Below are 269,882 nucleotides of genomic sequence, written 5' to 3' on the forward strand. Positions count from 1 at the left end.
TGCAGGACGGATGGGCAAAGGCCTGGCCTTCACGGTCACGAGCTGCAGGCTTCATGCTTTCCGCAGGGGGCTTTGCCAGATTTCCTTGACGTGGATATCACTTTAAGTCCCCCAGCCACTACAACTTACTTTTTCTTTAGCAGAAGGGATAGATGGGAAGACTTAGCTACACTAGTGATCACTAGTATGCCTTTAAAGCACATAAAGCACAGGGGCGCCTGGGTGGCTCAGTCGGTTAAGTGTCCGACTTTGGCTCAGGTCATGATCTCATGGTCCGTGGGTTCAAGCCCCGCGTAGGGCTCTGTGCTGACAGCTCAGAGCCTGGAGCCTGTTTCAGATTCTGTGTCTCCATCTCTGACCCTCCCCTGTTCATGCTCTGTCTCAAAAATAAATAAATGTTTAAAAAAAAAAAAAGAAAGTAAAGCACAGTGACCTAAGATTGGTGGGTACAACTGCAGAAGAAAACAGGCAGAAAGAACATACACCTGGGTTTGCGATGACACTTATCTGTGACATTCAGTAAGTAACCTCTTCCATCTCCAGTTTAAAAAAAAAAAAAAAGTAGTATATAAAAGAAAACCTCACAAGAGAGTGAGAATGTTTGCAAAGAGCTTTTCTTTTTTCTTTTTTTTGTATGGTGCCTGGCATATATTAAGCACTCAACGATTATTTACAGCACCCCCCCCCCCCCCAATAACTGTGATATTCAGTCGCGTATTGACCCACTCTCTCTACAAGAAAAGGATATTTTGTAAATTGCAGAAGAGCCAATTAGGATGATAGCACAACACAGGAAGCCTATTACAGTGCAGTCAATATTAGTAACAAAATTACTTATCTTGCAGCTTTTTCATTGAGGTTGAAGAATGAGGGACTGTTCTCCTTTCCTCTCATTCCTATACATAGGCTAGGGAAAATCTGTAATGCCCTCCTTTCCATTCCCCCCAATTAGTAAGACAGAACCAACTATTAGCCAGAAGCAAGTGGATTCTGAGGAGAGAGCAAAAATGGAAGGGGAGAAGGACAGAGGAAAAGAGAGGAAAACCAGGCAGGAATGATTTGGAACTCACCTGATGTTGACTCAGTATGGACTAGTAAGTGATTTGAGGGAGGGGGAAGAAAAAACTTCTATATAGGTTTTGTATATATACTTGTTTAATGGTAACATTTTTTCTGGTTCTACCCATCACAAAGCAGCAGTGGATATAGCTATAGTATACTGATTGAAGCAGTGGATTAATCTAAAAACATTTAAAAGTGCTACCATCAGAGTTCTACTTAAGCGTACAGTGGAAGGAGAGTGGATATTGAAGTCAGACATGGATTCAAACTTATGCTTGCTATCACTTTTACTGTATAGCTTTTGGAGTCATTTAACTTCTCTGAGTCTCAGACTCTTCATCTATAAAGTCGGGCTAACTTCCACTTAGCTTAAGGTTATTATGAGTAGTTAAGAAGAATGAATATAAAAGCACCAAGGAAAGCATACAATAGGGATTCTAACTATTAAATCCCTTCCCAGCCCTTCACCCTCCTTCACAACTACCCCTACAAAAAAAGATTTTTTTTTTCAATTTAAAAATTAGGATGAAGTAATTCAGTCACTATATGTTATATTCAAAGTCATTTGATCACAGTTTACTCTTTTTAAGAATTTTATTCAGAATGCCTACCTGTAGAAGTTAGCATAATTTTACAGATTAGAAAAATTCAATTCTTTTGTCTCTGCAAACATTTATAATAGGTTAGGAATAATAGATTAGAAATGTAATACATTACAAAACAGTTGCCTATGACTATCTGTACATCTACTATGCACCTTAGGGAAAGGATGTGACAGTGTGCTGTACTTACACTGCAGATAACACACTTTTTATTCTATTATACAAAACTGACCAGTGGTAGTGTCTGAATTTATAAATGGCTATTAAACAGGATATTTAACTTAAATGTATATTTAGCATGCTAAAAAGTGAAAAAATTTTCAACTGAAGTAATTCTGTGGCTCATCAATTCAAATGTTTCATGGCATTTTTCTTTAAATAAACATCAATATTGTAATACTAAATAATTTTACATGATAAATGCAAAAAGATAAAATTTTCTAAACATTTTAGAAAGTATGTTCACATTCATTTTGTCATGGGTTTCTTGTGGCTCTTCTAAATATGTTAATCATATTAAGGAGACACTGGTCCTATACGATTTTAACAGTCCATCTTCAATTAAAAACTGTAACCAAACAAATAGTATGTTAAAGAGTAACAAAAAGTAACTTAAATATACTAAATTCACACACTATACGTAAACAAAATCAAGTCAAATTACGTAAAGTCAAATGACACAATAGTGGCAGGTTATACATTTTAAAGAATTTCTTTATCCATGTAGTCACATGAAATAGAAGCTGAAATGTAAACTCAGTGATTTGTGTGGTGTTACCCCTTACTGGTTCAAATTGGAAAATTTGGTATAAATGCTAATATTAGTATTTTATTTCTGTACATGTAACATAATTCAAAATAATCTACAGCATCAGGTATGGCTCATCAATTTTGCCATCATCACCGTATATCAACCAAAAAAAAAAAAAAAAACTCAAAAATATATTCATTGCTCGTTAGAAATGCTAAACACCGGAAAAAATGGAATTTTGTTTTCTTAAATATTTGACTAAGATATTCTTCAAAAAGTTAAAACTGCCTTCCACAGAATTTTATGTGTAGTATGGCACAAGTTGACACCCAAAACAGTGTGAATTCCATCAAAAAGGCACTGTTTACAATACTCAGAATAATCTGACAAATCTACTTCAATGTCTGAGAGTGAAGAATATACTTGAAATAGTTAAATAGACAAACCCTTATAAAAGTACAGCATTACTGTTTAAATATACTATAGCTATATAAAAGGAAATAAAATGACACAGAGAAATGACCCTTTATGGCAGTTAAGCCTATAAACACTTAGAATCATATTGTAGTTCTGTAACACAAAAATAACAAAAAGTAGTTCTTAAAGGCACAAAAGCGTGAATACTAAATGAGTGTTGTATTTTACAAGGCCAACTTTTTCAATGGAATGGTGACAAAGATTACACTGTACCTTTATAAGTGATGCAAAAAAGTACTGACATGAAATACAAGTGAAATATCTATTGCTGAAACTTACTTATTTCACATGCCCTATTTATTATCTGTTCCTGGGCCAGCTACACCTCACTAAATGATGGATAATTGAAGGCATAGTACATTTCATAACTAAAACAAATGCACATGTCGATAATTATTACTCATGTACATTTTCATGTGAAAAAATAAAATTTTTGATCAAATGAAAAAAAAAGTGGTCATAAGATCTTAAATCCTAGAAACCATCATGAGGCTCTCAAACAACTGGGAACTGTAAATCACAATTTTTATGAATCCATGTTTGAAGGAGTATTAATCTCAGGTAGGGAACATTCAAAGTCAATTACATATATGGCTACATACAAAGTTAATTACGTGTCTTAAAGGATTCACATACTAAGCCTAGTATAACCACTGATCTAAAAACTAAGCCACCAATTCCTGAGTTTTGTGTTCAGTTCACAGAAAGGAACTCATACAACTAAAAGCATAAGAAGACTATTAGATTAGATGTATGCTTTCAGTGTATAAGAAACAGTCATGAGTTAACCCTGCTCTTTTTCATGAAAGTTTTTGACTCCTTGAGTAATAAGAACCCAAAACATCTGCTCTAAAAAGAAAAACATAAAGAACATAACTACCTTCCCAGTCTTAGAAGATACCTATACAAATAAAACACTATTTAGACCAAATGAAAAGAACGCACAAGTGGATAGGACTAAAACCCCAAAAGGGGGTTATCAGCAAAAAATTTTAAGTTTTCAGGGTTTAATGATGAAATTATTTTTGTGATCAGCCAATAAACTTATATATAAATACTAATTGAAACCATAAAAAGGATCAAATTGTACAATATTTACAAAATACCATATAGCAATCAATAGGCAGTTGAGCATGACATTGGTAACAGAGAGTGAGGACAAAAATGACACAAGTATGAAATACAAACAAATCTCACCTGTTCTAGTGTAGACATATCTATACTTATACCAGGTACAGGTACATCTTACTTATATTTCAGTCAATTAAAAAAAGTGCTTTCACATGTACATATGGAATACAGCATTATTTTGCCCAAACTATATGGCTCTTCTTAAAACCGAAGACTAGTAAGATAGCTAAATTGGTAAGGGAGAAAAAAAGCAGGCTCTTTATCACTTTCAATTTTTGTAATTTAGCAATCATTCCTTGACTTTATATATCTTGGCATAAACAGTTGATTGTAATTTTGCTAGTGTCTCACAGTCTCTTCTTAGTCAAAGACAAATGTAGCCAGAATAATTATTCTGACTTTTCATTAATAACCATTCCGAAAGGTATACTTTCAGGATTCTAAGACATATCTTAGGACAACATGTTCCTAAACTTAGCTACACTTGCAAAAATTGCTTCTGAGGGCTATAAATATTTATGACAAACATTAAAATATTAACCTGAAAAAAAATTAGGAAAAAGTGTGCCTGAGTCTGAACAAAAAAAATCTTGAAGTGTGGTTTGTCACAGAATGAAGTTACTGAGAACAGAGGAATAAAAAATTGAACCTCAGAACTTGATGCTCTTCTTAGATGCTCAACTTATTGCACATTTTAAAGAAATAAATTTTAATGTACACATAAATGCTACGACACAAAGTTTTTCTTACTGCCTTTCTCTTATTTGGCTTTTGAATAAAATATTGGTTATAATTTTTTCTATTCTATTTACTCACTGAATACACTAAGTTCTAAACGAAAGCTAAAATAAGTTTTTCATAATGAAAAACATAAATTATCATATGCCCTATAAACAACTCTAGAATTTGGCCTATGCTACTGGACCAACAGGGTTACAAGAAACAAAAATAAGAAAAAAGGACAGCAATTTTGACCACAATTTTTTAAGCAAGTGCTTAAGTGGTATTATATAGGTATAAGAAAGATATAATCAATAGATCCAAATAGCTGCATATCGGCTTTTTATGTTGATAAACACACACACAGATTTATACCTGTCTCTATAAATATTAAAATTCTAGGGGTTAAAAAAACTGTGTGTAAACCTTTAAAAAAGCAATCTGCCACCTTGTCTCTCTCAGTACACCAATTTCGACTACACTTTTTTCTTGCTGTTTCTAAGAACACAATTGAGCTGGGTGCTTTGGAAATGATATTTCTAACAGGACAGTGTTTTGAACTATTTATAATATGTCTATTATGCCATCATTTCCCATTCTGTAATTCCTTATTGATAAAAGTCTTGTGCCTGTTGTATGAAGAAAATAGATTGCTATGTATATAAGATTGATAGCATTTTTGTTATGAATGTTAATGTTATATCTCAGAACACACTATAGAATACAAAGACTACTGTCAGGTATACATAAGACACAATTGTGTATACATGTGGACTTATTATACTCACATGTAAACACACTGTCACAAAAGCTAGAAATGTTCTGGCACTTAACACATAGCTCACTTTAATGACCAAGAGTTCTTATTTCAGGTTAAGGAAAAAAGGTATGAAAGGTCAACACCTCTACATTTATCTCTAAGATTTTTGTTTTAGAAATATTGTGACATTTTAACAAAGACCAAACCAACTTGAACATTGGTCCCAGGCCAAATTTGATCATTCCAGTTCATTGATTCAACTGTAAGGAACTTCTACTTAAACATGAAGTTTATTATGACTTGAAGCAAAATCAGGAGGAAAATGATGAAGTAGTCTTTTTGTTGCAGAAAATAATCTGTGGCAGGTGTGCTTGAAACTAAATGATTTCGAAGAGCCATAATATTTCTACAAAAATAAGAAACAATAAATTTTAAAATTATTTGTCAAAATGTTAGCATGTAACTCACAATTTGATACGTGAGACTTAATTAGTAAAGTCTTAGTTAAGAGAACACTTAATTACATTATCTAAGGTAACTTGTTTAATCAATTACTACTACAACATCAACAGGAAGCTGATTATGTTACGTGAAGCCGTTATTAGGTCTTGTCTAAATCTACATTCCACATTGTACCAAATATGTTACTCGATGATGTGCATCAAACAGAATTATTAAAGTTAGATGATATAAAAATATACCACTTTTCTCTGTTATCACAGTGGTTTTAAAACAAAAATTGTGCTTCTTAGTTGGTCTAGTAAAGTTCTTTTATCTTTACTTTGGGGAAGATAGAAGTAGATTTGGAGAAAAATTCTAAATTCTCTAAGAAAACATAATACAATAGATTTCATGACATTCCTAATTTGAAAAATGCTATATAGGCATTTCATATCTAACAAAAATAAAATGTTAATTTACTCATGAAATGAGCTTACATTATCCTCATGCCATCCTAAATGCTTTTGGCTTAAAAAAAAAAAAAAAAAAAAAAAAAGCTGATTTCATTCCACCCCCCCTGACTTCTACACTGGTATACCAGTATAGAGAAAGAAAGGAGGCAAATGAACAAGTAGGCTCATTAATTTATAAAGACAATTAAACTAGGAAATGAGCATTTTATATTAAGGGCTGATGATATCAAGATGCAGAAGACATGTTCCCTCCTCTAAAGGAGCTCATTGTCCAGTTGTGGGAGGGGGTGGTGGTCGTGTGGTAAACGGACACACACAATAACAACTCTGTAATCCAATAAACGCTCAAAAGTAGCATGCATAGGGAACTGTACAAGGACAGTGCAGGGATTAATAACTCTACAGGGCAATGTGGATAATTAGAAATGTTACAAAAAGGGTGACATTTGAATTATATTCTGAAGGATAAACAGGGATTTTCTTGATGGGCAGGGTGGGAGGAAGAACAATCTAAAAAGTGGATTCAGTGTGGGCAAAGCTCCAAAGATGAGACAGTACAGTATATTCTGGAGCTGTAAGGAGTTTCACAGAATTGGAGCATGGGACAGGCACAGGGGAATGGCAGGAGATAAGGCTATAAATGAAAAAAACAACTAAATGTAAGCTGTAAGATCACTAAGAACTGAGAAAATCTTTTTTTTTTTAATCCTCTAATATAGTAATGGGAGGAAACCAATCTACACTCCTACTAGCCTTAGCAATGGGGCAGAAAAATCAGGAGTTCTCCTCCAAAGAATTTTCTTTTTTTTTTTTTTTAATGTTTACTTATTTATTTTTGAGAGAGAGAGAATATGAATGAGCTGGGAGGGGCAGAGAGAGAGGGAGACGGAGTCCCAAGCAGGCTCTGGGATGTCAGTACAGAGCCCAATGTAGGGCTCGATCTCATGAACTGTGAGATCATGACCTGAGCCCGCTTAACTGACTGAGCCACTCAGGTGCCCCCTTCAAGGAACCTTCTTAAGTGTTAATGATTTTTTGTTGCTGGATCTGGGGAGGAATGTGTGAGGAAGGGTCTGGGACTACAAAAAGAGCCCTCAAAGGTCTCAGGGTGGTGGCTATTTACCCCTTGCTATGGAAGCATTTCAATATGTCAACACATGATGCACTCCTATTAAATATTAGCCAGGTACAAAGGGACTGCAGAAACCTTTGCTAGCCAACTTTCTCAGAAACCACCCCTCTACCACATCCAACACACCTACATTTCTAGGTATGCTACAGCAATAAGATAAAGAGATTCCACTTGTAAAATCACAGAGGAGAAATCACCACTCTCCCCCAATATTTGAATGGTGATGGAATTTCACAAGTTGCAGTCGTCAGGCGACAGAAGCCAATCTATCTTAATAGCTCAACAATGTTATAAAAATGTAAAGTTTGCATATGATTTCCTACATAACAGATTCTTAACTACCTCTCTAGACTTAAATAGCCACTGTCCATATATATTACCTTTTAATTTCTTCCTGCGTTTGTTTTATAGATTCGATGGAATTTTGAATGTCTCCCAGTTCTATCCCTTTCTTTCTTCTCGTATTTGGTTTTACCGATTGAGCTAAAAAGACATTTGGAATAAAGTTGATGAAAATAGCAAACACATTTAATTATAAACAATTTACATTTCAGCTTAATGAGCCTTATATAATAAAATTTTTCCTAGGCATTATTTTTATGGCTTAAAATGTAACATAATAATAGTAATACTCTGCATTTTTAAAAAAATGTTTAGTTTTGAGGGGGTGGGGGAGAGGGGTGGAGAGAGAGACAGAATCTGAAGCAGGCTCCAAGCTCTGAGCTGTCAGCACAGAGCCTGATGCAGGGCTCAAACCCATGAGCCATGAGATTATGACCCGAGCTGAAGTCAGACGCTTAACTGACTGAGCCACCCAGGCACCCCAATACTCTGCATTTTTAAAGTTTCAATCATTAGTTGAATTTTTTTGTGGGATCAGTTACATTTTTTTTAACTAAATGAAATAGACAACAAACAGTTCATTAAAAATACATATATTAATTTGGGGGAAGGTATTACTCTCTTGTGTCTCTTGTCCATTTGCTTACTTCTGAAGAAGTCAGCTTCTTAAGCTCCCTTTTCGGTGTTTTATTAATTGTTATCTTTATTTCCCTGGTCACCCCAATTTTAAGCCTTTTCAGTTGATTTTGCTACATCTTCTACAAATTTTTACCGTCAACCAGTAAACTTTTTTTTTTTTTCTTTTTACCTTCAAACCTCTCATATCATTCCTTCCTTTCCATTTTTGTTCATTTTGGTTCTCATTTGTAAAATAGGGATAATAATACTACTCAAACTCCATATGGTTGTGGTATGGTATGTTAAACATCTAGCTTGGCACATGTTAAGTACTTATAAATTACAGATAAATAGTGCAGTGGATAAGAGAGTGAATTAAGGAGCCAAAATATCTTCATATATTACATGTATATATACTGTCTTATGGGATATGTAACCTTGTGCAGGTTAACCTGTATCTCAATTTCCTTTTCTGTAAAATGGGAACAAAACAGCGTAACTAATATTCCCCGTCTAGTACATTGGTTCCATATGACTCCTACTTTTAAACTTTTATTCCTTTTTGACTGCAGTATCTTGATCCCACCCACATCTCTCAAGCTTAGACTGCTGTAATCCATTAGAAATCCTAATAATTCATCAGGGTTCTTTTAAAAACTGCCCTCAAAGTGAATTCAGCTCCCTCTGCGTTAAACTATTATTTGTTATCTACTCATTTCCCGGCATTTATCATTTATTCACTTCTAGTGTCATCTCTGTAAAAATAAGCTCCCAGCTTAGAGTGAGCTTAGTAGAGAACTATGGCTTTAAAAAACTGTATTTTCTCAGACATTCATTACTTTAATCCTTTCTTGATTATATGTCAGTGTAATTCAAGACATTTTACACATTATCTGGCTTGTACAAGAATGGCATACTAGTTAATCTAGTTCATAATTTTGATATAGTTATATTTTTACTTGTCTCTGACTTATAAACACTACAATAATTTAATCTAAAAGTGAAAAAATTTTTTGAAGCATGGAACTGAGTTCAAAGCTCAAAAACTGGTCCCTGCATTGAATCTAGGAAACCATCAACAACTTTTCAGGAGCTAACAAGATGTAAAAAGAACGAGTACTACAATGTGGTTCTTGATTTGCATGTTTTCCCTCACCTTTCCCTTGTGGCCTGGTCTTGCAATTTATCTATAATCTAAAACTGCTTTTTAGGCACACCATCTCTGTCCCCACCAAAACTCCCAAATTATCTTGAGTTAATATGAAAAATGCTTTTTATACATTAAACATAATACAGTAATATCCTTTTAAAAGTTTAGACGCTTATAGTGAATAGTCTGCAGTAAACCTTTTTACCTTCACTTCCAGATGAGTCTTGGATATCAGGTTCTGGGGAAGAATAGCCTTTTGCCACTTTCTTCTGTTGCCTGGTTGGCTTATGTTTCATTTTTGGGACACTAACCTGAAGAAAAAGCCCAAACTATAATGTGAATTTGCAATGAGTTTTGTAATTAAATACCAATGTTGTAAAACTGTCAAAACTATCAGTTCATGGGCACTTTAAGTATACTGAAATAAAAACAAAGATTAAATAGTCTAATTAAAACCTAACAAGAGGTGGTAACACTTATGCAATCATTTGATCTTAATAGGAAACATTAATTCAGCACAAACAAGAAAAATATAAAAAAATATACAATAAAGAGTTTCCCTTCACTCCTGACCTCTACTAGCAATGCAGTATCTCCATCACAAAATAGATACTGCTATTAGTTTGTATATCCTTCAAAAGACAATTTTATGTACAAATGTGAATACAGACGCCACCCTCCCCCCCCCCCCCCCAAGCTTCTAATTGCACCAGTCAGTACCTTTTTCAGTCATACTTATCTTATTCCCAACATTAGAAACATTCCCATTGGATGATGTTGGGTTTCCAATAAAATTATTTATTTACTTTTAATAATATCTGGATATTGCAGAAAGCATCTTATAATAAATAAAAATATTATTTGGCAGAGCATGATTTAAACCTACAGAAAGCATTTGAATGCATGCACAAGATTCAGAAGTATATTAAATGTTCAACTAGGACTAAATTTTTCTTAAAATAATATACTTTAGAGTCTACCCTATTAATAGGCTTGCAATTCTGAAGGTCAATCCTAAATATAAAAATTCAAATTCAAGAGGAGAAACTAGAATTAGAAGGGTAAGGTAATTTACATGCTTAGAAAGAGGGAACCAGTCATCGTAAGTCTGTAACTCTATTCAGACCTGTTTACTATTCTAAATAGGAATTATCCTCTATTACCTATTCTTTTACAAAATTTTATTCAAAAGATTGAAATTAAAATAAAATTTCTGTAATTTTATTATAGAAAATAAACAATGAGCAGGTAAGTTCTGGAATCAGCCTATACTATGCCCTCTTACTTCAAGTCATAGAGACCGAATACTGTTACATTAGAATCCAAATCCACCTTAGAGTAGGTTCAAATTGGAGATTGATGAAGACTGGTGAGAAGTATTTAAAATGACAAAGGGAGTCAATAAGCTATGTCTCTGTATGCAAAGATTTACTGTCATCAGTAAACTCTACTTTTAGGAGGAAATACAGAAGCCCTGTCTGTCTCTACCATGTTAGTGTTGTTGAAGGAAGAAACAAAATTTTAAAATGTTTTAAAATTTCTAAATTGTAATAACGTGTGTGTGTGTGTGTGTGTGTGTGTGTGTGTGTGTGTATATATACACACACACACACAATAAATTTTGTCATCTTAGCCGTTTTTAAGTGTACACTTCAGTAGTATTAAGTAGATTCACAATATTGTGCAAATATCACAGCTACTTCCAAAACATTTTCATCATCCCAAAGAAAGACTGTTAACAATTAAGCAACGACTTCCCATTCCCTCTTCCCTATAGTCAATAGTAACCTCTTTTTCACTTTAGTTATTGTATTTTTGAACCTCAGAAGTTGTTTGGTTCCTTTATATATTTTCTCTTTGTTGATATCCTAATTTTGTTTATGTATCTTTTTCTTGATTTTCTTTTGTTCTTTGTTCCTGTTTCATTTAACTCTTTGGGCACATTTAAGACAACTGTTTTTGAAGTCCTTGTCTGCTAAGTCTCGTGTCTAGATTTCATCAGGGATGGTTTCTGTCAATTTATTTTGTTCCTTTTAATGGGTCATGCTTTCATGCTTCTTTCTATGCCTTGTAATTCTTCATGGAAAACCCTGGACATCTGAGTGTGATAATGTGGTAACTCTGGAAATCAGATTCTCCACCTTCCCCAGGGTTTTTCTGTTTCCTGGATTGATGAAAGCTATAGTACTCCATTTGTTCACAGAAGTTCCTAAACAATTTCTGCAAAGACTGTAATGTTGTTCATGGTTACTGAAATTTCTGTTCCTTAGCTTATGTTCGGTTAGCATTTTGACAGAAACTTCCTTGAACACCAGTAGCCAAATAAACCAAAACAAAAGACAAAAACGAAAACAAAAAAATACTCTCCCACTCTTAGCAGACTGTTCAGTGTAGAGGCACTAAGCCAGGCTTGCAGTGAGCTTAGGTGTTAGCTCAGTGTTCTTTCACTGTTCTTTTCTGAGCATAAGCACCTTACCTTGGACATTTGGTTTTCTAAAATCCCTGATGCCCCAGTTTTCCAAACAATCTCTCCCCAGCTTTTGTTCCTAGGCCTTACACAGTCTATTGTATTGTTTCAATGATAGTCTTTTGCCCCAAGTGTGTGCAGGATGTCAGTATGGTTCATAGCACTTCCAAGAAATGCCTGCAGCCTTTCTGCTTGGGCTCTGAGTTATCAGCAAAAACAGAAATGCCTGCCCTGTCAGCATCCTTAAAGTAGCCCCTAGACAGGTTAAAATAGACGTACACAATTTGTGAATAAGATCTACTCTGTTCCCTCTGGAACCAGGGCTCTCATTGAGAATGTGGGGGCCCTTCAAGACAACCAGTGCATCAGTGAGGAGCTGGGGCAAGGGCAAGTAAAAATAACTGCTTTGAAGTCACTTCTCTCTTGATTCGTTATGCACTCTGTTGCTGCAAACCTATTTTCCATAGTTTTGGCAAATTTGGTTCTGACAGCTCATGCTTGCTTTTTTGTTTCTTTGAAGGGAAAAGAGCTTGGAGCTGCCTATTCTGCCATTTTGCTGACTCAACATTTTAAATTTTGAAGTCAAATTTTGAACATTGGCTGCCAAAGATACTATGGGTTTGAAAAGTTCATATGCCTAGCAGATCTTGTTACTTTTTTATTACATACCATTGGAGTGCGATGTTTCACTTTGGTCTGGATAACACCATCTTTTTCAAACTGTATCATATCATTAAGTGGGTCCCACGGTCTAGTACTGCATAAATGAAAAAAAACCCATTTATCTAATAACGAAACACTCAAATACTTTTCCAAAAATGTTGTCTATAATTAGATTTTCATTAGTAATTATGAACCTAGCTGTAAGATTAAGAATTGTCATATCTAATCTTCTGATCCTCAGCTTATTTTATAGACCACTATCATGGCATCAAATTTACAATGAATGAAACATCAAATTTAAAATCTCATACTAATTTACAGATAGGGTTTAATAAAAAAAATACCCCAACAGTAAAAATTCTAGAAATAAAGGCAAAAAACAATGCTCATATACTGTTTGTTATTTATGTTTTAATTACTTACTCTGCAAACTTGTAATGCCATTCTCCTGTGAGTGAATCAAGCTCAAATAACTTGCATGCCCACTCTTCACTTTTTGTTTTCCGATCTCTGGCAGCTTGTCTTTGAGCTTCTTCTAAAACGTACTTCTCTTGAGTAGCTTCTGTTTGGTCTTTGGCATTTATGGCTCGAGTTACCCGCTGCCAGAGTCTAATACGTGTGCAAAAATAGCATTAAAAAAGCAAAAGAAAATAAAATCTACATAGAATAAACTTGAATCTCCTTGAGAGAAAAATGATGCCTACGTGGGTTTTTGGTTTTGACAAAACTTATGCTCACAGGCTTAGAAATGAGTCAAGATATAAAAAGTGGTGTCTTGAGTAGAAATACACAGTGGAAACTAAGTTTCTTCTTGCCAAGGAAAAGTTTTTACCTGGGTTCTTAAACATATGGTGATGAATGGTGCTGACCCAAGATAATAAGAATGTACTGAACGCTCAAGAATCTACATTTTTAAGTTCTTTGGATGATTCTTATACACACTGTGTAAGATCCACTAGCCTCAAAGATCCAACACTGTAATGCCATGCTTTTCAACCTTGAATGTAGGAATTATCAGAGAACTTCTAAAATCAGAATCTTGAAAGAAGGCCCAAGTACTGGTTTTTTTAAATGTTTTCTGGGTGATTGTAATGTGTAGCCAATGTTGAGAACCACTGACTGAGGTAAAATCTTTTCCCCTATTAAAGTTTAGTTTTTTTATTGGACAAATAAAACTATGACATCTATATTACTCTACCTGTGAAGACAGCATGTTGTGACTGAAAGAACACAGGTTTTGGAATCAGACAGACTTGGGTTGAATCCTGTTTCTGTCACTGCTTGGCTGGTGAACTAAAAGTTACTTATCCTAAGACTCGTTTCCTCATCTTTAAAATATGTGAAATTACATTCACACCTCAAAAATTGTTGTATGCTTTGCAAAGCTTCACCCTGGATAGAGGGCATCATGTGGTTACAGCTGAAACCATTTTTAGAACTGCCGCATACATATTCTTTCATTTCTGACGGCCCCAATTTTGGGTGCAAAAGAAAAGTACACAGACTTGAATCACCATGACAGAGAATGATATGCATGTGAGAACATGTAGTGAGGACTAAACTATTGTGTAAAAAAGTAGAGTGTGTTTTACACAGAAAACTTCTAACACAAATAAATATAGTAAGAATAAAACTGGGCAATATTCATATAATTTTTTGGTTCAAAAGCATAAGAGATCCAGCAAGAATTCCATGACTTAAGAATAGAAACTATGTCGGGGCGCCTGGGTGGCTCGGTCGGTTAAGTGTCCGACTTCGGCTCAGGTCATGATCTCGCGGTCTGTGAGTTTGAGCCCCGCGTCGGGCTCTGTGCTGACAGCTCAGAGCCTGGAGCCTGTTTCGGATTCTCTGTCTCCCTCTCTCTCTGCCCCTCCCCTGTTCACGCTCTGTCTCTCTCTGTCTCAAAAATAAATAAACGTTAAAAAAAAAAAATTATAAAAAAAAAAAAATAGAAACTATGTCTTTAGTTATTGCTCAACTAATGGAAGTCCTCTAGAAGCCTGCATATCCAGTGACATAGTTCATATATTTTGCAAATCAAGAATAATTAGTCCCATAATTTTATACAAACAAAAGCTTTTGTTTTTAAATAGGCCCTGGAGCAGATAAGAGAAAGGAAAAATGGGAAGTTTTAGTTTAGAGCTGCAGAAAACCAGTATGATTTTTTAACTAGTATGATTTGTATATTTATTTGACGTTCACATATACAAAAAAAAAATCCTGTCACATCGCACAAATGTTAAACTATTTTTGCTGAATTAAAATGTGACTGAAAAGTGACAGAGAAAAGTGGCCAACTATTGAGGGGTTAAAAAATACTCTTCGATGTTCATGAAGTTGGCTGAAAAATGGTATACTTACTTCTCTGATTCAAAATCTCCCTGCTCCTCAAATTTTACAGTGTGCCTTATTAATCTCCACTGCTTAATGTCTGGTGTTGGATTCCAGAAGACCTCTGAATTATCAGTCTTTTTGTCATTAATAAAAACTTCACTGTCCTGTATTTAAAGAAATTAAAAATTAATGTAAAGAACTATCATTATTTAAATTAGGATTATTTAGTATAGTAATATAATAATTTTTTCCTGTACTTAATCCCACAGTTAAACACATTTCTAAAACAAATACAACTAGCACTTTTCTAAAAGCTCCAAATGTCTTGTCATTTCATAAAACCATTAAATAAGTACTTCTAGTCATTTAAAACTTTTGGTTGAACACACACAAAAAAAAGTTCATGAGATTTCACAAGTTTTACTTAATAAACAAATTTCCAACAATTACTTCAAAACCTCAACAACGATTTCTGAATTGTCACAGAGGAGCACAGTATTTGCTAACAGCTACAATGAGATGCTGCTATCTACGTACTCAACACAAACCTCAAAGAACCTTTCTTAGCATTAAAAATTTGAGTACAATCTTAGAAATTTCATTTTTTTAAAAAAGATGGTTTTATCTTTTTTTCCAAATGATTTTTAGATAGAAGTAAAATTTTGAAATTACAGAGCATATGCGGCCTCTTGGTTGAATCTCCAGATCCAGTTTCACTCTCTCATCACATTTCTCATCACTTTCTGATTATAATGCAGAAAACAGCATACACTCAGTGTTCACAGTGACAGTGCATCTAGGCAGTACCATGATATACCCTTTTCATTTAAGCTCCTCTTAACAAAATTAGGTAAGTGCGAATTTAGGTCAGCAGAGAAATAAATAAAAGCTGTTGCTTCCAAATACCACTATACCCTTTCCATGTCCCTGAAAAGGAACTGTAACTCTAATTGGAAATGCCTGTTTCTTCTAGGTGAGGGGCAGGACACTGCTCCGAGAAGCAGCCCTGGAGCCAGAGTGCACGGGCTGGAATTCTTGCTCCATCACTTTGAGCAAACTGTTTAAACTCTCTGCGCCTCAATGTCCTCCTCTGTAATACGGAAACAGTATTACCCACTTCATACAGTTCTTCGGTATCAAATGAGTCAATGAGAGTAACATTTTTAAACAATGCAGTATATTCTAAATGATAAGTGTTAGCTATTTTGATTGAATTAAACTTTTGGAAAGGTAAAGTATTATTACAAGACACTAAATATTGTTGATAACAGATCAATGCCAAAATATTTGTTAAGCTGAAGCTTATAGTGAATAGTGATGTTTTTAGCAATGGAATAAGTGAACTTTTAAAATGTGATTTTTAATTTTTTTCACAGAATAAAATTCTTTTTGTTAAAGCTAAAATAGAAAAATACTTACCCAATGGCCTTCCAAAGTAGCTAGGACTTCTTTTCCCAATTTAAGTTTCCCTGATATTTGATTAACACAGTCACTACTACCTAGAAATGGCTTTTAAAAGAGAAAATGTTACAGAAAGAGTTTACTTTTATCTTATATTTACATATAATGTAGACAAAAACAAACGAAAGAAGTAAGTATATAGTTACAGTGCTACTAAAGCATGAAGGGTGAAATGCTGACTCAAATTTTAGTCAGAAACGTTCAATGAAATCGGAATTTGTTGCTGTGGAAAAAATCGGTAAAAATAAACAGACTGTGTGAAGTCCAAATAAACATGTTGAGAAAGATCACAAATGATAACTCATGCTCTCTGCTCTCTCCTGACTCAACTGAGCTGTCAATACTACGGTATGTTGAAGCAATAACAATTCAGTAGACTTAAGGGACTTAACTCATCTGTTAGAAGTAATAATACCCCTGCCTTCAAAACTAAACAGTAAAACAATACTTAACCAAAAATCCTCCAAAATTAAATTATAAGGAAAACACTTTGAGTTACTATATTGCCTTACTAATGTCGCTCATCTGTGACAAAATTTTGATGTTCCAATCTAACCCTTAAAAGTATCATAAATTACTTAAAACATCTTTAGTCATGATTTTCAAATAACACTATCACCATACAAAAAAAAAAATTTGCTAAGATTAAAAAAAAAAACAACAAAGGGCACTGCACCAAATAATACTTAAAAGAGATACTTTTTATTAGAACAAAGTTGCTGATCGGCTAGATAGCAACATAGGAGAAATTTAACAAATATTAAACAGTTCATAGAAATATTCTTTGAATATAATATATTGTCCTAAACCAATAGCAGCCATGGTGAAAAGGTCTTAAATTTCCCTTTCACTCAGAGGCAGAAAGAATTTTCCAAAGATGGCCATCTTCCCACTGAGAAGTGGGGTCCATATCTCTTCCCCTTGAAGTTTTTTTTTTTTTTTTTTTAATTTATTTATTTTGAGAGAGAAAGTGCAAGTGGGGGAGGGTCAGGGACAGAGAATCCCATGCAGGCACTGTACTGTCAGCGCAGAGCCTGACATGGGGCTCAAACTCATGAAGCATGAGATCATGACCTGAGCCGAAGTTGGATGCTTAACCAACTGAGCCACCCAGGTGCCCCTTCCCCTTGAATCTGAGTGAGCTTATAACTCTTCAACTAATAGAAAATGGTGGAAGTGATGTAATTTGACTTCTGAGACCAGGTCATGGATGGCAATACAGCTTCCACCCTGGTCACAACAACACTTGCACTTGGAACCCTGAGCCACCAAGTAAGAAGTCTGACTACCTCGAAGCCACTATGCTGTAAGGAAGCCAAGCCAAATGGAAAGGCCACATATACTAGGTGCTCAGATCAGTAGTCCCAGTCTTTTAGTCTTCCCAGTCCAGGCACCAGACATGGAAGTGACTGAGCCTTCAGATTATTGGCCCCAGTTGCTGAGTCACTCACAACCTGCAAGGCTTCCCAACTAAGGCCCCAAACATGATGTGGCAGAGATAAGCCATCCGCAATATGCTCTGTCCAAATTATAGAACCCCTATGGATCAGAACAAGGTTGTTTTTAAGGCTGTGAGTTTTGGAGTAAATTGTTAGGCATACAATTCTTAGTGTACACAACTATAGCTCAAGCTGATACATGCTTTGTGGTATTTTGTAATGTTTTAATTTACTGAGAAATTTCTATCCATTTACTCTATATATCTCATTTGTTATATTATACCAACAGTTTTATTAATTAAAATTAAAACAAAAAAAATGATGGTTTTGTGTGGATTTGGATCTGCCAAGGCTGTCTTTTGATGAATTCTGTGTTCTTATATTTATTTTTTAATAAGGAACTAAACTGTGCTCTTTGTTCAATATTTATAGCACAGATCTTCTTTAATTGGGTGATACCTTCTCTCCCTACTAACCTTTAGTTTGAATTCAAGTATTGCACTGTATCCAGTTTTTTGACACGTAATATTGACTATTCCACCAAGCTCCAGTGTCATTGTGCCATAAAGAATTCCTAAAGAAAAAAAACAATTTCGACAAAAGGTTGGAGAGAGAGCAACACTGGCTAGTAACCAGCAGAACTTTATAATCTAATCTTCTTCTAGGAAAAACCAATAATTCAAGAGCATTCTGTCCCACCCAATAACAATCAGTAACATACACATAAAGTTGTTTCTGTAGGACTTAAATAGAGGATACAATTATTTGCAGATTTCATTCCATTTGTAGATGGAACTATTTCAGAATTCACATTCTTACTAAAATATATTAGCAATCCCCAAATAAATACTCACAGCACTTTTGTAATCATTCATGGACATGCACAGAGTGGTGAAAAATTTGAGTTGTCCAATGTGCAAACTGCCAGCTGAGGTTGAACAAGGTAACACTGCCTTCTGGTTTCACCTCTCATTTGGTAAACAAGTGCCTTTTTTGCAGTATATTTAAGTGCCACATTTTTCACATTTTGGTGCTTTTTCTTGGGGATTTTGTTGTTTAAAAATGACCCCCAAATGGAGTGCTAATGTACTGTATAGCATTTCTAAGTACAGAAGGCTATAATGTATCTTGTTAAAGCTTGACTCAGGCATGAGTTATAGTGCTGTTGGCTGTCAGTTCAATGTTAATGAATCAATAATATATAATAAGGCGTCTTTGAATAGAAACAAGGTTAGGTATTGATTGATTGATGAAAATGTGTCAAGAGGCTCACAGGAACCTAACCTTGCATTTCTCCTAGGATCAATAGTTTAGTATTCTTTAAAACAGTGTTTGTGATGACTTTATGGAACATAGCTATTACAAATAACAAGAATCAACTGTATAAATAAGACAAACATATAAAAAATTCCCTCAAAAATAGGTTCTGTGGTGAAAAGTTGAGAAAATTCATTTAACTCTGTTAAACTATGTGTGTTCTTGTATGAAACTGTTAAGGCTGCCTTTAATATGCAAATGTACAATGTTAATTTCCAAGAGGGGACCAGACTATGCAATGTTTCTCATACTTATTTGGCTATGGAACTCCTTTTGTAAAGCAGTTTGTGAGATTAATGATTTGGGGAACACATCTTAGAAAATACACAAGGGTAGAAAGCAATCATTATTTCCTATGCTCATTCACAAAGGGGTTATTATAATCTCCTTTTTCATGCCAAAAAAAAAAAAAAGCCACTGGCATTGGGTATCTATATAAAATATCATTTTGTTTATTCTAAATGATATAAAATTTAAAAATATATTTCTTCTCAATTCCGTTCATAATTTCAGATATTTCACTTCATGTCTATTTTAAGAATCACACATGAAGCTCTAAGAGTTATCCAGCCTGAGGCCACAAGGTGGCCACTCCTGTACTTCACACAAAGTAGGTCCATGTTACAGTCATAGGAGTCAACAAGCCTAGAGTTTAGTCTCAACGTTCTTACTAAGTAGCTGATTTGGCCTTAGGTAAGATTCTTAAAACTCTCGGTTTTTGTTTCTGTGAAATGAGGCCACATTAAATAATTTCCATGTTTACATGAATCAGTCCCTAAAAGAGGATAAGTACCCAAAAAAGTTATTTTTAAAAAATGGGCTGGGAAGGAGTATACAGATAATGACCAAGCTGATGCCCTATAGTGTAGTAGTGCAGGTCACAGAGATCTTGACTCTGCAACATCCTAGCTATGTGATCTCTGGCAAATTAACTTCTGTGTGCCTCATTTTCCACATCCATAAAACAGAGACAATATTATCTACTTTATAGGGCTGCCTTAATGATTAAATGAGTTGATAAATGTAAATGCACAGAATGGCTGGGTACCTGGCCTGTTGTAAATGATAGTTTAGTATCTTTATTTTAACTTTAACTATCTTTAATAATGGGGGGAAAGTATAATACATTAGTTTTTAAGAAATTGCCAAATGAGAATAAGAAACATTTTTAAAGTATTTAGTACACTGAGAATCAGGAAATTAAAATTTTAATAGGGGGTGGTAGTACAAGAAAATGAAAATCACTTTTGAAGATTTTGAAACAATGGGCAGTTTTATCAATTTTAAAACCTGCACATTAGGCAAATGAAATTCGATTATTATAAATCAGCCTCTTCCAACTAGGTATGTTTTATAAAAAGTCTGATGTAGGTGAATTAATTCACCACAGAAATATTCAGCAGATGATAGCAATAATCTTCAGTACCTATAAACCAAGGACACTTTCAAATGAAAGGCTGACTCCATCAATCAAAAAACACAACAGATTACAGCCATATACATTTACTTAAACAGGTTTAAGGAATATCTAACTCAAGTATGGGAAATACTTACCTTTACAATGAGCATACGGCATTGTCATGACATAATCTTCGCCTCTATTCAAGAAAGTTAATCGTGCTTCTCCTTCTAATATTGCGGATAATGAATTTCCTAAATTAAATATTATTTATTAAATTTAACAAAATCAATGCAACCAATTCAAAATAAAATATATTTAGGACACCCTTCATAGATCTACAGTGGAATGTCTTAAAAACGTCTCAATCTCAATGTGCCCAAATATATATTTGTTATCTTATGTCCAAAACATACATGACCCATATTCCTGGTCTTATAAAATGAGCGCGTTAAAAAGGTACAGTTATGTGCTTATTACGTTATTTTATATGAGGCTCTTAAAAATCTTAGAAGTGTGGGACGTGCAATAAAACATTGCTTTATGGTATGGCTTAATGTATCTAATGTTTGAATAAAAACATTATTATTTATCTGCAAGTTACATAGTTAAGTCCCAAGCTTTAAGTACTAAAACGGACACAATACTACTATAGATAATTTAGAAAAAGAAAACATAAGCACAAACCATCAAAGTGCAATTGATGATAGAATTTCATGGTATTTTCTTCTAGCTTTTCTCCCAAGTGTATTTTTCTTTATTGAGGTACAATTTACATACAATAAATGACCCACTTTAAGTGTGTATTTTGATACTCTTGACAACTGTATACAGTCACGTAACCATCACCATCACAATCAAGATATGGAACTTTGCATCAGCCCCATAGAGTTCCCCCTTCCTCCAGCCTCAGGAAAACACTGGTCTGTTTTTTATCACTGTAGTTTTACCTATTCTAGAATTTGTGTAGATGGAATCATAAAATAGTTTACAGTCTCTGACTTCTTTTACTTAGCAAAATGTTTCCCAGATTCATCCATGCTGTCGTAACAACATTTCATACCATTTTAACAACATTTATTTAAATTCTTTTTAATTTCCTCACCAATGCTTTTTAGTTTTTCAGTGTACAAGTCTTATACATCTTTTATTTTTTTCCTAAATATTTTATTTTCACATACTATTATAATTAATGAGTTGTTTTTTAAATTTCATTCTGCAAGTGCTCATTCTGAGTATACAGAAATACAACTGACTTTTTATTTTGGCCTTGTATCCAGCAACCTTACTAAACTCATTTATTAGTTCTAGTAGTGCTTGGTATACTCTTGAGAATTTTCTATATAGATTAGGTATGCATATGGTTTTTAACTTCCTCCTTTCTAATCTGTATGCTTTTTCTTTAACTTGCCTACTGCATTGGCTACAACCTCTAATAACAATTTTATAAAGAAGTAGTGAGAGTCAACATCTTTGCCTTGTTCCTGATCTTAAGTAAAAATTATTTAATTTTCACCTTAAGAGTATGAAGCTGGCTATTATTTTTCATAGATACCTTTAATCTAGTCCTAGTTTGTTAAGAGATTTTATTATGAGTGGGTGTTGAAATTTGTCGAATGTTTTTTCTGCATTTATTAAAATATAGTTTTCTTTTATTCTATTAACATGAACTACACCAATTTTCAATGATATACCAACCTGTGCCTTTAAGATAAATCCCACTTGATAAACTGATCATGGTATGTATCATTTTAATATATCCTTTTATGTGTATACTACTCTTCATAAATACTGATTTGTTACTAATTTGGTAAGGATTTTTGCATGTACTATATATTCATGAGAGATAATAATATGTACTTTTCCTATAATATCTGGTTTTGGGATTAGGGTATGTAAGCCTCATAAAATGAGCTGAGAAACATTTCCTCTTATTTTCTATAAACAGTTGTATAGAATTGGTTTTTTGTTTTGTTTTGTTTTTGGTATTATTTCTTTGGTATATATTTTGGTATTATATAGATTAAATTTTTTTTAATGATTTTTAATTTTTTTCTTCCAAAAATTTTTTTAACGTTTATATATTTTTGAGACACAGGGTGCCAGTGGGGAAGGGGAAGAGAGAGAAGGAGACACAGAATCTGAAGCAGGCTCCAGGCTTCAAGCTGTCAGCACAGAGTCTGATGCGGGACTCGAACCCATGAACCATGAGATCATGACCTGAGCCGAAGTTTGACGCTTAACTGACTGAGCCACCTAGGTGCCCCATGATGTTTATTTTTGAGACAGACAGAGACAAAGACAGAGCATGAGCAGGCGAGGGGCAGAGAAAGATGGAGACACAGAATCCGAAGCAGGCTCCAGACTCAGAGCTGGCAGCACAGAGCCCGACGTGGGGCTCAAATTCATGAGCCGTGAGATCATATCTGAGCCGAATTCGGACGTTCAACTGACTGAGCCACCCAGGTGCCGTGGTATAATTGCTTCTTTAAATGTTTAGAAGAACTGAAAACATCTGGAACTGGAATATATCTCTGAAGGAAGACTTTAAATTACTAATTCAATTTCTTTCCCTGATTTAAGACTATTAAAATTTTATGCCTTTTTTGGGTCAGTTTGGTAATTTTTATTTTTCAAGGGATTGGCCCAATTCATCTAAGCTGTTCTAAGGAACATTATTGTTCATAATGTTTCCTTATCATTTTTTCAGTATCTGTAGGATCAGTAGTGATTCTGCTCATTTATTCCTGATTTGTACCTTTTTTTTGATCAGTCTACAATCAACTCTTAATAATTTCTGATTTTCTGTACTGTTTGTCTACATTCTACACTGACGTCTGCTCTTCATTATTTCCTTTCTTCTACTTAGTTTGAACTTAATTAGCTCTTTTTCTAATTTCATAGGGTAAGAAGTTAGATCACTGATTTAGATCTTTCTTCTTTTCTAACTTAAAGTTATAAATTCCCCTCTCAACACCACTTTTGCCGCATCTCACCAATTTTGGTATGTTGCATTTTTATTATCATTTAGTTTAAAATATCTTTTAATTTCTCTTGCAATTTCTTCTTTGGTCCATGGATTGTAGAAGTGTGTTGTTGAATTACTAAATATTTGGAGCTTAACTTGGTATCTTATTATTCGTTTCTAATTCTATTTCCTTGAGGGGCGCCTGGGTGGCGTCCAACTTTGGCTCAGGTCATGATCTCACAGCTCGTGAGTTAGAGCCCCATGTCGGGCTCTGTGCTGACAGCTCGGAACCTGGATGGAGCCCGCTTCGGATTCTGTGTCTCCCTTTCTCTCTGCCCCTAACCCACTCGCATTCCGTCTCCATCTCTCTCAAAAATAAACATTAAAAAAAAATTAATTCTATTTCCTTGAGGTTGCAAAACATACTCTGTATGAATTCTTTTAAAATTTATGGAGAGTTATTTTGTCATCAAATATCATCATTACCAGTGAAAATACCATATATATACTTAAAAATAATGTGTATTCTGTCATTGTCTGTTGTAATATTTTAGAAATATCAATTAGGGTAAGGTGGTTGATAGTGTTCTTCAGGTCTTACATGTCTTTGCTTATATTTTATCTAATTGTCTCATCATTTGCTGAGGAGAGAGTGTTAGTGTACAACCATGGTTCTAGAATTGCCTATTTGTCCCCTTAATTCTATTTTTGCTTCATGTATTTTGAAGTTCTGTAGTTAGGCATACATTTATTATTATGGTGATGTATTAATCCTTTTATCTTTATGAAATGTTCTTACTCTGTTAATACTTTGTCTTAAAATGTATTAATATAGCCACTCAACTGTACTTAATGCTTGCATAACACACCTTTTAAATTTTTCATTAACTACAAAACGTCAAGAAAGAAACAGAAACTACATGTTAAGAGGAATACACTCTATCCAGATGTCTTTAAGTTTAGCTTCATTTAGACTAAAAAAAAAAATGAATTCCTAGACCAATATAAACTTTTCTACACAAACAATTCAAAAACCAAATGGAAGAAGGAAGTTATCAAAAAAGTGCCCCTACAAGGCCTGAATTTTGTAAATTCTTTCAAAATATAAAGTAACAGATAGCTCTGATATACACAAATCATAATGTAACAGAAAAAAACAAGGCTAACTGCTGAAGTAATCCCAGAAAGTGAGCGATGCACTTGGTACTCATAAAAATTTCTCAAGCGCAGAACACATGCTCATAAAAGTCATTTATGTTATAATCAGAGGAGGGGCATGGAGGGACGGGAGGTAAGCGGGGAGAGAACAACCTAAATATAGAAGAAAAAAAATCATCTTCTAAAACAAGCAAAATGTAAAACTAGGCAAAAAACCAAAATCAAGACCCCAAACATCAAAACACATAAAGGATACCTTAAAGAAAAATAAAGGCATATACCATATTCTTTTATCAAAAACTATTGTTAGATTTCCCTGTTATAGACCCATCTATGGTTCTCCACTCTATCAGGTAACCAGACCCTTAGTTTCTGTTGACATATTTTCCCAATCTTAGAATAATTATTTTTTTCTCTCAGATTTAAAATTCTTCATTTAATTCATTGATTTTTCTCCATTTAAAAATTAATTTTAAAAAACAAAAGCAATTAAGGTTAAATACGTTCTACTAGTATATAGCTTTAGCCATTTGCTTGTTTGAATTGTCATAGTTTTTAGATTAAGGTTTCCTACAGTAACCATATTTCACTATTTTCCCTTATACTAATGAAAGTTTTTATTAGTATGTTGTTTGGCCCAAGATTAATTATCATTACTGACTGACCCTGGACCAAGTATTCTAACTGTACTTGTATTCTTTCCCTCTTTATTCAAAGACTAAATAGAATGACCAACCCCTCAGATACAATGAGATAGAACAAAAACCTTCATTGGGACTAAAAGCAAAAAAGTACATTATGCACTAAAATGGCTAAGAGTGGTCATTCTGTCTTTTGATAAATGGTGCTTGTGATGAATTTACACATATGTGATGAATACTTATACAAAATGAGTCCTATTTATGAATCATACTTATGAATGGGCAAAGAAAAACACTACAAAGGAAAGGCCATTATCCAAGTAAAGATGATACTTAAAATGACATATAAATTCCTTTCTGAAAACAACCCAAGACATTGTCTATAGAAAAGCTCACCAGGAAATACTACCTTCCAGAAAAAAGGGCAGACTGAGACAAGGGGAAACTCACCATAGAACTTGGACTTAGCCAGGATACTACCACTAAGGCAAAATCCATCCTTTCGGTTACTAACATAAAAGGCAGATATTGGTGGATGATGAGACACCTATTGAACACAGAAAAAAACATAAAATACAGCAACATAAGCATATTATTGTACTATTGTCAAAGTTCAAGTCTTAACTGTATACTCTAATAATTAGTATGAAGAAATGTTTGGTAAGTGGTAAAATTAAACATTGATTATAGTAACCAGCCTCCAAGATATCTCCCAAGGAAACCACCTTCTGGTATTCACACATTAGATAGGCTCCTCTTACAGTGTACCAAACCAAGTTTGTATAAAAGTGATAGTATGTCACTTCTGAAATTAAGCTATAATGCACCATCCATTTTGGTCTCTCTCTCTCTCAGATCATTAGCTCTGAGCAGCCAGCTTCCATGTTGTGAACAACTCTACAGAGAAGCCCATATGGAGGGGAACTGAGTGCTCTCGTCAAAAACCACGTGATGAGCTTGGAAGTGATATCTTTCAGCCCAGCTAAGTCTTTAGATGACTGCAAAGCTGGCTGACATCTTGACTGCACACTCATGAGAGACCCTGAGCCAGAACCACCCAGCTAAGCAGCTCTCAGATTGCTAAACCTCACTGTAGGAGCTAATAAATGTTTGTTTCGAGCTATTAAATTTTGGAAGCCATTTATTTATACAGCAATGGATAACTAATACAGTGGCTATTTTTGTATAGGTTACTTAATAGGCTGTAGGAAACAAAAGTTTTAACAAATGTTACTTCAGTAATCTAATATTTTCAAAATATATACACATTATGTTTTCTGAAATGAGTCAAAGCTAAAATCAAACTCTTCGCAAGCTTCTCAATTTAGCAAGGATTTACAATGAACTAAAATGCAAGGTGGCATAATCAATTAAAAAATTAATACACAGATAAGTGGTTTCAATTTGAAAGGTATATCAAAATTTCTAGGGAAGAGGAAGGTTTTTCAAATGAAACATAGTCTCCTCATTCTTCTTAAACTTCTCATGAGAATTATTATAGTAAGGGGTCACTGTTATTGAGAAATAATGTCATATTCCTCAGGACCAGGGAGTAAAGGGGAGGACGGGGGAAAGATTGAGAATCATGAGTAAGATGTATATATGTCTAAATTAATGAAAGATTAAAACCAAGAAAAAAATTTTAAAGATATTTTATCTCTACCCTCAACGTGGGGCTCGAACTCACAACCCTATGATCAAGAGTTGCATGCTTCACTGACAGAGCCAGCCAGGAGTCCCAAAATTAAGAAATATTTTTGACTGCCTACTATATATACAACAAAAAGATTTGTAGGAAGGGCATTCCTTTGAGGAGCTGACAATTTGATTAGGGAAATAAATATTCTGTAAAAAGTTAATGTAAGTGTTAAAATAACAGCTTAATGGAGATCACAAAAAAGAATACAGAAGAGAGAAATCAGTGGGAGGTGTAGTCACTTGGATCATGAAAGAGGAGTAGGTTAGGGTTGATTTAGATGGAAAATAGCTAAGAAGAAATATTGGGATGGGAGAATTAAATTTAAAAATAATGAGGCCAAAAAGTACAGTATCAGGTTACCTAGTTGTGAATGCACAGACAGGTCGAACTACTGCCAAAGGTTCAGAAAGGCATCAAACTTGAGATTAATTTAGAAAGATAAGGAAGACTTTGAATGCCAGACAAACAGGTGTAAAATCTGATTTAGGAACTAGGAAACCACTGAACAATTTTGGTCACAAAGAAGACAAAACCAGTGTGGGAGGATGGCTCAGGAAACATAAAGATTTATTTTTGGTCACAGGATTCCATGACTATAATAGTAATACCTATAAGCATGGTGTTTAGTCATATTCAGTACTAAATGATTAAGTGCTTACCAAATGTTCACTAATAAGAAAGGTTAATAATCAACAGTGAGTTTACTGAGTTAATATTTTTTATTAAAATATCCCAGTAACTTCTGAACCAGTTTTGTTTCTGTAACATGCACTTCTAATACCTGTTCAGCAATATAAAATGTTTTGCTGTTTGTTCTGGGATGAATCCATAAACAACGGAAAGTCTCACCAAGTATAGGATTGTAAGGTTTCTTTAGTCCCTAGGGAAAAAACATACAAGTTTCAAAATACACATCTGGAAGATTTCACCTCCTCCCAGTCAAAATGGGTTTAACTCTTATCCTTATAAAATTTCACAGTAGAGACAGGAAATAAAGTGAAGTAACTTCAATCATAATATAGGTCTAAATGATAAAGTATTTTACAATTTTTCTAACTCAGAGGCCCTGAAATGCTTTTCAATAGATAAAGATAACATAAAAAATAAAGAACTCATATTAGGCTAAAGAAAGTTAAATATAAACATTACCTTTGGCTTTTTATAGAATCCTGACAAATACCATTTCACTACTTTCTTCAAACGGAAGTAAGGATTTTCTTCAAGAGCAGCCCTAAAAACACAAAATGGTATAAACAAAACTTTTACAAAATATCTCACAAATTCTCCCTCGTATTTATCAAGTAAACCAACTGAGTATATGATTGGAAAGTGTAAGTCATATTTAAAAAAAATTTTTTTTTTTTTAACATTTATTTATTTTTGAGAGACAGAGGGAGACAGAGTACAAGTGGAGGAGGGGCAGAGAGAGAAGGAGACACAGAATCCGAAGCAGGCTCCAGGCTCGGAGCTGTCAGCACAGAGCCCGACGCAGGGCTCAAACTCACAAACCATAAGATCATGACCTGAGCCACCCAGGTGCCCCAAGTATAAGTCATATTTAAAACATATGGCAAAAACAACCATGTAAATCAGTCTGTAAGAATAACTTTTCATAATCTGGTTATTTTTCTCCCCATTTTTCCCATTGTTTGATACACTGCCCAGGTCTTTGTTCAAGTAGTTTTTACAAACTCTCCAAACCAAGGTTTTTCAAGTGGGGTTCTGGAGAGCCTTAGATATTGCCAGGGGTTCTGTGAGAAATTATGATTGAAAAAAATGAATGTATTTTGAGATTCAAGAACTGCGTGATGCCTAGTATTTGCAATGATGGGGCAATGGCCAAGCAGCCTCATCAACAATTTTGTGAGAGGTGTTCAGTTCCATATGTCAGAGAAGGATCACGTTCATTTGATTTAGTCTATTCTCAGTCACTTATTTCAATTAGAGGAGATTAAGGATAACTGGTGAATGCTGCCCTACAAGAAGGGAGGACAAGAGGTTGATATTAGCCTCTCCCATGCAAAATGCCCCCCTAGGAATAGGACTGTATATCCCTTGAGCTCCTATTACAAAATAGAGAAGTTTCAAATCACAAATATGGAAGTTTTAAGATAATTTAAGTCAATCAGCGCTATTTTTAGCCTTCAACCCTAAGTGCTACCAAATGATTTTCCAGAGTAAATAAATTCGATCATTGTAACAGATAATCAAAGAACAATTTTCATTTTAAAGAAATTTTTAGAAGCCATGACTCAGCTACCCCTTTACCCTTTTGCTATTGCTCTAAACTGCAAAATGTTGCAAAACATTGTAGATGTCAGAAGTGAATTCTGAGTTTTCACATGTATATGTATGCATATATAATATATAATATATATAATATATACATTACAACTTCGTACATACGTATATTACAATTTAATTATTACTTCCTTCAAGCATGTCTGAAGGTTCAGTGTGTGATTTTTGAAGATGAAGTGTGAAATGGAAGAGACCAGGCTTAGGTTTACTGACCACTGTGCCAAGTTGAAACGCTGCTCTTACAGGGAGTAGCAACCTTCTGTGCTCTTCTTATCTCGATTTAAATTCTCTTGCTATTCAACTTTACTTACTATTTTGTATTTGCATAGTTCAGAACGCAAAGCAACATGGAGAAGTATACATGTCTTGCTATTGTCCCATCTCTCCATATAGGCAACTTTTTTTTTTTTTTTAGTTTTTAATAAACAGTTTTCTTTAAGCATAAAGAAGCAAATAAAAATATGCAGCCTTCCTTTTCTTAAAAAGATAAAAAAGGAAGCAAACCACATATTTTTTGTACCTTGCCTTTTTCACATACACATAATCCTGGAGATCCCTCCAAATCAGGTTACAAACTTCTTCCTTATATGCAAATGCACCGTATGTTATTAACCCACCAGTCAACTGTGGCTCAATACTTGAGTTATCTAATCTTTTTCTATTACAAGCCCTACCACAACAATCTTGTATATACGTCATTTTGAATATGTAGAGATATATTTGTAGGGGCTATTCCCAGAAGCAGAATTACTGGATCAAAGGACTGACTGCATCTATAATTCTGGTAAATACTGCCAGGTTCTTTTCAAAAGCACTGTGCTGGTTTGTGTCACGCAGCAGTGGCAGCAGCAGCAGCATACAAGTGCCTGCTGCCCCACAGAGCCTTGGCAACAGGGTGTGTAGCCAGAAAACTGCAACCTTTCAACTTAGGAAAGTGGGCATCTCTCAGGAAGATCTCACTGTGATTCATAGGAACCTGCCTCACACTCAGAGAAATGAATTTCTACACAGATAAAAGAACTATAATATATAAAGCAAAACTGGGGTATAAAAGCTTTTGGATTTTGGTCACTGTGATCGATAAAAAACAGTATCTTTTTGTTTGAATCTGCACTTTTCATATTTTGAGTGAGATTTACACATTTAAGCACTGTTTCTATTCATCTTTGAAGTACCTGGTCATTTCCTCTACTCCTTTTTCTATTAGGTTGCTGGTCATTTTCATTAAATTTCTAAGAGCCCTTTTTATTTTAGGGAGATTAACAATTTGGGTATGCCTTAATTTGCAAAAAATCTCCCAGTTTTTCAATTATCTTTTGATTCAGCTTATGACTTTTGCAACGTTCACTAATGCAACTAACAGCCTAATAAAGCAACTAATAAATTCAATACAGATATTGATAAAGAATCTAAAAGCCAGGCCACAGGACCAGAACCTAGCATCTTCGAACATGCAGTGTCTTGAACAGCTGGAATGGGGGCAGCATGTGAAACCTGGAAAGGTATACATAAAGTTGATGTCTTTTACTGGTTCCCCAAGAAACCGCTGGGAAAGAGATCGGCAGCTCCTCCTCCACCTCCTTTACGCCTGCCTTCCCCAGAATTACATCCAGGATCAGCTGGCAGGAAACAAAGCAAAGATGAAAGTGGGGATTTATACTGTGAGCCAGCAACTGGCGGAGCATTCTGGTTGTAGAAAGCAGCACATCCCTCATGAGCATGCAGACAGGATAAGTACAAACAGAAGCACAAGCCCCAGGATGGGACCTGAACAAGAGCTTAGGTGACCTGGGGGAGAACAAGGAACGCTACGACCTCTCCCCATGTTAGGTCAGGAAACAGGGAGCCTGTGAAAGCAGTACTGTCTGTCAGGTAAGGGATAGACTCCTTGTCTTCCTCACACTTGTGATCTCTCAATTCAACCGCATAAATGGAAACATTAGAGCCAAGTATTAAGTATTCTTCTTATTAAGGTCAACTGTAGAACTGGTGGAGAGAGGGACATCTCATTAGAGCCTAGTTTTGGTAAGGCATAACCACTGTAATTTGCGCTCTGAAAAAAAAATCTCTTAAAACCATGAAGCATCTTTCATTTTAAGAAATGAGAATCTACTTACTCAGATAAGAAATCTGCATGATAGTAATAATCTGAAAGTTTATCCAGGAAAGAACGAGGTTCCAAAATAAATGTCGGCAGAACCACCCTGGACAAGTCCATGCCAGGACGGACTTGTTTCAACAGTGTCCAGATAAGGCTTTTGTTTTCTTCAGACACAGTTTCTGTTTGAGAAGCCTCACCTGCCTTTAGCAATTGACAAAAAAATACTCAAATATCATATTTATCTCAGACACATTAGATATGTAAAAAAACAGCTGATGTTGAAATATGCATATTCTGTAAGACTATCCCAAGCATTCTTAAAATGGGAAATAACTCATTAGGTAGTAAGTCTATAGCTATAAAACTTAGGTAAAAAGAGTAGTTGTTAAGAGACATCAAAGTGAAGGATATACACAAAGAATTCATTACAAAAAATATTACATGCAATTATTCTATACCATATTCACTTCTAAGAATTAGCAATACCGGGAACATTACAAACTCATGTGTCCTTGCAATTCATATTGTACCTGGCAATGACATTAAGGAGTACTAGTACTATCCTATTTCAAAAACAAACCTGAAGAAAATGTAAACTTTAAATTTAATAGAATTTATTGGTACTCATGTGAGTACACATGTTATTTATAAATCCCGAGATATTTCACGTGTATGCAATTTTTAAAATAAAATAGGTATCATCTAAATGTTCTCTTTCAGAAAAATAAGCAATAGGTCAAAGAAACGTCTTCAATTTCAGCTGAAAATTTCCAAGGATCAGAAAACCAATATCCCTGAAAATCATAGACTTTTACCTCTCCTAGTTCTTCATGGCTCTGTTCAGTGTAGGTAGTCTCCTTTAAAGGCTCAACGGGCTCAGGTTCGATATAAGAGTCATCTTGCCTTTCGGATGTATCTGTGTCACTTTCTTCACTTTTCCCCATCACCTCATTGTCAGACTCATCATGTTCTTGATCATTTTCTTTATCAGATTTATCAGAATACATATCTTGGTCCTTAAAATGCTGCCTTTCAATTTCACTATCATTTAACCTTGAAGGTAAGAAATATTAAGAGAAAGAATAAAAGAGACAAAGAATATTTAATTTATAAATCAGAATGATATGAACATTTATTCAGAATTTGAGTGTCAGGCACTGTTCTGTGTTTTAGATAATTTTACTCAGTTAACACTCAAAAATAATCCTATGAGATAAGTAATATTATTATTCTCACTTTACAGATTAATAAATAAAAAAACACAGAGAAATTAAATAACCTGGGAAATATTACAAAAGAACACTCTGAACTCTGCCTCTTTACCATTTAGGGCAAAAAGCTTCCAACAGTAAAGTTTTGGACTTTGCCTTGCTAGATTTTTTTCTTGGTTTTACAAACATCATCACTTGAATCAACCTGTCACTTCTGGCCTAAAGAAAAACTTCCAAGTCAAGATTATCAGATTCTCAAGTGAACTCAAATGAATTATGACTTTCCCTCTGTAAAGGTCTCTCCAAAGTCACTTGAAGTGAGTGAAAATGTAAAAGGTAAGTAATTATATCTCTTTAATACTTGACTCACAGGTTTAATCTTGAGAAAAAAAATCCAAGGAGAACTAGAAATGGATATTTCAGTTTATGGAAATAAACCTATAGCCTAAACAGATTAAGATGCTACCCCCACCCTATTCATACAGTGATTAGGGTTAATAATCTGTACAAAATAGAACTTATAAAAAAACTCACTTCCAGCTTCAAAAAATTAAAAAAACTTATTTTCCAAAATCTTCATTTGGATTCTAACCAAAGAATTTCTAATAGAAATTCATTCTTATGGTAATTATTTTCTTTCTTTCCCTTTATAATCATGTATTTTTTTTAAGTTTCTTTATGTATTTTGAGAGAAAACAAGCATGCGTGTGAGGGAGGGGGAGAGAGACAGGGAGAGAGAATCCCAAGTAGGTTCCTCGCTGTTAGCACAGATCCCAATGCAGGGATCGATCTCACAAACCGGGAGATCATGAACTGAGCCAGTTAAGAGTCGGATGCTTAACCCACTGAGCCATCTAGGCACCCCTATAATCATATATTTTAAAATAGCAGTCTAAAATTGCTGTCTCTGCTTTCTTATCACCTATTCACTCTTTAATCTCTCATGATCTGGTTTTCACTCCCCTAAATTCACTGAATCTGTTCCTTTAAAGGTAACTAATGACAGCTTAGTTGACAAATCCAGTGGCCTTGTATAATCTTCACCTTCTGTGACTTCTCTGCATTACAGGATTGTGACAATTATTTTTCTTAAAATGGTATTAGTGCCTCGGTTCCATGTAACTGGTTTGACTTTTTGAGCTCTCTGATCCTTTTTACCTCCTTCCATCTGTAAGATATTTTAATCTTCCTTGACCCTCTTTTATTTTCTCTGTCCTCTCTCCCCTTTGGCAGGCTTGCCAATTTCAAGCCTTCACCATCATTTGTTTGATTTTCAAACCTATGCATGCAGAAATAAGCTTCAGACCCATGTTTTTAAACACTTGGCTGATATCACTTATATGTCCTGGGGCCAATGCATCCTCAACATGTGCAATTATTTAATACATTATCATCTTCCAACATGGTCCTTTATTTTACTATCATCTTATCGGTCACTGAGATTTAAAACTTGTAATCTTCTTTAATTTTACCCACTCCCTGTCCCTTACATCTAGGCAGACTATGTATCTCAAAGGTAGGCCTCCACTTCCCTGGTCTCTGCATCTCTTAGTTCATGTTTTGTCATACAGCCAAATGAAAATGTTGCTATGTTGACTACCTTTGTAAAAATCTGTTATATTGATCTTCCCTCTGATTCCCTAGCTGAATGTTATCTTTCCAACTTCTAAATTCTCCTGATCCTGTATTACCCTACAGCATCTCTCCTTTGGTTGTTTGTGTCATTCTTATCTTCCTATCATTTATAGTTGCCTGCCATTTTATAGGTTTTAAACAAAAAAAAAAATCTCTCCAGGATCAGAAAGCTAGTATGCTATTGCACTGGATTCAAATTTAGGATCATATCTGATACATCTCCCTATTTATAATGCAGTGAATAATACAGTAAAGTGTATGTCTCATACACAAAAGAGGCTCAAAAATTTAAATGAATAAATATGTGCAGATGAATTTTTAAGATTCCAAAATAAGAGCATTTAAAAATTATCTGGTATTCAATAAAAACAATGGACTATTTACAGCTGAAGAGCTTCAAGGGAAAAATCCTGGGAAGGGGCGCCAACAAACACCCATTCCTAACTTTGAGGAAAGTAACCTCAGTGCTGTTGGGAATAAGTAGCTTCAGAGCAGAGGCTGAATACTGGGGCAAGGGAGGAGAAGTCTAAGTTTCCCTCCAAAGCAACAAAAGAGATCTGAACCTCAACTAAGGTACTTGTTTGTTTCCCCAGGGAAATATTTTTTTTTAGTATTAACTACAATGAATGTTTCAGGGTATAAAACCACAAATAGGATACAGTTCCAACTTGAAACACCTGTGGTATAACAGGAGCATTCCACAAATACCAAGTAGAGCAAGTCAAGTGCCGTTACCAAAAAAATTAAAAAGTGCTACAAAACAGTAATAGAAGAACAGATTATATCTCACTATTGTGAAGCAAGAAACGCTTTGCATTTGATGTAATATTTGAGATTGGTCTTGAAGAATGGGATTATGAAAGGAAAAAAGAGCAAGGAGGACTAGAAAACATTCTTAATGGAGGGAACACCATGTATAAAGAAAAGGTATGTATTTGGGAAAGAACAACTACTTCACATTAGCTGAAATAAAGGAGATAACTTTCTATACTTTATTATAGCAAATAAGCAAATGGTAAATCAGGCCTCAGACCATATAATGGGAAGAAAATAGCCACGTTCAATTCTAGATACACCACAAAAATTCTAGGCCTGCCAACTAACCTAATGAATAACATCGTCCCTTCTAAAAATCACCAAATTAGTGGCAATAGCTACTTACTGAAAGTTGTCACCACTGTGGAGATTGTTAGCACGTAATAAGCCATACAAAGTCACATGTGTGCTCTCTGATGAAATGCTCAGGTCATGTTCCTTTCCTTCTCTGATCATTGTACGTTTAAGAAGACTAGAACATTTCAAGGCCAACTCCAAAGCATCCATCCAGCACCTTCCTAGAAGAACACAGATTCATAAGCAATATAGTTCAAGAAACTATAAAAACCAGCATCCATCTTAATTTAATACTGTTAACCTTTAAGCATACTATTATTTCTTTGAGAAACATTCACTGGAAAAGTTCACGTGAATATAAAATCTTGCAAGGATTTTTTAATGCAGTTTTTCAGTTTAGCAAGTGCTTTTCACAGACCAAGCATCTAAAAACCACTGGTAAATGAACAGTATATAGAACACATTAGAAAGTACACCTAATCTAAAATAAACACACTTTACTTCTAAAATCTTAGAACATTAACAGGTAGTATAATTTGTAGCTACCAATGAAGGTACAGAAAATACACTAAACGGGTTATGCTTCTACTATAAACAAACTTATCAAATTAATATTTTGTTTCTGATAAAACGTCTAACTTCAGGTTTACCACCATCCACTTTACTTATAGGTGTGAAAATTCTGAAGTCATGGAAATAAATGCCTGTACAATATTGTCATTAACTGCCGCATTAGTAGAAACACTAATAACTTTATTTTTAAATTAAAATTTAGAACTGTATTAGCAAAATAAAAGTTAGTTGCTCTTAAAATGTATATATGTATTTCCATATCTGTTGGAAACATCAGCCAAGTAAAACACTTTTCATAACATAAGCTTGTGCGTATGATATTTTAAAAATAATCATCAGGTAAAAGTAAACTCTAAAAGGTTACAAGATTCCCTAGGCTAAGTTAGTCTAAACTATAAAACATAAAAGTGAGGAAGAAATCCATTATCAATTATTAAGGTTTTAAAGCTAGTGTGGCTTTCCCATTAAATAAGTTTTACCCTCTCCATATTGCTTCGAGAATTAAGTTACTAACTGCAGAAAAGTTTGTATTTGAATCTTCTATATAAAAAAACTCAAAACAGTATATACGTGTATAAATGTTAATTTTTAATAACAAAATACAAATAATATTAAATGTACCTCTAAAAGTACAAAACCTAGTGAGTTACCACGAAGAACACTAACGAAAGTAAAAAGAGTGTTAACATATCAATGGAGGATGAAGAAGAAAACTTTACGCTAATTCATCACTCAATTATACAGTGCTTCCTATCAGATTGTTGTCTACAAAGTTAATGTTTTTAGTATCATAAGCAATTTATAATTACAATATGTCTGCTCCAGTACCATACTAAAGAGATTTTCCCCAAAGGAAAATACACAGTGGCATATAAAATAAACCCTTAAAAATGAGGGCCAAAATCTAATCCATCAAAATCTGTATTTACCATCTGACTCTGAAGTAGCTCGGATGATCAAGTAACTGCTAGGTAAGGGTTGAGTTATAGATCCAACTGCTTCGCCTTTGGGACCCTGAAAAGAAAAGCAAAGCAAAGCAAAGCAAAGAAAAGGTGTACAGTTTATATTATGAAATCTCAACTTCATATTATCCACTATTACCTATAATAATCTAAAAGCAAACAAGCTTTAATTTTATGCTTAAAAAGTATTAGGTAAAGTTTTAAGAAAGTAAGTATTGAGGAAAGTTTTCCTCCTCCAACAAGTATACGTCTTTAATAGAAAGTTGAACAACTTAGAGCTATCATTAAACATGATCTCTATTTATGGTTCACATAGTAAAGAAAAACCTGCAACTTATTATACTAGACCAAAGTTTAATTTAACAGAGAATTTCCATCCCAAAGATACTAAGTAACATTAAATTTCTAGAGGCCTAAAAAAAAGCTGGAAATAAAATTTATAAGAAAAAGAGAAATGAATTTTGAATAGGTCTAGGGGAAAAAAAATCTCTATTTTACAACCATTGATATACTTGTTATAAAATACTTGTTATGAAATACTAACTAAAAAAGTTAATTTTATTTTTCCAGAAAGAAAATGGAATTTTGTCTTTGTTGTTGTTGGCAAGGGTTATTTGTTTTAGGAGTATATAGAACACCAAGAACCCTAAATAATTAGTATCTCCAAGGCTAATCTTAGGTGAACGCAGTTCTTCTTTGGGAAGGAAATCTGAGGATGAACTCACAGTATAATTTTGATATTAAATAATTTTAAGTTGTAAGATCAAAGAATAAAATGAATTTGAGAAGCATAAACATAAAGAAGGTAAAGATTCAAAATGAAAAAGTAGAAAAAGTCAATATAATTTTAACTAATACTGTAATATCCCTTGGGTATTTTCAAATAGCTTTCTAATTTATGGGCCGGTTCCTAGAACCATCACAGAGTAGGATCTAGTCACACTGCTTAGGTTTCAAGCTTGGTTCCATGCTAGAAAAATTTCTTAGGTAAACTCTTTAGGCCTTAATCTCTTTACCTAGGTAACAGGGGAAAATTATAACCTCCTTAAAGGTATGAAAAAAAGAGTCCATATAAAATGTTCGAGTCCCTAATACAAAGTAAAAACTCACAAATATTACTTTTACTTAATCATAGATACTGACTTTGAAGGTGTTTAAACAATATCCTGAGCATATTTTGCTTGTGGAAAATATTCTGATGATTGTCTAATTGTGCAAATTTTCCTCCCACCAGTATTGGGAATTCAATAAATTTGACATTAAAAATTTTTAATAATTTAAAAATTCATTAAAATTCTGGGGCACCTGGGAGGCTCAGCTGGTTGAGCATTCGACCTTGGCTCAGGTCATGATCTCACGGTTTGTGGGTTTAAGCCCTGCATTAGGCTCTCTCTGCTGTCACCAGAGAACCTGCTTCAAATCCTCTGTCCCCTTCCCCAGTCACACGCTCTCAAAAATAAATAAAACATTAAAAAAAAAAATAAAAATTCATTATAATCCTTACAATTCCTAAGAGTAGTAGTAAAGAATACTGTACATAAAAGGTTTTGAAAGGGTTTTTTTTTTTTTCTTACTTGAGAATCACATGATATATAGTTAACAGAGGTTCTATAGGTTAAATTCTTTCCCTATGGGAAGTACCTAATTCCAGAATGAAACTAACTCTCTAATCCTAAATTTATTCCTGGTACGACTACAGACTACTGAAATAAAGGTTAAAAGTCCAGGTTTTTAAGAGGTGTATGTATACTGCCTAATTAAGCAACACTAAAAAAAAAAAAAAAAAAAAAAAAAAAAAAAAAAAAAAAAAAAAAAATTAAGCTGAAACTACTTTAACTCTACATCTCAATTAGGTGGTTTTCCTTAAGGGAGAACATCTAAACCCTTTATTCATGTATAACTGATCTTCTTAGAAACTGAAACAATTATTGCTTTGTAAGAATTTAAACTAAATTCATTAATTCTGTTAGTGTACATGGAATGTCTGTTTGTAGAATCCCTTGGTAGTTAATCAAATAAGGTGTTTCTATTTTCCTGATTAAGTTTCTGCTTTTATAACACAGGAGTGATCACAGTTATGCTTTTTAGTTTTATTATTTTAAAAATATTTTTATTTATTTTTGAGAGACAGAGCATGAGTGGGGCAGGGGCAGAGAGAAAGCAAGACACAGAATCTGAAGCAGGCTCTAGGTTCTGAGCTATCTGCACAGATCCTGACGTGGGGCTTGAATCCACAAACTGTGAGATCATGAACTGAGTCGAAGTTGGACACCTAACCAATTGAGCCACCCAGGTGCTCTGGTAATTGCAAATTTTTAAAAACACACTACAAACTGAATCCCCATGGATAAGAGTTTATAAGGTACAAAGTAAATTTGGGAAACATTTTCCTCAAAAAATTTTAAGTCAGATCTTTTTATAGTTTTTTTTAATGCTTATTTATTTTTGAAACAAAGAGAGACAGCTCGCTCACATGCAAGCGGGAGAGGGGCAGAGAGACAGGGAGACACAAAATCTGAAGCAGGCTCCAGGTTCTGAGCTGTCAGCACAAAGCCCCACGGGTGGCTCGAACTCACAAACCACGAGATCATGCCCTAGCTGAAGTCAGACACTTGACTGAGCCACCCAGGTGGCTTAAGATCCCTTAAGTTAGATCTTAACGGTAGGTAAACAAAGCCTTTTGGTACACAATTCATTGTGGGTAGAGAAAAAAAGAGGAATAATGCACTTGAAAACAAGCAAATTTAGAAGTGCTTAGAGAGGTTAGCAATCATTAGGTTAATTGATTTATCTCAGTGCTACTCACAGATTGCCATCTTTACCTTTCACCTATATAACAAAGTGCTTACCTTCACTGCCCAAATAGACTGCTCCAAAGGATGAAAAAGTTTGAAACAAAAGCCGTCCTTTTTTGATGGACGCTCAATGATTTCACAGGCATTCAGAAGGACTGTTCCTACCCACTGACCATTTTTCTGGGTTTTATAAATCAGTAGCACCCCAGGTTTCAAAACACACCACAACTTGGTCCAACTCTTTAAAGTACCACGAATCTACAGAAAGATAAGTTAATTTAGGAAATAAAGCTGTTTTTATCTTTTTTGCTCCACAAGATACAAATTCAGTAATGGCAAATATCTAAAATTTCTACAACATATACACTTAAGATTCAATAGATTTTTTTTTAAGCTACTAGATGTCAAGGACTGCACAGAAAGACAAAAAGCATGGCTCCTGCTTCTGAAGAACTTAAAGTCTACCTAGAGGCTAGGTCAACAGTTTCAAAATAATGTGCCAAGTAGAATAGAATGCTTTTCCTAACCCTCCACGCCAGCTCAGGGGCCATTAAAATATACTTTTCCTAGTCCCAAGATTCTCTTCTTCTTACCGTCCATTGTAATTTTATTTGTGGGAGTATAAGATTATTCCATCTTTTAAGATTCTTTCCCCCTTTATCCCCTACATCGACAGTACTGAAGTCACTGCCAGCATGCACACCAGGCATTCCCTAAATATTCACTGAGTGGTAGGAAGAGGGAAGAACCTCCTTCGAGCCCCTAAAATTACCTTTTTTAAGTTACTCTGTTCTTAGTAATTACATAAAATGTGCCATTTAAGTTCTTGGAAAAATTTTAAAACACAGTTACATGAATCTCTCTCTAGTCTCAAAATGTTCCTCGTCCCAGGGTTTAAGGCTATGTCAATAGGTCTATAACTGGTTTTTCCTATCAATGTCTATTTCTGTCATCCGTTAAAAATGTTTCCATGCAAATCACTGAATTCACAATACTGAAAAGAATGCTAATCTACTTAGAATAAAAACTAGGATTATCCTTTTATTTACTATAAAACATCTGCTCTCTCAAAGCACTTACCTGAATTATGAAATAAATATAGGGTTCCCTAAACCCTGAAATAGGCATACCACAATAACTCTAAACAAGAAAAAGTTAGAAATGGGGAGTTTGGAGTCAGGAATGAAGAAGAGAGAAAATCTTTGAGAAAAGTACATGTTTATGTAAAAGAAACGGAGAGATAAGAGAAGCAAATGGAAGAGTTACCCTGAGATAACATTTTGTATTTGGGACATGTGACAGTATAACATGGATGGAAAATGATCAGAATGAAGGTTATGATTTAGAAAGTCAGCCAGGGGATGTGTTAGGGACACTTTTAGGGGGTTAGCTGCAGAAATCCTATGTCAGAAGAGGAAGCTTAGCTCTGAAAAACCCACATGAGATATACAGCATAAAGATTTCTAAGTAGAGTCAATGTAAGTCAGAACGTGTCTTTAGCACAACACTGAAGAAGATCCCAGCACTACCTGAACTAACAAGGAAACTATCATTGGGTTCCCATTTTAGTAAGAGAACTTTGACAAAAGATCTCATAAGGATTATACGTTGGAGGCTGGACCAATGTTTTGGGAGAATAGAAAGCTTTCAGGGCTGGGGTGACTTTTAGATTAATGCCAGATACTAAAATTGCCTGGGAGACAGAGTCTCACAAGATCATTCTTACACTTTGCATTTAGTCTGAAAGATTCCTACCAAAGAAGAATGAGAAAGAAAGAGTGGGATGATAAAAAAGTAAATAAAAGTAAGTGGAAATAACCAGAGGCCAAAACAAGGTATGGAAACAACAATATGCATGTTTTTCCGAAAATTAATCCTTTCCAAATAACAATTTTTATATTAACTTTGTTTCATATCTTCTCAATAATGCATGCCACACCTATAAAAATACTAATGCTAATTTAAACAGCAAAATTAGATTATATAAATGTCACACAAATCAAAAAGCCCTTTAAAAAGAACTGCTATCCATTTTCAGGGTTATTGTCAAGACAGACAATATTAAGTTTCCTTCTCCCCATTATGACTAGAACAGAGAACCTCTGGGATACAATTAATAGTTTGCCAGTGAAAAACAATCATCCCAGGAGTTGTTTTTGTCTTGTAGGCTTTAGGTGCTCTTTGGGCTTTCCTATTCCTGTAGGTAAACATCCAGCAATTTGAATTCAAGCTTCAATACAAACTGACCTTCAACCAATCAGCCATAACAATAACAGAAGGATCTGTGATTGTACTGAGTAACTCCTTTGTGGCTCTTTTCTTTTCTTCTCGGTAATTTTTCTTTTGCACCTATTTTACAGAAATAATAGAAAAATTAAAAATTCACTAGAAATGGGCAATTTCTTTCCAAAATTTTTAGGTCTATAGAATGTAGAGTGTACAATTCTAAACCTCTTTTGGAATTCTAGCTTCTTAGGATAAAAGAACTTTTAAAGAGCTGGTAGGAATTTTTAGAGTTTAGAATCTTGTTTTTCTGATCACTAGCTCTGTATGTTTTTGAAGAATTTTACTTTTAGTCACACAATACTACATGAATCCAATCTCATGGTCAGAATTTCAAACAACACAAATAAAACTAAAGCTGTCTTTATTATACCCTATCCTATTCCAATCCTCAGAACTGACCACTGTTAACACTTCCAGAAAACACTATCCTTTCAGGCTTTTCTATGTATACAACCTAAAAAATATACAGCTTTTGTGGTTCTGTCTTTTTAAACACATTTTTAAAAAAGGTTCTTCTATTCAATATTTTTTGGAGCATTTTCATGCCTATCTCAGTAAGAGCTAATATTTACTGGGCATATTCTGTGCACCAATTACTGTGCTAATTAGGACTTTACATGTACTACCTCATTTAATCTTTGAAATAACCTTGGCAGTAGGCCAATTATTATCTTTATTTTACAGATGAGAAAACTGAGGCACAGAGAGTAACTTGCCCAGGATCACACAGCTAGTAAGTCATGCAGGCACAACTCAGACAAAGGCAGACTGGCTCTAAAAGACATAGTCTTAACCACCATGCTATACTGCTTCTATAATTTTTCTTAATAAGTTCTCTCACTGATGGAAATCCACTCTGTTACCAGTTTTTCATTTTACAAACAATGCTATGATTATTTGCAACTGGCAATTTTGTTCGTTCTTTGTACTATGATGTAAGAAATAATTAAGAAACCACAAAGTGGTATTTATTCAATCAAAATATTAAAGTTTTACTTTCAGAAGTCACCTGTGAGATAGTCTAGGAAGGCAGGAGTGGATTAACATAGTCTCATTATTGCTCTGTTGTTATTACACAGATGAGAGAAGAGTAGTGAAAAACTCCCAGTGATGAACTTCTCTTAGCTATAAAACCTTCCTAGTTGCACTTAATAGTAAAGAAGTTTTAATAATTATACAACCAAAATACTTCAGACTTTGGTCCTTATTAATATTCATATCTGAATTAACAGATTTAATATGGGATTGCAAATACAAATGCATATAGGATCAGATATGAGAAAAAAATGGGGGGTAAAATAGACCATGCAGGGACTTAGAGTGGACTGGAAAGCATGTTATTTCTTAAGGTCAAGGATCTGTGGTCATTCTGGAAGACAGTCCAAAAGGAGTATTTCTTAGACAGGGGCTGGAAATCTGAACTTGTAATTGTTACTGCGAATTTTTAAACCATTGTGTGGGTCAAACAAAATATCTATCTGTGGGCCAAATTCAGCCCATGACTTTTAGTAAACTTGAATGTCAAAAAGCATCACAGCTTCCCATCATGTGTTCTACAACACAGTGATATGCCTAACTCAGGTACAATTGTGCAGATACACCAGTCCTCAGCCTCTGGACGGCAAGGTGAGGCCTGAAGCGGCACTGGATGGTCATCAAGTAGCCTTTTCAGTTGACTCCAGTGTGCCACACAAATAGTAACAGTTTTTATGTGTGCCTGTCTGACATTATTTTTCTTTCTTTAGGAGATACATCTCTTTCTGTTATCCTACTTTCAAAAGCACAGGCAAAGCATAATGTTATTTATGAAATAGCTGTGGAAACTAACCTTGAGAGATTCTTTTTTTGTGAGCTTGCTTGAAGCTGAACTATCCTTCTCCGAGCCATTATAAAGTTTAGATTCAGACTGAAATCACAGGGAAATGAACAAAAGAGAAATAATAATTAAAACCTTCACTTATTCTATACATACAGCATATAAAAATTAATGTTAAAGCTATGTTTGTGACATTCTTCCCATTTATCACTGATACAGCCTATACAAATTATATACATTATACACAAATTATATACAGCATATACAGCCAAATACAAATCTTCAAATGTCAATTTTCCCTATAAAGCATTTGTGTTAAAAACTAATCCATGTTAAACCCACAAAAGTACTAAAATAAACGCTAATCAGGGGCGCCTGGCTGGCTCAGTCAGAAAAGGATGCAACTCTTGATCTTGGGGTCTTGAGTCTCAGCCCCACACTGGGTGTGGAGATTACTAAAAAAAGTAGACTTAAAAAAAACCTAGTCAATAAATTAAACCACATTATAAGATTAAATAAGATCATTTGTAAATTTTTGCATTCTATTTTCTAGACTATTTCTAGGAAACATACACAATTATTTATTCTTAAAACAAAAGTATCCAAAGGAATGTTAATTTTTTAACACTTAAAATATTCCAAATCAAAAAACCAAACCACTTGTATTCTAGCAAGTTACTGCACGTGCTGCCTTATTGCTACTTCTCCAATGGAAAGAAATATATAGATCTTCTGAAATTAGTATTAAAACACTATCTCATTTGTAGTGTTTAAAAACCAATATTCCTAACATCTATTTCTTCCTACCTATCCAGTGCCCCTTGAGTATTATGGTCTTAAACTTGTTTCCAGACTTTGTTTATATTTGTTTTCATTTGATCTTCACAAGAACCTTGAAAAATAGACTTAACAAGTGGTTTTATCTCCATTTTACAAATCATGATCTTCTAAACTAACAATAAATAATAAATATACAGGGATCAGAATCTAGGTCTCTTAATCCAATACTCTTTTAAGGAAACTACATTCTTTACCTGAATAAAAGAGCATAAACATGAAAACTGCTTCTGTAAATCTTGGAACAATACAATTAAACATGTTTAGTGCCTTGTGTTCTATGATTTTCATTTTTATCTATGGTTTTATCTATTGTTAGACACAGGTACTTAAAGCTCTAAGCGTGATCCTAGTGCCAAGAAAGTATGGGGGGCTTGATCCAAATGGTGGCTTTCAAATGCTGAATTGCCAATGTGCATATCACTAGGTGTGCTCACGGATAAAAAAAAACCAAAAAAACAAAAAACTTTGGGTATAAACTCCCTCACTCAATTTTAAAAACCATGAAGGCAGGGACCATATTTTTTCACCAATGATACCCAGGTAACACCTGGGGAAAAGAAAGGGCTCACCAAATACCTGATGAATTAATAAAACGAAAATTAAACTAGCATTTGCAACTCACTTCTTTTACCTCTCCTGAAAATGCCTCTGCTACTAGGTATAAAATATGGGTTATTACAGTGGTGGTAATAATAACTGGCTGAACTAGACAGAAGAGAACTACAAACTACTGGAGGTGGGGGTTAACCCAATTAAATTTTTGTTGAAGTCACTCCTTTCAGGACTAGACTTGAAACACCATACAATTTACTCTGAGAATGGCACAGATTATGATGTCAAAACAATTTTACAAAATTCCTCAAGCCAAACAGGTCTCTGTCTTCTTCTTGCCGCTGAGAAGCCAAGGATGGCAAAGGTACTGTCAGAAGAACAGGATGACTTCTATTTCCCACAGCTTAATAGGAAAATGTGTGTTATAATGTACTTCTTAGATACTAGTAAATGAAGAATAAATGCTAATGAAAATTCATGGCTACTTATTCTTTACCAAAAACTATTCTAAATACTTCATCCTCACAGCAACCCTATGAGATAGTAGTAGTATCTCCCCTTTGCTAATAAGGAAACCAAGACTAACCAACTAAAAATAACTTCCCAAAGTCATAGGGGCAGTAAGTAGATGAGCTGGGATTTGTTCCCTGGTCTACCTAATTCCCAGTCTCAGGCTCTTGGCCACCTTTTTAATGATTTCTCACCTTTTAAAACTATTCACACAGACTCTCAGCCAGACTCAAATTTAAGATTTATCTTCACGAACAACAGGAATTAATGATTCCTTTGATGATTAAATGAGGTAGTGTATATGATGTGTATAGCGTAGTTGTATGTACTGTGTTTCAGGTTTGTGACTATCTCCTAGATTGCAAATGCTGTCAAAAATTTGACCTTTAAATGAACATTATATGAGAATACTTTCAACTTGCTTTGAAAACTAAAAAATACTACATATATAAGGGATGATGATGACAATAAGTTACTATGACTGTATCAGATATTCTGATTTGGAAAGTCCTTTTAAATGTCCAAGTAAATATATTTTTTATAGCAAGTGACAGATGATTCAGAGTATCTATAGATAGGCAGATGTACGGCTGAGGGGAAAATCAAGTCAATAAATAGATCTTGGCTCAAAAACCCACTATCCTTGTAACAGGATTCCTTTTATCCCACTAGACACAGTACCCTTGCTGGTAATTCCTTCTGTTGAGATGGACAACATTTCTTTTAGGGGCGCCTGGGTGGCTCTGTCAGTTAAGCACCTGACTTCAGGTCAGATTATGATCTCAGGATTCTTTAGTTGAAGTCCCACCTCTGGCTTCATGCTGACAATGCAGAGCCTGCTTGGGATTCTTTCTCTTTTCCTTCCTCTTTCTCTGCCCCTCCCCACTCCCCCCTCTCAAAATAAATAAACTAAAAACAAACTTTTAAAGTAAAAATTCTTTTAAAAATGCTAACAGGGTGGCACCTGGGTGGCTCAGTTGGTTAAGCATCCAACTTTGGCTCAGGTCATGACCTCATGGTTCATGAGTTCAAGCCCCACATCGGGCCCTGTGCTGACAGCTCAGAGTCTTGAGCCTGTTTCAGATTCTGTGTCTCCCTCTCTCTCTGCCCCTCCCTCACTCGCATTCAGTCTCTCTCTCAAAAGTAAATAAACATTAAAATAAAAATGCTAACAGGAAGATGGGATGACTTCATTAACTGACTTTGCCAATTCACACTCATTTACAGAATGCATGAGAAATAGAAACAGTATTTTTTTAAATGGGGGGGGGTGTAAAAAAAATTCGGGGGTAAAAAAGGGTGTATTCCAAAAAAAGGGTATATTCCATTGTGCTCACTGGTCTTAATCATGTATTTTAAGAAATAACTTAATCCCAAATCTTATGATCAAAATGGCAGTATTATTACTTTTTGTATCAAGTTCAGAAAAGTATACAGTTAAAATTATGATGGGCTCAGTTATGCATACTGATTTTTTTAAAATTTTTTAATGTTTGGGGCGCCTGGGTGGCTCAGTCGGTTGAGCGGCTGACTTTGGCTCAGGTCACGATCCCACAGTCCGTGAGTTCGAGCCCCGCGTCGGGCTCTGTGCTGACAGCTCAGAGCCTGGAGCCTGTTTCGGATTCTGTGTCTCCCTCTCTCTGACCCTCCCCTGTTCATGCTCTGTCTCTCTCTGTCTCAAAAATAAATAAACATTAAAAAAAAAATTTAAAAAAAAAAAATTTTTTTAATGTTTATTTATTTTTGAAAGAGAGAGAGAGAGACAAAGTGCAAGTGGGGGAGGGGCAGAGAGGGAGACCCAGAATCCAAAGCAGGCTCCAGGCTCTGAGCTGTTAGCATAACTCATAAATTAAAAAAAAAAAAAATTTTAATGTTTATTTTTGAGAGAGAGAGAGACAAAGTCAGTTATGCACACTGATTAAAGAAGGAATAACAAAACTTTAAGACTAAAATGTTCAGAATTCCATGTGAATGTAGTTTAATGACAAATGTATAAATTTTAAGATTGTTGTGAAAAACAAGAGAATAGGTTATGGGTTAAAATATTTAAGGACAAACTAGCAATTATGCATCTCTTCAGCTAACTGAATTAACAAGTATTAAACCTAAAGATGGAATCAATAGGTTCCAGCTTGGAAAATAACAGGATGAGTATAATCTTACTTACACTAGTTATCACATTAAGAATCCCCAGTCATTCGCTGTAATTCTTTGTTTTTTTTTTTTCTTTTCAAGTAAGCTCTATGTCCAAAGTGAGGCTTGAACTCACAACCACAAGATCAAGAGTTGCACACTCTACCTACTGAGCCAGCCAGGTGCCCCTCACTGTAATTCTTATTCAAAGAAAGAAAATGAATTCTCAAATACCTACTATTAGGTACTCTGCCAGGCACTTGCGGTATCACAGTCTGGGGTGTGGATCTTATTTGCCTTGCACAGGCAAGAAAACTAAAGCCACTTTGACTCTTTTGAGAGTTACTTAATTTCTCTAAGTTTCAGTCTGTTCACTTATAAAATGGGGCCGATATACCCGTATCCTCAAGTATCGTTATGAGAGTTAAGAGGACACACAGTAAACTCTTAATACAAAATAGCTATTAAAATCACTGTAATTAGTATCTATATAGGTAATGTACGTAAGATTCAAACTCACACTTTTTATTCTAAAACAGTTCTGTCCAACAGAACTTTCTGAATGACAGAAATGCCGTATGTGGCTACTGAGCACTTGAGATGTGGCTAGTGTAACTGAGGAACTAAATTTCTAATTTCAGTTAATTTTAGTTAATTCAAATTAAAGAGTCATATATGATCAGTGCTGTTGTTCTCAAAGTGCATTTCTAAAGCCTGTGCTTTTTTCATTAATGCACCCTGCTCCAGTAAGGTATGTAAACTTTCTTTTCAGGCTCCCTGCTTTCTGCCGCCCACCTCCCAATTTAGAGACTTCATATGGGTGACTGCGATATGTAAGTATTTAAGTATTTAGGCTTCTGAATAGGAATACTGCTCTACTACATATTCACCAATTCTGGCATTAACTGCCTGAAAATAGGTCTTTACAGTTCTATAAATTTCATTGTATTTCTAGCACTGAAGACCCAAGATAAATTATTTCCTCTTTAATTTTCTTTAATAACACATCTCATATAAAATGATCAAGGGATTTCTCATTCATATGTTTTATATATATATGAATTACTATTAAACTTTCATCCCGAGTACTTTTACACATATGATATTTATGTAATGAATACTTGAAAAGTGTGGATAAAATTTATGTAAAATTATATATACATATCATGGACTCCTCCCAATCATTCCCATGAATGGAAACAAAAATGTAGGGTTTTTTTCATCTTCTGTTTGTCACACATATGCCCACTTCAATTTTGCTAAGAAAGAGGTGTTTAATCATGGAACAGTTTCTCTCCCACAGCGGTATGCCACAACTGCTACATAAGAACAGCTGCAGACCAGTAGCTGTGGAAGAAAAATAAGGTTTTTTTTTTTTTTTTTTTAACGTTTTATTTATTTTTGAGACAGGGAGAGACAGAGCATGAACAGGGAAGGGTCAAAGAGAGGGAGACACAGAATCTGAAACAAGCTCCAGGCTCTGAGCTGTCAGCACAGAGCCCGACGCGGGGCTCGAACTCACGGACCGTGAGATCATGACCTGAGCCGAAGTCGGCCGCCTAACCAACTGAGCCACCCAGGCGCCCCTTAAAACCAAAATCCAGTGCTGAGAATAGCAGAGAATTTACTAGTTTAAGAAATAGGTTTTCTTACAGTCACTGAAGTTTGATTCCACAAACAAAAGCTGCTTCTGCTATTAAACCTGACCAGAAATAATAGTCAGAAGTCAAATTCCTTAACAAATTATAGCAAACCTCGTGAATTAAGAAAGGAAAACCAATGTGTTACACAATGTTTCTCAAATTTGAATATCTACCCTTTAAAGAACAAATTCTCAACAGTAAGAATATGCACAAGTATCCCAGTTTGAGAATCACTAATTTAGGAAACTTTATCTTATTCTATCTAAGAAGAGATCTTTCAACTGCAGGCTACTGCAGGAGATCTTCAGCCTTTGGTAAAATGTATGTATTTTGATAGTCATTCAGATAAACTCAAAACACTTAAGAATTAAAACAAAACAAAACCACACACAAATCCTGAGAATTTATCTGAATGGAACCCTCAGACTTCGGTCTGTTACTATAATAGACATACCAGAAACAACAGAACTCTGGAGAGAACACACTGGTTACCAACAGACTGTATTCCCAAGTAACCAACAGCAGCCACATCAACCCCAGTGGATCATGGTTTAGATAAACCAACATAAAAACATGTCATAAAAATTGGATATGATTTTAGTGTTAGTTCCTCATCTTAAATATTAGAAAAATGCCATGATAATGTATTTGGGGACAGCACATGCTTACCTTGCTCTTTGACATAGAAAGTGAAGATTCATCTTTATTTTGAGAAATGTCTTCCTTTCCTCTGTCAAAACCTTTAAAACACATTGTCATCATTTCAATATTACTATATAGCATGTAGGCATTAGAAAGTAGAGGCATATAAGTCATCCAATTTCAAATATACATTATATTTTATGAACACTGGTATAAAAAGCCTAGACCAAACAGCGTTAAACTATTATAGTTTAAAAGATTTCTAAGGGATCATATGTAGCTTAGTAACTCTTTAAAATAAATTAAGGCTTACAAAGGCAATGAAGTCTTTTCCTGAATCCATCAACATCAAGCTCAAGACCTCTTTTCTGTGATCTCAGAACACTTTGCATAAATTCAGGCCTCGTGGAGCTTTTATTCCAGTGAGCTGTTTTCTAATGAAGAATCCTAACTGACAGAAACAACTCAACATACTTTTTACACCTCTTGCCAAATTGGAAACAACTCCAGAACTGGTTTTGAGAGACTAGGGAAATAAATCTAGGTTGAGGGACAGACTTAAAAAAATCTAACAATGTGCTTACTGTGAGAATTACATGAGGATCCATTAGAAAACACTTAGCATTAAAAAAAAAAAAAAAAAAGAAAGAAAGAAAAAGAAAACACTTAGCATAGCATTTTCCACATAGTACACATTCAGTTAATATTGACTCTTAAGATGATCGTTGGCACTAATGCTGCACAAATTGTAAAAAGATAAATCTAAAATACACCAATGCACTGGGATGAACATGCACAGATCCCTGCACTCATGTAACACATTAATGTAACACTGTGCCAAGGCAATTAACAAATTAATGTTATTATAATACAATGAGAGAAATGTTAATACTGAAATTTTTGTGTCAAGTAAAAGGAGTACTCATTTTAATAATGTTCTTTCTACTTTTGAGGGAAAGTATTATTAACTCTTCCCTATAATTATTTGTTCTAAGTCCAATAAAAGCCTGTATTAAATAAATATATATATATATAATTATTCATAAAGCAGCACTTAAAAAATCATCAGTAGCACCAATGCCTGAAGCATTTAGAAATCAGTTCTAACATACCAGTGATACCATTTATTCTGCATTTGGTTTATATTAGCTAAAAACAAATCCATTCCAATTTCCTAATCCAGAGATTTGGTTGAATTATTTTCTGTAATATGAAGAAGGAATCTCCCCCTGTCCTCCCAACTATGGTAAGGAGAAGGATCACTCAAACCCAATACTAGGGGGAAAAGAACTTTCATAAATGCAACATGAAATTTTAAATAACCAAAATTCTAGACTTGAGTATAAAGCAAACTGAAGTTATATATTTACTCAGAATAATAACATTTTGTTAATATGTAATCCTTGATACTAACAAACTCACATAAGTTATTTCAAAGATTTTCTACATATATGTACAAAAGAATAAAATTTTCTAAAAGTATATATTGTAAATATAAAAAAATGACATCATTTATTCTCACAAGAACAGACTTTCACTTCAATTTCTCTACTGAGATCTTGGGTTTCAATTGAATCTAGCCCAATCCATTTATTAGATTAACACCCATTTTGAAGTAGAAACCATTCTACTTTCACACATTATTTTAAAAGCGTAATAGTAAATTAAAACAAAAGTGAAAGTTATAAATCTGAATAGACTTTGACATGCAAATAAGTCTCACAGAAAGTTTCTAATGTTAAAAAAGGACATCATAAACCTTTGTTGTATATTACCTGCCAAACCCAGTAAATGAATATACCACTTTATAAGATTCTCTATACCTCAAACTTGCCAATCATTATTTTAGAAGCTGGCCCTGATGACTCCCAAGTTACTTAAAATTATAGAGGGATAAAGCAAGATGCCAAGTCTGGTCAAATACTTGGGAGTTTCAACTAAGGATAAATACAAGTAGATAATCAGCATAATGTGCAAGGAACGTACAAAAATGTTCAAAAGCCTTAAAAAGGAAATATTGCCAGATTGTACACTAAGTTTTCAAGGGTAATTCCAAAATAAGCAAAGCACAAAGTGTCACTCTAGACACTTTAGTCTGTATAAAGCTGGTTTCCTAAAGACGTGTAAAATAAAAGCATATTTATTAGAAGCAAAAGCCTACTTCTTAGGCTTTTATTTTCCACCATGTGTGGGTATTCAAAATACTTTAAAATTACTCCTTTATTTTATTTTTAATATTTATTTATTTTTGAGAGAGAGACAGAGTGCGAGCGGGGAGGAACAGAGAGAGAGGGAGACAGAATCTGAAACAGGCTCCAGGCTCCAAGCTATCAGCACAGAGCCCAACGCGGGGCTTGAACTCACAAACTGTGAGACCATGACCTGAGCCGAAGTCGGCCGCTCAACCAACTGAGCCACCCAGGCGCCCCACTCCTTTAATTTTTTAAAGTGATATTTATAGACAAAATCCTAAAGCCTATGACACATTATTATTGACCATAATTATTAATAATGCAGAACAGGGGCGCCTGGGTTGCTCAGTTGGTTAACTGTCTCACTCTTGATTTTGGCTCAGGTCATAATCTCCTGGTTTGTGAGACCCAGCCCAGTGTCTGGCTCTTCACTGACAGCACGGAGCCTGCTTGGGATTATTTCTCTCCCTCTGCCCCTCCCCTGTTCCTGTGCACCCACTCCTCAAAATCAATAAATAAACTTAAAAAAAAAAAAAAAAGCAGAACGGTTTCAGATCATGACTTTTTACCAAGTTTGTGTATCAGTGACTTTAGCAGTAAATTATCTTCCTGCTATTCTCCCTACTGCCTCAATGATACAGAGACCTATATCCCCATCAAAATGCTAAAACTAAAAAGGCTAACACTTTCCAAGTACAGATGAGAATGTGGAGCCTCTGGAAGTCTACTTGCTATTGATGAGAGTATAAAGGGGCATAACTACTTTGGAAAACTATTTGAAAGTATGTACTTAATCTGAATATATGGGTATTCTACACAAACCAATTCTAATCCTAGATATACCTGAAAGAAATGGTTGTATATATATCAAAAGAAAGTACAAAAATATTCAAAGCAGCTTTATTCATAATAGCCAATATCTGAAACCAACTCAAATGGCTATTAATAGAATATATTGCAGTATATTTACACGATGGAATGCTGCACAGCAATGAAAAAGAGCCAATTATTATTACAGAAAACAGACATAAATATTGAGCGAAAGAAGCCATGTCTTCCCATTAAAAAAAAAAAAAAAGCACACATTGTATGATGCCATTTATATAAAGTTCAGGCAATGGCAAATCTAATCTATAGTGTTAGAGGTTGTTACAGTGGTTTATCTTTGTTGTAGGAGGAACTGATTTGAGGGGCATGAGGGAGTCTTCTGCGGATTTGGGAACTGGTTACACGTGTCTATGTGTAACTTAAAATTCAAAAAGCTGTGCATTTAACTATATGTAAGTTATGCATCAATTAAAAAATAAATAGGGGCACCTGGATGGCCCAGTCAGTTGAGTGTCCAACTCTTGTTTTCAGCTCCGGTCATGATCTCACAGTACATGAGATCGAGCCCTATGTTGGGTTCTGTCGGGCTCTGCACTGACAGTGTGGAAGGAGCCTGCTTGGGATTCTTGCTCTCCTCTTTCTCTGCTGCTCCCCCACCAGCATTCTCTCTCTCTCTCTCTCTCTCTCTCTCTCTCTCAAAATAAATATTTTTTTTAAATGGAGAAAAATAAAAATGAAAATAAAAACTCACCCAGCCTTCTCTATTCCATTAGTTTATTAGACTTCCACTTTGACATCCTTCCTCACTTAGTCTATATCCCTTTAACCAATTTTCTACCTAATTCTGATTCATTCATCAATAATGATAAGTAACACATTAATGAAAACAATAAAGCAACCAATATCCATTTGTAAGAACATTTGTGATTATGACACTTATGCTAGTGCTTTAGTTTCTAATCTTTAAAACACCACAAAAAATTCCAAATGTTGGGGTGCCTGGGTGGCTACATCAGTGAAGTGTCCAGCTTCAGCTCAGGTCATGATCTCACAGCTCGTGAGTTCAAGCCTCACGCTGGGGTCTGTGCTTTGGATTCTTTGTCTCCCTCTGTCTGCCCCTCTCCTGCTCATGCTCTCTCTTTCTCTCAAAGATAAACATTACAAAAAAAATTGTTAAAAAATCCCAAATATTAACTATTTTATAGAATTGAGGAAATCAAGGCTCCCAGAAATTAAGTAATTTGATTAATGTCAGTAACTCAAAGTGTCAGAGCAGATAGAAACTTAGGTCTAACTTTAAAATTCATGCTGTTTTTATGGGCCACCTAGGTTATTCAGTCAGTTAAGTTTCAGACTCTTGATTTCCACTCAAGTCATGATCTCACAGTCATGAGATAGAGCTCTACATCAGGTTCTGCACTGGGTGTGGAAACTGCTGAAAGTCTCTTTCTCCCTCTCCCTCTGCTCCTCCCCTGCACGCACATGCTCTCTCCCTCTCTCTCAAATTAAAAAAATAAAATTAAAAAAAATAGTAAAATAAAATTCATGCTGTTTTTAGAATGCCAGGGTACCTCTGAAGACCTAAGGCCACCTCTTCTGATAGGCCTTGCTTTGACTGTGTAGGCATAGTTAGCAGTCCTCTTCTCTGAGACATAGAGCATTTCATACATTTGTACTACCATATTTATCGCAATCTGCTTCAATTATTTTTCATGTTCATATTCCATACTTGACTGTGAATTCCTGAAGAGAAAGGTCTAATCCTTATTTACCCTTTCAAACACAGAAATTTGATAAGTTGATCCAAAAAATAACAACAGTGTACTCTGTTACTTGCAATTATTTTATTAAATATGTGAAAGACAGCTTCAGAAAAATGCATAAAACATAAATGTGTAATTTAATGTATATAGTGAATATCTGCATAACTACCACCCAAATAAAAAACACAGAATTGCCAAAATCCTGTAAGATCCTCCCCACCTCCCAGTGCCATTCTTGATCACAATCCACTCTTCTCAAAAGTAACTACCTTGACTTTTGCAAACATTCTTTACCAGCATGTCAAGCAGGTATTTCATTCAGTTGCATTGATGATTAGAATCCTATTGCATGACTATATCACCATTTATCCATTGATTGTAGATAAACATTTGGGTTGTTCCCAGTTTGTCTCTTTTATGAACAATGGTGCCACAAATATACTCTGAAACGTATCCTAGTCAACATATGTATGTGTGTGTGTGTGTACACACACACTGTATATATATATGTATATGTATATATGTATGTATATATACACACACACAAATATGTCCGTGAGTTTCCCTAAGTTTAAACCTAGAAGCAGAAATTTTGGCTTATAGTATATGTGTGTCTTCAATTTTAAGGATAACAAAATTGTTTATTTTTCTACTAATAGTGTGTAAGAGTTCTCCTTTCTCCTTATTCATGTCCACATCAATATTGACAAACTTATTATTTTTGCTGATCTGTTGGGTGTGTATTATCAATGTGTACGTATATGTGTGTATATATATGTGTGTGTATATATCCATAAGGTTCTAGTTTGCAGGTCCCTGACTATTAACGATGTTGAGCATTTTCTCACATTAGTCATTTTAACTTTCTCTTTGTGAAGGACCTCTTTAGATCGTTTGTGCATTAAAAAACAAACAAACAAAACACAACTTATTGCCTATCTTTTTCTTATTGATTTATATAGCAATTCTGATGTATTTCAGATACTGCCCTTTACCAACTGTGTTTTATAAATAACTTCCTATTCTATGGCTTGTCTTTTTATTCCATGTATTTTTTTTTATAAACAGTTCTTAATTTTAATGTAGTCAAATTTCGTCATCTCATCCTTTAATGGTTAGTGCTTTCTGGTCTTAAAGTCTTCCCTAAATCTGTGGTCATAAAGATATTTCCAAGTAGTGTAGTAATACACAGAGTTTACTTCCTCCTACTAATCCAATGGAATATTCTTTTTTTTTTTTTAATTTTTCTAAATGCTTATTTATTTTTGAGAGATGGAGTGTGAGCAGGGTAGGGGCAGAGAGAGAGGGAGACACAAAATCCGAAACAGGCTCCAGGCTCTGAACTAGCAGCACAGAGCCTGATGTGGGGCTCAAACCCACAAACTGTGACATCATGACCTGGGCTGCTTAACTGACTGAGCCACCCAGGTGTCCCTGGAATATTATTCTTAAACAAATGAACACGATGTCCTTAACTTCTACATTGTTAACAAAATACAAGTGTTATCATCATTGATAAAGTATAATTTTTTACATACTTCCATAATAATTCCATATAATTGCAACATATTTGTTAAGGTACAAGTGACAAAAAAGTAATTTTTTTCCCAAGGAAGCTAAAATGAAAAGAAGGTTATGCTCAAAATAGTAAGACAAAATTATCTTTCAATGTCACTAGTGGAGAACCTCTCCTCTAATAATGTCAGATAGACATTATTATGCATCTAATTATAATTATAAATGCATCTAAATTTATTTTTCAGTACAATGAAATGTCCCAGAAGAAACATATGTTTTGTTTTGTTTGTTTATTTATTTATTTATTATTTATTTTAATTTGAGAGAGAGAGAGAGAGAGTGCATGTGCAAGTGGGAGAGAGGTGCAGAGGGAAGAGAGAGAGAGAGAGAGAGAGAGAGAGAGAGAGAGAGAGAATGAATCTTAAGCAGGCTCTATGCTCAGTGCAGAGCCTGACATGGGGCTTGATCCCATGATCCTGAGATCCTGACCTGAGCCAAAATTAAAAGTCTGACGCTCAACTGAGTGAGCCACCCAGAAGCTCCTATGTTCTACTCTTGAACTGGAAAAACAACAACATCATAAAAAGCCACTTCTTTGAAGTACCTAATTCCATTCTATTTCTTAGCTGATAAAATATATTGAAAATAGCTTTCTATCATGGCTAGTTGCAATACAACTGTTGGTTGTAAAAAGGGGATGTGGAAGCATCCCTATGAATATGATTTTCTCTATTTCAAGAATCAGAAAACAAAGATAACCATTTACTTTTTCTTTCAAATAAATCAATCCAGGGTAAACTTTAGTATATTCTTTGAGAAGATAAACAGACAATTCTGCCTTTAGTTACCTAATTAAGTAAATACCAAACTTTTAAAAAGTGAAGTTTTCTGTTGTTTAGTAGAGTCACATGATTATTCTTTAATATTAAGTAGACTCAGTGCATGAAGGTTAGCAAACATTTGCTAGCAACCTTGCTGGCTAAAAACTGAAATAGACAAATGCAGAAATAGAACTAAGTCACACTGTAAAAGCAAATAGAGTATTTAATAACATTAAAAAATTTCAGTACGTTGTATTTTAAAAGCCACTCCTGATAAATACAAATACTAAAAGGTACTTGTACACCATTCTGAGAACATAAGAAGCATGACAGTAACCATGCTATACTGAGAAGACTAAACACAGATTATGAATGCTATTTACAGCTTATGCTACTTAGTTCAGGCCTATGGTTTCCAATTCTTTTTTGAAACACTGTTGGACAAGAAAATGAAATCAGTGACTTTATAATAAATTAATTGTCCAGGTAACACCTTCCATAAGGTGTTTCAGTATTTCAAAATGATGCATATAACCACCTGTCAGCACGAATCTTCACAAAAAGCCAAGAAAAAATACTTGTGTGAAAGTAGAAAATATAATTCAAATTTAACAAAACGTGTCAGAAAAATATATAAATGGTCAAAGCAAGCACCAGTTTCAGTCAGTATTTCTTTGTCAGGAGTATTAAAAGAATATTTTTATTTTAAAAGAAAAATATAACCTCAAAAGAATAGATAAAATTATGAAAGGATTTATTTAAAATTTTGAAAGGAAAACAAAGATTTTTAAATATTTTAAAATCTATATCCAAATATTTGCTACAATAAATCTTTTTCATACAATAAAAGACCAATTTATATCTACATCTTATTAATCATTTAATGTCTAAATCTTAACTGTCAAATGGCTAATTGCAATATTAAAAATATTACCTCAAAAATAACAATTTCTTAGCAAAACCTAATTATACACAAATACATCTAACAAGAAGGGAGGCATTTCAAAAATTATACTCAGGTAGAAAATTTCACTTTAGTCAGGACTTGAGCTAATTAAAGTTTAAACTAAACATCAATTGTAACGTAGCTACTATTCTGCAGAAAACAGCCAAACAAGTATCAATATTAGATATTTGGGTTTCATTTGCAAAAGCCTCAGAGATATTTGTTTATTTATAGAATTTTACATTTATCTCAAGTCCAGAAAATGTTTAAATTTTATCGAAGGGTCATGATATTTATTTTTACAATTAAACAAAGATTCATGCTATCAGCATGCCAGATTTGTACTTCACTGAATCACTAGTTCTCAAGTTTGAGATTAAGAGATTGTAAGAGAAAAAATGGAAAAGCCAAGCCATATAGCAGCAGTCACTAAAACTGAACCTTTCACTATATAATCTGTTTCATTTAAATGAAAGCAGTTTTTAGACTTTAAAATACTAGTTTAATGAAAAGTCGGCAAGGAATTAAGAAAAAAGTGCAAGATTAAACAAACAAACCTGGCAATAAAGGAGAAAGTTCATTGTATCCTCCAAATGAAGCATTCCGGACAAGCTTTCGGCCATCAATTCGTGGAGGAAATAAAACAGGCGAAAACACAGTACAAGAAGAAAATCTACGTTGTTGTGAGCTCTCTTCTTTCATGGCTTAGAAGGTCTATTTAACGTATACGTTCACCCAGAAGGCTAATTAGATCAGTACAGCAACAAGAGGCTTTTCTCTCAAATCCAAATGTAGCGAAACCCACCAGCACAAACAAAGGACACACACATTTAACAGCAAAGGAGAAGGACCAGAGACTCAGATCAGCAATAAACAGAAAAGGCATTAAGCCATGCTAGTGGGTTTTTTCTTTTTTTAATGAACTGATAAACAAGAAAGGCTATTCCCCTAATGTTTCTCCTTTTTATCAAACCAGCAATGCCCTGAACTGAATTGGTGTCTTAGTAAAACAAAGCAAGATCAATACTTAGAGATTCAGGATGAAGTAAAATGCAACCCTTTTCTCACATCCGTTATGTTTTTGTAGTATCCGCCACACTTCCCACCTCTTCCGATTCTTTCTAGTTTTTGCTTACTTTAGAAATGGATATAAACACAACACTGTTTATCTTTCCTGACACCTCTAGATCTATATCTAACCTACTGCTTGCCTCAGCCATGATTAAGAATTCATAAGGAAAGATACTCTTTCAAGTGCAATTTTGATGGATTCTAACAGCTAAAGCAGAAAATAAATATTTAAGTTTTACCTCTAGCAAAGATACAGGAGTCATTGACAGCGTTACTGCAAACCAATCAACAGAAAAGACTGAAAAGACACCATAATAACGCTGAATGCTCCAATACATTTTCCTTGAAACAGATAATGAGCTGCTATAGTTCGTCTTCACTGCATTTAAACTTTTCAAAATATATCATCTACCAATGAGGATTTTGCACTTAAAATTCTCCTATTTAAAGTAAAATGCAGCTTTATTATCACAATAATAAATGGAAATATCTTTCTTTACTAGGTTAATACTAAGTTACTAGTATTATCTCACATCATTAAATCTACAGGAAAGTACCAACAGCCAAAACAATACACTATGCTCTCTTTATAACTAACCTTTAACATTTCAATGAATTCTTTCCTAGTTATATTAAAATCCATTTTCCTTATTCTACCTTAATTGAAATTAAAAAGCTCTAGTCAATTACTTCCTCTATATATCCTGAATTTTTTCTGGTCAGAGTTCCAACCTAGAAATACACTCTCTTAGTTGAAAAACTAACTCAGTTACAACTGACTTAGTGGTTCATTTTTACAGGTACTTTACCATAAGATCTCAGTTTCCTTCCTTTTATTATGCATATGGCTCCAGGCTAGTTCTCTACTCCTATACAACAGCATCCTGTATAGTCCAAGACTGTTTCTCTTTACTAGACAGGACATTTAACAACAAACAAATTCAATTTCCTTTATGTAACGTGATCTTTCTTGGGCAAAGGCATTTCAAAATCAATTAGTGGTAAAAATAAGTTAATGGTTGATAATTACAACTACAACAGGGATTTGAGGGTTTTTTTTCCTTTTCTCCATGTCATGAAATATAAATGACCATTAATTATAGACAAGAGAGAAATAATTATAATTAATTCATGCAGTGGTGCTTGCCTCTCAAGGCATTATAGTGTAATGGTTAAGCAGGATTTGAAATTAAATTGCCTGGGTTCAAATCCCAGCTGGATGCATTGAAGCAATTAAGTTAATTTATGTGGGTCTCTGTCCTCTCATTTATAAAATACTACTACCTATATTATCAGGTTGTTATAAGGATCAAACTGGAGAATATATATAAAATCTAGCAAAGTTCCAGATTAAAATGGCAGAATAAAGACACTAACCTAATGTGTTCCCTCCTAAAACTCAACTAAAATTATAATAAAGGGTTAATTTTTTAAAACCATAAAAAGGTATAGGTATGTATCCCACAAGTATGTATCCAGGACAGGATACATCAACAACATATATTTGACACTGGAAAGCATGAAATTAACAAAGAGTTATTGTTTTGCAGATCACACAAAGCTGAAATCACAAACCAGCAATGACAAAAACTGAGAACCAGCCCTATTTATGCCAAAGAATCCTTTTGCACATAATTGATACCAACAAGTTCCTCTAGATCAGAAATCAGATTAAGCTACTGATATCAGCAATTATTCTGGAATTAGGACAAAAATACAGTATAAGCAATGGTTTCAAGTTGAAAGGAAAATGACTTTCAACTTAGAATTCCATACCCAGCCAAACTATCAATTACATATTAGGGTAAAATAAAGATATTTTTACACATGCAAGACCAAAAATTCACTTTCCATGCATATTTTCAAATAATTTACTAGAGTAGTCCCTCTCACTTAGGGTTCATTAGGGCTAGTGCACTAAAATGTCCACTCTTCAAAATGAAGTAATTTTTCTTCCATACATCTATAATAGCTCTAACCATGCACCATAATCCTTGGGAGAACTTAGAAAATACTCACTTATTTTCCACAGGCCTTACTTCCCTCAAAAGACACCACTTGAAAATGGCTGTACTACAATACATATTCTATCAAAAAGTGATAGCAAAAGGTGATACAGGAAACAGGATACTCAATATAAAAGAGCTGTCATCACCCAAAAAGTCCTGTACCATTGTACTATTTCTTTGTAAACCAAGGAAAAATTGTTTGGGTGAACTCTGCCCAATTTTTTTTCTGAATTTGGCTCTTGTCTTGATAGTACACTGGTGAAGTTTCTCCTCTTTGCCCCATGCCGTGATGTTTGGGTAAGGTGAGTATACTTCCAGTACACTGATTTTTTTTTTTTTTTTTAAGATTTTATTTTTTAGAGTTTTAGGTTCACAGCAAAATTGAGATCTCCCATATATCCACATAGCTCTCCACATATGTAGTCTCTCCTATTATCAATTTCCCTCACCAGAGTGATACATTTGTTATAACTGATGAACCTATATTGACATATCATAATCAAAGTCTATAGCTTATCTTAGGGTTCACTTTTTTTGATGTACATACCATGGGTGTGGACAAATGCATAATGACATGTATCCATCACTACAGTATCATCCCGAGTATTTTCACTGCCATAAAAACCTTCTGTGCTCTGCCTATTCATTGTTGCCTCCCTGTTAACTCCTGGAAACCAAGGATCTTTTTACTGTTTCCACAGTTTTGCCTTTAACACAATGTCATGTAGAACTCTAATGAATAACATTATTTCTAAGTCTCTGTTGTGTTTCATTTGTCTTTATTTCAGCACCAACACCTACTGTCTAACTTACCAGAGCATTATGGTAAGTACTAAATAACCCCTGACCCTTGCCTGGCTCTGATTCTTCAGGAGGGTCTTCACTCTTCTTTGCCCTTGGTTATCCTTAGACAGTTTAGGATAATCTTATCAAGTATCATGAAAAAATCCTGTTGAGATATGGATTCAAAATACATTGAACAGATAAAATCAATTTGATAAGTGCCATACTAAATAATACTGAATTTTCCTACTGGAAACATGGTATGTCTATTTAATTGAAAATATATCTCTCCATTTATTGAGAATACATCATCTTAATGTTATACTTTTCTACATAAAGATATTCTGTTAGATTTATTAGATGTATGCCTATGTACACCTTATTTTCTGTTGTTTTAAGTGGCATTTTTTGAACTGCATCTTTCCAACCATTTGTTACTGGTACACAGAACTGGAGTTAACATATATTCAGTAATTTTTTAATGATTTTAATAATTTATCTGTGAATTTGGGAGAGGTTCTATATAAACAACTATACACTAGCTGCAAATAAATTTTGTTTCCTCCTTTATTTTTTTTACATTATTCACTAGCTAAATTTCAAGTACAATATCGTAATGAAGTGTAGACAGTACACACTTTTTCCTTGTTCCTAATTGTTACAAGGTTAAGAAAGCATTTGTTCCTATTTCTAATTTGCTACATTTTTTTTTTTTTTTTTTACCATAATGGATGTTAAAACTTTCAAATACATTTTGTTAATGGGATGACAACATAGTTTTTCTCCTATAATCTGTATGTTAAATGACAATCACAGATTTTCTAATACCAAAGCCATCCTTATAATGCCTGAAATAACCCCACTGTGGTTATAATGTATTATTTCTTTATATCTTGCTTGATTCAACAGTTTGCTAATAATTTGTTAGAACTTCATCTAAATTCATGAGCAAGAATATCTCGTAGCTTTTCTTTGTAATGTCTGCTTTCCATATACAAGAATTTTTATTTGTCCATTTCTATTCTAAGATGCCATCAACTATCAGCTACATTCCTGACTTCAGAGATGTCATAAAAATATGAGGAGAAGAAGACTGATGGATATTATTACATTGTAAAAGAGATCCCAAATTCAGAGATGATATCAAGTGTTTAACAATTGCCAATGGAGATTGCAAAACACTATCAATTAAAGATCTAACCCAATTTCAGAGATGTTAAAGCCAGAGGACGGGTACTGTTTTAGACTTAATGAAATACAGTATTAATGTGATATTGGAATTATATTTTTCCCTAAACATTCAGTAGAACTTGCTTGTAAATTTATCTGAGCCTATGATGTCTTTGTAAAGATAATATATATTACTAATTAGATAATAAAAATCACTAGAATTTCCTATTACTGAATAAATTTTGGGAAGTACTCTTTCTAGAAATTTGTTCATTTAATCTAATTTTTCAAATTTATTGGCTAGAGTTGCTGCCTACATTTTTAGTTGTGTCTTTTTTTCCTAAAAATATTTCTACTTTTTTCCCCCTTAATCCTGCTCATTTTGATATTTCTTATTAGTCTTTTCAAACAACCAACTTTATCTTTCCTGATAACTCTCACCTATGTCTATTATCTTTATTATTTCCTTTCTTCTACCTACTTCAGGTTCATTCTATTATTTTTCTAACACTAAGTTAAATGCTTGCTTCATTACTTTTCAGCATTCCTGCTTGTCAAGTATTAGCATTGAAACTATTATTGTTGTTTAGATTTCCTGCTTGGGAATTGTGAGGCCTCCTTAATCAGAGGGTTGTTGTCTTTCATCAATTCTGAAAGGTTCCCAGCATTATCTTTCAATATTGCCTTCAACCCAGTAAATCACATTCTGTCATTTATAATTCCAGTTGGTGCAGATATTGGTTTGGATGGTAGGTAGTTTGTGTAGATTCTGACGGTGCCTTGCCTCCTCATGTTTTTCCTCATTTTTCCATCTTTGCTAGCATTTGGTACCGTCAGTGTACCGGATTTTAGCTATTCTAATAGGTGCATGATGATATCTCATTGCTATTTTGTTTACTGATTTTTAGTTATGAGCTCATATGTAATTTTTGGAGGCTTGTGCTTAAAACTCTCGCGTAACAAGTATCTGTGTTGATTCGTCTAGGCCCCTTTGAATACTAAAAACTCAAGATCATTTTAAACTAAATGGAGGGATGTTTTTGTTTTTGCCACAGAGACAGTGTGAATTCTGGCTCCAAGCCTACATGAGTATATTGTGTTTCTCAAAGTATTGAGTCTCTCTCTCTCTCCCCCGTTCTACCTAGAGTCACATCAAAGAAAGGCAAACACACTAGTGTCTTCCTCTATGGGTATGTTTTCCAAGTTTGTTTTTGTTTTTTGTTTTTTAACTAAGAAGGACTTGTAATTTCACATGGAGAGCTCTCCAATCCAAATTTCCATCATGAATGGGCTGCAGGCCTTTTGTCCCTTTTTCTTGCTAAAACTCAAGTTTCAGACCTTCAGAAAACAGGACAAATGCTGGTTGCAGAGCTCATCATTTCTCTGGATTCCCACTCTCAATAACCCTGCCCCTCCTACTAATTCCCTTACTTTGCTGACAGTTCAATCACACATTAAAAATAGAATCTTGAAACACTGTATCCGAGTCTGAAGGGGGTGGCCTGAGGAGGAGATATGCTACCTGGTAAGCGACAGCCTCAGACAGCCTCAGCCTCTTCTCGGGTTATGCCTGGGACCTGCTGCCAGGGAGGCTTTTATCCCCATGGCTCTGCATGGTGCAGTTTCAGCTTTCTTTACATCCAGAAAGAAAAAAAGTTGACACCTTGCATCCTGGAAGTTCATTTAAGACACTGAAAATTAGGGCCTTCTTTCAAATCTGGACATGGCTAATTGAGGAGCACCAAGACCCAACAGGCCAAATACTGGAAATAATATATGCCAGTTCACACTAGTACTTCTGGGAGAGTCTGCTGTTGGCAAATCAAGCCTGTAACTGCATTTTGTGAAGGGCCAATTTCATAAATTTCAAGAGAGTACCATAAGACACTGTTGTGCCTTGATGACACAACAGTAAAGTTTGACATATGGGATACAGCTGGTCAAGAATGCTACCATAGCCTAGCACCATGTACTACAGAGAAGCACAAGCAGCCATAGTTGTATATGATGTCACAGATGAGTCCTCTGGCAGAGCCAAAAACTGGGCTAAAGAACTTCAGACACAAGCCAATCCAAGCAATTTAATAGCTTTATCAGGAAACAAGGCTGACCTTGCAAATGAAAGGGCTGTCGATTTCCAGGAAGCACAGTCCTACGAAGATGACAACAGTTTATTATTCATGGAGACATCAGCTAAGACATCGATGAATGTAAATGAAATATTCATGGCAGTAGCTAAAACGCTGCGCAAGAATGAACCACAGAAACCAGGAGCAAATTCTGCCAGAGGAAAAAGGGTAGACCTTACTAAACCCATGCAGCCAACCAGGAGTCAGTGTTGTAGTTACTAAACCTCCAGTTTGAGCTTGCTGAAATATTCTTCTGCTTCTTAAATGTTAAGGACAGTGGAATTAGAGCATTTAACCAGCCCAGTATGACTTTCAAAAAGAAGAGACCTATGACAGAGTCAAGTTTCTAATACAGAATTATTTTAAGTGTTTTGAACTTAATTTTGAATAACATGCAAGTGACCCTCTAATGTTTCAGAAGGAGGAGGGGGGGAATGAGAGCTATGTATGTGCATATGTTTCTGTGGATGGTTAGGGGGAATCACTTCTCATCACCACGGATAGGCATAAATGAGGATGTAAACCCACAGTTAACCAGCCAGTTCTATGAAAAAGATTTGGAACTTATCAATTAGGGTTTTTCAAAAAACTTTTTTTAGAAAAGATTCTAAAAACACTCTCAATAACCCTGTTTAACTACAGTATTTTGTTTAACTACAGTATTCAGGCAACTGGTAATTTCTCTTAGTATGCACATTTAAAACGTACATTCCATATTTTAACAAATTAACCACAAGAAAACAAACCCACATCTTTAAGGGGAATAAACGAACATTAGTGGGATCTAAATTATAGCCAGTCCTGGTATTTTTAATGGGGTAAAAAAAAAGTCTAATGTAACCTCATCCTGTTTTAGGAATATGAAACCTAATAAATGCATCTTAACGGACCGGGTTCCTTTCAAACATGTGAACTCTTCAACAGAAATGCAACAAACCAGGTATCTGTGATTTCTGTTCAATCATTGTTGGCCATTATACACAGGTTTTGTTGTCTGGGAGCAGAGAAGGGGCTTTTGTTCCCCTTGGACATATTATTGTCAATGCACTAACAATTATGTACATTCAAACTTGATTATTTGAAATTTGATCTTCAGCCATACTATAAATAAGGTACTGCACTATAGTCTCTGTAAATGTTTATTACTCTTCTGTGATATTTACGAGTTGCTTAAAAGTATACAAAATTACGAAACAACTAATTTTTCCTTACTCTCCCTTTGAAAGGAAGGGGCTTAATTTGTTCCCACAAGGACTAGAACCATGATAAACAATGTACCAGTAACTTGTAACATAAGTATTGCAGTATGTTAGCAAAAATCTTGCAGACTTGTTTTCCAAAGTTCATTTTATTTTGATCAGTTCAGTATATTGCACTGTTTTAGGTATTTTCCTTATAGTATGAAATCTACCACGTGTCAGAGATGATTTAATCTATTTAAGTGTTGAACTGGTAGCACAACTTGTACATTTATAGTAATTCAGAATTAGTAAGGAAAACCATTCACCAGTGTTTAGTTTTATATTGAAGACAACTCATGTTGTCCCTAAATTCCTAATTATAAATTAAACTCAAGGCAGGGGCTGAAAATATCATTTTTGGTTTGTCTTGTTTTCTAGTATAGAACTCTGTACCAAACAGAATAAATAAAGGCCAGCTTGATGGAGGAGACCCTTGGAAAATCCTGTACTCCATAGGAGGAAATGTCCATTTGTCACAAACATCCTTCCTTCACTTGGAAAATATGAGTTTGCTAAACTTTCACTGTTGCATTCTTTCTTCTTTTTTAAAGTTTATGTATTTATTTTGAGAGAGAGAGAGAGAGAGAGAGAGAGAGAGAGAGAGAAAAGGAGAGAGAGAGAAAGAATGAATGAATGAATGAGCAGGGGAGGGACAGAGAGGGTGAGAGAATTCCAAGCCAGGCTCCACACTGTCAGCATAGAACCTGATGTGAGGTTCAAGCCCAGGAACAATGAGATCATGACCTGAGCTGAAATCAAGAGTTGGATGCTTAACTGACTGAGCCACCCAGGCCCCCTTACTGCTTCACTCTTAAAATTTATGTATGTTCAAACTTACAACAACCAAAATGAAAACAGAAAAATTTCTATGAAACTGTTTATTTTCTCTCAGAAATTATGCAAATATTCCTTGGTAAATTAAATTCATATCATCTTGCTATAATAATACAGAAACGTGCCTCTCCATGCCTCAAATTAGGAAAGGAAAATTGTAGCAATCAACTCTATAGGTGAAACTATTTTACCAGTCTTGCTAAGAAGGTGATCTCAACCTCTCAGACTTTGGAAACAAATGGGAGGAAATCCCAACCGAAAAAGCACTGAGAAACTAGTGCAAGTAGTACCTTATAATTCTTTAATGTTATCTTAAGTAAACATACACACACACACCTTTCTAAATATTTTTCTAGTTTTTATTTATTTTTGAGAGAGAGAGAGTGAGTGTGTGAGGAGGGGAGGGGCAGAGAGAGAGAGAGAGAGAGAGAGAGAGAGAGAGAGACAGAATCCGAAGCAGGCTCCAGGCTCTGAGCTGTCAGCACAGAGCCCAATGCAGGGCTTGAACTCACAGACTGCGAGATCATGACCTGAGCCAAAGTTGGGTGCTTACCTGACTGAGCCACCCAGGCGCCCCCACACACATACATATCTTAAGTAAATATAAATATGTACACACGCATGTATTTTAATTAAATACACACATGCATACACAAATACAGAGAACATTTATAGGAAAAACAGTGCTTTAGTACTCTTAATGTTAATCTTGCTGCTTTGTTAAAGAAGCAATTAACAAGGTCTGGCAATGGTAAGACAGACTCGTCTCATCTTTGCAAAGATGCTTAAAACAGAGCTAAATTATTTTCAATAAATGTTTTCAAAGTATTTCAGTTTTATCTACAGGAGCATAGGAACATTTGAAAAACACAGATATAGCAACATTTCACAAGAGGGATTTAGAAAAATATTGCGTTCTCATTTTTTTAATTTGCCAAATATTTTAATTTTTTAATTATTTAATAACTTCCATACCTCTGAAGCAACTATCTGAACACAAGGAATTTCAAACAGAAAACAATTCTGTCTTAAGAAATAACTTCAAAAGTCCAACAGTGAGGATTCAAAAACTCAGAAGAAAATTAACATAACCTCTAACTTATATACTATTTGTAATGAAAATGACCTATGGCTACTAATCAAAGCACAGCATTTAGGAGAAAAAAAAAAATAAAGATGGTGGGGTTAAATTCAAGTACTCTTTCAGGTAAAACAATTTTCATGAAATACAGCACATACATTCAAGACACATTTGTTACGTGTCTAGAGTCTTATCAGTGTTTAAGAATTGATCCTAGGAATAGCTTACCAAGGAAGGAGGAACTGCTTCGATTCATGGAGGAAACTGACTTCTTGGTCTCCTTTCGTCTATAAACCACTTAAATGAAGGTGTCACCTGAGACTTATACCAGCGATGTCTAAAACTGTCACCCTGGGGAATACGGTACAACATCTTCGCACTAGTAAACTCTGCAAAGAAAATCCCCCTTTACTTTGAAGTCTTCTATTAAGTAGTAGATATACACCCATCACATCATGTTTAATGCTACCAGGGCATTCAAGGTGAAGGGACTTTGAGGTTTCAGAGAATTTACTAAAGGATAACAGAAACTCATTGTACCTTTAATTCAAAGCATGTACCTTTTAATTCAAGTCTAGATAAACCAAGCATGGTCTAAATTAATTTAGCTAAAACTAGTTAAGCAGATAACTGATTAAATAGGTAACTTTTAGTTTTAAAAGTCTTAAAATTTTTAACATTTAAAAATTAATTTGAAACCTACTCAAGTTTTGACAAAACAACATTTTATATTCTCTCACAAAGCACTATAACTGAAAGATGGTTTTATAAAACTAAAAGTATGCAAAATCGCTTTTTATGACCAAAGAATGAAAGGGTAGCTACAGGATGAACTACAGTTAACTCATCAAGCTTCGATAACAACTGCAAATGTTCTCTAGAGGGAACAGAGTATATGTGAGACTATAATTTAGTCTCTAGGCTCCCTGGGCACTGTTCTTATTCAAAAGTAGAAGAAGAAAGGGGAGACAATAACCTAATAAATGTACATATTTCTCTTTCTTGACAAACAACTGAATTACATAAAATATGTCAAAGAAGTCAGCATAAAACAAATACCATCCTATCTAAGAGACTGTAATCATTCTAAAGTTCAAACTATTTTTAAGGAAACTGGTATACTTAAGGTAAAAATCTGGCATGTAAATAAGTTCTGGAATAATCTCATTACCATTATTTAAACATATAACAAATAAAAGACTATCTTGATATGTGTGGGCTTTAGTGAGAAGAATCAGTCTCCCTATTTTCTTCAAAAAAAAAGAAAAGAAAATCCTAAATCAATGGAAGGAAACCACACCACAAAAAAAAAAAAACAAAAAAAAAAACAACTAACAACTTAACTGTTTTTAAGGGATAATGACCTACATTAAATTGGTATGAATCAATATGCATGAAGGAGACTTAGCCAGAAAACAGGAACAATCAGACTCTTTGCCATTCTAAAGTACCAGCAAAACAAACTTCTAACATGACAGCATGTATAAAACAAAAAGAAAACAGCTGACCCTGTAATTTACTCCCGCAGAGTGGAGTATTAAGACTATAGGCTATGACAGTCCTGAGATTGAAAACTGCCTCTGACATTTACTAGTTTTGTGAATTTGAACAAATGTCTTAACATACCTGATCCTTAGTTTTCTCATTTGTGAAGCAGAGTAACTGCTTCTATGTTTTATGAGGTTGTTTCAACAGTTAAATATAATTTTGCACATAAGACTTTTAGCATATTAGCCAAACTTGGTAAGTGCTCAATAAATGGTAGCTAATAGCAAGAGTTCAGCAAATGGCACCAATATAATGCCATTTTTTCCTGATGCATTGTCATCCACTCTCTTGTGGGACTTTCTCTTTAGCAAACATGGGAACAATATCATAGATGAGATTCATGTTAGAGAACAGGTGAACATTGCCCCCAGAATTGCATCTATTCAGTAAAAAAAAAAAAATGAGACTAAAGCTTCACAAGGGCAGGGACTAACACATAAAAGGTGCTCAATATAGGCATTCATTCAGTTATTCAACACAAAAGTACTTACCGTGTTCAAGTTACTATGTATGCTAGGAACAGATGAGTATTTTTTTTTTAAAAAGGACAATCTCTTTCCTGAGGAGCTTACTGACAATGTCATTTACTCTCCATACCTTTCTTCCATTTACATTAACCCTCCATTATTCTATCAATTCAGTATTCATCTATTGGAGCTTGCCTCAGCCCCCAAAGCCACTTACTTACACACTGAGCTGTCCACTAATTCTGACATTTCCTCCTACAGATCCCACCCCCTCCACCGAAGCAATTAACCAAACTCATCCATTAAACCTCCACTCCCCTGCCAGCATCCCATGCCTACTCTGCCACTTTTATTGCACATACCTAGTAAAGCCTAACCTCACAGAAGACAATCTCACACTGAGGCAGGTTAATATCAACCTCAACTGAGGCCCAAACACTATCGGGCACCCCACTACCATGGTTCTTCCACTTTCCAGCTGTGTTCCTAGGCCTGTCAACACCTCACCTTCACACTGAACCCCATCATGGTTGCCTCCTCTGAGACCTGCCCAACTAATTATGTATTTCTCTTTACTGAGTTTGTCCTGTCAACATTTGGACATGCTCAAATATCGCCTTTCTTAAATATCAATTTTGCCCCATTGTCTTTCTCTAGCTACCATACACATTCCTCCCCTTCAAAGGCACAATTCCTAAAGAGTTTGCCAACTGTCTTCAATTCCTTATCTTTCTTACTCATCCTATTGCTCTCATCTTCTGCCTTCATCACTGTCCCCAAAACTGAATTCACAAATGTTAGCAATGATATCTTGTCAATGGATCATTTTTCTTAACTGGCTTGACTTCTGAGCTGCACGTAAAACTACAGGTCACTCTTCCTCCCTCATAAAACCGTCTGTTTCATTCTTCTGGGATACAACACTCCTTTACAAAGCTCCTCTGCCAATACTTTCTCCATCATATCCTTAAATGTTGACATTTTTTAGGATGGTATTCCAACTACTTTTCTCAAGCTTCAATTCTTCCCAAACTTTTTACAACTTACAATGAGAAATATATTTTACATAAGTACACGTATGAGTGTATGAAGATAAAAATTTCACAGATCACACAAGCTTTGATCTTTTGATTCTATTTTACTTCATTTAAAACACAATACTGTCTGGGAATCTCTAAACTGATGCATATGGTTGTTTTAACCATCTCAATTACTCTATGCTGATGACTTCCAAATCTACACTTCCAGTGCAGAAGTGTCTACTAAACCCTGAACTCATAAAGCCAACCTCCTCCTTAACATGCCATGTGGATAGCTCTAACACACTTCAAACTCACCATGTCCAAAACTGGAATCCTCAGCATCTTTCCCCCAAACTTGGGTCTTCCTCCATAGTTCCCTATCTTGGTAAACTTTTAAACTAGTTTCCCAAGCAAAATATGTAGGAGTCATTGCGGATTCTTCCTTCCCTCTTTCCACTGTCGCCTCCACCCAAATCATTCACTAATCCGGGACAAATTTTCCTTTTTTTATTCCTAAACTGTCACTCCCATCCAGGCTATATTCACCTTACCTAGATAGTACAGTCTAGTAGTGAATCTTCTGATTGGTACTATATTCTTCCCAATTTATAAATATAATTCTAATCACTGTGTTGCCTACTATTATAGTTATCTATTGCTGTACCTTAAACTACACAAAACTTAGTGCTTTAAAACATTAAATTATTTGCTCACAATGCTGCAATTAGGCAAGTTGAGGTTGGTGGTGGCTTGTCTCTGATCCACACAGTATCTGCTAGAACACCCAATATGGCTTGTCACTCTTACGGACCTTCAGCTGGGATGACTATAGCAAGCTGGGGCTAGCTATTTTGGGCTTCCAGACTGCACGTTGAAAGGGTAGGGGTAAAGGAAGAATAAACTCCATTTCTTGATGGGCAAGTGGCAAGAACGCATAAAAAAAAGGCATGTAAGATGAAAGATATTGTTGCAGTCATCTTTGAAAATGAAATACACCACAGGCCACTTAATTCACATTCCTTCTACATCCAAAATACACTCAATGTCTCCCCCAAGCCAAAACATCATTCTATTATAGCACTGACTATAAGGCTGGGTCTAATTATTTAAATCCTTGGGTTTAGTTCCTCACATGTAGCTTCTCAGATGTACCTCCTCTGAAGCCAAAATCCCATCACCTCAAAAGACAGCTTCTCTGCCCCACTGTAGTAAGCCAGGGGTAGGACTACAATGGACACTGGGGTTCAAAAGATGAAGGGGATGAGGAGTTACACAGAAGGCACAATAAATAGTCCCACAGCTGTTGTGAAATCTGCTTGGCACATGTCATCAGCAGTTTGATTAGAACAGTTATGGGGATGCCTGGGCGGCTCAACCAGTTATGCATCTGACTCTTAATTTCAGCTCAGGTCATGATCCCAGGGTCATTGGATCGAGCCCTCCATCATGCACTGAGAGTGGGGCCTGGTTGGGATTCTCTCTCTCCTTCTGCCCCCTCCTCCACTTGTGCGCTCTCTCTGAAAAATTAATTAATTAAAACAAACAAACAAAAAAGCACAGTTATGTTCTTTGAAAATAGTCCTTTGGGGCTCTTGACTCTGCCTTCTGGGCTCCTGGACTCATCCCCTGAGTCAGTCTTCCCATTTCATAAGAAATGGTCCATGTTTGCAACAGTGTAGTTTTCTCAGCCTGCTTCATGCCCACACAAGATTGGGATTCTCCCCACACACAAAGGCTCTTTTTAGTTGAACTATCCTTTTCCATCTACGCTGGTGGTGTTTCTACTAGCACCATTCTTGTAAAAACATTGTGAGTCTCTTATGAATTTTATTAGAATTAACTCAATTTAACAGATGCCACATCCACAGATTTCTTTGAGATAGCCAGTTCACTACTCTGGGCTATGTCATGGTGCTGTAGGACAGCGGACTTAAAAGCCTTAGAAGCTCTTCTGGCTAGCTGAGATATTCTGAAAGGTACACCTTTTAGACTCTTTAAAGCCCTTTTGAAAGGCTCCAAGAGACACTGCCTTTCTGAACTCTCAACACAGAATCTTACAGAAGCCTGATCTTGATTGGATCCTTATTCTGAGGCCATTTTTTACTAATGGCACCCTGGGATTTGAGAAGTGTTTAGATAAGTAAAGGGAAGGGAGAAGGCATTCATTCCATTCCATAGGGGAGGATACCAGGATAAATAAAAGCGCAGTCTTGCGGGAGAATAGCAAAGAAAGTCATCCCGCTGGGTTCATGATGAGGGGAAACACAAAATGAAATTGGAAAGGTAGAATAAAATCAGACAAATTAAGAGTCCTGATTACCAGATTATGGAATCTGGAATTTAAGCTCTCGACGGTTTGTCCAAATGTTACTACATCAGAGACACCTGGAGAGTTTTATAAATACAGAGCCTCACCCTACAGGAAAAAACAGCTCCCAGAGCTTCTGAAAGGCTGGAGTAGAAATCTGTATCTAAGCAAAGCTCCCAGGTGATTGATTCTCAGACACAGCCAGACTCAGGAGCCACTGCTCTAGGCAATAGTCAACTGGTGACTTTTTGAGAATGGGAGGGACATAAATGCAGTTATCTAGTGAAATTTTTGGTTACAAATCTGAATAAAAATAAATTACCCTTACCAAGTGCTCAGTTTCCTCACTTGTGAAACAGGGAAAATGATTTATACACCATAAGGTTCTTGCAAGAATTCTAGGAGCTAATGCATGTAAAAAATCACTTAGAGACATGAAGAGCATTAAAAGTTAGTCATTATTACTGTAAGTTTCTAGAACTCTTAAGTCTTTCCATTCACAAGCTGATAATACTAAGCAAGAGTATTTGAGATATTGTAGACAAATCAAAGAGGTTTACAGAACACTTGTTAATCTCCTCTAGCAGTTTATCTTCCTCATAATCAAGAGTTAATGAATCTACCTTATTTGAAAACAAATCTGACACCTGGAAACTCTGATATGGAATTTCAGTAGGTAAACCCAAGATATTTTGTGTTACACAAAGCCAATAGGTTGACTTTAATAAAAAGTATATTCAGTATGTAATTCACTCCATAAATATTAATCAGGTGCAAATTAAGATATAACTGACACTAGAGCTGCTTTAAATGCAAAAATTAGAGGTTTACATGGGTCACTAAAATAATTTCTAAATGAGCTTAAGATGCTTAAGATGCTTAAATACAGCAACAGCTGAAATATCAGCTTACAACTCAAACAGAATAATTTATTTAAAATAATCATAATTATTATTTATTAAACATTTCCCACTGAAATAAAGTACAAAATGATCATGTAACTTACTATTTACCAATTAATATTCATTTAAAAAGAAGTCACTAAAGCCTACTTTTAAAGAATAATTCATAGTCACAATCCCAAAACCCGAATAATTATAGAGACATTGTGATAGTTAAGACTCCAAATTAAATTTTTAAAATATTTGATAACCTAAGTATACATTAGCTTTAAAACACCAAACTTAAGTGTTTAGTTTTAAAAGCAGAAATCTTTCCACCATTGCTACCGTAGTATACCGCAAGAGAGTTCAAAGCATCTGATTAAATAAACTGTGCTAAGAAGCAGAATTCAAGATATGAAATTTATCAAATATGAATTAGGAAGTGAGGTCCATAATCCTTAGGAGTCCCCAAGACTCTTTTAGAGAGTCTGCAAGGTTAAAACTAGTTCCATAATAGATTTTCATTGTGTTGACATTTGCACTGACGGCACAAAAGCAATGTTCAAAGTGCTAACACCTTAGCACAAATCAACGCAAAGAGACTGTTGTAGGGTCACTGATTTCTTCACTGCCATGCACTTACAGTAAATGGCCAGTTTCACTTACAGATGTTGTTGATGAAGCATTAAAAATTATTCATCTTAAACCCTGATAGTTTTAACATTTCTGTGTGACAAGATGAGAAGTATGCATAAAGTACATCTTTGTATTGTATTTTAAAATGTGTCAACACTTAGTAGATCTACATAATTCAGTAACTATTTCCCAAATGACTAATGCTTGATGTTAAAAAAAATCATGCATGAGTAAAGAACCATTCGAAGTTCAAGAGAGATGAATGGACTTTAACTTAAGAGAGTATGAAAAGATTATTGATGCGGTTTCAGATTCTACTTTGCAACCAATATTTAAGAAACTACCACTTGTGGGGTGCCTGGATGGCACACTCTGTTAAGTGTCCTACTCTTGATATAGGCTCAGGTCATGATCTCATGGTTCATGGGATCGAGCCCTGTGCCAGACTCTGCACAGACAGCACAGAGCCTGCGTGGGATTCTCTCTGTCCCCTTCTCTCTCTGCCACTCCCTCCGCCCTCCCTCCCTCCCTCTCTCTCAAAATAAATAAATAAACTTAAAAAAAAAAAGAAACTACAACTTGTCAAATTTTGGTGTGTATCAAAGACTATTTGCATTTATGTATAAAGCTATTAGTGTAATCCTCCCTTTCCCGACTATGTATGTGTGTGAGGCCAGATTTTGTTCATATACTTCAGTCGAATCATTACATCATGATTGCAGAAGCAGATATGAAAATCTGGGTGTCTGTTTGTAAACTAGATATTAAAGAGATTTGCAAAAATTGTAAATAGTAGTTCTCAACCAATGACAATTTTGTCCCTCAAGGGACATTTGGCAAAGTGTCAGCTATTTCTGGTTGTATACAACTGGAGAAAATGCTATCGTCATCTAGTGGGTAGAGGCCAAAGATGCTGCTAAATACCCTACAATGCACAGGACATCCCCCGCAAGAATTATCCAGCCCATAATGTTAATATTGGCAAGTCTGAAAGACCATGAGGGAAAAGAATACCACTCTTCTCAATACTTTTTTTTGAGGGAAAGGAAGGAGGAACATAGTTATTTTTAATAAAAACGTTATTCATATTAACCTGCAAAAGGCTTATTATTATAAATTTAAATGATTAAGTATAAACATTTTTAAAATTTCTTCCTTCTATTTTACGATAAATATCAATAGGTTAATCCACATAAAAGTTCTTTGAGGTCTCCAATAATTTTTAACAGTGTAAAGGAGTCTTGAGACCACAAAGTTTGAGAATCACTCAATTAGAACAGTATAACTAACCAAGTACACTGGGGAATATAAGAGGAATTAAAAGGACTCTAAAGGAAAATAAACTCATTTCAAGAGTAAAATAGATGACCAAAGCAAACAAAAAACCCATAAAACCAAATAGCTACAAAGAAAAAATTATGATAGACCTAAAATGTCATTCTCCCCTTATAACCACAACTAAATTAAAAGCACAATTTCTTACCCTGACTATGAGGACTTGCTGGACTAAAAGATGGCTGATACAAATCTTTGGTTGGTGTTGGATAAGCTTCTTTCCCTTGGCGCTGACTCATCTTTCCTGGTGTCAGATGTTGAGATTCGTCACTGTTTGCTACCACAGCTCAAGGAAAGAAGAAAAAAAGAATTAGTACTGATGTTACACATTTACATAATTACACAGTTAATAATACGGTACAGAACTATGACTGAAATAGCCTCAATAGTTATATTTGTTTTCCAACTCTGTACTTTAATAAATCTGCATAACTTTTATTTTCTTTTAATTGTAGTTTGCCATCAATCCAAGAGGAACTGATTGCTAGGTATGGGTCCAATTACACAAAATTTAGACATTATAAAAATGAAAATACAGTCAACTAAAAATGAAAGGTACTCCAAAGTTTACTATGGCCTTTTCATTGTGCTATTAACTCTTTACATTTGCCAATAAAGCAATAAGCAAGAGACAAAGTCATTTCATTAAAAAAAAAAAAAAAAAATGGGGGCACCTGGGTGGCTCAGTCAGTTGAGAGTCTGACTTCAGCTCAGGTCATGATTTCACAGTTCGGGAGTTTGAGCCCCACACTGGGCTCTGTGCTGACAGCTCAGAGCCTGGAGCCTGCTTCAGATTCTGTCTGTTTGTCTCTCTCTCTCTCTCTGCCTCTCCCCCCCACCCCCACACTCTGTCCCTCTCAAAAATAAACAAACGTTAAAAACAATTTTTTTTAAAAAGAAATACAAACGGTCACTAAACATATGAAATACTCAACCTTCATTAGTAATCAGAAAAAATACAAATTAGTAGCAATATAAAATATTCATATTCACTAGAATTTCTACTCTAATTTCTAATTTTCATGAAAAATAGGTATGATTCTTGTTTTAGAAATAGGAAAACTTGAGGTTCATTCAGAGACTGCTTTACCTAAGACTCAGTAATAGAGGTAAGATGTCTAACTCAGGAGCATTTGGTTCCAAAGTCTAATCTCTTAAAAGCTTGCTTCCCCAATAATCAATTTAAATAGTGTTTAAAGTCGTTATTCACCCATTTGGTAATGAAGAAGAGCAATACCCACTTGCAGGGAGGGCAGAAAAGAGAAAAATACTCAAATGAAGGAATAGGGCAAATTGTGATGAAATCCACAGTGCCCTAGCCATCTCCATGTCCATTCATTTTATGTTTCTGTGCTTTCTGCCTACAAAAGCTTAGCTTTATCTTGAGAAAGAATGATTCTGTCTTCACTACAGATTTAATTTGTAACTTAACCAGAACATCATGTTCACATTTTTATCACTGTACCTTTTAAATCAACTCCTTTAAATTAAATTGTTTTCTATTGTGCTCAAGTTTTCAAGATCTATATTTTAGCTCTGTACATTTCAATGTAAAAACTAAAACAAAACAAAACAAAACAAAAAAACCCAAAACACAAAAACCTTTCACTTAACATCCAAGTAAAGATATAAAAAGTCTATGTTCCCATCAAGTCCATAAAAAAAAGAATCTATACACTGAGGACTCCTGAATTTATCTCTTCCTGAACTAAACTCACACATCCAATTGCCTGCCTTATACTAGCCTCTACTTTTTAACAGGCATCTCAAATTTATCCAGAGCATAATTCTTGATTCTGTTTATCCTCCAAACCTACCACTCACTATTCTCCTCCACCACTTTCTCAGGCTAAAAACTTTAGATATATTCTTTTATTTTTCTCTTTCTTAAACACTTCACACCTGATTTATTTGTGAGATCTTTATAGATTACCCTCAGAATTTATCTTGAATCTTTTTACTTCTTCCCACTTCTACAATTATCACCTTATTCTAAGCCAACATTACCTGTCCACTGGATCACAGCAACAGATTTTTACCTAGTCTCCAGACTTACTGTCTTGCTCTTTGCTTGTTTAGAATTCATTCTCTACACAGAAACCTGAATAATCTTTGTAAATCATGAATCAGATCTGCACCACACAGAAATATCCTCAATGCTTTCCATTATACTTGAATCCCATGGCATACAAATTGAAAAGTGTCTGGCCTCTGCTTACCTTTACAATCTCATTCTCTACTACTCTCCTTAGTCACTTGGCTACTTGGCTCCAGCTAGAATGGCCTTCGTGGTATTCCTTAAAACATGCCATTTTGCTCCAGTGTCTGGGTCTTTCTATCTCTTGTTCTCTCAACCTGGAAAACTCCTACTGCAGAGGTTCACATTATTGACCCCTCTCTACATGTTGTCTGTGCTCTAATGCCCTATCTTCAACAAAGTTCTTCATCATGCCTATGAAATTTATCAATTCTTTTATTATTTTGGTTAGTGTGCACTCTGCCACGATTATACTCTATCACTTTATCATACATGATTTTCACTGTTGCTCTTATCACTATCTGAAATTATATCATTTGTTTATTGTCTGCCTTCTACAGGAGACCATTAAGTTCCATAAGAGAAAGGAGTTTTATCTGCCTTATATTTCCATAAATCCTCAAGTCCTGGTATGGTTCTGACATAATGAAGGTGTTCAATAGAGTCTTGCTGAATGAACCAATCAACAAATTTTATACCTTTTCAAACTTTATTATCATAAAGTAAATGGCAGCTCCTTTGGTTACTAAGTCCAAGATCCACTTAATTCCTAAAAATTACTATTAAAATTAAAGATGTATGGTATAGATGTAGGAAGAGACAAATTGACCTAAAGAACAAAACAGAGAGATCTCATAATCAAACCCATGCATACGCTGAGCCTAGATATACAACAGAAGTAGGGACTACCTTCATTAATGGTACTAGGAAAATTAAGTATTGGAAAATCAGGTCCCTACCCTCATACCATGCACAAAGAACAGTCTTAGGAAAATTAAAGACATCACTGTAAAAAGCAAAACTTAAAACCTTTTAGAAGAAAATATAAAAAAAAATCTTTATAAACTTGGGATAGGGAATGATTCCTCTAAAAAGACACAACAAAGCACTAACCAAAAATAAAGAACTGATAAATTCCACTATATTAAAATTAAGATTTTAATCAAAAGGTACCATAAAAAGTTAGAAAGAAAAACAGGATATTTGCAACATATATAATTAACAAAGGGTTGGTATCCAGAATATGTTAAGAAAGATAACAAGCCTATAAATCAATTAGAAAAAGACCAACAACACAGTAGAGAAATGTAGGGATACATCAAAAAGAATAAAATACCTAGGAATACATTTAATCAAGAGGTGAAAGACATGTACAATGAAAACTATAAGACAGTGATAAAAGAAACTGAAAACACAAATAAATGGAAAGACAGTCCATTCTCATGGATTGGAATAATTAATACTGTTAAAATGTCCATACCACCTAAAGCAACCTACAGATTCGATGCAGCCCCTATGAAAATTCCAATGGCATTTTTCACAGAATTAGAACAAAAATTTCTAAAATTTGTGTGAAACCACAAAAGACTCTGGATAACCAAAATAATCTTGAAAAAGAAGAACAAAGCTGAAGGCATCATGTTTCCTGGTTTCAAACTATAAAACAGAGCTACAACAATCAAAACAGCATGGTGAACACACGTAAATTAATAAAACTGAACAGAGGGCCCATAAGTACACCTGTGCATATATGGTCATATTAATTTGGGACAAAAAAGTCAAGAATATACAAGAAAACGGCAGTCTCTTCAATCAATGGTGCTGGGAAAACTGGACATCCATATGCAAAAGAAAGAAACTGAACCACTATCTTACATCATATATAAAAATTAACTCAAAATTAATCAAAGACTTGAATATAAGACCTAAAACCCTAAAACTCCAAAAAGAAAACATAGGCAGTAAGCATCAGACTTGGTGATGGTTTTCTGGACCTGACACCAAAAGCAGAGGCAACAAAAGCAAAAATAAACAAGTAGGACTACATACCAAACTAAAAAGCTTCTGCACCACACAGGAAACCATCAACAAAAGGAAAAGACAACCTCCTGAATGGGAGAAAATATTTGCAAGTCATATATCTGATAAGGGGTTCATGTCCAAAATACACTAAGAGCTCATATAACTCAACAGCAAAAAAAATAAGCAATTTGACTTAAAAATGGGCAGAAGATCTGAATAAACACTTTTCCAAAGACAAAATGGCCAACAGGTATATGGAAAGATGCTAAACATCACTAATCATCAGGGAAATGGAAATCAAAACCACAATGAGCTATTATCCCCTCACACCTGTTAGAATGGCTATTATCAAAAAGAAAGGAAATAACAAGCGTTGGCAAGGATATGGAGAAACATGACTCCCTGTGCACAGTCAGTAGGAATGTAACTTGGTGTAGCCAATTCACCACTGTGGAAAACAGTATGGAGAGTCCTCAAAAAGTTAAAAGAAACAACCATAGGATCCAGCAATTCCAGTTCTGTGTATTTTCCTGAAGAAAATGAAAACACAAATCTGGAAAGATATATGCACCCCTATGTTCACCATAGAATTACTTACAGCAGCCAAGACATGGAAACAACCTAAGTGTCAATTGACAAATGAATGGAATACTCAACCATAAAAAAAGAATGAAATTTTTGCCATTTATGACATGGATGGACCTTGAGGGCATTATGGTGAGTGAAATAAGTCAGACAGAGAACGTCAAATACTGTATTATCCAAGTTGAAAAACCAAGTTCATAGACACACAGACTGGTGGTTGCCAGAAGCAGGGCGGTAGTGAGTGGGAAAAATGGGTGAAGGGAATCAAAGGTTACAAACTTTCAATTATAGATAAATAAGTCATATTAATGCAATGTACAGAATGATGATTAATAATACTATACTGCATATTTGAAAGTTGCTAAGAGAATAAATCTTGAAAAGTCCTCATCATAAAAAAAATTCTGTAACTATGTGTGATGATGGATATTAATTAGACTTACTGTGGTGATCATTTTGTAATATATACAAATATTGAATCATCACTGCATACCTGAAACTAACATAAATTTGTATGTCAATTGTGTCTCAATAAAAAAAAATTTTTTTAATTAAAGAAAAAGAAAAATGGGGCAGGGACCTGAACAGTGAATTCATGGAAGAAAAAATGCAAATGGCCAAAAAATATACAAAAAAGATGTTTATCCTCTTGGTAACCAGGAAAATACAAATCAAGATCCCAATGAAATAAATATTTTACACTCAGTAAAACTGACAAAAATTAGTAAGTCTGATAATACTAAGTGCTGATAAGGATGAGAATCAATGAGACATTTAAGCACTGCTGCTTGAAAATAAACTGATCTAAGCACTTTGGAAAAGAAATTTAGAACTACCTTATAAAACTGAACGCCAGCATACCATAGGGATCCAACAATCCCACTTTTAGCTTTATACCTAGAAATAATACTCTTATATGTGTTTACCAAGAGACAATAAGAATGTTCAGAGTAAAAATCAAAACCATTTCAATATTCACCAACTGAGGGGCGACTGGGTGGCTCAGTCGGTTAAGCGGCCAACTTCGGCTCAGGTCACGATCTCGCGGTCCGTGAGTTCGAGCCCCGCGTCGGGCTCTGTGCTAACAGCTCAGAGCCTGGAGCCCATTTCAGATTCTGTGTCTCCCTCTCTCTGACCCTCCCCCGTTCATGCTCTGTCTCTCTCTGTCTCAAAAATAAATAAACGTTAAAAAAAAAAAATATTCACCAACTGAAAATAAATGGCTTTGTATACTGTGGTATATGCATTTAATGGAATAGCATATAGCACTGAAAAGGAATGTTCTATATCTATACCCCAAAACATGGCTGAATCTGGAACATAAAATATTAACTACAAAAAAAAAAAAATCCTAGAAAATGACATACAGCACTCTCATTAAATTAAATACCAGCAAAACTTAGTGACATATACAGAATTTAAAAATAAGTGCCTGCTGCTAGGAATTTACCCAAGAGATACAGGAGTACTGATGCATAGGGGCACTTGTACCCCAATGTTTATAGCAGCACTCTCAACAATAGCCAAATTATGGAAAGAGCCTAAATGTCCATCAACTGATGAATGCATAAAGAAATTGTGGTTTATATACACAATGGAGTACTACGTGGCAATGAGAAAGAATGAAATATAGCCCTTTGTAGTGACATGGATGGAACTGGAGAGTGTGATGCTAAGTGAAATAAGCCATACAGAGAAAGACAGATACCATATGTTCTCACTCTTATGTGGATCCTGAGAAACTTAACAGAAACCCATGGGGGAGGGGAAGGAAGAAAAAAAAAAAAAAAAAAGAGGTTAGAGTGGGAGAGAGCCAAAGCATAACAGACTGTTAAAAACTGAGATCAAACTGAGGGTTGATGGGGGGTGGGAGGGAGGGGAGGGTGGGTGATGGGTATTGAGGAGGGCACCTTTTGGGATGAGCACTGGGTGTTGTATGGAAACCAATCTGACAATAAATTTCACATATTGAAAAAAAAAAAAAATAAGTGCCTGGCATCTCAGTTGGTTGAGCAGTCTGACTCTTGTTTTTGGCTCAGGTCATGATCCCAGGGTGGTAGGACGGAGCCCCGTGTCAAGCTTTGGCTGGGCGTAGAGCCTGCTTAAGATCTTTTCTTTTCTCTCTCTCTCTCTCTCCCTCTGCCCCTCTCCCCTACTCGTGTACTCTCTCTAAAAAACAAACAAAAACAACCACAAACAAACAAAAAACACCCAAAAATAACAAAAAATACACTTTTTAAAAAAGCAAAGAATGATGAAAAATAGAAACTAGTCATCACCTCTTGGGGGCAGGCACAGGGATGGACGAGAGAAGAAGTACATAGTTGAACATGAGGGATTTTTAAGACTCAGGTTCTTAAGCTGAGTAGTAGGTTCAACACATATTGGATGATTATGCTTTATAATCTACGTATGCTACATAGATGCATTTGTAGTATCAGACAATACTTTTTAGGCTAATTTAAAATACATTATGAGAAGAACAACTAATAGAATTAAAGTATGTTTCAGGATTCCATCAGTAAGATATAGGTATCTGTATCTTAAGTAACTTCACTATATAAAAAAGGAAATAGTCTTGAGAATTGTAAATTTAGTTGTATTCACCTCTAACTCCTTACCAGTTGAGGTATTACCATTTGTGATTTTGAGAACCTTGAAGTGGGAGGGTTTATAAAAGTACTTAGAAAAACAATTGTTTCCTACTTGTTCTCTCTTGCCCCATTCACAAGTATTAACAACTATACAGACAAGTGGATTTGCAGAATAGAAAAATCATTTTGATGTCCTACATCATTTGTACAATCTTAGACTATTTGAATGTAAGCTCAAGCAGGGAACTCACGGTTTTGATTTGTACCCTTTGGCATAAAACTGACAATAAATACTTGCCAAATCACTGGACAGATTTTGATAAATGAAATCACTGCATGATTCCAATACAGTTTCTGACACTACAACCGCCTCATCTACTAAAGACAGCATAGCAGTGCCCTCTCCTGGTTCTACTTTGTAATAGAAATAAAGTAACCTATTTTGCTATTCATATTACATTACTATCTTAACTACTGTAGAAACTAACCACGCTGGAATAATTAATAGTAATATAATTAACTTACCAACTGCAACTTCTAAGGAGGATATGATTCTATAACTACTATCTTTACTTTCTGAATTCAATACATCAATATAAAATCTGAAGAATTTTCCAAGCTTCATAGCCTGGTATTGGTCCTTAATCTAAGGAAGCTAAAATCAAGTTAAGTAATTATTTTAAAGTCATAAATAATTTCTACGTAAATCCTAATATTCCCCTTTACAGATGATGTACATTTTCTCAAATACTTAAAGAATTTAAGTATGTTTGTATATATCGTTATAGCTTTTTCATTCAGTACAAATCCTAATATTAACGAAATTACTTTTCACTCTAAAAGATACATGATCTCTAGTAAGTAATTATATATCCTCAGCTTTTTAAGAGTTGGCAGAATACGATATAAACTCACCTCTAATATATATTGTATATTTCATCTGTGTATCCAGAAAATGTATAATCACAATAAATTTTCTCTAGTCCAAGCAGAAATTAAAAACCTATTATAAAATCCAATTCCTAAAATAGGATAACTGTAGTTGGTATTAAAAATGCAACAGTAGGGCACCTGAGTGATTCAGTCAGTTAAGCAACCATCTCTTGATTTCAGTTCAGATCATAATCCCAGGGTGGTGGGATTGAGCCCCATGTTAGGCTCTGTACTGAGCATGAAGCCCACTTAAGATTCTCTCTCTCCCCAACTCGTGTGCATTATGTGAATGAATTAATGAATAAATAAAAATTATCTTTAAAAAAATGCAATTCTACTGGTCAGTTCATCATTGCCAATCAGTTCACCTGAGCCAACATCTAAATACATAAGGTAACTAAAGGAATTGAAAATCCATTGAAACTATCTGCCAGGTATCACAAGCAAGGCTGACAAGAAAACATAAAAATGTTTTCATATTTGTATACTTTTTTCAACCTTTAAAATTTCTACTATTCTAGGGGTGCCTGGGTGGCTCAGTCGATTGAACATCCAACTCTTGGTTTTGGCTCAGGTTATGATCCCAGGTTTGTGGGATCAAGCTCTGTGTCGGGCTCTGGACTGAGGGTGGAGCCTGCTTAAGATATTCTCTCTCTCTCTCTCTCTCTCTCTCTCTCTCTCTCTCTCTCTCTCCCCCTCTCTCCCACTCATGTGCTCTCTCAAAAAAAAAAACCATTCTACTATTCTAATAATGCTGGTTGTGTAATAAAAAATATATTTAAAATACTATGAATTGTTAAAATTAAGAATTTTAAAAAGGAATTTTAGCATATTACTTTAAATCACCTCTTTTTAGAAAAAAAATTACATTATATACTATAATCAATATTAGAGACAAATAGCAACCAACCCATACCAAAGAATTTTACAACTAGAAGAAAGCTTGCTATTTCACCTTGTTTAGTCAATGGGAAAAAAATGAGCCCCAAAGCATTGAGCTGACTTACTGTGGTCAGATAACGGTTTAAGAAGAAATACTAAAACTTCCTAAATCAATATAATTTCTACATTACGCTTCAATAAAGTTTAATTTTTGTCTGATTTATGACAGTAATATTTTAATTATTTGGTCATATTTGAATTTAGCAAACTGATGGTTTCATTAGGATTTTTGAACTCAAAAGAATCTTGCTGAAGACACAGTGGCATAGTACCCATTTCTAACTCTTTTTGGTCATGTAAGTTCTTAGCTTCAGGCTCTTTGTCTAGAAAATTAATGCTTGAAGGGAAGTAGAAAAAATAGTTTCAAACAGAGAGGGAGGCAAACCATAAGAGACTCTTAAATACAGAGAAAAAACTGAGGGAGGGAGAGGGGAAAATGGTGATGGGCACTGAGGAGGGCACTTGTTGGGATGAGCACTGGATGTTGTATGTAAGTGATTAAGCATGGGAATCTACTCCCAAAGCCAAGAGCACACTGTATACACTCTATGTCGACAATACACTCTAACTTGACAATAAATTATATTAGAAAAAAAGATGATATTTTAGGTTTCTTTTACCTCAGTAATACTATGATTTAAAAAAAAAAAAGTTGACCCTGTCACAATGCTCTAAAATTATCTATTCATGGGTGTAACCCCCCTGCTAGACTATAATGTAAGGGTACAGGCAGGGTGCATATTTTATTCATCATATATTCCCCAAAGCTAGCACAGTGTCTGGTCAAAAAAAATTTTTTTTCAGACATAAATTTAATGGGTACATCTTTTAAATCACTAAGATGAAACACGCTTAACTTATAAAATCCCAGAGTAAAAATAAATGTGTTTCATTACCAAATTATCTATTATGTAAAGATTGTGACAAAATAAAACAATATTTCTCATTTTCACATGAAAGTGAATTTCTTTTATCATGTCCAGTCTCAAAGAAGTCTGATCTATGCTTTATGATGACTATAGAAAGGAAAACTATGAAGAGGTCTTTTTCTTTTTAACCCCTCCCACCACGCCTGAAGATGAGGTCTAAAATTATGAATTAGATAATTTAGCTAAGTATATAATCCATCTTTAGACAATCAAGAAGCAAATACACAAACATTATCAATCTCATATGGGCACTGACAACAGATGGGCACTGAATCACCATTTATATTCTTTGCATTTCAGTGCTTGGGAAGAAAAGTAGAAGACTTAATAAGAGAAATACTGTGTGCCTTTTATAAGTACACATCAAAACATTCTGTCTCCAAATATGCCATTCAAACTTTGGCTACTTACTTGATGGCCCAAGGACATCTTTGCTATCACCAAGAAGCTTTTAATGCAGGGTAATTGAGCAGCAAACAAATATAATCCAAACCAGGAAGAAGCAAAATGCATCAGGATTGAAGCAGCAGTGAAACAAAAGGACAAGGAAAATAAGCATTAGTTTATAAGTAGAAAGCACATGCAAATCAATCCTAATAATCATAATTCACAAGGAATTTCCTCTGTCACACATAAAAAGATCTTGGCTTAAGCATTATAAAATATTTGTTTAAATTTTGGAAAATAAAGATGGAAAGGCAAAACCAAAATCAACCAAGTACTTTGTTTTGAAAATTATTCAAGTCAAAAATTACTTTCAAATTTTAACTCATGATATGGGTTAGGAGTGGTAAAAGTATTCAGAAATGTAAAGGACAGCCCAAAGTTATTCATTCTTTAAATGTAAGTGGTTTAAAAAATCTGTAACACCCATGCACTATTAAATATTAGTTCTGCATGCCATGAGAGCACTTAACACTACATAGAAATTCGGTCTGTTTCTTACATAAAAAGAAAGGAACATTTACTAAGTGCTTATTATATGCCAAGCGTTGTGCAAAGAGCTTTTACAAAGACATCAACAAAGTAAATTTTTTCTCAAATACCAAAAAAAGAAGAAAAAAAAAACCGAAGAGGAATATTGATTAGAATGATACAATTTTATTGTCAGACAAAATTTTCTTGGGACCCACTAAATATGAAGTAAAGCACCTGGAGCTGCTGGGCTTTAAGAAGGAAGAAGACCCAATTCTTAAATGAATAACATGCAATCACCTAAAAGAAACTGGGAAAGACTGGTGACCTTTTGTCTGGAAACTGTCTTAACATACAACATTATGCTAAATGTTGCTTAGGGACAAGTGTTTTGGTCTCCCTTGGCAGAAACAGAGTCTTCAGCTTTGGGGTGCCTGGGTGTTCAGTCAGTTAAGTCAGTCTGACTCTTGATAATTGGCTCAGGTCATGATCTCGCAGTTTGTGAGATGGAGCCCCACATCAGGCTCTGCGCTGACATTGCGGAGCCTGCTTGGGTTTCTCTCTCTCCCTCATTCTCTGCCCTGCTCATGCACTGTCTCTGTCTCTTTCAAAAATAAATATAAACTTGAAAAAATAAAAGAAAGTCTTCAGCTTTACTTCAGCTCAAATACCAAGTACAGTAACATCAAACCTAAAGTAACAACAAAAATAAAAAATGCCCACTGATTATATTATTGCTTGCTCTTTTTTTTTTGTTTTTTTGTTTTTTTTTTTTTAATTTATTTTTGGGACAGAGAGAGACAGAGCATGAACGGGGGAGGGGCAGAGAGAGAGGGAGACACAGAATCGGAAACAGGCTCCAGGCTCCGAGCCATCAGCCCAGAGCCTGACGCGGGGCTCGAACTCACGGACCGCGAGATCGTGACCTGGCTGAAGTCGGACGCTTAACCGACTGCGCCACCCAGGCGCCCCTGCTTGCTCTTATTTGAAGGGAATGAAGCAAAATTATCTGTGACCAAAAAGAAAGGTAGCAGTTGTTCACTCTGCCTCCTAGGAAAAAACTCTTGGCCCTGTTGCTTCCCTAAAGTGATGGTTATTTCACAGTACTTTAAACCATGTTCTAATTCCTTTAAATGCATTTGCTCTAGTCATTTTCTGTAGTTTCCTATTCTTCTATAGACTGGTTTCAGCTTCACAGATAAACTAAAAAAATACAACTGGAATGACAACAAACTAATTGTGCTCAAATCCTTATTACTGATGACCATGTTACCACAACTCTCAAGCATGTGGAAAAAGATTAAAGTATTTGTGGTAGGCAATCTCTGCAAAGGCTCCAGTGATCCCCATATCTTGGTGCATAATCCCTCTCTTTGAGTGTTTCTGGACTTACTGAGTCACTTCTAATGAACAGAATATGGCAGAATTGAATGGATGTCACTTTCAAGATTAGACGGTAAAAAGACTATGACCTCCATCTTGTTTATAGTCTGTTACTCTCTCTCAGATAGATCACCCTGGGGGAAGCCAGCTGCCGAGTCATCAGGCAGCCTGGCAGGGAAGCCCATGAGGTGAAGGAATGATGTGTGTCAACAACCAGTGAGTTTGTAAATGAATCTCCTGCCTTGACCTTTCCTCCCTCCCTTACACCCAGTCAAGCTTTCAGATGAGACTTCAGCAGCCACACTCCCCAGTAGCTTGACCGCAACCATAGAAGAGATTTTTGAGCTAGAGACACCTAGTAAACTGCTCTTAGATTCCTGACCCACAGAAACTGTAAAATAATAAATGTTTATTGTTTTATACCACTTAAATTTTGGAATATTTGTTATGCACCAATAAATAACTACTATGATATTGGAAAACTGAAAGAAGTTAGAAAACTGACAGAGATAACCATGGTAAGCTTGACAAATATTTCATAGACATCCTCTAAAAATATCTTTCTCTATTGATATGAATAATTACTACTTTCCCTGAATTTACCAGTAAATCTAAATTTCTTAAAGGAAAGCAATGATTCTAACCACATATGCAAAGTTTGGAGTATTTAATTTCACAAGGCCAGTCATTTTTGAAGGTTTTTTAGTTGGTCTTCTATTTAGGGTAAGTGATTAAGTTCACTTTTATTGTACATATTCTCAAATTTTGTTAAGTAACAGCATTACGTCAACTTCTTTGTAGCTGTACTCCTTGCCTGTTTGCTCCCAGAAAATAATCCCTAGCATATACAGCAACTTCTGAATATTTGTTTCAGATTATGCTTTCAACATTATACCTTCAAGCATGTTTGGGTCATGTAAATCTGATTCTAATTTTTTTTCATATTGAGACACTGGAGAATAATCAAAATAAACACGGTCTATTCCTATTATTGAGCCATCCATTCAAATACTTGTGATATGATAGGTATCATACAGACAGTAATCATTTTAGGCACCAAAGGATACAGTGAACAAAAAAGACAAAAATTTGCCCTTTGGGGTAGTTATGTTCTAGTGGAAGATATGAGTAACAACATAGTAACAATTAAAAATTTGTTACATAGTATATAGTAAAAATGCTAAGGAAAAAAGCAGAAAATGAGGACACATAAAATATTAAGGAAGGGGGGGGGTCATAATTGAAGATAGGTTGGCCTAAGAAATCTTCACTACAGAACTGAGTAAAATGAGGGAGTTCAGCATAAGGACATAGAAGAGTATTCCAGGCAGAGAGAAGAACAAGTATAGAATGGAGGATTGGGATGAGAGCAAGTCTGAAGGGCTTGGAGAAGAGTAAAAAGGCCAGAGAGGCTGGACTAGAAGTACGAGAGAAGCAGGAAATAAAGTCAAAGAATTAAATGAGTGCTAGACTGTGTAGGACCCAGTCAGGACTTTGGCTTTTTTTCTGAATGAGATGGGGAGCCACTGGATTTGTGAGAAAAGGAGTGACATAATTTGAATATGTTTTAACAGGATTGTTCCAGCTGTAATGTTAAGAATAGACTAGAGGAACAAGGGTACAATCAATTAGGAGTTACCATAATAATCTACGGAAGAGATGAAGGAGACTTGGACCAAGGAAGTAGCAGTGAGGGTGAGAAGAAGTAGTTGAGTTCTGAATACATTTTGAAAAGTCAACAGGATTTCCAAACAGAGCAAGTATGAAATTAAAAAACAAAACAAAACAAACAAACAAAAACCCTGGAGGAATCAAAATGGTGTCAAATGTTGGGGTCTGAGCACCTGGAAGGATGGAACTGTCACTGTCGGAGATGGAAAGGACAGTGAGAAGGACTAGTTTACAGAAAGAAATGTAAGTGCTAAGTTTGGGACAGGTTAAGTTTGAAGTGTTTGTTAGACATTCAAGTTGAAATGTCAAACGGGGAGTTGGACGCACAGACCTGTACAGGGAAAGGTTCAGGTTTGTAAGAAACAGTGTAAATTATGATATGTATGAAGTTAGGGTATATGACCTGAATGGCTATTCACAGAAGACTGAAAAATGCCACAGAATAAAAGAACAGGCAGGCACTAGAAAACATACATTATAATGGAACAACGGAACTAAGAATTAAGCTGAAACACTCCAAACAAAAGTGGAAAAACAATAAAAAAAAATAAGCAAGACTTCAGAAACCTTCCCCAGAAGATTGTGGATACAAAAGCATTAAACTGGGATACAAGTGAAATTATCTTCCCAGAATTGCCTGTAAGTGATGCCAATAGGAAAAGTGATTTAAGTAATTGAAGATTACATATTAATTTTACCATGTAACTTACATCACTGGTCCTGTGTGCAAGGCTAAATTGCACACTACACTTATTTTTACTGCTTTTAGGACACGGGCCTAATTCGCACAGTCCCATGTTGTGTAACACATGAATAAAGACAGTGTGAAATTACTGATGTGGAAACATTCCATATAAGTATCTTGTAAGATAGTTTAAAAAATATAAAGCTAGCCAACTCCTCTTGGCTTTTGTTAGAGAACCAAAATACTACTAGAATCTTGGAAGAATCCAGGAACTTTTCCTCACCGTGTTAAAAAAAAAAAAAAAAGACCATTAATATATGATGGAAACATTTCCCCTAATTGAGTAACATCGTATTTATCATTATCCCTTCAACAATGTCCACACAGTCATTTCAACAATTTGTGCATCATATAAACAGATTCTCTATTTTGGCAGAAACTATGGATTGAAAATAGTAAAATAATACTAAGATGCCTAGCATTTTTCTATTTATTATTAATGAGTACACTATCAACTACTTTTAACTAAAAGCATGAAATATAGCCATTACCTAAATCTCTACCGGTTTTAGTCTACAAATCTCAGGAAAAGAGCATTATGCAAACACTGGGATTTTATTTTAATGTGCTTCTAAATATTTACCATGCCACTAACTAGCATACACCATCTTTCAGAAGTGTAAAGGAATAGGCAGAAAAAGTTCACAATCACACACTCATCCTGGGAAGCCCCTTAATCCCAAGCAATTCAGGACAGATGACCACCCTAAAACACAAAATCAATCCCATAAGAGCTAGAGCTTGAGTCCACTGCCAGTAGCATAGCATCTCCCTCTTAGCATACATATTGATGTGACTTAAGTCATCCTCTGAGCTTAAGCCAAAGTACAGCTCATCAAGCATTGATACAACTTGAAAATAAAGTTTCAAGCAAGTAGCGCCTCTTCCCTCAATGAAGTTGATCGAGCTGTACTCAGAGAAGCAATCCTGCTGCAGCTGGCTCGCAGGAGCCACAACTGGGAAGGAGGATTATATAACACATCCCAAAAGTACTGTATTTATTGTTATCTTTGGCCCTTAGAGTAAGAATCTTCAGTGAGAGATGTTTGTTTGTTCTTCTGACAGGAGTCATCTCTCTATACTTAACAGAACTTTTCCTATTCCTACAATCATCAGCAAAACACACACTGTGTACATTTTATCCCTGAGTTTTACAGGAGATATTTTACAGAAGTGCTTTTCTAGGAACTAGAGCTTATCACTGTTAGATAGAAAATATTAACTGTCCTGCTAAGCAGTTATTTTAAAATAACCTAATCATCCTTTTGACCCAGCAAATGCACTTCTAGGAGAGTATACCAAGATGATCATCTGAAATATCCAAAAAGATGTATCCATAGGTATTTATCACATCATTTGTAGTAATCTCCAACAGTAATCTATTATGAAATAAACAATAATACCTTCACATAATGAAATACTGTGTAGTCGTTAAATTTTTTTTCACTGACTGAACAATTCATTATATATTAATGAATTGTTTTAAATTCATTTGAAGCCTTTTAAAAATAGGCTACAAAAAAGTTTGTAGGACTCTGCTTTTATAAAATCACATATGTAAGATATACACATATGAATAAACTTAGTAAATTACAGAGACCACCAGAATATTAAAAGTAGTTGCCTCTAGAAAGTAGAATTTTATTTATTACATTCTTTTGTATTGTTTAAACATGCCACATTTGTATGCATTATTTTTACAGTAAAAAAAAAAAAAATAAACCTATTTACATTTTGGAAAAAATGAAAATTTTAAAGCTGATCTTTTTAACTTATATTAGCTACCTTGTATAATGACATAATCATCTATGATAAAATACAGTGAAAAATATATTTTAAGAATCCAACTTTAAATCCTGAAAAAATATAAAAATGTTAACATTTCAAACATAGCACCACATATTACTCACTGTCTCTTGAACTTCAGCAACTTCTGAATATGGCAAGATCTAAAAAAAAAACAAATTTTCTCAGCAGTGATTTAATGTCATATACTTGAATCTGAATTTAGAGAGCACCCATGGTTTATCAAATGAATTAAGTGGTGCATTAATCTTTTAAGAAGTAGGAAAAAAGTGCAATAATATGTTTATACTGGAAACTAAATCCTTTAAAAAAAAAATTCTGAGGCTCCTGTAAATTCCAGTCAATCTGCCAATCTGTGAAGTCCTCTCTGGTCTGTTCTGGAGCTTTTCACAGTTCTGCCCTCCCTGTAGGCATATAATTCTACCAGCCTTTTCCCCATGCGAGCTTTCTCTTCCCTTGGTTCCTAAAGTACTCTACTCCTCTGGCTTCCCTTCTCCTATTTTCCTGCCTCTAGTTTGTTTTCTCATTTGGTAAGTGAATGGCCATCATCAGTGCTCAGTCCTCAACTATTTGTTGTTTTTTCTCTGCCGCTCTTTTCCAGTAGACTGCATTCATTCTCTAGGCTTATTTATTACCTTTATTTAGACAACTTTCAAGTTTCCTCTTCAGACCTAGTCTATTTCCAAATCTTCACTCCAAAATATTGCTACCTGTATGTTCAAACATTGCAAATTGACTTCTGGTTCTAAAATTCTATAAACAAGGGCACCTGGGTGGCTCACTTGGCTAAGCATCCAACTCTTGATTTCACCTTAAGTCATGATCTCATGGTTTGTGACACTAAGCCCTGCATCAGGCTCTGCACTGACAGTGTTAAGCCTGTTTGGGATTCCTTCTCTCTCTGCCACTTCCCCACTTGTTCAAGCATACTCTCTCTCAAAATAAATAAACTTGAAAATAATAAAATTCTGTAAGCCAATTTTAGAAATTATTTAGCTTGTTTTAGAAAGCATCTTTAGGTCAAAAACAGCACTCAGTAGCTTCCCTCTGAAATCAGCTTTGATGCCAATCTGCCCAAGTTTTCCAATGACAGCCTCTTTCTTTCACTCAGACCTAAACCCTTTAATAATCTGAGATTCTCTTTCCCCCCATCTTACGAAGTCATTACGTTGTGATGATTTTTACCTAGACAATGTCTACCTCACATCTAGTCTTTTCTTTCAATTCCCATCAATACTACTACCTAAGCCAGACCAATTATCACCTTTTCTCATATCCTTGCATTCAGTCTTACCTCCCTCATTCATTTACTATGCTAGGTACAGGAATTCAAAAACACAATAAAAACATGGTCCCCACTGCCAACAAGATCACTTGAGGAGGTGAAAGACACTTCACTCACCTTTCTCCCTCGACACTTATAGCCTAACCACCATAGTCTGCCTAACAGACCTGCAAACTCCACACTTGGCTCTTATCATTGCCTAGAAAACTACTTTTAGGACTCTGTTCAAAAGTAACTTCATCAGAAGACTTTCATAATATTCCCAGAAAACAGCAATACCCATCCCCTATTCTGCCATTCTCTATCCATCTTACCATCACAACAATCACCACATAACAGTATATATTTATTTATTTATTTATTTATTTATTTATTTATTTATTTATTTATTTATTTATTTTGTCTTCCTCCACTGGAATGTTAGCTCTACTGAAGTAGGAACTTAGTCTGTTTTGGTCACTGTTGTATCCCTTAAGACTAGAACAAAGCCTGGCACATGGCAGACACTCAACAAACACTGAATGATAAATGCACGAATGAAAAAAAGGTTTAGTCATTATTGTAACCCTAATCCCTAGCAAAGAATTTCTTGTATGTGGTTTGCTGAGTTCCTTTGTTTATGAGTCAAATTCTCTTACAGCAAAAAAAAAAAAAAAAAAAAAAAAAAAAAAAAGTCTTACACATCTTTGTATTTTCCAAACTATGACATTCTGCATGCTTAATATACACAAAGAACTAATATGGACTTGAATTCTGAAATCTCAGTTTTAAGCCTAGCTCGATTCCCTGGGTAAATCTGAATAAATATCTTGAATTTAGTTTTCTTATTTGCTTATAAGATCTGTTCTTAATCCTAAAATTCTGTTATACAAACAATTCAACATAGAAAATCACCTCATTACCTCAATTCTTAAGATTATTTTTAGTTGTAATGTAGAGCATATTCATATTTTCTTTTCTTCTACTATTAGTCTCTGGCCATCATAAGCCCAAATACCTTTGTTAGGAATTCCCCCATCCTTTTTCTTAAATAATTCTGTCCTTCATAAATAACACTATTATAGACTCACCACTGATTTTTGGTAATGGAGCATAAGTTATATTTCTTCTGGTAATGGTGGTCTCTTGTTATGATTAAAGCAACCTCCTTCATCAAGGACTTCATATACAAGGGAAGTTCAAAATCGACTGTGTCAGCTGTTAACTAATGTCATGCATCTGGTGAGACTGCTTGGTGAAGTCTGTGGTTATAAAGCCAAAAAAAAGTGAACTGCCCATTAAAAGAATGAAACCCACGACCTTGGCCTCTGACCTCATTAACATACTCTATATCTGACCTAACCATTCTTAATCACCTGAAAAGCACAAAAGAAACCATGTTAACACATCACAATCATGCCAAGTTAGATAAGACAACTGGTTATAGGAGACAGCTCATATACATAAATATTTCAGTATATGGCACTTAATCTTATGACCTATTTAAATAATTTTAATTTTCAGTCTGAAGTAAGAGTTTATTTTACTTGAAATTTCATTTTGGTCAATTCCTTACACAGATACATAAGGCTATATTCTATACTGAAGCATGACTAGGATCTGAATTAAGACATAAGAACCATATAACAAATACCTTTTTTTTTCTATAGTTCTATTTCTAACAAATCACTGATTAGGGTATCATGCTGTTCAGTATCAAGCCACAGGAAAGACTGATAATAATATTATGGAAACATCAATCTCCATGACTCATAATATCTACCATACATAAAAATGTAGTTAGCAACTGTTCCTTATGTTTTAGCAACAATATACTGCCTAAATGCCAAAATATGCACCCCAGCCAGAAAAATCAACATTAGTTACAGGAGAACAAAGCTTTGAGTTAAATAAAATAGATCACAGGGTGCCTGGGTGGCTCAGTCGGTGACTGAGCTTTTGGCTCAGGTTATGACCTCTAGTGAGGTTGAGTACCGTGTTAGGCTTTGGGATGACAGCTTGGAGCCTGCTTTGGATTCTCTGTCTCCTCTCTCTCCCTGACCCTCCCTGGCGTGCATGCTCATTCTCAAAAACAAACATTTAAAAATCAATAAATAAAATAGATCATGTATCAGATATTTTTCAAAGTACACATTAGGTAATGCACATACAAATTTTAAAAGGCTAGGTATGACACAGATCAATTTTTAATATAAAAACATTAGCCTCATTCAATGACAAGAATAACAAAATTAAGAGTATCTGTATTTAAATCCTAATATGTCCCACTGATTAGCTATGTGATCTTAGAAAAATTACTAACCCCTTCAGAGTCTCAGTTTCTTCATTTCTAAAAACAATAATATCTACCCCACAGTATTATGAAGAAGATTAAATGAGAGAGCATGTGAGACATCAAGTCAAGATCAGGATAACACAGTAAGTGTGCAAAAACTAATTTTTTTTTCTCTCCACACTAATAAAGTAACCCAAATATGGAAAGTACAAATTCTAGAACCAGGGAAAAAGGCAAAATCCAAAAGGGACATATTTCCCATTCAGCTACTACTACCCTACAGGTTAACCTAGATTATACAACTGCTTGCTTACTTGTTCTCTGAGCTAACTACCTCTATTTCTATAGTTCTCAATTTTGCCCATGCATCGAAATCACCTAGGAGACTATAAAAAAGTACTGATGTCTGGGGTGCCTGATGTCAGTTGGTTGAGCATCTGACTTTGACTCAGGTCATGATCTCACAGGTCATGGGTTCAAGCCCCGCATCAGGCTCTGTGCTGACAGCTCAGAGCCTGGAGCCTGATTCGATTCTGTGTCTCCCTCTCTTTCTTTGCCCCTCCCCCTGCTCACACTCTCTCTCTCAAAAATGAATTAAAAAAATTAAAAAAATTTAAAGAAGTACTGATGTCTGCATCTCACCGTCTGAGATTTTAATTTAATTAAATAGGGGTGCAAACTGAGTACTGGGATTTTTCAAAACACCAGAGATAACTCTATAATGTTCAGCTGGTTACCACTGCAATAGTCCATAATTCTGCCAAGATCATTTTCCCAAGTCACAACTCTAAACAGGTTGTTTCTTAGCTCAAAAACACCAAATTCAATGGTTTGACATTACCTTAAAAAAAGAAAAATTCCAAAATGTAAAAATAGTATTCAAGGATTTGTATATGCTGATTCTAACATGGTTGAGTTGTAGTATAGGAAAATAATTAAAGCTTGGCCTGTGGAGCCAAAATGTATCCCAATTCTGCCACTTACTAGTTGTATGACCCTGAACAACTTACTTATCTCTCTGTGTTCTCCTATATTAAATGAGGGTAGTAATACTACCCTATAGGGTTATGAGAAAATTACATAAGTATGCCTTCAAAGAACTTGCGATCTCTTCTGGCACATGATAGAAATTTAACAAATGTTAGTTGCTATTCATTTCCTATAGTTTTATTTTCTACTAATTCCCCTAAAGCAACAAACAATATTGCCTATGATCTTACCCAAGTGCAAGGTACCCTGTGCACAGATGTGCTCTGTGAAGGTAGGTTAGTTTTCTAAACCCAGTAAGTGTTTGACCAAAAAGTAAATTTTAGGTGTACACACACACACACTCATTTCCCCTCTCCTTTTCTTCATTGCTCCATCACTATTGTTTTTACCATATTAGACTTCTGAAGTAGTCTTAAGTTAATGAAAACCTACTAAGGTGATCTGAGGTCTGGATAAAAATCCTTCAATTGCTCTATTCTCCTAGACAGTTGAACAGGTAGAGATTTTCTTGAAATTTTAATCAAATTTCATCTTCATGTGTCTCTAACATGCTAAAATTCTAATCCTTCACATTCTAATCTGAGGTTTGATGGAACTCTCAGCTTATTTTTCTAAAAAGCAAGAAGAAATGTAAGATTCTTAATGGACATAATTTTTAATTAAGAGCTAAGTGTAGAGCAGTGGCTTTAATTATATTGTTTATAAAAAACTTAGGAGAAACAGGAAGTAAAAACATTCATGAAAAATCTCCAAACCACACTTTTAAAAACTGAATGACTAAATTATTTACGGATATTGAATAAATTATAAATTTTTAAGCCAGCTTTCCTCCTCAAGTCTAGTTTAGCAAAATAAATAGCTTTCTTTTTTGTTTATTTGTTTATGGGGGGGGGGGACGAGCAGGGGAGGGGCAGAGAGAGAGGGAGAGCTGTCAGCACGGCTGATGTAAGATTTGATCTCATCACCATGAAATCATGATCTGAGCTGAAATCAAGAGTCAGATGCTGAACCTACTGAGCCACCCAGGAGACCAAAAACAAATAGATTCTTATTGGGTAAATTACATAATCTATTTACTTGTGAGTTAGTTGCCTTAATCATTCTACTTTTGCTTTTTAAACTATGGGCATGTCACAACTGCCAAAGATCTTAATAGGAAAGATAAGTTAAACAGTGCTGCTGTTCTTTTGATTTTTTGGTCCCGATTCAGCCACCACCTCAGCCATTCTACATACAGAGAACACAAAACCAAAAAGAAAGTAACCAATTTATTTTGCAAATGGGAACTGAGTTACTTACCAGTGAAATAACCAATACGGTCCTTGAACCCATCCTTAAAAGTAGATAAATGGGAAGCAACCTCAGACTAGAAAGAGAATACAGTACCACAGATGGAGGTAAGACCAGGGGTCTGACAGTAGGAGGGAGGGTTGGAAGTCATCTTCCTGTGCACTTTTCTCTCACTAGTAATAAGCAGACCATTATCTACCCTGTCTTTACTATCAGGGCAGAACATGATTTAATACCAACCAGAGACATTAAACACAGTTCCAAACACTTTTTTTTTAAACTGTGCATGTCTATAGAGTTGTAGCATGCACAAAACAACACATGCAGGCAAAAAGGCTGACCACTATCTCTCACTGCCCTTTTCCCCAAATGAATTGATTACAACTAGGGAGGCAGAGGAGATGGACAGAAAAGTTCCCTAAGAAAAAGAATATATTGGTGGGAGGAGCAAATGAAAAATAATGAAGCAATGATTTTAACAAGAGATTCTCTATCCTAAGACATATATTCCTAGATTGACCAAAAGAGTCCCTAGGCTCTTTCCTTTCTATCTAGATCATTATCAATCAGATAAAGCAATTAATATTCCTGAGAGAATATTATTTCCAAGGAAGTATAAACTCACAAAAATAATATCCTAAGGAGTCCAAATGCTATGAAAAAGAACTAAAGAATCTCAGCAGGAGAGAGAATTAGTGAACCAAGCCCATCAAAAACTTAAAATAACCATAATAAATATGCTCAAAAAGATGTGAGAGGATACCGAAAAAAGGAAGTCTGACCATACATCCACAGAGAAAACAGCTAGTAATACTGAGTATAAAAATACTATGATGGAATATATACCAGGTTTGAACAGCAAAACATGTACTACAATAAATGAGCTGGAAAAGTGATGAAGGAATTCAACACGAAGGCATAATGAAAAGAAAATATGGAAAACATGAGAGATAAAAGAAGCAAAAGGGCTACATTCCTAAAACAGGAGACCCCTACATAGGACATGATGGATTTTAAAAAGTAACAAAATAGTCTATCTTAAATAATTTTGAAAGTTACACAAAACGGATGAGTTTCTGGAAATTAAAAGACTGTATATAAACACTCTTCCAATTCCCACCCGCAGACATACATACTGTATAAAGATTAGAAAGAAATAAAGTATTATTTGTAGAGGATATGAATCAGACAAATCATTAAAACTCCTGAAGACAAAACACATGTATCTGTAAATGCCAAAATGAAAACAGCAACAAAACAAAAGCTCCTTGAAAGGTACAGCTCAGGGGCACCTGGGTTGCTCAGTTGGTTGAGTGTTGGTTGACTCCTGATACCGGCTCAGGTCATGATCTTGCAGTCATGAGATCAAGCCCTGCATTAGGCTCTGCACTGAGCATTGAGCCCCCTTGGAGTTTCTCTCTCTCTCTCTGCCCCTCCCCTGCTCCTACACATGCACTAGCAGGCTTGCGCTCTCTCTTCCTCTCTAAATAAATAAAAACTTAAAAAGAGAAAGATGTAGATCATGTCTTAATGCTAGGTACAATTTTCAAATAGTCAAAGTTTAACTTGGTCACCACTCCCTCATTCCTGAAGGCCCTATCATTTCTTCTTCCTACCCTGTTCCCAACCCCCGTCACCTTCTGGATCCCTCTTTTCCTATCAGGTAACAGTCAATTATTCTTCTTTAAAGTGCTAGTTCCTAAAGGTTTAATTGAGGAATTCTCAAACCTTTGGGTCTCCAGATCCCTTCACTCTCCTAGAAATTACTAAAGACTCCAAAGACCTGTTGTTTATGTAGATTATACCTACTGATATTTGCCCTATTATAAATTAATACGAGAAATTCACCATCTCAGCCAAGTGATGAAACTAACATCAGAAATGACAAGTCAGGTTGACAGTATATACCCTTGACAATGATGTGATGAAATGGCATTTTACCTTTGAGGTCTCTTCCCCCAAACCCATAAGGACCAGTTTAATTAGAGAAAAACAGACAAATCTCAATTGAAGGACACCATGCAAAATATCTATACCAGTACTCCTGAAAATTGTCAAGGTCATCACAAACAAGGAAATCATAGCCAAGAGGACCCTGAGCAGACATGACTACTAAATATTATGTGTTATTCCAGATGGGTTCCTGGAACAGAAAAGGACACTAGGTAAAAAACTAAGGAAATCTAAATCAAGTATGGACTTTAATTAATAATGTATCAATCTAGATTCATTAATTATATCAAATGTACAATAAATGGGTTAATAATAGAGGAAATTGGGTACAAAGTACATAGGGACTACAATTTTTCTGTATGCCTAAAGCTATTCTAAAAAATAAAGTTTATTTTAAAAAAACTGGTTAAGAAAAGAATTAAACTAAGAAAACCTGAAGACTAAGAATACACAAGCACAAACTCCATTTCACTAGCCAGCAGATTATGACCTCATCACCTCACATAGTCTCTGGAAAAGTACACCATATACTCATGACAGAATGAGAAAAAGGGCAAATAAAATGAAATACCATTGTATTACTCAAAAAATTATTCTAATATCACAAACTTTCTGAAAGGGTCTTGAGGAGTTTCATAGTCATGTAAACATACTTGGACAAGTTCTCCAAACATAAAGGAAATACAAAAGATTGCTGGGTTAGAATTCTGCTAATGTACTGTGTAGATCACTGTTTATTTTTCTTTTTCAAAGATAACTCTTTCTCTGACTCCCATTAGAGTTTATTACAGTTCCATTATATCTGCAAATTTTTCACATTATATTATTCAAGCTTCTAATAAGTACAAGAATATTTAGCAAATAAAAAAGAAGATATAATAAGATTCTAAGTATTCATACAATAAGAAATAACTAAGTGAGGGGCACCTGGGTGGCTCAGTTGTTAAGCATCTGACTTTGGCTCAGGTCATGATCTTGTGGTGAGTTAGAGCCTCACATCGGGCTCTGTGCTGACAGCTGAGAGCCTAGAGCCTGCTTTGGATTCTGTGTCTCCCTCTCTCTGCCCCTCCCCCATGCATACTCTGTTTCTCAAAAATGAATAAATGTTAAAAAAAAAAAAAAAAGAAAGAAAGAAAGAAAGAAAGAAAGAAAGAAAGAAAAAAAAATAACTGAGTCATATTTTCCCCACTCAGGAAGTTCAAACATTACAAATATTTAAGTACTAATTTGTAACTTTCATAAGTTAAAGAAGATAATAAAGCATAAAGTATACTTATCAAATTGTTTTATCCTTTTAAAAACTGTCTCCCTTAAGAAGTTTCAATAAAGTTGTAAAATGGCAAAAAGATTCATAGTCTAGAAGACAAAATACCTAACAAAATATAGGTTGGCTAGTTTGTTTGCTTGAAAAGTATGGACTAGGAGCGCCTGGGTGGGTCAGTCACTAAGCCTCAGAATTTAGCTCAGGTCATGATCTCACTGTTCAGGAGTTCAAGCCCCACGTGGAGCGCTGTAGGGCGCGGAGCCTGCTTCTGAGTCTGTGTGTGTGTGTGTGTGTGTGTGTGTGTGTGTCTCTGCCCTTCCCCCACTCACACTCTGTCTCTCTGCCCTTCCCCTACTCACTCTCTCTCAAAAGTAAGCATTAAAAAAAAATTAATCAAAAAAAAAAAAGTACGGACGAGTCACAGTTATTCTCTCGAGCCCCCATTTTTGTAAACCAGTTAGGATATTAATTTATACCTTAGTGAATTAACATATCTAGGCAATGATCATCAATGGCTGCTATTAATACAAGAAGAATGACTAACATCATATGCTTCCTGATGGTAACACACAATACCCTTAATGTATTCTTGTCAAAAAAAAAAAAAAAAATTTAACCTGAATTTGAGGAAGCCGTTCATTCTAATGACCAATTTGCAACAAACATAAGAGACTGATGAACACATGAAATAATCACCATGGGGAAATCCACATTGTGGGAAATTTAACAAGACAAACTACCTTATTTATGTATTTCAATAAGTTGAAAAGGAAAAGTTAAAAAGAGATGCAAGGGAAACTTAAAAGATTAAAAAAATCTCAGTGACTTATCAACCAAGTCCAACATAAAAATTATAAAAAAATATTTAGGAGACAATCAGGAAAGTTTAAGCATCGATTAGTTATGTGACTAAAGAATTACTCATTTTTAGGATTCTAATGTTGTTTATGGTTAAAGTTTAAAGAAAAGTCTTTAGATTTTATAGATACATACTGAAATACTTACAAATAAAATGATTTGTCCATAATTTGCTCCAAAAAAAATATGGAGTGGGAAGGTGGGACTATAGATGAAACAAGACTGACCTGAAATAATAATTGTTGAAGTGATGGGTACATGAGGATTCATTATATTAGTCCATCCTTTTCTAAATATATTTGAAATTTTCTATAATAAAAAGTTCAAGATAACACCATTCATGAATGTGTAATTAAAATACAAATTCTTATACTTAGCGAGCAGCTATTGGAAAGAGACAGAGCTGTATTAGTATGAGAGAGAATGAGTACGTACATGACCAACTGGTGACTAAAATTTCTAGTTATTTTATTACTTCATAGAAGAAGATCTCTGGCCAACTAATCTTTGACAAAGCAGGAAGGAACATCCAGTGGGGGGTAAAAAAACAGTCTCTTCAGCAAATGGTATTGAGAAAACTGTGCATCAACATGCAGAAGAATGAACCTGGACCACTTTCTTACACCATACACAAAAATAAACTCAAAATGAATGAAAGACCTAAATGTAAGACAGAAAACCATAAAAATCCTAGAGGAGAAAACAGGCAACCACCTCTTTGACCTTGGCTGCAGCAACTTCTTATATGACGTATATCCGGAGGCAAGGGATGAATGAAGCAAAAGCAAAAGCAAAAATGAACTACTGGGACCTCATCAAGATAAAAGTCTTCTGCACAGCAAAGGAAACAATCAGCAAAACTAAAAGGCAACCAACAGAATGGGAGAAGATATTTGCAAATGACGTATCAGATAAAGGCTTAGTATCCAAAATCTATAAAGGACTGAACAAACCCAACACTCAAAAACAAATAATCCAGTGAAGAAATGGGCAAAAGACATAAATAGACACTTTTCCAAAGAAGACATCCAGATGGCTAGCAGACACATGCAAAGGTGCTCAACATCACTCATCATCAGGGAAATACAAATTAAAACCACAATGAGATACCACTCACACCTGTCAGAATGGCTAAATTAACAACTTGGGCAACAGATGTTGGCAAGGATGTGGAGAAAGGGGAATGCTTTTGCCCTAATGGGAATGCAAACTGGTGCAGCTATTCTGGAGAACAGTATGGAGGTTCCTAAAAAAATTAAAATCAGAGCTACCCAAGGCCCAGCAATTGCACTACTAGGTATTTATCCAATGGATTAAAAAAAAAAAATGCTGATTCGAAGAGGCACATGTACCCCAATGTTTAGAGCAGCACTATCGACAATAGCCAAAGTAAGGAAAGAGCCCAAATGTCCACCAGCTGATGAATGGATAAAGAAGATGTGGTGTATATATATACAATGGAGTATATTACTCGGCAATCAAAAAGAATGAAATCTTGCCATTTGCATCAACGTGGATGGCACTAAAGTGTATTATGCTAAGCAAAATCAGTCAGAGAAAGACAAATACAGGATTTCACTCATATGTGGAATTTAAGAAACAAAACAGATGAACATAGGGGAAGGGAAGCAAAACCAAGAAAAACAGAGGGAGGCAAACCATAGAGTCTCTTATACAGAGAACAAACTGAGGGTTGCTGGAGGGGTGTTGGATGTGGAGGTGGGATAGATGATGGCCATTAAGGAGGGCACTTGTTGGGATGAGCACTGGGTGTTATATGTAAGTGATGAATCACTAAATTCTAGTCCTGAAGTCATTATTACACTATATGCCAACTGGGATTTAAATAAAATTTTAAAAATTAAAAAAAAAGAGTTTACTAATATTTTAAAAACCAGTGCATGCAATTTTTAAGAACACTACTAACTCATACTGACACGCTGCTCATATTTTCAAAGAACTTTCCGGTTTCACTAGATCATACTGCCCCTATCAAGTAGTCAGAATGAGTATGCCTGCCTATATATTTTTCTATTGTAGTAGAATATTTGCCTCAACATTTTAGGAAGAAAAACTGAGATTCTGAGAAAGTATAAAGCCAAAATTACCGAATAGCCTAGGCTTTTTTCAATGTTTTATTGCCTCTCCTGCCTTGTATTTACCTTTTTGGAGAGAAGGGTTAATATAGCTAGTTATATCAACAGTAGTAGCTTTTATTTATTGGATATTTATAATGTCTCTGACTTTGTAATAGGCACTTTATAGATATCTTATCTCAATTACAACTTAAAACAACTCTAGAAGGTAGATATTACTATCACCTTTATATAATAGATGAAAAAACTGAAAACCTGGAGAATTTAATTAATTACCCAAGTTATACAACTAAGCAAACGAGGTTAGATTTTAACATGCAGCTAAATGTCTACAGAGCCCATGTTCTTATCCACTTCTCCTAGATCTAATCAGTAACCAGCTTAGGCTGTGCAGTTCAAAGGTGATATTTTATAAATAGGTAATTCAAAAGTAACTCTCAAGATTAGTTTCAAAAACAGAATATTTCAGTAGTTTACAATGAAATTATTGGTAGTATTCTCCCTAAAATAAGCTACAATATTTCACAGAAGCTTAATGAAGACAAAGAAAATTGTCTCATTGCTTTTTAAATATCTTGCCCAAACCTCTCAGTATCAACAGGAATTAGATTAAAAATGAATAAAACTTTATTAATACAGCACCAGTGTTCAGTAAAGAATTTAATACTACCTGTTTAGATATTAGTTTAAAAGATAACAAATTTAAAGCAATTCTATTCAGAAAGACAGGTACGGAGTCAACACATTAGTGGAAAGTACTCAGAGACACCTCTTAAGCTGTGAGCTCTTAGAGAAGATAATTAACCTCCAGTTTAGAGCCCATTTCTCTATCTATAAAAGTAAGGATAAACAAATACCTACCTTTAATGGCTGTTGTGAGGACAGTCTGACAAGGTATACACTTAGAGAATAGCAACTGTTGTTACTACTGGCATTTTTATTATCACTAAGAGATTAAAAATATTTCAGCTAAAAGAAGTTAAGAAAGCCCATTAGTTTTAAATAAAATATTTATGGCAGAGTAAACATGTTCTAAGAGAAGGCTTTAATCTTAACTTTTTGCTGAAATCAGAGCGAAAATAAAATAAGCTACCATCAGTTTTCCTTTTATAATCACTGTGATAATAACCTTCATAAAACAAATTACTTCCAGGTCCATTTTATTTTCTATTAACAAATTATTTTAAAGTTTAACTTTTTTTGACCCTTTAAGAAACTAAAACAAGTTTAAACCAGAAATCCAAAAAAGGCTGGGAACAAAGTAACACAAGTAAACAAAAGTGCATTTTGCTATCAATCATTAGACTATTCTTACATTTGAGCCTGAACGAAGGACATTCACTAAATTAAAATTTATAAACATCTCAATATAATAGTGGCTTTCAATTCCACAGCAATATGAAACACACAAAAATCGGCCTCTGCATTAACCCAAAGAACCTACCATCCCAAGGGCTGGAACCAAGTCAATATAAGTAAGCAGAGAAAGATATAGGACAGAAATATCAGAAAACTGGGTTATGCTTCAATAAGTTTTAAAATATGTCATTTTCATATGAGCATAGGAGTTAAAGTGTTACTTTAAAATTCTTTTAAGTTTGTTTTAAATACATTTTTAAAATAAAACGATGGCTTGTATCAAACACTTTACAGCTAGATGATAGTACCTTATTATGCTGTATTTGAACCACTCACCAAAGTTTGATCAGGTTCTCCATCAGCCAAACCTGCATCCATAGTGAAAGAAGGTAAGTTTACGCTTCTCTTTCCATTAATCTTTAGCCATCCTGTAAATATGGAAATCCTAGAAGAAAAAAATTACATGTATTAGGACTAGTATAAAACTGTGATAAATGAGAAAAAAGAAGGATTAAGTATTTTAGGAGAGAGAAATTACTTTAGGCTGAGGTAATTGGGAAATCCAATAATGGGAAAAACAGATTTTGACATGGGCCTTGAAGAATAGTGAAGGTTCAGAGAAAAATGGAAGAAGGACAGACAATATTCCAAGTGAAGAGGCATAGCAAGAGCAAGGTTACAGGCAGGAGACTGTTCAATGTTTAAAAAGATGTTTAAATCTACTTTACAATTAAGGAAATAAAATGTTCTTTTTTCATGATTATATTGGCAAAAACTTTTAAAAAGTGTGCTAATATCCAACACTGACAAGAATGTAGGAAAACAGGTATTCTCATACTTGTGTGAGAAGAATATAAATCATAACAATTTTTAGAAAGATAATTTAAAATATGTACACTTTAATCCAGTAATTTAGAGTCTAATAATTATGCCATATGTACTTGTTTATATAAATGCACAAAGATATATAAATACATCCAACAAAGTAACAGATATGATGGGAAGAACTGGAACAACCTTAATGTCAATCATTAGGAGTTTGCTTAAATTATACTATATACATACAATGGAACATCATGCCAGCAACTTCTAAAAATGAAGAAGGTGTTTTTACATACTCTTTATGTATTTACTTCATATAAACTAGAGAGAAGGCCACATTAGGTGGAAAAGGCAAATTACAGAACATTATTGATAAAATACTCTGCATTTTCCCAATTTTACAATGAATATGTATTACTTCATAGTTATTTTTATTTTGAAAGTCTTACAAGCACGTCTTTATCACAAGTCTTTTTCTTCCGAACTTTGTAAACAAAACCTCCAAGTTGAAGTCTTTTTTTTTTAATGTGCATTTATTTTGAGAGAGAGAGCAAGCACAAATGGGAGAGGGGTAGAGAGGGAGAGAGAGAATCCCAAGCAGACACCATGCTGTCAGTGTAAAGCCTGATGCGGGGCTCAGATCTCACCAAATGCGAGATCATAACCTGAGCCAAAATCAAGAGTCAAGATGCTCAACCGATTGGGCTACCCGTGTGCCCCCAAGCTGAACTCTTATCATATAAAACTACATATATTCAAAAGCCTCTAATAAACTCTCTAATAATTCTTCCTTAAAAGAGCTAATGAAACCAAAATCAACAAGTCAGCAGAATTCTAGTCATTTCTTGAAGTTCTAAAATCATTTTGTTTCTGCAAGTATAAAATAGCTTGACTGAAGTGTAAATGCTGGTGAAAATACTTCTTAACTGGGATTTGGAGGGCTGTCATTTGGTTTCTCTCATATAAACAATACAATTAGCCCAAGCTAAGTGAACTTGCAGTTTATAAACCTTAAGTATACTTCCCCACTATATGTATTACAATGCACCGTAATTATTTATTCTCACGATCTAATTCTCTTCAGGGACAAAGACTGCATTTTACTGATCTGTCTACCCAGTGCTGGTTCATGGTAGACATTTCATAAACATTTGTTGCACTAAACTGTCACTTCAATTACCTATATGAATAAAAAATAATCCAAAACAGATGATACAAAAATTATTTATGTCTATGTGATGCACACTATAATTCATGTTTGAATACTGACACACATATTCTAGAAATTGGCAATATTAAAAACAAAACGATAAGACACCCACTGGAAGCTTCAACTTCAAAAATATTTTACTGGGGAGCCAGGGTGGCCCAGTCAGTTAAGTGTCCAACTTCGGATCAGGTAATGATCTCACGGTTCATGGGTTTGAGCCTGCATCAGGCTCTGTGCTGACAGCTCAGAGCCCACAGCCTGCTTTGGATTCTGTGTCTCCCTCTCTCTCTCTGACCCTCCCCTGCTCATGCTCTGTCTGTTCTGTCTCTCTCTCTCTCAAAAATAAGTAAATATAAAATTTTTTTTAAACTTTACCAATTTTTTCATCTTATCCATTCCATTCTAAGGATTCCTTTATTACTAGACATTATATTAGGCACTTAAAATGCATCAATGAAGGAGTTCCCCTCTACTTGGTAGATGGGATACTGCCTGATTCATAAATCATTTAATAAAGCCAATTAGATCTATAAAATAAAATTAAAATAGAGATGCCCAGGTGGCTTAGTCAGTTGAGCATCCGACTTCAGCTCAGGTCATGATCTCACAGTTCGTGAGTTCAAATCCCACATCAAGTTTTGCACTTATACTGCAGAGCCTGCTTTGGATTCTCTGTCTCCCTCTCTCTCTCTGCCCCTCCCCCACACTCTCTCTCAAACATATATATTTTTAAAAATTATGTAAAATAAAAATACATCAATAAACAAAACAAAGCCCTACTCTCATGGAGCTTATATACTAGGAGACAAAACAATAAATACAATAAATTAGAAGTTATATGTTAGAAAGTGATGCTATGAGGACAGGCTTGGTGGCTCAGTCAGCCAAGCATCCAACTCTTGATTTTGGCTCAGGTCATGATCTCACGATTGTGAGATCAAGCCCTGCATCAGGCTCCAAGCTGGGTGTGGAGTCTGCCTGGGATTCATATTCTCTCTTTCTCTCTTTCTCTCTCTCTCTCTCTCTCTCTCTCCTTCTGCCCCTGCCCTTCTCTGGCGCTCTCTCTCTCTCTCTCTCTCTCTCTCTCTCTCACACACACACACACACACACACACACACACACACAAAGCACACACATGCGCGCGCACGCTCTCTCCCTCTCTCCCTCAAAAAAAAAAAAAAAAAAGGGTGATACTAGGAGAAAAAAATAAAGCAGGCTAAGAAAAACCAGGGAGGAAAGGGTTACAATTTTAAGTCAGATATTTATGGAAGGTTTCATTGAAAAGATGACATTTGACCGAAGATTTGAAGTAGGGAGGAAAATAGCCACGTAGATATCTGAAAAAGAGTTTTCAGGTCAGAGGAAATAGCCAGTGTAAATGTTGTAAGTGACTAACTTGTAAGTCTGAGGAAAAGCAAGAAAACCATGTGGCTAGAACAATGTGAGCAAAGGGAATAAAGAGCAGCAAGAGATATGATCACAGAGGTAAGGCCTGAAGGACTCAAAAGATGGCCATCAGACAAGAAGAAGACAGATGGGAGAGCAAGGTTTTTTTTCTTTGGGGGAATTTGGGAGGGGGTAAACAGGTGTTTGGTTTGGGGCATGTTAAGTTTGAGAGGTCTATTTGATATTCAAGTGGGTATGTTGAGCAAGCAGTTGGAAAAAATATAGCACCGTGAAGATTCAGATAGCAAAATGAGGGGCAAAGTTTTTGAACACGTTTAGTTTTTAAAGACATGAATGTATTCTTGGTATCAGGTATGTGATAAATGTTTGTTAGCCTGTGAATAGCATATAGATACTATACTTCTCAAATGACTTTTTTAAACCAGTATTTGGTTTTGCAGTAAGTTTATAATGAGGAGATTTGATTCCATGAGGAGTATTTTATACTTTAGCAATAGGCAGCTCTCGAAAGCTTCATGAAAACAAAACAGTAACAAAACCATACATGACAAGGAATATGTAAAACAGAAGTCACAAAATGTAAGGCAACTGGCTGTGGTTTTGGTTCTTCTTTCCAAACCAGTATTTCAAAATGTATACATAACAATGGAGTTTTAAGACTAGTCCTAACACTATGGAAAATGTGGCAACACTGAGGAATGACTGATTACAGCTGAGCAGCAGCCAACTACTCGACACAGGTAAACATTCTCCAGTTTGCACCCACCTCTCACACAATATTTGCATCTCTACTTTTCATTGCTTCCCTCATTTTTTGCTACCTGCCTAGGTTCTGTAAGTGCTTGAGTTCTGACCACTCATTTAAGGTAACCTGTACAGAATCTTTGCTAAAACAAAGAAACACATTCAATAACATACACAACTGCTTTCAGTAGAGCAATTTTGTAAGCTCCCATTTTGGATTTCTTCTATCAGCCACCATCCTTTCTGTGACTAAGTTTTCTACCTATGCTTTCTGAGCTATCCCTTCTAGTACCTAATGATAGTAAAAGCCTTTACTTATATATCAAGAACTTGTCCTGTCAGTCCTTCTGCTTGTCCCTAATGCTCAAACCCCACTGATTGTTAAAAAGGCCTTTCTCAGTCCTACCTCCCTAAAAGCTACCCTCCTCTATTTTACCTCCATTGGAAATTTTCTTAAATATTCATGCTTCATTTCCTCTATTTCGTTCCCCTGACTTCATGCCTACATGTATTATGTTGGTTCTACACCTAGGTTAATCTGAAGCACAGATGTATGTGCATATATGTGTGTGTTGTATGTATAGCTTTTGATAATTTTAATTAATGTTTTCTTGACTTTATCCCAATTTATGATTAAAACAAATACTATGCCTTCCTTGACCATCACTGCCTGGAAATATGGATTTCCTGCCAATATAATTTTCACTTAACTGTACCTTCCCATGCTATATTAAACAAAAGGGCAACAATGGACATCCTTGTCTTATTGCTGATCTTAGGGGGAAAGCTTTCAGCTTTTCACCACCAAACAAGATGTTAGCTGTGGGCTTGTCATATATGGCCTTTATTATACTGAGGTACATTCCCTCTATATCTGCATGTTGAGATTAAACGGATGCTGAACTTTGTCAAACACTTTTTCTGCATCTATGGAAATGACCATATGATTTGTATACTGGAGTTTATTAATATGGTATATCACAGTGACTGATTTGTAGATGTTAAACCATTCTTGCAGCCCTAGAATAAACCCACTTGATGATAGTGTATGATCCTTGTGATGTATTATTTCAGTTTGCTAATATTTTTTTGAGGATTTTTGCATCTATGTTCATCAGGGATATTGGCCTGTAATTTTTTCTTGTGGCATCTTTGTCTGGTTTTGGTATCAGGGCAATGCTGGCCATATAAAATGAATTTGGGGAAGAGTCCTCTCCTATACTTTGGAAGAGTTTGAGAAGGATTGATATTAACTCTTCTTTGAATGTTTGGTAGAATATACAAGTGAAAAAAAAAAAAAAAAGAGGTTAGAGTGGGAGAGAGCCAAAGCATAAGAGACTGTTAAAAACTGAGAACAAACTGAGGGTTGATGGGGGGTGGGAGGGAGGGCAGGGTGGGTGATGGGTATTGAGGAGGGCACCTTTTGGGATGAGCACTGGGTGTTGTATGGAAACCAATTTGACAGTAAATTTCATATATTAAAAAATAAAAAAAATAAAAAAAAAAAAAGAATATACAAGTGAAGCCATCTGATCTTGGACTTTTGTTGGTAGGAAGTTTTTAAATCACTAATTTGATCTCTTTACTAGCAACTGATCTGTTCAGATATTCTATTTCATGAGGATTTAGTCTTGGTAGCTTGTATATTTTTAGAAATGTATTCATTTTTTTTTCTAGATCGTCCAATTTGTTGGCATATAATTATAATTGTTCCTGGTAGTCTCTTACAATCCTTTGTATTTCTGTGGTGTCAGTTGTAATTTCTCCTCTTTCATTTCTAATTTTATTTGAGTCCTTTTTTTTCTTAGTAAGTTTAGCTAAAGGCTTGCCAATTTTGTTGATCTTTTCAAAGATGCAGCTCTTAGTTTCAATGATCTTTTCTACTGTCTTTTTAGTCTCCATTTCATTATTTCTGCCCTAATCTGTTAGTTCCTTCCTTCTACTAGTTTTGGGCTTACTTTGTTCTTTTTCTGTTTCCGTAAGTGTAAAGTTAGGTTGTTTATATGAGATTTTTTCTTATTTCTTCAGTGAGGCGTTTATCACTATGAACTTCTCTCTTGGAATGACTTGCTGCATCCCACAAATTTTGGTATATTTCTGTTTCTCTTAGGTATTTTTTAATTAAAAATTTTTTTTAAATATTTATTTTAGAGAGAGAGAGAGAGAGAAAGTTCAAGTGGGGGAGGGGCAGAGAGAGAGAGGGAGACACAGAATCCGAAGCAGGCTCCAGGCTCCCAGCTGTCAGCATAGAGCCTCACATGGGGCTCGAACTCATGAACCATGAGATCATGACCTGAGCCAAAGTTGGACGCTCAACCAACTGAGCCACGCAGGCGCCCCTTGAGGTATTTTTTAAAATTTCTCCTTGACTCAAATGGTCAGTCAGTAGCATGTTGTTTAATCTCCACATATTTGTAAATTTTCCAGTTTTCTTCATGTAAATAATTTCTGGTTTCTAACCACTGTGGTAAAAATAATGCTTGATATGATTTCAATACTCTTAAATTGATTAAGACTTATTTTATAGCCTAACATATGATTGATTTTGGAGAATGTTCCATGCGTACTTGAGAAGAATGTGCATTCTGTTGCTTTTGGATGGAATGTTCTATATGTCTACTAATTCCATCTGGTCTAAAATGTTTAAGGGCAATGTTTTCCTATTGATTTTCTGTCTGGATCATCCATCCATTGATATTGGAGTATTAAAGTCCCTTATTATCGTATTGCTGTCTACTTCTCTTTAGGTCTTGTTAATAGTTGCCTTTTACATACTTAAGTGCTCTCATGTTGGTGTATAAATATTCATAAATGTTACATCCTCCTGTTGGATTGATCCCTTTATTATATAATACTCATCTTTGTCTTATTACACTTTTTGTTTTAAAGTCTATTTTGTCTGATATAAGTATAGCTACTCCAGTTTTTAGTTTCCATTCGCATGGAATACCTTTTTCCATCCCTTCCCTTTCAGACTCTGTGCGTCCTAACATCTAAAGTGAGTCTCTTACGGCAGCATGCAGATCGGTCTTGTATTTTGTTCTTTTTTTTTTTTTTTTTTTTTAATCTATTCAGCCACTCTCCAATCTTTGGAGAATTTAATCCAGTTACATTTAAAATAATCACTTTTTTAATTTTTAAAAAATAATTACTACCATTTTGTTAATGGTTTTCTGACTATTTTCATAATTCCTCTCTGTTCCTCTCTTCTCTTACTCTTCCTTTGTGGTTTGGTAACTTTGTTTTAATGGTATGCTTATATTCTTTTCATTTTTTGTGCATTTACTATCATTTTTTGCTTTGTGGTTATCATGAGGCTTACATATAACAACTTCTAACTACAGCAGTCTATTTTAAGTTGATAAGTTTGATCCAATTGTAAAGCTTAACATTTTTATACTCTTCCACAACCCTACCCCCCAAATTTAAAATTTAAAACCATGAGACTGGATGATATCTCCTGGGAATCTGTGCAGACAGAAAAAAGGACCAAGGTCAGATCTCTGAGGTACTTCAATATTAAAGGATCAATATTTATAGAATGAATCCCATTTTAATTTGCAGAACTACTCATATAGTTTATGTAAAGACTGAATTAACTAATATAAAAGGCAAAGAAGATACACACACACACACACACACACACACATAGTAAAAGTCAAATCATAACATGACTTTTTAAAAAGTCGGGGGGGGGCACCTGAGTGGCTCAGTTAGTTAAGCGTCCGACTTTGGCACAGGTCATGATCTGGCCGTTCAGAGTTTGAGCCCTGTGTTAGGCTCTGTGTTGACAGCTCAGAGCCTAGCCTGTTTCAGATTCTGTGTCTCCCTCTTTCTCTCTGCCCCTCCTCCATTCACTCTGTCTCTCTCTTTCTCTAAAATAAGAATAAACATTAAAAAAAAAATCTAAGGAATTAGGAAGCAGGAAAAGAAAGATAAAATTAAGGATAAGTGCCCTAAATTCCTTACCTTTGATAACAAGAAGTTGAGATAAGAGACACTGCTAATAAGTCAAGAAACAAGTTTTTAGTATTTTCTTTCAAGCCAAAGATCACAACTAAAAATATAAAACAAAAATCCTAGAGGAAAGGTTGACTGACTAGTGGCCTAAAGTATAAGCACAATAATTTTCCCATCGTTCAGAGGTGAAAGTCAAAAGATGTTTAAGTGATAATAAGTCTAAGAATTACAAAGTTTAGTTTTTTAAGTTAAAATGGTAATTAAACACAAATTTAATGGCAGGAGGCCCTAGGGAATAGGTTGAGAAGAAAGGCAATCTCTCCTGACACTTAAAAAAATTTTTCAACACTGTATGTTACTACTATAATCAAAAAGAAAGTCTAATAATTTTTTTTGCAGAAGAGTACAATATATCAAAATCCTGAAGGCTCCTTTCTCCAAATTGCCAGGCTAGAGCTAGGCCTGCATCCAAATTTAAACATAATTACTAGCTAAATTCAAAGTTTAAAGAAGACTTTGTTCTCTCTTTTGTTCTTTTTGTTATCAGTACTTTAGATGTTGTTTGGAAACCTGGTGCCTCGTTGTCTACACTTAAACTAAAAAAGTTCCTAGAAAAGGTAATTTTTATAATAATTCTTCTCTATTTTGGGCTTAAATTGCTATTTCAGTCACAGAAAAAAGGAATGATCAGCCACTAAGCAAAGCTAACATCTTTAACACATGTCATTTAATAGTAACAACCTTCTGATGCTATAATGAATGATGGCTGCTTCTGAAGGCATTGACAGGTTGTGTACGACTGGTACGATCTCATAGGATGCCCCAAGGTTTTTGTTTTGTTAAAAATGTAGCAAAAACAAAAATTCTCAAAAGCAAGAATGCTTATCAATGAACACACCATACTTCCAAAGAATAACACACCGAAAAGTAGGATTGGATTCAAGAATTTTAATTTCACTCACTGCCAATTTGGCAATAATAGGTTGCAAATAAAAACAATTTGGTTTGGGGTGCCTGGGTACCTCCATCAGTTAAGCCTCTGGCTCTGGATTTCGGCTCAGGTCATGATCTCAGCGTTCCTGAGATGGAGCTCAGTGTTGGGCTTTGTGCTGACAGCGTGGAGCCTGTCTGGGATTCCCTGTCTCTCTCCGCCCCTCCCCTGTTCTCACTCTTTCAAAAAACAAAACAAAACAGAAAAACATTTTGGTTTAGTTAGTCTGAACTAATCTACAGTATTTACACTAAGTCAAATCCTTAAGGTAAGCCTAATATGAGAAATTCATTACATAAATGTGATAGTTCCCAAAAGGCACGCCAGCACCAACATCCTATTCATAAGTACTTTGACAAGGATGCCTGGCTGGCTCAATCAGAAGAGCATGAGACTCTTGGCCTGCGGGTTGTGAGTCCAAGCTTCACATGGGGAATAGAAATTATTAAATAAAACTTAAAAAAAAAAGCACTTTGACAAGAAATAAAAATCATGTAAGTGAATTGCTCAATTAGAGCAGTCTGATATATCCAAATGGCTTTCATCTAAATTATTGCAAGATAATGTAATATATACATTTCTTACAGTGTAATAATATTTTGGCACCTATGAATTATGTTAAAATTCCTTCCCCTCTAAACGTAACAAGAACAACAATGATGATGATGAAATACACAATATATAGAGTTCAGCCAAAACAATACCATTAGCAATTTGCCCAGAGGAAAACCAACAGCGTTGGACTAAGTTCAATGAAAAACAGAAAATCACTACTACCAAATTTCTAGCAAGTTACGAACCAAATTCTATTTCCCAATTTCTCTAGACCAACCATTAATATACCAACCATTAATATAATTCATAAAACTTATGGCTTATAAGCCTTTACTTATGTTGCTTCATGATCAATTATATGCCCTTTGTAGGGCTCAAAATACATTCATCAAATATTTATTTACTTCTTGTCACGTAGAGACACTATTCTGGATTCTCGACATATATAGAACAATAATCATCATTCCTGTCCTAGCTGAAAGAAAGCAAAATAAACTGACTAGTACGCTACAACATAATGAGCGTATGACAAAGCTACATGCATGATGTTACCTATAAAAATACATAAGGATATTAAACTCAGACTTTTGGAGGCAGTAGAGTAAGAATACAAAAAGCAAAAACAAAACAAAACACTTTGCAAAGCCTTTTTATATTAAATAAAACAAATTAACTACCAGAAATAGAATACATAAATAATCCTAACTAGAATTAATTAATGCAAAATCTTTTATAAATCTTATAATCTAATGGCTTTTTTAATTTATGCAGACTATTTTGAACTTAAGTTTTCATTTTTTTTTTTTTTTGAGATTCATCTATTTGGCTTTGGACTTAGTGACAAACAAAACTAGTTTACATCATCTCCCAATCTATACTTAATTCTACAAAAACAAACAAAAAAGAACTGAAGTAATCTCAAATAAATTACTATACAGTTTACAATCCGCTTAAAAAAAATACATGTGGGAAAGGAATATATCAGAAATGTAACTGCCTAGTTTAAAAATAAATAAACTTTGGTTACAGCAAGACTCTATCACATATAAATCCCTGGACATTTTGCACAGTTGGATACAGGGAAGAACGTATGGATAGAGCTCGATACTTCCTTAAAAGTATCAAGCCAACCTGCAGAAAACTGCGTAAGATACCTTTTACTATACGTTCATACTTCCCTTTTAAAACTTCAAGAAAAAAACTATTCTGAAGTGAAATATCTAGTTTTATAGGTTTTAAAGGAAATAGCAAAATAGTACCCAGTAGCAACCAGACCCACCACCCAGTCTGTGATCTCCAGTATTTCTCATTAAAAGACACCAGGGCTTCCTGGAGAAATGGCATATTCTAGGTCTAAGACAACAAATGCACAAGGTGAGCCTAGAGTATCTTACATTCCAGTATCTTGCATATCCAAGCAAGAATGCTATGAAAGTCTACCAGAGTTATATAGTGAAGACTCAGGAGCCACCTCAAAAGGGCTCCCAATAGCCAAAGACAGGACCACTTTGCAGAGAAAACTTATACCTACATAAGACAGTATGAAAGTCAAGGGGCTAATTATCCGATTCATATAGGGTTCAAAAACAAGACAAACTAATGGCATAGAAATCTAGATAATGGTTTATCTTTGAAGAAGCTGTATGGGATAAAGATAAGGATGGGACAAGGAGGTTTCTGAGTGCTATCAATGTTCCATTTCTACGCTCTCTAGAATATGCTTCTGGAAATAATTATAATTTTAAAAATTTAGGTCTTAAAAACATTTTACGCTGATTATCTAATAGATAAAATTCTAATGATAAAGCTAAGTTATTAGTGTTTTATCAAATACTATGACAAATATTAAATATAAGTATTACCTACTTGTTGATGTATTCATTTATATTCTTCTATCATCTGGTACTTAAACTGTTTTCTAGTTTGTTTGTTTTTAATTTTAGAGGGAAAGAGCATGCAAGCAAGGCAGAGGGGCAGAGGGAGAGAGAGAATCTCAAGCAGGCTCCACACTCAGCAAGAGCCCAACAGGGGGCTCAATCCCACGACTCTGGGATCATGACCTGAGCTGAAATCAAGAGTTGGACACTTAACCCACTGAGCCACCCGTGCACCCCGAAACTTGAACTGTTTTAAGAATGGTAAATGATATCTAATTGTATATATATATAGCACAAAAAGGTTATTTTTTTCTGAAGCAGATGAATATGGTAAATTTCAAATATTTGGCTTCAAGAACCTAAAAAATCAAAATGACATACAAGGAGCTTGCTTATAAGTTTAATAAAGACCACTAACAAAAAAGTATCAGTTTCCCCTATTACTTACCTTCCACATACTGTTCTATAAAACATCTCCGAGACAACAACTCAAAACAAAAGGCTACAAGACCCAAAATATGGGTAATTTCATCATTTTGAAAAGCTTTGTGATAAACTACTTGGCATTAACAGATACTATAAATGTTTTCAAATGAATTAATGCACTTGAAAAATACATACTAATATCACACTAATTTTAAAAAAAGAACAGACAAGACCAAATGGATTCCACTTCTTCTCTATTACAGAGGTATTTCCTTCTCTTTGCACTCAAAGTGCTTCTAGTACATCTGCCTTCTTCATTTAGATCCAAAGCCCCATAAAGACAGTTTATACAGAGCGCATGGTAAGTGCCAAGCATTATACTACCCCCAGGAGAGCCAAAGTACACAAAATACACATGGTCCATGACCTCAAGGACTTTACATGAGGTTATGGAAAATTTCTCATAGAAAATGTTTTAAGTTGGGACCTAAAGCATTAGTGGCAGTTAGCTAAGTAAAGAATGGCAAGCAACACATTCTCACCAGAGAATATGCATAAGCCCTTAGGCAGGAGGCCACTCACATATTCTCCCATACTTCCAGTAATACAGTGCATAGTAAATATCTCACATTATTGATAATAATCTGATAGAGGAGCGGTGTGAGAAGATGGAAGGGGGCAACGTGTATTCTGAATTTGATAACTGACATTTAAACATGCTATTTAGTTAGACGTTTTAAGAAATGAAAATCAACTATTGGTTTGGGTCCATTCAGTAGCTATTTCTATTCGCCACAAGGTAATGTGGAAGAGAAGCAATTAGAGTGGGTAAAATTTTGATGTTTTTCCTTCTCCAGAACAAGAAAGTTGTCAAAAAAATAATGTGTGAGGCAAAAAGAGCTACATATTTCTTTCCATCACCTTATTCACTTGCCATTTTCTTCCTAAAAGCATTTCTTGTACTTTAAGAATCCAACAACAAGGTCCAAATCTCTCTTACACCTACTAAATCAGCACTTAAAATAGTGTGAATAACATCCTTAACTGTTTATAATACACACCGTGGGTTTTCACAGCGGCCAAATTCAATGCCTAATTATGCAAACATGCTGTGACTGTAAAGGAGTGTAAACAACAAGGCTAATGCTTCTGCCTACCAAAATGAGTTATTAAAAGTGGTGTGTGGCAGGGGGCATGTGGGTGGATCAGTTGGTTAAGTATCCAACTGTTGACTGTGGCTCAGGTCATGATCTCATGGTTGTGAGATCAAGCCCTCTGGCAGGGGCAAAGAGCCTACTAAGATTCTCTCTCTTCCTCTCCTTCTGCCAGTCTCCCCAGCTCACGTATGCGTGCACTCTCTCTGTCTCTAAATAAATAAATAAAGTGGTGTGGCAAATGTATTGAAACTGGAACCATCTGGTGAGAATGTAAAATGGTACAAATGCTGTCACAAAGAATATAGATGTTCCTCAAAGACATTAAAACTAGAATTACCAAAAAAAAAAAAAACAAAAAAAAAAACCTAGAATTACCACATAATCCAGCAATTCCATTTCTGTGTATAAACTCAAAAGAACTCTAAGCAGAGTCTTGAACAGGTACCTGCACACATCCATGTTCACAGCAACATTATTCACAACAGCTAAAATATGTAAGTGTCCACTGAAGAATGGTTAAGCAAAATTGGTATATACAGTGGCCTATTATTCAGACTTAAAAAAGAAGGAAATTCTGGTACATATTACAACATGCATGAACCATGAAGACATTATGCTAAATGAAATAAATCAGTCACAAAAAACCCACAAATACTGTAGGATTCCGCTTATATGAGTAGTCAAAATCATAGAGACAAAGAAGAAGGTAGGATGCCAGGAGCTGAGAGAAGGGGGAATACAGAGTTACTGTTTAATAGTATACAGTTTTCGGTTTTGCAAGATGAGTTGTTCTGGAGATGAATGGTGGTGACGGCTGCACAAGCACTGAACTATCATACACTTAAAATGGTTAAGACCAGGGACCCTGGTTGGCTCAGCCGGTAAAGCATGCAACTCTTGATCTCAGGGTTGTGAGTTCAAGCCCCATTCTGGGCACAGAGACTACTTAAAATACATACATACGTATAAACATATATATAATTTTTTTAAAAAATGGTTAAGACAGCAAATTTTAGATCATGTGTATTTTACCACAATTTTTCTTAATTTGGTGGGAAAAAGCAGTGTGATTCCTTTCTTCCTATTTAGAAATAACTTAATTAGAGATCAGATTCAAGACCTATCAACTTTCCTCAAAGATGACAGGTTTGACTGGTTCTATTTAGAAATAAATCAATTATGGTGGCACTGTGATCCCTTTCCATGATGCACTACTTATTCACACTGAATCATTTAAATCTAATGATCTCTTGTCTCATTTGTGCACAAAAGATCCTCCCCTTCCTATTAACAGGTTAAATCTTAAATCTTTCAAGTAAACTGGACTGTAACTTTGCTGCTTTTTAAGGACTGCTCATAAATTAAGTAGTTCTAGAACTCCTCAAGTTTTAGAAGAGAAAGAAAAGTTCTTAATAAACTAACACCTGAAAAAAAATGTCACAGGGTTAACGTACACTGATAAGGTCCTAAGCCACTATTTGACTTTTGTGAACTTTAAAATGTCTACTTCTGGGGCACCTGGGTGGCTCAGTCAGTTAAGCGTCTGGCTCTTGATTTTGTCTCAGGTCATGAAGTCACGGTTCGTGGATTTATGCCTGGCAGCAGACTCTGTGTTAACAGCATGGAGCCTGCTTGGGATTCTCTCTCTCCCTCTCTCTCTCTCTCTGCCTCTGCCCTGCTTGTATGCACACACACTCACTCACTCTCAAACTTTAAAAAATAAAAGTAAAAAAATAAAATAAAATGTGTACTTTCAAAGTGAAAAAAAATTGGGACCACAACAAAATTAACTGCAGATCAAGTAAGACAAACATTTTAGGTTAAACTATGAGAAGAGGAATGAAAATGGAATATTTACCTAATGCATGAATAACTTATCTTTAAAGGTACATAAGAAATACAGGAAAATGGTTAGATGTTATAACATTTTAAACATTTAAAAATATATAAAAATTATGTAGGAAAAAATACAAAAGGAAAACTGTTAAGTTTAATAATAATGTACAAAAAAATCCCTTCAAGTATATAAAATCTTAAGGCCTCATTCATTTATTTAATATTTTTGAGTACTTACTATGTGCCAACCACTGTTCTAGGAGCTTAAGAATTAGAGTAAAGTGATTATCTTTGGAGGGGGAGTTACTGACAAGATGGGGCATGAGAGAACCTACTGGGGGACTGGAAATGTTTCGTCGCCTGACCTGAGTGGTGGTAACCTGGGTTTACACATATGTAAACATTCACTGAGCTGCACACCTACAATTTGTGCAATTTAGTATATGTAAATTTTACATCAGTTTTTTGTTCAAGTTTATTCATACTGCCTTCCATTTTTGCTAACTGTTCTTATATATACTACTTCAATTTGAATTCAAAGAAGCTTGCAACAAATTCCTGGCATAGCCAGAGTACTACACGTTTCAGTGTGATGACAGATGTTTTAAATAACACAAGAGGAAAAAACAGATGTATATATTAAAAAGAATATTACTATTAATAGACAAATAATTAAAGCATTGGGTTCTATTAACAAATATAGCACACAAAAGTATTAACTGAATTTTTTAAAATGTTTATTTCTCCATCAGCCACATAATTATGCTGCCAGATATGAACTTAACTATTTTTCTATCAGTGTTTCTCAATAGCCATTTGTATACCAACTTCACAATTTCTGCCAGTACTACTACCAGCATACAGTTATTTACTTAACTTTTTTACTTGTCTTTATTTTAAATCTAATTAGCCTTATCTAATAAAATCCATAAATCTATTGATTTGAGTCACAAGTTCCCATTTTCCTAATACACATAATACATAACTATAAAAAGGTAAAATGCTCATCCAGATACCAGTTGAAGTCATCCCACACCACCATACCAAATATAATGACATAATCACTGCAATGCACTGCAAAAGAATATAAGTTGTAAGGTACCATCTCCACTTTAAGGTCCATACTAGAAGTATCTTCGGAGTGATTTATATATAGGGGAAAAAAGAATGTGAGGCATCTTACAATAACCTCAACCAATCAATAAAACTACATTACAGTTTTCTAAGTTTTTTCAAATTCACTTAAAAACTTTTTACCCTACATAAAAAAAAAAGTTCAAGTACGTAATTAGAGCAATATTTATACATCTTAAATATTTTATTACAAGTGAAATACACACACGCCCATACACCTCTAGGCTTCGAATGGAAAGGCATTTTCATTGAGTACACATGTGCATATTAAAGTTGAGCATCACCTTTCTTATTTAAATCACAGGTATGATACATATTATCTGAGATCTCTAGTGTTAGTTCTACAAATGAAGGAAAACTTAAAAATACTTGTACAGCAATCAATTTAGAAAATCCTAAATGTTTATCATTACCTTTCGTATCTTTTCTAGTTATCTAAGCCCTACCAAGTCCCAAGGAAGCCATGTGCACAGGTCCAGAAAGATTCCTATAGGAACTGTGGGTTACAATGCAGGAGAACTCTGAGCTTAGAAAATCCATATTTTTTATAATGGTAATAAGTATGCCTGCCCTTTCCTTGGAAGACACTAGCTCTGTCTTCCAAGATTATTCACTACCAAAACATCCTTAAATAGATAGTCCAGAACAAAGGGCAGTTAGTACTTAACTTGCAAGATATGTAAAAACACAAGACATCGATAGAGAATTGTCTTCTGTCTGTTCATCCCTATCTACGTCACTACTATCCAATACAATACTCTGCGCTAACATTTCACCTTGTACGATCTAGCTATCCGTAAACAAAAAACAGCTTTAGGAGCGATCTTAAGTCCATTAAAAAACTTCAGCAACGAAACAGAAAAATGGAGAATAACTGCACAAAAAGGGAAGGAAAACAGTTTTATTTTGCCTGCATCACCCATTCCCCCAGGACAGCATTGCTCAGTACAAGAGGGAACTCCCTAGCTAGAAAGAGATCCCCTTGCCAGGAAAGGGAGAGCAAAGTGAACTATCAGGTTCCCCAGTCCTTCTGGGCACTGCACAAAGGGGCTGCTTCTATTTCACCCAAGTAGAGACCGGAAAAACTGAAACACATAGGCATGGCTAGGAACATAGGCATGACTAGGAACAAGGAAGAAAAGCAGGGGCTACCCAGCAGCTATACAATGGAAGCAACCACAGTTCCCAGTGACCTGCTGTGCAGAGGACCCTAGAAACTTTCTCCATTGAAAAAAACCAACAGTCAGCACAGATACCTGTCCCCTCCAGAGCCTGGGAACCACACCAGCAGCCAGCCCAGGCCTCTGTGGCTGCTGAGTGCAAGATACCAGCCCAGACCCCCAGTGCTCACCTCTAAGATTTGCATGTGTTCAGATTAGCCCCTCCAGTTGTGTACTTGCATACGACTGCCCTGACATCTGGTACCAGCTTTTATTACCATGTACAAGTACATGCACATTTGGGAGGAGACTGTAACTAAAGAAGAGCACACCAATAGCCAGGGCCACTGTAACTGCTGTGGGTCCAAATCAGGCCCTATCTTATGTCACTGGCCTATACCATTGAACTCACCTGCAGCTAGCCTCCTGCATGCCATAGGTCCAACCATATCACTGTCCTCCACTGCCATGCATGCATAGCAAGACACAGTAAGCATGACAGTGCACACCTACAGCCAAGGTCCCTGCAGCCACCTATCTGCCCTGAGCCCCACCATTACATGTGTGTTTGCAAACACACCTGCCACTAGCTGCACCTGTAGCTGGCCCTTGCAGCTGAATGTGTTCCAGCCACAGGTTCCAGCCACTACCACTGCTTGCCCTGGACTCTAGCTGCTGAACCAGCAGGCCCTACTGAGGACCTCAATAGTCTTCAAAGACTCCACAGATCTCCCACAGAGCTAGCCAAAGACCCACACATTTGTTGATGCTGTGGACCCTAATGGCTTTAGCTAGTGAGCCAACATGGCCACTGAGGAACCAGTGCTGTCACATGCCTGTATACCACTAAACTCAGGGACACAGCATGCTCCAGTATGCCCCACCTGCAGATAAAAGTCTTCCTTACTGAAGTCAGTCTATAAAATCAGGAAGGGGTGACAGATTCTTCAAATGCACAGACACAAAGCTGTAAGGCTCACAAAATATCAAAAAAACACAGCTCAACCAAAGGAATACAGTAAATCTCCAGTAACTAAGTGGCCCTAAAGAAATGGAGATCCAGGAATTGCCCAACAGTTCAAAATAGTCACTCTTTAGATGCTCAGAGAGCTACAAAAGAACAGAAAAACAATTTAACAATGTCAGGAAAATAATACAAGAAGATGAGAAGTCCAGGAAAGAAACAGAAAACAAAAAAGAACAAATTTTGGAGCTGAAGAATATAATAACTAAACTGAAGATTTCAATAGAGACCTTCAACAGCAGTCTAGGGCACAGCAAAAGAAATAACCAATGAGCTTGAAGACAGATCTTTTGAAATTATGCAGAAAGAACAGCAAGAAAGAAAGAAGAATGAAAAGGTATGCAGAAATCAATGGGCCTTGTAAGACACCATTAAGAGAATCAAGTACACATTATGGGAGTCCCCGAAAGAGAAGTAGGGGAAAATAGAGTAGAAAGTTTATTCAAAGAAATAATGGCTGAGAATTCCTCAAACTTGGAAGATATATGGACATCCAGGTTGACCCAAATTTTCAATCTAAAACAATGTTCTCCAAAACACATTATAATAAAATGGTCCAAAATCAAAGAGAATTTTAATTTTTGTAATGTTTATTTATTTTTGAGACAAAGAGAGAGCATGAACAGGAGAGGGTCAGAAAGAGAGGGAGACACAGAATCTGAAGCAGGCTCCAGGCTGTCAGCACAGAGCCTGACACGGGGCTCAAACTCACAGACCATGAGATCGTGTGACCTGAGCCAAAGTCGGAAGCTCAACCAACTAAGCCATCCAGGTGCCCCAAAATCAAAGAGAATTTTAAAAGCACCAAGAGAAGCAAAACTCTTGCAAAGAAGGGAATCCCAATGTCTAGCAGTGGATTTCTCAGCAGAGACCTTGAAGACCAGGAGAAAACAGTGATATATTCAAAGTACGGAAAGAAATAAATTGCCAATCAGGAATGTTTTACCCAGCAAAGTTGTCCTTCAGAAATGAAGACAAGGTAAGACCTTCCCAAACAATCAAAACCTGAGAAGTTCTTCACCACTAGACCTGCCTTACAAGAAATACTGAAAGGAGTTTTTCAAGCTGAAATGAAAAAACACTAGTAATAAGGGAAATTTATGAAAATAAAGAGTACATTGGTAAAGGCAAGTAAGAAGTCAAATACAGAATACTCTAATATTGTAATATGGTGGTGTATTAACTCAAATGTAAAGGTTAAGGGACAAAAATATCAAAAATAGTTATAGCTACAATAGTTTGTAAATGGACACACAATATAAAAAGATGTAAAATGTGGTATCAAAAACACAAAATGTGAGGGAGAGGAATGAAAGAGCAGTTTTGTTTTGTTTTGTTTTTTAATGAGACCAAAGTTGTTATCAGCTTAAAATAGACTATTACATCTATAATATATTTCAGGTAAGCCTCAGAGTAACCACAAAACAAAAACCTATAGAAGGTATACACAAAATAATGACAAAGTAATCAAGGTGTACCACTATGGAAAATCATCAATTTACAAAGAGAGGAAGAAAGGAACAAAGGAACTATAAAATATCCAGAAAACAATTAGCAAGATAGCAATAGTAAGTCCTTACCTCTCAATAATTACTTTAAATGTAAATAAACACCCCAATGGAAAAGCACAGAGTGGTGGACTTGATTTAAAAAAAAAAAAAAAAAAAAAAGGGGGCGCCTGGGTGGCGCAGTCGGTTAAGCGTCCGACTTCAGCCAGGTCACGATCTCGCGGTCCGTGAGTTCGAGCCCCGCGTCAGGCTCTGGGCTGATGGCTCGGAGCCTGGAGCCTGTTTCCGATTCTGTGTCTCCCTCTCTCTCTGCCCCTCCCCCGTTCATGCTCTGTCTCTCTCTGTCCCAAAAATAAATAAAAAACGTTGAAAAAGAAAAAAAAAAAAAAATTAAAAAAAAAAAAAAAAAAAATGAGGCGCCTGGGTGGCTCAGTCAGTTAAGCATCTGACTCTTCATTTCAGCTTGGGTCATGATTTCAAGGTTTGTGAGACTGAGCCCTGCATCAGGCTCTGCACTAATAGCACAGAGCCTACTTGAGACTGTCTGTCTCCCTCTCTCTCTCTCTGCCCCTCCCCTGCTTGTGCTCCCCCCAACCCACCAAAATAAATAAACATTTTTTTTTTTGTAGTGACTCAACTATATGCTGCCTACAAAAGACTCACTTCAGCTTCAAGAACACACATAAGCTCAAAAGAGAAGGAATGAAAAACATCTCATGCAAATGGAAACCAAAAGAGAGCAGAGGTAGCTACAGTTACATAAGACAAAATAGACTTGAAGTCAAAAACTTTAACAAGAGACAAAAAAAAAAAAGGTCATTATATGATGATAAAGGGGTTAATTCATCATAAGGATTTAAAAACTGTAAATATATATGCATCCAACATTGAAGCAACTAAGAATATTAAGAAAACACTAACAAATCTGAAGAGAGTACCAGACAGCAATACAATACCCCACTTTCAAACATGGATGAATCATCCAAACAGAAAATCAAGAAGGAAACACTGGGCTCATATATATATTTCAAAACAAATACATATATATAAACAAATAAATAAATATATATATATAAAACAAATAAACAAATATATATAGACCTAACAGACATATACAGAACATTCCACCCAACAGCAGCAGAATACACATTCTTCTCAAGTGCACATGAAACATTCTCCATGATAAATCTTATGTTAGGTTACAAAACAGGTCTTAAAAAATTTAAAAAGACTGAAATCATGCCAGTGTTTCTTCTAACCAGAAAAGTAAGAAACTAGAAACCAATAATAAGAGAACTAGAAAATTCACAAATATGTAGAATTTAAACAACAGACTCCTGAAAAACCAATGAGTCAAAAAGGAAATTAACAGGGAAATAAAGAAATATCTTGAAGTAAATGAAAATATAAATACAACGTACCAAAATTTATGGAATCCAGCAAAAGTAGTGCTGAAAGAGAAGTTTATAGTGATAAATGCCTAAATTAAGAAAAAGAAATGATCTCCAACAACCTAACTTTACAACCGAAAGAATGAAAAAACAAGAACTAAGCCCAAAGTTAGCAGAAAGATCAGGGGTGAAGTACGTAGAGAATAGAAAGACAATATAAAGACCAATGAAATTAAGAAGAAAAAAAATGAAAAAAGAGACAGTACAACAGACACCATAGAAATGCAAGGATCATAAAAGACTGAGATGAACAATTATACACCAAAAAATTGAACAACCTACAAGAAATGCAGAAATAAAAAACAGAAAATCTGAGCAGACCAAATAACAAGTAAGGAGACTGAATCAATAATCAAAAGCCCTCAATTAAGAAGAGTCTAAGACTAAAACATATGCAAATCAACAAACGTTATATACCACACTACTAAAATGAAAGACAAAAATCATATGATCATGTCAATAGCTGCAGAAAAAGCATTTGAAAAAATCCAACATTCTTCATGACTAAATGAAAAAATTTTTAAAATTCAACAAATTGGGTAGAGAAGGCACACATTTCAACATAAAGGCCATATATGAAAAACCCACAGGTAACATCATATTCATTGGTGAAAGGCTGAAAGTTTTCCTTGTAAGATCAGGAACAACACAAGGGTGGCCATTCTCACTTCTCCTGTTCAGCACAGTATTAGAAGTCCTAACCAGAGCAATTAGGCAAGAAAAAGAAATGAAAGGCATCCAAATTGGAAAGGAAAAATAAGTGTCTCTGTTTGCTTATGATACAATCTTGTATACAGAAAATCTTAAACACTCTATCTAAAAACCTGATAGACTTAATAATTCATTAAAATTTGCAGGATACAAAAATCAGTAAACAAAAATCAGTTCCATTTCTTTTTTTTTTTTTTTTTTTTAATTTTTTTTTCAACGTTTTTTATTTATTTTTGGGACAGAGAGAGACAGAGCATGAACGGGGGAGGGGCAGAGAGAGAGGGAGACACAGAATCGGAAACAGGCTCCAGGCTCCGAGCCATCAGCCCACAGCCTGACGCGGGGCTCGAACTCACGGACCGCGAGATCGTGACCTGGCTGAAGTCGGACGCTTAACCGACTGCGCCACCCAGGCGCCCCCAGTTCCATTTCTATATCACAATAAGCTATCTGAAAAAGAAACAAATCAATCTCATTTATAATAGCATCAAAAAGAATAAAATAGTCGAGAATAACATTTTTTAAAGAATTGGCTTTATTTTATTTTTGTTTTTTTCAAGTAAGCTCTACTGCCAAAGTGGTGCTTGAACTCACGACCCTGAGACCAAGAGTCTCTACTGACTGAGCCAGCCAGGCACCCCCCTTAGGAATAAGTTTAACCAAGGAAGTGAAAGATCTAAACACTGAACACTGTAAGACACTGAAGAAAGAAATTGAACAAGACACAAAAAAGTGTAAAGACATCTCATGTTCATGGATCAGAAGAATTAATAGTTACATGTCCATAGCATCCAAAGCCATCTATTGATACAATGCAAGCCCTATCATTGTTTCAAAGGCACATTTCACAAAAGTAGAAAAAACAATCCTAAAATTCATATGGATCCACCAAACTCTCCAAATAACCAAAACAATTTTCAGAACGAAGGAAGAACAAAGGTAGAAGCATCACAATTTCCCTTTTCCAATTATATTACAAAGCTACAGTAATCAAAATAATATGGTCCGGGCATAAAAACAGACACAGACCCAATGGAACAGAATAGAGAACCCAATAATAAACTCAGACACATATGGTCAACTAATATTTGACAAGGAAGCCAAAAACACTCAGTGGAGAAAGGTAGTAGTCCCTTCAGTAAATGATGTTGGGAAAACTGGATAGTCACATGCAAAAGAATGAAACTGGATCCCGATCTTATACCATACACAAAAATCAACTCAAAATGGATTAAAGACTTAAACATAAGACCTGAAACCAAATAACTCTTAGAAGAAAACATAGAGAAAATGCTCCTTGACATCAGTCTTGGCAATGAGTTTTTGGATATGTACCAAATACACAAGCAACAAAAGTAAAAATAAACAAGTTGGACTATATGAAACTAAAAAGCTTCTGCACAGCAAAAGAAACAATCAATATGAAAAGGCAATCTACAGAATGGGAGAAATTATTTGTGAACCATATGTCTGATAAAGGATTAATATCCAAAATACATAAGGCACTTATACAACTTGATAGCAAAAAAGTAAATAAATTTAAAAATCTGATTTAAACACAGGCAGAGGACTTGAATAGACATTTTTCCAAACACGTACAAATGGCCAACAGTTACACGAAAAGGTGCTCAACATCACTAATCATAGAGGAAATACAAATCAAAACCACAATGATATATCAACTCACACCGGCTAGAATGGCTGTTATCAAAAAAACAGAGGTACAAACGTTGGTGAGGATATGGAGAAAAGGTAATCCTTGTGCACTGTTGCCAGGAATATAAATTGGTATACCCACTATGGAAAACAGTATGGAGGTTCCTCAAAAAGTTAAAAACAGGACTACCATACAATCCTGCAATTCCATGTCGGGGTATTTATCTGAAGGAAGTAAAATAACTATCTTGAAGAGATATCCCATATTCACTACAGCACTGCTCCTATGTTCATGCAACATTATTCACAACAGCAAGACACGGAAACAACCTACGTGTACATCAACAGATGATTAAAGAAAATGTGATATATGTGTATACATCTGTGTGTGTGTGTGTATAATGTATTTATAAAATTATTCAGCCATAAAAAAAGGAAATCCTGTCATTTGCAATAACATGGATAGACCCTAAGGGCATTATGCTAAGTTAAACTAAGCCAGAGAAAGACAAGTACTGTATCACCTCAATTATATGTGGAATCTAAAAACACTGAACTCATACAGAGCGCAGAATGATGGTTGCCAGGGGCCTGAGAGGTAGGGGAAATGAGGAGACGTTGGTCAAAGTGTACAAACTTCCAGGTATAAGATAAATAAGCTCCAGGGGCACCTGGGTGGCTCCGTCGGTTGAGCATCCAACTTTGGCTCAGGACATGATCTCCCAGTTTGTGAGTTCGAACCCCACATCGGGCTTGCTGCTATCAGCCTGTCAGGCAGAGCCCACTTTGGATCCTCTGTGCCCCTCTCTCTGCCCCTCCCCCACTTGATCCTCTATCCCCATCCCTCTGCCCCTCCCCCGCATGTGCTCTCCCAAAATTAAATATTTTAAAAAATAGGAAGATGAATAAATTCCAGGGATGTAACATACAGCATGGTGACTATAGTTGACAATACTGTATTGTATACTTGAAAGCTGCCGTAACAGCAGAGCTTTAATGATCTTACCACAACATAACAAAATGGTAATTACATGAGATAAAGGATGTGTTTAACACATAATTGTGGTAAACATTTTGTAGCACATACATGCATCAAATCATGACACTGTATACCTTAAACTTACACAATGTCAATTATATCTCAAAGCTGGGGGGAAGAAAGCATATTTGCTCTTACTTATTTTTGAAACCTCAGCTTCTTGTGCCAGGGCACATAGCAAGCGCCGAAAAAAAAATTCATTAAATGAATAGTGGAAACAAAAAACTTTCTTACAAATAATTAAGATTACATGGTTTAAACAGTCACTTAATAGTATGAACAAAAGAGAGAGGAAAAGCAACTGAAGTATAAAGCAGACCAGTCTTCATGGGCATTTAATAAACGGTTTATTATGATCATGGCAAATCTATAAAGGCTGAAACGTCTGGGTTCAGCCAAGAAATAGTTAACACTGCATTATAAGATTAAAGAAATATTATGTCACCCAAGAAACTATAGCAGTAATTGATTTTTTTTTTAACCTGTCCACATCCACTTCCCCTTCTTGTGGTAACATGCACCTTGATCTTCCTTAAAGAAAGCATCCCGTCTCTACTGTATGCAATCTTGGTACCCTGCCTTCTCCTAGCAGAGAGTGAGCAATAAACCCAAACCAAGTCAATCAGTCCCCATCTGACTCACTGAGATATGTGAATCATGCGCAGAGTGATCACATGAATGGAAAAACAATTAGAGAACTATGTAGCTTAAGGGAGGCTCTACAAATGCAAGACTATTCATTGCTTCCTGCTCTCGAGATCCCTGGAGCTGCTTACATGCCTATTCTAAAACTTGGTTTTTCAACTTTTACTTCAGAAAATAAGCTTATCATTCTGGTATATTACTTAAGTCAGCCAAAGCTACCTGTTGCTTAACCCAAAGAACCCTAAATGGACTAAAATAGGCGAACTTTGAATAACAAAATGAAAGTTAACTCCAAAATACTTTTAAATGAATCCACAAAAGTGAAATGAATGTAGACCTGAAACATAAAACACCATATAAGCTATAAAGTAAAAAAGGCAACAATACCTATGTGTTTCACCTATGTGTTTCTAGCTAGATGTTTTAATTCTAGTAAATAAGACCTATCACATAAACATCATTAAGATCAGGTTTTGATCAGAATCATAAGGAAAAACAACTGTGTTTAATTGGAAATGTGATCTCTACCTCAATTTTAATTTGGTCTTAGTATCCAAAATGCTTCCTCTGGAGCTCTTGCTTATTTTCTCATCCACTATCAAATGAAGGATTTGTGGTCAACTGCATGATTACTATCAAGAGGAGAAACATATCTAAAAATATCTATTTGAGCAGCTGACTGACAGTTCCATTTGTCTGATCTTATAATCTACTGCAGTCTTTCTGAAGCAAATAACAGGAGTGGAAACAAAGTGTATGACCAATCCTTCTAATGCCCTGGACCATAATCAATGTATCCCAGCAACCAAAAAAAAAAAGGGAAGCTATAAATCCCTATCTCATCACCTACCTGGTTTCCAAAATTCTAAGTTGTGTCAAGTGCAAAGCTTAGAAACATCCCTCAAGGATAAATGTCATCTCAATAGGAAGAAAAAATACGCACATATTTCTAGCCTAGACTTATTCACAAGAACAAGTTCATTAAAAGGCATAATCAAGACTCATCATTTCCAATATATGCAAAGTAAAGAAAAAAGATACAAAATAAACAGATGATGAAGTCCCTAAGAAAGCATGCAATTGGAAGGACAAAAAAAAAAAAGAAGACAAATTAAATAAAAGATTAATAAAAATATGTGATTGAATATGTTACATTTACCTTTTCTATTATTTTTATTCTAAAGTATGACAGCTTAAGAAAAATGAAAGCATTTGGGTGCTAATTTAAAACCACAAATAGTATTCGTTTTTTTACTTCCATTTACATGTAGTTAAACCAAATTAAATGCGATCTGCATCTAACATTTTTCTTCAATTCAACATGTTCCCACTTAGACACCCTTTAGTTTTGGCAACTGCCATTAGTGTTTCTCAAATATTCATGCAAAAGACTACTTTAGGTAAGGCTAAGATGTCTGTTAAGGAGAGACAGAAAAGGGAGAAAAAGAAACATGATTTTAAAGTAATTGAAAAGTGTTACAATTTCATATCCTGTCCAAATTCAGATTTGGTATTTAAACACTTGGCTTCTGTAGACCCTACTTCCTGACCTACTCCAAAATCATATAGATATACCACTGGAACCTACAGTTGCTTACTACCAGTGATTTTGAACAAAGGGAAGAACATCAATTGCTGCCTAACTCCTTCTATCCAGCTCAAAGTACTTAATGTCTTCCTTAATATAAACAATATCTGCCTCGGAAAATATCATGCACAAAGCCCTGTTGGTGGCAACAAAAAGGGTAAATGAAAACAAAAATCAGCATGTACAAAAACACAAGCAGTGAAAGCAAGAGAGTAAATTATGCAAAGACTTTTTTTTTCTATTTCCAAAATGATTTGGGGTTAAGGGATTTATATTACCTTCAAAACTTCTTATAAAGCAAAAGAGGTGATATTGGCATACCACAGTATACCAACAGAATAGCAAGTCCAGAAATGGACCACACATATATGGTCAATTAATTTGCAACAGAAGTGCCAAGAAAACCCAATAAAAAGATTTTAAATAAAAACTTCATTAAAAGGAAAAAAAAAAAACACGTGACTCTTATGCTAAACACAAAAATTAACTCTAAATGAATCAGAGATTTAACTATAAAAGCCAACATAGGTGTAAATATAAATATTTCAATATAAAGCTTTTAGAATAAAATAGGAGAGAAAATCTTCACAAATCTAGACTAGGCAAAAATTTCTTAGGAGACTAAAAAACACAAAAGAAAAAATTGGTATGCTAGACTCCACAGGAGCTAAAAGCTTCTCTTCAAAAATAGAGTTAAGAAAATGAAAAGGTAAGCCACAGGTTAGGAGAAAACATGCACAATACATACATTTGACAAAGAACTAGGATCCAGACTATATTAAGAACTCTTAAAAGTCAATAATAAAAACAAAAGTTTTTAAATAAACAAAAGATTTAAACAATTTACCAAAAACAAACAATAATACAAATGACCAACAAACCCATGAAAAGATGCTCAATATACCACTGGTCATCAGTAAAACGTAAATGAAAAAAACCGTAATGAGATACTACTACACAACCACTAGAAACACTAAATTTTTTAAACTGACAATATCACTGTTGACATGGAGGAGGAACAACTAGAACTCTCATGTATTGTCAGTGGAAATGGAAAATGGTAGATTCATTCCTAGGTATATACCCAAGAGAAATGGAAACATATCCAGCCAAAAACTTGCAAATGGGTTTTTCATAGAAGCTTTATTTGTAATAGCCAAAAACTAAAAACAAGTCAAATTTCTACCAATGGGTAAAATGAATGAACAAATTATAGTATATTCATTCATATAATGGAATACTATCCAGCAATAAAAAGGAGCAACCTCAAAAATAATGCTGAGCAAAAGAAGCCACACAAGAGTACACATTCTATGCATATTTATATGAAATTCTAGAACATACAAAAACAATGTATAGTGGATAGAACCCAGATCAGTTGTTGCCTGAAGAAGAGCTGGGACAGTGGAGAAGGAGATATATTAAGTGGGGAAAGGGCACAAGGGATTTGGGGGACTGATGAGTATGTTCTATATCTTGACTGTAGACATAGTTACGTGGGTGTATACATTTGTCAAAATGCATTAAATTTTATACATAAAATGGGTATATTTTACTCTATGCAAATTATATTAAATAAAACTTTTAAAGACCCAAAGCAAAAACTATTTTCAGTGCTGTTGGTCGGTTAAGTTGATAGCAAGAAAAGAAAGACTACAGAAATACATAAGGCAGAATGACACTGTAAAAAGTGATTTTTTTAGTGATAAGTTCAAATTCTAGCACAGCTAAAACTAGGACTCTCATGGAATTTAATTTCATCTGTAAAATGAGTATAACTCGGGGCGCCTGGGTGGCTCAGTTGGTTAAGCAGCCGACATCAGCTCGGGTCATGATCTCGCGGTCCGTGAGTTCGAGCCCCACGTCAGGCTCTGTGCTGACAGCTCAGAGCCTGGAGCCTGTTTCAAATTCTGTGTCTCCCTCTCTCTGACCTTCCCCCGTTCATGCTCTGTCTCTCTCTGTCTCAAAAATAAATAAACATTAAAAAAAAAAATTAAAAAAAAAATGAGTATAACTCACAGGATAGCTGTAAAAATTAAGTGAAGTTAACACTATACCTGGTATGTCAGAGAAACACAACTCAGATTGGTCCAATCTGTATCGATCCATGTTAAGTGTTAAGGTTAAACCAAGAAAACAAGTAACGGTTACACGGAATAAATCATGAAAGAACTTTCAGAGGAAATAACTTTAGATGCCAATTTTAAAAGGAGAAAAGGAAATGAATGAAAAAAAGAAGGGCATTGCGGGTGGAGGGAATGGTAATGTGCAGAAGAATAGAGGCATAAAGGAGCAAGCATGTAGGAGAAAAATTAGCATGACTGTGGCAGCAAGTCCATATACAGGAATAACAGGAAAAAAAACACAACAGGGTAATCTTCCCATCTGACATAAATATTCATTTAAACTTTACAGTAGGATCCAAAATAGTAACTTCATCCAATTGATGCCATGGCACAACATAAATAAACTCAACTTCACAAGAAAAATAAATTCAACTATTTAAAATAGGAAAAAAAAACAAAAAGTTCTTTCTGTTGAAAAAAACATAAATGATTACAACCATCAGCTTCAGTCTCTTGGAGGTTAGCCATAGTTCTTTCCCTAAAGAAAAAATTATTAAAATATAACTATAGCTAAGTAACATATGGACTTACTGTGCAGCTGTCCTTGCACTCCTAAAATTATGAAAGCTACATTTTCCAGTATGTAAAATCTGTGATTATTTTGAAAAACATGATATAAAAAATCTCCTCAAAAGAACTATTCAGCTACAACAAAAATTATCGCATGGCATGCTACTTAAAAGACGTCAAAATGCTAAAATTATTTTTCAGAAGACCTAAAGAGACCAAGCTCAGGATTCTTGAGCATTTATAATTTTGGAGTGTTATTCCATATATGCATTTAAATATGTTTAATAAAAGAATGCAAAGTTAGCATTCTTATAGCATTCAAATCAATTTAAACCTTTATTAAGATTTTACATATTAACCAAAGTAACTCCTTTCTATATTCTATGCATAGAACAGGAAAGTGTCATTTCAGGGTTTTAATTCTGGTAAGTGACAGCCAAGATAGCTAGTAATAACTTAAGCTAATTTAGTTCCCAGTTAAGACAGAAATGTACAGAAATGTAGAAAGAGAATGAGATGCACAGTGAAAGAGGAAATATTAAAGGGCAATAACACTGACCTTTAAACAGAGTAGCAGCAATGTAGCTATGGTGAGGACAACATAGCTACAGGACTAAATTAACTCAAGTCTCTTATTGAACAAGAATGTAATGTAGTGACAGTCAGATAACACAAAAGGTTTTATCTGTTCCATCTACACCAAAGCAATATCCAGTTAGAAGCCTTAGCTGAAAGAACATGTAGGGACTAAAGAATGACCTTATTATCTACTTTTGCTTTCTTGGGCTCACACGATATACATCAATGTAATATCTGAAATAATTATGAATGCATGAAAAAATATTAATGTGTTATATCATTCAGAATCATGATTTTCCCTTTAAAATTTCCTTTGATGACTGTATTTTATACTATAAAATACTTTTTAAAGCATCTCATAAATACACACACATACACACTAAAAAAAAGGAAGTTACTATTTTAAGAAATATAAAATAGAAAAAAAAGCTTTTAATAATAAGATTAGCAATAAAATATTAGTTAAGTCCCAACACTGTTTCTTGCTGAAAGGAGATTTTCAGGAGGCTGAAACTGCTAAAAATTATTCTTTTTAAAATGAGGATTGTGAACTTTTTAAATTAAGCACCTTCAAAATGTCTAAAGGGATGACAATCAACATGAGAGCAGTCCCCTTCACATGTACTTCAAAGGCTTTATCACTGTAAATAATCTTACTTTATTTAGAGGTGGGAAATTTGCCCATCACACATCTGTATTATTCAGATTAAAGCTTTGACGAAGAGGCTTAAAATTTAAAAGAATATGAAAGTCTCTTATGAGAAGCACTGAAAGCTACTTTTAGATAAATGGAAAGGAGTGGGGGGAGTTGCCTGAATCTCTTGCTGAGAGCATGAAGCATCTTTTTGTTTATCTTAGAAACAGCCACCCAACAGCCAGCTTTATAGAAAAAATAATATAACAATAAAAAGTAAATCTAAATTAAAGCTCTCCTTGGGCAAGCCATTGTTGGAGTCACTAGTTTTCTCAATGCTTCTTCTTGATAGTTTTTTGTGTCTCTGCCTTACTAAAGTCTTATTTTAGAAAAAAAATAACTAAATTTTAAAAATGAGATTAAAGCAAAAAATCAAATGAGAAGGCCAGATAAATTTAAAATATAAAAGGTAATATTAGAGAAATAAAAGCTGGGCACCTGGGTGGCTCAGTCGGTTAAGCATCTGACTTCGGCTCAAGTCATGATCTCAAAGTTGTGAGTTCAGGCTCCGCATCAGGCTCTGTGCTATCATTTCAGTGCCTGGAGCTTGCTTCAGATTCTGTATCTCCCTCTCTCTCTGCCCCTCCCCTACTCAGGCTATGTCTGTCTCTCAAAAAATGAATAAACATTAAAAATTAAAATAAAAAAAAAGAAAAAGAAAAGCTAAAGATTAGGAATAAGAGTGCAGATAACCGGGCACCGGATGGCTCAGTTAAAGGTCTTCCAACTTCGGCTTAGTCATAATCTCTTGGTTCGGGAGTTCGAGCCTTGCATCAGGCTTTGCACCGGCACAGATTTTTGTGATTTTTAGTCAAAAAACCCAATAGGCTCTGAGAATGTCTTTTTTTGGTTTTGTTTGTTTGTTTGTTTGGTCAGCACAATCCTAAAAGCAACAGGTATGCACACTGAGTACACTAGCAAATAATGGGATATCATTTTTTTGAATCTTGTTTCTAAAGTGCTCCCTCCCCCAACTATTGTGTTTTTAACTTGGCAAGAACTTACCCCATTGGGTGTAATAGGCAGGTTAACATAATCACTTTTCATATAAAATTCAAGGAAATGTCTGTCCTGTGAAATCCTAGCATTCCTAAATAAATTTTAGAGCTATCAGAAATCTTCAAATCATCCATTCACCATCTCTAAATTTTACAGATAAGGAAACTAAAAACAGAAGGGCTAAGTGACTTGCCCAAGATCAGGAAGCCAAAAGAAACCAGAACCCAAGTCTCATAAGTTCCAGTCTAACATTCTAAGAACAAAAAATAAAGTCAATGGAAGGAATTATTAGGATTTGGCCTTTTATATTTAAGATGTACTGACTGGTGAAAAAACTGCAAAACAGTACTATAATACCACTTCTGTTTTTTAAAGAATTATATATACAAATACCCACACAGGGCATGGAGAGTGGGGAGTAAGGAGACTACCTAAAAGAATAACACCAAACTGCACATACATGGACTATTCTGGACATAAAATGGGGTCCAGTAGCAGCAGAGATTAACTTTATGAGTTTCTGTAGCTGTTGAATTTTATAGTCAGCACATGTTGGTGTAATAACCTAATTTTTTCTTAAAAAAAAAAAAAAATTAGGTCACCTGGCTAGCTTAATCCATACAGCATGCAACTCTTGATCTTGGGGTCATTAGTTTGGGCCCCACATTGGGTGTGGAGCCCACTTAAAAAATAAAAATAAAAAATTTAGACAAATACATACTTCCAGAAAAGGAAATACATCTCAAAATGGTTTAAGTCTCAATCTCCCTCTCTCACTGTCTCTCCTCCACCCCACTCCTGAGTGTTAGTGTGTGCATACATATGCTTCAAAGATATTACTATGTAATTGGGGTTCACCTTCAAATTATCTTAATTTGTCTTCACATTAAATGTGGTCGTCCTTTAAGAATAGCACAACATTTATGTGTTAGAATAGTTCTAACATATAGGGTAATTTAAGTAAAAGACTGAATTATAAAACTCATTTAAAGACATTTTCCTTTAGATACATAGTAGTAATACAAAGTAAATTAATGTATTTGTAATAAATAAGAGTATTTGTAATTTAAAAATTATTTTTACATAAATGCATATTACTAAAGTGGTTTTAGTCATGCTAAAAACATTCTTGGGGCATGTGGGTGGCTCAGTCAGTTATGCGTCTGACTGTTGGTTTCCACTCAGGTCACGACCCCAGGGTCCTAGGATCGAGCCCCATATCAGGCTCCACACTGAACATGGAGCCTGCTTGAGATTGTCTTTCTCTCTCTCCCTCTGCCCCTCTCTCCTGCTTGTGTTCTCTCTCTCTGTTGCTAAAATTAAAAAACAAAAAACATAATTCTTAGTAGGCTAAACATTCCTCCACAGTTTATTATTTTACTATGGCATTCCTTGCAACATGGTAAAGACAATGGTAAACTTGAGCTCAGTCCTCTATGTAAATTATGAATTTCAGAATCAATGAGCTCAAAAAATGATTTATATAGCTTTCCACAGACTCTCATGCTGTCTCTCAAGGTTATTTATGGTACTTCTCATGGAGTCCTCTATGTTATTTTTATTTCCCATAATGTTGGAATATTAAATATCTGTCCAAAGAGTAGGGTAGGTGTTAAATGAGTAAATTATATTTCCTTCACTCCTCTCCCCATTTCTTTTTCAACCTGTTGACACTGGTGCTCACCTGTAATTCCACTACAATCACATAAAGATCATTCATTGGTAAATTTAATGCTTGCTTTGCCACACCCTTATTCAAAGACTTTCCAGACATTCTAGTCCCTGTAGTCAATCCTTTCACTAGCTCCCTTCACTCTGTCCAAGACTTTGAGTCTAAATTTAGTGTCTCAGGGTTTCATTCTGTTGGAACCTCTTCTCTACCCCCTCACTTTCAACTACCACTTTCATGCAGTAACTCCCTATTCATACCATCAGTCTAGAACTTTCTCCTACATTCAAAACAACATGTCTAATGACCTGCAGAAGTTCAAAAACGACCTGCATCAGAACCATCTGGAGGGCTTGCTCACAAAGAGATTTCCGAGCCCCACCTCCTAAGTTTTTGATTCAGTAGGTCTGAGCAGAAACCCAAGAATCTGCATTTCTAATTCTCAGGTAACACACTTTGAGAACCACTGGCCTACATGATTCTCCCTTGGATAAATTGCAGGTACCTTAATTTCAACACAACCTAATATGTCTCCCAGCATCTGCCCTGGCTGCCTTCAAACCATTCTTTACATAGCATCCAGAGTGATCATTCTAAACCATGATCCTTTGTTTAACATATTCTAATCATTTCCAAGAGATCTTAAGACAAAAATCAAAATCCTTAACATGATCTATCAAGCCTTACATGACCCAGTTTTTTGCCTACTGCACCACACTGCTATCAATCCTTCTGTTTTTTGTTTTTTGTTTTTTACACCCCCCTCCACAGTGGACTCTTTCAGTTCCTAGCAAAAGTCAAGTTCCTTGCTGTTCCAGGATATTTAAACAAAATGTTCTGCCAGAAATATTATTTTTTTTCCTCAGCTGAAGTCACCTTTCTTGGCTCCCCTCCCCCACTAGGTCAGCAAATTCTTGTATCACCCTATATTTCTTCCTCTTAGCACTCTCCACATGATAATTACAGTGAATTGTGCAATTAGCAGTTTACAGTCTATTCCCCATCCTTGCCCCTTCAAGCTCAAAGAGGTCAATGTCTGTGTAGTCTCCTCTGAATTTTTTTAGCCACTTGCATAGTGACCTGTACTCAAATATCTGTTGAATTAATGGTCCTATAACATTAAATTATTTTGAAATCCCAAAAGGAAAAGTATTATTAAAAAGTGATTACAGGCATTTTTTTACTATCTTCCAATGTCTACAAATGAGGAAGTTTCATTAAATTCCACTACCTGGAAATTTAAATCAAGAAAAATACCACCTTCAAAAGGTAAAATGAAATCTTCCTATCATAAGTTCCTCTACAACAAGATATATAGGCATATTGTTTATTAACTGCACTAATAAAGTACTGGTATCCATGGGGCGCCTGGGTGGCTCAGTCGGTTGGGCGGCCGACTTCGGCTCAGGTCATGATCTCGCGGTCCGTGAGTTCGAGCCCCGCGTCGGGCTCTGTGCTGACAGCTCAGAGCCTGGAGCCTGTTTCGGATTCTGTGTCTCCCTCTCTCTGACCCTCCCCTGTTCATGCTCTCTCTCTGTCTCAGAAATAAACGTTTAAAAAAAATAAATAAATAAAATAAAAAATAAAAAATAAAGTACTGATATCCAAAACCTATTCACTAATATTTAAGCGTATAAGGCAACCTAAGATGATTTTTGCACAAAAATTAATTTCCATGTATACCTTCATCAAAGAGTACATCCAGGCTTAGCAACAGAAGTAGTTTTAGTTCATGCCAGGAAATGAGATGGGAGTAGCTGTTCAGAATTAAACCTATATATGGATAACCACAAATATTAATATGACCAAAAATTCAATTAGTGTGCAAAAAAATGTTCTATACACTCTGATCTCCTTTAAAATGGAAAGAATATCTGCTGTCTGTAATTCATTCAACTCTTCTTCTCTAAAGTACATGCTAAACGCAAGGACCATGCTCTCAAGTGGTGTTCAGATGAAGGCCAGGACTGAGCATCAGGTGCCCAGGACCCAAGGGCACTGCTGCCCACCTTGCCTAGCCTGCCCCAGTGGCATCTTGGCCCCTGCGCCTCCCCAGAGCTTCAGTCCACAGCCAGGCGGGCTGACCTGGAAGGACCCTGTCTGGCTTACCCTGCCAACCACAGTGAGAATGAGGCCTCCTTGCCTGGGGTCTCAGCCCTGTCTCTGCACTTCTCCTCTGGGGAGAAAGGGCACTGCCTCCACTACTAGTTGGGCCCACACTGCTGCCTTGTCCCACAATGGAGGCATTTGGATCCTCAGACCCCAACCTCATTCAGCCAAGTGTCTTTCTGTGTCTGCGGGGAGGTGGGGGACAGACACTAGGTGGTTCAATGTATTTTGAAGCTCCTTGAGCAGGTGGGTCAGTGTCTGCATGAAGTGGATTAAACTGTGCCCACCACCAAAAGAAAATTAAAAATTAAAAAAGCAATAATAAAGCGCATGCTAAGTCAGCAAGTCAGCATAGTACTAACCTACGTGGCAAGCAGAACAGGTATAACTATCTTAAGATGTAACTTTAACAAAGCAGAATTTACATCCAAATAAAGGTTAACTCCATTCAGAGTAGTCATTTTTAGGGGATATTCCAAGTTGTCATCACACAAAACAATTTTGGAACTCCTCTTTTCTAATCTCTTTCTTAACCACCTTCCAAGTGACATTACAGTGATAGGTTTCATCCCTTTTGGTCTTCTAATTTTTAACTAAAAATGTCATTCCTTACTTTGACCCCTAATTTTATGTATGAGACTTGGTCCAGAATGACTTCCCACTGTTTCCGCGTATCAAATCCATCCTCAAAAAAATGTCATTTGCCACCACAGGATGTAGGTTAAAAGAATGTGACTGAGGAAACAAAAGAAACACAGAAAGAATAGTTCCAAAAGTGTTTCTGAACAACAACATTACTGAAATAAATCTAAATAACTGTGAACACCAGTTATATCTTAGACAGGCAAGTTCTAGTATATTTAAAAATTGGTCACATTTCTACTTTAGGCACAATTCATGGATAGGCCTGACCCGTGACTTCTGGTTTTCTTGAATAACAGATGCTGTAAAGCATAAGCACATTTACTACGAACTAAAGATTAAAAAATGAAATAAATTTTAGGAATAAAATCTGGTGGTCTACTGTCACAACATGCCTTGTGGAGGCAGTTTGGTTCACTAAATAGAATATGAATATAAAATGAGATAGGCCAAGATTCAACTTCCGGCTTGGCCTCTTTGTAGCTACAAGACTGAGCATGCTACTTAAATATGGAGTCTGTACAACATGAATCACGCCATTGCTAAAAATGGGAATAATGCCATCTATTTCACATCTATTATAAAGATTATATTACATAGTATATCATCTGACTAGAATTCTAGCCCTTAACATTTTCAAGGAATCCTCAAAAGAACTTAAGCGGCTATCTGTTCCAAGCTCTCAATTTTACTAAGATCCACAGGACCAAGTGGTTTGCCAAGGTCACACAGTTACTTAGTAGGAAAGACAATACTTCTGGCAGGTTTCTTATTCTCCCAGTGCATCAGTTTACTAAATTAGTTGGTGTTTGTAATGTTATGTAGCCCAAGCCTGTGACAGAGGGTCTCAAAGAGCATTTTTGAGACAGTAATAAATCAAGACCACTTAAGGACAGTGCTTGCAAATAGGATACTGGCAATCATATATTAATAATTTAGTCCTACAGGTTAAATGTCTCTCTTGGATTTTAAGTCTTTGTTTTTAAAGTTAGGTACAATATTTTAAATTACAGTTAAAACTACTTGATTATGCATAAATTTTGTTTTCTTGAAAGGTTATTTTCTAAGAAAAATATGAACCTTATCTTAAATCAAGATACTCGGAAAAAATGAATGTGTTTCTCATTTATTAAGTATGGTAACTGGTTATAATAAACCAAAAGAGTTACCTACTTTCCTACAAGTAAAATTAATGCCCATACTTAAGCTAAGAGTTCTTATCAAGGATCAACATTTTAAAATTCAAAATCTAAAGTTAATTCAAGACAATCTAAAAAAATTTTGGCATTGACTTTCTTATTCAATCCCAAAATCAGTTTCTTCATATTTTGATACAGACAGAGAATGGCTTTCTACCTTGGACATGAAAGAAAAATGAGTATCTGGGTACCTAACTCTGGCCTAGATGCTTTTGGGTTTTGAATTGTAGGTATAAATTACCACAACCAAAGTACTCATCATCTTTAATTTATCATGTAAGAACCAAGACTCATAATTATACTTTTGCATGCCAATTCAAAAGGGATCTATGAGAACCAACACAATTTTTAACACTTTAAGAATGACTACCAAAAATGAAAAACTATAAAGATAATTCTTACACTGAAATCCTGTTCCTAAAAGAAAACTAATAAATATGATGACAACGAAAACATTTTTAGAGAATACTAAAAAAGCATATATTTTCTGAATTTAATTAAAATCATACTTTGCCCCACAGACACAAAATGTTTCACTAATTTCAACTTTTGAGTTTGAAGAGGCTGTGAATTACAATACTGTGAATAAAGAAACCACAAAGATAACCAAATACATGAGACCTTGCTAGTTAAAATGTTAAATATGTTAAGCAATAAACCTTTTAAGTGTATCTCCATTTTTCCTGACGATTTTTTTGTCAGTAATGACAGGCTATTTTTTTTTAATCCTACATCGTAATCATAAATTCTTGGGAAAATAAAGATATAAAAACCATAATCCCCCAAACAATAAAACCTTTGAAAACAGTTAAATATTATCTATATAATACTAAAGATTACATTTTGAAATTTCAGAAGCGTAAGAAAAAGTACCAAAACTCTAAACATAATAGAAACAGTAAAGGACACCGTAACAAGCCAATCAAGAAGGAAATTAATTGTGACAGTAGATACCTGAAAATGTTAAGGATATGTGAAAAAAGTAAAGCAAAAGACCTATAACCACTACCTAGTCCAATCTCTGAATTCTAAAAATCAAGAGTTTCAGAGAATATAAAAAAAGTTCATAAAATAATCAGTAAATAGATGTCCACTGTATTAGGGAATATTTACAACATTGACCTCCCCTGTATTAGGCAAATAAAGAGCCGACTTATTTCCTAAGCTACTTTAAATTTCAATTAAGTATTTACTGTGTACTTCCCATAATATATAATCAGGCCAAATCTGGGGGTTTAAGTCTTCCATATCACAACCCTTCTGACAGGATTTCAAATGCAAAATAGTCAGCATTTTTAAAATCTAAATGGTAAAAACTTGATTGCAGGAGAATTATGACTCTAATCATACACACACATTTCAGCAGCAGATATCATAGCTATAGAAGAAAGAATTACGAAGTCATAAGAGAAAACTTAACAAGAATAATGGGGAAATGCAGCAATACCACAGAAGAGAGGGGAAAGAAACAGATAAATTTAAACGTATTTCCCGAGGATAATTTACAATCAATCAATCTGATATCTAAAGATCCAGTAAAGAATGGGAAATAAAAAAGAGAACAGGTTAAAGAAATTTTATGACTATAAAATGAAAGAAGGAGATAAAAATTAAGGCCTTCAACGAACTAGCTAGGCAATTTAAGTTCAACATTTTTTTTAAGTAGGTTTCACACCCTAAATGGGGCTTGAACTCACAACCCTGAGATCAAGACCTGAGCTGGAACCAAGTTGGATGCTTAATCAACTGAGCCACCTGGGCGCCCCTAAGTTCAACATTTAAAGCACCAAAGATTATAAGGTAGAAGTGAAGGAAAATAGAGAAAAATATCAGTAACTACTGAACCAACGTAGCTATAACAATTAAGGGAGAGAAATAAATATAAAAGAATAAGCCCTCACCTATCTGGACACAGTGAAGACACAGAAAATAACATTTCTCAGTAATCAAAATATCACAAGAGCCATGGGCTTAAAGCTAATATGTTATTCTCTGGAGCAAAGTCAATATTTTATCCACAATTTTAAATGGTCTCATTCAGTTTCCAAATAACAAAGAAGAAATGGCAGAGAATCATAATGACATGTGCAACCAGGATAGAGGACAACAAAAGGGGAATCAGAAAAACTAAGAAGCAAACAAGAATTCAAAAGGAGTACAAGTTTTAGGACCAACTGGCATACAGATATAAACACCTATACAAATCACTAATGAAGGAACATCATTATATTTTAACATAGTATCACGATCACAATTTCTATGAATAAGCCTGCATTTAAAAAAAATAATTCAATACTTCTACATACCTGACGTTTAAGAAGCTAGAAAAGGACTCTAATAAAAGACGACTAAATATAAAATTTCCTTCCAGTTACTCCATCCCATTGAAATAAAAATTCATACAGTTCATACAGAAAGAAGTAAAGCCGTAAGAACAAATAAATTTAAAATTGGAAACAGGGGTAGTGTGTGTGTGTGTGTGTAAAGCTTGACATAACAAGCAGAGAAAACCACACGCCCGTTATACCCTTTAAGAGTGACACAAAAGGGTGGGAACCCATATGTGTGACAGGACCCAAGAGAGGCATGATTGCAAACTAAACGATACAGCAAAGGGTGAAAATTGTGGGGTGAAAAACAGAATTAAATGTTACTTGACTGTATGAGAACAACTACATTTCCCATCCCCCATCTCCAAGCAAGCACCTAAACAACTAAGGGCAACATTTACCCCGAGGCAAAAAGACACTGCTTTTCTAGAAGATATATGACTAGGAAAGACTAAAGTGAGGATGATGGCAGAGTAATAAACCCTTTTCATCTGGCATTTAGAGGGCCAACAGGCTGGAAACTAGCTGCTCTCTCTCGTACCCTAAAACAATGCTTGCCAATAGACAGGCCCTACCCTGTACTGTCCAGCCCTGAAATGCTGTGGCTAGAGTTCCTATTCAAAGAAAAAACTAGTAGGGAAAACAGTCCAAGGAACAGGGTGGGAGAGGGGAGACCCAGACCAGAAGCCCAGTCCTTCTTTCTAAACATGAATGGACAACCAAGAAACACCAGGGATATAAGGAAAACTAATCATGAAAAATAATAATTACAAAAACAAACATAGAAAGTGACCAGAATGGAAAAAGAGATAATCGAAGAAGCACAAAAGAACCTTATGTTTCAAAAACCTATTTTACATATTCTGAGACTAAGAGCAGCAAGTATTACAACATAAAACAGAGAAGAATGATAGGAAAAGAAAAACAGAACAAGAAAATTCACAGATTACCCACCCAAAAATAACAGACAAAAAAACTAGGGAAAAAAATCCCCTGAACAAAGAATCACAAACTATGAAAATAAAATGAGACAAAGATGATCAATCCAAGAGAGAAAATACCTGCCTACCTAAGAGCACATAGGCAAACAAAAAAGTGAAGGTTGGAAAATAACAAAGACCTAAGAGAATTTCTGAGAATTGAAGACACTCATTTAGACAAGAAGAACAACGGAGTGCCTAAAACAAATAACCAAAACAACAACCTAGGGGCACCTGGGTGGCTCAGCTGGTTAAGCATCCCTTGGTTTCGGTTCAAGTCATGATCTCACGGTTCATGAGTTCAAGTCCACATGGGCTCTGTGCTGTCAGCTCTGTGCTTGGGATTCTCTCTCTCTCTCCCTCTCTCTGTGCCCCTCCCACCCTCTCAAAAATAAACTTTAACAACAACAACAACAAAACAAAAACAATCTTTATTAGGACAGAATAAAAAACAAATCATCGTTGAAAAAATAGTGATTAGCCAACATATGGCTTCTAATCAGCACCCCTGGATGCTAGAAGACAACCAAGCAATACTTTCAGAGTTCTAAAGGAAAATTACTTGCAACCTACAATATTGTGCCCAGCTATCAGTCAAATGTTAGAATAGAATGGAGACAATTTGTACATAGAATAAGTTAGAAGTTTACCCATCAAACACACTTTTTCAGGAAGTTACTCAAGGACTCCAGAAAAAAGATCAAGTAAATTTAGAAAAAAAGATCTAAAATAGAATGGATTAAATTCAAGAGTACACCAAAAGGAAGTTCCCAGAAGAGACTTAAAAAGCAACTAGTGCAAACTGAAGCAGAATTAGAGGCAACTCCAGATAAATAGGGAACACAATATAAAGCACACTATGCCAAAGAATTGAGGGGAAGGGGGAACTGATTTTGACTCAGGTCATGATCCCAGGGTCATGGGATCAAGCCTTGCACTGGGCTCCATGCTGAGCTTGGAGTCTGCTTGGGATTCTCTCTCCCTCTCTCTCTGCCCCTCTCCCACTCACTCATTCTCTCTGTCTCTGTCAAAATAAAATAAAAAGAAAACAAAAACAACATAGCTTCCTTTTTTGCATGTTCAGAAACAAACCTCTCCCATGAACTCTACCTCTCTCCTAAGAGGATAAAAAGTCTTTTAAATAAAGCTAAGTGTCTTTCAGTTTAAAGTAGTTTCTTTCAGCTTAACTTGGTTAAGACAGTGGTTCTCTACCAGGGGCAATTTTGCCCCCAAGAGGACATTTAGCAATGTCTGGAGACATTTTTGGTTGTATGATCAAGCGGAGGTGCTAGTGGCATGTAACGGATAGAGGGATGCTGCTATACATACTACAATGCACAGGACAGCCACTCACAGCAAAGAATTATCCAGCTCAAAATATCAATAGTCAATAGTACCAAGATGGAGAAACCTGCTTTGAGGGAACTCTTCAGACTTTTATAAAAGAACTTTCATAATTTCTCATGGCTTCTCATTCTTATAATGGTGTCTGAGCACAGAGCATTCATGGGCATAAGAAGTATTATGATGGATCTAAATGTAGATCCATGCCCTCTGGGTCCTCATGGGCTTCAGAGTTTTAGGAGAGTCATAACGGCACATGCTGATGAGAATATTATAACAATATCCAGTGGATCTATTAACTTGGTCCCACCTCAGCTCTTGCTGGTATGGATATTCTTAGGAGCTCAACTACCTATCCTAGGCAGCCCAAGCTTACAGTTAAAGCAATACTAGCTGCTTAACAAACCCCAGATCTTCCATTAACTTTACACAATTAAAATCTCTCATTAAAATTACAATCTATTATGGGTACACTCCTCTTTGATGTACAGCTTTCTTCCACATGGTAATTTAAGGACTCTAAATCCTTCCAATCTCATGGCTCTACCACCCTCTTAAGTGCTCCTGGTTCCTTGGATTGGAAAAAAAAAAGTTGGAGAAAGAACAACTGCTTTTCTGTCACTCTATGCTAAAGTGAAAACACATCATTTCCATTCACATTCCACTAGTGAAAATCAGTCACATACATGGCCCCACCTAGATGCAGGGAAGGATCACAAGGGTAGAGGAGAGAATGACAGAAATGCACTACTAGCTGAGCAACTACTTCCCAGTGTTAACTATACTACAGCAAGAGGGAGTACCAACTGTGGTGGGCACTGAGCTGAATCTTACAGAGCTGCCCTCCCCCCCCCCCCAACAATTACTGCATGGTCCCTGCCTTCACAATAGTAGCCTCATGACAAGCTTGCTGGCTCCCACTCTGTTAACTTCTATTTTTTTCACTAGGATTATGTGAGAACTTCTAGATCTCTTTCATACTACATAAGAACCATGAAAACTCTGGGCCCTACTCTGCCTAAATATACCATCTTCTTCTGCCATGTCAGCACCAGACCAGGTACAGGGCAATAAGCTAATAAGAGGCTGTGCAGGTTGTGACCTTAAGTAGTCTGGCTCCAGAGCCTATGCTATTCGGCCTCCTTAGATTTATAAAATAATAGGTAGTAAGAGAGTAATTCTATGATCATTAATAAATATTTATAAAGCCCCCATATCTTGCAAAACAGGCTAGGAACCATTACAAACTCCCCAGTATGATGCACAGCATTGTTTTTTCCTTACTTTTGACTTGCTGATTTTAAGTGCTATTACAGTCAAAACAGGCAAAAATATACAGTAGCAAGGCTGGTCTTCAGAATTTCCTCACCCCCAATCTGTACTTTAAAAATGTACCTGCGCCCTCATGTTCAAGGTGTTCTACCTGTTTACTCTTACCCAGATAATGCTACTTAGAGTGGACTGCTCTCTCCCCAGACCTACCATACTCCCACGCCATCAAAACTTACCTACCCAGATTTCATAATTTCCACAGGGGCCCGAGTCTTCTCTGTAAGAAATTATGTAATCTGATAAACTACTGTGGCACTTGGCAGTCAAAACACAAGTTGCTTTTTCAGTGGTGAAAAATTTCAATAGGATAGATTGCAATTACACAGATTTGTGACCCTCAAATATTACTATATAAAAATCCTCTGTACTAAGTCTGTACGTCAGTCTTACCCTAAAAAAGTATGAATTCAAAAAATTTTAACAAGTCACCTTAAAATACTATATCCACTATGTTCTTTTTTTTTTTTAATTTTTTTTTAACGTTTATTTATTTTTGAGACAGAGGGAGACAGAGTGTGAGTGGGGGAGGGGCAGAGAGAGAGAGAGACAGACAGACAGAGAGAGAGAGAGACAGACAGACAGACAGACAGACAGACACAGAATGTGATACAGGCTCCAGGCTCTGAGCTGTCAACACAGAGTTCGATGTGGGGCTCGAACCCACGAACCACGAGATCATGACCTGAGCCGAAGTCAGACGCTCAACTGACTGAGCCACCCAGGTACCCCAACATGACAAATACTTCAAACTAGTAACTGGTACATAGCAATCAACACACATTAGCTGTTATTAGTAGTAGTATTACCAACAACAACACCTACTAAGCTACCTGCCGGAGCTCTAACAATCTCCTTCTGAATCCATCATGTTTTTAACAATCCTAAATCAAAAGTTTCTCCTTTTTACGTGAAGAGTCTCCAACCCCAAAACCATTTCCTCTTTTCTTTGGTGGTTTGTGAATATGGAAGGTAGTAACTGGCATCTTTATCATTTCAAAACTCCAGACTTTTTTTAGTTTTTTTTTTTTAATAAAATTCCCTTCCAAATATTATACAAAGGACAGATTGCTCCAAGGATTATAAACACTACAAAGAGTTCACAAAGTATAGTGAAAAATTGAGATTCATAGCCAAATAGCTACCACAGCAAAAAGCTTAGATAAGAAATGATACAGAAGTCCATTAGCCTACTCAAAAAATACCGAATTCTAAAATAAAGCACACAGGTAGAGATCCACCATGGTTTATAGTCATTCAAATCACCAAAAACATAGAGGATGTTTTGGGTAATTTTTTTTTTTCCTTAATAGCAGGAAAATCCCCTGTGTCTTCACAACAATGAACACATGACATGATAGGCATGGACTATTTCTTCAAAAACAAATTCTATAAAGAAGAAAAGCCTAAAGGCTCAGATTTTCAGCCACACGTATCCCTTACTTAAAGCTTTAAAAATTTAAGGCATCTAGCATTTTTCCTGGTAACATTAAAATGAAACAAGCCTCATTTCTGTCAGAAAACATTATGTTTGACTGAAAGAAAACTAAGCATCTAAAATTTTGATACTTATAAATTTAAAGGTAATTTAAAGGGTCAACTCAAAGATCAAGTAGATATGAGGTCATGATAAATACACCAAAATATTTTTTAATAATCTAAAGACAAAGATCCATTTTAAACAATTTAACATAAAGTTCTATGTCTTAGATATTGAAGTAGGCACTTCCATACACATTATGAACCTTCATTCTCCCAATAACCATATGGGATAAGGATTATGGTCTTCCTTTTACAAATGAGATAACTAAGGCCCAGTGATTTGCCCAAAGGCACTTACTTGTATAAGATTTAATCAGAAATCCATTTCAAATTTTCTGAACCCCCTAGTTCAATGCTCTTGCTTTCAGTATACCACTGTCACTTCCAAAACTCAAGTCCTCTAAATCTTAGTTCTTATAAAGTGTGCCAATCTTTTTATCTGGGAAAGAGAACAGTTATAAGGGGAAGAAAAATTATTCATAATTTACCAAAAAAGACTCACTGTGCTTAATCCCATGATTACCCAGTCCAATTTAAATGCTTTGGTTCATGCTGTCTACCCCCTTAAAACACCTGCTTATCTTCAGATATACAGCTTTCTGCAAAACCTAACTCACAAATTACCTCCTCTAAGAAAGTTTCCCAGTTATGACCTGCTCCCTTCCTCCCAATCCAACATCCTTCCTTGTCACCTCACTCCTTGTATCTATTTCGGACTACATTATCACACACTCCTTTTCATTCTCCTGTCATATATCTGGAACTGTATGTTTTCATTCAGTAACTATTAAGCATTTGCAGAGTGGATGGTGAGCAAAAAAGACAGGCCCTTGCTATCATAGATGGTTTACAGGGTTCGCAACTTTAAAAAAGGTAAAAATAACATGGGGTGTAAGAGTATGATCAAGGACAAGCATTCATTTCCTACAAGGCCTCTGAAGAAAGCTTTCTCCCTTGCATACTTGATAAAACTTTTCAGGGAGGAAAAAGTCTGGAAGGTCTCTCAGATCAGACCTTCAACTTCATGCCTTCGAGAAAATGAGGGAATGGAATGGGGAACCAAGATAGAAAGGACAGATCTAAAATCTCTCAGGGGTTTCCCACACATGGACGTGAAATCTACCTCTACAGGTTAGTCCAGACATCTCTTCCTGAGTTGTATCCACAAGAAAATGATACTTTAGCTACAACTGCTCCAATCAAGCATCTCCACCAATCTCCTTGCACCCAGCCACCTTCATTATGCAGTACTCAGAGGCTTTTCAATTCAAATTGTATATATGCATTACATGTACGTCATATCCACAAAGCACAAGCAGGACTTACGCCTTCTACTTTTGAACTCTTGATGCTCCAAGATCATTGCTATAAGTGTGTTCAGCTTGGGGTATTATATTCAAATATAATACTTCAGGTGTTGCTATTAGCATAAGAATTTTCCACAAAATTTGAAAACTACGTCTAAGCATCAATTCCTATTTTGTCACCCATGCTCTAAGAAACCTGCTCTTGAAGGATTATTTCTAAACCAAGTTTAAATGTAGGAGGAGTACTCACTAAAGAAATTCTGCAATTTGCTCTTTAACAAGGCCAAATTTATAAGTGCCAAAAATGTGCTATAAGAAACACATCTGATTGCCTCCAAAATGTAATAATATTCTAACTGAAAAATGACAGCAGCATCTTTCCGATATCACAGATACCACACTAATATTCAATAAGAAATAAACCATAGCCATTTTTAATCAAACCATTTCTAAGCAGCTGTAACGTATTGTGGCTCAAACGGTTCACATGGAAATTGACCGCAACAACCTAATCTCCATAATTAGAGACCTAAAAAGTAATTCTTATGTTTCATCTATTCCCTTTCCCAGCACTTTGAACAGGCATATTGTAGTCATCTCATACACAGTTACTAACAAAAAAGGGGCAACAAATATGTAAAATTAGCTATATCTTCTATAAAGGACAAACTGCATACCCTTACTCTCCCTTCCCCAACCTGTTCTATAAAACTAGCATGATCTTAATTTCACTGTAAAACAGGTTCTAGCAAGCATAAAAATTGGCCATAGTCGCTAAGCATGATCAACTTTAGATAACACCTGATGGAATGAAGAAGCCCTAACAAGCAATTCACCCATGTCTCTCCACAATCCTTGCTTTCTTTGGAATCCTAAGGGAGGCAAAAACAAAAAACCAAAAAAAACCCAAAAAAACAAAAAAACAAACAAAAAAAACAACCACACACACACACACCAAACCTGTTTTAAATGATTATCTGAAAAGACCTAAAGTGGCATTAATTTGAGGCTAAGTTTCAAGGGGCATAAATAAAAACTAATAACCCTGCCATACATAGGACATTCTAATACTAATTAAAAGTCACTCAGCTCCTCTAGGATTAGAAAGGCAAAAACTTCATTAAACTATTGAACGCAAATATGCTTACACCATAAGTTAGAGAAGTTTTCCCATCTGTTTAAATAGGCGCCCAAGGTATCTATTATTTCAAACAGCATTTAGATAAAATGAAATTAGGCAAGTTCCCCAAGGCAGATGTCTTTCATAAAGAAGAGTGTGTTAAATGACTTTTGTGAATGGAAAATCTGCAAGTACTGTTGCTTCACTCAGCTGGTCTTGTGTGGGTGGCTCAATGAACCAGAAGCATGCTCCATTGGAAGCTCCTTAGAACCGGATTCCACCCTTGAGAAAAGGCTTGGAAACAAACAATACATTTAAAAGTACAGCAAAGGCTTCGCCTTCCTCCCATGTTACAAGGAGGCCACAGGAACTGAGTTGAGAGCAACAACACCGTGTCACCGTGTCGGCTCTGCAAGGGCGGGTGCGGTCTGCGGTGCGCGGCACAGCCTCCTCTAGGGCTGTCACAGGAAAACTGGAGCCTCGCCTTAACCGCACCAAGTGACAAAGCGCCAGCTCTCCCCCGGGCGGGGGCTTCCGGCGAGACCCCGAGGTCGGCCCAAACTTCGGGAAGAGTCACTCGGGGCAGTCAAAATGCTCTTACCAACCGCCCCCCCACCGCCCCTTCCGCGGCTATGTAAGGTTTGCAGACGCACGTCCTGTGGGCCCCAAAATACTCCACCCCCGCCAGCCTTTGGAATCCCCCACTCCGAAAAGGGACAAAGGAGCCAAAGAGGAACTCTCCGGCTCGGGGAGTCCCCACTGGCCCGAGCTCAGAACGTGGGGATGGGGGTGCAGTCTCCCGGAGGGGTGCGGACCCGCCACCACCACCCCCCCCCCCCGACCCAGGGACCGGCGTGACACTCACCGGTGCGGAGCCCCCGGAGAGGCGGGGAGGAGCAGGCCGATTCCTCCGGGGCCCTGCACGCGCCCGGGCGGACCCCAACTTCTCTAGGCTGCTGTCGCCGGAGGCAGCTAGGGCGCGAGCCCAGACCGAGGGCGCTGGCTCGCGGCCGCGGAGGCGCTGCCGGCTCAGCCCGCGAGGGGGGCGGGAACTCGCGGCCCGCGGTCCTCTGGCCAGGGCGGGCTCCACTTTCCCTCCGTCCGCCCGCTACTGGCTGCGACCACTGCCGCGGCGAAAGCTAACGCTGCAGCCACTCGGGCTACAGCTCCCACCACCGCCTGGCCCCGAGTGCGTCGCGGCCTAATGTTGTCATGCGCCGCGTCGCCGCCTCTCTCAGCACCCACAGCCGCCAAGATCCTCTACATTTGGGCGCCCTCCCCCTCCAGGCCCCGCCCCCAGCTCGCGGGCTCCAGCCACCAGCCCCCCTCCCCTCTTTCCCGTCACGTGACGGCGCGCGGAGGCGGCCGCGGAGACGCCTCCCCGGCTGGCCGGGAGGGAGTCGCGCGGGAACAACTGTCAACACCTAGTTCTGCCAGAGCCTTATCGCATCCGAATTGCCTCCGCACACCCGAGGGCGGCTTCGGGATTCGAGCCCACCGCCGCCCGCCCGTGATCTACTGAGGTGTGGTCTGGACCGGTCTTGCAGGGCCCTGCCTAACCTGAGAAGACTGCACAATAGAGCTCACTGGTATTGGCCCAGGACCCCACGCCCACTCGGAGGCCCGGAGGCCCGAGCTTGAGACCCGCCTCCCCAGCCTCGGCTTAACTAAAGTTTTAGACAAAGGAAAAAAGAAGGCATCGTGGTGTCTGGTTTGAAAAGCAGTAACAAATTGTTCCTATTTCTAGTACCACGTTAATTGTGGCATTTAATTTACTGTCTTCCTCATTAGAGTTTGTGGTTTTGGGGTTTTTTTTGTTTTTTTGTTTTTTGTTTTTTTTTTTTAGGAAAGGATGGTGTGTCTCAATCACGCTGGGATGAAAATAGCCTAGCAAACTTATTTTTGTTCCTAGTCAGGTTCAGCATCTTTCGTGCCAGTTCTACAGTCATTAAGTCTCACAATGTGTTAGGTTGGTGGCAGTTTAAACAGATCCACAGGATTTGGCAATTCGTTGCAATTTTAAAATAAAGCCTAATCTTTTTTTTTTTTTAAGTACCTAACTGTTGGACGTAAACTTGCTTTCCTTTTAAACCCAGGTCCGAGGAACTCTCCCCGCCTACCCCTGGTGATGAGAGGAAAAGAATAGAAATGCCAATCGCCAGAGGAAAGAAAGTAACAATACAGAAATGAAGGAAGTAGAAAAGCAGAAAGATCATAATCAAACCCTGCTAACCATGCAAGCACATGAAAAAGTTTGCTCAGTTTGTAAGTCATTTTTCCTTCTGGCCCAGAACTAAGGGTTTTTGCTTAAGCAAGTTCTATGCCCTCATTACGTTTTCTTAACAAGACCTCAAAAAGCATTCTGATCACCTGGATACTTGAATAACCAATAGAGTTTGGCCTATATGATCGTAATTATCAATGTATTTCATGACACACTAAGAAATAGACTTTAGGACTCACCATTATTTCATGTTAAGAAAGAAAAATACTGCCATTTAAACTATGCAAAGCCACTGATATTTTTTAAGACACATCTTGAATTCAGAGATGTTAAAATGTGAGAAACAATGGGTCTTGGAATCTATGAGATATTGTAATGAGCTGGTGTTCCAATGAAGGAAAGATTCTACAGGTTCTGTTCTGAAGTCTGAGATACTGTCTTTGTAGTTCAAATAAATATGAGAAAAGTTTTATTATTGTGTGAATGACACTAACTCAGTAACTTTGGAGTTTGGCATCAGATTGAAATGTCTTCTATTTTCTAGAGCACTATTTTTTAAATTGACTTAAAATTCAATTTTATTTTTTAACAAATAGGCTGGAATGGAATAGAATATAAAGATCAGAGTACACATTTAGTGTGGACAAGAAATTGCTTTGTGAAATTTTTGTTTCATTTGTGGGGAAGGATAAGAGTGTGTCCTATGTTGTGATTTAACCTGTGTTTCTTAGTGTGAGTTGCAATCAAATAGATTTGAAAAAGAATGTTCTTGGAGCACAAATAACATGCAAAATATACCCTCTGGGCTCTGTTTCTCTGGTTCTTTTCCTTTACTCTGGGAACTAAAACTACAGATCAGTAAAATAAGGCAAATCTCCTTGACAATCCTCTCCTGCGTCAGCCCAAATTTCTTCTATTGGTTGTTGAAAATAAACAGTCTTTTGTTGGAACGGAAAGCACCGTTCTGGAAGCAAGGTGGTGGTGTAATACAGACTCTGCTAATTAGATGTGTGACTGGACGAATTACTCTCTGCATATCAAGCTCTGATAAAAAGTAGGGAGTTGCTGGGGGGGGGGGAGGGGGCGGCGCCTGGGTGGCTCAGTTGGTTAAAGCATCCAACTCTTGGTTTTGGTTTTGGCTTTGGCACAGGTCTTGGTTTCAGCTCAGGTCATGATCTCACAGTTTGTGAGTTCAAGCGCTGCATCGGGCTCCACACTGATGGCTGAGAGTCTGCTTGGGATTCTCTCTCTCCCCACCCCCCTCTCAAATAAATAAATTAATTTTTAAAAAAAAGTAGGGAGTTGGACTATATGCTGTTTAACCAATGTTATTCAACCTTTTTTTTTTTTTTTTCAGTGAATGATATTCACATTGGAAACAAACAGCCAGGATTACGCAAATTATTGTCTGACTACCTATAACTCCTATCAACCACACTCAAAAAAAAAAAAAGTCAATGCAAGTTCATGAAAGTGAAGATATTATGGGACAACAAATGTAAGTATATCTTTTGTAATTGTATTTTAACTGTTGCTAGTAATAGTTGCTTGTCATGAATGATGATTTTGACATACCTCACAATTGATTGCAACAAAATGATGTATCAATACGTTGCAAATGAGAAATACATACTTTTCAGATCCTTTCACATCTAATATCGTATGATTTCAGGAAATGATCAAACTAGCATTTTGATGTAATCACAACATAAACACAAACTGTAATGTGTGATCCTGTGCTATAACTGAAAAATATCCTAAAACTCCCATTTGCTATGTTTATATACCCTGCAAGTTTGCTACTCTTAAAATTATTTTGAGAATAATATTTTTAATAAAACTTTTTAATATAATTGTCCAATTTTATTATAACTATTCCATTTTAACTCCAGTAAGAATCTCTTACGCCTAGTGTTTAATTCATTGTACATTTCTGACAATGAGAAGTTCTTTTTCCAAATCAGTTAAAGCACTGACAGGCACGATAATTTTTCCCACAGAATATGCATCATCCCTGACCTAGAATGAGAGAGATTGGCTTGAAGTTGTTTTCTGTTTTTTTTGTTTTACTTTTGCCTATCCATTTAGACATTTATGTTGCCAAAGATTGCTAATGGAGATTTTAGGTTAAAATCCTCATTTTCTCAGAGAAGATTGACAGCAACCTCAAACATAAATAAGGTATTCAATACAACTTTGAAGACTGTGGTAGATTATGTTATTACTCTTGGCCATGTAACTTGCTCTAACGAATGGCTTATGAGTAGATGTAACACATGCCAACTGCTTTTTTGAGTGCAACATACAGGTCAATCTCTTGGTCTTGTGCTGCCTGGCCATGAGAAAGGCGTGTTCCAAATAGGGTCTCAGAATGAGAAAATATGTGGAGCAGAACTGAAACTGACCTTTAGAGCAGTACACCAGCAGCTGACCTGCAGCTACTAACATGAAGCAAGAGTGAATCATAAATATTTGTTGTTCTAAATCACAGAGATTTTTGAAATTGTTATATAGTATAATCTCACAAATCAGCTTAAGTGAATTTAAGCCAACAGATAAGTGGTTCAAAGGCTAAATGCACTGTAGAACAATAATAATCTTCAATTTAATAAAACAAAATAATAGACATCTACAAGATGCCTGGCTGGCTCAGTCGGTTAAGTGTCTGCCTCTTGGTTTCCACTCAGGTAATGATCTCATGGTTTGTGGGTTCAAGCCCCATGTCAAGCTCTGTGCTGACAGCACAGAGCCTGCTTAAGATTCTCTCTCTCTCTCTCTCTCTCTCTCTCTGCTCCTCCCCCACTCAAGCACATGTGCATCCCCAGACTCCCTAAATAAATAAATAAATAAATAAATAAATAAATAAATAAAATAATTAATAGACATCAACTAGGTATGTGGTAAGCACCCAACCAAAAATTTATATTAGGGGCTCCTGGGTGGCTCAGTCAGTTAAGCATACGACTTCAGCTCAGGTCACAATCTCACAGTTCATGAGTTTGAGCCCTGTGTTGGGCTCTGTGCTGCCAACTCTGAGCCTGGAGCCAGCTTCAGATTCTGTGTCTCTTTCTCTCTCTGCCCCTTCCCCACTCGTACTCTTTCTCTCTCCCTCCCTAAAAAGTAAGCATTAAAATAATTTAAATAAATTAAAATTTTTTTTATATTAAAAAAGTAGTCTGGGGTGCCTGGCTGACTCAGTTGGTTAAGCATCCGACTTCGGCCCAGGTCACGATCTTGGGGTTCGTGAGTCTGAGCCCTGTGTCAGGCTCTGTGCTCACAGCTCAGGGCCAGGAACCTGCTTTGTATTCTGTGTCTCCCTCTCTCTGTGCCCCTTCCCCAGCTCACACTCTGTCTCTCTCTGTCTCAAAAAGAAATAAACATTAAAAAAAAAGTCTATTTGAAAAATCTACAGATTTTCATGCAAAGTATTTACATATTGATTTTAAGTATTTCTGTTTAATATTATTTGTCTTAAATATCCCTCGATGAAAATTTGGATAATAAAATACAAAGAATATAGGCTTGTATTTCTGGCAATATCATGGCTTATATACCTCACTCAGTGATCACACTGGAAACAAAAATCCTGGAAAAATGTTTTAAATTCTATTAACTATATTGATTAACTGGTAATAAAGAAATTAGTAGTTCAAAACTGGAATGAAGGCAGAAACCTAGAGAGTTTCACTCCAAATGACCCCAAGGGCATTTGCCAAATCCAGTTAACATGAGCTTTGGTGTTCATGGCCTTATAAAAGACAAAACCCATGACCTTCCCTATGCACACAGAAAGCTGCATTTCCAAGGATTATTCATTTACTGTAAAGATGTATTAGAAATAAACTTGCCCCTTAGTAGCATACACACCTCTCCCCTATATTCTACGAAGAAAATTACTGTCTTAAACGTGGCACCTAGTGGAGAGGGGAAAAGCAAAATCATATCTGAGAATTTAGACTCACAATCCAGCTCTTATGCACACAAAAAAATATAACTTGAATTCATATTACCTGGATGATCCCAGAAGGTATTCAGCTGATAATTGAGAAGAATGTTTGACTGATAGTACTTTCAGACATCTGGCAGAAGCAAATGCCAGCCCTCTCTGGAGGAACCCATCTTCAATTTAAGCCTTAAAGAATAATAAGTAAAAGTCTTAGGAAAATAGCTCACATTTTAAAAAATAACAAGCACAGAAGAAAATAAGACACCATTAGTGAGAAACAGTGAACATAAGATAGCAAAAACATTTAAAAAGACTTCAGATATTGAAATTACCAGACAGAGACTATAAAATAACTATATAAAATATGAATAAGGGAATAAAAGATGACCTTGAAAATACATACATAAAACAAGAAAGTATAAAGAATAATCAAAGATATTTTTTAAATGGAACTTAAAGAATTAAAATATATAAGTTATTAAAATTTAAAACTCAGGGGACACATTTAATAGTCTACTTGACATAGCAGAAGTACAATTTAATGAACTGGGAGGTAGAGATGAATAAGTTGTCCAAATGCAATAGAAAAAGAAAAAAATGAAAAATATAAAAGAGACTTTATGTGACATTGAAGACATTATGAGAAAGTCTGAAATAAATTGATACTCCAAAAGAATAGGAAAGAAAAAAATGTGGCAGAAGCAATATTAGACATGATAATGGTTGAAAACTTTCCAGAACTGATGAAAGATTCCAATTCACAGATTAAGAAGTCCCCCAGATCCCAAGCAAATTAAAGAATAATAAATCTACAGTTATATACATCACAGCAAAACTATAAAACACCAAAAAAACAAAAGGAAAAGAAACCTTTGAAATTAGTGGAGAAAAAAATAGATTATTCTCAAAGTGTCTGGTAATTGACCTTCATTAGGAACAATAGAATCAGAAGACCATGGAATAACACCTTCAGTGGGCTAAAAGAAAATCCAATGCCTATTTGAAGAGGTCTTTTAAGAAAGAGGCCAGGGGTGCCTGGGTGGCTCAGTTGGTTAAGCATCAGACTCTTGACTTTAGCTCAGGTCATGATCTCACGGTCATGAGATTGAGTCCTGCATCATGAGGTCCAGCCCCAAGTTGGAATCAGGGCTGGGTGTGGAGCCTGCTTAAGATTCTCTCTCCTCTCCCTCTGCCCTTCCTCCCCCACCACAAAAAAAAAATGGGGCCAAAACAAAGGCATTTTTAGGCCAACAAAAGCAGAGTTTGCTGCTAATAGTGACTCTCACTAATAGAAAGTCTAAAGAAATTTCTCTCTTCAGACAAAAATAAAATGATCCCCCTGTAAAAGATCTGGAGTTAAGACTGAAGTAAGAGCATTGAAAGTGGTAAATACTTGCATGAATCTAAAACCCACCAACTATGCAAAACAGAATTGTTAAAATTACTTAATAATATTTTTAAAAGAAAATATAGCTCTCACTCATATTCCTAACATCAGAGTAAGTCCAATCAGATTCTTACCTTATACTTACTATTAAACAGACCTCATCAGAGCAAGTATTTTTCCCATTTGTATTATTATTTCCATCTGGTATATGCCCTTAAAAGCAAAAACACTAGGGGCACCTGTGTAGCTCAGTCGGTTAAGCATCTGACTTGATTTCAGCTCAAGTCATGATTTCATGGTTGGTGGGATAGGGCCATGCATCTTGCTCTGTGCTGACTGCACTGAGCCTGTTTGGGATTCTCTCTCCCCATCTCTCTCTCTCTGCCCCTCTCCCACATGCTCTTTCTCTCTCTGTAAATAAATAAAAATTTTTTAATTGAAAAAAAGCAAAAGCACTAAACATTTTCGTTTATTTTTTTCTCTTATCCATATAGGCAAAACTATATTAATATTTTATTGATATTCTCTTTTTAAATAACTGTACTGCTGTAGCATTTTAAGTGTTTTTCTTCATGACATTTTTATTTCAAATTTGCATAATGTACCAGCGGAGATGATTTATTAATAATCAGACTAAGAAATTAGCATATATTTAGGAGATCATGATTTAGAGTAATAGAGTATTAGAGTTATTTTTCACATATCTATGAAGAATTAATGAGTCCCACCATAGAAGTCTAAAAATGAAAGTTCATCATAACAAATTATATAATTATGTATTCACAGGTTAAGGGCAATTAAGTCTTATTGAAAAGCTCTGCCTACCCTTTCCACCCACATTGCCTATTCAAAATTAGATGCATGCTATGACTTTTAACACTTATCTCTGGAAATAGTTAGAAAGTTTATGCTCAGGCTGTAAAGATTGACTCCTGAGGTTTAAGTCAGCCCAGGGGGCATCCTGAACTCCAAATAAATTTTTAAATGAAGAAGAAGAACCCATTTCTTTCTGATATCTACCTGGACTACACAGTCCCAGCTATAAGTATGATTTTCATTTCAATTTCAGGAGAGCATAGGGGTGCCTGGCTGGCTCAGTTAATGGAGTGTACAACTCTTGATCTCAGGGTTGTGAGTTCAAGTCCCATGTTGGGCATGGGACCTACTTAAAATAAGAAAAAGAATTTTTAAAAAGACAAAGTGTATAAAAAGCTGTTTGTCACAATTATGTAAACATGAAAAGCATAGGATGCATAATTCCTTAAATTTCCAAAGTTGTGGTAACTACAATGCAGAGAAATTATAACTTACTTTTTTTTTTTTTTACCAAAGCTTTACTCTCTTTGTTTTCCTCAACCACATGAGATTATTTGAAACATACTTACTTCTTTAATGCTTTCTTGATGAAACCAAATCTATAATTTCACTGCAGAATGTCCAAATGAATTCCATTTCTTTATAGTTTTTAATGTTCGAGAGATTCTATATTATATTAGTATAGATTATTCCAGTTAGCTTTGTCCAACCTGTATTATACATCTATAAACTTTCTGACAGTTCACAAGTAATTCATATGAACTAGATTGTACATTAATTCTTTCAATTTAATAAGTTATCAGTTTTTACTGGGTCCAAGGCCCATCCTAGTTACAAAAAAAATTAAGTATCTGTAAGTTACTCCACCTCTTTTCTGAAATGAATGGGAAGCTATCAAGAGACTCGCCCTATAAACTAACAGTGTTTCAAAACTCTCATTTCTGTTGTTCTCTGCTGGGAATGAAAGTTCCATACACACAACATCATCAGGTAGAAATCTACGTACCACTCCCAACAAGAGCAGGTGTTACCTAGATGCCTTTTGTCAAATCTCCTAAGTATTTATTATCTTTCTAAATCCTCCAGAACACTGGTACCCAAAGGTGGCAAGGTGAAGAAAGAAGACACCTATCCTATATTCCAGTAATGTCTGTCCAATGCATTCTTGTCAGGTTCATCCCTCTGTTCTAAGCCCTGCTGATATTTTCCCTTAGTTGTTTTCTGTCAATTCCCATGGGAGCCTAACTTTTGCCTGCTATTATATGCACAGACAGCTGAGACCAGACTCCCAATTCAATTCTGCCACCGGTTTCCTTTAACCCTTAATCCCTATAACACCCTCCTGGAAATGGACTGGAGTTCGGATACATCTATTTATGATTTCATTTTTAAATGTCAGCTCCTTTCCAGAGATGGCCAAATACTTCACTGCTTGTGGTCCTACGGTGTTGATTACTTCTGAGTATCTTTTGCTGTCAGCCAATAGTCTTGGACCTGACATTGTTTGCATCCCAACCCCTCCTTCCTGAAGTTATTACAAAAGTAGTACACCATGAAGACAATTATCTCAACTAAGAACAGGGAAAATTATGGAGGAAAATGACCTTTATGGCAAAATAAGGTCAAGAAAAAAAAGGAAGTTACTATTAATGTATTAAAATAGACTCATTCGACATATCAACCAAATGCAATGCGTGGACCTCTTTTAGATTCTGATTCAAAGCACTTTTACAAAGGACATTAATGAGACAACCAGGGAAATATTAATACTAGTTGGATATTACCTGATATCAAGGAATTATTGTTAATTGTTTTAGATATGATAATGATATTTGATTATGGTGTTTTTAAATGTCTCATTATCTAGAGACACATGCTATATAATTGGGCCCATGCTTTAGGGAAAAAAAAATCCTTCATATTATGTCACTTTCTTTTCTCTACCTGTAGGTCAAATCCATGGGCATGTACTCTACACCTACTACTTGTTATTTTCTACCTGTAAGATAGTAATCATTTCCTCTTTGTCGTGTCTATGATTATTTTTTGGTAAAAGTATTCAAGTCAAAAGCAACTCATGCAATCTGTTATTTGCTCCAAACCTCTGTTAAGCCATGGTGAAAGGCCAAACATCATATGAACTGTGGTAAATAAATCTGATTAAGCACGTTAACATGTTCAAATTTATATAAAGCCTTCTGCAAATACAGATTAGAGATGCTAAGAAGCAGATGTACTGATCTCCTTGGCATTCACATGATTCAGCTACAAATAGAATTTGAACAGATTCCAAATGCACAACTGTCAAATTCATAAAAAGTAGCAACAAAAAGTCAAGTGAAAGTTTAAGCTTTGCCTGACTAGCACTGACTGTTTTCTGGGGGGGGGGGGGGGGGGGGGGGGAAGTTGAAAGTATTCTGTTAATGTTTTATTTCTTCAGTGCTAATATTTGACAAGAACTAAGTGCTTTCATTTTATGCATGGATGTTCCCATTAGGTTAGCAGTTATAATCCAGAAACTGTTATGAGTTAATATCACTATCAAGTCCAAAGAAAAATCTCAATCAATTTAATCAATGTTACAAAGCTTGTCAATATAACTTTGACTCACTGAACTAGTACAGTATAGTGCAGTTAACCTCCACCTCTAAAGTCAGATATATCTCAGTTCTAATGTTAGCCCTGCCATTTACTAGCCCTGCCACCTCACCCAGCCTCTTTCCTCATCTGTAGAGTTAAATTTTTTTTTTATTTTACAGTGTTGTTATGAGAATTAACTCAAGAAACATGAATTATTATGATTACTATCTTTGGGGAATATTACATTGTACACAATTTTACTAACTGTATTTTCACTTTACTCAGTGGTAAAAACAATTACACACAGACTGTATACTCTACCAACCTTACGTTGATACCAAGGCTTTGTGGCAGCTGGCCTAATTCTGAGAATTATAGAATATACATAGATGGGCATAACCTCAGGCTACGGAAGTAGATTTATCTAAGAATCTGTACATTCCCCAATTTAGGTATCAGTCTCACATGTGATGTAAGAATGAAAGCTTCTTCTACAGCAATCAGGAGATAGACTCAACTTCAGAGTTTTGTTTTCCATTCAAGTAAGACTTCAAACAGCCTTTAGAGTGTTGCAGTACATGGAGTCCACACTCTAAGCCAATCCCCTCTTGCCAAACTTATTTCTTAAGTTTACTATAATTCGGTTTACTACGAATCATAGTAAAAAAAAAATTATCTTTAAGCACAATACAGGAATACATGCATTTCCTTATTCTTCTACCCTCACAATGTTTCTGATATTCAATAGAATATCCAGGATATCTTGTTTATGATATTCAGTAGATGTAAAAATCGCTTTTTGAAATGTTTTAAAAATATCAGATGTAGAGATTTGATGGATTCAAATTAAACATTTGGGGCTAGAATATTTATAGGTGATGTAGTATATTGTTTTTACAGCATCTTTCATGCTATTTGATTGATTCATAGTTATTGATGCTCAGACTGATAATTGAATTAATGATATGGCAGTCTCATTTCTACTTTATAAACTTGTGACTGGGAAGTAATTTGTTTCGTATTACTTTGATACTATGCATATACCCAGTTCCCCTTCTATAAACCTCATGTTTTAATACTTGTTGTAAACCCTTGCACAAGTCAATAATCTTAATAAAAATTGCAAAATAATTTTAATTCCATTATTCATTTTATATTCTGACATTTTTTTCAGTAAAATAGAGCTTGCCTTTATACCTAGAACTATTTGGTTACCTTAAAATATGGTTTATGCAGGAAAGGAAAAATAAATAATTCCTTACTTTTAGTTAGTAATCTTCAGAGAAAAGATAACTTGGAGACTAATGGGAAAATCTGAATTTGGGTTTTAGGTAAGATGAAAATTCATTTATTGGAAAGGTTAGAGATTGTTAATTTTTAAAAAGCAAGTTGTAAAACTGCACAAGTATGAAACTATTTTGGTTAAATATATATATATTTATACGCATATATAGGGATAAAGGTATGCAAAGATATACAATAAGCTGTTAACAGTGGTAATAGATGGGAAATATGGATGTTTTTATTCTTCTATTTTACTTATATATAGTTTCCAACTTTCTGTCCTGCACATACTACTTTCATAGTAACAGAATTTTTTTTTTTTTTTAAGAAAATCACTATTTCTTACTAAGCCTTAACATATAGCTTCTGAATCATCATCAACACAAGACTAAACATTCCAGCATTAAGAGGCTGCCAGGGCATCAACTTAGCTGCTTACTTTTTTAAAACCTCTCTGCTTGCAGATTTTCCTTTGCCTTTTCATCTTACCCATGGTTCATAGGGCTCAGCTCTAGATTCATGTAGCCTTTTCACTGTAGCAGTCCTCACCAATTGGCAACTTCTTTGTATGCTTCTGTTGATCTTTGGCAGAAATTCACTTATTTATTATTTAGTTTTTATGTCATCATACTAGTTTTCTTCTTACCTTTCTGACTCTTTCTCATTCTTTGCAAGTTTCTCTCTCTCGGCTATTTCTTTTTTTTTTTTTTTTTTTAATTTTTTTTTTTTTTAACGTTTATTTATTTTTGAGATAGAGGGAGACAGAGCATGAACGGGGGAGGGGCAGAGAGAGAGGGAGACACAGAATCAGAAGCAGGCTCCAGGCTCTGAGCCATCAGCCCAGAGCCCAATGTGGGGCTCGAACTCATGGACCGCGAGATCGTGACCTGAGCTGAAGTCGGACGCTTAACCGACTGCGCCACCCAGGCGCCCCTCTCTCGGCTATTTCTTCATTGCTCCAAAATTTCATACTCAGCCCTCTTCTCTTTTCACTCTATATCTTCTTCCTAGAAAAGAGAGGAGAAAATGGATCTTGTGTTCTCATTCTTTTTAGTCTATCTAATATGTATTTCTAGCCTAGTCCTCCCTCCTGAGCAACATAATCATATATATATAATCTCTAATTATTGTAATCTTCAGTTAGACATTTATGTATTTATAAATTTATATACTTATATATTTAGGTGTTCTCCTACCTGGATCTTAAATTAGAAATATGCTACTTTCAGAACTTTAGGGAAGTGTACCTTCCATTTTTATTTCTGCTATTTTCCCTAAGTAGAAAGAGCTATTTTATTTAATTGGTGATTTAAGAAGAAGAAAATAAGACCTAGCCCCTTTCTTGCCATATTTTTCAATCTACCTACCCACAACAGATGATGTTCTGTCCTGTTTCTCATTCTGTGTAATAAACTAAATACACATGGATCAGAGCCTGGGCTTGCTTTTACAGGCAGGCCTGAATCCTAACCCTCATTCTTTCTACATTTGACCTTACTGAGTGTGGAGCACTGATTCTGTCCAAGTTTATCTGTCCTGAAGACCCACATTTTCCTTTTATTATGCCATCTCCCATTTGGACCTGGGGAAAAGTATTGAAAAGCTTCATTGTGGCTGTACATTGAAGTCCTTTGTCTAAGCAGCTTTATCAGTAAGAAGGTGGTTTTCATCTTTATCTGACACCCTATCAATTGTTTCTGAATTCAGAAGAGAGTAAGATATATAAGGAGCTGTCACTGGCTAAGCCCCGTTATTGATAGAACAGTTATTGAGAAGCTAGGTCTAATAAAAAAAAATGGAAAATGGAATCTTGCCAGTCTAACAAGAGAATAAAAGATCTCAGAAAAAAATGATAGCAATTATCAGATAATCAGCAAAACAAGAATTTGTTCATTTATTGCTGAATGCCTACTGTGTGTTAGGCAATGTTCCAAGGAGAAGTTCAAAGAGTTAGAATACTTTAAACAAAAGTTACCTGGTACTCTAATTTGACTGAGTTTTGAATCATTATAATAATCAACAACAAAGTAATGCTTTATATTCGTTGATTCAATATCAATGATTGATTCAACATAATAATTACAATATTTGAGTTCTTATTGTTTATCAGACAAGCAATTCTCATACTATGATTGAATCATCAGAACAACTCCGACAGAACAGAATAGTCTAGGTTATTCTGCAGCTGGAAAAAAAAGTCAATGATTTAACTGAACAGAGATTTATGTCTAATTCCAAAATGTTGGCTCTGGCTCCAGGTTGGCTCTGGCTCATGTCTTCTATGTGATGACATAATAATCTAGGCTCTTTAACCTTGTGGTGCCATCTTAATATGAGTCTTTTTCCATGATTGTCCCAGTAGGAGAATAAACACTAAAAAATTTCATATTGACCTTTCATGGCCTCATCTAGAAACTGACACGTGTCAATTGCACAGTATTTCATTGAACAGACAGAATCACATGTGCCCATCCAGTTGCAGGGGTGCTGAGAAATGACAGTCATTCTACTGAGTGCCCAGAAGAAAAAGAGAACTGAATATTGATTTACACTAGCAATTTGTACTATGAATAGCTATTATTACTGTCCTTTTTGTATAGGTGAGGAAATGGAGGATTAGCAAATTTAAGTAACTCATCCAATGTTACACAGAAAGTAAGTAGAGAAGGCATTATGTGAACCTGGATAATCTGACCCCTGAATTCATGCTTAACCTTTATCCTATAGTACTTCCCAACTCCACACAGGAGCTCTGGCAGAACTCCACCACTACTAGACATATTTAATTCAATTTATTTAAATTTAGTTTAAATTTAAACTAGTTGTGCCAGTTACTGTAGTTTTGTCTGGAGGAAGTTTGGATTATTTGACCATATAGGTCTCTTCTAACACAGTTGGTTCTGTTTCAATGGAGAACCATGACTAATATAACAATCTAAAAATTAGTCTTAAAAGAAGGTTAGGAAATGATACTTTATTAAATTTTAGGTTAAAAATGAGATTCTATGCAAATCTTAATTACTTTGATCTTAGAATATCAAGTGAAATCTCAGAATCCTAGAATAACCTACAGATGTATGTCAATGTGTATTATATATTATATAACACAAAGTTAAAAAAAACTCAATGGTTATAAAATTCATAGATTTTTGCAAAGAACCTTGTAGACTGAAAAAACAACCAAAACAATCTGCCACATATAGGCCTTAGTATATAGATTTTACTTAGGGGAGTGTTCTAATTGTCTTCACAAATGCAATATTGTGAGAATGTATGGCTAGGTGTTACTTATCATTTTAAAAAGAATTAAATTCTGTACAACTGAGAATGTTCATAGTCTCCAATTTTAATTTGTTTTCCTATATATGATGCTGTTTCTGAAGTATTTAGTTGCCCCCTGCTGGTCACATAATTATAAAATTCCTAAAAATATATATTTCTCAGATTGCTCGTGATGACAAACTTCTAATGAGATACATTAAACTTTTTCATTAAATGAATTCACCATGGATTTCCAGTGCTCAACTGAGATATGTAAGTTAACTGAGAGTTCTTAAATACAATCTTCTTCCTATAATATATATTTCATATTTTATGTCTCTTCAAGCCCTTTTTGAAACCATGTAGGGACAAATTATCAAACTGAGAGGGAAAAACAGTACTTTTTCAAGAATTTTTAAAACTGTATTTTATCCTGTCTCTACTACCGCCTCTCTGGCTAATCTTGGACAAGGGACTTTAACTTCTTGATATCTATTTCCTCGTCTGTAATATTAAGAATAACTGACACGCAATAAACTGTACAATTTAAAGTATGATTTGGTAAGTTTTGACATGTATTCAACTGTGAACTATCGCTACCATAGTTCAAAATAGTGAACATATTTATCATTCCTAAAAGTTTTTTGTGCCACTTTGTATTTCCTTCTTCCTGTCTCCTGGCCCTCCCAACCCTCTCCCATCCTCCAGTAACCACTGATGTGCTTTCTGTCACTACAGATTAGTTTGCATCTTCCAGAAGAAGAACAAATTTTAAGTTCACTAGTTTAAGATAGACTAAAATGAGGTACGGAAAAACTTAAATTATTTTTGAATATTAAAAACTTTTTTGAGATTCCTCTATCTTGAAGCCTGAGGCAACACTGTAATGCAGTGGCTAAAGGCTTTAACTTTAGAGTCAGCAGGTATGCTCTGGCATCTTGGCTATCTCATTTACTTGTTGTGTGACCTTGGGCAAGTTACTCAACATCCTAACTGAGATGAACAATTTCCCCATACTTAGGAGAAAGGATTGAAAATAGCATCTATCCCATAAAAATGTTGTGAAATTGTGGCCTGTACATACAATACATTCAACCAATGGTAGCCCTATTTCTTTAGACTTCAAAGAACACTAACCCAATTTTAAGTAAAGGAAACAACCCTATTTAGCCAGTATAATCTTAAGGTAACCATTTTAGAAGTTTTATGTGAGAATTTTAAAAATTCAGTGTGCTAGCCATGGTGTCAGATGACTCTGACTCAAGTCCTTTTCTTAAGTCCTCCATTGGTTTTCCTTCCTCATAACTATTTCCCCAAGTGTCATGATTTTCCTTTCTTTGTAATTCCATCCCTAGCCAACATGTGACCTGACAATCATCTGATTTCATCTTTATGATTTGACAAATGACCAAAGTAAAGTGAATGATAGTCATTCTAGCAAAGTAGAATGAGTGGTGGCTACCACTTGAGGTGACAGACACCATGGAAATAGAGAGAACTGAAGAAACTAGTTTTTTGTGTGTGTGATAAATGTTCTTTAACAGTTTTCCCCTTTATATTCAATTACTTCTGTTGCTCTTTCTGAGCTGTCAAGATCTGCCAGGTTCATACTTGATAAAATGCTCTGTCTACAACAGAAACTAATTGAGCTCCACTTACCAGCCTAGCCCAATCTAATATCCAGGGCAAGTTCTGCTTTTATGGAGGAGAGATACTGCATCTCGGAATTCCTTTGTGTGCTCTTTTCAATGAAGTTTTAGCATTGCATCCTTAAAAATAGTCCTGAGAAATTATGTGTGTGTGGCAGATAGACCCTAAGGTAGCTCCCAGTGGTCTCTGTCTTCCAATATTAATGTCCTTCTTTAAGCTCCTACCCCTAAATATAGGTATTTTGAAAATAAAATAAAAGGTATTTTGAAAAATAAAAGGTATTTTGCCAGCCCAAAATGGATTTATTTTGGAAAAACAGAATTGCAATTCAGGACCAGCAAGTTATAGCAAAACTATTGATTGTCTAACAAAGGCAAAGAATGTTATTTTATGGAAAAGGAGGACATTGGGAGGGTTTGTTTTTAAACAAAAATCCATTGGAGAAAAGCACGAGTCTAGGGTAGTGGCAGTTTCTCATTGGCAGGGTTACAGGGGTAGTTAGTTTCTTGTAGCAGATGCAATGTACATCTTTCCCTCTTGGGGCCTGTGATTAATGATTCTTGCCTGTTGAGAATGCTTGTTTCAGGGATCTGTAATTGACAATTCTCCCTATAATTGACACTAAGTGGTATGGCTTCCCATTCCAGCTTTTCCTTCTATTATCCCAAGTCCACTTTAGTGAGGTTTCCCTTTATTAATTTTCATAAGATGGAGCCTGTAAATTGCTTTGAACCAATATAATTTGGCAAAGGTAATAGGATATTATTCCCATAATTATATTATATTATAATATCATAGATGTGGTGGGATACATCACTCTCATCATTATGTTACATTATGTAAGAATCCATCTTGGTAGCAGAATTGTTCTTTCTCATTTTCCTGCTGGCTTTGATGAAGCAAGCTGCTGTGTTGTGAACTGCCTATGGAGAGGACCATGTGGCAAGAAACTCAGGTGGCCTCTAGAAACTGAAAACAGCCTCTGGATGGCAGCCAGCAAAAAACATCTACAGCCCCGAGTCCTACAGCTGCAAGGAAATGGATTCTGCCAAAAATCTCAGAGAATCTGGAAGCAGATTCTTCTTTGCTTGAGCCTCCAAATGGGAACAGAGGCCACCCAAAACATTCGGTGTAACCAGGAGAGACCCAAAAGTGGAAACCCCAACTAAGGTGTGCCTGGGCTCTTAACCCACACAGAAACAGAGATAATAAAGTGTATTGTTTTAAGCTGCTAAATTTATGGGATTTGTTGCACATAAATATAAAATATACAGATTTTGGTATCTAGAAGTGGGGTGCTCTTGTAACAAATACCTAAAAATATGTCCATGGTATAGGAACTGAGCAGTGGGTGGAGGCTGGAAGAATGTTGAAAAGCATGATAAAGCATGAACAGATTATCAGTAGAAATATGAAAATGAGGACATTAACATTGAGAACTCAGAAGGAAATGAGGAACATGTTATTGGAAACTAGAGGAAAGGGAATCCTAGTTGCAGACAACTTAGTAAAATTACCTCCTGCCGTTATGTTGAAAGCAGAACTTGTAAATGATGAATTTGGTTATACAGTTAAGGAGATTTCCAAGCAAAGTGTTGAAGGTGACTACTGGTTTATTCTTGCTACGTAAGAGTAAAATTCAAGAAAAGAGAGACAGTTTAGGGAAGAACTATTAAACAAAAAGGGATCAGGACTTGATAATTTTGAAAATCTTCATCCTCCCCAGATGGTAAAAATATTAACACTAGGAAATGGATTCTGAACACTATCAGGAAAGCTTGTTCTAGGGATGCCTTGGTGGCTCAGTTGGTTAAGCATCCAGGTTTCAGTTCAGGTCATGATCTCATGGTTTCATGGGTTCAAGCCCCATGTCAGGCTGCATGCAGGCAGTGGGGAGCCTGCTTGGGATTCTCTCTGTCTCTCTCTCTCCCTCCCTCCCCCTCCCTCCCTCCCTCCCCCTCCCTCCCTCCCTCCCTCTCTCTCTCTCTGTCTACTCCTCCCCTATTCACACTGTCTCTGTCTCTCTCAAATAAATAAACTTAAAAAAAAAAAAAAAAAAAGGAAAGCTTACTCTAGAGAAAATTCCCAGGGAATAAGTCCACAACCTTTTGTTAAAACCTGAAAGAGATCAAAGGACAAGGTCTTTAATCACACAAAGGGCTTTTTCAGTAGAAGGGTGTGCCTCACATCTTCTCAATCAAACCTCTTGGCCTCTAAGAAGTTTAAAGATGCTATTTCTCAGCCCTAGGCTCTCAGCAGGAGCCAAAGACAGAGATGAGGTTATTTTGAAACAAACTATAGCTTGTGTGGTCTTTGTCTAATGGAGTAAACCTCACTGAAATACATGAAGACCCATCAAGTTCTTGAGGAACTTATTTCAGCAAAAACAATGCCAGTTTGGAATGAGAAAGACAGAATTATAAAACAAAAGGAGGCTGCCAGACCCCCCCAAATTTTACTGGCAGGAAATAGGCTGATAAACCTACTCATGTGTAAACATGCTACCTTCCATAAAAAAGGAAAGATGACTCAGAGGGCTGAACCCAGAGGGCAGAATCCAAAGCCATGGAGGATTATCCCAAAGACAAAGAACCTAATCAAGGAACTCCCAACATTTACCTAGTTGTATTTCAAAATGTTATGGACCAAGGACTTCTTTTTACCTTTCATTTTCCCCCTTTTTGAACTGTAATGTTTATAACTATTATACTAAATCTGTGCCAGCATTGAATGTTGGGTATGTTGGAGCCAGATAACTTGTTTCTTTTAGTTTCTCAGGTCCATAAATGAAGAGTAATTGTACTCAGGAACTATCTTTTTCTGAGTCCACTCAAAACTGGCAGCCTTCCAAGTGACAAGTGTTGTTGTATATGATGGTTTCCTGTGCCTTTTTCCTAGTGGTAAGATGCTTCTCCCTCATTTTCCCTTCTGATCTCCCACTACTACCTTCTATTTGCTGAAACTAACTAGTGACCAGTTGGCAAACGGATACTGGGAAATATGGTTTAACCTGGTCATATCCTGTGATTCAGAGTGTAGAGCAAGGGAGAGCCTGGGAATGATGAATCTGAGAGAAAATAGGCCAGTAACCACCACAGAGTCTGCACTTAGAGTGCTTTTTACACCTGGAAATTTGCTACAACTCAACCCTAATTTGGTCTGTTCTCATGAAAGATTAGACCCTCTTTCCCATTTCTATCCTGTTTTTGTCAGTGTCTTTTTGCCTGTTAGGTCAACATTTACTTTTTCCTTTATTGACTTAGTCTAATTGACAGGAACATTGCCTACTATCAAGACAAATAATTAGATCATTTTTCCTTTTCATTACTGAATTCCCCCAATAGCAATGATATAACCTTCCATTTTATAATGGAACCTTCCCTTCCACATAAACTATATTTTCCATTTTCCTAGTGCTTCATCTCTTTCACTGTACTTTAGCCATGTACAAACCGTTTAAACCATCTACAAACCATTTAAACAGATGCTCATTCATCAAATCGAAGCAATCCCCAAGGTCTAATCCAACTTATATCAAGGAAACTCTTGCATACAGGAAACTAAATTTAGGGTTGTTTATGAAATCTCATTCCTAAAGCCCTGTAAACATTATCCAATCTCTTCTTGGGTCTCCTCCCCACCACCAAGATCATAAAACTGAAGCTTCTCTTCATTTTCTATATCTATCCCATATTTCACCAGTTTCTCCTCCTCTAAAGCAAAATAAGCACCCCAGTTTCTTGCAGCCCACATTCTCCACTTGCATCCTAGTGGATGATATAGATTATGAGCTTAGACCACGTGATTACCTAACAATGGTGAAGATAATTGTCATTTTCTTAACTAGGAAGGGTATGATTCGTAAGAACAGACCTAGGAGTTCTATTAATCTAGTTGTATTGCCAGTCTGTCCTTGAGAGGCTACGTTGAGGTGAGGATATCAGAACTCTGACAAAATAAAGCTAAAGTTTGGAATAGACATCAATAAACCAGGGGATGCAGGTAATCCTAACTTCATCTGACCTTAGATTCTCTTCTACTTTGGCCCAAGACAGATTTGAACAATTTCTGAACCAAAACACACAGCCACTTAAACAGGGGAGCTATCCATTCCTTAACCTATGTTTCCTAACAGTCCTAAGAAGGCTGCCCTGGGCAGCTGTCAAGAGCAGCAGTTCTTAAATGTTTAATGTTAAAAAATTATGGAAAATTCCAAAGAGCTTTTGTTTATATGGATTAAATTTGTTGATATTTATTGTGTTAGAAATTATAGCAGGATTTTTAAAAAATTAATTCATTCCTGGGGCACCTGGGTGGCTCAGTTGGTTAAGCATCTGACTCTTGGTTTTGGCTCAGGTCATGATCTCACAGTTCATGGGTTCAAGCCCCAGATCAGGCTCTGCACTGGTAGCACAGAGCCTGTTTTGGATTCTCTATTGCCCTCTGTCTTTGCCTCTCCCTCCCCCCAACTTCAAAATAAATAAATAAAACTTTAAAAAGAAATTGATCGATTTCTGGGGTGCCTAGGTAGTTCATTCAGTTAGGTGTCTGACTCTTGATCTCAGCTCAGGTCTTGATCTCAGGGTCATGAGTTCAGGCCCCGCGTTGTCTGTGCTGGGTGTGTGAAGCCTACTTAAAAATTTTTTTTGATTCCTTTAAAGATTACAATACCCATTATATTTTAACATAAATAACGTTTTTTTATTAAATGTATTTTCCAGAATAATTTAGTGAGTACTATTGGTTTTACATTTTTGCAAATCCCTTTAATGGCTGGCTTTATAGAGGACAGCTCAGTTCTTTTTTTAATTTTAATTAAAGTATAATTGATATACAATATTAGTTTCATGTATACAATACAGTGTTTGACAATTATGTACATTACAAAATCCTCACCACAATCAGTTTAGTTGCTGTCTTTCACCATACAAAGTTATTACAATAACTTTGTATTGATGATATTGATGATATTCCCTGTGCTGTACTTTCCATTTCTGTGACTTATAACTGGAAATTTGTACCTGTTTTTTTTTTTTTTTTTAATTTTTCAATATTTATTTTTGAGAGAGAGCGATAGAGCATGAGTGGAGAAGGGGGAGAGAGACACACACACAGAAATCCAAAACAGGCTCCAGGCTCTGAGCCATCAGCACAGAGCCCAATGCAGGATCAAACTCATGAGCTGTGAGGTCATGACCTGAGCCGAAGTTGGACACTCAACCAATTGAGCCACGCAGGCCCCCTGGCAGTTTGTACCCCTTAGTTCTCTTCCACTATTTCACTTATCCCATAATCCCTTCCCCTCTGGCAACCCCCAGTTGTTCTTTGCATTATATGAGTCTCTTTCTGTTTGTTTGTTTTGTTTTTTAGATTTCACATGTAAGTAAAATCGTGTAATACTTGTCTTTCTCTGTCTGACTTATTTTACTCAGCATAAAACCCTCTATGTCCATCCATGTTGTTGTGAATGGCAAGATTTCATCCTTTCTTGTGGCTGAGTAGTAATCCATAATCAATTGTGTATTTTTTTTTTAACGTTTATTTATTTTTGAAAGGCAGAGACAGATAGAGACAGCACAAGTTGGGGAGGGGCAGAGAGAGAGGGAGACAAAGAATTTGAAGCAGGCTCCAGGCTCTGAGCTGTCAGCATAGAGCCTGACACGGGGCTCGAACCCTGAGCCATGAGATCATAACCTCAGCTGAAGTCAGACGCTTAACCGATAAGCCACCCAGGTGCCCCCATTGTGTATGTTTATCACATCTTCTTTATCCATTCATCTATCTGTGGACACTTAGGTTCCTTGCACATCTTGACTATTGTAAATAGTGCTGTAATATGCATAGAGCTGCATGTATCTTTTTGAATTAGTCTTTTTGTTTCTTCAGCTAAATACCCAGAAGTGGAATTACTGGGTTGTATGATATTTCTGTTTTTAATTTTTTGAGGTAATTCTGTACTGTTTCCATAGTGGTTGCACCATTTACAGTCCCACAAACAGACTGGTGTGAGGTAATACCTCACTGTGTTTTATTTGTTTGTTTTTATTTTAGAGAGAGAGAACACGGGGGAGTTGGGGAGAGGGGCAGAGGATGAGAGAGAGAATCTTTTTTTTTTTTTTTTAATCTTTTTTTTAACTTTTATTTATTTTTGAGACAGAGAGAGACAGAGCATGAACGGGGGAGGGTCAGAGAGAGGGAAACACAGAATCTGAAACAAGCTCCAGGCTCTGAGCTGTCAGCACAGAGCCCGACGCGGGGCTCAAGCTCACGGACCACGAGATCATGACCTGAGCCGAAGTCGGCTGCTTAACCGACTGAGCCACCCAGGCGCCCCTGAGAGAGAGAATCTTAAGCAAACTCCATGACCAGCATGGAGCCTGACTCAGGGCTCAATTCCACAGCCACAAGATCATGACCTGAGCCGAAATCAAGAGTCAGACACTCAACTGACTGAGCCACTCAGGCACCCCCCTCACTGTAGTTTTGATTTGCAATTCCCTGATTATTAGTGATGTTGAGCATCTTTTCATGTGTCTGTTGGCTTCCTGCATGTCTTCTTTGTAAGAATGTCTATGCAAATCCTCTGCCCATTTTTAAAATTGGATTATTTGCTTTTATGTGTGTGTTGAGTTGTATGAGTGTGTGTTGAGAATGTATTTTGGATATTAACCTCCTATTGAGTATATCATTTGCAAATATATTGTCTTTCAGTAGGTTGTCTTTTCATTTTGTTGATCATTTCCCTCACTGTGCAAAAAAAAAAAAAAAGTTTTAATTTGATGTAGTCCCAATTTTTAATTTTTGCTTTTATTTCCCTTACTTGAGGGGACAGATCTGGAAAAATAGTGCTAAGGCCAGTGTCTAATAGTTTACTGTCTATGTTTTCCTTGAGGAGTTTTATGGTATCAGGTCTTACATTTAGGTCTTTAATCCATTTTGAATTTATTTTCATGTTCAGCATAAAAAAGTGGTCCCATTTCATTCTTTTGCATGTATCTGTTCAGTTTTCACAACACTATTTATTGAAGATACTGTCTTTTCCCCGTTGTATATTCTTGTCACATTTGGCATAAATTAATTGACAATAAAAGCATGTGTTTATTTCTGGGCTTTCTGTTCTCTTGATCTATGTGTCTATTTTTGTACCAATACCATACTGTTTTTATTACTATAGCTTTGTTATATAGTTTGAAATCTGGGATTGTGATACCTTCAGCTTTGCTCTTTCTTTCTCAAGATTGCTTTGGCAATTCAATGTCTTCTTTGCACAGTTCCATATAAACTTTAGGATTACTTCTTTTAGTTCTGTGAAAAAATATTATTGGTATTTTGATGAAGATAGCATTGAATCTGTTGATTGTTTTGGGTAAGTATGGACGTTTTAACAGTATTAATTATTCCAGTCAATGAGCATATCTTTTCATTTGTTTGTCATTTTTCAATTTTTTTCATCAATGTTTTATAGTTTTCAGAGTGCAGATCTTTCACCTTCTTAGTTACATTTATTCCTAGGTATATTATTCTTTTTGGTGTAATTATAAACGGGATTATTTTCTTTATTTCTTTTTCTATTAGTGTATAGAAATTCAACAGACTTCTGTATAATTGATTTTGTATCCTGCAACTTTCCTGAATTTATTTATTAGTTCTAATAGTCTTTTGGTGGAGTCTTTAGGGTTTTCTACATACTGTATCATGTCATCTGCAAATAATGACAGTTTGACTTTCCCCTAATAGTTTGGATGCTTTTTATTTCTTTTTCTTGTTTGATTTTTGTGGCTAGGACTTCCAGTACTATGTTCAGTAAAAGCAATGAGAGTAGACATCCTTGTCTTATTCCTATCTTAGAGAAAACACTTCCAGCCTTTCACCATTGAGTATGATGTTAGCTATGGGTTTGTCATATATGGCTTTTATTATGTTGAGGTATGTTCCCTCTAAACCCATTTTGTGAAAGTTTTTATCATGAATGTTGAATGTTGTCAGATGTTTTTTCTGCATTTATTACAATGATCATATGATTTTTATCCTTCATTTTGTTAATGTGATGTATCACATTGATTGGTTTGCTGATATTGAGTCATCCTTGCATACACTGGACATCCTGAATGATTCTTTCAATGTATTTTTTTCAGTTTTAATTTTAATTCCAGTTAGTTAACACGCTAATGTATTTTTATTTTTTTATTTTTATTTTTTTTACATTTATTTATTTTTGAAAGACAGAGTAAGACAGAGTGCAAGTGGAGGAGGGGCAGAGAGAGAAGGAGACACAGAATCTGAAGCAGGCTCCAGGCTCTGAGCAAGCATTCAGCACAGAGCCTGATGCGGGGCTCGAACCCACGAACCGTGCAATCATGACCTGAGCCGAAGTCGGACACTTAACCGACTGAGCCACCCAGGCGCCCCCACTAATATATTTTTAAATTCAGTTTGATAATATTTTGAGGATTTTTGCATCTATGTTCATCAGGAATATTGGTTTGTAATTTTGTTTTTTTGTACTTTGGTTCTGGTAGAATGAATTTGGAAGCAGGCCTTCCTCTTCTATTTTTTAGAATAGTTTGAGAAGAATATTAATTTTTTTTAAAATTTATTTTCAGTGTTTATTTATTTTTGAGAGAGGGAGAGCACAAGCAGGGAAGGGGCAGAGAGAGGCTCTGAGCACAGAACCCAACTCAGGGCTTGAACGCACGAACTGTGAGATCATGACCTGAGCCAAAGTTGGACGCTTAACTGACTGAGCCACCCAGGTGCCCCTGATATGGCCTTCTCTTTATGACTTTACCTGTGGAAGGTCCATTCTGCTAGTCTTCAGGTCATTTTCACAACGAGTTGCATTACATGTAGTTGTTGCCTTGATGTGTGTCCAAGAGAGGAGGTGAGCTCAATCTTCCTTCTGTTGGTGAATCTTCCCCTGCCTGTTGGTGAATTCTACTTTCTGAAAATCTAAAATCATTCTTGTTCAGTACATTATGATTGTTACTATTTAAACAAGAGAGTACTATTAACATCAGCGAATGTTTTACTTCCAAAATGAGGCTACCTTCTGAGCGGGGTTGCCACAGAGCAAATACAGGACAACTCAATTCTTATATCTGCTTCTATATTTAATCTGTTCTGATATGTTGTTTTAGTTGAATTAAATTTAGAGAATCCAGTCTCATACACATATGCAATTGGAGAAGGAAGGAGAATTTTAATAGTTTTTTTAAAAAGATAATTGTGAATATTCTTCTTTGATATCACACCTCCAAAACCCTATAAGTGATAGTTTCTTAAAAATTAGTAGCAATGTGGAATCTGAAGCTGTATGGATGGACATTTGTATACTGTAACATTAAAATCCACTGATGTATAATGGGGTATCTTGAACTTTGAATGGAACTGTGCATTATTTTGTAACATCATGCATTGGTCATTTGGAAAATAGTGGTTCACTGAGGTATACATATCTTCCAAATTCTGATACATCTCATTTTGAATTATCAAAAACTCACATTTATTACCATCGTCACTGATCTCATCAGAAAAGTCCTTAAGAATTAGGAAATTGTCAGGGTGCCTAGGTGGCTCAGTCGGTTGGGTGTCCAACTTCAGCTCAGGTCATGATCTCACGGTCCATGAGTTTGAGCCCCGTGCCAAGGTCTGTGCTAACAGCTTGGAGGCTGGAGTCTGCTTCCGATTCTGTGTCTCCCTCTCTCTCTGCCCCTCCCCCGCTCATGCTCTGTCTCTCTCTCTCTGTCAAAAATAAATAAACATTAAACAAAAATTTTAAAAATAATAATAATAAATAAAAGAATTAGGAAATTGTCAAACTCATGGATGGATACAAGTTTCCCAAAATTCTGAATTTCTCTTGAAAGCTCAAATTTTATCTTTAACAACAAATGCCACAGTTTGTTTTCATTGAAGTGACAGACTTCACTAAGTTTTGAGACGATATCTGCCAAATACCCAAGTCTGAATAACTGTAGTTTGTCTGTCATTCCTTCAAGTAAAAATGGTGTTCCATATAAAAAAAATGGCTTGTTCAACTCACAACCGAATCACATAAATCCTTGTCCTCAGGACAACCATTGTGCCTAGGTATCCAGCAGGAATGCTGTATGCACTTTGTATCATAGAATTTTTAAAAGACATGGAATTAGTAGTTCATGTGAAATAAAATGAGTAATTATTGCTATTTTATCAAGCATATAATTAAATGAAACTTTTTTTTTTCTTTGTGAGTATATAGCAGTGAAGAATGCAATGGCTATCAGTATAGGCTGGTATCACTGCGATGATTTCTGTTAAGGCACCAGCAATTTTACCACCATTGCCTTCGTATTATAGTACAAATGTCAACACAGTTTGAAAGGCAAGTAGTGTCTTAGTATTATTTTGTAAATAGTTTTGACCCTGCGGTTACTTGAAAGGTTTTCGGGGACTTCATGTCATCCACAGACCACATTTTGAGAACTGCTGGCCATAAGCGAACCTAACTTGTAAGTGTGGTAGCAATCCATTTTCACATAATTTGCATTTATGCACAACTTTTCACACTCTCAGACCAGTCTATGCTATTATAACCAATACTGGCCTAACTGCTCTCACCAACTTACTGGTAATCATGACCCATCATAGTCTATTCTGGCTCTAGCTCAGTCCCCCATTTCTAACCCTCCATTCTTCTTGCCAAAATAAAGACTCCTGGCCTCTATTTTTGTCTAACTAGTCAAACCCCCACACTAATTTTCTAATGATTTCATTTTAATTCTTAATCTTGTTGCCAGGAACAAACCTAATCCTTCAGGGTAGAATTTTATTTCATTGTTTGTGTTTAATGAATTAAAGAAATTCATCGATTTTAAAATGAATTTTCTATAAATCTACTATTTCACTTGCTAGAGAGATGGCATTTGGTTTGGCCTTAAAGAGTGACATGAATTGGACAGGTGAAATGAGATTGTAGGTTTTTCAAAGTATGAGAAACAATAATAGTTGTATGAAGGTAAAAAGGCACAGGGACTTCTTGGGAAGAGGCAAGATGGATGCAAATAATAGAGTAATTAAAGATAAGGTCAGAAAGGTAGTAAGGGGTCATCTTGTGGAAGGTGTTGAAAGCCTAGAGTTTGGTAAGCAATGAGGAGCCACCAGAGGTGTTTCAGCAGAGGCAGAGGTAATGGGGTAAAACACGTTCAATGATAGAAGCATTATTTGCTTAAGATTTATTTGGGAACTAGAGATGAAAAGAATTTGGTGGCGAAAAGGGACTTGAGGCAAGAAAACCGGGTTGGAGGCCTGAACTAGGATGGTGACCCTAGAAGGGGAAATAGGTAGAAATAGAGTTTGAAAATACTGTGGGAACTATGATCAGTTAAGTGGTGGTGAGGGAGAAATGGTTGTGAAAAAAATGATTAGAGCTTCAAGCATGAGTTACTGGGAAATGTTTGATGTTATTCACAGGAATCAGGAAGTCAGAAAGAGGAACGGTTTGTGTGAGGCAAAATGGTGTGTTCAGTTCTCTACCTATTAGGCAAATAAGTAGCATACTCAAGGGGGAACTAATTTTGTAGCACTTACAAGAACTGGAACCTAACACATATTAGAAGATTGTGGTTATTAGGCATATAAGTGACTATCCTCAAGGGGAAACTAATTTTATAGCACTTACAAGAACTGAAAGGTAATAGATAGTAGGATGTTAGAAAATGGTGGTGAGAGCTGGACTGGCTTTATATTGTCTCTTTACAATATAAACACAAAGGGGAAGATGCACTCAGTATTTTAATTCTCTGTAGAGTTTCTTTGTAGACATCTGTAGCTTTTCTGTGCTCCATATATCACAAAGTCATCTGTAATAAAGTGATACATGTTTATTGAATGATTTGTATGTGTTCTTTATTATGCTAAATTGTGTCAGTTGATCCTCACAACCACACTTAGATATTTTTAACTGGATTTTCATAAGAGAAATCAAGGTGCAAAGAGGCTCAGTAACTTTCTCAAGGGCAAACGAGAATGACATTTAAAACCAGGTTCTGTACAGTTTCAAAGTTCTTGTTTCTTCTACTCTATATGACTAAAGTATTTACTTGCCCTTGTGCTTTTTCCTTTTCACAAAATGAAAAGGAAGTAGTACCTTTTAGCATGGAGTATTGGTTTTCACTATCTGATTGTATCCAGAGATTCATGTAATTCCTGCTTAGGACATCTATCTTAAGAAAGGCTTGTACTCAGGGACTCTTTTTTTTCTTACAGTTTTATTGAGATATATTTGACATAACATCACTGTATAAGTTTAAGGTTATAGCATAAAAATTATGTTATTAAGTTATTACTGCAATAAGTTTAGTTAGCATCCATCATCTTATATACATAAAATAAAAGGAGAAAGTAAAAAAAACCTTTTTTTCCCTTGGTGATAAGAACTCTTTGAACAATTTTCCCATCTATCATACAGCCATGTTGACTATAGTCAGCATGCTGTGTGTCACATCCCTAGTACTAATTTATCTTATAACTGGACCATCTTCCTTCAATTCCCCTCTCGTTACTCCCTGCCTCTGGTAACCACAAATATGATCTTTTTTTTTATGTGTTTGATTTTTTAAAAAGATTCTGTATGTAAGTGAGGTCTTTCAGTATTTGTCTTTTTTAAAAAATATTTTTAATGTTTATTTATTTTGGAGAGAGAGAGACAGAGACAGAGTGAGAGCAGGGAAGGGGCTGAGAGAGAGACAGGATACATAGCAGGCTCCAGCTCTGAGCTGTCAGCACAGAGCCCGATGCAGGGCTTGAACTCATGAACCATGAGATCGTGACCAGAGCCGAAGTTGGATGCTTAACCAACTGAGCCACTCAGGCTCCCTTACAGTGTTTGTCTTAATCTGTCTGACTAATTTCCCATAACATAATGTCCTCAAGGTCCACCCATGTTGTCCCAAATGGCAGGATTCCCTCATTTTTATGGCTAAATACAATTCTGTTGTATATAGATACCACAGTTTCTTTATCCATTCATCTACTGATGGACACTTAGGTTGTTTCCATATCTTGGCTATTGCAAACAATGCTATGATGAACATAGGGGTACAGATATCCTTTTGAGTTAGTGTTTTTGTTTCTTTCGATAAATATTCCCAGAAGTGAAATTGCTCGATCAAATGGTATTTCTATTTTTAATTTTTTGAGAAATCTCCATACTGTTTTTCATAGTGGTTGTACCAGTTTACAGTCTCACCAACAGAGCACAAGGTTTCCCCTTTTCCCACATCCTTGCCAGCATTTGTTATCTCTTGTTTTTTTGGTGATAGCTATTCTAACAAGCTTGAGGAGAGATATCATTGTGGTTTTCATTTGCATTTCCTTAATGATTAATGCTGTTGAACATCTTTTCATGTACTTGTTGGCCTTTCATGTATCTTCTTTAGAAAAATGTCTATTTAGATTTTTTGCCCACTTTTAATTGGATTATTATAATTATGGCTTTTACTCCCTGTTATCCCTAGAGTTGAATGGGTAGCATTTTGTATTGCAAAAACATACCAGTTGTTTAATTTGACAGTTTTCAAAGAAAGTCTCATGGAAAGTCTTAGACATGAGGTGGAGATCAGGTTCCTTCAGTCTGTGAAAAGAAAAGGGAAGGAAAGCACAATGGTTTGAGTAACTCAGGGGAACCACAGATCTCAAGTTCTCTAAAGGAGAGTAGGAGGGGTTACCTGGGTGGCTCAGTAGGTTAAGTGTGCAACTTTGGCTCAGGTCATGATCTCCTGGTTTGTGAGTTAGAACCCTACATCAGGCTCCCTGCTGTCAGCATAGAGCCCACTTTGGATCCTCTATCCCCCTCTCTTTCTGCCCTTTCCCCATTCACATTCTCTCTCCCTCTCTCCCTCCTTTTCTCCCTCTCTCTTCCCCCCTCTCTCTCTCTCTCCCTCCCTCCTTTCCTCTCCCCCTCCCCCTCCCTCTCAAAAATAAACATTAAAAAAAAAAAAAAGTAGGAAGAGTTACTCCAAGAACATTGTGGGTGAATTGTTTTTTCCTCAACTAGTGTCTGACATGAGGAAACTAAGAAAATTTCCTTATTACACTAAATTCAGACCCTGCAAAATCAGAATCCTGTATATCATGAGATGGTTAAATTAGGCCTCCTAATTGCTTTTATATAATCACCTATAAAAGACAAAATGGCATTCTGATAAGCCAGAATACCTGCAAAACAAATTTAAATGTATCTGCATTGGATCCAGTATCTATGTATCATACCTAATATCTATATTCTTTTAGTTCATTCAATCAATATGTATAAATTCCCTACTATATGCCAGCACTGAGGATACAGTGTTTATAAGACAGATATGATCCCTGAACTAATGGAACTTGCAGTCTCCTGGGGGAAAATAGGCATTAAATTAACAATGCATTCACTTTTACCTGCATAACAAACAAATATCTTTTGAGGTTTTATGCTAGGTGTAGGAGATACCAAATTGCTGTCCTCAAGAAAGTGAAAGTTGAAGCTACTTGGTGGGAATGCATTACATTGGTAAAACTTTTCTAATTACTACTTTAAAAAAATTTTTTTAAGATTTTATTTTTAAGCAATTTCTACACCCAACAGAGGGCTCAAACTCACACCTCTAAGATCAAGAGTTGCACACTGAGCCAGCCAGGCACCCCTCTAATTGTTATTTTTAATGACCAGTAATGCTGGACATCTCCATTGCCTCATAACATGATCCAACTCAAATACCCTTTCTGTTCAAATCCCCATCTCAATCCATTTGCACCTATTATGAAATACTATCACTTGTTACCACTGAAGGCTAATCGAAAGACCCTATGAATTCTTCCACTGAACAGAATTTGTTTGCCATATTGAACCTCAGCTGACATGAAACAGGCCTATTCATTTCTGTTTCAGAAAGCAGAAAACTGCTTTTTCTTTGATCTGAGGGTTTATGGAATTCACAAGGTCTGAAAGTCCCATTTTAGAAAATGGCATGGTAGAGAACCTGAACATAAAGACCCTGGTCCAATAGCTTTATGTGTAGGAGTTGTCCTTATGTGTTAACAAGAGATTGGATTGTAAGAAATGAATTCCCTCACATTTATGGTTTAAAACGCCTCTTTAAGGCAATGTCACCTGAGGCAAAGGTAAGCTGATCACAGTGCTCTCAGAAAATATCAGAGGGACTGTTTCTGAGTCATCAGACAAATAAGAACTTATATCCTTTGAGTTCACCCCTCTAAAAGGAAGGTCTCAAAGCATATAGAGCATTTAGGTTTCTGGTCCCAATTTTGGAGCTATGTAGTTAACCATCACTCCTATTAGCTGACGATCATCAGTACAAGGAATCCAAATGCCAGGACTGGTAAAGACTACAACAATTTGAGATCTGTTACCTTTATGCAATAATTTTAATAATGAATAACCTTTTAAAAGTTCACTCTGGTCTCCTCCAACTAAAAGAAAAATATAAAACTCAGATAGTATTTCCTAAAAAATTCCATATAGTTCCAAAATTTGGAAATGTGTATTTAAGTAGAAACTTAAAGTTTTTAACCGCTTCATGGAATGCTTTTTTTTTTTAATTGGTAGACTCAAGGGAGAACAGAGGTATGTATAGTATGCTGCTAAACTGATTTTCTGAAATAAAAGCAAAAACAAAACAACAACTCTGATTTCAAGTATCTCCTGATTTCTGTAGCAAAAATACCCCCACCATGGCCAGTTTCAAGTTACCAACCTGAAATCACTGAACTTAGAGTTGGGAAGAGATGTGCACAGTCAGCTCTCATGAGCCTATGGAAGCCAGCTCCCCAGCACCCACTGACTGTGATCTGGGGGAAAGATAAATATTAATTTATTTTTTGTTAAAGAGCCAAAAGGCTACATTTTTTTCCAAGGTAGTTCTTAGAAAATCCAGTTTTTGGAATTATACGTGTGTTTGGTTTTAATATTTTATCAAACTAAGGATTCCTCTTATCAATCTTTCCAGTACTGTATACTTTGATGTGATTTAGGTTTAAATGTTTTCCCTAATGAGAAATACAAAGATGTAAATGTTTGTTAGCAAGACAGTGATATTAGAAAGACTTATGTTGGTCAACTTGGCAGTAATGTTTCTATTCCATTGGATGAGAAAAATTTACGTCTAAATTTGTATTTATGTCCACCAGATGGCAGACATTTCACGGCAACCTTACAAATAAGGCACATCTTCATTTCTACAAGACTGAACAATAATTTTTGAAGATTCTAAATGAAATTGAAAGCACTTTGATTAAACAACAAATGTAGGAGCACATTTGCAAACTGGATTGTTCTCTTATTTTCCCCACTCCAGCCCACACCTCTCTTTGGGTTCCAGAGGGCATTATCTGAGTGTTCTTTTCTGATATTTTCATTATGGAAACATCTGAATTTGAACATGGCTGAAACTAAACTTTGAATCTTTCCTTCCCCTCCACTTCTCTTTTAGCTTTTTCTTCCAGCTGCTCATTTCAGAAACCCTTGATAATTTCACATTTCCTGCTTTCTATATTGAAGTCATCATCAATCCTACTGATTTTTTTGTTTATTTATTTATTCTGAGAGAGACAGACAGAGACAGAGACAGAGACAGAGAGAGGAAATCCCAAGCAGGGCTCCACACTGTCAGCCCAGAGCCCAGCACTGGGCTTGAACTCACAAACCATGAGATCATGACCTGAGCTGAAGAAATCCAGAGCCAAACACTTAACCAATTGAACCACCCAGGTGCCCCAATCCTACTGATTTTTGTCTTATCATCTTTCCTTGGTATGATTGCCATAGCCCTCCTATGGCATCGCCTTACTATTCTTCACACAACAGAAACAGCATAGTTTTAAAAATGTAAATCAGGGGCGCCCTGCCTTGGTGGCTCAGTTGGTTAAGCTTCTGACTTCGGCTCAGGTCACCATCTCACGGTTCCTGTGGTTCATGCAGTTCATGAGGTCAAGCCCCATGTCGGGCTCTGGGCTGACAGCTCAGAGCCTAGAGCCTCCTTTGGATTCTGTCTTTCCCTCTCTCTCTCTCTCTGCCCCTCCCCTGTTTGCAGTCTCCCTCTCTCTCTCTCTCTCTCTCTCTCTCTCTGTCTCTCAGAAATAAACATTTAAGAAATTGTAAATCAGAACATGATATTCTTTTTAAATCCTTCAGCGACTTCCATGAACTTGAAAAAACTTTTTTTCTTTCACTGTTGACTGTTTTTTTCCTTTAAGGTATTTAGCATTGGCTTCCTACATATTAAAACAGAGTCTCAGAATGAACTAGTAAATGTGAGCATATAAAAGGAAACGCAATAAACTGCAGTAATTCCATTGGATGCAGCTACTTGGTTCTGTAGTGTAGCACAGTTTCTGTCAACAGAAAATAAGTTGTTACTTTAGTGTCCTTAGAGTCATAATCTACATCCTACCTAAGACAGGAAAATTATTTGCTTGTTTACCTCAGAGAGGTTAAAGGCACATCTTAGGATCTTATTTTGAAGGTATGAAGGTCTCTTGAGAGAAATTGTGAAGAGAACTTTAGGATGATGGTTAGATCTGAAGACAATAATACTAAGTGCTTTTACTAGAAAATGTTAAGAAAAAGCTGCCTCAGTTTCTTAGTAGAATTCTTCACTGTTCTAATTATCAATAGCTGTGTGTAATAAACCACCTCAACTCAGTTGCCCAGAACAATAGTCTATTTGTTTATTATTATTATCATCATCACTCATGGCTTTGGAGGCTAACTAGACTCAGTTAAGCCCAGGCTCTTGTGGCTGCAGTCAGACTGTGGCTGGAGCCAGAGTCATCTTGAGGCTTCTGCACCCACATGTGTACAGGAGATGTGGGCTGTTGGCTGGGACCTCAGCAAGGGCTTTTGGCTAGAACATGTATACATGTCCTTTCTCTGTGGCTTGGGCTTCTTCAAAATAATTGATCAGTGTGGGAGTATAAAGATCTACTCTTTTTGGCCCACCTTGGGCAGTGCAGAAGGACCATTCTAGCTCTAGAGTTCCCTGTAGCATCAGGTCAGCCTGTCATTGGGACCGCATCACAGCAGCATCAACTTCTCCCTCTGTCTGCTCTTGCTTCCTTGCCTTCCCTTCCACAGTTGCATATCCCAAGGCATCCCTTAATGAACATCATACACATTAACTTAGTCTTAGAGTTGGCTCCTGGGGTCCCAGCTTACGACAACATGGAAACGGTAAATTCAGTAGGGAAAGCTAGCTAGTGAGAGAGAAATGAGCTTTAACCATATGAGGCCAGTCAATATTGGTGCCAGAATTTCCATTTGGGGACATTGGGAACAGCATTTGCTTTCGTGTATGTGTGTTTGAAGATATTAGGATGGGGGAGGGGAACTCACTTTGGGAGCTTATTTTGAAGTTGCTTGTATATAAGTACACTATGACTTCATTGTATATTTATTTGTCAGGTTTGTCTGGGCAGCTGATAGAGATAAAGGGATGAGAATAAAAGTCCCTGCATACATATACACGTCCCCTTACTCCACCCTTACCACTCTTAGGATGACCATCTAAAGGTTGGCTGAAAGAGTTGTGCCATTCTCCAGAAAGTCTTGTAAAGAACCGAGGCACTTAGCATTGTTGGTGGTGTTTTGTAGCCCAAGATGAACAAGAGAATGATGGTGGGGGCAGAACCAGAGATTGCAGTGGCAGAGCTAATGGAGGGCACATGAACCAGTACATTCACTGCCTAAACTAAGATTGTCCTGTAGGAAAATTCACTTGATGACTTTAAGAAGCTTGTTGGAGTCTGTTTGGGAATCAACCACACTCAGAATTTCAAAACTCATTATCTCCCAAATATTAACATAGTTTACTCCTTTTATTTCCTTTAGATTCTTGTCAAGTATCACCTCAAAGAGGCTTCCTTGACCATTCACTCTGTTTAAACTAGAACCTCTTGCACTCTTTCCCTTCATACTGTTTTTATTTTCCTTTATATTTCTTATCACCACCTGACATAATTTTATGTATTTACTTGTTTATTAACTGTCTCTCCCACTAGATGTAATCTCTGAAAGGGAAAGGAATTTGTCTGTTTTGTTGGTCACTGTATGCCAAGCACCAGACAATAGCAAAAACATAATAGATATTTGTCAATTGAATAAATGGGCATTTTCTTGAGTAATCAAAATTTTCTTCAATTCTTTATATTCCAAATTCTCCCACAGATGGAAAGCATAGGCAACACCAGCTTTTTACTGAGTGGTTCCTAAATAGTGCTTATCTCATATCTATTTTTATGAAATTAGAAAAATAGATTATTATGATAAAATAGAAGAAAATAGATCATCTGATAAAAGTCAAACATCCATACTCAGACTTTGGTAAATTGAACAATATCTTTTACTTCCCAAGTTTTCTCCCTTGTTTCTCTTCATAAGACAAGGTAAGACCATTGCTTCTCAGTGCTTATGAGCTTAAAAAGACACCTCTAACTTTTTAATGGATAGTTCATGTGAATCAGAATTGCATATTAGCATATAAACTTGTTTCTTGCAAATAAATCAGTTGAAATGGAAACACTAGTTTATTTGAGTGAGCTTGTTATTACTGCTCTGAAAACACCATCACAAATAGGCAATGATAATAGCTTGAAATGTACTGATACAGAGTTTATTATATTTCCAATGTAATAGGGTTACTTAACCTATGAAATGTATAAAGGCAATCACCTGGAATGGAATCGTTTTGCAAGAATGAGGGACATACACTCACCCTGGGGATCAAGATGGGCCAGTGAGACTCCTTCCCTGGGGATTTGGAATGAGGCCTGAGGATTTCAGCTGTCTTGAACTCTGGAAAAGGAGTTGTTGATGGTGGGTATTTTCTGTCCTGTGGCCTAGAGAGACAGCTAGTGTGCAGGAAGAGAGAAGAATGAAGACTTGGAGGGGAAGCAGAGACCTAAGGTAGAGAGCCTCTTTTGATTTCCCATTGGTGCTTGGGGCCCTGGTCCTGCATCTCTGCCATTTTCCCTTTCTATGTAGCTCAGCTGGGTCTCTATCAGTTGCCGCCAGAAGTTCTAACAAACTTAAAGTTTTTCCCTTTTCCTGCTAAGTATCCCTGGAATTTTTCAGAAAAACAAAGAAGGGGAGAAGTGTTCTTTCTTTTATTATAGAGAAGCAGACATTGTTCAGCAGTATAAAGGTATTTCTGATAAAAGGTTGAATCTAGAATGTTCAGAAAAGTATCAGTCTAATTTTCCTGTTCAGTTTGGGGACACTCATAAAAACATAATACCTAACTGTTTTCTGTTGTTATAAAACTCTCTTTGAAAGGTATTTATACAAAGGAGTCTTTTAAAGGCAGCCAGACCTGAGAGGTTGAAAAGTTCTCTACAACCTGCAACAGTCTGCAGGTCTAACTGGTTATCTTAATAATTTGCTTCCCCAGTAATTATTTTAAAAATGACATCTCTGGGGGCGCCTGGGTGGCTCAGTCAGTTAAGCATCCAACTTCGGCTCAGGTCATGATCTCACAGTTCATGAGTTTGAGCCCCACATCTGGCTCTGTGCTGACAGCTCAGAGCCTGGAACCTGCTTCTGATTGTGTCTCCCTCTCTCTCTGCCCTTCCCCCACCTGTGCTCTGTCTCTCTATCTCTCAAAAATGAATAAACATTAAAAAAAATGTTAGTGACCTCTCTACTTTTTAAAAGGTAATTAAATATTTATGAGGTTCTTTGTTAAGAAGAGTTTTAGCATGTCTTTTTCCCCTATGCACAAATGAATAACACATCTTTGACTCTTGGTTTCCTTGTTCAAATAGGTGAGAGCTTTGTCTCATTAACTGGGACCAGTCAAGGTTGCAACTACTCCCCATTTCAAACTTACCTTAATTGTTATCACCTTAATTGTTATCACTCAGTTTATTTTCATTAAATAAATGAAATGAAATAAATTTTCATACTTTCCATCCCTAGTACTGGGGAAAGTATTTTAATGCCATGGATCTTTATTTCCTATTATTTCCCAAAGAATATTAAAAGACAGGGGTTTTCATATCTGTATTATAAACTAGCTGCTTATCAGGGTCTTAGGAGGCTGAGTATGAGTGCTACTTGAAGAAAAAATAATTTGATTTTCGTAGTCTCTTAGAAAAGCATAAAACTCTGCAAAATCATTTTATCAGGAAAGCAAACTGGCTTTTGTGTACAAAGCCAAATATTTATCTTATCTCGTGTGCTTGAATGGTGTCTCCTGGATTTTAGAGATCTGCTTGGTTCCAGAATTGTTTGTTTTGTACATAGCCTAGGCCTGAGTAACACAAAGGAAGGAAGGGAGCTACGTTGCTGGTGAATTGAGGCCTTGTATCTTTGGTGAAACCAGTCAAAGGTATCCCTTAAATGGAGGTTGCCTACAGTTTCTCAAATGCAGGTGTTGTTTTTATTTTTGCCATATCTACCCAAAGAATAGATTTTGTCTTCTCCTTTATTACTCTTGGTCCATACTGGGTCATCTGCCTGTTTTATCTTAGCCATGCAATTAAAGCACAAAACTTTTGTACTATATTTGAGGAAATCTTGGTACACATATTATATACAAAAAGGTAATCTGATTCAGAATCTAATTTCTTCATTTTCTTCCAGTCAATATAGAGAACTCTCTTACTTTTCTTGATTTCTTACAAAGTGAGATTTCTTTCCTTCATTATTTTTCTAGGTTAACTTTTAGATTCAGAATGAAGTTCATTTTATGGCAGCTTATAACATCCTGTATGTTTATATTTTTTAAGTCTCTTACTCATTGAAGCTTATTCTTAACAGGTCCCTCTTTCTCTGGGGCGGGTAGGCTCTGGGCAATTCCCTTGATTTTTCTTTCTTTAAAAGGAATATCCCAATTGTTGGAATTTTAAAGCCACCTAACTAGTGGATGGAGAAGCCATAATTCAAAACCAGGCAGTCTTTCTAGAGCCTGGAATCTTAGTCACTGCAGTACCTCTACTAAAGAATGGACATGGGATGGGCATGAGACAGAGGACTGAGGCTAGGAGAGAGGTTCCAGTGCAGTTATTCTCCACACCTCAGGGATCCTCTTGAGAGTAGGCGGGGTAATTTAAAAGGCCAGTTTTAAAAAGACAAAACCAAAGTCAGGGTGGGTATAATTTTTGTCTCATCACTGTCTTGTAATAAGACTGTCTTGTAGTAAGTATTAATTGTGGAAAATACTATGATATCAATTCCAAATCTTCATACTTTCTTCACGTAGACTTTCGGGTCCATATGAAAATAGAATTCTTAGATAATCTTTTTTTTGTTTAAGTTCCCAAAGTAGAGCGTGCAGATTGGTACCCTCCTCCCCGACTGGGCACATATCCATGAGTGCTTGTGTACACTCACCACCCCCCACCCCTGCCACATACACAAACAAATCCATTCTCTATATGACATGTGCTGTAATTAGCTCTTTAAAAACTACCGAAGTGCAGACTTCTCTCGTTTTTACTTCTTTCCCTCCCAGGTATTCCCAGTCCTTGTTTATTTCTTCCAGTAATATTAACTTACTTGCTCTCGTCACAGTGCTTTGTAATAAACCACCTCCAGCTTAGTGGAATAAAACAACAACAGTCATTTTATTATGGTTTCTGTGAGTCAGGCTCAGGGACTCTCATGCTAGTGACATCAGACAGTGACAAGCTTTAACAGTATTAGGGGCACTTTAGGGCTATAAAACCAGAGTGTTCCAGCCAAAAAGACAGAAACTGCATCACCTTTAATGACCTAGCCTTGGAAGTCATATGGTGTCACTTCCACCATATCCTTTTGACTATAAGCAAGTCACAAGCCTGCCCAGATCGGCTATCCCATTGCTCTCTGCCACTCCATTGCTAATAAGGTCATGATGGAATCCTAGGTCCAAAAGGAACCTCAACAAGTGACTTAGTCCAATCCTCCATTTCATACAAAGGTTAATTACTCTCTGAAAAAAAAGTTCTGTTGTTTACATTGACTTTCTCTTCAAATTTCAATCATTTTATTTATTTATTTTTAAATTTTTTTTAACGTTTTATTTATTTTTGAGACAGAGAGAGACAGAGCATGAACGGGGGAGGGGCAGAGAGAGAGGGAGACACAGAATCAGCAGCAGGCTCCAGGCTCTGAGCCATCAGCCCAGAGCCTGACGTGGGGCTCGAACTCATGGACCGCGAGATCGTGACCTGAGCCGAAGTCAGCCGCTTAACCGACTGAGCCACCCAGGCGCCCCTCAATCATTTTATTTAAATGTGATCTCTAACAAATTTTGCACTTCGTTTAATTTTAATGATCATATGTGTTTTTGCAGAACTACTAAAAAATCTCAATAATACGGTAATAATTACTTTCAAGGAGTTGACAGTTTAGATGAAACAGGGTAACCGTATACACAGGAGAAGGACAAGCCCAGGCCCATACTGTAAATAAGAGCTCAAGGAAAGGACAGTTTAGGAAATAGAAACGCCTACTTACAGACCACATGAGGGTGGGGTTCTCATGATGAGATTAGTGTTTGTGCTCCTCTCTCTCTCCCCTAACTCCCCAACCCCCATATGAAGACACAGCAAGAAGGAACCATCCACAAACCGTGGAATGTACCAACCTTGATCTTGGAATCCCCTGATTCCAGAACTGTGAGAAATAAATGTCTGTTGTTTAAGCCACCAGTCTACAGTATTTTACTGGCATGAATTGACCGACACCAAGGAAATTGAATATTTGGATTTAAAAATGTAGTTTCCCATAGGAAAAGTTGATTTAAATAAGGATTCATTTCTGAGGTGATGTCATTAACTGAATCCATAATGTAGTTGAATATTCAATATTTCATAATAAAAACAGTTACAATATTGATTTTTAAATAAAATGGGTCAGGGGCACCAGGATAGTTCAGTGGGTTAAACACCTGACTCTTGATTTTGGCTCAGGTCATGATCCCAAGGTCCTGTGATCTGGTCCCATGCCGGGCTCTTCACTGAGTGTGAAGCCTGCTTAAGAGTCTCTCTCTCTGCCCCTCCCCCACTCACACATGCATGCACGCACACTCTCTATCAAAATACATAAAACATTTTTTAAAAGTCAAACAGGTAAATAAAGCGTTTGTCTATGAAGCAAGTACCCTGGGTTCAGTCCTTTGTTCTGCTCTTCTCTGTCTGTGTGAATCCGACCAAATCATTTTATCTCTCTGGCCTTCAATTTCTTCACTTGTAAAATGAAAGGGTAAGAAAGGCTGTGGAAAAAGTACATTAAAAAAAAATTCCTTCCCATTCCATACTTACTAAAAGGAACTGAAAGAAGCCAATTAGAGAAGGGAACTTTGTCCACGCTGAAACTAAGAAATGCCCTAACCACATACTACAAACTCTGAAGAACATGACCCACGAGCTAGCTGAGAAGCCAGGCTATGGTGCAGGGTTCTCTTGCTCCTGCACATATGCAAACCATGTAGAGAAGATTGAGGTACCTCTAATTCTATTCAGTTTAGAAGAATGAGGGCTTCAAAGGATAGAATGTGGCCTTCAGGAAAAACAGCAAACTCCTGCTTTGAGTCATTTCCCTGATAAAGGTCTCCAGGAGACAATGGCATGTCCAGAAGTTCTATTTAGGATGGATGGGAGGCTGAAGTGTGGTTAGAAGGGGAGCCCTAAAGCTGATTTTGCAAAGCACTTTATATTAGACTGAGGAACTGTCAAAGGTCAATATTAAAGAATTGGGGAGAGGACATCCCTGAAATTATGGGACCAGCAATTCCTAGGTCCCTTTCAGCTCTGCCATTGCCAAAAACAATAGGATATGAGAAGAAAGCCTTCAATAAAGGAGATACTTATTTTTTCTTCTTAGAAACTACTTAGAGAGCGATAGTGGGAAATAATGCTGAAACCCTAAGCTCAGAACAGCTGACAACTTTGCCATCCTTTGTGCCACTCTTGGCGTCCCTAGTGTAACAAGAGGAGTGGGGAATTGGGGCCGTGGAAGCCTAGCCGTTAATCCATCTCATGGTTAACTCCTGTCTAATGGAAGGACAGGAGAGTTGTGCAGGTTTTGGCGTCGGTCAAGAAAATAATTATAACTGGTATTAGCAAAGAGTGAAGCCAAGTTCTAGCCCTGACAGGATTGCCTCTTTGGCAAATGATTTGAGCAACAGCGTAGCTATTGTTCTTTTTCCGGCTACAGCTGTGGCTGTAGTAGATGGAGCTGGATACCACCTTATTACTCAAGACACCCAGCTAAATCTTCAGTTACACCCGAGGAAACCACAGATCTTGGCTGCAAACTAAGATGAAAAGCTACTAGAAGATCCAAATCTTCATTTGAATATTGAGGAATTAAAGAGTTTATGGTGAAGCGTGTAGAACTCTACGGCTCTTTCATAAATTGCCACTGGCAGCCTCTGGATATACTTCACTCTAAAATCCCAGATGAGACCTCAGAGAAGCAAGATGTTCATTAAGCTACCCAACTATCATATTAACTGTTAATTGTATCTTGTTTTTGTTATATATATGTATATACATATATATGTGTGTATATATATATATATATATATATATATATATATATATACACACACATATATATATACGTACAGACTATGTATGTGTGTATATATATGTGTATGTACATATATATATATGTATATATATAGTATTTTTCCAGGAATGTACTGGCTTCTGTTTATAAATACAAACTTCCAGGATTTAAATGTCATTGACATAATAGAATGTAATGTAAATAAACCAATAGCACAACAACAAAGAAGTGAGACCTGCCAGAGGCATGGCATGCCTAATAATTGAAGGAGCCCATCCTAGCTACCAGCATAGGCCTTCCTTTATGAATGAGAGCAGGGGCTGTGGAGAAAAATGTAGAATCAGGAAGGAGACCCAGTCATACAATAAATAAAAGGCTCCCTATGAAATGGATTTTAGGTGGCAAACAGAGTAGAACCTTAAACAGAAGGGTTAAGTTCCAAATGGTCTCTGTGGCTCCCTCCAACTCTAATATCCTAAGACTAGATGGATGAGAAATCTTTATCTTGAATGTTGGTGTTTAGCAAAATATGGATTTAAGTGAAAGAGAATGAAGTGGTCACTGAGGACTTCATGATGATTCTGAGAGGGAATGTGAACAACTTTTAAACACATTGGAGTCAAGTTTTCTGTTATCATTGATTTTACCCCCAGTATTGGGACTCTTCTGCAGGAAGGTCAAGAGCATGATCCTCAAGGTGGTAGACACATGGGAAGTACTCTTTGAGTTTGAAAATGGAGCAAAAAAGTGGGAGTGAAATTTTTCTGTGAGTAAGCCAAGATTTGGAACTGAAAAGAAAGACCAGTTAAAAATGGTGTGTAGGCCACAGCCTGCCCCTTGCCTCCAGGAGGGTCCTCTGCTAAAGCGAAAGGTAGATCAAAGTGGCTGCAGAGATGAGAAGGCTCTTGAGGAGGACTCTTCCATATCTTGTCAGTGCTTACTCCCTCAGTGCCTTGCCCTCACTCTCCTCTGTGTCCTCGTCCTGGAGCCCCACCAGCCCTGAATGCAGCCTGCACACCAAAGAGAACAAAGAGTGATCCAGAAGGCGAAGCTGGCCAAGCAGGCTGAGTGCTCCAACATACCCACCTGCATGAAGGCCATTATGGAGTCTGCTCTAGGTGGCCTATAAGAACATCTTCAGGGGCTTCAGGTGCCCCTGGAGGATCTTCTTGAACATAGAGCAGAAGAGCAACATGTCTGATAAGAAGTTGCTACTAATTAAGAACTACTGGGAGAAAGTAAAGTCTGAACTGAGATCCATCTGCACCACTGTCCTGCAGTTGTTGGATAAACACTTAACAGCCAATATAACTAACCCAAAAAGAAAAGTCTTTTATCTGAAAATGGAGTTTACTTCTAGAAAACTTTGTTGCACATGGTGAAGACAGAAAACAAACTATAGATAATTCTGGAGAAGCTTCCCAAAAGGCATTGATATAAACAATAAAGAGATGCAACCCACACACCCATCCACCTTGGGCTGACTCTTAACTTTTCTGTACTTTACTATGAGATACTTAATAAGCCAGAACTTGCCTGCACACTGGCAACACTTTTGTTGTTGTCGTTGTTGTTGTTTTATTGAAGTATTATTAACATATAGTGTTATATTAGTTTCAGGTGTATAACATAATAATTTGGCATTTCTATACATTACTCAGTGCTCATCACCATAGGTTACTCTTAATCCTCCTTATCTACCCCCCATTCTCCCCACCCACTTGCCCTCTGGCAACCACCAGATTGGTCTTTGTATTTAAGAGTCAGCTTTTTGGGGGCACCTGGGTGGATCAGTTGGTTTAGTGTCCTGACTCTTGATTTTGGCTCAGGTCAGGATCCCAGGGTCATTGGATTAAGCCCCATGTTGGGCTCTGCATGAAGTGTGGAGTCTTCTTAAGATTCTCTCTCTCTCTCTCTCTCTCTCTCTCTCTCTTTCTCTCTCTCTCTCTCCCTCTCCCCCCCACTCTCTCTCTCTCTCTCTAACATAAATAAAATGAAGCCCAAATGTCCATTGACTGATGAATGGACAAAGAAGATGTGGTATATATACACAATGGAATATTATTTGGTGATCAAAAAGAATGAAATCTTGCCATTTACAACAACGTGGATAGAACTTGAGTGTATTATTCTAAGCAAGATAGGTCAGTCAGAGAAAGATACATGTCATATGATTTCATGTCATATGTGAAATTTAAGAAATGAAACATGAACATAGGGAAGGGAAGGAAAAATAAGATAAAAACAGGGAGGCAAATCATAGGAAACTCTTAAATACTGAGAACAACTGAGAGTTGTTGGAGGAGAGGAGAGTGGAGGGATGGGCCAAATGGGTGATGGGCATTAAGGAGGGCACTTGTTGGGATGAGCACTGGGTGTTGTATGTAGGTGATGAATCACTAAATACTACCCCTGAAACCAATACTATACTATATGTTAACTAACTTGAATTTAATTTTTTTAATGTTTATTTATTTTTGAGAGAGTGCAAGTGGGAGACAGAGGATCTGAAGTAGACTCTAGGCTCTAAGCTGTCATCACAGAGCCCCACGCGGGGCTTGAACCAACGGAACTGTGAGCTCATGACCTGAGCTGAAGCCTGGTGCTTAACTGACTGAGCCACCCAGGCACCCCCACTAACTTGAATTTAAATAAAAAATAAAATGGAAAAAAAAGCATTTTTTAAAAGAGTTTTCTTTGTCTTTTTTTTTCTTTCTTTATTTGGTATTTGTCTTTCTCTTATCTTTCACTTAGCATTATACCCTCTAGGTCCATCATCTATGTTGTTGCAAATGGCAAGATCTCATCTCATTCTTTTTTTTTTTTTTTTTGGCTGAGTAATATTTCACCCCACACATTCTTTATCCATTCATCTACTTTTTAAAGTTTATTTATTTACTTTTGAGAGAGAGAAAATGTGAACAGGGGAGGATCAGAGAGAGAGAGGGAGAGAGAGAATCCCAAGCTGATGGCACAGAGCCCGGCACAGGGCTCAATCCCATGAACAGTGAGATCATGACCTGTGCCGAAATCAAAAGTTGGATGCTTAACTGACTGAGCCACCCAGACACCCCTACCCATTCATCTATTGATGGACACTTGTGTTGCTTCCATATCTTGGCTACTGTAAATAATGCTGCAAAGAACATAGGGGTGCATATAGACTTTTGAATACCCAGTAGCGGAATTTCTGGATCACATGGTAATTCTATTTTTAATTTTTATTTTTTTTACATTTTTTTAAACGTTTTTTTATTTTTGAGACAGAGAAAGACAGAGCATGGATGGGGGAGGGGCAGAGAGAGAGGGAGACACAGAATCGGAAGCAGGCTCCAGGCTCTGAGCCATCAGCCCAGAGCCCGACGCGGGGCTCGAACTCACGGACCGCGAGATCATGACCTGAGTCGAAGTTGGACGCCTAACCGACTGAGCCACCCAGGTGCCCCTATTTTTAATTTTTAAAGGAACCTCCAAACTGTTTTCCATAGTTACTGTACCAATTCACAGTCCTATGAACAGTTTGTGAGGGTTCTTTCTTCTCTACATCTTCACAAACATTTGTTTCTTGTCTTTTTGATTCTGGTCGTTCTGACATATGTAGGGTAATGATATCACATTATGGTTTTGATTTGAATTTCTCTGATGATTAGTGATGTTGAGCATCTTTTTATGTGTCTGTTGCCCATCTCTATGACTTCTTTGGAAAAATGTCTATATGAGTCTTCTGCCTGTTTTAGTCAGATTATTTGTTGTTTTCCTTTTTGGTATTCAGTTATATAAGCTCTTCATATCTTTTGGATATGAACCCTTTCTTGGATATATAATTTACAAATATCTTCTCCCATTCAGTAGGTTACCTTGTCATTTTGTTGATGGTTTTCTTTGCTGTGCAAAAGCTGTTTAGTTTTATGTAATCCCAATAGTTTATTTTTGCTTTTGTTTCCCTTGCTAGAGGAGACCCATATAGAAAAATATTTCTGTGGCCAGTATCAAATAAATTATGCCCTATGTTTTCTTTGAGGAGCTTTATGGTTTCAAGTCTCAAATTTAGGTCTTTAATCCATTTTAAGTTCATTTTTGCGTATGGTGTAAGTAACTGGTCCTATTTTATTCTTTTGCATGATGTAGATTAATTGACCATATATGCATGGGTTTATTTCTGAGCTCTCTATTCTGCTCCATTAATCTATGTGTCTATTTTTGTGTCATAGCTAAAACCACTTTTGATGAAGCCATCACAGAACCTAATGTACTGAATCAAGACTCATACAAAGACAGTACTCTTATCATGCAGTAGCTTAGTAACAACCTAACATTATGGACATTAGACAATGCAGGAGAAGAATGTGAGGTACAGAAAACAAAATGTGTCCAGAGTATCATCCTTTTTTTCCTTTAAGAAACCTTTTTACACATCTCCATTCCTCACTTGAATTTTCTATAGCAAAGAAACTCTTTCATGTTTCTGAAATCATCCATTTGGTATTTCACAGTGGATTAAATTTCTTAGAGTAAGTGTTTTACCATAGGTGTATCATAAGCCGTCTCTTCTTCAGATGTAAATGGTATGTGTTGAGTATTGTGTGGAATAAAGTGGATATTTAAAACTAGAAAAAAAAATGGGGGTGATGTAGGACAAAATCCCACCAGAATAGGATTATAGGAAAGGTACTGAGTCAGATAGTTTCCCATGCTGGCCAACAGGTGGCATTAGAGTAGCTTGAATGCCAACTAGAACAGAGGATGGAAATATTTAGGATCAAGGCAGCTTTTGGGTGAATATATGGGGAGGCAGTGTGACTGGTTGTCTGTATTTAGGTATGACTGATCTCTCTTTCTAAATTGTTTATTGCTTGAAGCTAAGAACATTTTCACATACAACAAAAAGTACTGAACTTTTCTTAAAAAAATTTTTTTTTTTTAATGTTTATTTATTTTTGAGACAGAGAGAGACAGAGCATGAACGGGGGAGGGTCACAGAGAGAAGGAGACACAGAATCTGAAACAGGCTCCAGGCTCTGAGCTGTCAGCACAGAGCCCGACGCGGGGCTTGAACCCACGAACCGTGAGATCATGACCTGAGCCGAAGTCGGACGCTTAACCGACTGAGCCACCCAGGCGCCCCAAAAAAGTACTGAACTTTTCTGTGTTTTAGTTTTCTCCCTTTAAAATGGATGTAACCTACCTCATAGTGTTATTGAGATCAATGAAGAGTTAATGCACATAAATAAAGAGTGCAGATTACAGAATAAATATGCAACAAATGTTAGTCAGTATGACTGCACAATGACCATAAGGCACATAGTGACCACATGTGACATCAACAGGTATTAGTGGATGCATAAATGCACAGGATACTCATAAGCCTGATATTTATAACTGAGACTGCCTAGCATTAAAATATCCATAGAACATTTGGTAAGGGAATAATCATTCACATGGGTAATAGGATACTTTATTTAAAAAAAGTATATAATCTCAGGGCCCCTAGCTGGCTTAGTTGGTAAAGCGTATGACTGATCTCAGAGTTGTGAGTTCCAGGCCCCTGTTGGGTGTAGAGATTACATAAAAATAAAATCATTTAAAAAAATTTTTTATGTTTATTTATTTTTGAAAGAGAGAGCGCAAGCAGGGGAGGGGCCGAGAAAGAGGGAGACACAGAATCTGAAGCAAGCTCCAGGTTCTGAGCTGTCAGCACAGATCCCGACATAGGGCTCAAACCCACAAACCATGAGATCATGACCTATGCTCAAGTTGGACTCTTAACCAACTGAATCACCCAGTGATTCACCCCAAAATAAAATCTTTTTAAAAAAATATATAATTTCAAGAGTCCATTGAAATGGTATCTCTCTATCATTTAGAGTTCATGTATTTTTCATTGAATCTTTCAAGAGAGGTGTTGTATCAATATTGCAAAGCTAGGGAAACCTATTTTGGTGTATTCCTTAGGTAAGAAGTGCCAGTCCCTACACTTTTGCCCAGACGCAGGTCTGATCAGCTTTATGAACTTAGTTCTATCTTTACCTAGAAGGCTACTCAGAAAAGAGGCTCAAACTCATCTTGCTGTTCTAAGCTTGATAGTCAGTGGACTAGATGAGGACTCTAGAGTACTTACTTAGCCATCAATCTGCATTTTCCCTTCCTAAATTTTGACTCCAGGAGTTCAGGTCTTAATATGGGGCTTCTAGGGGCACCTGGGTGGCTCAGTCGGTTGGGCGTCCCACTTTGGCTCAGGTCATGATCTCGCGGTCTGTGAGTTCGAGCTCTGCGTCGGGCTCTGTGCTGACAGCTCAGAGCCTGGAGCCTGTTTCAGATTCTGTGTCTCCCTCTCTCTGACCCTCCCTTGGTCATGCTCTGTCTCTCCCTGTCTCAAAAAATAAATAAAACGTTAAAAAAAAAATTAAAAAAAAAACCAGAATGGGGCTTCTACCCAGATTCCTGTTTTTCATGTCGATTTTTCCTGAGATTGGAATTTTTCCTGGACCTCAGCCAGGGCCCTGACAACCTGCCTGTTCATTTCTTACCCTCTTAACCTGATACCCCAAGTATTCCACTGTCCCTTAGATGCTGAGTGAGAGTTGCTTCAAACACCATGGATCCCTCTGGAACAACTATCATTGTCCTGCTGACAAAAACTTCTGTAGTCTAGGAGTCAGTAATAATCATCATATCCTCTCTTGGATGTGGACCCAAATTAGTCCTGCATTCTCCACACCACTTCAGACCCTGTTATTGAGATTCCTGACAGGCCAGCAAAGGTGGGCCAAACTGCTGGGTTATCCTTCCCTTCTCTTGTCCATGCCTATTTCCACTTTCCATACAGGCTCGGAAAGCTTCATTCATGGCTGACAAGAAGGGAAGATTGGAAGGGAATAAGAGAAAGGCAGATATTTCAAGAAAGAAAAGTGATAAGAACCCTTTAGCTCCAGAGATATAAATGCTATGCATAAGAAATGAAAAATAAAGTGATTCTGGAATTTTAACATGAGGAGGGAAATATAATTTCAAAGAGGCAATATGGAAATAAAATGGGATTTAATTCTGTTTGAGTTCTTATGCTTTTATTTATAGATTATTTGACTTAATGCAAGCTTAAGCTCTCTGAGTCTCAGTTTCCTCATGTGTAAAATGGGATTATAAAAATGTTTATTTTGCAGGGTTGTGAGGATTAAATGAAATAAGGCATGGAAAAATGCTCCATTTTGGAGCGGTGCTTGTTCTGCCCATGACCAATTCTTAGATTAGAAGTTAAAAAGTAATATCCTGTGGACTGGACATGGCTCAAAGATAAGTTTTGTTTGGGTTTGTGTCAGTAGTCCTCAAGACCACCCCCAGGTTTGATGATTCACCAGGAGGACGTACAGGACTAAGCATATAGTCATACTCAAGGGTATGATTTATCATGGCAAAGGATATGCAGCCAAATCAGTGAAGGAAAAAAAAGCAGGTGGGAAAAGTCCAGGGTAAACCAGGCATAAGCTTTCAAGGGTCCTTTCCCATAGAGTCACACATGATGTGCCTAGTTGCCCCCAGCAATAAGTTATGACAACACACATAGAATGCCGCCAGCCAAGAAGCTCGTTAGAGGCTCAGCACCCAGAATTTTATTGGGGACTGATCATGTAGGCAGCTTCTGCCAGGCATGTACCAAAATTCCAGACTCCCAGAAAGAAAGCAATTGCTTGGCATAAACTATATTGTTTGTACAAACAGTTCAGGCACAGTGAGTCACTCTTATCAGTTTTAGGAATGGTGGGAACCCTCCCAAAGTTCAGGTTCCCAAATGCTAGCCAAGGGTCAATTATCAGTAGACCTTTCTAAGAATAAGCAGGTAGACCTGCTAAATTAACCATTTTTGCATAGGATTTGTCCATGTAGGGTTTTCTTCTTCTTTTACTTTTTTTTTAAGATTTAAAAAAATGTTCATTTATTTTTGATAGTGGAGGGCAGAGAGAGAGGGAGACAGAGAATTTGCCCATTCAGGGTTTTCTTCTTTGCTTTTTTCTTTTTTTTAAAACTTAGTTGCCGTCCTTCAAAAATTAAGAAATTTTGCTCAGGATTTCCAGCTCCTTGTAAAAAGTCAGACATTGTGGCAACAATAGATCCATATTCCCACATGGCAACAATTGGCAGTCCATTTTAAATAAGGCTTAAATTCCCCTAAATTCACCACCATCTCCACCACTGTCAATAGTCATTCCCACACTGAATGCCGACTGCCATTTAATGTCATGTTTTTGTAACTCTGGCCATGAGCTGCTTGAACCAGGAGTGGCAGTTGACCAGAGTACAAGACAAGGAGGCAGGCATGTAGAAAACCACTGAGTCATGGCAATTAACAATAATACATAAGGATCACATTTATGAATTTCTGCTGTTGGAGGTCTCCAAAAATGCAGTGAATCCAGAACTCCTCTCTGGCACTATTACAGCAATTCTTTATGAGTGTTCTTAGATTGATTTGACAACACGTCTTTGCAATATACTATAAAGCCTTTTCATTAAAGTTAACTTGAATAAGTTTTTGTTCCTATTCACCCAAAGATTACTGACTGGAATAGTGGTAATATAAATAAAACACTGTGTATATTGTCAGTTAGTAGTTTGTAAATCAAAATTATTGTTATCTCACTGCCAAGAATTGTTGGAATGGACTAAAATATGTCAACAGAAAGGCAAATCTTGTTCAGAGGAAATAGATCCAGTGAATATTCAAGTAGCTCTGCATATCAGTGTATCCACTTACTTACTTACTCAACAAATGTTTGTCAAAACCTACTATGTGTTAAGATAATGCTATTTAACAAAACAAAATTTCATCTTTATATTCCTAGCATATAGAAAAATATGAGGTATGAAGTTTGGATTCAATAAATGTTTCCTGACTTCAAAAATAATGTTCACTTATAAGGAGATCTAAAAGTGCCAGGATAGAGATAATGAAAGGAATTTGATTGAATATAAAAAGGGGAAAATGCAAGTGATATTATTGTAGGATTATGCTGCTTGTCACCTAATCAGACAGATGTTCTAGAAGCTGCTTTCCAATTCCAGTTACAAAACTGACACAGAGGCAATTCAGAGGAGAAATGGCAACTCTTCCAATGTGTATCGAATGTTCCATTCTACTAAAGGCAAAGAATTAGAAAAAAAATTCTTTACTTTCCTACCTGATAATTTTATTACTCAGAAGACTAAGGAAGCAATTAGGGAATTGACTTTTACTAATAAATAAAAACCAGTCAGTGAAGTATACAGAAGCTACAAGAAGATTAAGAAAGAGAGGCAGTGTCACATTAGAGTTGGACACTGGGAGTAGAGTATGAATTTGTTAGTATTCTTTAGTTGTAAGTGGCAGAAATCTAATTCAAATGGACTCAGGCACAGTCGGATCCAGGTTTTCAAAATAAATCATCAAGAAACAGTATTTTTCTTTTGTTATTATTTGCTTTTCTGTCTACTGTCTTCATTCTTAAGACAGGGTCACCATTCATAGTGGCAAGATGGCCTCCAATAGCTCTGAGCTTCTGTCCTTCAAGGTTAACAAGCTCATTAGAGATATCTCTTTCCCAACATTTTCCACAGATTTCTGGGATTGGAGAGTCATTTGACAGGTTTGTGTTATGGGCCCATCTCTAAACCAATTATGTGACCTGTGTGAGGGGTGGGGGTAGGAATATACTAGGCACATACTAGGTCTGAAGCTGAGGAGCTGAAGTCAGTACTAATGGACTGAAAAGGAATCGTTCCATAAAGGAAAATTAAGGTTCTACTACAAGAATTACAGGTGCTGGGGATTCATTGCTTCAACAAATATTTACTGAGCGCCTACTATATGTAGGCTTAGTTTAGATTCCAGATACATAACAATGAATAATAAAAACAAAAATCCTTGCTTCATTGGACTTTGCATTCTAGTTGGGATGAGAGAGACAATAAACAGCTACATTAATAAAATATGTAATATTTCAGGTGGAGATATGTACTGTAGGAAAATATCAGGGAAGAGGAATAGGAATTGCTGCAGTTTTATGTAGGGTTATCAGAAAAGCCCTTATTGAGAAGGGGACGTTTGAGCCAAAGCAGATAAGAGAATGAGCTCTGTAGATATCTGGGTAAAAGGGGGGAAGGAACAGCGGTGCATATGTGGGTTTTTATCTTGCTCAAGTGGGCCAGGGAAGAGTAGGAGAGGAGATCAAAGGTTATAAAATGTCTTGAAGGCTATTGACTTTGATTTTAATGAGTTGAGAAGCCACTGGAGAGTTTGAACAGAGTAGTGATATCATCTAGCTGACATTGAAAAACGTAGACCAAAGGGAAGAAGCAGGAGATTAGGTAAGAGATCAGTGCAATAATCCAGATTAGAAATATTAATAGTTTAGACCAAAATGATAACAGTGGACTGGGTTAAAAGTGGTCAGATTCTGGGGTTGCTTGGGTGGTTCAGTCAGTTAAGCGACCAACTCTTGATCTCAGCTCAGGTCTTGATCTCAGGGTTGTGAGTTCAAGCCCCATGCTGGTTTCCATACTGGGCATGGAGCCTACTTTAAAAAAAATGTGGTCGGATTCTGGATATATTTTCAAGGTAATGAATTGGGGGGAGGGCTGGAGAAGTAAAATAAAGTATCAAGGATAACTCTGAGGTTTTTGGTAAGAGTGATCAGGAAGGCTGGAGTTAACTAAGATGGAGAAAATTGTGAGAGGAACAGGTTTGTGGAAGAACTGGAGTTCCACTGCATCCTTATTAAATTTGAGATACTTGTTATGATTCAAAGTGGAGATGTTGATAGCAGCGGAACATATGAGTCTAGGATTCAGGTAAGAGTTCTTGGCTGTGGAGTTTATCAGTATATATATGATATTTAATGACATGAGACTGAATGAGATCACTGAAGGAAAGAGAGAGTATAGAAGAAAAGAACTCCCAAGGATTAAGTACTTCAATGTTTAGATGTCAGGATGATGATAAGGGATCCCTAAAGAAGACTGGAGGATGAGAAGCAGCAGCCAATGAGATAAGAGGCAATCGAAGAGAATGTGGTATCCTGGAAGGAAAGAGAATAAAATACTTCAAAGAGGGAGAGATCACTCTGTCAAATAAAGAGAGGTCAGGTGACGGACACCTGGGTGGCTCAGTCAGTTAAGCGTCCGACTTCAGCTCAGGTCATGATCTCATGGTTGGGGAGTTTGAGCCCCATGTTGGGTTCTATGCTGACAGCTCAGAGCCTGGAGCCTGCTTCAGATTCTGTGTCTCCCTCTCTTTCTGCCCCTCCCCTGCTCACACTCTGTCTCTCTCTCTCTCTCAAAAATAAATAAACATTAAAAAAATTTTTTTTAAAAAGAGAGAGATCAAGTGAAAATAAGGACTGACCTTTGGATTTAACTACTTGGAGGCTTTGTCATGAGCAGTTTAAATGTCTGAAGGTGAAAAAACCCTATAGAGTCTGTTCAAGAGAGATATCTTCATGAGAAGAGAATTTGGAGGCTACAAATATCAAAAACAACAATACAGGGGCACCTGGGTGGCGCAGTTGGTTAAGCCCCCAACTTTGGCTCAGGTCATGATCTCACAGTTTGTGGGCTCCAGCCCTGCTTTGGGCTCTGTGCTCACAGCTCAGAGCCTGGAGCCTGCTTCAGATTCTCTGTCTCCCTCTGTCTCTGCCTTTCTCCTGCTCACACTGTCTCTCTCTTTCAAAAATAAACATTAAAAAGAAATAAAAAAAAAACAATACAGTTTATATCTGTGTTTTGCAATAAAACAGAACAGAGAAATGGAGCTGTAGCTAGAAGAGGGATGTCAAGAGAAGATTTTTTGTAATGGGAAAATTTTATATGTTGGTAGAATGATCTAGTGGAGAGAGGAAACTGATGATAATAGGAGAGTGAAGGCAGGATTGATGGAGCAGTGTTCTTGAGGAGACATGCAAAACAACAGATGTCCACTATAAAAACATATGGAAGATTTTAGAAAAACAGATTTCTAAAAGCTCAGAGTAAAGACAACTCTGGTTTTATGGCCAGCATCATTAAAAATGGACAATAGATTAAGAAAAATGAGAGAGACTAAGGGGTGGAATTGTTTGGATGCAGTGGAAGATTCTGGCTTGAACCTAAATTTTAATCACCACTGGCATTCAGACATGCCTGCATGTATAGTGTCAGGGCATGAGTCCTCCATTATTCGCATGATAGGAAATGGAGTTTCCTGGGAAAGAATTCATTCTAAAGGAAGAGAAAGTAGTGCTCTTAGGTTTGGACCAATAACTGGCCACACAAGAGGGGCAATTAGTAGAGCACGGTGTCTATGTCTCAGGTCTAGCCTCTGACCCAGAGTCTGTAAACCCATGTTAGAGTCCTAAGGAGGGGGAAATACAAGAAATGAAATCTCTGTTTCAACGAACTGTGTAAGATACTAGGATAACAAGACAATCCTATCTTGTTACTCATCTGTTAATGCTAACACACAGAGGGGAAGAGCTGTGATCCTACTTTGGTGCAGCAGGCTTCAGCGCATTAAAGACTCTAAAAATTGCCTCCTCCAACTCTAACATTTAATGAGTCTACAATGGTGACCAGCCGGGATGGTGGTAGCAGCAGTAAAGGCCAGCCCTCATTACCCTGCAGCAGTGAGAACCAGTTTCAAGAGTGGGAGAGATTTTAATAGTTTGTAGCTATAGGAGAAAACACCCTTGGTATGGATATCACCTGCAGTAGAGGCAATGGCCAGGCACTATCAACTAACTTCATGGGAAGCAAAGGTTTGGACAGCAGATGTCATCAAAGAGGGCCTGAGTAGGAGAGAATCATGGCAGACAGAGGTGATAGCTGACATGACTTGTTTATGAGCACATGAGCTTCCTCACACCTCCTATGAGCTTCCTAGAGACAACTGGACGAGACTTTAAGAGCAGCGCCAGGGGGCGCCAGGGTGGCTCAGTTGGTTAAAAGTCTGACTTTGGCTCAGGTCATGATCTCGTGGTTTGTGAGTTTGAGCCCCGCATTGGACTCTGTTCTAATAGCTCAGAGCCTGGAGCCTGCTTCGGATTCTGTGTTTCTCTCTCTCTATCTCTACCCCTCCCCTGGTCACACTCTGTCTCTGTCTCTCTCTCTCTCTCTCTCTCTCAAAAATAAATAAACATTAAAAAAATAAAAAATAAAAAAAGTTTAGCTACAAGTCCCACAATAGAGGGTTGGGATGAAAATCAGAAAAAAATATTATTTATTAGTGTTCTATGGTTCCATTTTATCCTTAGGTTTATCCCTTCCATAGGGAAGCATGGGTTGTAAGAAATTACAATCGCATATAAAGCTGATAAGAAAATACCAAAGAAACAACATGTGGCTGAAAAGAATGGGGCTCTGCTAAGATAAATGCTGATGATAGAAAGAGGTGTTCACAACCAAGGACACACATGGAAGAAAAACTCAGGAAGGATAAAGTGCAGAACCAGCTGAAGTTGAGGATAACAAATACAATTCAGTTAAAACAAAACAAAACAAAGCTATGTTTGGAGGTAGAAAATGATGTAATACTGACAGATGGCAGAGAAAGTGTAACCACTTAACTGTTGCTTTACTTCTTTTTTGTTTTTTCAGTAAAGAGAATAGTCTTCAAAGGGGAAGGTAGAAAACATAAGCAGGAACTGATATGAATGCTATCATTATGAGAGATTCTCATTATTTTTACCTTTCTCTGTGTTTTGAAAGTTTTAGAATGAGAATTACTTTACTTAAAAAAAGATTTTTAACATTTAATTGAAAATGAGAAAATTAAAATTTGATATATATGAAAGATTTAGTAAGAGTCTAAATCAATGCTTTAGAGGGTGCCAAGCCCACAGTTCCAGATGAATTATATCTATTGGGAGAGTACAGCTGTGATAATGGGACAATGGCTGATAGTCTTCAGGTCGTGATGAAGAACAGGAAAGTTGCCAATAGATTATACCTAATGTTTACATTTTATAAATCAACGTTATATGTCTAATATTAGCTACTGTCATCTGCTATGGGCTAGGCATGGTAAGTAAAGTATGGCTAATAGGCCAGTTTCAGTCCACTGCCTGCTTCTGTGCCAAGAATGGTAAATTAAATGGTTTGAAAAATATTGAAAGGAGAATATTTCATGTCATGTGAAATTTATATGAAAACCAAACTTCAGTGTCCACAAAGGGTAGCAGGATTCTCGCACAGAGAGTTGTGACACCGAGCCTTTTCTTTCCAGGAAGCAACTTTATTCCTGCTGGCACGGCTCAGTTTGGTTTGTACCCGAAGAACTGAGCCCTGAACGCCATGTGGCTTAGTTTTTTTTTTTTTTCCTACTTCTTTGTGTCTCATATATGGTAGCACACAGACATGTAGTCTGATTAAATGGTCTCATGTTACAAGGTCATGAGGGATGTTGTCACATACGTGTATAGCCAGGTTGCCTTGAGGTTTTTTTTTTTTTTTTTCCCCCTTAGGAGGGGACCCTACCACAAAAATCTTATTAGAACACAGCCATTCCAGGGCACCTGGGTAGCTCAGTCAGTTGAGGGTCTGACTCTTTGTTTTGGCTTGGGTACAATCTCACAGTTTGTGGGTTCGAGCCCCACATTGGGCTCTGTGCTCACAGCACAGAGCCTGTTTGGGATTTTCTCTCTGTCTCTGTCTCTGCCTTTCCCCCACTCTTTCTTGCTCAATAAATAAACAAATAAAACTTTTATTAAAAAAAAGAATACAGCCATGTCAATTTGTTTATATACTGTCTATGGTTGCATTTGTGCAATGATGGGAGAATTGGGTAGTTTGGCAGAGGCTTATGGCCTGCCAAGCCTAAAATATTTACTGTTCAGTCTTTATGAAAAAAAATTCACTGATTCATGGTCTAAATATATATCTGATGCTATCTTCAACCTATGCAACTATGAAAATTTGTATTTCATTAGGTTCCCTCTAGGGCCTACCTAGGGAGGTGGGCTGTACAGCTACTATCATTCCTGTGATAAAACCAGAAGCTCAGAACATTTAAATGACTTGGGCAAGGTCACACAGCTCACATGGGACCTGTATTGGTCTTCTGTTCTCAAAACCCACACTTTTTATATTATACCATACTAGACAGCTAGAAGACTAGTGATAGCAAAACGTTTCTTTTATTTTTAGTGGAGAAAAGGACACTGTAGAAATTTTATTCTAATGAGTTTCATTTTAAATCTCAGAAAAAGGGGAGCCTGGGTGGCTCAGTTGGTTAAGCATCCAATTTTGGCTCAGGTCATGATCTCATGGTCCATGAGTTTGAGCCCCACATCGGGCTCTGTGCTGACAGTTGGGAGCCTGGAGCCTACTTCAGATTGTGTCTCCCTCTCTCTCTGACCCTCCCCCATTCATGCTCTGTCTCTCTCTGTCTCAAAAATACATAAACATTAAATCTCAGAAAAAAATTAAATTGCTAAATAAGTGACTATAAAAATGTAAGAAAAGAAAGTATTCATTCAGAATACTTTCCTGCTTTGATCATATTTCTATTCTATAAAATATTTCATATAATTAAATGCATTAAAATAAGGTTTATAATAAGAGAAAACTATAAAAAGGGATTTTTGACTCTTTTTATTATATAGTGCTTTACAGTTTTCTAAAGCACATTTACATGTACTATTTTATTTGAGATCACAACTCTGTCAGCTTGGCAAGGCAGGGATCGTGAGCCCTGTTTTGCAGACAAAGCTCAGAAAGGCGAAATAGCTTATCTAAAGTTACAAAACTAGTGACAGAGCCAAGACTTGAACCCCGGTCTTCTGACTTCCAGTTCAGTGTTAGGGACATAATAAAATAGCTATATTTATTGCCTTTTAAATTTGTGCCAGGAACTGTTCTAAATTCTTTACCATATTAACTTATTTGAGTGTCACAATGATATTGTGAAATATGCTCTATTATTATTCCCATTTTACAGATGAGAAAACTGAGAGCAGAGTGATCCATTTACTTGCTTAAGACTGCAGAACTCATAGTAGATGATAGAGCCAGGATGTGAACTATATACTCTCTGGCTCTAGAGTTAGAGTGCTTAGCCACTACAAACTCTGCTTCTTCCTGGGGTATCTGACATAGCTTCCCATGACAGCACTCTGGACTGATAGCAAACCTGTGTGCTGGATGAAAATGAAGTTACATGATTACACTGCCTACTGAATAACAATACTAAGAGTAGTAATTAAAGGTTTGCAGTATCCTGAGTGGTGGGTCCTCAGAGGACGAGGGTTATTATAGTGAAGTCTTAAGTTGATTGTTGATTTTTTGCCTATTGCATTGTATTGCACTGTATTACAAATATAGGAAGTGGATTTGAAGATTGTATTATCTGCATTTATCTTCTCAAAACGAGAGGATTGTCTGAAAGGATCCATACAAAGAAAATGTGTGTAGTGAGTAGTTTATACCAATAAATATGTATGAATTTGCACATTCTAATAATGCAAGCACAAGATGATAGAGTTGCTACCTGTAAAGTGAGGGGCAATCCTTTGTGAACAGCAAGGACATAAAACAATTGATAATCTAAGCATATCTAATATATGTAGTTTTATTACTTTCTTTGGAAATATAATTAAAAATACAAATTATAGAGAATCATTAATAAAAATAATTTCGCAATTGTGTCAAAACAGAGAACACTGACATACATCATATACAAAATAATACTGAACCTTGGGCAGTGAGCTGGATCATTGAGTTCAGTAAATAGCAGGAACATTTAGATAGTTTAATGTTTGGGGCTTGTTCCTGTGATCTGTACAATTTCTATCTTGTTCTTTGTTTTTCAGATGTTACAAGCAGAATGTCTAATTTGAGTATTGTAAACAACACCCTGAAGTTATTTGCTATCAGTCTAAACTAGTGATTCATGGCACATATACCTGGACCAACAAGAGTAGCATCACCTGGGAACTAGTAAGAAAGGCAAATTTTTGGGCCCCACCCCAGATTTACCAAGAGAAAAACTATGGGTATCAGGGTCCAAAAATCTGTTTGAACGAGCCCTCACTTGATTTTAAGAAATGTATATTGTATGTGTCTAGAACAGTTAAATTAGAAATAGCTGGGAGGATAGAGAGGAGTTTCTTAATATTCAGAGATAATTAGTATTGAATAAAGGCCATGTAAAGTGAATCTGCTGAAACCACAATTTTACAGTCTTATTTTTCAAGTAAGGGCCAGAGACTACCAGAATCAGCATTCCTGGGAGTTTGTTACAGATGCAGACTCTATGGCCCCTCTCCTGACCTGATTGAATCATCATCTGTATTTTAACAAGATCTCCAGGTGATTCCTATGCACGTTAATATTTGAGCTACTATGTTATAGAAAAAAATTTTTTTAATGTTTGGGAAAAAACTTAAAATGTTGAGATTTTAGCTTTTTTCTTTTCAATATAATTTTATCGTAGTATGGTATAATATTCTTCACCACTTTATGGCTGACATTTATAGTACTATCATAACTTTTGTAACAAAAATAATTTGAGGGCTTCATTATTTTCCAAAGAGCCTCTTGTAATGTTTAATAGTCGAATCATTCTCTTTTGAAGTGCTTATCATCAGACCTGTTTATTTTCTTTTAGTACAGTTACATCGGGTCGACTCCTTATTTTTCCATGGCTTTTACATGACCCAGCAGTTTTCCAACATTATGTTCACTGACTTTATGAAGTATACCTTGATTTTTTAGAAAATTATAATTCACTTTAGGGTCAATTTCCATTACATTTGTGGATGTTTATATCCAACATTCAGGCAATGGCTGCCTGACCAGCACTTTGACAGGATGGGTGGGGATGAAACCTCATGTTAAGCTAGAGGATGTTGGGTGGGAACAAATTTTATAAGTGGTTGGGTCATTATGTCCATATTATGATAAATATTGCTTTATTAGGTAGCCTCCTAAATGGGATGGCGGGATGATGGAAACTCAGATAACAGTGACACAAACTGTTAAGGGTGATTATCTCTGGGCAATAAAAGTCCACATAATTTTTATTCCCTTCTTTGTGTTTATCAGTATTTTCTAAACTTTCTAGAATGAATGTATGTTATTTTTGCAACCACAAAGAAAATCTCTATTACTTAATAATTTTTTAAAAGTTTATTTATTTTGAGAGAGAGAGTGCGTACGAGTTGGGGAGGGGCAGAAAGAGAGGGAGAGAGACAGAATCCCAAGCAGGCTCCACAGTGCAGAGACTGACTCTGGGCTCAAACTCATGGACGTGAGATTATGAACTGAGCCAAAATCAAGAGTCCAGCGCTTAACCAACTGAGCCACCCAGGAGTCTCTCTATTACTTAATAATTTTTCAAATTGAGTTATAATTTATTTGGCATGATCTGATAGGGTAGAGGCCAGAGGCACTGGTGGTGAAAAAATTCACCCAAGGCAGAACAAAGGAAATAGAAGTTTATTGAATACACTGCAAGGGAGCAGCAGGCTAGACAGCAAAGGAGAGACTGTCAGCCAGGAGGCAGTGGTGGGAGGCTGTAGTTAAGCGGGGGGGGGGGGGGGGGGGGGGGGGGGGGGGAGGGGAGTAAGAAGGTATGGGAACTTAAGGAATTTTCCTTTTTAGGTACCTGTGCCTGGGTATAAGTTGGTCAGCTAGGGCTTATGGATATTTTGAAGTGGGCCACCTGATGGGCCTATTTGTATTCAGCCCCAGTGGCCACTATGGGATCTTTTAAACTTATTCAGGTTTCCATTGCTTAAGTTAGTTGCCTAAAAGCAGCCTCTACAATTTACATTCAATAAAATACACAGAGATCCTACGTGTTTAGTTCAGAGAGTTGTGGCAATTGTATACACCCATGTAGCCACCACTCCAACACAATATGAACTATTTCCATCACCCAGGAGGTTCCTTGGTGCACCCTTGAAACCAGAAATTACCTTAATATAGCACTCCTCCTGTAATACACACTGCTTCTAAGACTTTCTAACCTCTACAGTTTTTTCAGCACATTACATCCAGATTTTAGCAAATACACATTTGTGTTGGCCTCAAGCATAGAACTTAGGTATGCAGAGGCAGTCTGCATTTCTTTCCATGTATTCCCCTTTGTGTATTCCTAACTCAAATTTTAAGTAGAAAATGAGAAAAATGTTTTCCTCTCACAATTTCCCACAGCCATTCGTTTTACTGTTTTTCCTTCCTGCTTTGAAACAGCTACTTACTGCACTGCCAGCAGAGGATTCTATTAAGATGAAAGCTGTGTCCTTGCCAAGGCAGACAAAGGGCTCTAAATGGAGCCTGCTTGCCAGTGTCTAGGAGAGGAAGAGGTGTGTTTCACCCCTCTCTCCCATATCATATCCCCACTGACACCCACATCTGCCCCTCAAATGTCTCCTTCTTATTGTTCTGGTTCATGGTAACAACAAAAACAGCAAAAATAATGCTGATTAAAAGATAATGAAGTTTAAAACACACAAAGCACTTTCATAAAGATTATCTCATTTTCTTGGGCATCCCTACAATACCACTTAAATTGTAGAGAAGTACCATCATTCGTTAACTCATTCCTTTGTTCATTCACAGAGCACATATTTATATATGTAGATATTATATGCCAGACAAAATACTAGGCAGTAAGTAACAAAGGCATAAAAGAAGTAGTTCCTCCCAAAGCTTATTGTCCAGTGTAGGGAAACAGATGAGTAAATAGGCAATTCTGAGTCAGAGTGTAACAATTTGTCTAGGAACATACTGAACCCAAGTCAATTATACTGAAAAATTGGAAACAACCTAACTATCTTAACAATAGGAAGATGTCAAATTACTACACAGCTGCTTGATGAAATGTTTTGTAACCATTGAAAGTCATTTTGGGTGAAGACACATTTGAGGATATATTAATAGACACATATTTCTTTTATAATGAAATAAAAAAATTGTAATGTGGAAAACAGGATTGCTATAAATGTGCCAAGGTACTGGCTAGCACCTAGTGATGGAAATTTTTATCTTCATCAACATCTTAATTCTTTTAATTTTAATTCTTTCTTTTGAAAGAGAAAGAGTGCATGTGAGAGAGATCAGGGAAGGGTCAGACAGAGAGGGAGAGGGAAAGAGAGAATCCCAAAAAGGCTCTACACTACCAGTGCAGAGCCTGACACGGGGCTCAAACTCATGAACCACGAGACCATGACCTGAGCCAAAAGTCAGATGCTTAACCTACTGAGCTACTCAGGTGCCTCTATCTTCATATACATTTTAAATTGAAATATATTTTCTAATAAAATTTTAATTTTATTGTTTTTTGAAATTTTAATTTTAAAATGTGCCTTTATAATTCTTCTACTAATAGGTTATCTATAAGTATTTTTTTGTTTTACTATCTAATATTTAAAACACTTTTCAAATATATACCTGTATTTATATAACTGTTTACAGTGCTTTCATACATTATTTCACTTCATCTCAAAAATAATCCTGTGAGGTAAGCATTGTTACACCCCCTTTACAGAGGGAAACTGAGGCTCAGTGACGTTCAAGAACATAACCAACATCAGAGTTAGTGAGTGGCAGATTTAGAACTCCAGTTTAGGCTTTTTTTTTCTTTTTTTTCTTCCAAATCCGGAGTTTCTTGCATTTCACATTGGTACCTCACTGGTTTTGTTTACATCCCGATGGCCCCAGACATTTCAATCAAACAGGGGTGTTTGAACTAGCATAGTGTAACCACTCATGTTCTTAAATTTATTTTCACTGTTGCTTCTTAGAATTAATTACTGAAATAAAATCAAATACTTAATAAGTATAATACTTGTAAGTATAAAATGTAGAAGGACCGTATCAGTGAGTCCAACTCATCTATGCTTTATTTATATATTTTAAAGTATTTTTAGTATGTATGTATATTTTCCTGATTATAAAAGTAACAACTGTTCATGTAGAATTTTTTATAACTGGGATTATTTTGTCATATCTGTTAAAAAAAAACTTTTTCCTCCTCAGTGTGGTGGGTCTGCCATATAGTTTTTTCAAATTTAATGTTTTATCAAAATAATGCATGGATGCAGATTAAAATAATAAGATGTCATGATTAAAATTGTAGTGAAAAAGAGCAGTCCTTTTTCTATTCCTCCTAGTCCAATTCCCACTCTCCAAAAGATAACTTCTGCAATTTTTTAGCTGTATGGGGGTGTATACCTTGATAATCTGAAATAATATGTGAATTCCACTCCTTTCTGTCATTGTTGTTTTTAATTGCAGTATTAGCTTTTATATGCTGATTTCTGTTGGGGCCCTTCCTCTCTCTCTCCTCTGGCATTCCCTCCTCTATAGAGGAGGAGTGACTTACCTGGCTAGTAAGGAGGCCTGCCTCAGCCCACTCTTCTTTCTCTTGTGTGCACCTGCCTGAGGCAGGGTGCCTTCTGCTTCCATTCTGTGAACATACTGAGGCAGAGTCTGCCCTCTGTGTGTGAGGCCAGTGATAGAGTGGCTAAGTAGGCCCAACTCACAGTTGAAATATTAGGAAGCTCACCCTTCATGGTTCAGTCCAGCGGATGTCTGACAGAAGCTGTTAGCACCCCACCCCTATGCAACACCCGTCTCTAAGCTTACCTGCCTGTGGCTGTGGTGATGGCTTCCATCTGGCTGACCCCTCTGCATCTTTGCTTTTCCACAGAAGGGCTTTCTCTGGCCCCACAGGTGCGCTTATTGCTACTGGAAGCGGAAATGCAGAGCAGTCAACACCATCTTCAGCTAGTGGGACCAGCTTCCCCATTCCCTGGTAGGACAATTCTAAGGTGGGTTCCACACAGTTTCTCAGAAGTTTCCCTGGGGGATTGAGTTCCCTGACCCATGTTTTACTGGCTTTTCTCCCTTCCCTGTCTCTTTCCCACATCCTCACTCTACTTCCTAGGATCACTTCCCCCCAAATCTTCCAGAACCCAAATCTTGTCTCTCAATAGGAAAGTTGATATTTTTATCTTAGTATGTCTGACTCTTACGTCCATCTCTCAATTCATTCTGAGCAACCTCCTATTATGAAAGATGAAGGTTGAAGCCTACCTCATCACTTTCTCCTCCCCACCACACACATGCTTTTCCAATTCCCATGCTTCAAATATAGTTTTATAACCTGTATTAGGTTAAATTAGCATTTATTAGTAATGACTTAATTAACATTAGATTAGATAATTACATTATTATGGCCATACATATAAATCTGATCTGATCTACATACATACTAGATTACATTGTCTTTCTGCCACAACTTTTGTTTGTAAAACTCCTCTGACCTGGTCAAACACACTGATAATGAGTCCCAGTTTTCTTTGGTGACATTGCTCCTGCCTCCTATTTCAGCTTGGACTGATTGCTGTTGGACCTATGCAGACTTAATTTGTCAGAAGGATTGTTTCAGTTTAAACTCACCTATGCTATAGGAACCATACCACTGCAACCATTGATGACCTCTCTCTGTCTTCCTCTCTCTCTCTCTCTTGTTTTTAATTCACAAATTTAAAAAAAAATTGCACTAATTAGATACAACAATTTTTTGGGTGTTTATCAGCCATTACTACGTCTTATTTTAGAAAATATCTTTCATGGGCGCCTGGGTGTCTCAGTCAGTTAAGTGTCTGATTCTTGGTTTTGGCTTAGGTCATGATCTCACAATTTATGAATTAGAGTCCCATGTTGGGCCCTGCACTGGCAGTGCAGAGAAATTCTCTCTCTCCCTCTCTCTGCCACTACCCTGCTCATGCTCTCTCTCAAAATAAATAAACTTAAAAAAAAATAGAAAATATCTTTCATAGTTTTTTTAGTAAGCAAGAAATTAAAAATAAATCAGAACAAATACTAAAATGCTTCTCTGGCTCACAAAAAAGGTTTTCTTCTTAATTGTATTTATTTAAAGACTTCTAAAGCTTTGCAAACTGAAATCAAAATGATACATAACAACACAAAAATTCTCCAATTCCACCAACCTAAGATTTTCTCTTCTTCTTCTGGCAGATTCTAGTATTTATAGTCTACATTTCTTTTAAAGAAGAGAATAAATTCCCATGAAATGCTTCTTACTATAATCATTACTACCAGATATCTTACAACATTTCTGTACTTCCGTGCTGCCAACAGAGGTATAAGGTCAAGTCCAGTATTTATTGATGAAACAATCCTTTAGCAAAGCAGCCATAGGCGCCTTAAGTATGAGGGAACAAGTGCTTGACTTGAGCTAACAAAAATCACCTGCATAACTCTGGCAGTTATTTTTGAATTATGAAGACCTGATCAGAAGGTTAAGGAACAGCTGGAGACACTAAAAGGATTTTTCTAGGAAAATATTGTTCACAGGTGTATGCGTTGCTAGTTCTCCAAAACAGTGAGCAATCTGAATTTGATAACTGGGGTCCAAATTTTCCCCCCAGTGACTTGGCCTAGTGGTTTCCCGCTTCTTAGAAGATCCTAAAGGTGGGTGTTGTAGGGTATGAGTTAGCTGTCACTGACACACAGCCTCTATTCAGCTCATTACCCCAGGGATGATTCAGCCGGATTCAGCTTGATCCCACTGAAGGGTAATGGCTGTGACCGCATTTGTGAAATTGACCCGCAGAAGAGACTTCTTGCTAAAAGTAACTTTTCTTGGGACTAAGCAGCACAGAGGATGGTGATCAGGAGATAAAACAGAACTGTCTGAAAGGATTTAAAGACACAGAGAATATCAGGGAACGTAGCTTGGGGTACATTTTTATAAGTGGATAGAAGACTCTAGTGTAGAAGATGTAAACCAAGTATTTCAGCAGTATTTGCCAGTGGCCTGTCTGGGTTGTTGAAAAATGTCCCTGAGAGCTGAATATAGAGGTTTAAGAACTTGAGCTCTGGAATCTGACAGACATGGATTGAATTCCAGTTCTACCACATACCAGGGACAGGCCCTCTGGTGGTTTGCTCAACCACTTTGTTTTAGTCACTCATACAAAGATATTAAAACCTCATAGAGTTTTTTTTTTAATTTTTTTTAATGTTTATTTATTTTTGAGACAGAGAGAGACAGAGCATGAATGGGGGAGGGTCAGAGAGAGGGAGACACAGAATCCGAAACAGGCTCCGGGCTCTGAGCGGTCAGCACAGAGCCCGACGCGGGGCTCGAACTTACGGACCGCGAGATCATGACCTGAGCCGAAGTCGGACGCTTAACTGAGCCATCCAGGCGCCCCAAAACCTCATAGAGTTTTTATGAGGATCAAATGAGAGAACGCATGTGAATGTTAAAACACTGCTTTCTTTGCAAGTACAATAGTAACACCCTGCTTTGCTAGCAGTTTATATCCATTTATCAAGATTGTCATATAATTACTTAAAACTATAGCCTTTTAAATACCAAGAGAGACATGTGAGTGACTCAAATAACTTCTCTAGAGAAAGACAGAAATAAATATTTTGTTTGTCTCTTTGAAATAGCAAGTCTTAAATCTCAGCTTGTGAATCATCATTCTGGAGTCCAGCGTAGGACAGAGAAACCCGGCTTAGCAACAATCAAAGTGGCACTTTACAAAGCTTCCCTGAGAGTGGGTGGTTCTTGTTTCTTCCGGAGTACATTGTCAGTGACCAACCAAGAACAAAAAGTCTTCAGAGATTATAAATAATAATATTAATGACTAAAAGAAACAGGTGACAGAGGCAAAACAAGTTGGTTCTGAAACAAACTGACAGGGATGGATCCTGAAAAGTCTTGTACTTACAAGGAAGATATGGTGGGTGGGCAAAAATGGGCGAAATCTACAAATGAAATCGTAAGGTTCTTTTAAATGATTATTGTTTGTGTTGCAGAGGGATTTAGGTAAAGCTGATAGATTTGTTGCTGATCTCCCTCAAAGTCAGATAGGAGACCTGCCCAGATTTTTTGCTTTGTCTCGGAGTCATTCGTTTTTGTTTCCAACAGCCTTGACAGAAGTAGGAGTGGAGGAATAAGAATCAAGAAGTGAGGAGCTCTTTCCTACTTAGATATTAGCACGTAAAGTAAATTAAAGTTAGGATGACAGAGATCTTACATTTATGAACTGTACAGTGACGAAAAAAACTGTAGGCCTCGTTTGAATTTTTATGCCTCAAACAACCCTAGTTTTATTAAGACAATGTTTTACCCTCAACAATAATTGTCTTGTTGAGAAGAGAAATCTTGCAAATGTATAAAACAAATTGCTAGCAGCGTATCTGACTGCAGCATAGCATAGTAGTTACCAACTTGGAACCTGGAGTCAGACTGCCTGGGTTCAAGTCCAATTACTGGTTGTGTAACTTTTGGCAAGCTGTTCAACATCCTAGCGTTTCTGTTTTCTCATCTGTAAAATGGGGATGATAATATCATCTACCTCATAGAGTTGCTCTGAAGATGAAATGAGTTTATACATGTAAAGTACCTAGAATATTATTATCCATGATAGTCTGGTATACGCACTTGGTATTTATTATTTTTTTAAGTCCTCATAACAATCCTATAAGTAGGTATTATTAACTCCATTTTTCAGTTGGAAACTACTAACCTTCGGGGCCTGAAAGACCTTGATTTGAATTCAACCTCTTAGATGTTTGGCCTGGCCAAGATATTTAAAAATCCCTGAGCTAATATTCAGGGGATAATGCCTATGTCCCAGTATTCTGTTAGAATTGCATGAGTTGTTGAAGGTGAAGTGCGGTGCCTGGCAAATGTTACCAGGCCTGCTGCATTCCACATGTCTAGAAAACATTGTTCTTGTTACATTTTATTTCATTTCTAATACAGAAATCCTTATTTAATCACATTCAACCTTATTTGAAGTTTTTAGCAATGAAAAATTCATTACTTTATGTGGTCTACTGTTTTTGAGGATTTTTTAATTTTTGGGAGATTCTCCATTATGTTAACTGAAATTTGACTTAATTTTTTTTGCCTGTTATATAATCTTAGTATTTATTTCTAAAGTATTCATCAGAAATGAAACATACTGTTACCCAAATGTTTTTACTGGTAGATGTGGGCTTTTTTTAAAAAAAAGTTCCAGTGTGGTTAACATACAGTGTTATATTAGTTTCAGGCAAAAATCTGTCTTTCTTATAACATGAACCCACTGAGCCTGGTTCTGCTCTTTTGAATGGCACAGAATAAGTCTAGTACAGGGTCCTTATAGTCCTTACACAGGATGGGTGAAAGGAAGGCATGAACCAGGGATAACTATGCATACATTTCAGGGTCTGTACACCTAGATAGGGAAAAAAAAAGACATCTTTATTTTAATTTATCTCTAATTAAATTCATATTTCCTTCAATTATGAATGAAAGCAATGAACAAAAGTCTTTTTTTTTTTTATCTCTGGTCTTGTCTTCTTTCTTTCTTTCTTTCTTTCTTTCTTTCTTTCTTTCTTCCTTTCTTTCAGAGAGAGCATGAGTGAGCGAGGGGTGGAGAGAAAGAGAGTGCAGACCCCAAGCGGGGCTCAGGCTCACCCGAAGCGGGGCTTGGGCTAACATATCTGTACTTTATTGACACTTATCAAGAGAGGCCCATTTTTTTTTTTTTTTTAATGTAGCCTATCACTGAGTTTCATAATAGTCATTCAGTTCTATAATGGTCACAAGACCAGTGTAAGGGAAATGTCAAGATGTTTTAAGTGGAACCGTATTATAACATGGTTTAGTATAAAGAAAACTCTGTGTGTGTGTTTGTGTGTGTGTGTGTGTGTTATTGGTCAAACCACAGTCTGAAAAATTACCACATAAAATAAAACCCCTTTATTTAACTGATTATGGTGTTAAGCATCTTTTTACAGAATACCAAAAAGACTTTTATGGAATTAAAATCAATTTTCCTGTCTATATTAGTATGTGAACTTTCAACCACATAAATTAAAATTACTTTTATGTGTATTTGGAAATGGAAAGAGGTCGTTAAAATTGAAGCAGCCATGGCTTTCACCTTCAGAATATTTAATATTCCAATTAAAATGTAAATTAGGACTAGTTTGAAAACTGAAGCTTCTTCCTTAAAAATCATTTTTTTTGAATTTGAGTACTTGAATAAAATGGAAAATATATTTCACACTTAAAAGTGATTTCTTCTTAAGGTTCACAGAGATTTACAGTGTGAAATAATGTGCGAAAGCATTAGCTCTTGTTATTCATGACAATTCAGTTAAGGAAAGGTAAAAGAATAGTCTTCAGGACATCTCTTTTTAAAAATAAAGTTCTTTAACTATTGATATTGTGATTTGCAGTTAAGTGCCATATGTTGGGGTTAAGTTTTTAATCTTTCTTGTAATGCAGGTAAGCCCCAAGGAGCATGTAGGCCAAGGAAAAGTGGCTCAGAGGACATGTGTAACAGTGACAGGGGAGCAATAAGATGTGAAGCTAGTCAGAGAGGAAATGCCCAGGCAACTGGAGCCCCTCCCAAGTTCCTCTAAGACTTAATACCTCATGTCCAGAATAATCCCAAATCCTGTGAGAACACACCTAGGACTACCATTTGCTTACGGGCTAACTCCTGTGCCTCTTAAAGATGGGTACTGGATGCTGTGAAATATGTAAATGGAATGGTGACAAGAAAGTGTCATTTCCTGAAGTGTGAATATGCCCTAGGCATTCTAAAAATTTAACAAATGATAACTCTCCAGCAGAACATTTCTTTAAGACTCATACTCTTTTAAACCATTTTATCCCTTGTTGTTTTGCCACCAGCCACCCACCAGAGGAAGGAAAAGAAAAACAAAACAAAACCCTGAAGTGTTATTCAAATAATATTCAATAACCATTAGCAGAAATCATAGTTCTAAAATATCAGTGTGATGTTAGGTATTCCAGAGGCACATGAAAGTGTAATGTGAATATCAAACTTTGTCAAAATTTGGAGTTTTAGTAATAACTACAAACATTGTTAATTGAAGTAGATAAAAAAACAGCACCAGAAACCACCCCCCCTTTTTGTAGGTCAGTGTTCACTGCTGAGTGTGCTGTAATTATGTACACTAAATGAGCTACAGCTTGAGCTAATAATACCATACTGAGTATTAGAAAGCTGTAATTATGCAACTACATAATGTATGCTTGGCAAGATTTTCAGTATTGGAGAATCCACTGTCAAATAGCATCTGGCAGAGTTAAAAGTCCAAGTTGGAGGTTAGAATAATTGGTCTAGACTGAACTAATTCAGGGTATTGTGGCTCAAGCAGAGTAAGTCATATGCCTATTAGACAACCCAGTGATAGTGAATACATCTAGAAATAGTTCAAAGTCTTAAGTCATATAATCAAATCACTTGAAAACACAAAGCATTTCCAAGATTGAACACCTACTACACACCTATCCACCATGCTGAGTACAGGAAATTTTAAAACAAACAAACAAAACAGGAGAGGAAGGGATAATTTCTGAATGCCAAGTGCTCAAAATTATGACATAGTGTGAACTTGTGTTTTCACAGAGATATACACAAAGTACAGTGAGTTAGCAATACCATTGGTGGCTCTGCCGCCTTTAGTGATGACCTACATTAAATCAGTACTGTTCTGTTTGAAAACGTTTCCATTAAATGTCACGTTCTCGTGTCTTAGAATTATACGGGATCATCTTCATAAAGATGTTTCTGTTATGATTTTCTCCTTTCTTTCTAAGCCATTATATTTTACTTTGAGTCCTACTCTACTAAAGGCAGCTAAGATTATCCCATTGTTACAAATTTGTCTATCTGTCCCGCTTAATGGATACATAGAAGTCTGTTCTCTTAAATAAGAACTAATCTTAGTGTTTCTTTTGTATGCCTTAGCACTGGATTTAATTTAGCTTACAAAAAGCTTTATGTAGAAATCCAATTGATGCTGTTTAAAATACATATGCTTAGGGACACCTAGCTGGCTCAGTCAGTAGAGCATGTGACTCTTGATCTTAGGGTTGAGTTCAAGCCCCATGTTGGGCATAGAGCTTACTTTAAAAAAAGGTTTTTGTTTTTGTTTTTGTTTTTTTCATTAAAATACATATGTTTAAGTTTTGCCAAGTGCTACACTTTTATTCTGGTAGAAACTACTTGTTGGCCAAATGATTTCTTGGATTTTTTAGGTGGTGAAGAAATTTTCAGTCCCAATTGATTTAATCATTTTCAGGAACTTGTTTCTAAAGGCATCTAGTTTTGGGGCACCGGGGTGGCTTAGTCAGTTGAGCATCCGACTTCAGCTCAGGTCATGATCTTGTAGTCTGTGGGTTCGAGCCCCATGTTGGGCTCTGTGCTGGTAGCTCAGACCCTGGAGCTTGCTTCGGATTCTGTGTCTCCCTCTCTCTCTGACCCTCCCTTGCTCACACTCTATCTCTGTCTATCAAAAATAAATAAACATTAAAAACATCTTAAAAATATTTAAAGTCATCTAGTTTTTTTCTTGTGACTATTTGGGGAAATTTTTAGATTCTATAGTCATATGTTTGCATGGAAACTTTGTCCAAGTTTGTTGCAATGGAGCATAATTTCATTTTGTAGATAGTGTTCAATTTAGAGAATGGTATATTTTGATGCAACTAATCTCTTAAAACTCTTATTAAGCAATAAATTTGGATCATCAGGCAAATAGGATCACTTTGACATAGCCATTTTTGATAGTCATCATTCAGGAAACTACTGAAGAGATTTTTTCTTCCTCCAACACATAGGACTAAATTTTTTCCTCATTTTGAGTACTGGTGAGAATGTTCAGAATTATTAATAATGACTGTTCAAAGAAAGACATAGAATATTGACTACTGTTCTGCTTGCTGAGATAAAGCAATACAAGTGGTTCTAATCTTTTGTAATAAAATACCTTTCTGAAATTCATAATTATAGAGGGCAAAAAGGACTGAGCATATTAATAAGGAAGCCAAAAGTAATTGTAAGTATTTACGAGGCAGAATTGAATAAGTTGATCATTGCAAATGCAAAGCAGAAATTGCCTGTGCCATTAAACAGACCAGCTGATGATTATAGTGTGTTCCACAAAGGTTCAATTCTCTGTTCTTCCTGCTACATATAGGTTACTAGATTTGCTCCTTATCTGCTTCAGAGAAAGTATTTCTTTTTCTTTCCTCTTCTTTTTTTTCTTTCCTCTTCTCCCCTCTCTCTTGTTTTTGGATTGTTTTATTTTGTTTTGCTTTTTGGTGTGGTGGCACAGGGAGGGGAGAGCGTGAACACATTTCCCTACTACCACAAATTATGCAGTCAAGTTTCCCTCATTTGGGGAAATCCCAAGAGTCAAGACATCTGGAATGCAATGGATGAGCCTCATCCTGGGAAAACTACCTTCGTGATCATGGTATCTCCCCTGCCATAGTATCTCCTCACTCTTTTTTTTTTTTTTTCCAGTTGAGATAATCCCGAGTAAGTTAACAGAAAGACTATAGATCTCATAAGAGATTTCATAAGAATGTCAGATATAAGATCTATTTACAAAAGTCAGTAGTGTTCCTCTGCATCAGCAATAGCTAACTAAAAATATAACAGATTCTGTGATGCCATTCCTAATAACAATTAAAACTATACACTATGAATTTAACTGAATAAATAATGCATATGATCTCTAAGAAAAGAAAATTTAATTTATTAAGGGCATAAAGGCCTTAAATAAATGGGAGTGCTTTACCATGCTCAAGGAATGGATGCCATCAGTGTAAAATGTCAGTTCTCCAAAATTAATCTGTAAATTCAGTTCAATCCCAATGAAAATTCCAGTAAGACTTTATTTTTTTATTATTTATTATTTGTTTTTAGAGAGAAAGAGAGCATGCATGAGCAGGGGAGAGGAACAGAGAGAAAAGGAGAGAGAATCTCAAGCAGGCTCCATGCTCAGTGCAGAATCTGATGTGGGACTCAATCCCATTACTCTGGGATCATGAACTGAGGCAAAATCAAGAGTTGGACACGCAATCTACTGAGTCACCCAGGTTCACCCCAGTAGGACTTGTAAAAAAATGAACTCAACACTCTTATTCTGCCAGGTATAAGAAGACTAAGTGTGTTAGGAATAATTGAAACAATTTTGAAAAAGGACCTGCGGGTGCTCAGGTATTATACAGCTGATATGTGCAGGTGGAGAAAGGATTGATGAAACATTTAATAGATGGTATTAGGAAAGTGTCATTTTATGGAGAAAAGTAATGCTGGATTCTTAGCCTATAGCAGTGTTTCTCAACCCTTTTTCATATTGCCTACTTAAGAAACTTTTTTGAACTCCCCCCCAATTTTCCATCTTTTCCAATGACATTTTAATACCACAAATATTATATATATGTATATATATATACACACACACACATATGTGTGTGCATATATATGTATATGTATATATACACATATATATGTATATGTGTGTATATATATGTATGTATATATATATACACATATATATATACACACACGCATATATATGCATATATATGTGTATATATACACATATATATGCATTTTTATGCGTGTGTGTATATATATATGTGTATATATATATGTGTATATATATATGTGTGTATATATATATATATATATATATATATATATATATATATGTTTATGTCCCTTGGGAGAGTGAAATTTACTTGAATTAAAGTCATAAATGGAAAATGTAAATCTGAAAAACTAATATAAAAGAAAAAAGAGAAACGTAGATTATTTTTCTGACTTTGGAGTATGGGAAAACTTAAACTAACTCCAGAAAGCACAAACTCTAAGATAAAAAAGAAATGGATGGAAAAGACATTAAAATTAAAGGCTTTGCTTCATCAAAAGATATAATAAGGAAAGTTCATATGCAGATTACAGATTGGAAAATGATATGTGAAATAACTAAAGTCAACAAGGGATAAATATCTACAGTAAATAAGACATTTTGTTAATTACAAGAAAATGATAAACCCAAGAGAAAAATGGGTAAAGGATATGAAAATGGCAGTCACATAAGTGAAACACTAATAACTAACATATGAAGTGATATTCAACTTCAGAAATAATCAGAAAATAGAGGTTAAGATTATTGAAGGAGAAGTCATGGAACCAAAAAGCTATGGTAGTAAAGGATCATCAATACACTGATTTCTTCAGAAATCTTCAGAAAATGAGAGAGAGTATCATAAAGTTTGTAAACAATTGCAACAAGAAAGAGTTATTTGATATTATAAGCTTCATAGGGGTGGTGTTTGAGAAAGAGAGAAGAAAATTGCCTATAAGGAGGTTTGGGAGACAATCTCCAAGGGTTCTCTTAAATTTTGCATATCTCATGAGTGGACTGCATTTGTTCTATCTTTAAAAGGATGCTTATATAGTGAACAGGTTTGGAAGATAGATAACAAAGGACAAGTTTGTTTACTGTTCATTATAATAAAAATAATGTCTCTCTATATGGCAAAGATCAGGCAGGCTTATTATCCATTTTAAAAGATTGTGTTCCCTAAGCTCAGGGTTCCTCTCCTGTAATGCATCCCCATGTGTGCAAGTATTACCTGACTCTGTGTCACCCTACAGGAATTGGTCTTTGACAAACTGGTATAAGAAAAAACAGTGATGGGGCACATGGGTGGCCCAGTCGGTTAAACGTCCGGCTTTGGCTCAGGTCATGATCTCACGGTTCACAATTTCGAGCCCCGAGCCAGGCTCTGGGCTGACAGATCAGAGCCTGAAGCCTGCTTTGGATTCTGTGTCTCCCTCTCTCTCTGCCCCCCCTCCCCCGCTTTCACTCTCTCTCTCTCTCTCAAAAATAAATAAAACGTTAAAAAAAAAAAGAATAAACAGTGATACTCTGGCAGTTGCTATTGCTGTGAATAATAAACTGTTCTTTGTCCCTGACCTAGGAGTCTCGTGTCTTCTGCCAACATCTGTGAAACTATGCCAAGGTAGCTTTTAGCTTGCAAGTGGAGTAAAATCTCAGTCTCTTACAATTCTTTTTTTTTTTTTTTTAGTTTATTTATTTTTGAGGGTATGTGCAGAGAATCTGAAGCGGGCTCTGCACTGACAGCAGAGAGCCTGATGTGGGGCTTGAACTCATGAGCCATGAGATCATGACCTGAGCCAAAATCAGTGTTCAACCTACTGAGCCACCTAGGTGTCCCTCAGTCCATTACAGTTCTTGACATGAACATTCTTAGGCACCTCCAAGCCCAGTGGAGCATGGTATATGGGCCAGAAAAAAAACCTCACAAGTATTTGGTATTAGCTCTGTTGGTCTATCTATAGGCAGATTGTGGTGAATGTGGTAAGGTAAGGAGTGGGAATCTTTTCAGATGCACAGGGCTCTGGGAATGTGAAAATGAGGGACATTACTTTTCATTACTGGAGCACAGTATGTTCCTTTGGACATATTCGAATATTGACAATGAAGCTGTAAAAGTCAGGAGAAAGTGGGTCTTACCTAAATCATGTTGAAGTTCTTTCACATAGTTACTATACATAATTTGGAATTTACAAATTACAAATACAGACACAAAATAATACTATATGTTTTACGATGATATAAACATCGTTAAGGACGTGTATCGTTTATACACTAGGGTGGGTCCTTGTGATGGAGAAGGGAACAAGAGTGGGAATCAAGGATTAAAGAAGAAAATCAAACAAAACCAAATAAAAGGGAGCCCTTGCCCAGACTGATAACAGCAGTGTGCCATCAGTAAATAAGTTCTCTCTTAGGTTCAAATCAAAAACAACAAAGTATAGGTTTGATTACATTCCAGCAAGCAACCTGAAATGGTCTGAAACATGTAACTTCCAACTTCAATTTGACTTGTTTTCATTCATTTTTTTTTTTTTTAGCTCTGTTGCCCTTTTATGATGTTACCTTAAATGCTTAAAGTCTGACTCTCTGCTCTCTCGAAAGGCTTTTTTATCAAACATATCCCTCATTTTCACAAATGCTTATTGTCTCAGGGTAGGATCCTCCTGGTCTTTGAGGGCCCAACCTGCCTCAGCCCACATGGCTGGCACTGTGCCAGGCTATAGAGGACCTATAAGTGGAACCACACAGTACATGGAAAGTATCCTGGGTGAGCAAAGGTTGCAGAATTGGTTGCGGATATGAACACTTCCTGGGGATATTGTGAGCAAGTCTTTCTGGAACAAGGCAGTGGTGGTGGTGGGTGGTAGGAAATAATTGATGTGTGGGAGAAATAGGATTAAGGAATAAGGAGAGGAGCATAAAATAATGAGAGAGGAGTGAAGGAGGTGATTATGAAAGAAACTACAACTTGTTCTCATTACATTTGATCAGAGTTCAGCATGTGATCTGTGAGTTTCATTGAGGGTAGGAAGCCAGCCACACTTGAATGACCTCAGGGCAATGGAAGGACAGGAACTAGAACATTTGACTTCAGCCTTTTGGAGTTGGACCAATGGATATTTACGTGGTTGACACGTGGCTGTGGAAATGATGAATGCTAAAGGGGAGATTTTTCTCTCATTTCACAATTGAAAGACTTAAAATATCAGAAATTTGATAGTTTATAAAAGAGATCCTGACAATTCCATATGCCAGCTACTGACTTATTATGGTTGTTTAGATATTAAACTCATTATTTTGTGCCAAGAGCATTTGTAAGGTATGATAAATAAGAAAATAACACTGACCGTTTCCTTGGAATGACTATTTTTATATACAGCACACACCAAAGTGATTATTCCATTATTTTAGTTAGATAGAAATTTATTTCTCTCTCACAGAATTTCATGGTTTAGAGGTGAGCAGTCCAGAGGTGTTGTGATGACTGTGTTGTCAGGTCCCAGGATCCTGTTAGCTGTTTTTTTCTACCATGTCTAGAGGGGGGCCTTTGTCTTTAAGGGTGGAGATGGTTCATCACCAAATCCGTGATCCAAGATGCAGGATGTGGAGGAAGGAAGATATTCTCCTTCTGTATCCTGGCACAGACTGGGAGTAACACTCAATACTTCACTCACAACCCAGTGGCCAGAACTACAGTATTTACTGGGTTGTTTTAGGTCCGCCTAAGATTTTTATTACTCTTGAGGAAGAGGGAAATAGTGTTTGTGATAGCTGCTAGTCTTAGCCATGGTGTAGGATATTCACAAAAATATTTGATCTCAGTTTTTTGGGGGCGGGGGTGGGGTGGGGCTGAGCTTACTCTGACAACAATGAAGGCTATGAAGAGTTCAATTCAAATGTCTGATACAATCCCTGTCCCTGTAAGTTCCATCAAGAGCCTATAGCCTCACCAAGAGAGACAGGAATATAAACCAATTATTTAAATATAAAATAAAATTTTAAGTTAAGTATACACAAAATACAATAGAAAACAAGCATGGAGAATTGATCCAGATCTGAGCTCTTTGAAGATTTTCTCATAGAACACCAGTGATGAACCAAGTCTCTCAAAAAAATAAACATATAAAGAGCTACAGAAATTAAATGTTTAAAACAACTTTTCAACAATACTCCATAACATATTTGTGATAGCTGCTAGTCATAGCCATGTGTAGGATATTCACAAAAATATATGATCTCAGTTTTTTGGGGGGTGGAGCTTACTCTGACAACGATGAAGGCTATGAAGAGTTAACTGTAGTTTAATTCCTTCAGTGGAGTGCTAAAATTATCAGTAGTCCTGGCAGTGTTCTTGGTGACATCTTCCGTGGGTCAGCAGCACCCCAAAAACAAACAGCACATTCCACTTTTGCTACTCCTGGTGCCAAAGCACTTCAGGAGCTAGGCTTGGGCAACATGGCTCTCCATCTGTCCTTTGAAAGAAAAACCATCAAGAGTCTGTTCTCTTGGTTATTCCCTGAAAAGTAAAACCACACTTAGGAAAAGAATCAATTGTCTTCTTGGTTTCACTGGCTCTTGTTCCCATCTGCTAATACAAGATCTCAGTGTTCTGTAAAGGATCCTCTCAAACCAAGTATTTATGAAGGTCCCCAGGGTGTCACTCCAAACAAGGCTGTTCAGTTAACCTACAGAAACAGCCATTTTCGTTCCATCCTCTCACCTCTACTCATCATGTCAACCTCCTTCTCTAGATGGAAGCAGTCTGTGAGACCCTGCTCTCACTTACACTGGCTATGCCTGCTGGGCAATACAGATTCCTCACACTTGATACTTCTTATAGAGCAAAGCCCTGTAGGTGCCAGTGATGTGTGCAAATTGTCTCTCCTTTTAGACGTTTGCCAAGACAGTTCTGGTGTCTCACCAAATTTTTGTGAACAAGCAATTTTTACTTACAAGTTTTCTCAACTAGCCATCCCTACATCCTATATGGAATGTGAGTCTTTGGGGCCTGATCTAACGGCAAGACTGGGTTGAGGACACTATGTAGTATTCAGAATTGCCTCTCCCCTCCTACAGCTGTAATGTCTATTCTCTTTTCTCTGGGAATGATTCTCCCAGAGCACTCCTCTTGCAAATTCTTGAAGCCCCACCCTTGTTGCTCACCAGGAGAGCCCTGAAATGTCTGAATTCCACTTGAGTTCAAAGTGCGGCACCTTCCAACAGCAAGTCAAGGAAGGAGGAGGCACATACTAAACTACACTCCCTATTTCCTGACATTGACTGTGAGCCACAACTCCTCCCCCAACCTAGCTGTAAATAGCAAATTTCATTGGAAACCTTGAAGCCCATCTCTTTGCTATTTGGGCACAGAACAGTCATCTAGAGATGTGCAATAAAGATTTAAATACTCAGTGCAATAAAGATTTAAGAACTAGCTCCTGATGTGTTTTCCCTTTGCCAAATACCATTTTGTAAAAGAGAAGGATGGTGTGATGTGTGGACACTTCCTGTCGGACAGGAAAGGGAAATAGCCTTTCCTGTATTAGATGAGAGGGAAAAAAAAAGGAAGCAAAGGTTACACTGTCCGATGGGAGAATGCAAGCACCAGGAGAGAAGACAAACAGTTCACTTAGGTGAGCCAACAAAGGCCAGGAGGCAAGAAACTGGAAACTTCAAAAGCCCTTCTTTTTCATGTGAATAGACCCTTGGGGTGGGTGGTGCTGGTGGAGGCAGCTTTCTGCAGAGATAATTACTGTTTGTTTTGTTTTAGTAATCTCTGTGCCCTATAGTGGAGCTTGAACTTGTGATCCTGAGATCAAGAGTCTACAGCTCTACCGCCTGAGCAAACCAGGTGCCCCTTTTGTCTTTGATTCCAGCCAAAGCTGTTGGTATCTGGCTCTTGACAGCAGCTTAGCCTTTTATTACTGGAATTAATCTGAGTAATGCAAAGATAGAGTAAATCCACATTGGTTTGACAACATGGATTCAAGACTTTTACCAGCAGCATAATTCATGCTGGCAAATAAAAATTTCTTCACTTCTTAGGTGATTTTAGAAGTGAGTTACTCAGAGAGCGTCAGCTCTAACTCCCAGGGGTAGCCTATTAACGATGTGCCGAATGGCAACAGATGCCCGCAGCGAATTGCAAACAGTGACTATGCAATCAGCTGTGCACTTTTAGAGCCCAGCTTCTGTGACCATTTAACCATTTACACTTCTGCCACACTTTTTTTCCAAGGAGATACTCCATGTTTCATTTAGTTGGTCAAGACAACAAGGACCCTTAGCTGGAAAGAAAATAATGATTTAATGGTTTGTCTTATTCCTAGTGAGGGAGAAAAACATTGTATTAGTGAATTCAGCATTTAGAGCTGAATATGTAATTCCTGTCATGGCAACAAAGAACAATAAAAGCAATTCTACCTGTTCTGAGGCCTTGCTTTCCCCCCAACCCCTCCCTGAGGATTATCCTGAGGATTATCCTGAGGATTATAAAAGACTACTGGATGCTTTGTAAGATGGGGGAATCTGAATCCTTTAAATAGAAGAGATAATGGTCTCTGAATTTCATCAACAATCTATATTCCTCAAATAGAATTAGAACTGCTTCCTGTATAGAAAAATGTTTACTAAATGGAAATTTTATTACCTGAGTATTGAATTCAGTGATACCAAAGACATTCCTTTATAGACAAAGGTCCTGTCCAGGTTTGATTTCTATCCTTTTACTAATGTAAGTACAATTTAATAATGCCTTTGAAGTACTGTTCAATTTTTTTTTTTTTAAGCCAGTTGAACATTTCTTTTGGAGCATCACTCCTTTTTTTTTTTTTTTTTTAATTTTTTTTAACGTTTATTTATTTTTGAGACAGAGACAGAGCATGAATAGGGGAGGGGCAGAGAGAGAGGGAGACACAGAATCTGAAACAGGCTCCAGGCTCTGAGCTGTCAGCACAGAGCCCAACGAGGGGCTCTAACTCACAGACTGTGAGATCATGACCTGAGCCAAAGTCGGACGCTTAACCGACTGAGCCACCCAGGCGCCCCAACATCAGTCCTTTTTATACACGTTCCCTGTTTACCCACTAGTAAGGAGAGAGTTACTAAGGATCCATCATCTGAGGGAGCATGCCTTCCGCAGACACCTAGGGGTGAGTATAAGGAAGACTCCTCTCTTGGACTCTTTTCTTTCCTGATGTTGATGCTGCTTCTTCCAACATTTTTTCATCACGGTCTGAAAAGCAGTGATTTGGGGGGACATTAAAACTGGTGAAAGTAAGTCACTACTGGAAAAGGTACTCAGGAGACAAGTGCAGGGCCCACTTTGTGGCTTCTTGCCTCCCTGCAGGCAAGCAAATTCAGACATGAATCATCCTTGTCTAGCACTGGTTTTTGACTAGATAGCTGGGACGATTCACTCTGATTCAAGTTTGTTTTGATAACATAATTTTTCCCTGAATATTTTGAGCTATTTTGAATTGCTAGGGGGAGGAGGAACAAGTACTCAAAAAGAGATTAATATTTAACGTGCATGCTGTAGATAAAATTATATCTGGATTCACAAAACATTTGAATTTGTGTTCAACTAATGACAGATTTCTGATATTTAACTGCCTGTGGGTTTGAGCAATCATATTTGAAATCCACTTCTTTCATGCCTCCCTTTACCTTTGTTGGCTTATGTAAGTGAACTGGAGATTTACTCTTACTGAGTCTTGTTATGTCCATTTCCAGTGTTTTTCAAAAACTCTCTCCTAAGAGCTTGAAATCTAATCATTTGCACCATCCCTAGGCCTATATTGGCCCTAGGAAGTGGGGAGTGTAGATTGCCACTACTTCCACTGCTTGGTACCTTTGCTCTCCTCTTAGATTCTGCATTATTGACTTAGACTGCATTCCTCCAGGTGGGTGGGACTTCTTGGCCACCTTGGGCAGGTGGGGCTACAGACTTCTCCAACATGGAGCCTTGTGATTTGGGTAGGAAATAATGGGAGTCTAAGCTGTGTTCCCCAAAACCAAATCCAGTACTCATATCAGAAAACAAGGCTTCCTGGGGTGCCTGGGTGGCTCAGTCAGTGAGTGTCCGACTCTTAGTTTCAGCTCAGGTCATGATTCCAGGGTCATGGGATCAAGCCCTGCATCAGGCTCCATGCTGAGCATGGAGCCTGCTTGGGATTCTCTCTCTATATCCCTCTGCCCCTTTCCCCTGCTTGTGTGCACTGTCTCTCCCTAAAAGAAGAAAAGGAAGGGAAAGGAAAAGAAAGGAAAGGAAAAGAAAAAGAGAAAGAAATAAGGAAAGAAAGAAAGAAAGAAAGAAAGAGAAAGAAAAAACGAAAGAAAGAAAGAAAAAGAAAACAAGACTTCCATTTCTGTAGTTTTCTTGGGCAAAGTATACTTTTCAAAAATTTAAAACTATGTTTCTCATACATAGAATGGGCAATGTCAGAGATTTGTTCAGTCACTAATGAAGGAGACAATAAAATGGCAAAGCTGATTCACAGAGGATTTAAGTAAATGGGTATTTAAAGACATTAGAAAAAAAGAATATTAGATTAAGATTGTTAGGGTGCATATAAAACTGGTTAATGTCCTATAAGGCAATAAAACCATAAGTTTAGGATAATTCTTCCACTAGACAGAGATCATTTATATCTCTCCCAGAAGAAAAAAAAAATCTGTAAGGTAAGATGTGACTTCACAAAATCTGGGTGGTTGTTTTTTTTAATCAGTGCTAGGTGGTGAGTCAAACAAAGGTATAATCCCTTAGATACTTAAATAACCCTTGAGTGGCTTTGTTAAAATGTTTAATATTGAAAGAACATGGTGCTTTTCCTTTGCCTTATTTCTAAGTTTTGGATTTTTCTTTTTCTTTAAATTTATTTATTTATTTTGAGAGAGAGGGTGAGTATGAGAAGGAGAGGGGCAGAGAGAGAGGGGGAGAAAGAGAGAATCCCAAGAAGGCTCTGTGCTGTCAGGGCAGAGCCCAACACAGGGCTCAGTCTCACAGACTAAGGGATGATGACCTGAGCCATAATCAAGAGTCTGACTCTTAACCAACTGAGCCACCCAAGCACCCACTGGATCTTTTTTTTCTTAACACCTCTTTCCTTCATTTTAAAGTAGTCCAGGTGTGGGGATTAAACACCCAGGGCTGTGTGACTTAGCTACATATGGTAACTATTTCTCAATACATCTGCTTGAAAGCTGTGATGACATGCTTCATGAGGTGGTCCACTGTGGGCCAAGGTATTATGGAAGTGTGGTGGGGAATGCAAGAATGACACAGAAGTCATCTCTTTGTCATAGCAATATTTTACCTTTAAAATTTTATTGTAAAGGAGCCAACTTTTGAAGCTTATGCTCAAGCAGAACACATGTTACCACCGCATTTGGTCTGGTAGGTAGGTGAGAGAAGTATATAGGTCTTTATTCAGTAAAAGAGCATGAGCATGTTTCAAGTGCCTACACTGTATAGCAGCTAGAGAAGCAGATCATTTCTAGGTGTGGTAATTCAGAGAGGCTTTTGCTGAGAGAGGAAGGAAGGAAGGAAGGAAGGAAGGAAGGAAGGAAGGAAGGAAGGAAGAGACAGGGAGAGAAAGAAGGAAAGAAAGAAGAGAAAAAAGAAAGGAAGGAAGGAAGAAAGGAAGAAAGAAGAAAGAAAGAAAGAAGAAAAGGAAAAGAAAGAGAAAGAAAGAAAGAGAAAGGAAAGAAAGAAAAGATAGGTAAAATTCCAAACAATTTATAGAAACTATTAGTTCATATTTTAGACTCTTTGCCATATTCAAACCCTAAATGTCTCATTGAGAAACAAAACAAAACTAACAGTTTTTGAGCTGGGCTTCAGGTAGCACTCAGTAACAGCTTCTTATGACAGCCCAAGTCAACTGCAAGGTACAATATCACAAGTCAAGCCTGGGTGGTGGCCCCTTTTATAAACCAAAGCCTCTGAAGGTGATGGATGAAAAGAAATTCTTATTTTTATAGGATCTGCAAAATCTAGATGGTACAAGATCTCATGTGCCACACCTAGCAGAGTGCTGGACTTGTAGTCAACATTCAACCATTGTTGATTTCCTTGAACCAAATGTGCCTAAGGGTACTTTAGTTGTGACTTGCAGACACCTGAAGTGGGAGAGACTGAACACAGATGAAGCAAATTGTGTCTCCTCTGTCCTCTGCAGTGAACTCTACTACAGATGCTTGGGGTAGAGGAAGGAGGCAGGGCAAAATGGTGCTGGAACTTAAAAGCCAAAATATGACAGAGGTTAAATTTGGTCCCAGAATCAGAAGTGCCTGTGAGAAGCAATTATTTGGTAATACCACAGTATTTCCGGAAGAAGCCTTTGCCAAGTTTGTTGCAGAAGAGGGCTCCTCTCTGTGAGGCTCTGGAGAATGCCAAGAGTTGGGATTGGCCTGGCCACAATTAAAACCATTAAAGAATGCAGTGATTCTCTGGTTTTCACAGCACAACATAGAGGTTAAAGAATATGGTCTTTGCAGCCAGACAGTCTGAGTCCAAATTTCAGTTCCTTTGTTAAGATTTGGAGCCACAATATCCAGATTAAAATCCTGGTTTAGCTACTTACCCCTGTGACCTTAGGCAAGTTCCTTACCTTCTCTGTGCCTCTGTATGTCCGTCATAAAATGGGGATAATCAGTGACTATCTCACTGGCTTCTTTGTGAGAATTAAATGAGTAAATATATGTAAAGTGCTTACAGGATTCTGGCCACGATGTAAGTGGTAGATAAACGCTTGACCTTCCCTTTCTACCAGCTTAACTTAAACATCTTATGCAGAAAACATGTATAGCTAGCTGAAGCCAAACCAAAAAAGGTGTGGGGTTTATTATAAGGATATAACGATGACTTATAAAAACCTAAGGACAAGAATGAAGATGGGCCTCTGATGAAGATATAGGAACTGAGATGCCATCATAATATTTTTATCCAATGCTTTCACCCCAGTTTCAAATGACTAATTGACTTCTGAGTATAATATCCAATAACATTTTTTTTCCCATTTGGATCACCAAGTGTCTGAGCACTAGTTATTGAATATCTTTGTCCTTTTCCCACTGACTGACAATATCACCCATATAATATGTCAGGAACATTACATGTGTGGATTTCTTCTTGTAGGTTCTTCATTTTATTCATTGGTTGTCTATTCCTATATCAATATCATATTAATTAATGGTTTTATAATGATATCTACCAACAAAATTTCCATAATTTGTTATTCTTTTTTTTCAGGAGTGTCTTAGTTATCTTTGGGGCTTTCTTCTTTGGGATAGTTTAAAAAATATGGGTGTAGATTCTTTAAATACTTCCCATTGAGAGGTGGGATCTATGTTTCTTCCCCTTGTCACATAGCATCACTTCTGTTATATTCTATTGGTTGAAGCAGTCACAAGCCCACCCATTTAATGTGTTATCCTGGACTAGAAAAGTACAATAGTGAAACAATTGGTAAAATTGAACAAAGTCTGTAAATTAGTTTATTAGTTTAGTTATGTAAATTAATTTACTGTAAATTAGCTATATCAGTGTTTCCTGGTTTTAGTCATTGCACTATGATTAAGTAAAATGTTAACATTTGGGGAGAACTTTAGAACACCATAAATCTGATCACCTCCCTCCTGATTATAATGATCTTTTGTCCATTATTTTACCCTTTAAAAAAACCTCTACAATACCCTGAATAGCCAAAGTAATGTTGAAAAATAACACTAAAACTGGAAGCATCACAATTCCAGACTTCAAGCTGTATTACAAAGCTACAATCCTCAAAACAATATGGTACTGGCACAAAAACAGACACATAGATTAATGGAACAGAATCGAGAACCCAGAAATGAACCCACAGTGTATGGGCAACTAATCTTCAACAAAGCAGGAAAGAATATCCAGTGGAAAAAAGACAGTGTCTTCAGCAAATAGTGTTAAGAAAACTGGACAACGACAGACAGAAGCATGAACCTGGACCACTTTCTTACACCATACACAAAAATAAGCTCAAAATGGATGAAAGACCTAAATGTAAGACAGGAAACCACCAAAATCCTAGAGGAGATAACAGGCAGCAACCTCTTTGACTTAGGCTGCAATGACTTATTACTTGACATGGCTCCACAGGCAAGGGAAATAAAAGTAAAAATGAACTATTGGGACCTCATCAAAATAAAAAGCTTCTGCACAACAAAACTAAAAGGCAGCCAGCATAACGGGAGAAGATATTTGCAAATGACATATCGGATGAAGGATTAGTATCCAACATCTATAAAGAAGTTACCAAACTCAACACCCAAAAAACAAATAATCCAGTGAAGAAATGGACAAAAGACACAAATAGATACTTTAACAAAGAAGACACCGAGATGGCTAAGAGACACATGCAAAGGTGCTAAACATCACTCATCATCAGGGAAATACAAATCAAAACCACAATAAGATACCACTTCACACCTGTCAGAATAGCTAAAGTTAACAACTCAAGAAACAACAGATGTTGGTGAGGATGTAGAGAATGGGGATCTCTTTTGCACTGCTGGTGGGAATGCAAACTGGTGCAGTCACTCTGGAAAACAGTATGGAGGTTCCTCAACAAATTCAAAATAGAGCTACCCTACAACCTAGCAACTGAACTACTAAGTATTTATCCAAAGGATACAAACATGATGATTTGAAAGGGCACATGCACCCCAATGCTTATAGCAGCACTAGTGACAATAGCCAAATTAGGGAAAGAGCCCAAATGTCCATCGACTGATGAACGGATAAAGAAGATGTGGTATATATATACAATGAATGTTACTCAATGATCAAAAAGAATGAAATCTTGCCATTTGCAACAATGTGCATGGAACTAGAGAGTGTTATGCTAAGCGAAATAAGTCAGAGAAAGATAAATATCATATGATTTCACTCATATATGGAATTTAAGAAACAAAACAGATGAACATAGGGGAAGGATCAAAAAGAATGAAATCTTGCCATTTGCAACAATGTGCATGGAACTAGAGAGTGTTATGCTAAGCGAAATAAGTCAGAGAAAGATAAATATCATATGATTTCACTCATATATGGAATTTAAGAAACAAAACAGATGAACATAGGGGAAGGGAAGGAAAAATAAGATAAAAACAGAGAGGAAAGCAAACTGTAAGAGGCTCTTACATACAGAGAACAAACTGAAGGTTGCTGAAGGGGAGGTTGCTGAGGGGGGGATGGGCTAAATGAGTAATGGGCATTAAGGAGGGCACTTGTGATGAGCACTGGGTGTTATATGTAAGTGATGAATCACTGGATTCTACTCCTGAAACCATTACTACACTAAAAACTAGCTTGCATTAAAATTAAAATAAAATAAAATAAAATAAAATAAAATAAAATAAAATAAAATAAAATACCTCTACAAATTAGATGATAATATTTGTTTTTCACAGACAGTATTTAAATAGCTCTAGATTTTTACCAGGGTCTTTGCCTGCCATTTGTCTTGCATCTCAGACCCTCCTGGGATCATTTTCTTTCTAAAGAAACCTTTAAAAATTTCTATGGTAGAAGACAATAAATCATTTGTAATACCTGATTATTATTCTCATTTGAACAGTGAGGCAAATACAGGGAGTAATTTGGTGTGGTGAAAAGATCCCTGAACTGGGCATATATTAATATAAATTCTAGTTTCAGCTTTGCTACCAATGGTTAAACTCTTGTGAGCCTCAACTTCCTTGCTCTTCAACTGGATGATTGCTACAGCCCCCTGCAAGTGTAAAATGAAGCTCACAGTCAGATAAACTTTTAAAATGAAGTATTGGCCCTTCTGTCCTTATCACTTATATGCAACTTCTCTCAGAAAGTACAGTTGCAATACAAGATTCACGTATGATAACTTAGAATATTTCAATAAGTATAGAAATGTGAGATATTTACTCATTTCCCATTTTAGACATTTTCCCCATAAAGATCCGCCATTCATGTAAAAGTACTTGTCAGGTATTAAAAAGGACAAGTATTACATGTCTTCTCTCAAAATTGACAAAAAACGAAAACATCATATTCTCCTAAAAAGAAAATGCAGCCAATTTACCTCCCTATAAGTAGAAATAATGAATAAAGAGTAATGATATCCCCTGAAATATTACCATAGATACAATTAAATATGAAAGAACTCAGAAAAGTCATGTCTTTGAGTCGGAGAAGCTTTGTGGTAAGCTTATTATAATTTTCCATCTCATGTTCCTTAGAGGGCTAGCAATGAGTATTTCTTGATGGATTTCTTTTTCCCTTTGCATATTTATGACTATTTCTGTCCACAATGAATTTTATGCATATTTTTCTTATTAAAAATATTCCTTCTACTTTAGTCAGCTTCTCCAACCAGTCTTCAGATGGAACTTGGATGTGGAAATGGTCCCTCTCCAAGGGCCTTACTGCCTCTTTTTACATGGAAAAGAGAGTCTCTTCTCTGGAGGTACTTTCCAATCCTTGTTTCCTTTTCCTTTCCTCAATCAATTAAAGCTAATTTCACAGAAACAGAATAGAATATTGGTTGCTATGGAAGGGGAAATGTGATATTGGTCAAGGGTACAAATTTTCAGTTCTAAGAGGAATAAGTTCTGAGGATTTAATATACAGCATGGTGATTATGGTTACTATGGTATTGTAAACTTGAACGTTGCTGGAGGTAGATGTTAAAGCATTTTCACCACATGTACACAAAATTACTTTAACTATGTGATGTGATGGATGTATTAATTATCTTCATGTTGGTAATGATTCTACAATGTGTATGTATATCAAATCATCACACACTTCAAATATATACAGTTACATTTGTCAATTATTTCTCAATAAAGTTTAAAAAAACTAGAGGAAAGGATATATTTGCAGTCATTTGACAATTCGGTATGAACTTGAGTTAATATGTTACACTCTCTGAAAGTATCTGTATCTTATGATCTATAGCTTTATTATTTATTGTAGAAACACAAGTTTTATCTTTCTGATGATATCTTCTGATCTCTCCAGTTCCAGGCATCAGAAAAGTCTATATGGTGATGGGGTGCCTGGGTGGCTCAGTTTGTTAAGCGTCTGATTCTTGATTTTGGCTCAGGTCATGATCTCATGGTTCATTAGTTCAAGTCCCACATCAGGCTCTGTGCTGACAGTGCAGAGCCTGCTTGAGATTCTCTTTTTCCCTCTTCTCTGCCCCTTTCCTGCTCTTGCTCTCTCAAAATAAATAAATAAACTTTAAAAAAAGATTTTTAAAAAAGTCTATATGGTGAGACTTTTAAAATTTTGTTCTGACTCTTGTAAGAGTCGGGGGAACGGGAGGGTGGTCCCAACATGGTATCACATGGCACGTATAGCCCAGCACAGCTCTTTCCCTCCTGTGCTTGACATGTGAGTAGAAGCTAAACTTCCTCAATATCTGAGGAAGCTTTTTTTTTCCTCCTGCCTATTTTGTGAGAACATTTCTACAGAGAATAAGTCAATTAGGGTGTTAGAATTTGAGAACTGAAATTCATCAACTTTTTTTCTCCTGTCTCATGATGTTCATAGGTACAAGTCACCTTATGAATACAATCTCTCAAGGAAGTGGGAATAAGCATTCTCTGGTGGACTCTTACCCAAATAAATCTCCTCAGTACACAGATGGCGAATCCAATCTAGTGGAAAAACCTTATACGACGAAGGCGGGGGGGGGGGGGGGGGAATCTTCTTTAAGATAAAGAATACACAAATATGAATGAAACAACAGGCACACAAGCAAATATCTACTTATAATGAAAAAAATTCACAACACATAAATTTTTAAAAGCTGATTAACTATCACAAATACTACAAAATCCAAAAAATACCAGAATATTCTGATTAACCATCTGCTCAACACACCTCTGGTATTCTTTTTTTTTATTATTTTTTTTTAACGTTTATTTATTTTTGGGACAGAGAGAGACAGAGCATGAATGGGGGAGGGGCAGAGAGAGAGGGAGACACAGAATCGGAAGCAGGCTCCAGGCTCTGAGCCATCAGCCCAGAGCCCGACGCGGGGCTCGAACTCATGGACCACGAGATCGTGACCTGAGCTGAAGTCGGACGCCCAACCGACTGAGCCACCTAGGCGCCCCACCACACCTCTGTTATTCTTTCCTACCTTTTTTGACTGCATACTTCTTAGTCACCTCTCCAAATAATTGAAAGGTAATTTGATTTTTCCTCCAACATGGTTGACCAACGCTTATTTTTTATTATAGTTCTTAGAAAAGTTTTTTTTTCAGTTTTATAATTCTGATTAGTAGGATTGTGTAAATTTTTAGGATTGTCAAATTTGAAAAAAAAATCCTCTATCAAGTTTTTTTCATGTGTAAACTGCAAGGTTCTCAGGGCATTTAAGTTTTCTTGAGAAATGACTAATTTTATCCTCTTTAAATTGATAATAGCCGTTAACTACTTTATCATCAATGTTTTCCTTGTAGTTGTGTAGAATGAGTTTTGTGTTATTTTCATAGATATGAGCATTTCATATTGTCTCAGTCTGGGTCCAATCAGGAGAGAAAACCACACTGTAATCTGATAGGAAAAAGTTTAATAAAAAGACATAAAAAGAATAAACTAAAAATAATATAGAATATAGACATAGCAAATAATAGAGGCAGCTACTACCTTCAGGGCTGAGATAGAGCATCCCAAACCCCCTCGCCCCCCAGTCAAGACTGACATACATGGTCTGGCTGTAATTCACTGAATGGCAGAGAAGTTGCTATGGTGCCCCCTGGCGGAAATAGCTGGGGGTCTGGCTATGGAGTGCTGACGAAAGCTGATCGTGGATCTAGGTCGCACCTGAGGAACTCCTTAACAGAACTGCCCCAGAGGCTTGCGGGGTTGGGTGTGTGTGTGTGTGTGTGTGTGTGTGTGTGTGTGTCTGTGTCTGTGTGTCTGTGTGTGTGTGTGTGTGACGGCCAGGGCAGAGGGAGCTACAGGCTACAGTGCGCGGCAGGAGTTGGGTACTGGAGAAGCTAAAGCACTGTAGGAGCCCGATGGTGGCAAAACCACACACCGTAGGAGTCTAATGCTGGACAAGCTGTGAGCACTTCTTGTGTGCTGCAGGAACCTGCCCAAGCACACTGGGAATTAGGAAGCAAAACTCTTTCCCTCCTGCAGTGCTTCTCCAGCACCCTCTACTGACAAAGACTCAATGCTAGCTAGGAAAGAAAAATTGTTTTAAGGGCCAACATCAGTTTTTCAAAGAGCGGACAAAAAAGGGTGATTTGAAACTGAGAGGCAGTATACCAGTAACCACGCATCTATCAAATAAGTGAGAAATTTCAAACTTTCTCCATGTGATCTTCTTTTGATGACAGTATCAAACCCCTTTTCTTCCTTTTTCTTAACAAAAGTTATTGCTTTTGTTACGGTTTGAAAAAAATCTTGTTACCATTTGCCTCTCAATGTCAGAATAATTGCCATTGGTTTTATTGTTATTCTTCATCCCTTTTGTTTCATGCTGCATTAAATTTTTACCAGAATTTTTTATCAGCTCTTTAATAAATTTAAAGCTGACAAAAGAAGTTACCTTTGTATATTTCCAAATTAAAAGTCTATCATTTCTGACTAGTTTTGCTAAAATGGCTTTCCAAATTGTAGTTAAAGTGGCCCCTTTCCAACTCAGCTTTCCTTAGCTGGATTCTAAAAATGCCTGTTGCCATTCCAATGCCATCTGACATGAGAGAAAATCTAACAAATGGGAATTCTGAGTGGAAATAAATAGTAGTTAAATATCTTATTTTTCCTAATTTTAGAAAAGCATATAATCATATAAAAACATGTGATCATGTAAAATTACATAGCTGCATAGCAGCAGAGCGTGACCACCAGTTCGTTCTTTTTTCCATCTTACTAAACTTTCTGCTCTACTCTGCACTTTTTAAAACACAGAACTTATATACTATTAAAAGCCCATGGTGGGACCAGGCAAAAAAAGTGATCTCAGATGGCTACATAGGTGTCTAGGCCTGCTCCCCACTGCTCCTTAGCTCCTGGCTTTCCAGATGCTTTGGATCCATTCCACACCACATTTTGGCCCCTGTTCTTTTACTAGCCCAGGGTTTGAAAATTTTCCAGAATTCAGAAGCAAGCAGGTATTGCAAATGAGAGTAGCTAGGTTAGGAAAGGAGGATTTATGAAGAGGAAAGACATTTCCTGTTGAAAAGAATCTTGTTGCCATGCAGACATACCCACCCAACACAATTCTATCTTCTGATTTTTCAAGGGAAGGTAAAAATGTAGATTTTTTGGTGAAATCTCCCAAATATTAAAGATTGGAAATCAATTTAAAAATATTTAAAACACTGTAGATCAGTTTTCTCCTGGAGTCAATCTGACATCTGAACGACCACTCAACCAAAAGTGGCCATCTTCTACCCTCCAGTCCCACCTTCTAATTACATGATCTTGTTTTATTATAACAATAACACTCATTGCTATCTGACATTTATTATCTGAAACACACATACTCCATGCAAAGACAGCTCTGTAAGGACCCTGTATAAATTGTTAACAGATGTATCCCTAGCACCAAAAGAGCACTAGACATCCAATACACTCAATATGTCTGTTGAATCAATGAATGAATAATTTGTGATTTAATGCTTTTGAACTGGCCATCTTTGGGTTTTTTTGTTTTTTGTTTTTTTTTAAGTTTATTTATTTATTTGGAGAGAAAGAGCAGGGGAAGGGCAGAGAGAATGGGACAGAGGATCTGAAGCAGGCTCTGCACTGATAGCAGAGAGCCCAATGCAGGGTTCGAACTCACAAACTGTGAGATCATGACCTGAGCCAAAGTCAGATGCTTAATCAACTGAGCCACCCAGGCGCCCCTTTGTTTCTTTTCAATATGAGTGTAAGGATATTCCCTCTGGTTCTTAGAATACTGGCAGCACTTTCCCCTTCTGTCTAGGCCCCAAACTGACAGGAGAGGAAAAGCAAACATAATTATCATTATAACCATTTCAAAAAGGCATAAAGTTTTTAATATTGTTTCATATTAAATCAAGATTTTTAAATTTACATTTAAGTTAAATTTTATTTAATTTTTTAATTATATTTCAGTTAAGAATGTCCGTGTGTTGATCAAAAATACAAAATATCACTGATAGAAAATACAATAAACATAAAAATCCAAAGTTCTTATAGTCCCATGAAAGTGTTTTTTGTTGTTGTTGTTTTATTGTTTTTTAAGTTTATTTATTTTGAGAGAGAGAGAGAGAGAGAGGATGCTTGTGCAGAGGAGGGGCAGAAGGAAAGAGAGAGAATAAGCAAGCTACACATTATCAGCATGGAGCCTGACATGGAGCTTGAACCCGTGAACCTTGAGATCATGACCTATGTCAAAATCAAGAGTTGGATGCTTAACTGACTGAGCCATCCAGAGACCTCATTTGTTTGTTTTCTTTCAGTGTTTTCATATAGGTGCTTCTCATCACAGGAGTTGAAATTTTAAGAAACTGAGGTTTGATGAAATATCTAGCATCCACTCTCCTAATTTGCTGTCTTACAAATATTCACATATTGATTATAGAGCCATATAGCATATATTAGATCCATTCTTTTTACAACAGAGCCAGGTAAACCAAAGAGTTCATTTTATCTTCCGTTTTGGAAATGTAGGACAAAAGACTCCTTCTATTGCCACTGTTTGGAATTTATCAAAGCAGTTTTAAGGCCAAAGATTTACATTTGCTGTGCTTAAACTTGTCTCTTTATAACTGAAGACCAATCCATAATATTGTATCTTGTGTGAATAGAACAGATGGATGATGACAGCTATCATAAGAAGGCACACTTAAGTGTTGAGCAAGTGACTAGTTACTTCTCCAGCACTAATCAGAAGAGGGTATCGTCCTAGGCATGTCAAGCCTGCTTAATTTGATATAATAACCCATCATTAGAAATACACATCTCACTCCATTTGTTTTGATTCTCTACCCAGTGAACTGTCCTCTCTGGCTTCCCACACACATTTGCTGCTCTAAAGCACATCGGGTTCTCAATCCAAGCTGCCTGTCAGAATTACCTGGGGAACTTTTAAAAAGTAACAATACTAGAGCCTCTCCTGAGGCCAATGGAATCAGAATCTCTGGGGCCAGGAATAGTTGGGGTTTTTTTTTTTGTTTTTTTTTTTTTTAAGTTTATTTACTTATTTTGAGAGAGAGAGAGAGAGAGTGAGAGAGAGAGAGTGAGAGAGAATGAGTGAGTAGCAGGGGCAGGTGGCAGAGAGAGAGGGAGAGAGAGGATTACAAGCAGCCTCCTCACTGCCAGCACAGAGCTTGATGCAGGACTTGCTGTCACAAAACATGACATCATGACCTGAGACGAAATCACTAGTTGGGCACTTAACCAACTAAGCCACCCAGGCACCCCAGCATAGGTATTTTTAAAAAGCCCCTTGGTGATTCTAAAATATAGCTAAACTCTAGAGAGCCACTGGCCTACAGGAGACAATGTGCTGATTGGATTTCCCTACCCCAAATCCTCTAATGGAATAAAATCCAAAATCCTTACCATTGACTATCATTCCCTGTATGGTCTGAGCCCTGTCTACCTCTCTGAAGCCTATCACCTACAGCATTCCCCTTGCTTCCTATTTTATAGCCATACTGGCTATATTAGTCATCTATTGCTGCATAACAAGTCACCCTAAAACTTAGAGGCTAAAAACAATAAACATTTATATCTGACAGTTTCAGCAGGCCAGGAATCCAAGAAGTTTTGAACCAGGTGCCTCTGGTTCAAAGTCTCTCACAAGGCTGTAATCAAGGTGCAGGCTATGACAGCAGCTTCATCTGAAGGCTCAACTGGGGAAGGAGTCACTTCCAAGCTCACTCACATGGACTGCTGTTCCTTACTAGCTGTTGGACTGAAGGCCTCAGTTCCTCCTTGCCAGCTATCGGCCACAGGCTTTCCACATAGACGACTGCATAGAGAAGCTCATGGAAGCTTGCTTCATCAGAGCCAGTGTGTTGGAGATCCTCAAGACCAGTTCCACATTTAGGGATGAGCTAGGAGGCACTCATGGGACTTAGCATGTAGTGGTACTCACACTAAGATTCATCAAAGGAATGTAGTAAGGATACACAGCTGGATCATAAAGGAAAAAGACACAAAGAGTCTGGAGGAATCCATTTACAGAATTCCTTATGCTCTCACTTTCCTATAAGGGCTCACACAGATCACACACTTCTCCTAGCAGGGAAAATGCAGCAATGTGTGTGCAGTATTTCTGCCCAGGGAAGCCCATTAAAGACCTAGCACTTGAATATTTTATTGGGGGCTTCTCATGCAGGCACCCTCTGCCTAATGCATACTGAAATTCCAGACTCCCGGGAGGAAAGCATATTGTTTGCACAATCAATCTAGACACAGTGAGCCACCTTATCAATTAGGGAAAGTTTTATAGTAGTGTAGGGAACTGCTAAATGCTAGCCAAGGGCCAGTCTTACAAGTTGGCCTTTCTAAGGATAGCAATCTCAGGTCTGCCATGTTAACTTTTTCTGCACAGTGAAAAAACAAGACAGTAAAAAATGCCCAAGACCAAAGCCACTGTCTTTTTGCAACACAATATCTACAGTGACATTCCATTACCTCTGCCACATTTTATTCATTAGAAGCTAGTTACTACATCTAGGTGACATCGAGGGGAGGGAATTTCATAAGGGTGTGAATACCAGTAGCCAGAGATCATGGAAAGCCATCTTAGATGCTGCCTACAACACTGACCTACTTTCTATCCCTCAAACACCCCCAGGATTATTTCTGCCTTAGAGTCTTTAAATGTAATGTTTCCCCTTTCTGGTATTTTCTTCCATCACTTAATCCAGGTTTCAGTTTAAATGTCACTTCCTCAGGATACCTTCCCTGATTATCCAATTTAAAATAGCAAACACTCCTTCCTAACAATTTTCATCCTTTTATCCTGATATATAATATATATATTATATATATATATATTATAATAATTGCCATTATATGCAATTATATATTTGTTGACATAGTTGTGCAAATTGCCTGACAAGTAATGATCTTGTCTGTTTTGTTCACTGTTTATACAAAGGTATTGCAATACCTAACACATAGTAAACACTTAAGATTCATTAAATGAATAAATGAGCAGAATTCCAGACCACCCAAATGTAGTATTTCTTAGAGGAAATAAATATAGTTTATACATCAGACTCTTAAGAGTTTGTTTAGTCTGAGTCTACCTCCAAGAAAATAATCAACTTTGGCTAGGGCACAATATTGAGTTCCTAGGTCTGTGGAGCTGAGGACCTATCCTAGATCAAGCTACATCACTGAGATAATGCCAGCCTAGTTGTCTGCCCAAGCCCCCAGCCACATACCTGTGAGATGCCACCTCTATCTCATTAAGAAGCTCACAATGTACCTCCTTCACAAATATTTAGTTAGGGTCCACCTGTGTCAAGCACTATGCCAGAAAATAAAATCTAATTGTGAACAAGACAGTCTCTGCTTTTAAGAAGCTTAAAGTCTAGTAAAAAGTCTCAGAATAATCAAGCTGTAATTCAGAATATAAGTAGACCATTTCAAAAAGGCATACCAATAAAGGCAATATTAAATATAGTTCTTAAATGTGGATCAAAATCACTAAAGCATCATTATATAATCCAGTATGTAGGGGTGCCTGGGTGGCTAAGTCAGTTAAGCATCCAACTTTGGCTCAGGTCATGATCTTGTGGTTTCTGAGTTCGAGCCCCACGTCAGGGTCTGTGCTGACAGCTTGGAGCCTGGAGCCTGCTTCAGATTCTGTGTCTCCGTCTCTCTCTACCCCTCCCCTGCACTCACTCTCTCTCTCTCTCCCAAAAATAAACATTTAAAAAAATGTAATAAATAAAATTAAATACCTAGATGAAATTAGGGACATGTTGTTAATGACTGTTACTAATAGACCCATTTATTGAGTGCTCTCTGCTAGTCACTGTGCTGGGTACAACGAAATCAACCAAAGTTCTTGGTAGCCAGCAACCAAAGCTAACTCTGGCAGATAACACTAGAAGAGTGTAATCAATGGCTGTTGGTTGCTCATAGAATTGCCTGAAAACCTGGAGAAACAGGCTTCCTGCTGAATTTCCAGGAGTAATGGCAGGCACAACACAGGGCTGATAGAGGAAACTGCTGTCCCTGTCACAAAGCATCGGACGGTATGGTTCGCACTGATGCCAGTTCTGCCCCAGAGGCAGTTTTCATGCAGTCAGGGCTGCCCATGCCAGAGCTGTGTTTGCATCAGACCCCTGCCTGGTCGTCTCCGCTGCAACCGCTGCCCTGGCAGCTGTGCCTCTGGTCCTTCCTTCCTGTGCCGTTAACTCCTGCGTCAACAATTAATTACAGCTGCATGATGAAGCCCAGAGTTCCATGTTTACGGCCTCCTTTCAAGGAAACCCAGGAAAACAAGGGCGAGCACTTAACACAGGGTAAGACGATCTTTGCCCCACCCAAACTCATAAATGGGAAGGAACTTCTACAACACAGAATTTAAATGCTGAGAAGCCTAAAAGAATAATAGCATTTCACTCAATCCTCACAACGACTCTGGACATTGGTATCATTTTCCAAAAAGTCAGAGTTGAGGAAATACCGTACCTAAGATCACACAGCTGATGAGTAGCCATGTTGGGACTCAGACTCTGATCTGTTTAGCTCCAAAGCTATATTCTTAACTAAAACCCTGTACTCCCACTAGTTATTTCCTGGAAGTGTGCTTTAAGAAATTGAGACTAGTTTTCTTTATATAAACAGAATATTCCATTGGTCATTCTAAATATAATCATTATTAGCAGTAAAAATTCCCTAAACATATGCTCTTGAATATGATGATAATGTTACAAATAAAACACAGTACATATTTCTTTGCAATTAATTTCTAGTAGTGGTGACAGATTTGTACTGGATTATATACATAGAACTATCCAGACTCCACTGTGGCAAAAGGTACTTGTAAAACAAATAGATGCTGTTACCACAATTTCCATAATTACAATGTAACCATGATTTGTGACTAACCATGATTTGAAATAGCCCCAAATTTGATTGACCTGCGTTGTGACTGAATCCACACCTTAACATTATCCTTTCAGCAATGGAGTGTACTGGCTAACACCATCTAAGGGCAAGGTCTCCTGGCAGCCATTTGTTTACTCAAGCGTTTTTTGTAAGTGCGATCATCTCATCTCCATCGCATACCAGTCGCTGGGTTGTGTTAGGGATCCTGAGATAAACAAGCTGTAGAAGTTACAGTCTAGGAAGGGGAGATAGGTCAGCATGAATAGAGCTTGAGCTCGGGTACTTTTCGTATCTTGCCCAATCCAGTAGTTTATACTGGACTTTTGCTGCCTGTTTTTCAAAGAGCAACCACATGAATGAACTTCATTAAACGTAAGTCACATTACACTCCCCACTCCTGCCTTGGACTTTGGCACTGTTTCCAATTGCACTTTGAACAACATCCAAACTTCTTACCATAGCTATAAAGAGCGAGGTTGTCCAGCCCCTGCTTACTTCTGCAAACTCAGCAAATACTCTGATTACTTACTCAGTGCCAGGCACAGTGGTCTACTTCCTCATCCTTGACATACAAAACATAGGGTTGTACTTGCCTTTCTCCTTAATTGAAACCTTCTGTCCCTCTGACTTGCCCGTGGGTGCCTTCTTCTTGTCATTCTGGTCTCTGTTCACATGCTGCCTCTTCAAAGAGGCCTTCCCTGGGCCTCTGGCACCACAGCCACACCAAGAACCCGATTTCTGATAACCTTGTTCTACTTTCTTTATAGCAGCTACCACTAAGTGAAATTGTTACTATTATTATTTTAGTTTCTATTTATTTTTAATTTTTTTAATATGAAATTTATTGTCAAATTCGTTTGCATACAGCACCCAGTGCTTATGCCAACAGGAGCCCTCCTCAGTGCCCATCACCCACCCTCCCCTCCTTTCCATCCCCCATCAACCCTCAGTTTATTCTCAGTTTTTAAAAGTCTCTTATGGTTTGGCTCCTTCCCTCTGTGTAACTTTTTTATTCCCCTTTCCCCTCCCCCATGGTCTTCTGTTAAGTTTCTCAGGATCCACATAAGAGTGAAAACATATGGTATCTGTCTTTCTCTGTATGACTTATTTCACTTAGCATAACACTCTCCAGTTCCATCCACATTGCTACAAAAGGCCATATTTCATTCTTTCTCATTGCCAAGTAGTATTCCATTGTGTATATAAACCACAGTTTCTTTATCCATTCATCAGTTGATGGGCATTTAGGCTCTTTCCATAATTTGGCTATTGTTGAAAGTGATGTTACAAACATTGGGGTACAAGTGCCCCTATGCATCAGCACTCCTGTATCCCTTGGGTAAATTCCTAGCAGTGCTATTGCTGGGTCATAGGGTAGATCCATTTTTAATTTTTTGAGGAACCTCCACACTGTTTTCCAGAGTGGCTGCACCAGTTTGCATTCCCATAAGTGAAATTATTTTATGTGTTGATTTCTTTACTTATTTTATTTAACTCTGTTGGAATATAAGCTCTCTGATGCCAGGACCTAACTGTCTTGTTCACAAATATTTCCTTGGTGTATAGAATGGTACCTGGCTTATGATACGTGCTCAAAAAATATTTTAAAAACTCTTTAATTGTTTATTTGTTTTTGAGAAAGAGAGAGAGAGAGAGAGAAAGATCGTGAGCGGGGGAGGGGGCAGGGAAGGGGGGAGACAGAGGATCTGAAGCAGGCTCTGTGCTGACAGCAGTGAGCCCAATGTGGAGCTCAATCCATTGGACCATGAGATCATGACCTGAGTCGAAGTCAGATGTTTAACCGACTGAGCTACACAGGCACCTCCCCCAAAATATTATTTGAATAAAGCATGGACTACAGTAATCTTTTATCTTCTTTTCCTGCCTTAAATCTTGCTTGCCCTAATTTATCTACCATATTCCACTAAAGTCTTTCTAATTCATAAAACTGATCCCATTGCTTCCTTTATGAGTGGCTTTTATGATGAGTTTAAAAACTACTGAATGTGGCCTGGACACAGATAGCCCTGAGATGGTATTATTTATACATATATGTGTGTATATGTGCATGTACTTTATTACATTTTACTTTTATATCCTTTGTACCTCTACTTTTTTACCTCACTGTTCTAGTAAATAAGGGGAAAAATCTTTGCCAAATTCATCTTTGTATTAGAGAGCCCAGTGGGATACCTGATACTGATGAATTTATTGATGGAATTCACTTATTTGTTTTATTTTTTTCTTAAGTTTATTTATTTATTTTGAGAGAGCGAGATCAAGGAAGGGACAGACAGAGAGAGGGAGAGAAAGAGAATCTCAAGCAGGCTCTGCACAGACAATGCCGAGTCAGTGCAGATCCTGATGCGGGGCTTGAACTCACCAACTGGGAGATCATGACCTGAGCTAAAATCAAGAGTCAGATGCTTAACCCACTGAGCCACCCAGGTGCCCCCTGGAATTCACTCATATATTCATGAATTCATTTCAACATTCAAGAAATAGTTGTTAAGCTCCAGGCTGTGCTATCAACTAAGCACTGTGTTCTGGTCACTGGGGATACAGCAGTGAACCAAAGTCCCTGTTTTAAGAAGCTTACATTCTGATAGAGAAACTGGCCATAAAATATTAAACAAGTAACTATATAATATAATATAATGTTGAGAAGGGCTATGTGCCTTGAATAAAATGAAGAAATTCACTTTTTCTGAGGGAATTTTTCTTTATAAAGCAGCTAGATCCCACATGAAAAAATAGACCTTGCCGGGTTTATGGGCAATGAGAAGGAGAAAAAGACCATGGGCTAAAATAAGACTGGCAAGCCCCAAATGCAGGAAGGACAGGTGGATTTTCTGAAAGCAAATGCCAAAACTGGCACTGCAGTAGATTTGCTCTGGACTAGTAGCAACGTCGGGGAGGTGGGGCAGAGACTTTTAGGTTAAACTGAGATCCCAAAAGAGAACTTGTGTGGTGCCAGGCCAATCACATTTCTGGATCCCAGCAAAACATCACAAAACCTCTCTGCAGAAGGCATCCCCCCCATATATGCCCTCAATATTAGCTCATGATAAGGTTCAAATCCCAAACTGACACACCACCAGTAAGAGTGTGCAGAAACAACAAACACATTAGACCCAAGGACTATATATATTGAACATCAGACATAGAATGCAAAAGCCATACGTAAAATATTTAAACAAGAAAACAACTGCAAAATTAAGAAACAAGGCTACAAAAATTATTTGGAAAAGAATTAAGCAGATGATTATAATCATTGCAATGAAAACTCAGTGGGTGAGTTAATTAGCAGATTACACATGGCAGAAGAAAGTAGTAGATTGGAAGATAGATTTGGAAAATGCAGCATAGGAGTTTGAAACAAAATATTCTCCTGTTTTGTAGGAAAGTCAGTCAATGTAGATAAAATAACACTAATAAGAGCAGTCCTTACGTGAATACCTTCTACTTGCTAGGCATATGTAATCTTAATTAATTTTTACAGTGATCTAGGAAGTACATACTATTCCTGCTTTACTAGTGAGAAAGTTGAAAGCAGAGCTTGAAATTGAACCTGGTTTGACTCTCAAGCTTGCCATTTTAAGGAAGCATGGCTATGAATTGATTACAGCCAATTTCACTTGTTTTGTTTTTACTCTTTTAAAAATGTGCTATTTGCTACTTTTTACTAACATTCAAATAAGTGGTAAAATCAATACTTTTTAAAGTCCCAGCTTTCCCCTTATTTTCATGTTATAAATGGGACAATAAGTTCACTGAATTTTTGATTCATCAAATTGTTTCACTTGGATGCCTCCTTTAAAAAGTAATATAGGTCAGGGGTGTCTGGGTGGCTCAGCCAGTTAAGCGTCCAGCTCTTGGTTTCAGCTTAGGTCAAGATCTCAGGGTTCGTGGGTTCGAGCCCCGTGTCGGGCTCCATGCTGACAATGTGGAACCTGTTTGGGATTTGCTCTCCCTCTCTCTCTTTCTGCCCCTCCCCAACTGCCCCCCCCAATAAATAAATAAATACATAAATACATACATAAATAAATAAACTTAAAAAAAAAAAGGAAATTAGGTCATGTCAATGCTCTGCTCAAAATCTTCCATGATAATAAAAGCCAGGGCTTTTACCATTGCATTTAAGGTCCTCATAATCTGGCACCCCTCATTGCTCTCAGGCTCTGCTGGCCTCAGAACCTTTGCATTTGCTGTTTTCTCAGACTGTAATATTTTTCTCTCAGATATACACTGGACTCTCACTTCTTCCAGGTTTCTGCTCAAATGTCATTGAATCAGAGAGGTTTCTTGACCACCCTGTCGAAAAGTAGCATTCCCTCTCTCTCAGCCCATTGCACTTTGCCTCCATGTCTTATCATATTTGTGTATGTAACATTAACTTTACATTATGTGTTCTGTAGTCCTGTTATATGGTTATGTACTTATTTGTAGTCCTGTTATATGGTTATTTACTTATTTGCCTGCTCCCACACATTAGCACATTAGAATGTATACTCCATGAGGACACTAGACAAATGTTTCCTGAACGAATGAACAATGTGGAAATGTCTAGAGTGAGTTTCTAGGCAACTATTTTTTTTAAGTAGGCTTCTTGCCCAGCACAGAACGCAAAGTGGGGCCTGAACTCACGACCCCAAGATCAAGATCTAAACTGAGATTAAGAGTCTGACGTTTAACCACTTAACCTCTTGAGCCATCCAGGCATCCCAGAGTGAGTTCCTAGGTAACTTTTATCTTCTTAGTGGTTCTCATGGTCTGTCTTTATTAGAATCACCAGGGACATCCTATAAATACAGATTCCTGGGCATGATACTTAGAGATTCCCTGGATCTGAAAGTGAGGATCCAAGTATTTATAGTTATCCTGGACAATCTATTTGTTAATGGTTTGTATTTTTCAATTGATTCCTTTACCAGAAAATGCCTCCATACTCAGTTCAATATGTAGGGCAACCAGAGGTCCTGTTCAGTTGTTTGCATGATTTGATAAGTCTGAAAACTTGGATCGGGTAGTTCTTCTAAGATAAAAATTTCCTCTAGAGATGGTATAATCAGAGGTATGGCAAGAGGGTATCAGTATTAGATATTATTCTTTCAAGTTTGCACACAAACAGCTAGCTAGTAGCAGGAAGGAAGAGTTTCCAGCACTGTCTAAATGGGAAGTTTCTTCTAAATTTTTTCATGCTGCAGAGTCTTGTGTTATGAATACTAAAGCAGAGGCCTATGGACATCACCTGATTGCAGGAAGATCAGAAGCTTGAGGTCTGTGTCTTGGGTCAGTGCAGCATAGTCCAAAAAGAATATTGACTAGCCAAGGTTCCAGTTTCTTCTTTTACTCAGCCACCAACTGTGCCCAAATGATCTTTTGGGGTCTTCATTATCTGCAGTCAACTGAGATGTCATGTTTTATTTGTTTGTTTTGGTTTTGATTTATTTTTAAAAATCTTTATTGATTTTTGAGAGAAAGAGAGAGAGATTATGTGAGCAGGGGAGGGGCAGAGACGGAGACAGAGAATCCCCAGCAGGCCTTGCGCTGTCAGCACAGAGCCTGATGTGGGGCTCAGTCCCATGATGGTGAGATCATGACCTATGCCAAAACCAAGAGTTGGACACTTAACCACCCAGGTACCATGTTTTAGTTTTGGTTCTGAAAGTCCTATACCCTAGAATCTAGAAAGCAGGGTTAGCATGGAACACCAGAATATCAGATACCGTAGAAATTGTGGACTGAAAACACTTATTTTAGAATGTCTCTGGATGATAGTTTCTGTGTGTATTATATGCGCAATGCTGCCTTTTTTAAAATTATTATTATTAACTTGGGAGAGGCTGATTTTTGCAAAGCCCTTCTTCCTTGAGCATGTTCAGTAATGATTTGATTGGCTATTATAAGTTGGATGAAAATCAAAGGATTTTTTCCCACATATATTTGCAAGGACTAGATAGAAGGATGTACAGGTTGTATCCTGCACAAAGACACCAAGCCTGACAGGATGCAAGTGGAGGCTGACATCAAACTGTGCTCTAGTCATCAAGTTATAGGCCTTGGAAGGGACTGCAATGGCTGAGAGAAAGAGATACCAAAGCCTCTCCATAGTCCTGTATTAGACTTCAGTTTAGTATCATCTTGACTCTTGTAGATTTCTATGTAGTAGTGACTAGTTCTACAACCAGACCACCAAAGTGAATAAAAAAGATATCAAAGGAACCAAGAAACATATATAATTACAGTATGTATATCCTGGCAAACATATTCCCCCACAAAATGTCCATTGTTTATACTCATTCTCTATTGGTTCAAATTAGATATCAAAGAGTTCATAGTGGGCAGTAACCACATTCACGTAATAAGACTGGAAAAATTGGTCAAAAATCAGGTCCTAATTATGGAAATCATGCAGGAGTAAAATATAAATGTAATGAGTGTGGGAAAACTTTTGGTTCTTGTTCATATTTTTTTTATCTAACACCAGAGAATTCATACCCAATTAAGTATGTGGGCATGCAATAAATATGAAAACATGAGGATTTAGTGGAATGGAAAATTTCCCATTTGGAGTCAAGATCCTTTAGTAGGATTTTTAGCTTATCAAGAATAAACCCAGTGAGTTTCTGGGGCACCTGGGTGGCTCAGTAGGTTGAGCATCCAACTTTGACTCAGGTCATGATTTCAAGGTTTATGAGTTTAAGCCTCACATTGGGCTCTCTGCTGTCAGCACAGAGCTGCTTCAGACCCTCTGTCCCCTTTTGCCCCTCCCCTGCTTGCACTTTCTCTCCCTCTCAAAAATAAATTAAAAAGAAGAAAAAAAAAGGAATAAACCCAATGCTTTTTTAATTGCATTTTGATTATACCCAGCAAAATATCACTCAATGATTATTGGTTGAAGTATTGAAGATGAATGTGAAGCCTCTTATCATCTGAGATTTTTGTTTTTCCTAAATGTCTATTGCGGCATAGTCCCTTGACTTTTCTTACATTGTCTTCTATGCCTGGAATTTTCCCCCCATCTCTCCAACTTAAAATTTTAAATGTAAATTTCTTTGTCCCACTGTCTTTGATTTTTCTAAGATGTAGTGACTCTCTTTAGCCCTAATTTCATTCTTTATTCATAAATGTACTTCAGCTCTTGGCACTATAATGGCTTGTTTATGACTTGCTACTCACTAATTTTTATTGTTGCTTTAGTTGTTGTGGGATGAATGGGTATTTTGGCAGTGCTAAGAGAAAATGTTTTCATGTAGTTCAATGTTTTTAGAAACATTTGTAGCTACAATAAAAAATAAGAGTTTAAATCAGTCTTTTTTATTGTGCTCATACTATATGGAAAACACTACAGAGAATTAGACGGGATCCTTTCCCTTAAAAGAAGTAACAACAGTAACAGTATATAAGACATATAATAAATAACTACAAAATGAGGCAAGAAGAGTGTATTAAGTTGTCAAGAGAAATGCAGGTAAAGTGCTATGGAAGAGCAGGAGAAGGAGACATTACTTCCCACTTCGGGTTGGAGTGGGAGGATTAAATGAAACTATTGGCCTTTTTTGTTTTATGTCCATTTTCTAGTCTTACTGTAATTAGTTTAATAACTAAATATAATATTGTGATTTATAATAAAAATATATACTGTATTAGGTCTTGCCATTTCTAGCACAAAATACTTGGAATTTCCTAAATAATGAGAACCATAAAAAATAGGCTTTGTTATGTTAATGAGGTAACTTTGGGAAAGCTGCTAAGAAGGGAGGCTGGTTTCCACTGGAGCCAACCATATGATTAAAGGGTTGGGACTATCAGTCTCCCCCATCCCCTGCTGACCTCCTAGGAGGGAAGAGAAGCTAGAGGTTGAGTTCAGTCCCCAAAGGCCAATGATTTAATCAATTGCCTATGTAATGAAGCTTCCGTAAAAACCCAAAAGGATAGAGTTCAGAAAGCTACCAGGGTTGGTCAACATGTGGAGATCCCGGGAGAGTAGCACTCTCAGAAAGCATGGAAGCTTCATGCCCTTTCCCCATACTTTGCCCTATGCATTTCTTCCAACTCATTCCTGAGTTATATCCTCTTATAATATACCTGTAATCTAGTGAATAAAATGTTTCTCTGAGTTCTGAGCTGCTCTTGTAAATTAATTGAACCAAAGGAGGGGTCATTAGTTACAGGTAACAACCTGGACTTGCATTTGGCATCTAGAGTTGGAGGAAAGACAGTCTTGTGACTATCTCCAGGTAGATGGTGTCATAATTGAGTTGAATTATAGGACACCCTGCTGGTGTTGGAGAATTACTTGATGGTATTGGGAAAATTACCACGCGTTGGAATTGGAGGCAGAATCATTAGTGAAAAACAAAGTTAAAATATATGTAACAACGGGGGACTCTTCGAAACTTGGAGAAAATAAAAGAATATTCCTGAACATTTAAGCAAAATTTAACGAGTTTTCTATAAGAATACCATCATTACAACCTTTGTTAGCACCTGATCGTCTTCGTTAATTTGTAAATTTCTGTGGGTAAAAATCGTATTGTTATATACTTGTCTACATCAGGACATAAAATTTTAGGCATCAGTAAATTAAGCAAGCATGATAACATTGTAAACATTTTATCAGTTAAGGTTTAAAGGAGTCTTTATAAACATGAAAGCTTTACAACTTTCTGCAAGATATAATGCCCTATTAAAGTAGTGAAAAAGGAAGTAATGGAAAAAGTTATGGACTACATTATCAGAGAAGAGCTATTTACTTTAAAAGCTTCAAGAAATGAATGTAGAACTTGGTATACATGGTATATTTGACCTGAATGTAAATTTTACATGGGGAAAAAAAGCAAGGTTATCCTCAACTGAAATTTCCAGTTTTCTTTTGAGAGTAAAATTGAGAGAAATCATGTCATGAATGAAATCAGTTGTGGTAGACAGGCTAGCTGGACACTTAGCTAGACATTTCCCCGTCTCCCTTGCAGTTAGATGCAGGTGGGTGACTGAGTTCTAGCCAATAAAATGTGAATCGAAGTGATGTATGCCACCTCCAGAACTGGCCCATAAGACTCCCCCTCACCCCGTGGTCTTTTCCTTTTCTGTAGTTTGATGGAGATGAACACTAGTTTGGAAGTCATGTGTTGAAGATGAAAGACATAAGATGGGCTGGCTCTTAAAGGAGAGTCATCAGCTATCAGAAGCAATCATTTTGGGCTTCATGCACATGTGAAATAAATTTTTATTGTGTTTAAGCTAACATTTTGAGGTTTGTTTATTACTAGCAGTGGCTAGTTTTACCTTGACCAGTATAAAAGGGGTCTGTAAATCATTTCTTACTCATAGTGGCACACTTCAAACTAGATTAACCTACAGGCTTCCCAACAAAAATGACTGCTATATCCCGCCTTTATCTGTCAATGCAACCCATTCCCAGTATTGACCTAGGTCTTGGCTAAAGGTGTAATTGGATAGGCTATATTTAATACCATGAGGTCTTGAATCAGTTAGCCTAAGTTGAATCCCATCTCTGCAACTTACTAACTGTATGGCCTTAGGCATGTTATTTAGCCTTTCTATTCCTCAATTTCCTCGTCCATTAAATGAGGATAATAACTCTACCTTAGAGTTTGTTGTGAAGATTAAACAGGTGATATAAGAAAATCTCTCAGAATAAGGTTTCCATGGAGTGTTTAGTAATTAGGTTAGCTATTATTAAGATCCTGTGGGGAAATATATCCTTGCATTTGTGTGCTTCCCCCACTCTGGGGTTCTCCTTTTGTCTTTGTATTTCTCTTTTTGGATTCTCCTCTTTTTGAACCCCGTTTAAGAGTTTCCGTGAATTAACGCTCATGGAACTCCATGTGGCTAGTGCCATAAACTGGACATGGGGGAGTGCATCCTGTCCTCCTGGCCCATGGGAAAGGAGACCAACCTCTCCCAGGCCTTCCTCCAATCCAGGCATAAGGAATAATTTTGATTCAGCTTGAGTACTAAATTCCATTGGAGCTTACATACACAGCTCCAGAAAGAAATACTGAATGATTTTGCAACCTAATGGTGGTTGCTGTGGCTTTGGGAAGTAGCTAGCCCAGGATACCAGATTTTGGGCATTTCACTGTCTCTCTCTGCCTGGAAGATAATGACTACCATTCAGAGATATCAGTTTCAACCTTGGTGATCTCAACTTCAAGGGGTTAGACAAAAACATTATCTTAATGAAAGGGAATAGTTGATATCAGTTGAACATTTACTGTGTGCCAGCTACTGCTCTTAAGAATTTTATACTCTTCTGCATTGCTTGAGATAAATAGGAGTGTTTTCTTCTCCTAATTGATATCTTTCCCAGTGTTCTCTGTACACATCACTACTATTGATCCAGGTGTTCGCATCAAAATCCTAAAGATGTCCTCAATTCCTTACTTTCATCATACCTTAGATGCATCAGCAAGTCTTATGGGCTCTACCTACAAAATATATAATTTCACAATTTCTTAGTTTTTTGTGGTTCCCACTCTATCTCTTACCTAATCTACTGCCGTAGCCATTTAACTGTTCTACTTCTTCCATTTATCGACTAGAGTGCATTCTCTATGTAGAAATGAGAGTGACCCTGCTATAAAGTGTAAGACACATTATATTCCATCATTCATCCTTCTTACTCTCCTAGTGGCCTCCAGCATCCATTCCAGTCTTCCAGTGTGCTTTCTCATCCTGCAGGGAGTGGAAAGCTAAAAGGCAAGTTTCTTAGACTCTGTTGCAGACTTGGACACATAGGAGAGATTAGGAGGGTGGAGGGGCAGTAGAGTCATGTTCTGGCTGCTTGGACTGTGGTCACAGAGACCATGCTTGAATTGGTGTGGGTGTTAAGAGATGGTTGTGGTGGCAGCAATGAAGGCTACCTGTTTCCTGGGGGTCACAGCCACGGCATCTGTTCTTGAAATTATCAGTTCCTTTGCAAAATCTTGATTGCCCGTCTTTCTGATAGTGACAGAGGTAGTAGCTTTTCTGGCAAGCTCCTTTGGGGGTAGTGTTCTGAATCTCATTCCTAAAGATCAGCTTACAGCTTGCTTTATAGCCTTTCTAATGGTTTTATAAGCACCCAAATCCCTTTCTCATTAAATAATGACAGTATTTTCTTTTTCCTGTGACTGAAACTTAACTGATACACTTCTAATCACACTTAGAGTCAACCTAAAGCCCTTACCAAGACCTACAACTCCACTTAAACCACACTGGACTTTTGCACTGTGCTCTTAGTTTGCCCTTACTTAGGGCTTTTGCACCTACTATTCTTATTCCCCTAGATCTATAGCATGACTCATTCACTTTTTTTCATGTCTCTGCTCAAACACCACTTCTTTAGAGAGGTCTTTTCTGACTACCTATCTAAAATATTGCTCTGTCACTCTTGTCTCTTTATCTTCCTTTATAATTTTTTCATTATACTTAGTATCTACCGTTGTAGTATATATTTGGTTAAAGTGTGTCTGACCCACTGGAAAATAAACTCTCGGTTTTGCTAATTGCTATATCCTCAAGAGAGTCAAATGATTCTTGGCAAACAGTAAGTATTTCGTAAATATTTTCTGTACAGGTTCCCATTTTACAGATGAGGAGACTTGAGGCCAAGAGTGATCAAGTAACTTGTCCAAGCTCATACAGGAGTGGAAGCCTGATGTGGGAGCATTTAATATCCTCTCAAGCAGGATACCACACTGCCTGTCCAGCATAGCTTGCCTCCAGTCAAGTGCTTGCAGACCCATCTGAAGAAAGACCAATAACACACCGTTGGGGGATAGAAAGCAGGTACAGCAAAAAGGTTGAAAAAGAAAGGGAACAAAAATGCTTAAGGATTTGCCTGTCCAAGAGAGGGATGTCCTGACCCACAAACACAACTGCCTGCCTGTGAGGCAGGCACATCCCTGGGGTGGGGGCCAGGTGGCAAAAACGGAAAAAGAGAGATGGCTCGGTGCCCTGTGGGACCATCCAGCTAACTCCCCAGCTGAGCCTGATTCTAAAACCACCCATTCCTTTGCTTTCTAGTCTCCAAATCTACTGAAATGGCTTCAAAATTACCCTACCCCACTCAGCACCTAGACACTCTCTAGGTTGTTGTGGATTGTTCAATACTACAAGGGCTGATCTTTACTCTTCTTTATTCGTTTTTCCTTTTTAAAAACTTTTCTTTCTTTTTTCTTTTTTGTTCTCTCCTTATAATTTAATGAACAAAAGCAGTTCAATGCTAATTTTACAACATATTAAAGTTCAAAAATAACGAAAGAGTTAACTTGTTCACATTTCCACTTCAGGCCACCAGAGAGGGATGTTGATGGTTTTGTATCATCAGTCCCTTTTGTCACTAGCTGAGGGTCAGGATCTCCATCATTTTCTCTCGCATGAAACCTTATTGTATCTTTCTGGGAGTCACTCTAGCTTGGCGGAAGTTCTGGAATCAGACAATCCTCGGTTCAAATACTGGCCTACAAGTTTCTTACTTCTCTCAGCCTGATTCCTTATCTGTGAAATCAGAACCAAAATATCTTCCTTGGGGGCACCTGGCTGGCTCAGCTTGTAGAGCATGTGACTCTTGATCTCGAGGTCATGAGTTCAAGCCCCACTAATGGCGTGGACCCTACTTAAAAAAAAAAAAAACAAGTTAGGGGCTCCTGGGTCGCTGAGTCGGTTAAGTGACTGACTTTGGCTCAGGTCATGATCTTGTGGTTAATGAGTTCGAGCCCCATGTCCGGCTCTGTGCTGACAGCTCAGAGCCTGGAGTCTGCTTTGGATTCTGTGCCTCCCTCTTTCTCTGTCTCTTTCCCTTTCTCAAAAATAAATAAACATTAAAAAAAAATTTTTCAAATGCTTAAAAAAAAGTTAACAAAATCTTCCGTGTTGAGATTTGTATCAGAGATCATGAACATAAAGAACCTGGCACAAGTAATAAAATATAAACTACCAAAGGAAAACAAGCATTTTTCTCTTTTTCCTCCACGTTAAAGCATAACATGAAATGATTCTTCCTGTGATTGCACATGGAATTAATTTGCACATTTCAGTTCCTGAACCATACGTGCTTTCTACTGGAGATTATACATACTTTAAAAAATTTTTGTTCAGTGCCTGTTGCAAGATATTTCTCTTAAATATGTTTTAAATTGACATTCTATTTTCTTTTGTACCTGAATTTTCTAAAAGCAAGACTTTTGTAAAAATAAGATCATTTTTGGTCTGAATTTTAATTTTATCATGTAACACTGTGCTAGTATAATCCATTTATATTTAGACTGAAAAACTCCACTATTGTTTTCTCCCAGAATGAAGGCAGATTAGTGAAAATAATATTATATTGGGAGCAATAGTATTCTGATGCTCCATGCTGACTTTAGTGCCTTCCTTATATATTTTTTTATTGTAAATGCTCGACACTTAGGATGCAGGGCAATGGACACTCTTAAACATTCTGATGGAAGTATTAACTGAAGCAATCTTCTTGGGAGCTACTTGCCTTAAGAGAGTTCTTTAAAAGTTTATACCCTTGATTTCAATAATTCCACTTACAGGAATTTATTCTAAGAAAATAGTCAGGGTATGGTCAAGTATTTTTTGAACAAGGACATTCATCAAAGCATCACTTAAAAGCAAAAAAGAATTATAAGCACCCTAAGTGCTTAACAATAGAAGAATAATTAAATAAGATAAATATTATATGTCCATAAAAATCATTTTGGTCCTGGAACATTTTAGAATATAAGTTTAAGAAACAAAACAATATATGATTATATAGGGCTGTAATATCTGTAACAATATAAAGTTATATATATATATATATATATATATATATATATATATATGCCACAATCCCAATTTTGTAAAGAAATAACTACACAAAAAATGCATAGAAAAGTGAATGACAAAAAATACAGGAAAATGTTAATAGTACTCATACCTGGGTGGTAGAAATTTTATTTTTTCTTTGTCATTTTCTGTATTTTGCTAATTCCCTACAATAAAAGCATATTATTTGGATAGGAAAAGAGTTATAAAGCAGAACAAAAAATAAATTTAAGGGATTTCATTTAACCCTTAACTAGAATTTAAAGCATCAAGTAGCAGGGTAGAGTGCCCCCAAGCTGCATGTAAGTCCTGCTCTCGCTGCAATTGCTTCTCATCATATCTTTCTGTGAGAAGGTAACTGGTTCTTGATATTATCAAGTCTGAGGCAAGATGAGTAAGGCAAGAGGGCACACAGAATGCCCAAGAATGCCCAGTGAGTGCTGGCCTCTTCCACGCTTAATGCCCTAGAGAGAGCCATTCCTTACCGTGTATACCCAATTAAACAGTCAAATGTGGTATTATTAGGAAGTGGGGCCCTTGGGAGGTGATTAAGTCATGGCGGTGGAGTCCTTGTGAATGAGATCAGTGCTGCTCAAAAAAACCCTCAGGTAGCTAGCTCCCTTGCCCTTCTGCCATGTGAGGATGCAGCAAGGAGATGACCGGGAAGCAGGTTCTCTCCAGACACCAAATCTGCCAGCACCTTGATCTTGGACTTCAGTTTCTAGAACCGAAATAAATTTCTGTTTTTTATAAGCTACCCAGGCTATGATATTCTTTTATAGCAGCCCTAATGATGAGCTAAGACATTTTCTCTCTCTCCTTCCTGGCGCTTTCAGTTTCCCTGAGATTCACTAGTGTCAGCCAACTGCACTAGGCACCAGAAATATGAAACTATACCTGCTGCCTTCTTGGAGTTTGGGAGAGAGAAACAGAGAAGAAAGAGTAGAACGAGGTGCTGACTACCACAAAGAGGCCGACCCCGGCGTCCTACAAGGGCTCAGAAGACATCTGAGCCCTGCCCGTAATTACCAGGGAAGGCTTCCTGGAAGAGTTTATTTATATTCCAGATTTACTCCTTTACTCCAAATGCACCCATCTCTGACCCCTGAAGCCCCACAACATAGCTTAAAAATTCTTGAACTTGTCTTTAGTCAATTCCATCTCGCAATCTGCTTAGCGACTTCTGAACCTTCACCCTCTTCCCTGACATAGCTCGCAGACTTCTTAGCCTCAGCAGTCAAACCTGTATTTCCAGAAAAACATGCATTCTTCTTCTTGTTTGCCACTCAGAATTACATAATTGCCACCTTTCCACTTTTGCCTTTGCTACCAAGAAACTCAGAATTAAAATTTAGACTTCAATTATTATTAGAGTGTTATACCAGATTCCCTGCCTTCTAAATGAATTATGGTTTTTAATAACAACGATACCACTATTTCATTAGTAAGACTGAGACCATCATATGTCAATTATCTCTACTTTTTTCCAAACCCACTACTTTCCTGTATTTGTACTTTCCTTCCTGTCCTCTAGTCTCAGGGGAATGCACTCAACTATATGAGCCCTGCAAGTGAACTCTGATGGAGTTTCTTGACTTGGTTTCCTAGCCTCTCTAGTCACCTTGCTATGTGACTAATTCTTGCTATGTGCTATGTGACTAATTTGTGTGTCTATAGACACACAAATAACTTCTGTCCAGTGGGAAGACAGACAGCCCCTCTCTTCCCTACTGCCCAACTCCACCTCCCCCAATCCCATGGGAAAAAGCCAGTTTTGCAGTCATTTGTTAAATTCATTTCAATATTCTTTTACTCCATATAAATTTGTGGATCTCTGACTGAAGATTGGTTGTAACATTACAGTTTCCTCATTAATGTAATCCAATATTATTAATATAATAATAATCTTTACCTGTCTTCACTTCGTATCTGTATGAGAGTTGATTTTACTCTTTTTGAAAATTATTCTTACCATGTAGATAAGCTTTTGAAAGATGAAGTCTGTATTTTCGAGTTCTACTTTCTCACTTTCGAATCACCCATTTAAATCTATCTTCTGCATCCTACCCCACATAAAATGTATACATATGCTCATCAACCCTATACTGAAACCATTCTGAAAAAGATCAGACAAGGTGAACATTTTTCAGTCTTGTAATTTGCTGCATTGATAGTGTTAAGATCTAAGTGATGTTTACCGGTGGGAAAGTCTATCTCAGGACCTCATTTGTACAACCAAAGCATCTGTTCCAGCACAGATGTTTCTGACCTTGGTTTCAGTAATTTACGTGATTCTTTCTTTCTTCTTTTTTAATTCTGGAGGAAGAAGCTGGGATAAAACAGTACAGATGTCAGTGTAACCACAACTCCCTCTTTCTGTCCCTCTTTCTGGGCTTATAAAATTGCCTCATCCTGTTAGGGAGAACTGCCCCAGCTATGCAGCTGAACAACACTAAAGCTTTATGCCTTTGAAAAGTAATGTGGTCTTTTCCTATAACGTCCTGCATATTTTCGTAATTCCATTAGTGTTGATGTCCTGTTTCAGATGGAATACCCCAGAGTTCAGACCTCAAATCTCTTCTCTATCTATACTCACGCTTAGGCGTTTTCATCTAGTCTCAAGACTTTATATATAGTCCCTTCACTGAAGACTCCTAAATTAACTTCTTCAGCCCAGACTGTTCCCTTGAGCCCTAGATCTGTATATCCAACTGCCTTCTCAGTGTCTCCTCTTAGAAATCTAAGTGACACATCTGACTACTTAACATGTCCAAAATTAAGGTCCTGATCTTCCCCCACCACCTTCTAAACCTATTCCTCCCCACAGATTTACCCATCTCAGCACAAGGCAACTTCACCTTTCGGGTTGCTTGGGTGAGCAACTAGAGTCATGCTTCATCACCACCCTGACTCCTTTCTCTTACTCACATTCAACCCATCAGCAAACCCTGTTGGCTGTACTTAGAAAATGTGTCAAGACTTCCACCCCTTCTCACCACCACTACTGCCACCACCCAGTTTCAAGTGGCCATTGTCTCTTGCTTAGATAATGGCCTCCTAACTGGCCTCTTTATTTTGGGGCTTGCCCTTTTCATCTGTTCTCAACATGGCAGCCAGGACAATTTGTATAAAACACAAGTCAGATCATGTCACTCCTTTGCTCCAAACCCTGCAGTGACTGTCCATCTCAGAGTTAAGGCCAGAGTCCTTAGAGTAGCCACCTCCGATCCCTATCAGAATCTGGACATCATCTCCCATTTTCACTTCCTTACTGTTCATGGCTCCTTGCATGTCCTTGAATATACTAAGCACACTCTCACCTAGAGGTCTTTGCACTCCTGATCTCTCTGCCTGGAAGGCTCTTTGCCCAGGCATCTGCAACGCTTGCTGTCTCCCTACTTTCTGGTCTTTGTTCAAATATCACTTTCTCAGTGAAGCCTTCCCTAACTCCTGTATGTAAAATTATAACTGCCCACTAGCTCTGCCCTCTAGCCCTCCCTGTCCTGTCCTTTGCTTTTTATTTCTTCATAGCTCTTGTCATCACCTGACATTCCATGTATTTTACTTTATTTGTTTATGGTCTATTTCCCCAAGGAAGGCTATCTACAAAGCAAAACCGACCAGGTTTTTTCCTTAATACAAGGCAGTATAATGTCATGTTTATGACCCCAGGTTATAGATATAGAGTCTATATCTCTGTGTATCTATATTTAGCTGTATCTGTATATAGCTATATCTCTATCTCTGTAGACTTTCTATGCCTCAGTGGTTTTTTTGTCTATAAAATGAGGATAATAAAAGTACTTTTCTCACAGCATTGTAGTAAGGACTAAATAGGACAATGCATAT

General features: G+C 36.6%; 1 protein-coding gene, 2 long non-coding RNA genes, 2 other non-coding genes and 2 pseudogenes across 21 annotated transcripts; 3 read left to right on the top strand and 4 right to left on the bottom strand.

Annotated features, from left to right (window-relative positions):
• Nucleotides 1–4,363: 4,363 nt before the first annotated feature.
• OSBPL8 (oxysterol binding protein like 8) lies at nucleotides 4,364–156,777 on the bottom strand. 14 transcript variants are annotated; one of them, XM_042947218.1, is made up of 27 exons: nucleotides 156,682–156,777; nucleotides 107,174–107,282; nucleotides 103,530–103,609; nucleotides 95,823–95,993; nucleotides 93,572–93,610; nucleotides 87,359–87,395; nucleotides 77,053–77,190; nucleotides 50,346–50,416; nucleotides 44,011–44,088; nucleotides 42,144–42,245; nucleotides 39,951–40,154; nucleotides 37,069–37,153; nucleotides 35,616–35,787; nucleotides 32,423–32,660; nucleotides 31,624–31,808; nucleotides 28,355–28,436; nucleotides 27,987–28,085; nucleotides 25,957–26,053; nucleotides 20,895–20,993; nucleotides 18,500–18,597; nucleotides 16,543–16,632; nucleotides 15,151–15,287; nucleotides 13,213–13,398; nucleotides 12,796–12,883; nucleotides 9,865–9,970; nucleotides 7,930–8,032; nucleotides 4,364–5,909 (listed from the first exon to the last, which is right to left on the bottom strand). In XM_042947218.1, the coding sequence occupies exons 4-27, from the start codon at nucleotides 95,844–95,846 to the stop codon at nucleotides 5,777–5,779; spliced, it is 2,691 nt and encodes an 896-aa protein (XP_042803152.1). In that variant the 5' UTR covers nucleotides 95,847–95,993; nucleotides 103,530–103,609; nucleotides 107,174–107,282; nucleotides 156,682–156,777; the 3' UTR covers nucleotides 4,364–5,776. The 14 variants fall into 14 exon arrangements, with proteins under 14 accessions (XP_042803152.1, XP_042803154.1, XP_042803150.1 ...); XM_042947220.1 differs by lacking the exon at nucleotides 103,530–103,609 and having other exon boundaries at nucleotides 77,053–77,181; XM_042947216.1 differs by lacking the exon at nucleotides 103,530–103,609.
• Nucleotides 49,258–49,388, bottom strand: LOC122225734. Its single transcript, XR_006205338.1, has one exon. It is a non-coding gene; the product is annotated as a small nucleolar RNA SNORA41 (small nucleolar RNA).
• Nucleotides 64,176–66,528, top strand: LOC122224850 (annotated as a pseudogene).
• On the top strand, nucleotides 155,562–172,602 carry LOC122224852. 3 transcript variants are annotated; one of them, XR_006204956.1, is made up of 5 exons: nucleotides 155,562–155,807; nucleotides 156,315–156,483; nucleotides 157,800–157,940; nucleotides 169,900–169,989; nucleotides 172,267–172,602. It is a non-coding gene; the product is annotated as an uncharacterized LOC122224852 (long non-coding RNA). The 3 variants fall into 3 exon arrangements; XR_006204957.1 differs by having other exon boundaries at nucleotides 172,271–172,602; XR_006204958.1 differs by lacking the exon at nucleotides 172,267–172,602 and adding an exon at nucleotides 170,455–170,473.
• Nucleotides 167,388–196,078, bottom strand: LOC122224853. 2 transcript variants are annotated; one of them, XR_006204960.1, is made up of 5 exons: nucleotides 195,831–196,078; nucleotides 191,115–191,250; nucleotides 187,101–187,194; nucleotides 184,900–184,978; nucleotides 167,388–167,462 (listed from the first exon to the last, which is right to left on the bottom strand). It is a non-coding gene; the product is annotated as an uncharacterized LOC122224853 (long non-coding RNA). The 2 variants fall into 2 exon arrangements; XR_006204959.1 differs by lacking the exon at nucleotides 167,388–167,462 and adding an exon at nucleotides 182,837–183,206.
• Nucleotides 196,079–197,780: 1,702 nt separating this feature from the next.
• On the top strand, nucleotides 197,781–205,043 carry LOC122225439 (annotated as a pseudogene).
• Nucleotides 205,044–227,036: 21,993 nt separating this feature from the next.
• LOC122225758 lies at nucleotides 227,037–227,197 on the bottom strand. Its single transcript, XR_006205360.1, has one exon. It is a non-coding gene; the product is annotated as a U1 spliceosomal RNA (small nuclear RNA).
• Nucleotides 227,198–269,882: the final 42,685 nt, after the last annotated feature.

The sequence above is a fragment of the Panthera leo genome, chromosome B4 (assembly GCF_018350215.1).
Source record: "Panthera leo isolate Ple1 chromosome B4, P.leo_Ple1_pat1.1, whole genome shotgun sequence".
Taxonomy (NCBI): Eukaryota; Metazoa; Chordata; class Mammalia; order Carnivora; family Felidae; genus Panthera; species Panthera leo.

Coding starts and splice junctions, on each gene's coding strand:
- OSBPL8 (XM_042947214.1), bottom strand. CDS start 107,215: ATGGATGCAGGTTTGGCTGATGGAGAACCTGATCAAACTTTG. Junction 40,155..42,143: donor TTATGGCTGATTGGTTGAAG/GTCAGTTTGTAT, acceptor ATCTTTCTGTAG/ATTCGTGGTACTTTAAAGAG. Junction 35,788..37,068: donor AGCTACTTCAGAGTCAGATG/GTAAATACAGAT, acceptor GTGTTCTTCTAG/GAAGGTGCTGGATGGATGCT.